Source organism: Eurosta solidaginis, chromosome 3 (genome assembly GCF_040869045.1).
Source record: "Eurosta solidaginis isolate ZX-2024a chromosome 3, ASM4086904v1, whole genome shotgun sequence".
In the NCBI taxonomy this organism is placed as follows: Eukaryota; Metazoa; Arthropoda; class Insecta; order Diptera; family Tephritidae; genus Eurosta; species Eurosta solidaginis.
This window is the reverse complement of record NC_090321.1, coordinates 253,511,902-253,800,259: the sequence shown is the minus strand read 5'-3', so window position 1 is coordinate 253,800,259 and position 288,358 is coordinate 253,511,902. Positions and strand designations below refer to the sequence as shown.

Below are 288,358 nucleotides of genomic sequence, written 5' to 3'. Positions count from 1 at the left end.
TTTTGGGCGTAGATCCAGTGAAAAAGAACCAAGAGATTACGCTGGTGTTTTATCGTCCCTGCGGATAATAAAAGAGCTTAAAACTAAAAAACATATTGCACATATAAATTCTCAGTCCAAAAATTGGGCAGAAATCAGATTGCTATTTATTTCAAATGCCATCAATGCTGACACCAGAACCCTTGTCTCTCACCGTTTGTTTTAAAAAATACTCAATGCCCAAATTCATAGAAGGGTATATACTTCACCCGTCTTGTTATATGGTGCAGACGCATGTACCATGAAAACATCAGACGAAGCGGTTATGGAAGTGTTCGAGAGAAAAGTTCTTCGAAAGTTTTATGGACCTCTACGCGTTGGCGATGGCGAGTACCGAAGAAGATTTAACGATGAGCTGTACGCGCCCTACGCAGACATCAACATAGTCCAGCGAATTAAAACAGCAGCGGCTACGCGAGCTAGGCCATGTTATGCGAATTAAAGATGACCATCCGGCCAAGAAAGTGTTTCTATCGGAACCCGCCTATGGAAGCAGAGGTAGAGGGCGGCCCCAACCCGCTGGAAGGACCGTATGGAAAACGATTTAAACTCCCTTGATGTGATCAATTGGCGCTGCTTGGCAGAGAGAAGAAGGGACTGGCGCGCTTTGTTGCACGGCCATAACCGTTTAAACGGTTAAGCGCCAATTAAGTAAGTAAGAGTATACTTCAGGGCTATGGGCAGTCCAATAAGATTAACTCAACGCTCGGTTCACCGCAGCTGTGTTACATGAATGTCAGGCCGTTTACCCTGGCTGCTCCGAAGAGACATCATTTGTACTCATGTATAGTATCTACTCTGTGATCCAGGATGACATGCGCCCAACTGGAAAGAAGTCAGGCAGCAGCACTTCCCAAAAGGGAACTATGCAAGGTTGTGCCTTTTCATATCAACAGGAATGATGTTAAAGTTAACTAAAATGAGCTTATCTCTGGAATAAAGAAAGAAGGACCCTATCGAATATTAATTTTAAATGCAGTGCACCTCTCATCAGTATTTTCCATGATCCGCCCCTGGCTAGTACAATAGTTAATAGTTAAAGACTTCAGTGGCAACAATAAAATAATATAATGAAATGCAAATAAATGACAAAAACACAAAAGGATTGAACAAATATGCTTCGACTTTGTACATTGAGTCAATTGAGCGTGTTGAACGATTGAACGAATGAAAGCTGACAATTGACAATGCGTCGAGTATTTAATTGAAAGGATGTGGCCGGCTGGTAAAAAGGAGTGGACACATTGAGCCTTGACACATTTATACAGTTGATTGTCGTTTAAATGAGGGCTGTTGGAGAAGGAGGGCAATCGTACCATATACTAACTTGGCATACAACAAATTGCTGGCAACGCTGTTGAGACGGCCTCAATCTGTTGAAAGCGTAGCAAAAGTTGTCGTTGAACATATTGCCATTGCGCTGGTTGAGTTGAAAATGGTGAAAAGGAATGGGTAGCTGAGGTTGATTGCTTTTGATGTGGCACGTACTAAATAAGTATGACCATTCCTTTCGATTATATGAAATTATTGTAAGAGGTTAATTGTTTATTTGTATTCGTTTGTAGTTCTTCTATTTATAATTTCAAATGAATAAAATGTCACGAGCTTGATGTGTGGCAAAAAAAAAAAAAAACAACACCAACAATTTAAAAGGAGGCAATGTTTGCACTGATATGAAATTTAAAGTTGGGCTTTATGAGGTTGGGTTTCTTTATATCCCTTGAGAATAGAGCTTTCCTATTAGCTGTATCTCTAACAGGCTTCAAAGTATCGAATAAAAGCCACTGCAAGGGAGCTTTCCTGATAATGGTTTGAATGTAAAGCTGTTGTATATACTACTTTGTCTTTCAATGCCACCATTGCTTTATCGAAGAAATTTTTTCATGTTGAGTTCTTTGAGGTGTCCCGAACTAAGGTAGACACTATTTGGTAGGAATGAGGGGCTTAGTCTAACTCTATGGGATCAAACTATGTATGTGGATTTCGATTACCAAAAATTGCCAACCCTTCTAATCCAGCCTGCTATGCAGACTGTGCTTATTACATGTGTTGCCGCCTTCCTGATACTAGACCACCCAGGCTGCAACGGTGACTGAGCCAGCCTTGACGGATAGGTGGTCGTACGACCAAAATGAATCACTCAGAATCTAACAATAATAATAAGTTGGAGGGAAGAAGGAGAATAGTATGTCAGGAAACATGAAAGCGCTACAACCGATAAGGTGAAATTGTACAGCGAAAGTCTTGAAAAGTTAATGAGTTCCGTGAAGTATCGGTAGGCGAGTCCGAAAAGATAGAATTAAGAAATGTTCATCGCTTGGAAACTGTGGTTCGGCCAACCGCTCGGAAGAAAGGCGATAGAAATAGGCCGAAGGTAGTTCGATGACAAGAGCTTTGTAGCGTGAATATCGATATACCAACAAGAGACTTCGCGGATGTGGAAATAGGTGATAAATAAGAGGACTTCGTCTTTCTCAGGAAAGCCAAATGTAAGAGCGTATGAATGACGTGGCGAAGTAGTCCTCTCCTGTGACTCTAATTGATTAAAACAATCTCTCTGGCCGCCGTAGTGTGGTGTTAACGTACTCCGCCTACCGCACCAAATTGAATTTCACGTCTATTATGATTTACTCCTACAGTCAAGCACTCCTCAGAGCTCCCCAAGGCAGGAGCATTACCTCAAAGCTTGCAAAAAATGGCATACCCTCGCTAAACGAGCTAGCCCCGAGAAGTGATGTAGCTTCGAGACACAGTAGTGTACAAGGGATCTGTGTGGCTAATGGGCTACCGAGGAAAGCCATTGAACAAGCCGAGGTAATTCAGTTAAGGCGCGGAGCTCCTTTTTTTTGCCACGAGCGAACAGTCCCTCATATCTCTATACTTACTTTGAAAGCCAATGTCAGATGGACTCTGGAACCCACTTATGAGGTATTTCGACAAACTTGGCCTCTAATTAATGAGAACTGAACTAGGTTCTTTATCAATCTCAATTGTATCTCTTTTGATCGGGATATTAACGGGATACTGTCCGTTGGGAGTACATGGTGAGAGTACGGGAATCCAAACAAATGATTTCTGTCGGAGATTTAGGGATGAGGAGGAGATAGAAAGGAATGGCTGAACAAGCACTTCATCGGGCTTTGTCCTATTCACAAGTCTCAGTTCGGAACTTCTTATTTTTTTTACTTTTTATGTTGCACAAATTAAATAACTGATCTCTTTTAATGCCACAAAAATTGAGGTTAAACTAATCAAAATAGTTGAACTGAAGAAGTCTACAAATTTAATATACAAAAGCGAGACAAATGAACGCGTGTAGATCGTTATGGGTCATTGTGGGCTTTCCAGTCGCCAAAGCGACGACGTCTCAAGCAACCCAAGCAAAGTGCAAGAAAATCGATCAACAAACGTGATCGCAAGTAAACGCTACTCATACCTACTCGTATAAGCTAGATCAAGATAGAGATCAATGCAATATTAGCGCAGATTTACAAATATTAAATTTTATTTACAAAAGCATTGAAAAAATATGTAAACAGAAAAAAATAACAACAATTTGTATGAGCAAGTAAAGCAAGCAAATAATTTTTTAGTACCGTAAAAACTGGGTGCGCTGACTTGTGCAGGCAAACAAATACGAACCACAAGCGAGATCAGCGCGCTGAAAAAAAAAGGAATTAGACTTTTATGCGCACCAGCAGCAGACTTACCAGCAAAATGCTAAGCGATTAAGCAGCTAGAGCAGGCAACGTAGCGGCAATCCATTTGAAATTTATTGGAGAGTAGCAAAATGCGAAAATTTAGTAGAAAATTTGCATTTGTGTATTTATTAGGCGATCTCAAAGAGAATGCAGCATGCACCATGCCACTTGGCATTCGCCACATGCCACATATCGCATAACGCATACCATTTGTTGCATGCATTGTGGAGAAAATTGATTTGTTCACCGGCACCATTGTCTTCACCCGAACGTCTGGCCTAGGTAATTCTAACTGTGGCACCGTATGGTCAGCTTAGGCCAATGGGCCATGGTTGTGTTACAGAGCGTTAGATGGAAATTAAGTAACATCTTAACGTTTGCTAACTATGTTGATTAAGTGTGATTATGCTGTTCGTCATAAACATTAACCCTCCATTGTACTGATGGGTCCCGCCAGACCTTTGTGAAATTTAAATCACAATTTCTATACCAGGAGATGAGTTTATATTTCAACGCTTTTTGATATCCTTGGTTATGTATCTATCTATATCTATAAATCTTATAAAATAAAGTCGCTAAATGCCATGTATGCACATAACTTCACACAGAATGCTCCAATTTTAAAACGGGTTTTTGCATTTGAAAGCTTAGCTACGTGAGACGGTACAGTTAATATAATTTAAAGGTATATATTATAGGGGCGTGGCAAATTGCCAGAATGTAGTAAAAAATCATAAAATATTTGTTTACATAGCTATAACTCATAAACGGAAGGATGAATTTTAAAAATTCTACCTTTCACTAAAACTTTGAAATATTTACTTTCGTTCTGCATCAAAAAAAAAACTTGATTCCTTTCTTATATCAGCCAAATTTTTTAAACAAAGGTAACATTTTTACCAAAAAATTCGTGTGTGTGATTGTTCGGTGTCAACTGTGCGCACTAATTGCTTTTGAGTGAGCCATTATGCGACACATACGTACATATGTACATAGCACTCGCTGCGTTATTTAACTTCGGGCGTAGGTTTATAGGCATGTATGTACATATGTATGTATATTCATATCACATCAGCTTGACATATGTATGTATGTACATACATATTAATGCAACATATATGGTTAAGAATGCATACATCTAAAAATATTAAACATTTCCTTAAAATTTTTCAAAACAGTTTTATTTTTTGGTATTTTTGCATGTATCACTATCACAACATATTATAGAAAAAGTCGCTTTTTCTGTCCCATGTCCTTTTGAATGCTTAAACCTTTAAAACTACGCAACGGATTTTCATGCGCTTTTTCTTAAATAGATAGAGTGATTGAAGTTTGTAGATTGTATAATAACATCCATTAAATAGTGGAGAAATACTGTTATTTTTGAAGTTTGTAATGTGATGTATATAGGGTATTCCATACCATATCGACCAATTTTTAACTCGACCCCTTTAGAATTGGCTGAAAGCTTTCTTCTTTTTCTAGCTTACGAAAGACGTTTTTCAGAAGTTTTTCAAATTTTTTCATCCAACTCAAAAAAAGTTATGAATTTTTAAAAAAACACCGTTTTTGTTTCCAAAATGCTATAACTTTTTCAAAAATGTACCGTTTGGGATCTTTTTTTTTTTAATTTATTTTTAAATGTACTTTTCGGAAAAAATTCAAAAAAAATGTTTAAAGTTTTTTTTTGTAATTTTTCAGTTTTTCGAGATTTTTCGAATTTCGCCTTTTTTTTCTCATAAAAAACTTCAATCAATTCTGCAATCATCCCCACTAATCCCGGAGTGGGCCGAGAATTTTTTTTTTATTTAATTGAAAAGAAAACTTTAAATTTTTTTTGTATTTTTTCCGAAAAGTGCATTTAAAAACATATTTAAAAAAAAAAATGATCCCAAACGGTCAATTTTTGAAAAAGTTATAGCATTTTGAAAAAAAGACCGTTTTCCAACTCAAAATAAGTTTTAAATATTTTGAAAAAACGGTGTTTTTTCCAAAATGCTATAACTTTTTCAAAAATTGACCGTTTGATCATTTTTTTTTTTTTTTAATATGTTTTTAAATGTACTTTTCGGAAAAAATACAAAAAAAATTTTAAAGTTTTTGTTTTTTTTCAATTAAATAAATAAAAGAAAAAATTCTCGGCCCACTCCGAGATTAGTGGGGATGATTGCAGAATTGATTGAAGTTTTTTATGAGAAAAAAAAGGGCCAAATTCAAAAAAAATTACAAAAAAAAACTTTAAACATTTTTTTGAATTTTTTCCTAAAAGTACATTTAAAAACAAATTAAAAAAAAAAACAAATCCCAAACGGTCAATTTTTGAAAAAGTTATAGCATTTTGAAAACAAAAACGGTGTTTTTTTTTTTAAATCCATAACTTTTTTTGAGTTGGATGAAAAAATTTGAAAAACTTCTGAAAAACGTCTTTCGTAAGCTAGAAAAATAAGAAAAACTTTCAGCCAATTCTGAAGGGGACGGGTTCAGAATTGGTCGAAATGGGATGGAATACCCCATATACATATATAAGAGAAATTGGTGTTAGTTCCACTATTTATAACTCAAGAACGGATGAACAGATTTGGCTGAATTTGGTGGAGGGTAGCTTAGAACCAGGAGACAGACATAGGATACTTTTTATCCCCTTCTGGATAGGGTCTTGAGATCAAAACGTGGACCTGGGTAATCGTGGGATATGTTTGTACAATGTGGGTATCAAATGGAAGCTGTTTATGAGTACTTTGATACGGGGTATTTTTCGTACCCGTGGGTGACTATGGTCTCGAGATATAGGCCAAAACGTGGATCAGGGTAACACTAGGATGTGTTTTTATATTATGGGTATCAAATTGAAGCTGTTGATGTGTGCTTTAGTACAGAGTAATTTATACCGATGTATTATTTATGACCCTTTTTTCGGGGAAGTAGACCAGAGAAGGGCTGGGAATGAGATTAGGACTAGGATTGGGACTGAGACTCGGAGTGGGACTGGAACTCGGAATGGGACTGGAACAAAATACATACCACCCTCTGGGACTGGCAATAAGAGATGAAAAAGAATGGGAAAAACTTGAGAGAAGAGAAAAGAGGGAAGGAGAAGGAGACTGAGAAAGAGATAGAGTGAGACGAAAATAGAGATAGATAAAGCGAAAAAGACGGAGGGAGGAGTGCATAAAATTATTAAGTAGAAGTGAAGAGGGGAGGGCAGAGTTAGAGGGAAAAAGCTTATTAAAATATATGGAGATAGACCAAATTTAGGGCAGAACAACGTCTGACGGGTCTGCTAGTTTTAACATACATTTTTCATGCATATATTTAAAAAAAATTATAAATTACTTATTTAATTGGCGATTAACCGTCTAAACGGTTATGGCCGTCCAACAATGGACGCCAGTCACTCCTTCGCTCCGCCATCTGGCGCAAATTGGTCACACCAACGGAGTTTAAATCGTTTTCCACCTGGTCCGTCCAACGGAGTGGGGGCCGCCCTCTACCTCTGATTCCATAGGCGGGTTCCGATAGAAACACTTTATTGCCCGGAGCATCATCTTTTATTCGCATAACATGGCCTAGCCAGCGCAGGCGCTGCGTTTTAATTCGCTGGACTATGTTGATGTCTGCGTATAGCTCGTACAGCACATCATTAAATCTTCTTCGGTACTCGCCATCGCCAACGCGTAGAGGTCCATAAATATTTCGAAGAACTTTTCTCTCGATTTCTATGAGAAAGCCATATTGAGTACTGATGGGTCTAGTCAGACCCTTACGTAGATAGTGTAGTCTATGTTTATAAAATTCATTTGTCGTTCGTTAGTCTCGCTTAAAATCGAGAACGGCTGGACAGACTTAGTTAATTTTGGTTTTGTATTATTTTTGGAAGTCCTAGTATAGTTGAAATGGCGAGAAAGTATGATAGATATATTAGGGATTAGCTGACCCGACAAACTTCGTACCGCCTCAGAATCAATATATATAAAAATGAATTGTTTGATCGATTTCAAATATTTTTTTTGTTCCGTTCTTTATGGTTTAAGGATAGGTTCGAAAAAAAAAAATTAGAAATGGGCGGTACCATACCTCCTATTTGGAAAAATTTAAACACGCCTTATCTCCGCGCTTATTTGCAACAGCTTTTCAATTTATGTATTTATAAAGCCGGAGTCATTAGTGCCGTATGTCGTATCGCTGTATCCGTATCCCTAACGTAATCAGCTGTTTATCGTTACGACGGTAAACCAAACCCCAATTGGTTGGCTACGATACGGTTACGACCTTAGCGGCACCAATAATCGATTGCATTGATTCTCCTAAGGTTGGTCGAATCAGCTGTTAAAAGGTTACCGATACGGTTACCGATAAAGCACCAATGTCTCCAGCTTAATATAGAAATGCCATACATTAGGGAATTAAGTTCGGGAGGAATAGGGGGAATTGGAGTGATAGTGGGAACGAGATAATAGTGGGAGTGAGAACACGAATGAGAATGAGAATGGGAGGGGGAGTGGTAGTGGGAGTGGAATGAGAGTGGGCGTGGGAGTAGGATCGGAAATGGTAATGGGAGGGGGTATGGGAGTGCGAGGGTGACTGGAGGGTGGAAATGGGAGTGGTATTAGGAACGCGAATGGGAGTGGGAGAAGGTGTGGGAGTGGGAACGGGAATGGTAATGGGAGTAGGGAGTGGGAGTGGAAGTAGCTGTAGGAGTGGGATTGGGGACGAGGATGGGAGTTGGAATGGTAGGGAAACAAATGGAATAAAGGATGGACGAAAATAAGATGACAATGAAATATCAAGTAGAAGGAAATTGTAAAGAGAATGAAGGGGGGATGTGAGGTTGAATGCAGGCAAACAAATTTTCCGGGAGGTATATACATATGTTTTAATTGTATAACAGCAAACTAATTTAAATTTTAATATTTTATTTGATTTAAAGAATACCTTATCTTATTACTTTAAACGAGCAATTCTTGTTTGTTTGTATAGCCGAACGATCTCGGGAACGGCTCAACCGATTTAAATGAAATTTGGTACAGAGATAACGTATCACCTTCTAAGACTTTCTACCTAGGTATTGCCACTCAAAATGTTTCACAAGGTTGGCACCTATTCGAAAGTTAAAAAAAATTGCATGAGATATGCCGACATGGGTATCAAACGAAAGGTATTTCACTCCGCATTACAATAGGGACATTTTTGAGTAGGGTTGCCATTTAGGGTTGCCACCTATTCGAAATTAAAAAAAAATTGAATGAGATATGCCGATATGGGTATCAAAAGAAAGGTATTTCACTCCGCATTACAATAGGGATATTTTTGAGTAGGGTTGCCATTTAGGCTTACCACCTATTCTAAATTAAAAAAACTTGCATGAGATATGCCGATATGGGTATCAAACGAAAGGTATTTCACTCCGCATTACAATAGGGACATTTTTGAGAAGGGTCCATTTAGGGTTGCCACCTATTCGAAATTAAAAAAAATTGCATGAGATATGCCGATATGGGTACCAAACGAAAGGTATTTCACTCCGCATTATAATAGGGACATTTTTGAGTAGGGTTGCCATTTAGGGTTGGGGTAGTTAGACGAAATAGTGCTCTACTTACTCATATTCTTTTAAAGCTGTAAAGGAGAACATTAAAGTTAAAAATCTTCGTAAAAAAATCTTACACATGATTCGATTTACTTTTCTTAATTTCACACACGCTAATAAAATTGAAATGCAATATCAAGGCACCGTGACAAATTCTAGCACAATATATTTAAATGCATATGTTTGGCAAATATGAAATGAATAATTGCAATTTCTCACAGATTACTATTAGAAAGCTATCTCACCATAGCAAAAAGATATCTCACCATGGTAATTTGCTACCGTTGAACACTAGAGGCATATGTTCAACGACATCTAACCATATAACTACTTACCAACAGATGGCGCTTAGGTAAGTAAGTTGACATTAAATTAAACTAACTGATAGTTGTTACAAGTTTTTGGAATGTAATAAAATTGTGAGACTTTCATAGTGTATAACTAAAAAAATATTTGAAATTAATAATTCGGCGCATGAAGATACTCGAGAAACGTTGCCAGCACAACGAAACGTTGCCGAGCAAAGCTCGGTCGCCCAGGTGCTTTGAGTTTTCAAGAAGTAAATAAAAAAATAAACCGCATTTCCCACAAAATTATGTTAAATTTCCTTTTGGGTTCAGTCAGACCCATTTCTACTCTATATTACAACACAGGTATCCGTCAAAATGAGGGTTAATATTGAGCAAGTAGGCAATTTTAATGCTGTGGACTTTTCGGGTCTCAACTAATTTAGATTCCATAATTCTAATATTTTCCTTACCAAAAAATAACTTAAGTTCACCCAGGCTTAAAATTAAACCAAAGCAGAGGAAATTTTACCAAAAACAAATAATTTTTGGGTTGTTTTAGACGAGCTTCATAGGTTTTTTTTATCGGTAACAACCGCTACCAACAAGTTATTGTATTATTATAGGCTTATTTTCGATAGAGAAATATTATCGCTCAGTTATCGGCTTGTTATCGCCACGTCATCATAAACTGATTGTAGGTTTGTTTTCGATGTATATTTGATTTTTCATCGATTTTATGTTGAAGTTTGGCCGGTATTTATCTTCATAACAAACCAATGAGTTGTCGTTAACAAATCACTAAGAGGCCTATATCAAATTGGAAAGAAGTCGATGTTTTCGAAAATAAAACTTGAAAACTTTTTCAAAATAGTAAGACTCAGGTAACAAATCCATAACTTTTTTTATAACATATTGATAACTTCCTGCTAACTGATCGATAATATTTCGTTAACATGTCGATAAATTTTTGATAATCAATTGATAGCTTTTTTTAAATAAATTTATCTGCTAACAAATCTATGACTTTTTGATAATAAATCAATAATTTTTTTGATCGAACAGATCGATAACTTTTTTATATTCAATCAGTAAATTTTCGTTTAGAAATCGATAATTTTTTCTTAACAAATCCATAATTTTCTGATAACTGATCGAAAAATTTTCGATAACATATGGATAACTTTAAAAAACAAGTCGATATATTTTTGGTAATAATATGTTACCTCTTTTAAAACAAATTTGTAGCACTCCGATAGCAAATCGATTACTTTTCGATAGCAAATCTGTAATTTTTTTGTGACATATCGATAGCTTTTCGGTAAATAATCTTTAACTTTTGGAAAATAAACCGATAACTCCTCGATAAAAAATCAATAGCTCATCATAGCAAATTTATAACACTTCGATAACAAGTCAATAGCACGTCTATAGCTTTATACACCTATAAAAACTTTTCCTTTCCTTTACTTTGCTTTCTTTCCTTTCCTTGCCTAAAAATCCGCTACCCTTCAAAAGATAACGCTGGATCACAAATTCAAATTTTTTTTCTACACCAGAGACGCCATTATGAGATTCCTATGTAAAATCACACCCTAATTTCGAAAATCAAGATTATTTTTAATTCTATGGTAACGTTTTTGAGATATTTGCGAATAAGGGTTTTTTCAAAAAAAAAAAAAAATTGGGTCCACTTATTCATAAATATCTCAAGAATGAATAGAGCAATTCCAAAATAGTTTAAAGCCTTTAAAAGGTAATAAAATTTGTTATAAACTGTGCATACAACACTTTTTGCTTAGCCCTGCAGATTCAAAGATAACGAACAATCATTACGGATTTTTCCCATTTTTTTTTGTAAAATTATAAAAAAAATTGTACTTTGCGAGGAATGATCTTGAAAACTTTTTATTTTTTTTTCAGATTTTTTTTTCTCTCTAAGCTCTGTTTTATTACAAAAAAAATAAGCTTTCATTCAACAAAATCGATGGATTAATACAAAAGTTATAAGCATTCAAGTAAATATATCCATTTAATACTTAAGTACCCTACTGGTACATATGTGTTAGTATTCGTATATCAGTTAGTTAGCGAATATTAACATATATGTACCAGTAGGGTACTTAAGTACTAAATGGAAATATTTACATGAATGCTTATAACTTTTGTATTAGTTTATCGATTTTGTTGAATGAAAGCTTATTTTTTTTCTAATGAAACAAAGTTTAGAGAGACAAAAAGAAATCTTCAAAAAAATAAAAAGTGTCGAGATTCTTCCTCGCAAATTACAAATTTTTTTATATTTTTACAAAAATATGGAAAAATTCCGTAATGATTGTTCGAGATCTTTGAATCTGCAAGGCCTAGCAAAAAGTGACAGTTTATAGAATATTTTATTACCTTTCAAAACCTTCAAATCGTTTTGGAATTGCTTATTTCGTTCTTGAGATATACATGATTAAGTGGACCGAATAGTTTTTTTTTTTTTTTTTTTTTTTTTTGTAAAAAACCGTTATTCGTAAATATCTCAAAAACGTTACCATAGAATTAAAAATAACCTTGATTTTCGAAATCTGGGGGTGATTTAAATAGGAATTTCATAATAACGTCTCTGGTGCATTTTGGCTGTAAACCAGTGTAATGTTCACCCAGCGTCTTCGCAGCTGACTCAACTCCTCTCTGTAAAAGAGCAGACTACATGTGGCCAGCGAAATCCTAAGCTCACTACATGCAGCCAAAGTAGGTTTAGGTCATAAAGCAGCACTGCTGTTGTTGTATTAACAGTGCTTCGCCCCATTCAATGGGCACAACCATTCAAAAATTGTCATCAAAGTCCTCTAACGGAGGTCCAAGGAAACTGGCTGTTTCAACAGGGGCGGACCTAGGGAGATAGGTGTTAGAGCAGTACTAATACTAACCAGCGCTGTCCGTTGCACAGACACATTTTATAAAGCCAATCTTTCACCCTTTTCGAGAGGTCCCAGCTCATGGCGATGCCCTTCTACCCAATGCGTTGTCTTATTAACCGTGTTACTTACATCAACAGTCGAGCATACCTGAAAGCAGAGATCTTACATCATCTCGTAAAAATAACTTATTCAGGTTTTGACAGGATCCATGGCACTTGCTGTGAAATATACCAACTGAAAAAGTACTCTCTTCATATTCTTATTTGTATTCCTAATCGCTTCAGCATTTCGATTTTTCCATTTAATATAGCTGTAATTTCATACAACAACTGAAAACAATTTTCCAATTTTCTATTTGCAAAGCGGACGTCCATATTCTTCTTTTTACCTTCCTCTTCACTTCCTTTTGTTCCAACTTTTTCTTCTTACGGTATATCTTAAAACAACTGTCATTTTAATAATATCTTACCACTCGTGTTGCTAACAAGTTTTACGGTAAATTTACCACTCACAACTCAACTCATGTTCATGCATTTATAGGCTGCGTTAAATGATGACAACCAGCCAAAATCATTACCTTGAGCGTGTAATTTGCAGTAAATTACAAAAGATCAACGTTAGAGGTCGCTGTTGATTTAAAGTAGTTATTGCGGAAGTACGCATGTGTAGTGAACATTTTGTGTAGCGCCGAACAGCACAGAACAAGTGTATTTTCTTCAGTAACATGGCGCACATAAACAAAGACTTGGAGAATAGAAGCAATTAACCAGATGACATTTGTCAAATATGTTAATACGAAAATAAAATTTTTAATGAGAAATTCTGAATAAAGAATTTTACAATTCCATGCTGAAGAAAATTTATGTAATTACTATTTCTATTACTTGTTGAATGGCTTGATGTGCTTCAGCTTAAGTTAGTGTGGTTTCTGATTGAAATTTTGTTTTACATAGGACGACGATGGGAATGAGAATGAAAATGAGATTGAGAGGGAGAGGAAGAAAGATAAGAAATATGAAAGATAAGAATCTGTCAGTATGAAAATATATTCCTTAAATCAAGTTAAGTAACCGATTCAAATGACCTCAAAATGATATGAAACAAGTAAAGGTGTCTAAGTTCGGGTGTAACCGAACATTATATACTCAGCGTGAGCATCAATTGCACATTTCATTTCATATAAATTACTTTTCTACATAACACGTGGCACCGCCCGTTTAAAAAAAATGTCTCCCCATTTCCTCTTACAATAAAACTTGATAAGTGAAATATCATCGATTCAAAACTATTTTTTGCTAAGTTATAGCTTATTATTCTAGTCTACGACTCTTTTAAACCTTCTAAACTTGTTTTATATCTAAGTTGCCGTGGTCTTTAATCGATCCCGTCCATTTTTACTATAAATATGTTCTACTATAAGGATAATATGTGTACCAAATTTTGTTACGATATGTAAATTTTTCTTCGAGTTATGGCTCCCGAAACATTGAAAATTGCTTAGACAAAAAAGGGGCGGTGCCACACCCATTTTTTCGAATTTAAGTGTTTTCCAATTTAATGTTATAATTCAATTAAAAAGTAAAATTCTATTGATACAAAGCTCTTTTTTGCAAAGATATAGCTTATTTTATTTGTCCACGACCCTTTTAAAAATCTTTTATATAAAAGTGGGCGTGGTCCTTAACCGATTTCGTTAATTTTTTCTCAAAGCATTCCTTAGAGTAAAGGCAACCTCTCTGTCGAATTTTGTTACGATAGGTTTAACAATTTATGATATTTGTTAAATTGATTTTATCACAAGTGGTCGGTGCCACACCCATTTTAAAATTTTTTTTCAAATTTTTATCAGTAGTCTCAATATCAGTCCACACGTCAAATTTCAACATTCTAGGTGTATTATTTACTAAATAATAAGGTTTTTTGTGTTTTCCAAAATGTTATATATATAAAAAGTGGGCGTGGTTATTGTAGGGATTTACTACACGTTGTTATGAAATACTTGTTATTGTTAAAACTTTAATTTTTCTTTAAAAATCGAGTTTCAAATTTTTATATTTCATGTTATATTTGATGTGAAAATTTTCATATTACTTTTACTTTTGAATTTATCATTAAACGAATATTTAATTAAAAATGTATCGTGAATATTGAACGAATAAATTTATTGAACAATACCAGATGAGTTGAATATCCATAATTACATATCCTGAATATCCAGATGAGTTGAATATCCATAATTACATATCCTGAATATCCAGATGAGTTGAATATCCATAATAACATATCCTGAATATCCATAATAACACACATCCATACAAGTTATCAGCCGATTTCGCTCATTTTCAATACCAATCTATTCGCGGTCCAGATAAGCACGTGTAAACACATTTGGTGAAGATATCTCAATATTTACTCAAGTTCTCGTGTTAACGGATTGACGGATGGACGGACGGACGGACATGGCTCAATCAAATTTTTTTTCGATAGTGATGATTTTGATATATGGAAGTCTATATCTATCTCGATTCCTTTATACCTGTACAACCAACCGTTATCCAATCAAAGTTAATATACTCTGTGTGCAAAGCACGCTGAGTATAGAAACGGATGAGCTTGTTACAAACGGCGCATCCCTCCGAAGCTAGTAGTAGACGTCGCAATCAGATTGGGTGTTATTAAAAGAAGGGGACAACTGTAAATGATCGACCAAGCTGTAAAGTATCGAAGATCATGTGCAGGTTTTACGACCTTAGACTAACAAAGTTACTCTTACAAAAATGAAACGACCACAGGCTCATGTTGGGTATTCTGATTACTCACTGCTCTCTGGCGGCACATGCTTTTAAATTAGGCTTCGTCCGTGATAGTATGTATACGTAGGATATAAGGTTTGCATGAAGAAACAATAGAGTGCGTTATATTCTCTGATCCTGCGCTATCCAGGCCAAAACTTCAGCTGACATAAGATATACTCTAGAAAGCTTCAAATATTTGTCAAGAGGACGGAGCTATTTCATAATATAATTATTGGTTTTTGATAGGGTTTTTCAGTTTGGTCCTCGAGCGAACTTCTGATGACACTATGGAATCACTAAGTTAACCTTACCTAACCTAACTCTCGACCCAGATATGTGACCCGGCCTATGAAAAGGTGGCTTATGACCCAAAAAAAAAAAAGAAAACTATAAGAAACTGAAGAAATGCATTGTTTATCTTTAACAGCTGTTTCTCGCAATTTCTTTTTTGAGTCATAAGCCACCTTTTCATAGGCCGGGTCACATATGGTTAGCGTTATAATCATACGTAGTGAGATAAAAAGTTAGCGTTATCACTAAAAAGAGAGGACTGTAGGCCACGTAGAATCGTATGCGCTTAAATTATATATGTGTTCAGTGGCAGAAGATATATGAACCAGCCATTCGGCTGAAAGTTTCGCACAGCAATTCAATTGACATTAGTTCTCTTTCAGATTTGAAATTAATGTCATTGATATTAATTCTCTTTTAAAAGCGAATTAACGTCAATTGAAATTAGTTCCATTGACCTTATTGGATTCAAGGAGTTGATAAGCGCAATACAAAACTTTATAGCTTCAAAGCTTCCGCAACTCAATTATCAACCTCACCTACGCGAGGGTAATCCTGTTACAAATATGAATGTATCATAGATATATTTAGCAGGTGAGACTCTGGCGACCCTAAATTCCTCATGTTACTAGGGGGTGGGGGCGGGATGGCCTAGAAGGTTTAATGTGGTCTTATTAATCGTTCCCGAGATGGTCGGTCCAGTACCTTGATGGTGCTTTGTTACCGGAACCTACCGGATCTGTATCCGTAAAAAGTACCATCAACATCGATAACACTCCCCAAAACCTTTGGGGGTGTCTTTGCCGTTAATACAACAACAACAACACTACACGTCATCAGTTTTGGTCTATAGTCTATATATATAAAAATCAAATTCTGTGTGTGTGTGTGTTCGCTATGGAAACATATTTCCCACACTTCAATCATCACCAAATTTTGGTTATAGGTCCCTTCGATCAAAGGGAAGGTTTTGGCTAAAAATAATTTCGATATATAAAAGGGGCGTGGCACCTCCCATACCAATGGAATCTTTGGTACTGCATAACTTTGAATTCAGTAAGGAGTTGTATGAGGTTAATCCCTAACACCAACAAGAACATATAAATAAAAAAAATAAATATAAAAATCAAATGGCTCTAGGTTCCTTCGATCAAGACGAAAGTTTTTCATATTTCAGAATTAAGAATTTTAAATTTAAATGTTTTTGTTTTTTGGCTATGCGAACGAACTATCTTAGCTCCCAAAAATGATCATGTTAACAAAATCAATGATCGCGTTCAAAACCAATTTCCTGTTGAAGTGACGAAATATAAATCGATCGACACAGTTATAGATGAAGATAAAATTGTGAATTATCCAAATGAATTTCTAAACTCCTTAGAACCAAAAGGAATGCCTGCGCATATATCAACTTTGAAAATGTAAGTATTAGTAGTATTTTAAGTAGTAAGAGTATTTTAAGAGGAAGTGGGCCATAGTTCTTTAGATGGACGCCATTTAGGGATATTGCCATAAAGGTGACCAGGGGTGACTCTAGAATTTATTTTGTACGATATGGGTATCAAATGAAAGGTATTAATGAGTATTTTAAAAGGGCGTGGGCCTAAGCTCTAAAGATGGACGCCTTTTCGAGATATCGCCATAAAGATGGACCAGGGGTGACTCTGGAATTTGTTTGTACTATGTGGGTATAAAATGAAAGGTGTTAATGAGTATTTTAAAAAGGCGTGGGCCTTAGTTCTATGGGTGGACGCCTTTTCGAGATATCGCCATAAGGGTGGACCAGGGGTGACTCTAAAATTTGTCGTACGATATGGGTATCAAATGAAAGGTGTTAATAAGTGTTTTAAAAGGGAGTGGGCCTTAGTTCTATGGGTGGACGCCTTTTCGGGATATCGCCATAAAGATGTACCAGGGGTGACTCTAAAATGCGTTTGTACGATATGGGTATCAAATGAAAGGTATTAATGAGTATTTTAAAAGGGCGTGGGCCTAAGTTCTATAGATGGACGCCTTTTCGAGATATCGCCATAAAGGTGGACCAGGGGTGACTCTAGAATGTGTTTGTACGATATGGGTAACAAATGAAAGGTGTTAATGAGTATTTTAATAGGGAGTGGGCCTTAGTTTTATAGGTGGATGCCTTTTCGAGATATCGCCATAAAGGTGGGCCAGGGGTAACTCTAGAATGTGTTTGTACGATATGGGTATCAAATTAAGGGTATTAATAAGGGTTTTAAAAGGGAGTGGCCCTTAGTTTTATATGTGAAGGCGTTTTCGAGATATCGACCAAAATGTGGACCAGGGTGATCCAGAACATCATCTGTCGGGTACCGCTAATTTATTTATATATGTAATACCACGACCAGTATTCCTTCCAAGATTCCAAGGGCTTTTGATTTCGCCCTGCAAAGCTTTTTCATTTTCTTCTACTTAATATGGTAGGTGTCACACCCATTTTACCAAGTTTTTTTCTAAAGTTATATTTTGCGTCAATAAACCAATGAAATTATAATTTTTCATCCCTTTTTTCGTATTTGGTATATAATTATGGCATTTTTTTCATTTTTCGTAATTTTCGATATCGAAAAAGTGGGCGTGGTCATAGTCGGATTTCGTCCATTTTTTAAACTAATACAAAGTGAGTTCAGATAAGTACGCAAACTGAGTTTAGTAAAGATATATCGATTTTTGCTCAAGTTATCGTGTTAACGGCCGAGTGGAAGGACAGACGGTCGACTGTGTATAAAAACTGGGCGTGGCTTCAAACGATTTCGCCCTTTTTCACAGAAAACGGTTATCGTCCTAGAATCTAAGCCTCTACCAAATTTCACAAGGATTGGTAAATTTTTGTTCGACTTATGGCATTAAAAGTATCCTAGACAAATTAAATGAAATTTTCTTTTATTTTTGTATTTTGTTGCACCATATCATTACTGGAGTTGAATGTTGACATAATTTACTTATATACTGTAAAGATATTAACTTTTCTTTTAAAATTTGAATTTAAAAAAAAAAAAATTAAAAAGTGGGCGTGGTCGTTCTCCGATTTTGCTAATTTTTTTAAGCAGACATATAGTAATAAGAGTAACGTTCCTGCCACATTTCATCATGATATCTTCAACGACTGCCAAATTACAGCTTGCAAAACTTCTAAATTGCCTTCTTTTAAAAGTGGGCGGTGCCACGCCCATTGTCCAAAATTTTACTAGTTTTCTATTCTGCGTCATAAGTTCAACTCACCTACCAAGCTTCATCGCTTAATTAAAAGTGGGCGTGGTTATAGCCGATATCGTTCATTTTAAATAACGATCTAAGATGAGTGCCCAGGAACCTACATACCAAATTTCATCAAGATACCTCAAAATTTACTCAAGTTATCGTGTTAACGGACGGACGGACCGACGGACGGACGGACATGGCTCAATCGAATTTTTTTTCGATACTGATGATTTTGATATATGGAAGTCTATATCTATCTCGATTCCTTTATACCTGTACAACCAACCGTTATCCAATCAAAGATAATATACTCTGTGAGCTCTGCTCAACTGGGTATAAAAATAATGCCACATTCATTCGATCTTGGGCGTTACAACGTACGCCGGGTAAAGCTAGTACAGTATAATTCCGAAAAACCATGATCACAATTTTATCCCATTCTATAAATAACAACTTTAAATCGACTCACAACTCTCTCAAAATATGGAATGATTATATTTAACTTACTTCCAATTACATTCTAAGTGATTTCGTCCAAAGTTGACAAGCTGCATGCGCCTATTTAACTAAAATCTTTTTTTGGTTCGTGCTTAATAAAAACCATAAAAACGAACTTAAATAGCTAAACTACAATCTTGTGGAAAAATAAATAAATTTATCACTGTTGGGCATCTCATTTTTAAGTGTCGCCATAAAATTTGGCGCTAACAAGCCAATTCAATTACCAAAAAAGTGCTACCAAACAAGATCTAGCAACAGTTTAAAGTAAAACAACAACTACATAGAAGGCACAGCATTGTTCAAAGAATGCCAATAATAAACCAACAAAAAAATACAACAGACAAAAACAAGCAAACAACGCAACTACAACAACCAATTATCCATTTTTGCCACAATAACGGTAGCAGCAAAAACATTGGCATTAACAAAATATTGCGCATACGTGCAGATAAACTAAAAGCCGAATTGAAAATCAAATCAAATATTTTCCATTTTTCACACCGAGTACTAAAGCAAAAAATATGCAACAATCTCCGTCCATACAATAAAAACAGACAAAATTTGGTGAAATTAACATTATATACTTAGTTGTGCATTTAGGTATAAATGCAATTTACAGTTGTTGTTATATTAGAAAAGGGACATTCAGTGCCTCCAAAAAAATAATTTAAGCACCGTTTGACTTTTCTCAGTGACTGCGTTTAACCTCATAAGGATTTTGTATTATTGCCGTATGCTGACGACCAGGTCCGGATTAACCCTCAACGGGGCCTAGACAACCATCAATTTGGGGGCCCTTTTTCACGTCTGTTCTCTTCTTTTTTCGTATTAAAAATACAAACTTATATCTTTCATACAAATTTTATTATCACAATATAATAATATCAATAAAATTACTATCTACATTTTAAAAATGTCGTTTTCTACATTTGTTTTCCACATCTTCATCAATTATATCATCAATATCGATTTTGTTCAATAAATCTGACTCAATGCAACCTAACATCTCGAGTCGCTCTTGTCGCGTTGTAGCTCTTTCATCAGCTTTGATTATCTTTAATTGCGAGTAGGATTGTTGGGCAGAACAATTTCTGAATATTAATGTTAAAAAAATCCGAAGAGCTATTTCTGTGTTCGGAAATACATCGGCTAATTGAGCTTCCATTAGAATCTTATGCAAATCACTATCAGTTTTATGTGCAGCAGTGTATCTGGAGTTCAAGTAACTTTGGAATTGTTTCATTTCAATGAAACGTCTACCAAATCTCTAGAATAATAACGAATTAAGTTATTTATAGCTTCGTGGAAGTCTCCATCACTTGGAGAAAAGTTGATGAGAAATGCAAATATCTCTAGAACTTCCATATACACTTTCGCACGTCGTTTGATTTCACTGTGAAGATTGTCGATGATTTCGAGGAAACCTTTTGTCCTAAAATCATCGCGAGGCGAAAATTCTTTTTCTGGACTTCTGGAGCATTTCCATCGTTAGGTTGTTTTTTTCTACGACGAGTACGTTTTACGATTTTTGTATAACCTAAACCAGGTAATAATTATTTTGTTTTTTATCTCGAAATCATTGAACTTTTCACGGAATGAAACTAAACTTTCTTCTAACGACCGAACAAAAAATATCAGGAAATCCCCAAATTTGTTACAATACACTCATTTATTTTTCATCCATCATTAATCATTCATTCATTCATCATTCAACTTGAAAGCGGTCAATTGAGTTTTATTTATTTGAGTAAAATTTATTTTCAGTTCTGATTATATTTTTCTTTCACTCTCTAGAATCTTACGTTTGTAAGAAAATTTTAGAAGTCTTTTTAATTTTTCGGGGGCCCCCTAAAATCACGGGCAGAGGAGGCCTACTTGTTAATCCGGCCCTGCTGATGACATTGATATCATCGGCCTGAGCACCCACGCCTTAGGTTCCTCTTACTCAAAACTGGAGAAGGAAGCGAAAAAGATGGCTTGATGAATCAGGACAAAGCAAATACTTCGTTTATTTGAAACCATCATTAACAGAAACAACAACATCAGTTTTGTAATCCAGCGAATAATCACTACTGCCAATAAATGTTACTTTGGATTAGGTAAGCAATTGAAAAGTAAATTCCCCAGAGGAAGAGGGCAGCGCCCCCACCGCTGGAAAGACCAGGAGGAAAACGTTTCGAATTCCCTTGGTGCTACCAATGGATGTCCGCAACCCTTTAAATGGCTAAGCGCCAAATAAGTAAGTAAGTATTCAACCATACTCTCGGTTGTATTTGAAGTGAATTATGCTATGCTTTTTTAAAACCGTGCATTGAGATCTAAATAAAATTTATTTTGAAATCTTTTGCATTTAATTAGCTCCTCTGGTGTCTCTTGAAGCTTGGTGCTAGAACGGACGGTTTCATTTTTCTTTATTCAAGAACAACTAGTAGATACACCAAGCTTTCGTACTTTTATAAATCCCAAAAAAATGCGGTTATTCTAAGAGGAATCTGGGATAAGTCACAAAGAACCATACGACAATACCTAGTTTAAATATCTTTATATGGGTTGAACTGAGCCCTTATGTTTGAGCATGACCTATGGAGAGACTAATTGGATCTGTTTATAACTGAGCGGCTATTGTCCTGTTTATACTATTATGGAAAGGTCTGTTCAGTATCTATTTGTCGTCAACGGCCTGCAACATAGCCGGTATCACTTTACCTGATTCCGGCGGCACGAAAGGCTCGACCGATTTGATGGATAAATCACGTTTAAAGTTTGTGTTAAATGTGCTCGCAGTACAAAACATACAGTACAGAACACCACAGTAGAATACAGCATAGTACTGTGGCAAATGTTGGCATCACTATGGTGGTAGTAAATAATCGCAACAACAAAACACAGCAAGCAGCGACACTTATGTACAAGGCAACGAAGAGACACGCACACATATAGTCACCAGCCGAAGTAGTTACTCACACATACACAGGCATATGGCTATAAGAAAAGCAAAACTACAAATATACAATTATATTAGGGTGGGTCGATTTGCATGGACGAAAGTTAACCGATATCGCGCATTCGATTTTTCGATAGTATTTGGGCTCAGGTAAAAAAGTTCCACTACGCATACCCACAAAAATAATATTTGAGCCTGCGAAATTAAATTTTTTTGACTTTTTTTCGACTTCGATTTTTAAGGTTTTTTTCATGACCTACTAAAAAAATTTTCATATGTATACCCTCCTTGTCCGACCCAAAAATGTTCGCTAAAAACGTTGGCGATAACAGTTTTTTGAAAAAAAAAATTACCATGAAAATTTTACAATCGAATGAAATTTTTTTAGTTGGTCACGAAAAAATTCTTAAAAATCAAAGTCAAAAAAAGTCAAAAAAATTAAATTTCGCTGGCTCGAAAATAATTTTTTGGGTATGCGTAGTAGCTTGGTAACCAAGCATGATATAGAAATGCGCGCAAAATGACTAGACCTTAGGAGAAATGGTTGAACGAGAAAACCGAGAGTGTAAAAGCAGTGCAAGCTGAGGAATCAGTAGTCAGTTTGATTTAAACACGCTTTGAGAAGTGAAGTATAATTTTGAAGTACTCCCAAAGTAATCTAAATAAAACCAGTTTGCAATACTGAATATTGTAGTTATTTATTCGACAGTTCAGCGATTCGAACATTAGCAGAAGGTGCATAATAACCAGGATTTCCCTAAATTCGCAAGAGTACAATACAGAACGCTACGTTACTATAAAGTGAACTAAAGTACATAACACAATAGTACAGTAAAGTACACTACTGTGCAGCACGGTCCAACCATGTGATCGGTACCCTCTCTTTTAGGTGTGTGGACAAAAAAATTTTCGGATCTAATTATTCGTCTGCAAGCAACATACAGTTGCCAGTACGAGAAACACTTCGTCCATATGGTCATAGGAAAACATAGGCCCTTGGAAAATTGATTTGAAAGTTAGGCGAATTCTCAAAGTCTAGGAAGCGTGGTAAACGTAGAAAATATTTAGCATTTTCTAGACTACCTTAAATACTCAGAGAACGCACCACTTACATAAGTAATCTCCTTTTGATCCGTTCCTTTGGATACTTCGATAGTCAAATAAAAAGTGTTAATACTTTAGTTTTGGCACGGAACTCCTCATTTATCTTATAAAGGTATTTTTTTAAATTCAATTTTATTTTACCAATTTTGGCGGCCACCGTGGTGTGATGGTAGCGTGCTCCGCCTACCACACCGTCTGCCCTGGGTTCGCACCCCGGGCAAAGCAACATCAAAATTTTAGAAATAAGGTTTTTCAATTAGAAGAAAATTTTTCTAAGCGGGGTCGCCCCTCGGCAGTGTTTGGCAAGCGCTCCGGGTGTATTTCTGCCATGAAAAGCTCTCAGTGAAAACTCATATGCCTTGCAGATGCCGTTCGGAGTCGGCATAAAACATGTTGGTCCCGTCCGGCCAATTTGTAGGGAAAATCAAGAGAAGCACGACGCAAATTGGAAGAGAAGCTCGGCCTTAGATTTCTTCGGAGAATATCGCGCCTTACATTTATTTTTTTTTTAATTTTACTTCAGTTTTGTTTTATTATTCCTATGAAATCGGTTGAATAAATTTAAGAGTGAGTAGTCCCAACTATACTAGCGATAATCAATTATAGCACATTGTAGACATAAGGAATCAATCGCGGCCCACTCTTTTTAGGAACCTAAATGATATGGACCATATGTTCCATTATCGTCGACCCATATCTCTTGGAATAAGTTGGCGACTTAATAATTGTTTACATAGATGTATCTAAAAATTGTACCAGACATTAGTCTTCACTCGTTCCCACATGGGTACAAAGGGGGTCCTATCGTTCCCGTTCGGGTATAAATGGGTACAATAAGTCTCTTCATAGGACATGCTCAAACAAAAGGGAACAATGCAATGCAATGCATACAATGAGATTAAAACTGGCATTAGTCGCATACACTTTTGCGACTCATCTTGGACTCATCCTAGACTAATCGCATTTTTTGCAGGGATAAAACAACAATCAGCTACGCACACATGCATATACCCAGCAGCTAAAAGCGCTGACGACATTGAACAAACATGTACGCAGCCATGAAGAGCGCTGACGACATAACTCACATATATACATAGTAAACAACAGCGAATATAAGATGCAGCAGATAAAAGAAGTAAATAAGCAACTAATCGAGAAGGCTGGCGGTCGAGCAAAGTGATAGTATAAAAGTGGCGAATTCCAAGTGATGGTCATTTAGTTTGATTTTAGCACGTTGTAAGTGAAGTGTGAAGAGAATTTTGCACACAGAACTTTTGAGAAATATTTATTAGACAGATCAATGATGCGAAAGACAGCCGAAGACATATATTTATTGAGAATTATTAAAACTCGCAACAATTTTAAAGTTGTAAATAAGAACAGGCGTTGCTGTCGAAGGTTGTGTAGAGCTTAACGCTTTGGAGATGTTCAGAGATCAGCTGACCGTTTATTATTAAGTGGAACTTAAAAATGTTTTACCACAGAAAGAGTTATTAGCTGAAAACAGTTTACAAGTGATCGTATCAATTTGATGATTTTTTTTATCGGTTCGTTTCTCTCATTTGTCAAATAGTTACACGGAAATACGGTACGGAAAAGTTACGTCAATTCACTGCCAACAATAATAGCACACAAAAATTCACACTTGACGATATTTCACGGTCTCTACTTTACTTCAAAAGAAGAAGTGGCTTCTGCGCCGTTTTTATAGTTATTATGCTGCTGAAAGTCTCCTCACTCGAAAGTCTCTTCACTCGAAAGTATCTATACCTCATATAGGTTGTTACTATATATTTTCTAGCACATGTGTATGTTTTTTTTATTGGACTGTGGGGGCAACGCACTGGCCCAATGAAAGCAGGCTGATCCTGTTCATGTTTCCATACCCCGCGCGACCACCGTTAGGTATAACGTCACAGGGTAAAGGTGGTTCAGTCGCCACTACTTTGGATGCGCATTTCTCTGCGCTCCCTTTCGGCATACATCAATCGCGTCTTAACTTGAGGGACATCTCACAGCGCACAGCAGTCTAACAATTTATTTGTCTGCACATTAGGGGAACTAAATTCCTTACGGAAGGTTTCTCTTCAAAAACTCTGGGTACCTACATTATTTTGTTGAGAAAACGAGGGTAATGAAATATTACGTGTTCTGCGTTTTTCAATTCCGTGGGACAGAGTGGACAGAAAGCATCCTCCTATATCCTACGCTGATTTAAATACTCTTTAAAACTGCCGTGTCCACTCAATATCTGCGTGAGATTGTAGTTTAGTTCGCCATGCCTCCGCTCATGCCAATCCTCTACATTACGAACTAACGCAAAAGTCTAGCGTCCTTTGCTTTATTCTTCCCACAGTTCTTGCCACCTTGCTATTGTTCGTGAGCTTGCGCTTTTCCCGACAACTTCAGATGGTCGTCCGATTCCATTGTCATACAGATCGGCCATTTCCCTTGACAGCAGATCTACTAAGATGTTCCAAGATAAAACAAGGATCGCGTCGTCGGACACAGTGCGATAAGCGCATGCTATTCGCATAGCAGTAATACGGTATGCTGCTAGTATAACTTGGCGGGACGGGACCTACTTGTTTAATGCCGACTCCGAATGGCATCTGCAAGGCAGATGAGTTTTCACTGAGAATCTTCCCATGGCAGGAATACACTCGGAGTGCTTTCCAAACACTGCCGAGGGGCGACCCCGCTTCGAAAAATTAAATACTTCTAATTGAACAAACTTGTTTCTAAAATTTTTATCTCGCTTTTCACGAGGCGTGAACCCAGGATATTCGCTGTGGTAAGCGGAGCACGACACCACGGCGGCCGCCATACTTGATATAATATTATCGAGCTGGTTACGTCTGCCGATGTTGGACGTTATTCGCGTTAGAGCTCTCCTAGCTCTAGAAACGTTCTCTCCCACCGCCCTGAAGTGCTCCTTTAAACCTAGTTTTGAGTCAATGTTTACTCCAAAATATTTCAAGAAAGGCTTTGACTTTATTTCATAATCTCCGATGGTTAAGACTAACTCCTCCACAGTCCGCTTTGAGGTCACCAAAACCACTTCTGTCTTATTGCTAGTCATCTCCATCCAAATTTTCGTCAGCCATATGTGTGTGTTTGTATGTGTGGGGTTTTCATCCCTCTTCAATTTCATTAAAAACTACCCTGCCTGAGATTGCCTGCATATGGATATATACATAGTACCTTCCATACTTCAGGGCAACACCCGGCTATGCTAAGTACAGACCACGTGTAAACAGTTTATACCTTTCATCAAAATATCTTAGTATATTTACGAGATACAAGTCGTCATGTATGGATTGAAGGAGATAAAAGTAGACGGATGAAGGATAGCTGGTCAAAGACAAGGACGAACAAAATAAGAACACAGGAACGAACGGCGTTGTAATCAATTTCTCTATTTTCCCACAAATGTAAATATGTCTGTAAATGTTATATGCTACAACTGGGTATAAAACCAGGAAAAGGTGAAAAGTTAAGGTAAGCAATGCGCATGCGCAGCAATCTCAGCTACCAAGCAACTGCAAAAACGATGTTTGTTGTACGGTAGCCAATCTTGTTGTTGTTATTATTATTGCAACATTGTTAACTTTGTAGAGGTGTTAAATATGCCACAACGTCGAACTCAGCCAAATTCACAAAATGATCGAGGATTTTATTGGCAAAACAAATCGAATGATTGTTGTTGTATTTGCATATATGTATGTATGTGTAGTTGGATATCATGCTCTTATTTTGTGTGCTCTTAAATTGTGTTGTTGGTTAGTTTTTCAACCAAGTGTTGACCATTGCCCAGTTGCAGCTGTCACCATTGATTACAGCCACCGATTGTTAGTGGGTTGGTTGTTTACACTTTACAGTGGCACAATTCAGTTTAATATTCATGCGTGCGGTTGCACATTTTCATGTCATGTTCGCATGTCAAGTTCACAGAAAATTTAATAAAGAATGAGAAAAGTCTGACGCAAGTTGAAAAACTATTTGCATACAGAAACCTCAAGAAAGAAACCTCGAAGCGGTGAGAGTCTTTTCCAAAAGAGATACGAAAAAAAAATTTTCCATCAAAAGTGAAAGTTGGATGAGGAGTAGGTGGAGTTGAAAATAGATTCTTATTTTGTTGTTATTGTAGAGTTGGACTAAAAATTAAAAGGAGTGCTAGGAGAAGGGCGGAATGGCGTTGCAATGGCAGCATAACCTAACGTGTTATAGTAGGCAAACCTAAGTTGTACCCCTATTTTTGACGCCAACGTTCTTAACATGGGACCAATGAACAACTCTGTACAAGTGAGACACTTTTGTTTTTAACACTTAATTCATCTGCGCCTACGTAACCGACAGCGGAGAAAGAGTATGAAGTTAAAGACGCATTTTAAAAGCGCCTAGAACAAGTCGTGCTTTGTGACTTTACCGCCAGGGTGGACAAAGAAGTTTGAAAGCACACGGAACGAAGTCGTACGACAAATTAAGTATTCATTTATTTAATTTTGAAATTAAAAAAAAAAAACGAAAAGTTCAGTAGCTGAATTTATTTGTTTAAGATATGTATATTTTTGAATCAATTTATTTATTTAACATTGGTCGAAGTTTCGATCTCTTTAAATGTAAGATATTAAAATCCAAATTATTGTTGTGAAAACTTAATTGTCAGCGTAATTTTTTTTTCCAATTTCCCTGTAAATTTATTAAAAGCAGTGATCGTAACTATTGCGACTTTTTATGGAAAAAGAAACTAACTTAATTTGATTTATTTCCATCAAAAATAAATTTTTATATACGACTTAAATAAATATTCAAAATTGAGTTACAGCTCGAGATTTATTTAGCTAAAATGTTAAATTTACAAGAGGTTAAAAATTGTATTTTTAGAAAAAAGGATAATTTTGTTTTAATTTTTCTGAAAAAAATTTTTATTTTTAATTTAAATGAAAAAAAGCCATATGACAAAATCGAATATTTATTTATTTCGAAAATTAAAAAAAAATTGAATGTTTATAATAATTTTTTTTTTGTCATTGAATATTTAATGAAATTTTCTCATACATATATGTACATTGTAAAAATTGCGATCACTTCAATTGTAAAATATTATGCACATAGCTATAATACAAAATAATTGTGAAAAATTAGTTGTAAGTGTAATTATTAAAACTTTTTTTTTTTCAATTTCAAATGTAATTGTTAAAAGCGGGGACCGTTACTATTCCAGCTTTTATGGAAAAAAAATATAAACTGGAAAATAAAATTTTTTTTACCTTTATATTAAGTTGCTTTTTTGTTTGTCCCCTCATTTCCATACGAATTTTTGACCCACGGAAAAGTCTTTTTCGGTAACTTCCCGTTGAGCTAGACACTTGATGCTTACAACATGGTTCACATCTGAGAGATATTACAATACAAGTGAAAAAATCCGCTAGGTGGGGCACGGATCAAGATATACAGAAAATTAATTTTAAAATGGAAATTTTCCGATCGACATTTAACTAACTTCTCGGTGACCCAGAGACTTGAAACTTAGCACATAGTTTGCGAGTCGAGGGCACTACAATTCGTTGAAAACAAGATGCTGCCTGGTGGTAGAAGAATCGATATAAACGAAAATCCCTAAAAAACGCAGGGAATCTTGCAATCGTTTTTTGAGTAACTTCCCGGTGAGCTGGAGATATGAAACTTGAGCCGTAAGTCAGAACCCGGTGACAATGCAATATTTTATCAAAAAAGTCCGCTAGGTGGCGTGCTAATTGAGATAACTACAAATCCCTGAAAACGAGTGGAATCTTGCGATCGATTTTTGAGTAACTTGCCGGTGAGCTATAAACTTGAAACTTGGGCCTTGGGTCAGAACCCGGTGACAATGCAATATTTTATTTAAAAAAAATCCGCTAGGTGGCGCATGGATCGAGATATTAGGAAAATTAATCTTAATTTGGGAATCTTTTAATCCATTTTTAACTAATTTCCCGGTTACCTAGAGACTTTTATCTTAGCACATAGTTCGAGACCCGGTGACAATATATTTTATAGAAAACAAAGGATCGAGATATTAGGAAAATTAATTTTAATTTGGGAATCTTTCAATCCATTTTTAATTAATTTCCCGGTTACCTAGAGACTTGTATCTTAGCACATAGTTCGAGACCCGGTGACAATATAATTTATAGAAAACAAAGTTCCGCTAGGTGGCATGCTAATTGAGATAACTACAAATCCTAGAAAAACGAGGGGAATTTTGGGATGGATTTTTGAGTAACTTGCCGGTGAGCTAGAGAATTGAAACTTAAACCATGTGTCAGAACACGGTGACAATACAACATTTGATCAAAATAACGCCGCTAGGTGGCGCATGGATCAAGATATTTGGAAAATTTATTTTAATTTTCGGAATCTTTCAATCCATTTTTAACTAACTTCCCGGTTACCTAGAGACTTGTAACTTAGCACATAGTTCGAGACCCGGTAACAATATAATTTATAGAAAACAAAGTTCCGCTAGGTGACGTGCTAACTGAGATAACTGCAAATCCCTGAAAAACGAAAGAAATCTGGCGATCGATTTTTGAGTAACTTTCCGGTGAGCTAGATACTTGAAACTTGGGCCGTGGGTCATAACCCGGTGACAATGCAACATTTGATCAAAAAAATCGAAAACAAAGTTCCGCTAGCTGGCGTGCTAATTGAGATAACTTTAAATCCTTGAAAAACGAGGGGAATCTTGCAATCGATTTTTGAGTAACTTCCCGGTGAACTGGAGATATGAAGCTTGAGCCGCAAGTCAGAACCCGGTGACAATGCAATATTTTATCAAAAAAATTCCGCTAGTTGGCGCATGGAAAATTAATTTTAATATGGAAATTTTTCCATCCATTTTTAACTAACTTCCCGGTTACCTAGAGACAATACATTTTACAGAAAACAAAATTCCGCTAGGTGGCGCGCTAAGTGAGATAACTACAAATCCTTGAAAAACGAGGGGAATTTTGCAATCGATTTTTGAGTAACTTCCCCGTGAGCTGGATATATGAAACTTGAGCCGTAAGTCAGAAACCGGTGACAATGCAATATTTTATCAAAAAAATTCCGCTAGGTGGCGCATGGATCGAGATATTAGGAAAATTAATTTTAATTTGGGAATCTTTCAATCCATTTTTAACTAACTTCCCGGTTACCTAGAGACTTGTAACTTAGCACATAGTTCGAGACCCGGTAACAATACAATTTATAGAAAACAAAGTTCCGCTTGGTGACGTGCTAACTGAGATAACTGCAAATCCCTGAAAATCGAAAGAAATCTGGCGATCGATTTTTGAGTAACTTTCCGGTGAGCTAGATACTTGAAACTTGGGCCGTGGGTCATAACCCGGTGACAATGCAACATTTGAACAAAAAAAATCGCTACGTGGCACGCGGATCGAGATAGTAAGAAAAGAAATTTTAATTTGGGAATTTTTCAATCCATTTTTAACTAACTTCCGGTTACCTAGAGACTTGAAACTTGGCACTTAGTTAGAGGCCTGGTGAAAATACAACTTATAGAAAACAAAGTTGCGATCGATTTTCGAGTAGCTTCCTGATGAGTTAGAGACATGAAACTTGGACCGTAAGTCAGAACCCGGTGACAATGCAATATTTTATCAAAAAAATTCCGCTAGATGGCACATGCATCAAGATATTGAGAAAACTAATTTTAAAATGGGAATTTTGCAATCGATTTTTAACTAACTTCCTGGATATCTAGAGACTTGAAACCTGAAATATAGTTTAAAACTCGGTGACAGTGCAATGTTTGGTCAAAAAATTTGAGCTACGTAACGCACAAGTCGAACTATCTAGAAGATTAGGCCATACCTTCATTGCTAGCCTCCTGAGTGTTGCAGGCGTTGTAGAATTCCACCTCGTCGAAGGCCAAATTCAATGCACGTCCTTGCATACTTTTAGGCGTACGCGAATTTCACCACGGTTCTTTTAGACTTTCAGGCGTATGCGAATTTCACCACGATTTTCAGCTGTGAAAATTATGTAGGACAAACGAGGTGGAATTCTCTTGTTATGATGCGAGGTGGAATTCTGTTATTTTAGCCAGTGTTGTCAGCGAAAATTCCACTAATTCTATTAAATCTTGCTATTTTGAACAAATAAATAAAGATAAGAATTTTCACTTAGGAATTACTTAAATTACTAATCAAAGTTGCAATTGCGTTTTTGTAGGCAGTACCAAAAAATTGAAAATAAAAAGATGATAAAAAAATTTTATGGACTACCTTTATATAAATGGACCAAAAAACAGAAGGCAATTTTTCCTTTAAGACAGAGATATTCTTGTAGAATTTTGACTAAAAAACTTTAACAATAGCTCATGTAAAAGAATTTTGGATTTAAAATTATAAAGGTAGAGTGCGTGTTTAAATATTAAATAATCAATTAGTTAATCCCAAGTACATGGTTTGCCTTAAATTGAAAGACTGCGCTCCAGCTTTATAGTTTTAAAGCCCAAGATTCTTTTACAATAGCTATTGTTAAAGTTTTTTAGTCAAAATTCAACAAGCCTATCTCTGTATTAAAGGAAAAATTGCCTTCTGTTTTTTGGTTCATTTATATAAAGGTAGCCCTTAAAATTTTCTTATCATCTTTTTATTTATTTTTTTAATTAAAAACGAAAATATTCGAAAATTTTAACTAAAATTCAAAGTTTATTTGTTTAGAAAGATAAAAAATTTTAATTTTTAAACTTGTGTTTTAAATAAAAAAGAACCTCAGATTTTTTAGTAAAAAAAAGGAATTGTAAATTTCAACTTTTATTTTTGACCAAATAATAAATTGAAAATTTTAGGTTTGTTTTTAAGCAAAAAAAATTTATATAAAACTATCTTGTTTTAAGAAAAAAAGGACGTGTGGCACTCGGGGACTGCCGCGGTAAAGCTATTGCATATTATCAACTTATGCAATTATAATATTTATGCAACATTTTGGTTTCTTTGATATTAATTCAAGTTTTGTCTTTGATATTAATTCAAGTTAACCTTTCTAAGCGTGGTGACCGATAAGAAAACAAATTTTTTACTTTTAATGAATAAATGAGAAGTTAATAATTAACTTTCAGTTTAACTTTAACTCTAACTTTATTTTTAACTTTAACTTTAACTTTCAATTTAACTTTAACATTCACTTTAACTTTAACTATAACTTTATTTTTAACTTTAACTTTAACTTTAACATTCACTTTAACTTTAACTTTAACATTCACTTTAACTTTAACTGTAACTTTAACTTTAACTTTAACCTTAACTTTAACTTTAACTTTAACTTTAACTTTAACTTTAACTTTAACTTTGACTTTAACTTTAACTTTATTTTTAACTTTAACTTTCGCTTTAACTTTAACATTCACTTTAACTTTAACCTTAACTTTAACTTTAACTTTAACTTTAACTTTAATTTTAACTTTATCTTTAACTTTAACTTTAACTTTAACTTTAACTTTAACTTTAACTTTTACTTTAACTTTTACTTTAATTTTAACTTTAACTTTAACTTTAGCTTTAATTTTAACTTTAACTTTAACTTCAACTTTAACTTTAACCTTAACTTTAACTTTAACTTTAACTTTGACTTTAACTTTAACCTTAACTTTAACTTTAACTTTCACTTTAACTTTAACTTTAACTTTATTTTTAACTTTAACTTTAACTTTAACTTTAACCTTAACTTTAACTTTGACTTTAACTTTAACTTTATTTTTAACTTTAACTTTCGCTTTAACTTTAACATTCACCTTAACTTTAACCTTAACTTTAACTTTAACTTCAACCTTAACTTTAACTTTAACGTTAACTTTAAATTTAACTTTAACTTTAACGTTAACTTTAACTTTAACTTTAACTTTAACCTTAACTTTAACTTTGACTTTAACTTTAACTTTAACTTTAACCTTAACTTTAACTTCAACTTTAATTTTAATTTTATTTTTAACTTTAACTATAACTTTAACTTTTGGTTTAACTTTAACATTCATTTTAACTTTAAATTCAACTTTAACTTTAGCTTTAACTTTAACCTTAACTTTAACTTTAACTTTAAATTTAACTTTAACTTTAACTTTAACTTTAACCTTAACTTTGACTTTAACTTTAACTTTATTTTTAACTTTAACTTTCGCTTTAACTTTAACATTCACTTTAACTTTAACCTTAACTTTAACTTTAACTTTAATTTTAACTTTAACTTTAACTTTTACTTTAACTTTTACTTTAATTTTATCTTTAACTTTAACTTTAACTTTAGTTTTAACTTTAACTTTAACTTTAACCTTAACTTTAACTTTGACTTTAACTTTAACCTTAACTTTAACTTTAACTTTAACTTTAACTTTCATTTTAACTTTAACTTTAACTTTATTTTTAACTTTAACTTTAACATTCACTTTAACTTTAACTTTAAGTTTAACTTAAAATTTAACTTTAACTTTAACCTTAACTTTAACTTTGACTTTAACTTTAACTTTATTTTTAACTTTAACTTTCGCTTTAACTTTAACATTCACTTTAACTTTAACCTTAACTTTAACTTTAACTTTGACTTTAACTTTAACTTTAACTTTAACCTTAACTTTAACTTTAACGGCCTTCAGAGCAGCTATAGGTAGTGCAGTAGGAGAGGTCGGTGAAGCACAACAGCTCTCCAAGCGGATGAAGTTGGAAGTACTTGGCATGGACTGTCTCACCACTGAAACAGAAATCCAAGACGCAATAAGGAGGGAGGTCGGAAAAGAAGAAATCACTAGACCTCTCCGTGTCTCTGTGTTCGCAGCAAACCAAAGAGAACAGAAAATGGCGGTCGTCGAAGTGGACGGGAATATTGGCAACGCCCTACTCAAAAAAGGTAAAATTCCCATCGGATGGATACAGTGCCGAATCAGACAGCGAGCAGAAGTACAACGCTGCTTTAGGTGTCTCGGCTACGGACACCGGAAGGCAGAATGCAAGGGTCCAGACAGGAGTAACGCCAGCTGGAAGTGTGGGCAAAGCGGCCACAAAGCTTCGGCATGTACCGCAGCTCCAAAATGTTACCTGTGTAATACACAGAAGCTCGATCATGTCCCTGGATCTGGAGCATGCAGCATTTTCAGAGCGGCACTCGCTGTTGCAAAGGCCAAAGTCTCAACCCAATAGTGATTAGTTTTATCCAAGGCAACCTAAACCGGAGCAGACTTGCTGATGAACTACTACAACAGTAGGTCTTAGATCATAAAGCTAACAGCGTTATCATCAGCGAACCCTACAGAGCCCGAAATGATTGGCATATAGACAACACCGGCACCGCCGCAATCTGGATGACAGATGCAAACGCCAATATTGTGAACCGTGTTGCCGGACAAGGCTACGTCTGCCTAACTACGAATAATACCACAGTAGTAAGCTGCTACTTGTTCCCGAATGATCCCATTCAAACGTTCAGGGACAAGCTTGAACTTATTGAAGACGACCTGAGGGACTTAACTAGTAACCTGGTTGTGGCGGGAGACTTTAACGCAAGAGCTGTCGAATGGGAAATGCCGCAGACTAACACCCGTGGAAGGTTAGTCCTTGAGATGGCAGCCAGGCTCGGTTTGAACGTGCTTAACACTGGTACGACCCCTACATACCGACGGCCAGGCTTTGGATACTCGATCCCTGATGTAACACTAGTGTCAGAAAGCCTGCTGCTGACCGCTGCTGGATGGAGAGCCATACAGGATCTGACTGGCAGCGATCACAACTACATCACTTTCCACCTAAACGATCCCGGTCAGAGGCAGATTCCGAACGGGCCACGCAGAACAAAAGCATGGGACGCATCCAAGGTCGACTCTGCCACGTTCTCCGCATCAGTACTGGGGGATGCCCGACGGATAATCAACAACTCCAGTTCGACGGAAGAGACGGTTGAAAAGACAATGAGCTGTCTTCGCCACGCTTGCAACCTCTCTATGCCACGGAGGGGAGTGTGGAGGGGTAAAAAGCAGGTATACTGGTGGAATAGCGAAATCGCGGAGCTGCGGAAAATATGCCACAGGATGCGAAGGCTAGCAACTCGCGCGCGCGGCAGGCCTGAGGCTCTAGAAAAGTCGGAAGCGTAGAAAGGAGCGAAGAAAGCTCTTAGTGCTGCCATTAAGCAAAGCAAGCTTAAGTGCTGTAAAGCGCTTTGCGAGGAAGTGGATCGAGACCCATGGGGGCAGGGATATAAGATAGTAATGAAGAAGTTCCGTCCGCCAAACCAGCTGATGGACGAGAACCAAATAAGGAACATTGTGGATGGCCTGTTTTCCACCCAACTCCCTAGGGAGGGCGGGTACGTTACCCATGAAGATCGCAACGTGGAACCATTCCAAGAAGAAGAGCTTAAAACTGCCGTGCGAACTATGAAGCCTAAGAAAGCATCTGGGCCCGACGGAATACCCGCGGAGGCAATTAGACTAGCTGCAAACGACTGCCCAGAACTTATGTTGCACATGTACAACAAATGTCTCGAAGAAAGAACTTTCCCCACCATATGGGAGACAGCACGACTGGTTCTCATTCCAAAAGGGAAAGGAGATCCCAACTCTCCATCATCCTACCGTCCCCTATGTATGTTGGACACAGCAGGGAAATTGATGGAGAGTCTCCTGAAGCAACGCCTCACCAGAGCGTTACAGGACGCCGGAGGACTGTCGCCCAGACAGCATAGTTTTCGGAGGGGGCACTGCGCAATCGATGCCATAGCAGAAGTTATAGACGCAGTCAAGAAAGCCGAGACAGCGTGCCACAGAGCAAGACCTATAGTGTTGCTGGCCACGCTGGACGTCAAAAACGCTTTTAACTCAGCTAGGTGGGAGGACATGCTTGAGGCACTAGAAAGCACTTTCAAAGTACCGCAATATTTATTAGAAATTTTAAGGGACTACCTAAGAGAGAGGTATCTAATATATGAAAGTACTCACGGTCAAAAAAAGGTAAAAATAACAGGTGGAGCAGCCCAGGGTTCGGTACTAGGTCCCGATCTCTGGAATATAACTTACGACAGTCTTCTTCGATTAGACATGCCAGAAAGCACCTTCCTCGTTGCCTTTGCAGACGACGTGGCAGCTGTGATAACAGCACCAAGCTGCGGACGCAATGAAATACCGGAAGAACCGAGTCGCCCTCACCTCGGTCCAACGCAGAGGGGCGCTGCGAATATCTTCGGCTTACCGCACGGTATCAGCTGAAGCTGTCCTGGTCGTTGCGGGAACCATACCGATATATCTTCTCGTTGAGGAAAGAAAAACAATATATGACAACGGATCGCAAGCAAGTAGAGCTGCTGTTGCCATGCAGGCGCGAGAAGAATCGATCCGACGTTGGCAAGACCAGTGGAGCAACAGCATCGTAGGAAAGTGGACTAGGGAACTAATCCCTGAACTTGATCCATGGTTGAAGCGACCGCACGGAGAGGTAGACTTTTACCTGACCCAGTTTCTAACGGGACATGGTTACTTCCGCAAATACCTACACAGAATGGGTAAGGTCGATAGCCCGAGCTGTCTGTACTGTGGGGAAATAGACGATGTACGCCACACCTTCTTCGGATGCAGGCACTTCTCCCATCAGCGAAGGAGGGTAGAAGAGGTACTTGGCGACCTATCCCCGGGCAGTGTCATTAATAACATGACCTGTCGAAGAGACAGATGGGATACGGTCAGCACATATGTGAGGCATATACTTACCAGTAAACGAGAAGACGGATGCCTAGCCTAGCGTGAGAGTAGCCATAGAGCTCATGTAGCGCGCACCCGTACCCGAAGTAATGCTAAACGCGGTCCCAGGTACGGGGATTTGCGCGGGCCGTGGGAGGTTAGGTTTTAGTGGGTAGGCCTTCATGGAAGAAGGGAGTCCTACACTCGGAGAGTCTCGCAGTGAGGCTTAAATATCCCGGTCAGTGCATAAAGCATTTCCTCCTTCCACGAAACACAAAAAAAAAAAAAAAAAAAAAAAAAAAAAAAAAACTTTAACTATAACTTTAACTTTCGGTTTAATTTTAACATTCATTTTAACTTTAACTTCAACTTCAACTTTAACTTTAGCTTTAACTTTAACCTTAACTTTAACTTTAACTTTCACTTTAACTTTAACTTTAGTTTTAACTTTAACTTTCGCTTTAACTTTAACATTCACTTTAACTTTAACTTTATGATACGGGGTGGGCGTGAGCTTAGCACCTGCTAACAAGCCAACCTAATATTAACGCACACAAGTCATTTTCTGTATAAAATGTCTCATGCACATACAACTTGTACGAGAGCAACTTAAATTGAATTTGCTGCGTGAAAACCTAACTCGATTTCCAATTTTTGTTCTGCGTGACATTTAGATTTGACGTTTGCACACATGCTTTACATTGTCGCAACGCATGCTTATTTGGGTTAGGGCAAAAAACGCCGGTTGTTTGCGTGCGCTAAAAAAACGCAGTGCGGTTTTATTAGGTTGGCTTGTAAGCGACCATATATGTATATGATAAGCGATAGCACAATGGCTACTTCGTGAAAATCAACGACAGCTCTGTTAGTTTGATTTCGATGGTCGTACGGTGAGAAATTGTCGCACGCATCAAGTTAAACTTTTTAAGCGTAGTGACCGATAAGAAAACAAATTTTTTACTTTTAATGAATAAATGAGAAGTAAATATTTAACTTTCACTTTAACTTTAACTCTAACTTTATTTTTAACTTTAACTTTAACTTTCAATTTAACTTTAACATTCACTTTAACTTTAACTATAACTTTATTTTTAACTTTAACTTTAACTTTAACATTCATTTTAACTTTAACTTTAACATTCACTTTAACTTTAACTTTAACTGTAACTTTAACTTTCAATTTAACTTTAATTTTAACTTTAACTTTAACCTTAACTTTAACTTTAACATTAACTTTGACTTTGACTTTAACTTTAACTTTAAATTTAACTTTAACTTTAACGTTAACTTTAGCTTTAACTTTAACCTTAACTTTAACTTTGACTTTGACTTTAACTTTAGCTTTAACCTTAACTTTAACTTCAACTTTAACTTTAACTTTAATTTTATTTTTAACTTTAACTTTAACTTTCGGTTTAACTTTAACATTCATTTTAACTTTAACTTTAACTTCAACTTCAACTTTAACTTTAACCTTAACTTTAACTTTAACTTTCACTTTAACTTTAACTTTAACTTTATTTTTAACTTTAACTTTCGCTTTAACTTTAACATTCACTTTAACTTTAACTTTATGATACGGGGTGGGCGTGAGCTTTAGCACCTGCTAACAAGCCAACCTAATATTAACGCACGCAAGTCATTTTCTGTCAAAAATGTCTCATGCACATACAACTTGTACGAGAGCAACTCAAATTGAATTTGCTGCGTGAAAACCTAACTCGATTTCCAATTTTTGTTCTGCGTGACATTTAGATTTGACGTTTGCACACATGCGTTACATTGTCGCAACGCATGCTTATTTGGGTTAGGGCAAAAAACGCCGGTTGTTTGCGTGCGCTAAAAAAACGCAGTGCGGTTTTATTAGGTTGGCTTGTAAGCGACCATATATGTATATGATAAGCGATAGCACAATGGCTACTTCGTGAAAATCAACGACAGCTCTTTTAGTTTGATTTCGATGTTCGTACGGTGAGGAATTGTCGCACGTGCGCTTAAAACAGAGTACCAAAGACTGCGTGTGACACAAATTCACCGTTCAAGCATTGAAATCGAACTAATTAAATAATTGATTTTGCTTTCGTGCTCGCTACGCGTTCGTGTTTACTAACACATTCTCAATTTGGTAACCGTATAAATGTAGTGGTGTCCACCGCTGTTTATGATAGAGATCCAATTTTATGTATTTGGCCTGTTTCTAACACCGAACCTTTATGAACCTCTTCGAACCTTTTCGAGCCTTTCGAACTTTTTTGACAAATATCCGTTACGGTTTTTTTTGATTTAGTCGCCAGGCCAGCGATAAAATATATGACATAGCCTAAAAATGTTTTAATAAGATGTAGACAGATGTAGAAGTTAACACTTTTAATTTACAAGAATTTAAAACCTTTGATTTTAGATAAAAATATGGGTTTTTCAGTAAAAATAACGTTAGCTTTTATTTTTGACCAGAAAAAAGAAACTTTTCAGTTACGTAAGAAGCCTATTACCAACAAAAATCTACAAAAATAAATTGACCGAAAAAATCATGAAACTTTCCTTAATTGACTGATGCTGATCGACTTCACCGGTGTTCGAAACGTGGTCATAGCCAGCACCAAGTTCAAGCCTAACAAGGAATGGTGTCTATCAGTCCACATGTCAAATTTCAGCATTCTAGGTGTATTATTAACTAAATAATCAAGTTTTTTGTTTTCCAAATTTTTATATATGTAAAAAGTGGGCGTGGTTATCATCTGATTTCAGTCATTTTGAGTAGCGATGGGAGATGAGTGCCAAGGGGCCCATATGTCAAATTTCAATAAGATATCTCAATATTTACTCAAGCTATCGTATGCACAGACAGACATACGGACGGATATGGCTAAATGAATTCATTTTTTCATCCTGAGCATTTGGATGGAAGTCTATATTTATCTTGATTCGTTTAAGCCATTACGATCAACCGTTATGTTACCAAAGTTAATATACTCTGTGTGTATACCACGCCGAGTATAAAAATATACATCAAACTTCATGGATATCCCCCGATCGAAATACATGTGCTGGAAGGTCGGTTCACCATTTTGCCGCAGCCAAAATAGAAAAAAGCGGTTAGGTAAGGTTGAACTAGCCTATCAATAAAGACCTAAATCGTCTGAATATGTCCATAGTCCATCCTCGCTTCTTGGCAAATACTATACGGTTTGTACGGCCTAGCTTAAGTGCTGCATCGAGATCTGGCAACTCTGCCACCCCCAGTAGCTTGAGCCTTGACCTTTGGAGCGCAGGATACGAACACAGAACGTGTTCAACCGTCTCTTCCTGCATCTGCTGTTACTTAAGCATCTGCATCTGCTGTTACTTAAAAGCATGTCATGGTAGAAGGCAGTGTCCTTGGGAGCCTTAAGTCTTCTCTCTTTAGAGATACAAGCAACTTCGTGAGTCTAACGTGGTAAGAATTTCACAGCCCCTCGCTTCTGCCCACGCCTTTCCTGCTTGATGGATCATATGCAACTCCTGTCTCCTTTTGATTTCGCACAAATGGATTGGGACGTTTACCGTCGTCGAGTTGTGCAGCCTCCTTTGCCAACTCATCGGCCTTTTTATTACTACTATGCCTTTATGGTTGTGAACCAAGTATAGATGTATGGTCCGGCCTGACCAAAGTCTCTTCAATGGTTATTTGCATTCCAGGACACTTCTTGATGAAGTATTGTGTAAGATTATTGCCTTAATCGCCGTCTGACTATCAGTTTACATATTGATGCGACTGCAGCTAAGGCATGCTTCCTCCAGAATTTCTCCGATTCTACAGACATATTTCTGGATCGTTACAGTAAACAGCAGACCCAACTCCTTCTGTTAATTTGAAACCATCATATATACGTGTAAAGTACATTCTGTCCTGCCCCTTGGCTCTACTGTGGCCCCAAGATCTCTCTCGACGTTCAGACAAAGAACCATGTAGTCAGTTCGACCTACATATATTTAAGGGCGCTATACTGCTATAGCCATGCGGCCTGCACCCAAGATCCCCCGAGGCCTTATTCCATCTGGACCCGGGTATTTGAACTTGGCAAAAGTTGTTAACGCCCATTCAATTTTAATATTTATCATCAATCCTGTTCGTGCTCCCCCGTATTTGGAGTGTAGACGTGTTTGCACACAACTCTTCCTCATCATCTCCTCATGGGAAGTGTGTGTTGAATGGCACCACAATGGACTCTTCAATACTTTTTGACCATTTCCCGTCGTCCTTTTTCGTCAGTTTGTGGAATGTATCTCCCATAATACGACTTCCCTCAGTCTTACTGTTTCTTGCTGGAGAATTCAATGTCCGCACAGAAGTTTTTCCTTGAAATCCTCTTCGACCTACTGACTTCACGTTTATAGATCCTCAACATATCTCAATATTCGTTCTAGCACTCCTCGCTTTCCGCAACATTTGCCAGCTTAAAAATCTTCTTTATCTGCCCTTTGAGAAGACTCAACTCCTTACTCCGCCATGGCGGCTTTGATATTCATATTTTTGTTTTCAATCTCGTATTAGTTATTTTGTTGTTGTTTCAGTACTGTTTTTTGTTAAGTACCTATGTTACCTTATAACTGCTATTTTTTAATACTGTTATATTTTATTTTTGTTGTGTTTACTTGTGGGTCTCGCTATTGTTGTTGCTTTTAATGTTATGTTAACACCTATCCTCATTGTTGTTATTATAAATAATTTCTTGTTTCTTGCTTTCCTTAATGTTGTTCTTTGTTTTGGTGATCTATTTTTTGTCGATATATTATTGTTATTTTTATACTCAGTTGAGCAGAGCTCACAGAGTATATTAACTTTGATTGGATAACGTTTGGTTGTACAGGTATAAAGAAATCGAGATAGATATAGACTTCCATATATCAAAATCATCAGTATCGAAAAAAAATTTGATTAAGCCATGTCCGTCCGTCCGTCTATCCGTCTGTCCGTTAACACGATAACTTGAGTAAATTTTGAGGTATCTTGATGAAATTTGGTATGTAGGTTCCTGGGCACTCATCTCAGATCTCTATTTAAAATGAACGATATCGGACAATAACCACGCCCACTTTTTCGATATCGAAAATTTCGAAAAATCGAAAAAGTGCGATAATTCATTACCAAATACGGATTAAGCGATGAAACTTGGTAGGTGAGTTGAACTTATGACGCAGAATAGAAAACTAGTAAAATTTTGGACAATGGGTGTGGCACCGCCTACTTTTAAAAGAAGGTAATTTAAAAGTTTTGCAAGCTGTAATTTGGCAGGCGTTGAAGATATCATAATGAAATTTGGCAGGAACGTTACTCTTATTACTGTATGCTTAATAAAAATTAGCAAAATCGGAGAACGACCACGCCCACTTTTTAAAAAAAAATTTGTTTTAATTCAAATTTTAAAAGAAAAGTTAATATCTTTACAGTATATAAGTAAATTATGTCAACATTCAACTCCAGTAATGATATGTTGCAACAAAATACAAAAATAAAAGAAAATTTCAAAATGGGCGTGGCTCCGCCCTTTTTCATTTAATTTGTCTAGGATACTTTTAATGCCATAAGTCGAACAAAAATTTACCAACCCTTGTGAAATTTGGTATAGGCTTAGATTCTAGGACGATAACTGTTTTCTGTGAAAAGGGGCGAATTCGGTTGAAGCCACGCCCAGTTTTTATACACAGTCGACCGTCTGTCCTTCCGCTTGGCCGTTAACACGATAACTTGAACAAAATTCGATATATCTTTACTAAACTCAGTTCACGTACTTATCTGAACTCACTTTGTATTGGCGTAAAAAATGGCCGAAATCCGACTATGACCACGGCCACTTTTTCGATATCGAAAATTACGAAAAATGAAAAAAATGCCATAATTATATACCAAATACGAAAAAAGTGATGAAACATGGTAATTGTATTGGTCTATTGACGCAAAATATAACTTTAGAAAAAAACTTGGTAAAATGGGTGTGACACCTACCATATTAAGTAGAAGAAAATGAAAAAGTTCTGCAGGGCGAAATCAAAAGCCCTTGGAATCTTGGAAGGAATACTGTTCGTGGTATTACATATATAAATAAATTAGCGGTACCCGACAGATGATGTTCTGGATCACCTTCACATATACTCCCTTTTAAAACCCTCATTAATACCTTTAATTTGATACCCATATCGTACAAACACATTCTAGAGTCAGCCCTGGTCCACGTTTATGGCTATATCTCGAAAAGGCATCCACCTATAGAACTAAGGTCCACGCCCTTTTAAAATACTCATTAACACATTTCATTTGATACCCATATCGTACAAACAAATTCTAGAGTCACCCCTGGTCCACCTTTATGGCGATATCTTAAAAAGGCGTCCACCTATAGAACTAAGGCCTACGCCCTTTTAAAATACTCATTAACACCTTTCATTTGATACCCATATCGTACAAACAAATTCTAGAGTCACTCCTGGTCCACCTTTATGGCGATATCTCGAAAAGGCATCGACCTATAGAACTAAGGCCCACTCCCTTTTAAAATACTCATTAACACCTTTCATTTGATGCCCATATCGTAAAAACAAATTCTAGAGCCACCCCTGGTCCACCTATATGGCGATATCTTGAAAAGGCGTCCACCTATAGAACTAAGGCCCACTCCCTTTTAAAATACTCATTAACACTTTTCATTGATACCCATATCGTACAAACAAATTCTAGAGTCACCCCTGGTCCACCTTTATGGCGATATCTCGAAAAGGCGTCCACCTATAGAACTAAGGCCCAAGCCCTTTTAAAATAGTCATTAAAACCTTTAATTTGATACCCATATTGTACAAACGCATTCTAGAGTCACCACTGGTCCACGTTTATGGCGATATCCCGAAAAGGCGTCCACCCATAGAACTAAGGCCCACTCCCTTTTAAAACACTTATTAACACCTTTCATTTGATACCCATATTCTACAAACGCATTCTAGAGTCAACCCTGGTCCACTTTTATAACGATATTCCGAAAAGGCGTCCACCTATAGAACTAAGGCCAACTCCCTTTTAAAAAAAACTCATTAACACCTTTCATTTGGTACCCATATAGTACGAACAAATTCTAGAGTCACCCCTGGTCCATCTTTATGGCGATATCTTGAAAAGGCGTCCATCTATGGAACTTAGGCCCACGCCCTTTTAAAATACTCATTAATACCTTTCATTTGATACCCATATCGTACAAAATAAATTCTAGAGTCACCCTGTCGATATCTCGAAAAGGCGTCCGTCCACCTATAGAACTTAGGCCCACTCCCTTTTAAAATTATCATTAACACATTTCATTTGATACCCATATCGAACAAACAAATTCTAGAGTCAGGCCTGGTCCACCTTTATGGCGATATCCCTAAATGGCGTCCATCTATAGAACTATGGCCCACTCCCTCTTAAAATACTCTTTAATACCTTCCATTTGATACACATGGCATACAAACACATTCCAGGGTTACCCTAGGTTCTTTTTACAACATGGTGATTTTCCCTTAGTTTGTCTCCACAGCTCTCAACTGAGTATGTAATGTTCGGTTACACCCGAACTTAGCCTACCTTACTTGTTCATTTTGCACTTTATTATTATAATTCTTGTTGTTGCTATCATCATTGTCGCCTCATTGTGTTGTTACTTCGTTAGTGTAACTTTGGTTTGAACATTTGTACCATGCAAACAACATTACCCCCACAGACCGAATCTATGCCTTCATTTACAGGAACTGCAACATTGGTTGCTCTCGCGAGCTTACAATCCTATGTATGTATATATGCATGTATAAATGTTTACTTACATAAATACCAGCAGGCATTATTAGAAAATTCCTACTTATTGCATGCCACACGCTGCACGTTGCACGTTGCTCACTGATCATATCGTCAATGATGGCTGTAGCATTATCCTTCGTTGCAAGCATTTTGGTGCTGCAATAATTTTTGTTATATTTTGGTGGTTAAAAATGAGGCGACAATTGCTACTTCATGATTTTGTTGCATTGCAGTTTGTAAGTGTCATGCGGGAGGTTCACAAATACACCCAATCAGAATGGAGAACTACTGGTTTAAAACTAAAAGCTCGTACTGGGATCAGACTAGGCCCAGAGATACTAGTCCTGATGCATTCACAAGGCAAATCTTTAAAGCACACCTTTCTGAGTTATCTCCTAGGGAGAATCGACGAATATGAGAACAGGGCAATGGACTTTCTATGGGCCAATAGGGTTGACTGCGAACTATCAAGGTCCTTATGCCCATGCTTGTATAAGAAAGGCACCAGCTTCCTTCTCAAACTGAACAAATCTGCGGTGAGGTTACTTACGGGTGTCATCACAGGTCATTGTGCTATCGCACCAATGCTTCGACGGTGGCGAATACCAACAAGCTCCCTCTGCAGAAGCTGTCAGGATGAGGAAGAAGAGGATTCGATCTACCACTTTCTCTGCCGATGTCCGGTGGGTAATACCCACGCACGCCCTCTCAACCCAACCAAAACTAACCTACAGTTGCCTTGACAAAGCCACCTAACAGCTTCAGAAGATAGGCCATCACGTTTGCCCATGGTTTCGATTCAGTAGAAAAATTACACCTACAGAAGAGTTCATTATATTGCTAAAGACGAAAGCCCGTCCTTTTCCTATCCAATCATACCCTTAGGCATCATTCAAACATCATGGGACCGAGAAGAGAAAGAAATACTGAGATGCTGTAAGGGACCGCATACGAATCTCACAATTTATTTTAGTTAGTGTTCTCGGTTATCCTCTCCTTTAGTGGGTCAAGGGACTTATATTAGATATAGACACTTTTACAACAGCTGCTACTGGACATTCCCCGTTTATTTTGGATATTGGCTCACCATTCTCATTGTTATTAACACACCTCACTCTTCATCAATCCACACATTATTTTGGACATCAGCTCAATGTTCAACAATCCTCCCGTTAGTTTGAACACCGGCTCATCAGTCACAGATTTGTTTCTATGGATAATTTTGCAAAAAATCGACAACTCGTCGTCTCACCAGCGGCCTTTACCAGTTCCGTCGTTCTACATCTACGGCTAACTTTCTTACCAATCCAATACTACCCGTATGACCATGCACAGCCGAATATCCACCAATCAATATGTAAGCCATCCACCATTAACCATCCATCAGTTCATCATTTAACAAGTATCCGAATGTGCACCTTACCTAACTCCACCACCAAACTGCTCACCGATCAACCGATAATTTTAGTTGTTTGTTCGAATTGCACTCCTTGAGTAATTAAGGTGTCTGTCTACCCATTAACTATTGCCACATTTCACAGCTTGATTTTCACATTAGCCATCCGTTCAACGTTGTTGTTGTGAGCACAAAAAACTACACGAATTCTCATATACACAGTACTTTGACGTATTATAATCCGTACGCTCCGGTGCTGTCACCATCTGGTACTAGCTCAACTGGTGCAGGAAAAAATTTATTTTTTTGCCTCCTCGAAACTTCGGGTCTGTAGCTATTAGTCGCCTCTTACGAAATGCATCCTTTATAAGGGGTAATATCTTAGTCGCTTAACCGCTAGTTTTAAAAGTTTTCTGATTCCACCATCAGATTTGACAAAGAACACCGATTAACCTTCCGCTCTGAAGGCATCCCCAGCCTTCAACAAAACCCGCCTTACAACTTGATTACTCTTCTTTATGGTTCCTTCTGCTGGGCTAGAGCGTTAATATCGGTAACTTTACTTTAGAAAAAAAAAACTATTCGAATAGTCGAATTTTTCACTAATCGAATGCAATCAACTAGTCGATTAGTGATAACCAATTATTTTACCTAAAAACTTTGGATAATCGATTATTAGAATAGTCAATTATAAAGAGATCTAATATAAACCCTTCGACAACCTTTTGAAGTATCTCTAACGATTTTGGCACCCCCTTGTAAAAAAAATACCAGTTGCTTGTTTATAAGTAAGTTAAATAGTTCAAAGCTAGTTCATTGATTGCCGGGTTGTATTCCAATTGCAAGGTATTTACCTCTATCTCATCGACACCCTCATGGGCAGCAGAAGCAGCAGTTGGGGGAGTATAGCTTTTTGGCTGCCACTTTGTATTTCATACTAATCCACTGCTTATTGTTATTGTTATAGTATTTGTTATGCTGGTTGTTGTTGGCCGAATTTTCCCCAACCGCCCGCCATTGTTTCTTTTCCTTCGAAATTTTCTTTTCCTCCTCAAATGTGTACTTTAGCTTTATTTTTATACAATTGATTAAAGATTTGTTTGGGTCATGCTCGGGTTGTCAAGCTAAACAAACAAAATTCGTATGAAAAATGTCATTTATTTATTTTAATTTGCACCAATGACAGCTCGCTTGATTCACTGTTGGTATATTTTTTAGTTGGCACTCGCGTGACAATTTCTTTGTTTTTCTACAAGTAACAGTTAGAAATTTGCAGTTTTACATTATTCGATTTTGCATATTTCTTTGGGGTTAAGGTATCAGAAAGAATTGAAATTGATGAAATTTCAATTTAGAAAGTTTGATCAATGGATCAGTTATCTCAGAGCTTTAAATGTGGATATTTAACAAACTTTCATAAACAAATAAAAAACAGGCGTGAGTAACCCCCCCCCCCTGCCCCAACGGTTGGGGGCTTAGAATATACATCTCGTAAAAGGCTACTAAAATACCAACTTGATTCAAGGGGTTGTGTAGCGCAACCCTCTCAAGGGGTTGCCAACGCAATATATAGCTTCTCCAACCCAATTGTCAACAGCCGAGGCCCTGGTGATTCCGAACTCCTTAAGGATCTAGGGGGTTGGAGGGGGTATGACCTGGAAGGTTTCATGTCGTCATACCAAATCGTTCCCGAAATGGTCGGGCTAGTACCTTTATGGTGCTTGTTATTGGAACGTACCGAATCTGCATCCGGCAAAGGACCAACAACATCGACAACACTCCCCAAGGCCTTCGGGGAGTATCCTTATCGCTACAACAACAACAACAACAACAGGCGTGTGTACTAAGCTGGGTTGATTTGCATGGACGAAAGTTAACCCATATCGCGCAATCGATTTTTCGATAGGTTTTGGGCTCAGGAAAAAAAGTTCCACTAAGCATACCCAAAAAAATTATTTCCGAGCTTGCAAAATTTTAGTTTTTTTACTTTTTTTCTTTGATTTTTTAGGTTTTTCATGGCCTACTTGAAAAAATTTTCATTTGATTTTAAAATTTTCATGTATACCCTGTCCGACTCAAAATTGTCCGCTAAAAACTTTGGCGATAACAGCTTTTTGAAAAAAAAAATATTTTTTGGGTTTTGAGGATGTTTTGGTGAAAAGATTTATTTTTCGCCATTTTTTTAAGGGTTTCTTCAGAAACGTGCAAAAGTGTTGCCGATGAAAATGAATTTGTCTCATCGTTCCTATCCCACTTAAAATTACCCGATAAAAACGTTGGCATTAACAGTTTTTAAAAAAAATTTTTTTTTGGTTTTTTGGACTTGTTTTGGTCGAAATCGATTTTTTCATTTTCAAGGCTCCAAATAATTTTTTATGTATATGTTTCCGTTAGACCCACCAATAAGTATAACAAAATGATCAGGGGACGAGCTAAGTTGGTTTAGGCATGTCCGTCTGTCTATCTGTCCGTCCGTCCATCCGTCTGTCCGTTTGTTTGAACGCAAACTAGTCCCTCAATTTTTGAGATATCTTGATGAAATTTGGTAAGCAGGCATATTTTGATGGGGGATTTGACATTTGCCGGAATCGACCGGATCGGACCACTATAGCATATACCTTCAGACAATCGATTATTCAATAAAAGGGTTTTCGCCATTTCTGCCTCATTTTAACAGCTAGCAACATCAAGTTTTACCACAAGCTTACGTATTGGGCATAGATGGTTTTCTGAAAAAAGCATAAAGATCAGACATATTTATAATAAAAATCGATTTCGAAAAAAATGATGAAAATCCTCTTACCTGAACAGTCGGATGTATGGGATTTTTATTATAAATATGTCCGATCTTGACGATTTTTTCAGACAACCATCTATTCCCAATACGTAAGCTTGTGGTAAAATTTGATGTAGCTAGCTGTTAAAATGAGGCAGAAATGGGGCAGAAATGGCGAAAACCCTCTTACTGAACAATCGATTGTATGGGAGGTATATGATATAGTGGTCCGATCCGGTCGATTCCGACAAATGTCAAATCTCCCACCAAAATATGTCTGCTTACCAAATTTCATCAAGATATCTCAAAAATTGAGGGACTAGTTTCCGTTAAAACAAACGGACAGACGGACGGACAGACGGACAAGGCTAAATTAACTTAGCTCGTCCCCTGATCATTTTGGTATACTTATTGGTGGGTCTAACGGAAACATACACATAAAAAATGATTTGGAGCCTTGAAAATGAAAAAATTGATTTCGACCAAAACCAAAAAAAAAATTTTTTTTTAAACTCTCAATGCCAACGTTTTTATCGCATAATTTTAAGTGGGATAGGAACTATGAGACAAATTCGTTTTCATCGGTAACACTTTTGCACGTTTCTGAAGAAACCCTAAAAAAAAATGGCGAAAAAATAAATTTTTTCACCAAAACACTCCTCCAAACCCAAAAAATATTTCTTTTTTCAAGAAACTGTTATTGCCAAAGTTTTTAGCGGACATTTTTGAGTCGGACAGGGTATACATGAAAATGTTAAAATCAAACGAAATTTTTTTAAGTAAGTCATGAGAAAAACCTTAAAAATCAAAAAAAAAAAGTCAAAAAACTCAAATTTTGCAGGCTCGGAATTTATTTTTTTGGGTATGCTTAGTGGAACTTTTTTTTCCTGAGCCCAAAACCTATCGAAAAATCGATGGCGCGATATAGGTTAATAAATCGACCCAGCTTAGTGTGTACCCAGTATTCGTGAGGTTCGATATGAAAACATAAAGGCCTACCTACATACGTCTAGACTATTGTTTTTAAAGCTTATTCAGGGGTTGAAGTTAAACCACACTAGATTTCAGAAACCAACAATTGCGGGCTTTTTGAAAATAGATTTGTCGGCTTCTTATCGGTAACAACATAAGTTATAATTTTATTATCGGCTTATAATCGATAGCGAATTATTATTGCTAGTTATCGATTGGTTATCAGCTTATTATCGCCAAGTCATCGGCCTCTTATTGATTTCTTAACGGCTAGTCAAAGGACGGTTTACAGATGTGTCATCAGTTTTATGTCGTTATGTAACAAATCGATAAATCGCCGATAGCAAATTGGCGACATTAAAAAATCTACAAATTTTTGATAAGAAATCGATTAATTTTTATAAACAAATCCATAACGCGCGGATAGCAAATTGGTAACGTTCCGGTAACTTTTTGATACAAAATCGATGACTTTTTTTTTATTACATATGAATTACTTTTTGATAAATTATCGATAGCAAATAGATACATTTTTGATAACTTTTCTAAAACAAACCGAAAACAGCAGTATAGCGCCATATATCTGTCAAACTGAATATATGGTACAGTGCCTGAGCTTCGAAAGCAATCTTTGGGCCACAATTGAGCCGGAGGGTTGGTGTCAGGGTGCAGAAATGGCAAAACATACTATACACGTGTATGCGAATGGTTGCAAATTAATGGAAGGGGTTGGGCCAGCTGTTTACTGTGTTGACCCAGAAATAAGTAGATCCTACAGGCTTCCAGATTACTGCAGCGTTTTTCAGGCGGAAATTATAGCAGTGAAGAAAGCAGCAGAAATTCTGGAGGAAGCGTGCTTAAGCTGCAGTAGCGTCAATATATGTATTTTGATATTCAGGCGGCGATTAAGGCAATAATCTCACACAGTACTTCATCAAGAAGTGTTCTATATTGCAAATAAGCATTGGAAAAACTTCGCTCAGACGGGATCATACATATGTTCTCGGTTTCCAGTCATAGAGGCCGAGAAGGTAACGAAAAGGCCGATGGGTTGGCAAAGGAGGATTCAACACTCGCTGAGTCGGCGATAGATGTTCTAATCCGTTTGGTAGAAATCAAAAGGAGACAGGAGTTGCATATGATCCATCAAGCAGGAAAGGCGTGGACAAAAAGCGCAGCCTGCAAAATTTATAAGATCATTAGCAAAGCCTACGATACTATACTCACAAAGTGGCTCATATCTCTGAAGAGAGAAGACCTAAGTCTCACGATGGGCATACTGACTGGACACTGCCTTCTGACATCACATGCTTATAACTTAGGACTCTTCAATGAAGCAGTAAGTGTGCGCTGCAAGAAGATAAAGTTGAGCACGTTCTGTGTTCAAGTCATGTGGTCGCCAGATCAAGGCTCCAGCTATTAGGTGCGGCAGAGTAGCCAGATCCAGAGGCAGCAATTAAGTTGGGCCCTAGTAAACTGCTAGTATTTGCCAAGAGGACGGAGTTATTCTATAATATATGTCCTGGCACCTGATTGGGGTTCCAACAAATTCTGGTAACACTATGGACGCATTCAATCTATGTGAGGTTTTATTGATCGGCCAGTTCTACCTAACCTACCTCGTCGATAACACACCTACAGCAAATATTTCTCTATCTCTCCTTTTCTTTCCTTACCTTGCCTTACCCTTTCTTTCCTTTCCTTTTCTTTCACACAGTATCGAAAGGTGCGTTTATGGTTTATGTTTACTTCCATGCTTAAAATATTGTGAAATGTACCAAATACCTTAGAAGAAATAGTACTAGGTTCTAGCATTCTGAGCTCCAATCATTTCCCGAACACATTTCTGTTAAAATTAAAACAAAAATTAGTTTTTTTTCATATTTAGCAAAGAAGTGTTTATTGAGTTTATTCGTTGACTTTATTTACATACACGAATTTCATAACTTTGCATGTCATTTTGAGTATTAAATTGGTTTAATCTTTTCTATATTTTTTTTCTTACTCTTCACTTATCTGTATAACTTATATTAATCGATTTTAAGCCAGCGAGTCTCTAGTATTTTATTGAATTTTTTATATTATTGCTAAATATAATTTTTTTTACATTTGTGTGAACAAATATAGCAACAAAATCGGAACTTGGCCAAAACTAAATATTTTACAGGTATTAAAATACTTAATGACAACTTTTTTCTTGTCCCTGCTTTTCTTATATTTCGAAACAATCTGTAAGGCATTGTATAAAAAAACTAAATTAACCAATGTTGTTTGAGAAATTTTTAAAAATCCTTAATACAATTTTAAAATCTGTTGCAAGCATTTGTTTTCAGAAACTTTTTGTAATTTTTGTTTTGTGTCCATGGTTCAACTATATGGTTGGCTCATCTCTACAGCAACGACATACCTTTGTTCAGATTGTCAAAATCTGTGTGTTGGTATTGGGCGAATGGAATGGATAGAAAACATTAAACTTTGCAATTCTTGTGTGTTGTGGGAAAATAATTCGCGAAATTAGATGTATTTACTAAAAAAATAATTTAAAGTGATGTGAAAATATTTTTAATAAACAATTTACCAGCACGGCAGTAAATAATTTTCAGTGTGTTTGTTACATTCTGAGTTTACCATCTCCTTTTGACAATCGCTATGCCAGTGAAATGCAAAAAATGAAATCACCTGATGACATGACCCAACCATTAATTAAGCCATATTTGTGTTCCAGTCAATTTCACTTTATTATGACATGAGTTTAAAGAAGTTTGTTTCAGATTTTCTTCCATTTCAAAAAATCCGCAAGAATAGCGCTCTTGGAAGAAAATCTAAAATACCATTCGGAAAAAATTGTCAAAAATCAATACCAATTAGGAGAGACTTATAACTTGCACTTTGAGAGCTTAAGATTTATAAAAGAAACAAAAATAAAAGAAAACTATAAATAAAAACTGCGAAATATTCATGCAGATATTTAAGCGCTTCTCCTAATTTTAAATTTTTTACAAAACATTTAGTTCGAATAGTTTCGGCTACATCAAAATTTTTGTAAAAAATTAACGACTATAGTAGAGCTGGCAAATATCCGTGTACCTGTGATTTTGTCACAGCTACTGAAAGATGACAGCAAGTCCCACTTTACACCATACACTTCTTAAATTCAAGTATGCCGCGTCATAAGGGAAGGGGTGAGATGAGAGGGGAAGAGTACAACAGCATCCGTACCGTCAAGTCGTTTCAATTTTTTATTGCTATCTCTTCCTCTCATTGCAGAATGAATTTAGGAATTGCGTGGTGTAAAACGGGACTAAATAACAGCGACTGCTTGGAAGACAGTGATTGAACTGTGACAGCATCTGTTTTCCGTTCCCAATCACGCTTATCAATATTATCAATCCCAGACTCAAAATTAACTGCAAATGAATAACACAAGAGGTCCCAGAAAATGATACAGAGGGGGCTAAGCAAAAACTCTTGCCAACAGTCGATTTCCACTGTTACATTAATGGCTACAAACCATAAAAGCCAAACTCACATTGCATAGATTTTTGGAAAACAGGTTATTGCGGTGACCTGGAAATTTTAGCGCTGGATGCAAGTAAATATGTTTTATTTCATTGATATTCGAAGAGAAAATGAGCTACCACAAATGTAGTGACATAACAGTTAAGATAATTTAAATATTTTAAACGCTCAAAAAACAAACGTTCTGCAAATGGCCAAATCTACTCATCATCGTCCATCATGCGTTGAACGCATTTATATGAAAAAGATGATTGTGACGCCGCCATCACGGATAAAAACCGCTATGACTGAAAGGTAGCCAGTCACAAATCACGTTGTTCCTCAAAAATCACGGGAACCGCAAATTGCTAAGAATTTTCACTGCTATCTACTGAGTTTATAAAGCAGGATTCGATCTTACCCAGACCACCCCAGTGAGTGAGTGGGCTTAGAATATACCCGCGGCAGGCATACCTGTCGTAAGAGGCGACTAAAATACCAAATTGATTCAAGGGGCTGTGTAGCGCAACCCTTTCGAGGGGCTGCTAGCGCAAAATATAGCTTATCCAACCCAATTGTCAACCTCACCTACCCGTGGCGAATCCTGTTACTTTCACAGCCGAGGCTCTGGCGACCCCAAGTTCCTCACTGATCTAGGGGGTGGAAGGGGGTTTGGCCTTGAAGGTTTCATGTGGTCATACTCAATCATTTCCGAGATGGTCTGGCTGGTGCATTAACTCTCCGATTAGCGGTGAATAAATTCAACAAATCTTAGCGTTGTCGTCTAGCCAGACGAAATTTTCCACTTTGAACTTTATACACAAATATTTGAATTTTTATTTAAATATTGAAGAAAACTCGTCGCACGCTGTGATAAGTTTGAGCTTTTATTCATAAATTGCATAATGCATTCGATCTATGAGGCTTTATAGGCTTAAAAATATGTTCATCTAGCCAGACGACAACGCTAAAAAGTGACATAATCAAATATGGTACAAAAAAAAGAAAAATCTACAAATATTTGATTTTTTACTAAAATTTTGAAGAAACTCGTCGCACACAGTGACTACCCAGAAATAAATTTGAATTTTTATTGATAAATTTTGGAATGAATACGAACTATGGGATCTTATAGGCTATGTTCGTCTCGCCAGACGACAACGCTAAAATGTGACATAGTCAACTTTGGTACAAAAAAAAAAAAAAACAGATAAGATAGAAAGAAAAAAATATCGATTTCGGAATTATTATAATGACCGCCTCTAAACTTAAAAAGTCACTAAAGCTTTTCATGATCTGGTGGGTAGCAGTAAAGTTATTCACGAAAATAAAGGCTTCTCGTCTCGTGCCAGACGCCACAATCTATCGGGGGGTTAATGGTGCTTGTTAACGGAACGTACCGCATCCGGCAAAGGACGATCAACATCGATAACACTCCACAAAACCTTCGGGGAGTGTCCTTATCGCTACAACAACAACAAAATCTTACCTAGACGTCCTTTCTTTTTTACTTACAATTGTGCTATTTACATATGAGACAGAAATTCGAAAAAAAAATTATTTTAAATTGGTAGTGATAGTTTCCTTACCAACTTAGGAAACTCTTTATTAAATTAATCATATATATTATTTCTAATTGCTATTTTTATGTAAGGGTCCCTTTTTCGCTCTTATTCTATAAATAAATCATTGGTTGTAAAGATCGTGATTAGGGCTATTAGCGAGCTTTGTGCAATTTTGGTCGTAGTGCTTTTGTTTAGCTATATTTTATTAAAATAATTTGGTAAAAATAAATGATTGTGAGCACACAAAGAAATCTATTTGTACTATGGCAATATTGTGAATATTTGCACTGCATTACCGGCAGTTGCTCCCATACGCCAGATGGCAGCGTAAGCTGTAAGTTTTTGCGCAAGATGCGCACGGGTGCGGCTCGTAAATATAAATAATAAATGCAAATAAACATGTTAAAATTTGTTAATAATTTTATGCTGCTATTGTTGTACACACAACTATACATCTATTAGCTTGCTGACGAGGATTATTTAAAGGTATTTCTATTATTTCATACACTTTTTGTTATTAATTTAATAGCTGCCTGTCTAAACTAATTTATTTTAAAGTATATAATTCTAAAATATACATTACAGTATTACTTATATGTACATAAATTGATGTACATATAATACATAGAAGTGGAAGAGGCATCAATATCATTATATAGAATTTGTTACAATTGCATGCAGGTAGAATTTTATACATCTATTACTTAATTTGGATACTATTTATATCGAGAGCTGAGTCAAATATCCTCCTATCCCATATGCCGTTTCGAAAACGTGCTTTTGCAGAACTTGTTTCTCAAGAACGCCTTTTCTCAAAAAATATTTCAAAAACGCAGCATAACAGAATTTGTTTCAAAAACGTTATACGTGAGAAAGGGCATTTAGGACAAAAATTCAGAATTCGGGCGTTCTTCAGCCGAACTCTGAGATAGGGTATTGTTGCAACAATGTATAAGGTTGTTTCTGAAAAATGTTCTGAGATCAACATTTTCGAACTGGGAGCCTAGATATAGTACATTTAACAGTCATAATATTGGTTGTTATTATATATATTTTTTATTCCAGTAATATTAGTAAATTATGCTTAAATCTTGAATATCACTTTATTGAATACTTTTTTAAATAAAATTTGAAATGAATTAAAAATAAGAGAGGAGAAAAGAAGCTTTCAAAGTGCACTGATGGATTGATGCGATAAAACGTCATGCCTTCAACGTGTGGATCGCTGATGATAAATTGTCATGGGGTTTGAAATAATCGGCCAGACAGTCTATGAACCGTATTTTTTTTTTCTAATATAGTCATTTTCTATATGTAAGAACATATATATGAAATAAATTGTAAAATATATGAGCACATCACAACAGCCTTGTATTCATGTATAATTTTAAGATTTGAGTTGTTTCCATGATTTCCAATATAAAATTTTATTAAAGCATACCAAATAAATAGGAGACTTTGTGAATTTCCTAATAAATAAAAATATGCTTGGTGCTATTTACCTCTGAGAAGATAAAGGCCGAGCTTTTTTTTCAAATTTGCGTCGTACTCCTTTTAATGTTTTATGCCGCATCCGAACGGCATCTTCAAGGCAGATCTATTTTCGCAGAGAAGCTTTTCATGGCAGAAATACACTCGGAGTGTTTGCCAAAACAATTTCGAGAGCGATCCCGAATATAAAAACTTTTTTCCTAATTGAAAATACGTGTTTCTAAATTTTTGAGGTAATTTTGCCCGTTTAGTTTCAAATTGTAACCAAGTTCTGTGCACTCATTTTCAGGCAGACCGGTTTAATCTATATTTGAATCCAAATTTGGTTTGGTCATATTTGTAGTACAAAACAGTTTTATATTTAGGATCAGGCTTTTAACCGTGTACAGAAAAACTGGATTTTTACCGATAGAGGGTATTGAATATAAGCCGACGATATATTTCTTGTGTGCAAAATAGTAGCAGCCAAGTAATTTTGACATTTTCTCTATCTCTCTGTTCTCCAAGAAGCGGCGCCACTTCACTGCAAGACACAAAAATCAGATTCAGCAATGCATTGGAAGACAATTTGTTAAAATTTACATTTCCAAAGGACTCAGTCCTAAAGCCGCGAGGCAGGGCAGTCGCATAGACAAGACAAGTAGGCCCAAAGCTGTAAGACAGATGGGCTCCAATAGCGAGGTAGCAACTACTTCGAAAGCTACGAGTCAGAGGGAAGTTGCAATTGAGGAAGTAGGAGATAAGCCAAACGGAGATAACGCTAAGACTCCGGCTTTCTCGGAGGCGCTAAAGGGAGTTAACGCTAAGACCCCGGCTTTCTCGGAGGTGCCAAAGGTAGATAACACTAAGACTCCTGCTTTTCCCGAGAAGATGAGTGATGTGGCAAAGCAGTCACTGACTGTGGCGCTGGTTGATCGTAGCAGTCCTTTCGGACAAATGACTACTGAAAGGCGGAGATCTGTGGAAAGGGAGCTGATTAGCTTAATGCTTAAGATGATGCGGGAACAACCAAGTAAGCCCCTTCCAACCTTTGATTCGGGGGGATGGTATAATGGTGTGAAGATGATAGCGTGCGACAACATCGCGAGCTTGCGGTGGATGGAGGAAGTGGTTCCAAACCTCCAAAGGCAAGGCACGAACGCGCGGTTTGAGGTGGTGGATAAAGCGCAAATCCCCACGGTACCCAAAGTTAAGGTATGGATACCATGCGTGATGAAGTCGGAGGATACACTGCGACTTCTGCAGAATCAGAATCCGCACATACCGACACAGGATTGGAAGGTACTTACTATATCTCGGCCTACCGAGGATGGTCAGTTCTACATCTTCCAAATAAATAAGCAGGCGGAGGATATTTTGTACACGCAGCTTGGTAAAATGTCCTTTGGCACTGGCAAAATTTACATGCGACTCAGGAAAATAAGTCCCGAGGATAAAAACCCTAACACGCTAGAGGCGGGCGAAGTCGAAAAGGACCTGAAAAGCCTAAGGGAAAAAAGACAGGTGGAGGTCACCGATGTCACCACGAACGTGCTATAAGAGGACCAACCGCTAAATGGTGCTGTGACTCGCACTGCACAACAGTCACGAGAGGCTGAAGGGGACTCGAATACTCTAAACCAAAAGGGCAAGGGGAGGAAGACGAAGGTGCTGGAGGGGGACAAACAGCCCAATGGTGCTGCGAGTCCTACAGATAAACCTCCAACACAGTAAAGTGGCGTCGAGCGAACTCCTCCTAACCCTTGAGGAGGGTTCGTTTGACGTGGCGCTGATCCAGGAGCCGTGGCTCTCATCGGGAGGAAAGGTTTCTGGACTTAGCGCGCGCGGGTTTGGCGTTTACTACGCGCAAACGGAAGGACGGATGCGAGCTGTAATAATGGTAAGGAAACAGCTGCATTCATATATGCTGCCTAATTACACCACTGAGGATCTCGTAACGATGGCCGTTGAGCAAAAGAATAAGCAGGCATTTATCCTGGCGTCCTGCTACATGGCCCATGCTGCGGAGGTCCCACCGATGGAGTGCAAAAGGCTAGTACAGGAGGAAGGGCGCAAAGGGCGGTTGGTCATAGGCGCAGATGCAAATGCGCACCACAATGCGTGGGGAAGAGCAGATACGAACGAGAGAGGCGAATCTCTGTTTTGTTACATCCTGCAAACCAATTTGCAGAGAGCCAACAGGGGAAATGTCCCTAAATACATTGGTCCAACATCCAGCAATGTTCTGGATATTACATTGAGCTCCGAGCGTGATATATCAAGGTATGATTGGATGGTTCTTGATAGACCATCCTTCTCCGACCATGCGTATATCAGTTTCAACATCCCCCTAAAGAGGGTAGAGAAGGGAGGAACCTTTAGAAACCCTAGGTCAACGAACTGGACTAAATTCCAGAAACATGTGGAAACAAAACTGGGACAACCCAAAGAGGTTGCTAATGTAGAGGAACTGGAGGGGTCGAATGAATTCCTAACAAGGACGCTTATGACTGCGTATAACAAAGCTTGCCCTCTAAGAAGATGCTGTGTGCTGAATGAGCTGAGTCTTCTAAGAAGACAGGTGAAAGAAATGTTTAAGCTCGCAAAGACCGCGGAAAGCGAAGCGTGTCGGGACGAGTACAGGGATCTACTGAAGATCTACAAGCGTGAAATTACCAGGGCGAAGATAAACTCATGGAAAAGTTTCTGTACGGACATAGAGTGCTCCAGCGAAACAGCACGGTTGAAAAAAGTCCTAGCAAAGGGAAACATAGTCCAGGGACTAATAAAGAAAGAGAACGGGGAATGGTCACGTAATAGTGAGGAATCCCTTGAGGTGCTTCTCGATACACATTTCCCATCGGGAGACGGTTTAGAGGAGCCAGCAGACATCACTCACACTTCGATCACGGAGCTAGTAGTGCCGGGCTTGGTGACCGATACCAAGATCGAGTGGGCAGTGAAAACGTTTTCTAAGTTTAAATCGCCGGGCCCAGATGGTATATTCCCGGCCATGCTACAAGTCTCAAGTAGGGCGGTCGTGGAATGGCTTAAAATAATATTCGATGGTTGCATACGACTGAATCATGTACCGCACTCTTGGAGAACAGCTCGTGTAGCTTTTCTACCAAAGGCGGGGAAGATCGGTCACGTGTATCCCAAAGACTATAGACCCATTAGCTTAACATCATTTCTGCTCAAAACCTTTGAGAGGCTGATAGATGTGTACATAAAGTCCAACGTGGATGAAAAGCTGCTCTCCACAACACAGCATGCGTACACCAAAGGCAAGTCAGTAGACACCGCATTGCATAGGGTGGTAACAAGCATAGAGAAATCCCTGGAATATAAGGAGTATGCTCTAGGAGTCTTCTTGGACATTGCCGGGGCTTTCAATAATGTTGCAAAATGAGCGATTATGGATGGTCTTAATTACATTAAAGTACATCCTGCCTTAATCAGATGGATCGGCTGCATGTTAAATTGCAGAAAGATTACATCACAATGGGGATTGTACGAGGCCACGAAATCAGTGGACAGGGGCACGCCGCAGGGAGGGGTGCTATCACCTCTGCTGTGGACGCTGGTCATCAACCAACTGCTCAGGCAATTCGATGAGGGACCCGTACAACTTACGGCTTACGCAGATGACGTTGCAATTGTCATAAGTGGAAAGTGCCTTCCAACGATTAGTTCTTTGATGGATCGGGCGCTTCGCGATATTCATACCTGGGCATCTAATGTCGGATTGAAAGTCAACGCGGAGAAGACGGATATGGTCTTATTTACAAAGAGGTACAAGGTCCCAAATTGGACCAGGCCTAAGTTAGGAGGGGTGACCTTACAGGAGAAACCTTGCACAAAATATTTAGGAATCATCCTAGACAGTAAGCTGTCATGGAAGCTCAACGTGGAGGAGAGGGCAAGAAGGCCTCAACGGCACTCTATGCATGTAAAAGAATGCTGGGGTGTACGTGGGGCCTATCGCCCTCTCTTTCTCATTGGGTTTTTACAGCGATTGTAAGCCCTATTCTATACTATGGAGTTCTTGTTTGGTGGAAAGCCACACAAAAAACAACATACCTCAAAAAATTAGAGGGGGTGTGCAGACTATCGATGCTTAGCATTACGGGAGCCCTGAAAACAACCCCGACGGCTGCACTGTATGCCATTTTGCACATCCCACCTGTAGACCTGGTAGCAAAGAACAAAGCGTTAACGACTGCAACCAGGCTCGGTGCTTCGGGGCAGCTTGAGCGCCGACCATATGGCCATAGTAGTATAGCGTCATCAATCACAAGACGAACAGACTACATGATTCCCTACCTGCGCTTCGAGGGAGATCTTAAGGCCATAATAGAGGTGGACGGTTTGCGCAAGGGTGCGCAAATGGCGGACGAGGCGATACATGTGTACACCGATGGTTCCAAAGTAGTGGAAGGAGTAGGGTCTGCGGTATACTACGCTGATCCGGAAATAAGCAGATCCTACAGGCTACCGGATTACTGTAGCGTTTTCCAAGCGGAAATATTAGCCGTAACCAAAGCAGTAGAAACCCTGGAAGAAAATAGCTTAAGCTGCAACCGTGTTAACTTTTATATTGACAGTCAAGCAGCAATTAAAGCAATAATCTCGCATAGCACAGCATCTAAATGCGTGTTACAGTGTAAACAGTCTCTGGAGAGAATAGGGACAGGGAGAAGCATACATCTATATTGGATCCCAGGGCATATGGGAATAGATGGGAATGAAAAAGCGGACGAACTAGCTAAAAAGGGCGCATCCCTTGAAGCTTGCTCCGTAGATGTCCCAATTAGATTGGGCGAGATTAAGCGAAGTCGAGAGGTGCACATGATCGACCAAGCGGGAAAGGCGTGGGTTCAAGCGCGGGGCTGTAAAGTGTCGAAGATTATGTGTAGGTCTTACAACCTTAGACTCCTATCATTAAAAAGAGAGGACTGTAGACTCATGACTGGACACTGCCCGCTGGCGTCACATACCTTTAAACTAGGCTTGGTCAGCGATAGCAGACGTAGGAAGTGCGGGTTGGAGGAGGAAACGATCGAGCACGTTCTGTGCTCGTGCCCTGCACTTGCCAGGCTAAGACTCCAGCTATTAGGAGTGATACAGCTGTCAGATCTAGAAGCAGCAAGTGGCTTAAGTCCTAGGAAGCTTCTAGTATTTGCCAAGAGGACGGAGTTATTTTATAACATAAGTCCTGGTTTTTGATAGGGTTTTTCAGTTTGGTCGTTAAAACAAACTTCTGGTAACACTACGGACTCAATCAGTCTATGTGAGGTCCTCATGGACCGGCCAGTTCAACCTACCTACCTACATATTCCAATTAAAAATGTTCTTAAGTTAAGGAGAATACACCAAACAAGAGAAAAGAAATGCATATGCTCAGATAGAATTGCAAATTCCATAAAAAAAACTGATAAATATAGTCATTGTTATTCCTGGTACTTAACCGCCTGTGTTCTTACAGGGTCATTACTCAACAATAAATGAGACGCACATACATTACTTGTTATGCTAAAAACACTTGCCGTCATCCAGTGAGTTTTTACAGCTCCGGCTCACGCTCAATTCTCACGGGAATGCTCTGATCATTGAGAGACTTGAGAAGCAGATATCGTGAAATTTTCGCACACGTGAAATGTGATAGGCAGATATCGCTGCTGTTTTTCATTTAACTCATACGTCGAAAGGCTAAGCAGCGACATCTATTTTTGAAAAAGTAGGTTTATTAAAGGCAGCGCTGCTAAACTAAAAAGAAGTAATTAACAAATTATCTGGCTCACAAATGGAACCAGACTTCTATCTGGATTTATCTGGCTCAAATCGTTGTTGTTGCATTTACATGCAAAATTATTTATCTGGCTCAGGATTTTTGCCACCGGATGATGGCAACTTACGAGGTATAACCGTTCTCTCTTCTGCTCGGCCATGATTTTGATTTTGCGTAATATATAAGGTATTTAAAAATAAATATCACAACAAAAGAAAATAAAAAAGAAGTAAAATATTAAAATTTGTTTCTGTTTGAAGAAAAATACAAATTTTTGTGTACAATCACAAAAACTTAACCAAATGTTAAGATTTTTTTTTTTTTTGAAATTTCAACCTCTATTTATTTGAATTTATTTATTTATTTATTTAATGCTCTATCTGGACATTGATCTAATAGAAAAACTAACTGTTATTTCCACACACACCTAAAAATTTTACATAGTTTTTATATACATTTATTGAGATTTTATTTATTTGTTATTTACATCTTACATAATTAAATATTATAATACCGTTTGTATACATATGTACATTGTTATTGTGTAGTTTTATTAATTTACTTATACTAAATAAGAAAACTGCATATTACATATTTTATTACCCGTATGAATTTTTTCGTAGCTGTTATTAGGAAGGTCTTGCAATAACATATATGATATTATATTTATCTTATTTTTATCAGAATTAATTTTTAGTATTTTTTGAACAATATTAAGTTAAATTAAATTTTTTGTCATAAAGTTAATTGATTAAAACTGGAATTAAAAACGTTTCACTGTTCTGAAGTTAACGCGAGAATCTTATATATTTTTTCTAATTGCTGTTTTTCTGTACAGGTCCCTTTTTCGCTCTTATTTGGAATCCAAATCTATAAATAAGGTTTGAGTTGTAAAGATAGGGATTCGTGCTATTAGCGAGCATTGGGCATTATTAGTCGTAGTGCTTTTGTTTAGCTATATTTTATTAAATAATTTGTTAAAAATTAACGATTGAGAGCACACAAAGAAATATTTTTGTACTATGGCACTATTGTGAATATTTGATTAGAACTAACACTGCATTACCGGCAGTTGCTAACATTCGCCAGATGGCAGCGCAAGCGCATGTAATGATTGATGCTGATTTCTGTTGATATTTGATATGGGACTTTTATATTTGTTGCCCAAGATGCGCACGCAAAAAAACAAAAAATACGGTCCCTACATTTGATCACATACATACACCCACCCATATTTACTTCGCTGTACTGAATTCGAATCTATGGTGCTTTTAGCTGAAGTTCCTTCAAAAACTCGCGTGAACTTAATTTGGTTAAGGGTCAGATTATGTATGACGCCGTAACACTTTGCGTCTCAGTAACTCACATTCACAGTCAACACTATATAATACCAAAAATTTCATAAAGGCATTCGGTTTATTGTCACTCACTGTCAATGAAGTGAATGAATGCTCTTCTATGATAGGAATTTTGGTTCGCACGAGAAAAAATTACTCGTTGCGTTATACATAATTTTCCCCTAAAATTATGAAACTACAAATAATTTTTTCAGAAAACCACAAAATGAAAACTTTTCTTATGGAATAGATCATAATATTTTTTTGCATTTGGCGCTTAGAGTGATATTCCCTTCACGATTCCATTACTGCCATTGTAAACTTTACCAAGTAGCGCAACTAACAGCTGATCGCTCAAAATTTGCACACACACACAAACATCACTAATGGCCATATTACGGAAATCTCAGGAAATTGAAGTTAAATTTTTAAACAGACATAAAATGTTATAATTTTGGAATATATAGCATCTAGGACACCTTACATGCAGTAATTGAAAGAAAATGTTTGCTTATACTTCAGTATTTAATTATTTTTTTTAAATATATCTTTAATATTGATGCAATGATTGACGTTATATTGATCCAATGCAACTCTCCTCTTCCTACTGTTCTTCATTCCACTCCATTCGATTGTCTCTTTCACTGAATTCGAGTGCCTTCCACTCTATTCGCAACATAACCTCAATTTAAGCTGCCAAACTATATAGTACACAATAACTATCATCCGGTGGCAAAATCCTCAGCCAGATAAATAATTTTGAATGTAAATGCAACAACAACGATTTGAACCAGATAAATCCAGATAGAAGTCTGGTTCAATTTGTGAGCCAGATAATTTGTTTATTTATTTCTTTTTAGTTTGGCAACGCTGCCTTTAATAAACCTACTTTTTCAAAAATAGATGTCGCTGCTTAGCCTTTAGCCGTATGAGTTAAATGAAAAACAGCGGCGACATCTGCCTAACACATTTCACGTGTGCGAAAATTTCACATCTGTTTCTCAAGTCTCTCAATGATCCAGATCATTCCCGCGAGAATTGAGCGTGATCCGGAGCTGTAAAACTCACTGAAAGACGGCAAATGATTACTGCGTTTAAATCAGCAGTGATGAACAACGCTGTTATCCCGATATCTATCTGAATCAATTTCGGATCGGTAGGGTGGTTCAATCCATTTGGTTTTTTGTAGCGAATCATTTTACCTTGGTAGTATGTACTTACAAACATTATCGACGTATCATATGAAAACTAGCGCCGAAATTTTAGTGTCTGACGTAGACTAGCAATTTCATTTTGAGGCTTATTCAAACTAAGTTTCATGTTTTTTTTTTTACAAGGCGTTCAATAAGAATATAAATGATTCTTATAATTAAAGAGAGATTTAAAATTTTCTGCAGATATTAATCATGTGAGTTAAAAGAAACGTACGTGCGTAACTAAAGCATTCCACAAACAGCGTTTTCAAATCTGGTTTGGATGTACTTGGACATTGATGAGGCAGAAGAGAATGACAAATACCACGCCCATTTTTTTTAAATTTGAAGTTTTTCCTATCTACTGTTATAAATCCATTTGGGAAATGAAATACCATTGTATAAAGCTCTTTTTGCAAATATATAGCTTATTTTATTCGTCCACGACCCTTTTAGAAATCTTGTATATAAAAGTGGGCGTGGTCATTAGCCGATTTCGTAAATTTTTCTTCAAAGCATTCCTTATAGTAAAGGCAACCTCTCTGCCAAATTTTGTTACGATAGATTTAACGATTTTTGATTTATGATTAATAGTATTTGTAAAATTGATTTTATCACAAGTGGGCGGTGCCACGCCCATTTAAATTTTTTTTTTTCAAAGTTTTATCAAAAGTCTTAATATCAGTCCACACGTCAAATTGCAACATTCCTAGGTGTATTATTTACTAAATAATCAGGCTTTTTGTGTTTTCCAAAATGTTATATATATAAAAAGTGGGCGTGGTTATCATCCGATTTCGCTCATTTTCAATACCAGTCTCTTCTGGGTCCAGATAAGCTCGTGTACAAAATTTGTTGAAGATATCTCAATATTTACTCAAGTGATCGTGTTAACGGACAGACGGACAGACGGACCGACATGGCTCAATCAAATTTTTTTTCAACCGTTCAACCGTTATCCAATCAAAGTTAATATACTCTGTGTGCAAAGTATAAAAAAATGTTAATTGTATTAAAACTACTAAGAAATTTCACCCCTATATGGTTGTCAATAGTGAGAAAATTAGTGTCGATTCTCATGAATTGGTATCGGCGTTGTCAAAGTCGATAACTTTTGACAGGTGTTGATGCTTTTTTGGTATCGGCTAAAACAGCATTGAAGTTGTGTTTACGTGACGTGACGCAAAATTTGACAACATAGTTTTTGGTGACGACAAACGCTACAATACGAAATTCGGCTATAAAAATTGGTAATATAAGCTTTATTTATTTTTATAAATACACGCTATTTATTTATTTTTAATTATATTTCAGAAAATGGTAAAAATAACCAACAACAACCAATTCACGGAGCTTGTTGCAGAATTGGAAAAGATTCCAACCCTTGCCAAGGGGTTTAACAGGACAATTCCAACAAATTTTAAATAAATTCTTTATATTTTACCCGGAATGGAGAATTGTGATCTAATGGAAATCAGCAATTATAGTACTAACTTCTTATCTGGCAAATTTAAAATATCATGCCTTTGAAGCATCTCTTTTCTTGGAGAAGTAACTCTCCTTGCACTAGTCATCACTCGAAGTATCACTGTCCGATACGAAAAATATTTTAAATCACAAGTTTTACAATAATTACCAAATAACCACTGAACAAATTGTAAATAAACAATTGTCAAAAGTATAGTGATCATAGTTTTTATACAAAATTGTCGATAACACATCAACGTCTATACATTGTTTTAGTAAATACGCATTCCGCATTGACGTGACGTAGATGTCGATGACGATAAGAAGTGATTGTTGACGTTGACAACCATAATAAATGTGATTTACTTGGCCCATTGTTGCATTGATTGAAAATCGACTAGCTGTTATTCAACTTAATCAACATCGACTAACTGCCATTATTCACTGCAATGGTTTTTTGTACAAATCTCTTCTCTAATTTTATATGGGAAATATATAGCATTTATGGCATGGTTTGAATAAATAAATTATAGGTTATTTTCATATTTTGTTTTGACCTATCTCAGAACTGTTATGGTAAACGCCTCAGCTAATGTCAAAATATACAACGCGTACTCAGTAGATCCATAATATATTATTATTTTTAAATAGTTTGACAGGCTTAACTTTATCGCTTGCGTGAAAATAGTTTTCGATACGTGATCGTATGTTACGATTCGGCCACTGAAATAGGGCATTATTTAATAATTTTCTTAGATAGAGCTTTTTCGAAACGCCAGCCATTATAAATTCATATTTCCTTATCATTTCAAAATAAGAAATATATAAGTATTTGATAATAAATCGAATTAATATGTATGTGGCCCTGGTGCCATGTTAGATATCAAACACTAGGAAGGGGGAGGCATTTTCTTAATTAACAACTAATGAACAAATGAACATTAATTTTAATTGGTATGAAATAAGGATGGCGATTATCTGGATTTTTTGAGTTCCGATTAAAAACCAATAACAAAATATTTCCTTAAAATATTTTTTTTATTTTTTTGTCCACCAGTGTAATGCTTGTTTTTTCTTAAAAGGGGGATATTTGTGGAACAAGTTATAAATTATTTATATAAATTGATATTAAATGCTATTTTCAATAATTTCGGGATTAAAGTTCAATAATCCCGGGACTAACAGATCGGGATCCCGCGATTGTCATCCCTCGTATGAACGATTATTATGGTCATTATAAACTTTACATTAAAGTAAAATCGGAGCATACTTTTTGGCGTTAAGTGAAAATTACATTACCCTGCGAGAAAAACATCACATACTATTTGATGGAGCTCTTGATGTAGAGACATATATCCATACATACGCACATTAAGCATTTAATAGTGCTAACAGTCTAGAAAAAGTTGCAATAATTTTCTGGAAACCATTCGCTGCTGGGTAACTCAAGTGAACACCTCAATTACTAGGGGGTCCTACAGGCAGAAGAGTCAGTATGATCCGGTAAGTTATGGTACTAGCCTAGGTACTAGCCTGCCCAATTCAGGAACGATTCGATATGACCACATTGCACCTTAAATGTCGTTCCACCCCGTCTATCTGTGTGAAACTTGGGATCGCCAGAGCCTCGACTGCTTAATATGTGTATGACGATTCAAATTTGTAAGAGGATTAGCCCCGCGTGGGTGAAATGAAAAATTGGGTTGCGCTACACAACCTCCTGACACACCTAACGCTCTTCTACTTTTTTTTGGTGACGACCAGGTTGTCTATTTCGATTCCGACAGTAATTGACTACACACGACGCTAGGCTGTGTTTCGGTGGCTCTACTGCCTTAGTCCATTTTTACTGAAAATTATGTAAAAATCAATGTCTTCTATTTCAGTTTCGATCGAATATGGAATCTATGCTATGCAGTTTTCGCCCTTGACATTTTTGTAGTGAGATGGTAGCGTTCTCGCCTACCACACCGAAAGATCCTCGAAAAGGTATGGTAACGAGTGCCCTCGATTAGTAGATATGGGTTTGTGAACAGAATCACCACAAAAAAGATCAAAAACCCCTATTCCAAGAAAATCCCATCTGAAATGCTTTATTCCAAACTTGTTTCATAAACGCCTCATCTCAGATCAAAACGAATGAATTTATGCTATTATAGGACATTTTTGAAACAATATGTCAGCCCGATTTACCGCATTTTTTTTTAATTTGAAGAAAAAGAGCGTTTTGGAAACGGGTGCTATCCCACACAGCATCAGACTCAGTCAGTTGAGGATTGTTACCGAGTTGCAGTATATATTACTTTTCTAGACTATATTATAAACGAAATGTCATCCAGCTTTCCTAACGCCTCCATGCAAAGAACTGGGCAATTGCAAAAGTTGCTGTCGCAAAACTTCAGCGATGAAGATATGGAGAATGTTTTACAAGGCGCAGAAGTATATAAAGAAGATCTTCTTTGCAGCAGATGCCTACAAACGAGCAACGGCGTTGCCAAATATTAGAACTCTTTGTCAATTGCTGTTTACGTTTCCAGTGACTACCAGCACTGCCGAGCGATCTTTCTCCACCTTACGCCGATTAAAGTCGTATCTTCGCAACAGGATGACAGGAGAGCGTTTGAATGGATTGGCTTTAATGCATATCAATGAAGATATTGCGGGAAGAATGGACCCTAATGAAGTGCTGGACAATTTCAGTAGGAAATATAAAAGAAAAATGTCTTTACTGTACACATATTTTTTTTATTATTTTGACACTTTTATAAGCCTTCCATATATGTATGTATATACTGGAACCTCTATAAATAAATTTGAAGTAGGTATGCTACTTCTAAATATTTATATAAGTTCTTGTTAATTTTTTTGCGGGTTCGTTCTGTGTGCACCTCCCAAAAAAAATCCTGGATCCGCCCCTGGGTGCGTATGTGCAATATATGAAGAATACAAAATCCACAACAAAATGTGGAATTGCTTTTTCTTCATGGCTCCTGAAAGAAGTAAAATTTCGAATATCAGCCTTCGGACACGTCTTTTGGTACCTCTCCCGACACGTGCTTTAACTGCCGACACCGGTTTTTAAGTAATAGTATTCTAGAGTATTTTTAAGTGCAAAATCCAATATAAAATTATGCCAATTTCACACAGAGGCTTAATGAAATAATTAGTCCAGTTTTCTACATTAAAGCCCTAATTGAACTCAACCTTCCATACAAAATACAAATTCTTAATTATCTCATTATTGCTTTATTGAATGCCTAATCGAGTGAAAAATCCAGTCGGTTTTGCTTGGTGCTTCGAATTTTATTGTCAATTGTCAATGTAACAAATGACAATCAAAAATAAATTATTTTCAATAATTTACGAAAAATAGAAAAACACGAAAAAATTTCAAAATTTTATTTTCGATGCATTTGCTGCAAAAGGTAATAAGCCTTTTTCGAAAATAGGCACATATTTGGTTAAGTGCAACATCTATGGGTAGTTGCGCATGCACTTTATTTTGATAGTATTTATAGTTAAGAAGGAAATGGCTGCTTCCCATTTTAACTTTTTTTTGTAAAAACGAAATATTTTTTTGGGGCAGCTGACAGATGTTCGCTTAATGAAGCAAAAGGCTCTGTATGAAAACGGAAACTTAATTATTGCATTAAATAGAATTATGATTCGATTAAGTTTCTGTATGAAAACGGTATTATAGTGAAAATGTATCGCATTTGTCACAGGGTTCAAAGAACTAATAGTATTCGTTTAGGTATGATAATTTGTTTCGAATTTTAAAACAAAATTTAAGGGGCGATTCGGGAAAAAAGTTTGTAAGTAACAGGTACCTTATTATGCGTACTAACCTGGGTCGATTTGTATGGACGAAAGTTAAATGATATCGCGCCATCGATTTTTCGATAGGATTAAAGCTCAGGAAAAAAGTTCCACTACGCATAACCAAAAAAATAATTTTCGACCCTGCGAAAAAAAATTACCAATGGGTAAATTTTTCGACCAAAACACTCCCCAAAACCCAAAAAATATTTTTTCTGTTGTAAAAACGTTGGCGATAACAGATTTTTGAAAAACAAAATATTTTTTTGGGTTTTGGGGAGTGTTTTGGTCGCAAAATTGACCCTTTCGCCATTTTTTTCCAGGTTTGAAAATTATTTTTTTGGGTATGCGTAGTGGAACTTTTTTTCCTGAGGCCAAATCCTGTCAAAAAATCTATGGCACGATATCGGTTAATAAATCGACCCAGTCTAATGTGTACCCATGATGAAATAAATATTCAGGTGTTCTCATTCCGTTCACGTTTTTCCTTATTTTGACAAGTCCGGCATGCATATTTAATAGGGTTGTCTATCATACATATGTAACTGACATTGACAAGATTTTAGTATGCGTTTATAAATATACAGACCAATTCTAAATATTCTCGCGGATTTTTTTATTCCCGCGGAAAAATTCCTCCAATTCTTTTCTCCTAGGGAGAAGAATAATTGGGGAATAGGAATTTCGAATTTTCGAAGTCAGCTGTTTTGTCAATTGAAATTTCGTTGCGCATTTCTTATTTTGTTTAAAAAATTGTAAGGTTTAATTATTGTTGCCAATTTGTTTGAAATTAAGAAATAAGGTATAAACAATGCACATTATTGCATTTCATGTGGTATTCACTGAAATGAGTAATGAATTGGTGCCACAGCAACATCAACAGAGCATAAGAAGAAGACCGCCGGGATAACACAAATCCGCTGGAGTTGCCTGCTTTCATTCAGCAAAGCAATTTTCTGGCGACCAAGTCGAGTTGAGTTCGCCTTTTGCCATATGCCAAAATCTATTTGAGCCTTCTTAAAAATCCTTGCGCAATTTCTGGATGGCTGCATCAGATATACCAAGAGCTCTTCTGTTGCTTATGATATACTTTTCTACTTAAAATAAAGACTATTGTGGTTGTTGTTGTTGTTGTATTAACAGTGAGAATATTGTGGTAGAATGTACATTCATATTTCAGCACAAATTTGTACAAATAAGTGTTCTTTCTTAAAAGAACCAATTTCCTTTAACTACTTTGATGCATTCCCTTTAATTTAACAAGTGAAAAAACTCCTATGAAATGGCAGAGAAATCTCCCTCTCCCTCACATTCATAATACCTACTTTTCTCCCATAACCGGTTTCCGCTTTTTCGAACATTGTTCAGAATAGGAGGAAAGGGAGAAGTGAAAAAACTCACAAGGAATTTTTATTTAGAATACGAGGAATGGGAGAAGGGAAAAAACTCGCACGGAATTTTTTAGAATTGGCCTGATAATAACTATATAAGCCGCTACTAGCACTTTTTAAACAAAAAGATTTACGTTGCTTTGTATTCGCCAAAAGAATATATAAACAAACTTATTTACTTAAGGATGTTTGTACGAAAAATTAAGCAATCGAAATTTCATACTTTTGTAATAAAAGTAAATGCCTTCAAATAGAGCTGCCCAGAAAGTGAGGTTATGTTGTTGACATCACCTTTATTATAGCATTAGCTGTGTTTTTTTTACATCTATATACGTTTACGCTTAAACTTCATATGGACTGCTAAGCGTTAGACTTTATCTACTCTTCTGAAATTGCTGCGCATAAAATTAGTACTCCTAAATTTCAATACGCATTATACTCAAATGTAACTGAAATATGTGTCTATGTTTCACCTCTATACTAATTCTATGTATGTCCACTACTCATCGCAACCGATTCAGTTATAGGTTATACGCAGACATACAACAGAGGTTTGTGTCTTCGCTTTTCGGTACAACATGTTCTGTAGCTAGTTGCCACTAGATGGGTCTCCTAAGCATTATCTAAGTGAGGATAAGCGTTTTTTACGTGCAAACGTAGACGTATATACGTGTAAAAAAACACGGCTATTATGATACGTACCCATGGATTGAGTGCTACCAACTGGCATAAAACTATGAGATTTGATCGTGATCTAGAGCTGGATGGCTCATTGCAACTCAACTTATATGGGCGGGTTATATATAGCATTTATATGTTACGGCGAGCACTGTGTATTGTGAATTTTATTTTTAACTTATGGTGGGGTCTTTATGTATTATGCATGACAGCAACATCGCCATAATTACGCAAGATGTTGCGTTTGCAAATATAAAGAAACTTCAGACTTAGCAACTGAAACTTATTTCACTTTGCCCATTCACATATAAAGTTTCGCTAAGCACTGTTATAAACATTCTCACTATACCACAAAAATACTTGCTAACATATTTCGTGTCCTATTCATTTCTTAATTTGCAGTTTTTAATTGTGAAACATGTAAGAAAAGTACCAACGAGTGAGAAAATTAATTTCACTTGCAAAGTCTGAAAGCACTCATAGCCAAAATGCATATCAAATTCTTCTTCTTATGCTTTGCTTGCAACAAAGTTGGAAGTTATCTACCTTTTCATATCAGATGGCGCAAGTGACACACGTTCTGCCATTCTCCATAAATTTACGTGCAATCTACTCATCATGCATATGATTGCGTTGAAAGTATTTATGTATATGAAAATTTGATTGTGGCGCGACCATTAAATGTTGCGGCTATTTAAAATGAAAAGACAAAAATATTTTGTTTTTGTATTTTTTACTTGATTTTTCCTCACTCGCATTGCATTATTTCAAATTATTCCTGAACTGAATTTCTTACTTAAATTTCATTATAATTTTCCAATTAGATATTTAAGTAACGCTATTTCATGCATTTATTTACGCTAATTCCTTAAAATAGACAACACGTTTTTCAGATGATTATTATTTTTTTTAATTTATTTAAGTTTTTTTATTTATTTTATTACTTATTTTAATATATCTATATTTTTTTAATATGTATTGTGTTCGCATTCTGCAGATGCCATTCAATGCATATTTATTTTTTTATTATTATAATTCTATACATATTTTGTTAATTAATTTAAAATGTATTTAATATAATATTTTTTAATTTGATTTGAGATATTTGTTCGTTTTTTAATAGCTGTATAAAAAAATAAATGTAATAATAGTAGTAGTAGGTTCTTCTTGTTTTATTGTAATAATTAATGCATTTATTTTTACAAGATAAACTATTTACTATATTTAGGGTTGATTATGCTGTTATTTAATTAGCTTATTTCGTACATAATTACAACATTTCAAACTAAGGCAAAGTAAAAGCTGAATAAAAATCAGCGAGCAACGAGCATGCGTAATTACTTGAATTCGAGTAAGATGTGGCTGGATTCTTTACCTTTGGGTTGTAGCACTGAACAAGATACTACTTGAATTCGATAGGAATGGAGTAAAAGTGGTGCCATACGATGAATTTTATATCAAAACCGATATGCATTGAACCCTACCCCCTCAGATAAAATTTTGCATACAGGTACCATTTACCTATACAAACACAACCGCATTTTTAGAAATTGCATTTTTGAAAAATTGTCGGCGTGGCAAGGTGTCAAGTTGTTAGAAATGCGCGAAAAATGACTGTAATAGGTACTTTTGAGCTGTGATAACTACGGAATGGCTCAACCGATTTCAAAGATCTTGGTACCATTGGAAACGTATTCAGATCAGCTTTCGAAAGCATACACTGTAAAAAAAATTTTAATACACTGAAAACAATTTTTTTTTCTAAAATAAAACTTTAAACTTGAAAAAAACTTCAAGGCGAAGCGTTTTAAAATAATATACATTTTTTTTAGAAAGGTCTATTCAATATATATAATATATACAAAAACTAAAATGGCGTTTTTTTTTTAATAAAATTTTTTAAGTAAATTCATCTCTCTATATTTTATCATAGTGCTTTTGAGCTGTGATAACTACAGAGTGGCTGAACCGATTTTAAAGATCTTGGTACCATGAGAAAGGTATTCAAATAGGCTTTCGAAAACGTATACTGTAAACCATTTTTTTTAAGTTTTTTAAAAACTTAACTTGGAAAAAATTACAAAGATCAACCATTTAAAAAAAAAATGCTTTTTGGTGTAATAAAAATTGTCTCAGTGTACGGTTTCGATAGCCGATTAGAATACTTTTCCAATGGTACCAAGATCTTGCAAATCGGTTGAGCCATTCCGCAGTTATAACAGCTCAAATTTACTATGATATCAATATATAAAGAGATGCATTTACTTAAAATTTAAAAAAAGGAAAGAAAACGCCATTTTAGTTTTTGGATATGCTATATATATTAAATAGACCTCTCTAATAAAAATATATTTTATTTTAAAACACTTGGCCTTTGATTTTTTCCAAGTTTAAAATTTTATTTTTGAAACAATTTTTCAGTGCAATAAAATTTTTTACAGTGTATATTTTCGAAAGCTCTGAAATCGGTTGAGCCATTCCGTAGTTATCACAGCTTCAAATTACCTATTATCGTCATTTTTACGTATTCTTCACAACTTTGACACCTTACCACGCCCACAATTTTTCAAAAATGGAATTTCTAAAAACGAGGTGGTGTTTGTAGAGGTAAAGTGTACCTCTATGCAAAATTTCATCAAAATCTGAGGAGGTCGGCTTCAAAATGTGCCTTTTTTATAGGTTTTGATATGAAATTCATCATATGCAGACGACTTAGTAATCACAATTTAGGGAAATTTTTCCTCAACTCTACGCGGGCAGCATGCGCGGGGGTAACAGGAGCAGGTCGAGTCCAACGAATGCGCCAAATGTTATCCTGTTTAACTGCCATTGGACCTCCACAAACCCCCAACAGTTGCAAGCTTAGCTATAAAACTTAGGGAGCCTAGCAGATGGAACGAAAACCTGTATGGCCACAGCTGTATCCTAAGAATGTTCCCCAACGTCGATGCAGCTACAGATTACCTATCACCCACATTGAACTTTGACAAGGATTTCAAGGCGAGGGGGCCCTCAAGAACGGTTTGGTCAGCCGACAAAGCTTACAAAGATGGTGTAACATCACTCTGGACTGAAGGGTGCAAAATGGTCTGTGGTATTAGTGTGGTGTTCTAACCGTCTTGCAAACTAATTTCCCTGTTAGAAAATCGTGTACGCGACGGTGCGATACGCATATGCTCGGATAGCTAAGCATTATATTCACCATATGCATTCTCTAAAGCCGCGTTACGAAAAGCAACAAAGCTTGCGCACATCACGCTCATTTGGGTACCTGGTCACAGCAACATTCCCGGCTATGAAAAAGCGCATGAACTGGCAAAGGCCGAAGCATCGTTGGACATCTCTGAGCAATCAACTTTAGCCACTTTAATCAATAAAGGGTGAAATTCTTTTAATCTCAGGAAAACCGCAGTTCGCAATTGGTACTCTATAGTTACCTGCCAAATTACCAACCAATCATGTTTAAATATAGAGTCAGAGATGACAGAGTCTCTACTAAATATTACTAGCAAGGAGATATTCAGGATCACATAAACCATTATAGGACGCTGGCCACTTGCGGATAAAATCGGAATCCCCTTTAACGACAGGTGCAGTAGCGCTAGTGTCGACGATTGTAAGGAGACAGTCACTTGCGAATGGCCAGCCCTGGCGAACACGAGGTTCAGAACTCTAGGCTGTCCATGAAGGACATCAGAAGGTTTATTAATCCAACCAAATGGTTTGAGTAAACACACAAGGTACATTATGCAATGGGTTCCAGAAGAATATACATCAAAAACCGTTGTGAAAGTTATCGTATGGCGGCAACAAAGAGTAAAACAAATAGGAGATTCAAGAGTTTTTGTACCAGAACCCCTTCAAGGGGCTGCTAGCGCAATTTATAAATTTTCCAACCCAATTTTCTACCTATCAGTGGCGAATAGTGTTTAGCGGACGAGTTTTTAGCAGCCCTAAACCGCTCACGAAAGAAGGGGGTTGGATGACCATAAAGGTGCAACGTGGTCATATCATACCATTCCCAAGATGGGCGGGCTAGTACATTAATGGTGCTATTTTGCAAAACGTACCCGATCAATACCCGGCAAACGATCATCAACATCGATACAACTCCCCAACTTTCCTTGGGAACTTTCCTTATCCGTACAAGAAGTAAAAAACTATTTTCTCCTTTTTATCTACTTGTCTTTAATCATGGAAGCTAATTAAAAAACTTAGTCAAGACTATTGGGTATTTATTTGTTCATTAACTTAGAATCAGCTAACTAAACCGCATTCATGTTCTATTTGTTAGACCTGATACAACTAAATTTTTGGTCTCAAAGGAAGGCGTCGGCAACTTTTTCGTTGGAAGTTTTTAGCATTCCAAGTAGTTTACCACAGTTCTGGTGTTATCATATACGTAATGTAGGGCATCCGACTGGGAATGTACGAATCCAACATCTGCCGACCCTTCATATATTTTCCTTAATTCCGTTAACAAATAACACAATATTAACATCCGTACGGTTTTACCCTGTCCTTCTCGTAAGTAGTTAATTTATATATGCACCAAATGCATTGTCTCGTCCATAGAACCCTATATTAGACATTTTGTAAGTAGCAGCCTTTTATAAACTGTCAAGGTAACTTTCCTCGCAATAACGGCGAAGTAAAGATATCACCCATAACTGAAAATACGTTCTGATGGTCGAAAAAGTGAAACATTTTGAGTTCCAAAACTTGAACGAAGAAGTTTCAGTTTTCAAACCTAGAGTAATTCTTCAGAAGCTTACACACCCAGGTTATAATCGAAAACTATCTTCTCAATAAAAACAGGAACTCCAACTCTACGCGAGACAAAGAGTGTTTAATTTCTTGAATATAATTTTGCCTTTCCTGGTGTCTGCAGCCGTTTTTTGTGGGTATTGGATTGCTTGGTCCTATCCAATAGACGCGACCCCTTAGAAATTGCCTTCAAATCCTCTAACGGAAGTCCAATGGAATAAACTTTTTCAGCAGCTTTGGACCTTAGGAATATTGGCGTTAGAGGCGTTCATTTCACATCATATGGTTAATCTCATGGTGGGGCACATTGCACGTAGGACCTAATACATGCATGTGAAGGGTCATTTTGTATAAGTGAAAGTGTAATATGTGTCCAGAACTAAGTTAAACCAGAGTTATGCATGACTCCCTGCGAAGTCTGCTTTGCTTCACTGCAAGAATAGAGTATTGGACATTGAGAACGGCGTACACCGAGCGCGACTCCTGAGAGGAGTTTAGCCACTGTGAAGGCCTCTTATTATTTTTTCTGGTGGGGTGACATATGGTCAACGCCCAAAAGGCCCATTGACGTTATGAGTCACTCCAGAATTGGCTTTATGACCACTTGAAATGGTCACAAGGTCAATTGTCTATATTACCTTTCCTAATTTTACTTAATGGCCACTTAGGAAATTTCCGTTTGATCTTATGATCATTTCAAGAGGGATCCAAGGGGTGGTGTAGCGCAATCTTTTCAAGGAGTTGCCAGTGGAATTTATAGTTTTTGTAAACCTGTTTCCTTAACAGGTGAGGCTCCGAGCACCCCAAAAAAGATTCAATACGGTAAGTTTAATCGTTCCCAAGATGTGTGGGATTGTACCTTAACGGAGCGTAAATGATCTATATCCCGCGATTATACTACCCAAAACTCTTGACGAGTGTCTTTATAGATACAACAAGCATAGCAATTTAAGATCAGCATAAAAAAAGACGTGCGTAGGATGGGTTAGACATTTAGTTGAATATGTTCTTATTTCCTAGCAATCCTCACCGCCTTAGCTTTTAGTACGATTTTGCACGGTGATGAAACCAGAATTACGGAAAGTGGCGCCGCAGGGGAAAATTTGGAAAAAAAAAACGTACGATTTTTCAGAGCAATATGTTACGCAATACAAAAGTTAAAACATAAGTTTGCCACATTATAAAGGTATCGAGTACAAATATGGGGTTTCCGTCTTAAAATGGTATCGTTTCGTACCGAAAAACGTGTACCGAGGCTGCCAGCACTTTGATAGAATAGTGGGTTTTCACTAGCTTATAAAGCTCCGTGGTTCTCTAGGGGTGGAAACAAACATATTTAGTGTATATTTTGAGAGTCCTGAGGATTATAAAATTCCAGTTTGTTTAAAAATTTGAAATTGATTTTACTTACCACTTAAAAATTACAAAGAATTGAAATTTGCAAACACGTTGACGACATTGCAATCAAGCTTCAAAAAAAGAGAGCAAAACTTGGGGGTATTCCAAAGGAAGGGAATGCATTGGCGCTTCTCAACTGGGATAAAAAGTGCAGGACTGCGTCAACCATTTCATTACAACTCCAAATGGGTCACTGCCATAGACCGCACAATGGATACCTCTGATAGAAATCAGGCCAAAACTCCAAACCATCTGAGCTTTGACTTAGTAAGGCGGTCGGGTGTAAACATCGGAACGATCTGGAGTGATTTAAGGTGACTCCGCAACGATTTCGTCTGTCGGAAAACCACTCCCGATTCATAGGACTGTCACTTTAGCTGCAGTACCAGAGATTGCGACAAGAGTAAAACTTCGAAAGCCATTAGGCTAACATCGGAAAACCGAGAAATCAAAGAATTTAAAATGTTGATGCGAGTGACAAAACTTTTTTAACTGCATTTCGAATCTTTTGGAACTTTTCGAAAAGTTATTAGCTGTTCGTATTGCAATTTCACCTTGTTAAGCTACACGAAAATTTTGAAAATATTTGAAAAACAGTCAAATTGAACACTTGTAATGAGAAAAATGAAATTAGCGCCTAAGAAATAAGATGTAAATTAACATTAAAAAAACTCAACTATTCAAGCAATCAATTATTCAAACGATAGACTAGCTCCAATTGCATTTAAAAAAAAGAAGCTAATTTTTATTTGTTTGTTGTTTTTTGCATTTCTTTTTTATCTCGATTTGTTGTCGTTTATTACCACTAATTTATTGTAATTATAATTATTTAGTACATAACTTTTAATATTAACATTAATATTAATTTGTTGTTTTTTTTTTTTTGTTTATAATTTATTTGTAATAATTAAGTTTAATTTATTCATTATCATTATTAACTATTTACAAAGTTTTCTTTTTAATTTCTAAATTTATTATTTTCATTTTAATTTTTATAAGTAATTTCTTATTATTTCTTCTTCTTGCTTTTTTATGTAAAATTTATGAGTGTATGCGTGTTTTTGTGGGAGTATATACTATACAAGTAGTATGTATGTATGTATGTAGTTTTGAGTTTTAGGAGTAGTCGGCACATAAAGTATAGTACATTAAGATGAAGATGAATACGAACGTTTTGCTGACGCCTCTATGCAATTGATTGAATGAGAGACAAAATTTGCATAGAAAAATTTTGGTGTAACTATTTTTGAACAGGCTGTAGAAGGAAAATCGACACTGATGATGGCACAATGCCGAAACCGGTTTGTCTCGAAACCAGATTCGACAAGGGATGACGGAAAATCGTTCCAATATACATCATGTCGAAATGCCAAATTTTTAGGGGTTTTTAGTTTGGAAAACAATAAATATTATTTGTCATAGATTGTGAAATTATTCCTTTCATTTCTCGAATTAGATTTTTAGACCAAAAAGAAATATAGTTTAATTACCAAATCAATATTTTTGTAAATCATTGCACAAATATTGATTGCTTACGAACCCGATTCCAACAGCAATTATATGAAATAACATCACTGCTTGTCTTATTTTCAAACTCATCTTATTTCGCAGCTCAAACTAATTTCGAAGATGAAACGGCTTTCAAAACAACGAACGAATTTTAAAGTTCGCGGTATTTGCAAGATCGCAACAATTGTGATTTTTAAATATAAGCAATCGAATACTCCAAATCGCACCGATTTTCACGTTCGCATAAATATCATGAAACAACCAATATCCAATTCGGAATAAATTTCAAAGATCGAATCAATTTCGCAGCTGAAATACGATTTCGAAAATCAAAGCAATTCGACATTCGAACTTTTTCAAAACAAAAATTCAAAAGTGCATTATTCAAAGCAATGAAAATAATTTTAGTAAACAATTTGAAAAAAACAAATAATTTATTTGAAATTAAAATTTTACTTTTTTAAAATATGCGAATAAGCGAGTGATCACAGCAAATTTGAATAATGTTAAATGTTACCAAACAACATTTCGAAAAACAACAAACTATATTTTGAAAACTAAAAGCGTTTTTTCGACTTTGCAAACACGATTTACTATATAAAAAACAAAGAACTGATCTCTGCTTCACGACGAATTTTTTCTCTGCTTCCTCTCAAGTTTCTTTTTTTATTTTATTCATAATGTAAGAATTTTTAGTAGCTGTATTTCGATTTACAAGCACAACAGTTTGTCAATTTATGAGTTCACAAAAACGGCAACTTTTAAATTTCAAAACTTTAGCCAGTTGCCCAATTTCTTTTGAAACTTCGTTAAATACATATGTAAATATGAATTAAAGTTACACAAAATGTTCACATTAAAAACATAAAAGTTAAGTAACTTAGCTATAAAATAACAAAACTAGATTTTAAAAAAAGTGAGTGCTTCGAAAATTTTCGATCTTTCCATTTTTTTAATTTTCAAAAACTTTTCGAATTTCAAATAATTTATTTTCGAAAATAGTTTTGCGAGCTTACAAAAATGAGTTAACAAACTTTTGAAATTAAAAAAAAAAGATTCATTCAAAATGAGTTACACCAACACGTGCATCCAGCAATAACGTATTTAAATGCATATCGGTTGCAAATATGAATTTTTTTTTTTTTAATATATTATGTGTTGATTTATTTATTATGCAATTATTTCCTTTGATTTTATTTAAAAAAGGGTAAAAAGACGATCTTGAAAATAAGATCTATTATACATATACTATTATACATAATAAGCGAATGTTTTTCAACTTTATTTAATGGTAGCAGTTCTTATTTATTTGGGCTGCCGCCTATTTGACGTGTCAGAATATTTATATACAGCTGTATGTACTAGCGATCTCTTCAACTCGTATGTCTTGAGGTTTACACATATGTATGTACATATGTAATTGTAACTTTTCGTTTTTTCTTCCCTTTCAAGACTTACAATTTTTTACGTAAAAAAAAATAACAAAAAATTTAATAACTAAAGCGTTAATTTTTTAGCTAACGCCTATTTATAAACGTATTATCTATATAACGAAATTGTTTTCTAAAAAACATAAATAAAAAGAGAAAAAGCAACTGAAATTGTTATTTTTTGATTGCTAATAATTTAAATGTTGCCTAATTTTTGTTTCGCGTGTAATTTACTTAGAGGACATGTTAATAAATTAAAAACAAAATTATTATTTTTGCATTTGGGAGAGCACAAAGAGAGTGGGTGTTGTTTGTGTTGTTTTTTTTTTTTTGTAATTTTCACTAATTCACTACACATTAAACAAGTTGAAGCAGAAACAAGATTTTGAAATGAATGAACAACGTTTTAACTTTTTTCAAACTAGAAACGAAAATCACAAACCATTACCGAGGGTTGCTATTTATATTTTGACCCTTGCCAACACTAATTGTTTTCCAGCGTCATCTGACGTTTTCCATTGAAATTTTGACGTTTTTAAGCATAACCTTCTTCAGAAAATTTTGACATTTGAGCACAACTTGTGTTAACTTAAAAATTGTATCTCAGCGAAAAAAATGGAATTAACTCGTGAAAATTTTCGTGCGATGATTTTTTACGACTTTCGACGTGGATTATCAAGATAGGAGTGTTTTGTACAACTTACTTCCACTTTTGGTGATGAAGCCCCATCCTTTGCCACTGTGAAACGCTGGTATAACGAATTCCATCGTTTGCCGCCGTTCGCTCAGGGACGAAAGTCGTAAAGGTCGTCCAAAATCAGTTATTGTGCAACAAAATATTGACGCTGTGCGCGAACTTATATTGCAAGATCGTCATACGACTTATCGTGAAATTGAGTCATCCCTGGGCATTAGTGTGACGAGCATCAATAAGATATTGCATGAATATTTAGCTGTGAAAAAAAATGTGTTCACGTTGCCACCCGCATAATTTGACAAAAGCTCAATCCTCAATCGGAGTGGAAAAAGTGCTACGAAAATTAGTTTGAACGCATGCAAAGGTGTATTGATTATCATGGAGAATACTTCGAAAAACAATAAAGCCATATTCGATAATAAATTACTGTCTTTTCATTACTAGGCTCAAAATTTCAAATTTAATTGATTAAAAACACGTCGTCATGCCAACTAAAATTAGAGTCTCGCTACTTTTTCTTTTGCATTTATTCGAGTTGAACGTAAAAATCGTATCCATGGCATGGCAAATTCCGCCTTTTTTTCATCTTTTACATAATTCAAAACAAAACTGAAAAAGAAAATCGTTATCTTTTCACAAACTCGCGCCAAAGCCCATTACTATGATTAAATAATTCCTCAAACTTCTACAATATCAGATGAATTAATTTAATTAAGAATATGAATTTATTGGCCCTATTACGGTTTACAACTCAACTTAGTTGGATTGTAATTAAAATACCAGGGACGGAAAATAATATTTTTTTTTTTCGGAGTCGTAAAAGTCTTGGTCAAAAAATTGTCTTAGGTGAAAATGTTTGAGTTCCCAGGTATCTCTATAGCAATATCATATCGAATCCTGCATCCTTTTTATTTTTCGAACTTTTTCCATAAAAGTCCACATATAAAAGTAAAATTTGTATTTTTATTTTTTGAGTCCGATAGAAATAGTTACACTAGGAGTTTTAAAAATAATATAAATAATAAAAGTTAAATCCGGACTTTTTTATTTTTTAAGGACAAAATAAAAGTCCGGATTTAGCTTTTATTTCTGGACTTTTATTTTTAAAAGTCCGCGTTTAACTAGTTCTATCGGACTCAAAAAATAAAAATCCGAAAATAATTTTTATCTTGATCCAAATATATTTAAAGTCCAAAATTAATAGTTTTGCAAGAAATTATATTATAAAAGGAATAACAGTTTCAGCTCCTGAAAACAACCCAACTCCTGTTTGGTATTACGAATTACAACATATTTCAGTTGAAGTTGAATTGATGTTGCCAGCCTAAAAAAGTGATGATTTGACAGATAAATGAACAACTGATCAATTTGTGGCGGAAATTTAACCATTTGAAAAAGTGATTTTTCTATTAATAGCAAAATGATGAGCTTCTAATGCAGTTATTTTACAGATTTGTAAGTAATTTTCGTTTAAGTAAGGAAATAGTTTGCTCCTTACTAAAGAAATGAAGGACCATTTCCGTAAACGCGTTCGAGAGACGGTTTTTGAAATTATGCGCCATACTTAAGATTCCTTGCTGACGGCAGCTATCAAAAACCCAGTGGAAAGTGTTGGGCTGGACAACATCTACAGTTATTAAAGTGGTTTTAGATATTATTGAGGAGCATATTTTTACGAAGTGGATTAAAACCAAACTGCAGAGGAGCAAAGTGTTTCAAAAATCGTAGTTTACTTTAAAACAGGGGCCGAATCGTTACATACGATCCGTGATCGAATGCTCCGAAATGGTGCATTGAATTAATGAAATATGTGAACCAGGAGCAACGCGTTCTCACTAAATCCATAATATGCTATTATTTTTTTAAATAATTGGATAACCTTATTTTTATCGCTTGTGTGAAAACTGTTTTCGATCCGTAATCGTATGTTACGATTCCATAGCAGGATTCCCAAGATCAGTGAGAAGTATCGATGGGACTCACGTTCGCATAATTTCACCTAATTTGGCTGCATTCGAACTGCGGCTTTACTCGCCCAACTGCGGGATTACGCCCTATAAGGTCAAACAGTTTTTCAACGTAATCCTTGTAACCTTGTTTTTTCTATAAATGTGTACAAAATTGCTGATTACAGGTAAATACAATATTTTTTTTTCGCATAAAATGGCCCCGAGTGGGTCCGAAATATGAGGCCCGATCCATAGTTTGTTTGCACAGCACACCCTTTGGCGGTGGCGGCCTTCGGCCACAAATTTTAAAAAATAACCCTGGGTGGGTCCTGCACCCTTCTGCCCTAGTGTGTGAGTGTCCAACAAATCTGGCAAAATACAACAACCACATGAAAATTTTAACCGATTTTTTGCTTATATCTTTTGACAGAAGTAAAATTTTTAATTTTCGCTTTCAGTTTCTAAAAACGGGGGTCGGAACGCGTCTTTTGATACCGGCTTTGATAAAAATTAGGTGGTGCACCGTCTTGAAAACGTTACCTTTTGTCCCAAACAACCGCAAAATTTTGTGAGACAAATGCAGTAATCAGAGAACTGATTTTGAGAACTACGCCAAAACAAGGTTGTAAACGGAAATGCCACAAAAAGTTGTTAAGACTAGGCAACTTTAACCGAGATTGTTTTTGACAAGTTGAGTTGTAATACCAAACTGCAAAATTTCAACTGAAATAGAGTTGAGTTGTAAACCGTAATAGGGACATTAAATAAGAAGCTTCAATCCAATGTGTATTTTGACATACAATAGCTTCAAATCTCTGTAAAACCTAAACCCAAAAGCATGCATCATTTATTCACATTAGAAGCAATCAGTGAAATATGGCGCTATGAATATTTCATGCTTTTAGTGAAGAGATAAGATTGTACGGATCGACTTTTGTAAATATCTTAATTTACAATTACTTAAAAAGCCTTGTAAAATTTTGGAATAAAACATGTATTGAAAAAGAATTAAGACCAAATATCACCCTCGATTCAAATATAGGTAGTAGACTGTCTAGGGCCCCTATACGAAATAAGAAAAATTGCAAAAGACCGCCCCTGCATCTGAAGATCTTTTTGAGATAATCTAGAAAGAATGTTAAATATGCTCTACAGTCGTTTGCTGAAATGGGATGCATACTTGTTTGGCAGACAGTACAATGACAACCGTGGTATTATTTAAAAAAGTGTTCAGTTCGGAAGCTAAACAGATTCAATGCGATTTGAAAATACGCTTATAAAAGAGCTTTTAAATTAATAAAAAATCAGTTACGTGTTCGTATAAACATGGCATATGTATTAGACTGGGTCGATTTATTAACCGATATCGCGCCATCAATTTTTCGATAGGATTTGGGCTCAGGAAAAAAAGTTCCACTGCGCATACCCAAAAAAATAATTTTCGAGCCTGCGGAATTTCATTTTTTTTACTTTTTTTCGACTTTGGATTTTGAAGGTTTTTTCCATGACCTACTAAAAAAATGTTCAGCTCATTTTGAGATAATCTAGAAAGAATGTTAAATATGCTCTACAGTCGTTTGCAAAATGGGATGCATACATACAAAAAAAAAAAATATTTTATTTTTGAATTGTTTTTGTTTTTATCGGCCTATTGATAAATCATTCAAGGTTCGAATCGAGCTCAAGGCCTTGAGCTCGATTCGAACCTTGAATATTTTATTTTTGTTTAAACTGTTATCGCCAACGTTTTTAGCGCACATTTTTGAGTCGGACAGGGTATACATGAAAATTTTAAAATCAAATAAAAATTTTTTTAGTAGGTCATGAAAAAAACTAAAGTCGAAAAAAAGTTAAAAAATGAAATTTCGCAGGCTCGAAAAAAAATTTTTTTGGGTATGCGTAGTGGAACTTTTTTTTCCTGAGCCCACATCCTATTGAAAAATCGATGGCGCGATATCGGTTAACTTTCGTCCATACAAATCGACTCGCCCTAATATGCATATATACGGCTTCAGAGTTCAAAAGTATATTAGAAGCAAATAGCTGTATTTGCAAATTAAAAATATTATAAAAAAATAAATTTCGATATTCTCTGACCATATGCTGCAAATTTAGGGGCGCTCTTTTGCAACTTTCATCTTTCGGTGCAGTCTAATGCGTAGTCAAAATAATTAAGGTTTTAAAGCTACAAGCGTATTTTTGATAAAATTGTATGTTAAATATTGTGTTGTAGCTGATTTTGAAAACTCAATTCAAAATATATGCATAGTTGTGTCTGCTTTTGCAAACTAAATATTTTCATACAATTTATCTTTACAATAACAGACGCGTTTTCCACGCCAACTGCATTTACGATAACATCCATAACATCTCTGACGCTGTCGTCAATTCATAAATATACTTTCAAAATAAGACAACACGCTTGTATTTTTAAATTTAAAAGAAAGTTCTGTTATACGCCCACCCCACTCAACGCACTCTCCCTCATCTCCAATGCATGCGGTGTTTCGTCTACATTTTCATTTCCGCTTGTTTATATAGCCCTCAGTTAGGATTTTGTTGTTTAGATGTTTTTTGTCCCTTTCATTGTTAGAGAATTCAACTCATGCTTTTTTCATTAATTATTTATACATATTTCTATTATTTCATTTCTGTTTGTTTTTTCTCCCAGTTACCTTTCTTATTTTTTTTTTTGTTTGTTTGTTATTGTATCATATATCAGCTCAACTCATTTTAAGTATATATGTATATGCACATATATATGGTAGATGCATATATATATACAAATAAATATATATATATATATTTGTATATATAAATCAATACATATATGAATAATCTACAAGTACATTATTAGGTATTAACAACATCTAGTAAAATTACAAGAGATTGGTAAGGTATAAGTTGTATTGTTGCTGTTGCAAATAAATACTTCTACTGCTACTGTGGCGGCTGATGGTGCTAAGACAAAATGCTAAAGCTTTTCCTGATATTGTGACGGCGTCGCCTATTTTTAGCGCTGTTGTCAATGAGCAGCCAATGCGAAAATTATGAAGAATTACTGACTCAGCCTGCAGTGTGCCCAACCATGTGCATTATATATGTCGGTCAGTCAGTATTCTATGCAATTATACACTTCCGTATATAACAACTTGGCAACTGCGCTCAAAACTCGATATGTCAACCAACTCGGAAGATGGTGGTGATGATGTGCGTGCATTCACCTGCCTACCAACGAATTCTAATTCTTCACACTAAACACACTTCAAAGCTTTCACTTGCAATGTAAAGCGTATTCCATGAACAAAAACAATATTGTTTTGCGGCAACAGCGCTTTTTCTACGGCCTGCCATTGCGCAATATCAACAACAGCTGCTGCCGCCGCTCGACCTGCGACAACGGCGACGGCTAAGATTATGGCCACAGCTACGCCCATACTTGCGGCTCGTTTATTCTCAATGTCATTATGATTTCTTATTGTTAGTTAGCTCCCCGCGTCTCACCTGTTGACTATTGCTGAGGCCAGTGTATTATTGTTCGCATTCGCCGATGTCGCTGACGCATGAGTTGAATTGTTAGCATTAGCACCGCCACCACCACTATTGCTATTATTGTTGCTGTTGGAGATACCGCTCAAGCCAATGCTGTTACTATTGCTATTGTTATTGCTCACACTCTCAATGCCTTTGAGGTCATTGAAGCTACTTGTAAGTGCACCGCATGTTGTTGTTGTAGTGGTTATACCATCTGCTACCGCAGCATTAGCATGTGTTGCGCTTATATTCACCAATGACTGTTGCTGCTGTTGTTGATGTGTCAACGATTGTGACGACGAACTCGTTGTTACTTGTGCCAAACTAACACTCACACCATTACCACCACCACCGCCCACATTATTATTACCACCGATACCACTGTTGCCACCAGCCGCTGCTACATGCAACTGCTGCACTGTGGTTCCGCTAGTATTGCCAACAGCAGAGCCTGTCGATATTGGCACCGTACGCATATTTGTAAAAATCGTTTGGTTATTACCAATACGCCCACGTAACAGCGCATGCGCCATGCCTCCGGGTCCAATTTGCATTTGCATTTGACCAGAGTTATTCTTCTGTAGTGGCTTAACATTCAACAGGCTTGTGTAGAGCACACGTTTATTATTTTGATGCTCACCGCCACCACCACCACTATTACCGCCGCCGCTGGTACTAACGCTGACTGTGGTATTACCGACATTAGTTGCTGCATTCCCATCCATATTTTGAGCGCCAATTATATTGAGTATACGTTCGCGTTTCAATTTTTGCTGTTGCAGTGCTGCATTCGCTGTGGCTTTATTTAACAGAACTGCCTGCTGTTGTGCTGACACCTGTTGCTGCTGCTGTTGGGAATGACTAACTGCTGTCGCTACCGTTTTCGCATCCACAACGATGCTGCCATGTTGTACGCTAACGGTGTTGCCACCAATCCCAGTACCACCTCCACCACTAGTGCTGCTCGCATTCGATGTCGAAACAAAATTCACTTTTAAATTAGGGTTTTGTAATTCTTTGTAGTGATGCAATTTGTGTGCTATACTGCTATTGTTGTTGACGTTGCTGTTACTGCTGTTGTTATTGTTGTTGCTATTTGACTGTTGCACTGCAACAGCATTCGCCAATTCGCTAGCTGTAGCTATAGTAAAATTGGTACCACCGCCCACATTGTTGCTAGTTAAATAAATTTTATTACCGCTGCCACCACCTTGTTGCGTCGCTGATGGTGTTGATGTTATAATTGCTGTGGTGGGTTGGAGACTGTAATTATGATTTGCAGCAATCGCTGCGGAATTGTGTTTCTGCTGTTGGGGATGTTGGTGGTGTTGCTGATGTTGTTGTTGCGCTACATTTAACTCGGATACGAGTAATGGATACGAAGACATTTTTATCACTTTGCCTCCTTGCATTTGCACCTTTTGTAATTGTTGACTCACTTGAGATGGCGTTCCAACCAATGTTGCTGTTACCCCACCACCAGCAATGGGGGTTGTTTGTCCTTCAATTGCAGTCATCCCACCATCATCGTCTTGCTGCTGCTGTTGTTGCTGCTGCAAAAGTTGTTGCTGCTGTTGTTGTTGCTGCAATTGCTGTAAATGCTTTGTGATTTGGATTTGATGTTGCTGCGCTGATTGGGTGATTATTTTTCGTTGTGAAAATTTGCGATTCAACAACAGTTTATTTATATCTGCAATATTTGAAGAAATTAAATAACAAATTAAAGAGGGATTAATAACTTGAGGAAATCACAGAATATACCAGTGGTGCATAACACACGCAGAGCTTCGAATACAAACGCAACTTTTTTTGTAGTAATGTGTTTACATAAAGTTTGACCATAAAATTCACGCATGAGATGTACTTATGAGCTAAAACTTATTGCCTGGTTGCTTTACTGAATATCTGTTGCTGCGATCGCACGACATATAGGTAACCGCTGAATAGTTTTCCGAAGCTCTACGACGCTCACGAGTGCACCACTGGAATATACCCAATATTATCGAATAAAAGGTTATGAAAAAATCAAGGTAACAGAGTTCATGTTTTTAATATTATCTATTCAAGCACTGTACATAAATCAGACGGGTATTGGACCAAACCATTTTTGGGAGATTTATCCATAAGCTAACAAGCATTTCGAAGTTTGACTTTCTTTTCTTATTTGAACTACATAAAAGGTATTACAAGAGGTCAAAAGGCTGACTTTCCGACATCAGAATGAAATTTACGAAAAGTGTTTTGTGTTTTTTTGGCCCCAACCTAAAAAAAAAACGATAAAAATCACTGCTACTAGTATGGGAAAGGGCTAGTCACTCCAAATTGTACAAAAAATGTAAATCAAAAATTTTAAATTTTCGGGACTTAATGATAACCCAAAACAGATGCCTAGTGAGATTATACATAAAAAAAAAGTCCCAAGCAAATAGCTATAATTTAATCGAGGAAGTACTACACAAATTATAAAAAAGTACAAGTCAACATTCACTCACCTGTCGCACCATCTGGTCCATTAAATTGCCGTTTTTGCCCAGGCCGACTGGCCCACACAATTTTATTGCCTTGGGAACCTGCTGCGGCTGCAGCTGCTGCCATCGCCGCCGCTGCATCAGCGCCACTCACCGTTGTTGCCACACCCGACGCAGCATTCACTGTGCCACCACTTATTTGTCGCCAAACAATTTGTTGTGTTGGTTGGTGTACAGATTGTTGTTGCTGATGCTGCTGTTGTTGTTGAGTTTGACGTGTTGTTGTAACAATAAGTGGCGTTGTGCCACTCGACACAGATGATGGCAAATGCTGTACCGTGCCGCCACTATTGTTGTTTGTCAAATGCTGCACGGTACCACCGCTTATATTATGCACAGCCACTTGATGTCCGCCCGATGTGCTAATAAGATTAACACCACCACCACCCGAACCTGTTGAGCTCATATTTGATGCGTTGACAGCATTACCATCAATTGTAAGAATATTTGATGTCGCCGCTGACGTCACAACGTGACCACCCGCCGCACTACCATCACCACTACTCGTGTTATCCAATTTTACATTAGATAGTGTGATAACAGACGCAGGCGCCGTGCTTGTCGCCGTATGGCTGTTAGGAACTTGCACTGCTGATTGTGCTGTGAGTGTTGGTGTAGCTTTTTGTATGTAAATTTTTTGTGTACCACCCATTAAGCTGCCATCCGCTGCAGTACTTGTAGTGTAAATGGTATGATTGCCCGACGCTGTGGCACCAATTGGTGTAAGTGTTGGATGGCGTAGCGGTGTTGTTGTTACAGTAGCGGTGCCGGTATTTCCTGGTGTGGCAGAGACATATTGTGTTATGACAGGACTGCCAGATAATAGATCACGTTGCATTTGTAGCAGTTGTTGGCGTTGTTGCTGTTGTTGTATTTGCTGTAATTGTTGCATTACATTCTGCAGACGTGGTTGGCGCAATTGCAGTATTTGTTGTTGTTGTTGTTGCTGCTGTTGTTGCACATGCGCTTGTTGCAATTGCTGTTGTTGTTGGTGCAATGCTGGCAAATTCGCCGAAGTCACCGTAATAATATCACCCACTGCCGCCACTTCCTGCAACTGCACTTGTGACTGATGCTGTTGTTGTTGCTGGTGCTGCGCTATTAATTGCTGTTGCACATGCAGCTGTGCTTGCGGCTGACGTTGATGAACAATACCAGATGTGGCCACAAGCTGCGGCTGAATGTTGTTCGCAATGAAATGTGGTATACCAACGACGGTATTCGCACTGCTATTACCAACATCCACAACACCACCACCAGCAGCACCACCAACAACGGTATTTTGTATTATTTGCGCGGGTATGTTTGCTATCGAAGGTGTTGCAGACGCAGTATGCTGTTGTACAGGCATTAAACCACCTGCTGCAAGCACAGCTGGTACTGCTATATCATCTGCAGGTTCTGTCTTTATAACTGTATCAGCTATTGTTTGATCACTCGCATCAACTGGCTCGGCTTTTGGTTGTACGTTTTGGAAAAATAAGTCATCCGGAAGGGCGCTACTTACATCTGTAGTTTTAAAAATTGTGCCACCGTACAGAGAACAGCCACTGCGCCACTTCCCGCCGGCGCTACCACAACGCCCTACTGCAACAGCACCAGCTTTGGTGCGTGAACCACGCCTGCCCTCTTTAACCTTCGTTTTATCACCAATGCAATCCAGTAATTCCGTCTCCACATCTACAGCCACCTCATCGACTTCTGCTTCGCCTTCTAATATGCCATTCCAAAAGTTTGTAGCTTGATTCAGCGTTTTTATATCATCGCACTCTTTTAATATATTAACAAGCATAGTTTCATCAGTCTCATCACCATCGCCTAACAAATTTATATCTGTCAACGAATCACCACTCAAATTGAAATCCATTGCCGAATTTGAATTGCCTACTCCATTCACTGTCTCTGGACTTTTGCTACTGCCACGAGTCACATCTGACGCATAAATAGACTGCAATAGTTGCATATCTGGCTGGAGTTCGGTATACTTGAAAGTGCTGCTTACAAAGAGCGCGTCATCGGAATGTGTATCCCACAGACTGCACAGCGTCTGCTCATTATTGACTTTTTTGCGGCGCATCGTCGATTGCTGCTCACTCTTAGCTCTGCTGTGAGACTGAGGTGGGTTTTTAGATGGCAAACATAACATTTCAACCGCTATTGGCGTATCTTGCGTCCACTCGACAAGCGGTTCTGTTGGAGATGTCAACTTGCAATCACTGCTATCCGACAATTCATCGGTTGGAGTTTTCGGTCGAAAATGCAACCAATCACGGCGTATCTCAGAAAGCAATTCATTGCAAACATCCAAACGCTGACTTGAGGTCGGCGAGAGGCTACTCATACAATCGTATTTGTCATCTGAATATTGTTGATTGTTGTCGGTTAAGATATTAATGCCGTTACTGTATGCGTCGTCTGCTTGCTCTCGCTTCAATTGCTTAGTTAGTTGCATGGACTGGCGATGCTGCTGACGTATTACATCGGGCATCTGATTCAGCGTCGTCGTCACTGCATCATCATCATCGCTATTTACGGGCTGGCGTAGATAATTTGCTGCATTGAATTTCGTTGCATTAGTCAACGTAGATTGCGTTAATATATCGTTGGCTGTCGGTTCTTTCTTCACATTGTGTCGTATAATGCTACTTAGTTGCGCCAAATTTACATTTTCTTCATCGTCTAGCACAGCCAAATCTGAAGTGGTGTTGGAGGATGCAAATTTCTTTATACTACTTAACGGTTCATTCGAATCATCAGCTGATGCACCACCACTTGTACAATCTATCAACTCTTGTTTAATAGCTTTCGTTAAGCAAGCTGTTGTTGTTGAAACTGATGACGACGCCGCTGCTAAGCTAGACGTCGCAGCTGTCATACCTAACAATACACCGACACCACCCTCCAACGATGTTGGTGCTTGTGTTGTTATTTCCGAGCTCATACCCTCGCTTTTTATCACATTTAATTTATCGCTAACGCCTACATTTTTGTTTATATTACTACTGCTATTGTTGTTGTTATTGTAGCTCGGCAAATTATTATTGGAACGATGAGTTGGCCATTGTGACTGTTGCTGCAGCTGCTGTTGCCGCACTAAATCGACTACAATTTCATTAGACACATCATCGCCATTTAATTTTTCGCGCTTTACTTTTTCACTCAGTAAGAAACTACTTATACTATTCATACTTTTCTCATCGATTAGCTTCGATAAACGATGCAGTAAGCCGCGTGGCAATTGCTCCTTTATCGGTAAATCAGCTATAGGTGGTTTTGCCGACACCACAACCTTTGCATCCCCCTTTGCAACATCAGCACTGTTGAAACGGCGTCGTTTATTATTGTCGCCAACAAGCGCTACATTGCTACCATTCACACTTTCAAGTGCCTTTTGCTGCTGTAATCGACGACGTCGCCTCTTTTGGTGTAAGCGCATACGTTGACGTTGGCGTTGACGCATCAACGTCAGTGATGAAATATAGTTAACATCGCGCGAGATATTCACATCTGTACCCCAAGTGCTCTCGCATTCATCCTCGTATTCATCGTCATCAAAGTCTGCTTCGACGCCATCATCGTCACTCACCTGAGTTACAGCAGTGTCATTTCTGCGTTGTGGCATATCCATTGGCACATCCAAGGGTTCAACTTTGATCGTCGTTGTAGTGGCGGGTATTTGTGATGTAGGTATTGCCGTGGCGGCGGCGTTGGACGGCAGCAGGTCGACAACCGTAGGTGGTGAGGCGGGTTTTACAGGCTCTTTTTTAATATTCAAATATTTTGACGTGGCCGAAGATTTGGTATCGCTTTCAAATATCGTATAGTCTAACTGTGACCAAAAATCATCCATATTTGTAGCGATACGATCCAATATGACTCGACCTCCACGTCCCATCCGTCGTCTCGCAAAGCCAATGCAACGTGGTCTGAAATCAAAAATATAAATTAAAATTTTTATTATTAATGCTATTTTAAAAGAGATATAGACAAATATAACAACCTCGGATGTCGAATGGATGTGAGCGTAAATCGATATTTCGGATCAGCAAAACCATAATCGTCCTTCGATTCCCACGGCCAATTGCCCTCATGAGCTAAAGGCTGTTAAAGAAAATAATGAGAGGAAAACAAATTAATAAAACTGTGTGAAGAGGTACGGTTCAAGCGTTGTAAAATGATACCAAATCAAAATAAAGCCCAAAAAATTGTAATAAATACATATGTACCCGTAGGACCAGATTTATGGTGGATAATTCCATCTTAAAGACAGATACTGCATTGTTATGTGGTTAATCTGATTTCATTATGCCACAGTTAATCCAGAAGCTCGTGAACTAATAGTCTTCAATGTAGGGGCGACGGGTCCCATCTTATAGTCTTCTGTGGTCTTATCTGCGCCTTGCCATTGTTGTTGTTGTAGCGATAAGGACACTCCCCGAAGGTTTTGTAACAATTCAGGAACATAACATCTAAACCCAGAGGAATTAAACAAGGTGTACCACAGGGTGGTGTGCTATCCCCACTTTATTTAACTTCTACTTATCGAAGCTATCTTCACTACCAGAAGGAGTCACTGTCGTTTCCTACGCCGATAACTGCACAATAATGGCCGCAGGTCCGTTTTGGAGGGCATGCAACGGCAATTGTTCCTAAAATCCAGATCCGTATTAAAATCTTCAAATCTCTTACCGGTAGCATTTGGAAAAAGCAAAAAGAAACGCTCATTACCACTTACAAAGCAATTGGCCGGTCGATTGCATGCTACGCGTCCCTGATTTGGTCGCCAAGCCTACAGGTTACTCACTGGAAGAAAATACTGGCCGTCCAAAATACTGCCGTCAGTACCGCTACGGGCTTGTCTTCTTATGTCCCCAGAACACAATCTACATAATGAGCCGAGAATACTCCCCATTAGGGAGAAAAATGAAATGCTAACCAAACAGTTTCTGTTGAATGCCCAGAAACCTGGGCATCCCAACAGACATCCGATTGAAGAGGCCTCACCTCCTAGGGGCTTAGGAGGCCATCTCCGTAAGCATTATAGGAAATACGGCACCTGAGAACACAGCCGTATGAAGCAAAAAAGGAGAAACAGGTCTTCAGTGATAACCACAAACAGGCGTAGGATCTCTATGTCAGGAATTGCCCGAACAATGCAGTTCTTAAAGAAAAATACCCAGAACTCCATAGGAAAACGCGCGTCACTCTAGCTCAACTTTGATCTGGCTACTATAAAAGGTTAAACTCTTACCTATACAGAATTAGCCCCGACATACAAAGCATATGTCCTGCTTGCAATGTGTCCCCACATGACACCAACCATCTCTTCAATTGTAATGTGGAACCAACGCCTCTAAGACCCCTCTATCGCCCACCCATGTTGAAACTGCCACCTGTTTCCTTGGACTCCCGTTAGAGGACATTGATGACAATTTGTGATCGGTCGCACCTATTGGATGGGGCGAAGCACTGCTACAACAACAACATCCTTTGCCGGATGCAATCTGGTACGTTCCGGTAACAAGCGCCATAAAGGCACCATCTCGGGAACGATTTAGTATTACCACATTAAACCTTCGCGGGGTCCCAAATCATTGGCTGCTTAAGAAACAGAATTCGCCACGGGTAGGTGAGGTTTACAACTGGGTTGGAGAAGTTATAAACTGCGCTGACAACCCCTTGATAGGGTTGCGCTACTCAACCCCTTGAATCGATTTGGTATTTTAGTCGCCTCTTATGACAGGCATACCTCCCGGGGGTATTTTCTAAGCCCCTTGCGCAAGAAAGCGCAAGGACCACTCACCACTAACGCCCTCTGGATTTTAGTGGTCTGCTGGTACTGGCGGTATCCGCCTATCTGTCTGCCCTGTAGGCGTGCTGCACATACATACATATACAGCTGCACACGCTGAGTCGACTAATAGCTTACATAGGTGCACAAAAGCCGCACTAAAGGAGGCTACTTGCAGTAACCTCGGCTATACCTTGTACGGTGAAGACGTTTGGGAGATGGACGGAAATGAAGACCATACTAATAGGTTGCTCTTATTTGAGCCGCAATACTCGTTGGTTGTTCTTATTTGAGTCACACTATTCGTACATTGCTCTTTTTTGAGTCACAGTAACATGTTTCGTTCTTTGATATAACACACATCTAAATAGTTAGTCCAGATAATTTTTATAAACGTAAGAAAATCTAAGCTAAGCATTAAGGCAATATATCACAAATAATGAGTACCTCTAATATGTAATAAGCATGCATTCTATTACTTAGATATACCGGCAACGCAATCAGCAATCGTTTCCCATTTAACAAATCAATTTCTTACATACACACATACAAAACATATGTAAAGGCATTACTATCATACACATTCAGCCAACTTCACTTTTCATATCTCTAATCACTAGCCAACGCGAAAGCTCACCCTATGATAATAGCTATGTTGCTTTCGCCTAAATGCAAACGGCGTCTCCTCGTCGCTCTCGGAGCCCAATTTGTGCGCATGATGACCACTACTGCCACCAACACCACAACTCCCACCTAAACCATTGCTACCATAATCATCCTCCTCCGTTTCGATATTGGATTCATTAGCAGCTGGCGATGAGCTCTGTCGATGTAATTGTAGCAGATGATGCGAACTTAATGCTGAACTACCTGCTACCGCACCTAACGCTGACGCTGATAAACCATTACCAGTGCCAATGCCTCCCAAATACTGTTGTTGTGTTTGCTGTTGTTGCGACAGATGTTGCTGTTGCTGATGCTGTTGCTTGTCACGCGGTATTTTATGTTTTCGCTTTTTATACTGTCGTTTCTCTTTGCGAATACCACCGCTACTTGCTCCAGCGCTAATTGCATCTGCGTTGAAATAAAAAAAATATATATATAAAAATTAAAATTAGTAAAACAATACTTGACAAATCTAATAAAAACAAGTAAAGGTGTGTAAGTTCGGGTGTAACCGAACATTATATACTCAGCGTCAGCTTCAATTGTACATTTCATTTCAGATAAATTACTTTTCTACATAACACGTGGCACCGCCCATTTAAAAAAAAAAATTCGCCCCATTTCCTCTTAAAATAAAACTTGCTAAGTGAAATATCATCGATTCAAAACTATTTTTTGCTAAGTTATAGGTTATTATTCTAGTGTACGACCCTTTTAAATTTGTTTTATATCTAAGTTGCCGTGGTCTTTAATCGATCCCGTCTATTTTTACTAGAAATATTTTCTGCTATAAGGAAAATATGTTCACCCAATTTTGTTACGATATGTAAATTTTTCTTCGAGTTATGGCTCCCGAAATATAGAAAATTGCTTAGACATAAAAGGGGCGGTGCCACGTCCATTTTTTTTTAAGTTTTTCCTATTTATTGTTATAAATCCACTTGGGAAATGAAATACCATTGATATAAAGCCCTTTTTTGCAAAGATATAGCTTATTTTATTCGTCCACGACCGTTTTCAATATAAAAGTGGGCGTGGTCCTTAATCGATTTCCTTAATTTTTCTCCAAAGCATTCCTTATAGTAAAGGCAACCTCTCTGCCGAATTTTGTTACGATAGACTTAATGGTTTTTGATTTATGATTAATATTTGCAAACTTGATTTTATCACAAGTGGGCGGTGCCACGCCCATTTAAAAAAAATGGTTGCAAATTTTTATCAAGTCTTAATATCAGTCCACGTGTCAAATTTCAACATTCTAGGTGTTTTATTTACTAAATTATCAGGTTTTTTGTTTTCCAAAATTATATATGTATATGTATATAAAAAGTGGGCGTGGTTATCATCCGATTTCGCTCATTTGCAATACCAATTTATTCTGGGTCCAGATAAGCTAGTGTACCAAATTTGGTGAAGATATCTCAATATTTACTCAAGTTATCGTGCTAACGGACGGACGGACGGACATGGCTCAATCAAATTTTTTTTCGATCCTGATGATTTTGATATATGCAAGTCTATATCTATCTCGATTCGTTTATACCTGTACAACCAACCGTTATCCAATCACAGTTAATATTTTCTGTGTGCAAAGCACGCTGAGTATAAAAAAAAATCATGTAACTCACCAGTCGTTAAAGTCGAAGGATTCAGGTACTGCGAAGCCGACGCATACAGATGGCCGCCACAACCGGGTGCTACATTATTGACACCTGCAGTTGCTCCGAGCAAACCGCCTGGCCCTAGTACACCACCAACACCGGTAGTATGCGTTGACGCACTTGCCGGCACAACACCAGTGGGTGTGGCCCCGGACGCAGATCCATGGTGTGAGTATTGATTCGTATACAAAGGGGCAAACGCTGGTCTTTAAGTTGAAAGAAAAAAAAATTTGTTAGAAATCGAATCTTAGCACAGCTGATGTGCTTTTGAAAGACATACCTGGAGTTCTTTAAAGAAGAACTCAATTCGGAGAATAGAGCACCACTGAAGTCGCGCAGTTGATATCGCTTCTCGAAGATTTCAATAGATAAATGCAATTGCTCACGTTTCGTCTTCTCGCGTCGCTTCACCATCTCCAACACGGTGGTGGCACGCTGCAGATCTCGTCTAATTTTATATACGTTGACGTATGATTAGTACGTTTTTTACAAAATATCTACTCTTACACAATATTACTATGCTTTGCTTTACTGGGACGGTATAAATCGAATTGTCTGGTGCATAAAATTGGAGTTGTTTTAAGTGTTTGACAGCTAAATAGGATAGTATGGTATACCGACGGCTCGAAGACGCCAGAGGGGATTGGATCAGGAGTCGTGGGACCCAGAGCCAAGATATCAATACCCCTTGGAGTATACCCGAGCATTTTTCAAGCGGAAATATTCGACATAAGCCGGTGCGCCGATCTGAACCTTCAGCGCAAATACTCCAATGAAACAATTGCCATACTCAGTGACAGTCAGGCCGCCCTCAAGGCAATCTCGGTGTTTGAAATAAAATCAGCACTGGTCCTTGAGTGCGTTGAAAAGCTAAATCAACTAGGAGCACACAACGAACTAATGCTGGCCTGGGTTCCTGGCCACAGGGGAGATGAGGGTAATGAGCAGACGTACAGTCTTGCCAGAGAGGCAGCAACGACACGACCTATTGGTCCCGAGCCGTTCCTGCCAGTAGGCCCGCAGGAAATTAGGGGGCATCTATTAGTAGAAGAAAGGGAAAAGAGGAAAGAACAGTGGCGCAATATGCCAGGCCTGAGACAATCTAAGTTACTATTAGGGGGTTACAGCACAACTCAAAATAGGGCATTAATAGGCCTCTCGAAAGATAACCTAAGAATCCTAACAGCTGTTCTTACAGGACATTGTAGGCTGAACAGTCACATGCAAAAGCTGGGTATAATATCGAACAACACATGCCGATTTTGTGATCGATCAGCGGAGACGGCGAACCATATCCTCCTGGAGTGTGACGCAATCTCAAGACGTAGGGCTAAGTTTATGGGCTCACCATGGCCAGAGCATTCTCACATCAAATCCATCAAGCCAGGTGAACTGCTAGGGTTCATCAGGGATGTCGGCTTGGATGAGATGCTGTGAAGCAGCTGAGGGCACAATAGACCAATGGTCGCAGTGTCATCGTCAATTAATTATCTATCTATCTATCTAAGTGTTTGTTCTCACTTATTTACTCCTTTGCCCATTACCAAGAGAGTTTTAATTTGTAGTTTCAATCACAAAAACAAAAACGCTCTGAAATGTTTACGACCTCTGGATTGGGATTGACTTATAGATCAATAAAAAACAAAACTTGTTCCCAATAGGTTTCGTTATTGTTTTTGTTTTAGTAAGTAAAGATTAGAATACTTTTCCGATTTGAACCTGGATCCTTTTGCGTAGCATTGGAAAACAACATACAACGAAAATATATGCGGCCAGAGGCCGTCAATTCAGCTTAGCTTCTTTACGCTGTACGTAACGGATGAGAACTAAAAGCATCCCCATCACTTTAAGTTTAATATTGGGAACTCCCCTAGGCTTAAAGCACTAGAGTTCTAAAAGGTTCTCGATTTTTCAAGCGATTTCGTTCTACGCCACCTTACCCCGGAAACGCGATGTCGATTGCCTGGGTTCACTGTATACGATTCATAACCAAGCTCGTTATTATCTGCCTGACTAGAGAAGATGGTTTTATACGTGAACCGCAACCACTTGCGTGCCTCCTGGTTAGCGAAAGTCTTGAAACGAAACATTGTCGCTGTTTCCATGGGTCGCATAGATACGAACATGGACAGGAGTGTTGCAAAGAATTAAGTAACAGTGTTAGTAAGTGTATGATGCTACGATATCAAACTGTAACGATATTGTAACGAATTTTGCGAAATCCTTGTTATTATATGTCTTCTACAAACGTTCGAATCGCTAATTGACGAATAAATAACTCCAATATTCAGTAATGCAAAATGGTCTTTATTAGACTACTTTGAGGTACTTCACAATGACACTTATACGTCACAACTAATTGCGTGTTTAAATCAAACTGATTCCTGATTACTCAGCTTGCGCTGTTTTTATACTCTCTGTTGCCTTGTCCGCATATTTCTCCAAAGGTCTAGATGTTTCACCTTCTAGAATCTCCTGCTTGGTTACCAGCTATATGCTTGTGTATGTGTGAGCACCAACTTCGGCTGATTAGTACATGTGTGTGCGTGAGTTATTCTTCATCGCCTTTTATATATGTGTGTAAATGGATTAAATTCATGTGTTCATGTACACAAGAGTGGCAGCTTGCTTTATTGTTGTTGTGCCTTTATTTACCAGCAGCTTAGTGATGCTAACATTACATACATTTTTTTAATAAGTCCATGGAACAACGTGCAACGGAACAATTCTCCTAGTCAAGTTCTAACGTACTTAATTACATCTGACATCTCAAAACCTCGGTGTGCGCGATCTGGTTATTATTTTATTTCGTTACGCCATGAAACTAGTGATTTTACGTCAGATACGTCAGACTTAACCTAACACAACTTTACTGGAATTAAATGTTCACGACATTCTTACTTCTTGCAAATGAATCAACTCCAATTTTATTTACTAACATCTTCACTACATCTTAGGCTGATTAGACGATTTAACCTGTGCAATAACCATCTCTAACTTTTCAAATTATGTAAAACACTTTACATAACCATTTAATATTATATTGTCCCATACAAAAAAATGTTTCGTACGCACCTCAACTTGAGCATCTTCTCGTAGGACGTTTCATCATTTTTGCGATTCTTTCGCGTTTGCATCTTTTCAGTGCGACGGCGAAATGCTAAGTACGGATTGTTCGAAGATGCGCCCGGACGATTCTCCGTTTTCACAGTCAGTATCAGCGGGTGTTGCTGTATTATTTCAAATTTTTATTTAGCAAATTTATTTATTTATTATTTTTAAATTTAATTTAAAGCAAAATAATATGCATAGAAATGTCTAAGGTAAAAAAGTTGCGTCATTTAATTTATGTAATTGACGCATTCTCTCTTTTTTGTTATAATTAACATTTTTTTTTGCTTTGGCACTTTTAAAGCAATATGTAATTATTACCATTTTTAAGCGTTTATTAAGCCAATAATCGTAAACGGCAATGCTGACTTCATCGTCCTGTTTAAGCAACGCTTTCGCCTCATTCAGCTTAACGACCATTTGACCTGAACTCTTCTCTAATCGATCCATCATCTGCTCGAACTTCAGTGGTGTCAGATCGAGACGCCGACTCTGTTGACTGATCCAAACCTCATCACCGCTATCCATATCGTAATCTGGCACATCCTGCTCGAGACCCAGCGCTGTAAAAGAGTACGTACGTATATACATTAGGGTGGGTCAATTTGTATGGACGAAAGTTAACCGATATCGCGCCATCGATCTTTCGATAGGATTTGGGCTCAGTAGAAAAAAGTTCCACTACGCATACTCAAAAAAATAATTTTCGAGCCTGCGAAATTTCATTTTTTTTTTAGACTTTTTTCGACTTTGATTTTAAAGGTTTTTTTCATGACCTACTAAAAAATTTTCATTTGATTGTAAAATTTTCATGTATACCCTGTCCGACCCAAAAATATTTTTTTTTTTTTTTTTCAAAAAACTGTTATCGAAAACGTTTTTAGCGGACATTTTTGGGTCGCGCTCCGAAGAGATTTTAAGCCGAGCTTCTATTCCAATTTGCGTCGTGCTTCTTTTTAATTTTTCCTACTTGTTTTATGCCGACTCCGAATAGGCAACATATTCGAATTTTACTTCCAGAACAAACCTACTTCATAAATATTTTAGTAATGTCAGAATACAAAAAAAAAAACTTTGAAAAACTTTGGTCAGATAGACCGTCAGCAGTGCTTAAAGATTTATAGTGTAAAATATTTCACTTACGTTGCATGTGTATTAATTGCCTCGGCATTTTGTAGTTCGGAGGATACATACGATCGTAGGCTTCCTGATCGGTGGTAAAAACCTCGGGTGTGGGTATTATGAGCCCAGTACATATTGCCCGCTGTAGATGATGTTCCTGGAAGAGAGAAAAAAAGTAAGTATATGTAAGTGATGATAAAATAGTATTTCATAAATTTTTCCATGTTTAAGTTAACTTGCATTATAAAGTAAACTTAATAACAATAGAACCAAAATATACGCTAATTTATTTACGGTTGCTGTTGTTAAACAGATGTCCAGGAAGCCGAACCCGGAAAAAAAATTTCTTTAGAGCTGGTGGAGCGAAGAACTTGAATGAATTACATGACGAAAACCATGCAGGACAATTTCCAGAAACTTCTTATTTGGGAAGTGTTAACAAGTCTTGTCAAAATTTTGAAACTTTTATATAAGTTTTCAGTAACTTTTTGAGAAAGACACCCATATTCTGACGCTCGGTGACTGACAGTTGTTATAGTTTTGTGTTCATTGAAACATTATGGCATATGATTGTTGGTCTTCCACATAAAATTATGCACACTTTGTATGGAAAAAAATCGATTCAAACAAAAAGAAATAAAATAATTCGAAAATTGTTTGCTAGTTAAACGGTTTTATTGAAAATAATACTTACATTAAGTAATAATAATACTAAAAGATAGAAAATAATTAGGTATGTCCTAGGTACTAGTCATCACACTCCTCATCAATCTTGGGCGTTGATTTCAATTTATTAATTTTTTAAGATACATTAGCGCATTAAGACTTATACTAGGTTCAAACACACACCAAATTGGCAATTTATACTATTTGGGCAATTTATTACGCAATTTGTCATATAATAAATTGTAATAATAAATTGCCAATTTAAAAAAAATTGCGTAATAAATTGTTTCAAACTGCAAATGCAACATTGTAAAGTGTGTTTATTGAGTATATTTAAACGTCAGCTACGCACGGCTGAACTATATGGTTGGCTCATCTCATCAGCTGATTTTATGTCTTTCATTTCACTGGAGTAGGGATTGTCAAAAGAAGATGGCAAACTCAAAATGAAACCAAAACATTGAACACATTTTCTTACAACACACAAAAATTTCAAAGTTTTATGTTTTCATTCCATTTCATTCGCCTAATACCAACACGCACATTTTGACAGTCTGAACAAAGGTATGTTCTTGCTGTAGAGATGAGCCAACCAGCTATCAAATTACTATTGTGTAAGCTAAATCGAGTTGTATGAACAGCACTCAATTCAAATCGAAATTTCCTCAATTTATTTTTCTGTTTGAACATAGTATTAGTCTTTTATTGCACAATACAAGCAGAAAACTTAATAAATCAGCTGTAGAACAAAAGTGGGTTGCTCTAAACCCAGATTGAAACTTACTCAGCAGATTGTGCTCCTCAACGAACGCAGTAATTTGTTGCGCCATAAGTGACTCAAGCACCTTCGACAGTCCGGTCAATGTGCTGATAGGTCTAAAGTCAGAAAGCTCGGAAGCACCAGGTTTTTTGACAAGAGGGTTAAAAATAACTACTTTCCATCGGAGGGGAAAGTGGATGTAGTGAAACAATGGTTTACAAGACGCGCAATTCAGCTTAAAGTATTGGGTAAGATTAAAAAATAAATAAATGTAAGGCGCGATAACCTCCGAAATTTGATTGGTACCTATCGCATTCGACTTAATGCTGTAAATACATTTCGCAACATCGGGTTCCCCAATAGAAATTTGACGCGAGCCCCGCTTTCTTCAGAAACCTAGAGATACACGAACGGCTGACATGTTGAAGACTTTAGACTGGTTAAGTGTGAAACAAAAGATTTTTTTCCACTCCATGAAATTCATATTTAATATCAAACATGGAAATGTACCTGAGTATTTAAATAAAAATATAGCAATAGTTGAGCAGACTCACAACATAAATACGAGGAGCAAACGTAATTTCAAATAGCCGTTTTTTAGAACTGAAACTGATCAACACAACATTTTCTACAAGGGTCTGAAAAGCTACAATGATCTGCCTATGGATATAAAAAGTTGCAACCAAATAACAGTATTTAAAACAAAATTATACGAATATTGTAAAACCTTAGCTGTAAGATAAAAAACTGTAATATTTTCAAATTTACGAATTAGGCTTCTGGCCGTTATAAATAAATAATCTAATCTAATCTAACGGGAGTCCTAGGAAACTTGCTGTTTGAGCAGGGGTGGACCATAATGTGAGGGGTGTTAGAGGCGTTGGTTCCACATTACAATTGAAGAGATGGTTGGTGTCATGTGGGGACACATTGCAAGCAGGGCATATATTTTGCACGTCGTGGTTGATTCTGGATAGGTAAGAGTTTAACCTGTAACAGTATCCAGATCGAAGTTGGGCTAGAGTGACTCGCGTTTCCCTAGGGAGTGTGCGTTCCTCTTCTGCAAGTTTAGGGTATTGTTCTTTGTGTACTGGATTCACCGAGCAATTCCTGGAGTTCACCAAGGACCTGTTTATGTTTTTTGGCTTCATTCAGGTGCCGTATTTCCTCATAGCGCTTACGGAGGTGACTCCTTACGCCCCTGGGCGGTGTTGGCTCATCAATCAGAAGTCTGTTGGGATGCCCAGGTTTCTGGGTATTCAACAGAAACTGTTTGGTTAGCATTTCATTTCTTTCCCTTATTGGGAGTATTCTCGCCTCATTATGTAGATGGTGTTCTGGGGACATAAGGAGACAACCCGTGGCGGTTCTGAGGGCAGTATTTTTGGCAGGCCTGTAGCTTCTTCCAGTGCGTAATCTTTAGGCTTGGCGACCATATCGGGGACGCGTAGCATGCAATCGGCTGGCCAATTGCTTTGTAAGTGGTAATGACCGTTTCTTTATCTTTTCCCCAAGTACTGCCAGCAAGAAATTAGAGGATTTTATTACGGCTCTGGATTTTCGGTACAATTGCGGCTGCATGCTTACCAAAATGTAGATCCTGATCGAACGTCATACCCAAGATTTTGGGGTGTAAGACAGTCGGTAGCGTAGTGCCATTGACGTGGAGATTCAAAATGGTCGACATTTGGGACGTCCATGTTGTAAATAAGGTCGCCGATGATTTAGTCGGTGATGTCAGGTTTCGCGAGGTGAAGAAACTGGAGAGATCAGGGAGGTAGCCGTTTTTTTGTTGCATAGCTCATCGATCTGTGGGCCTGGGCCTGTGGCCATTATTGTGCAGTCATCGGCTTAGGAAACTCCTTCTGGTGGCGAAGGTAGCTTTGATATGTAGAAGTTAAACAAAAGTGGGGATAGGACACCGCCCTTTGGCACGGCACCCTTTGTTTAACTCTCCTTAGTTTAGATGTTTCGTTTCTAAATTGCACCGATTCCTGCCGACCACCCAGATAATTTGCGGTCCACCATTTAAGACATGGGGGAAGGGTAGACCCTTCCAAGTCTTGCAGTAACCATGCCATGGTTGACCGTATCAAAAGCTGTTGATAGGTCTAGCGCAACGAGTACTGTTCTATGGTGTGGGTTTTGATTTAAACCGCAAATTATCTGGGTGCTAGTGGCATTTAGCGTGGTGGTAGTGCTGTGTAGATTTCTAAAACCATGCTGATGAGAGGCTAGTGGCAAATTTGCCTTGAAATGGGGCAGTAAAATGGCTTCAAGCGTCTTGGCTACTGGCCTTTAATCATTTTCTGTACTTTTCTTTCATTTCATTTATTTTCCTTTCCTCTCTTCTCCTTCCCACCACTTTGAATATCAGCAAAGAAAATTACACATTTACTCATATTTGCTGACTCTCGCGCTATACTTCCAACAAAACAGCTTCATTCATTTGTTCGCGAGATCAAATTTGTGTTCTTTTGCATGCGACCTGACCTGATGGTTTTCTCAACACAAAAACACCAACCACACGTAGAGCCCATAGTGTGAGTGTTAACATTCTCATAGTTTAAATATGTGTTGGACATTGGTAGTTGGACCATTACCTTTTTTGAAATTTTTTTTAATGGCCTGAACTTCTTGAGAAGACCTATCGATACATGTATAATTGTTTATACCTTAGAATTATATTTTGGTTTCTTTATATAAAGATCACCCAACACAGAGAAAAGCTTAAATATAATTTTAAAGATGATGTTGGAAAACAATTACACTGAAATTCGTCACTTTATATCTATTTTATCCAATATTATTATACTCTAATCAAATTTTCATGACACGTGTTTTCTATTTTATGAAAAAAAAAATGTCAACTTAACATATTGTTACGAATGTTAGCAACACTAAGGGGTACTGCCATCTCTATGCCGATGCTAAGCAGTGACGTGAATGCACATCAACAATTTAATCATTTTGTCTACACCTATGTACGTATACGCAGCGAAGAAGAGATGCACAAACACATGCAGATATCTTATCTGAAGGTATCCTAAAGGTATGCAATTATAATTGTGGAAGTGTCGCTCACACATACAAGCGCATGTGGTATGAGAGAAGCTATAAAAATTATACATCTGTAGTTGTAGCTGAGAAATTTATAACTAACTAGAAGTTCTGGAATTAGAAAAGCCTAGAAATGTGCAACGAGGAAATAAAAAATAAAAAAAAAGGCGACAACAGTAGAGGCGAGGATCAGTTTCATTTAAGCTATCAGTCAGTTTGGTTATTAAGCAAGCTAGTTGCAAAGTATACGTGTTATTGTGAATTACTTTAATAAAGGCCATTTTTCCATTATTCAATATTCGAGTTATTTATTCAACAGTTTAGCGATACGAACGTTAGCAGAAGATTGCAAATAAGGGGAATTGCAGTAAATTCGTTACAATATGAAAACAACGCATACATTTGTATGTATGAACATAAACCCGTTATACGAGCCAGTCAAAGGGCAATAAAATGAAAGTGATTCATTATTTAAACATCCGTATTAATGCGCATACGTACTCAGTACACAGTATGGAATAATCTACCTAAATATACACTCAGGCGAGCAAAATACTTTAAATGGCATGAAATAAATAAACAAAACCCATAATTCATCAACACTCATCGCATGTCGTCGACAATATGTATACACAAACGTACAAATACTATCAGAAAAATTTCCAAATGTGCAAAAACATTTTAAATGAGGTTTAGTACAAACACATTAGGGTGTTGAAAACCGGGATCCATGCCCTGAAACATCGGGATTATAGTTTCGGCATAGTAAGTGCTTGAGGCGTAGGATTTTTATTTTATCATTTTAAAGCTTTTTATATTTTGTTAATCTTTTTTTTTATTTAAATAATCACGTCCCTTCAATTATAAGTATAATTTTTATTTTAATACTAATTTTTATTTCATTGAAAATATTTTTATAAACGTGAGGTTAGCGAAACACCAATTACACTGGTTTACAGCAAAAATCCACCAGAGACGCCATTATGAAATTCCTATGTAAAATCAAGGTCCGAAAATCAAGGTTATTTTTAATTCTATGATAACGTTTTTGAGATATTTACGAATAACCGTACTTAAGTATTAAATGGATATATTTACTTGAATGCTTATAACTTTTGTATTAGTCCATCGATTTTGTTGAATGAAAGCTTATTTTTTTTGTAATAAAACAGAGCTTAGAGAGAAAAAAAAATCTGAAAAAAAATAAAAAGTTTTCAAGATCATTCCTCGCAAAGTACAATTTTTTTATATTTTTGCAAAAAAAAATTGAACAAATCCGTTATGATTGTTCGTTATCTTTGAATCTGCAGGGCCTAGCAAAAAGTGTTGTATGCACAGTTTATAGCATATTTTATTACCTTTTAAAAGCTTCAAACCGTTTTGGAATTGCTCAATACGTGCTTGAGATATATATGATTAAGTGGACCCAATTTTTTTTTTTTTTTTTTGAAAAAACGGTAATTCGTAAATATCTCGAAAACATTACCATAGAATTAAAAATAACCTTGATTTTCGGAATCAGGGGGTGATTATACATAGGAGTTCCATAATGGCGTCTATGGTGCAGAAAAAAAGTTGGAATTTGTGATCCAGTGTTATTCGCAAATTCGGTGCGAAGAGAAAAAAAGTTTTGCGCTTATCTAAGAGCTTTGTTGGGGTGCTTTCAGCTAAGTCGCATTTCAAATTGTGAATGGTTCACGTCTAACAAAAAGCACTAAAAAAAGAGTCAAAACATTTTTCTTTCCGCAACTTATTAGCGGCTAATACGCAGCAAAATACCAGCCAAGTCGCGTTTCACTCAGTGAAGGCTGTCAGCTTTTACGAGGGGAGAGGTGAACTTAACACGTTGGCTGCCACGTCGTGCGACACCCAGATGTTACCCTGAGGCCACGTCGCACATATTCGTGCGACACCTAAGTGTTACCCTGATGCCACGTCGCACATCTTCGTACATTTTAATATGGAATTTTACATGGAATTTGGATTCTCTGGCCTGTGGTGAACAGTTTGGCGTATTTCCCATGGCCGCTGTGTATTTTTAATGGTATTTTTTTGGGTAATAAAAAAGTTGGAAATAAAATTTTTTTTTTATAAAATGTTTTCCTTCTGTTATGGGTTCTGGAGACATGTAGTCCAACAAAGCATTTGAAATCTCCTGCCGAAACTTGGTTATTGAAATTTTTTTGTTTGTAGCCTTTTTATATATTATAAAGGCATTTACGACAGACATTCCAAGTAACAGTTCAAAAGCCCCTTTGCGGTACCACTTAACACCTCTTCTGAGAGTGGTGGCGTAGGAGGTAATTTGATCGGATATATCAACACCTAATTTGGCTTTATTGTAATTAATAACAGCACGGGGTTTTTCAATAGCTCGTTTCCTTCGCTTCCTGGTGGATGGTGGATTGTTGGTACTGGTGGATGCTTCGTTACTGTCTACATTTGGATGGCTCGGCGTGGCTACCGTTACAGGAGGGTGTTTTGTCGAAAGAATCCTAGCATCTCTGGTGTCCTTCCAATTTAACACAACCACTCCATTTTCCTCCTCAGGGGCTACCATCTCGCCTCTTTTCATATTAGCTTTCATAACTTCAGCCGGACAATTCTTTTTGTTGGCCCAAAAGGGTGTCTATTTTTATTTATTTTTATTATTTTTGTTCTTTTTTGTTTCTTAGTGCCTAAAAATAAGTTTTGACTACTCGCGACTTTATTTTGGTCCCTAATTTTGCAGTTATAACAGTTTTTTTGTGTCGCACATTTTCGTGCGACGTGGCCCCACAACATGTTTTATGTTCTCCCAGGCCATGTCGCACGAAAATGTGCAAAATTACATTTTGTTACTTATTTATGAAGATGAGTTGATTTTAAGGATCTTGAGAGGCAACAGTAAGTAATGCGAAAAATGTAGTGAAAAGGAGAAAATCAAATTAAGTGTAAATTAAATAAAACGACAACCTAACGTAGTTTGAGATGACAGTCTAATAGTTAAATTAAGAAGATTTACCCTATTAAATAAAATAAAAAATAGGTCGGTGTTGTGAATGCTCTGCTATTGGCTTATAAAAATACCGTATATTCGTATATAAGCAAGTGTGTTTGCCTTTGCTACCTCAGAACAGCACTAGCAACAATACTTACATGAAGTAATAATCATACTAAAAGCTAGAAAATAATTAGGTAGGTCCTAGGTGCTAGTCTTCACACTCCTCATCAATCTAGGGCGTTGATCAGACAACTAAATAAAAGCGTTGGACTTCATGTAAGTATTGATTTCTATAAACCGGTTAACTAAAAAATAATAATTTTTGTAATTATTTTATTTTCAAGTTTATTTAATTGCCTATTATTTCTCATTCTATTTAGTTCATTTAGTGACTCATTATTACAAGGACTCTTTGTTGACAATTTGTTACAATCTAAGTCCTCAATACATAATCCTTCCAAAGACTTTACTCGACTCTGCGCCACGTATGCTTGTCCCTCTTCCAACTCCAAATATTTTGATGTCACTTCTACCGGACTGTATGTAACATTTGTTCCAAATATGAGCCAAATCGAACATAATAGGTCGTTTTCTATTCATGTATGTATTATGTGTTCTAAATAGGGACCAAATCGTACCACAAATACGATTTTTTTGAATATCTCGATTCTTGGTCCACCTAGCGGCGATGTTTTTCATATGTCGCTTTCTATTATTGTATGTATTATGTGTTCCAAATATGAGCCAAAGCGGACCACAAATACGATATTTTTTAATATATCGATCCTTGCGCTACCTAGCGGCGATTTTTCATAGGTCGCTTTCTATTCTTGTATGAATTAAGTGTTCCAAACATGAGACAAATCGGACTACAAATACATTTTTTTTGAATATCGCGATCCTTCGCCACCTAGCGGCGATTTTTTGTTCCAAATATGAGCCAAATCGGACCACAAATACGATTTTTTTTTAAATATATCAATCCTTGCGCCACCTAGCGGGGATTTTTTCTTATTATTGCATTGTCATCGGGTTCTGAAGTATATTCCAAGTGTCAAGCTTGTAGCTTATCTTAAATTTCAATTACAAAATTTGTGCCATCCAGCCAACCAGCCAGCCTGTCAACCGTTTAAAAATATGCTCTGCTACTGCTCCGGCTCTGAACAAGAACAGATCATAGAGCAGAACCTTAGTAAACAAAGTGATAGCATTTCTTTTTTGCACTTTTACGAACTACTTCGCGTTTAAGAGCGGAAAAAAGCTGGAACGAAAAGCTATTTGTAGTGGAGCGATAGCAATCAAAATAAATTAATGCTATCTGTTGTTGCCCAACATTGCAAATTGCATTACATTTTTCTTTGCTCTTATAATAATAAAAAATAAATGTAAGGTGCGATAACCTCCGAAGAGATTTAAGGCCGAGCTTCTCTTCCAATTTGCGTCGTGCTCCTCTTTATTTTCCCTACAAATTTGCCGGACGGGACCTACATGTTTTATGCCGACTCAGAACGGCATCTGCAAGGCAGATGAGTTTTCACTGAGAGCTTTTCATGGCAGAAATACACCCGGAGCGCTTGCCAAACACTGCCGAGGGGCGACCCCGCTTAGACAAATTTTTCTTCTAATTTAAAAAGCTTATTTCTAAAATTTTGATGTTGCTTTGCCCGGGGTGCGAACCCAGGGCATACGGTGTGGTAGGCGGAGCACGCTACCATCACACCACGGTGGCCGCCACCTTGCTCTTGTTCCACTATAAATAGCATTTCCTTTGGAGTTTTTATTCTGCAATTTGCTCCGCTCTGAAACGCGACGGTATATGAAATGCTATCACTTTTTATACAATGGCTCTGATCTATGCTCTGTTCATGTTCAGAATCGTAGCAAAAGCTTAAAAAAACTTCGGAGTAATATATCATTTTCAGTCACTGATTAGCATTGCGTATCGGTATATTGGCTAATGGCGTTTTCTCATATATGTAATAGTCCTATATTGCTACAACAGACTAGGTAAACTCACAAACATCAGCGTGCCGATATATTGCTGTTTAAATGTTTTTGTTTTTGTATTCAATAATCGAATGTACCTACCTATATTTATTTTTTTTTTGTCTTGTCACACTTATGCTGCTACAATCACACACATTGTGTAGGCTGTCTTGTTTTGATTTCAAATTCAAATCTCATTTCGAGCATATTGTAACGAATTTGCTGCAAATCCTCTTATTTGCAATCCTCTGCTAAGTTCGAATCACTAAACTGTTGAATATATAACTCTAATATTGAATAATGGAAAAATGGCCTTTATTAAAGTACTTCACAATAACACTAGGGGGACTCATGTAACCGTATAAATGCCTTATAAAGTGTGTAAACGTAGAAATTTATCTAGTTTACGCACGAGCTGTCAAATTTTGTATGAAAAATCATTTACACAATTTGTATAAATTTACGCGCACATTTCATTGTGTAAACGCGGTAAACTCAAAGGAATGCAGCCTTGCAGACATTACAGACGGCATTTTCATCAAAAATCTCCAACATCAGCAAGTAAAGGCGTTTTAGTTTTGATTTTTCACTTAATCTTGGTATTTTTTAATTTGTATAACAATCAAAAAAATTTTTTTGGAAATAATACAGCTGAAAAACAATCAAGTTTATCAAGAGTATTACTAGGTGCGTTCATATAACCGCGTGTGTAAATGGATATAATTTTACACCTTATAAGTTTATATGTTATCATGAGTCCCCCTACTTATACTTTGCTACTCGCTGGCTTAATAACCAAACTGATTGGTAACTCAAATGAAACTCTACTATTAGCCGCCAGATCGCGTGCTTAATCAAACTGATTGATAGCTCAACTCAAACTGAATTTCAGCGCCTCTACATCTGTTGCCTTTTATACCCTTTGGTTCCTCGTTCGCATTTTTCCAGAATCGACTAGCATTGTCCATGAGCTCTCAAACTTCTCAGCTATAACTAAAATTGCACAATTTTATACATCTTTTAGGCGCTTCCAGAATCTACTAGTCCAGTAGCTCTCAAACTTCTCAGATATATGCATGTGTTAGTGCATTGACTCTCCGCTGCTCGTATTCGTACATGGTACATATGTGTAGACGCAATTATTTATTCGTTTATGTAGATACATAATGATTGAATTATTGATGTGAATGTTTGTAGTTTACAGTCTCTCGAGTACACATAGGCGTATAAGTAAATGCATCTGTGTGTGACATCTCTTTCGGCTGCCTTATATATGTGTATACATGATTTGATTATTGACGTAAATACTGCTTGGCATGGCCTTAGCATCGCCTTAGTGATGCTAATATCCGTGACACTGCCCTCCACCACTGCCCTCCACCTCTAAACGCTGCTAATCTCTCCAAATGAACCACTTTCATTTTGGTTCGTGGTTTGGTAGTGGTTTGTATGCGGTACACTACATCGTTGATCCGTTTTACAACTTTGTACGGGCCTTCCCAGTTACACTGCAATTTCGGGGACATACCTTTTTTTCGTTGTGGGTTGTATAGCAGCACCAAATCTCCTTCCTGAAACCCTTCCGAATTAATTGCTTTATCGTACCTCGCTTTCATCTTGTCACTCATAATCTTTGCTCGTTGTCTGATCAGATCGTATATCTCTCTCAGCTCTTCTTCTAAGAGATCAGTGGATTTCTTGACATTCCTCTCCGCATTGGCATATATCCCATACTTCAAATCAGCTGGCAGTCGAAGGTCATTGCCAAAAATTACCTTTGCGGGAGTTTGGCCCGTTGTGTCATGTACTGCCGATCGGTAGGCCATCAAGAATAATGATATGTGTGTATCCCAGTCCTTATTGTACTTGTCTACTACTTTCCTTAAATGCTCCTCCAATGTTCTATTCAAACGTTCCACCATACCATCGGACTGAGGATGCAATGCAGTTGTCCGTGTTTTTCGAATGCCCAACTTCTTGCACATTTCTTGGAACACAGCTGATTCAAAATTCCTGCCTTGGTCAGAATATAACCCCATTGGTACACCATACCTTGCAACCCATTCGTTTTTAACCACTTCTGCTACTGTTTCTGCTTCTTGGTTTGGGATTGGGTATACCTCTGGCCATTTACTGAAATAATCCATAACCACCAGTACGTATTTGTTTCCGCGGTTGCTAGTAGGAAATGGGCCTGCGACATCCATGGCGATCCTTTCAAATGGTGCACCTGAAATATACTGCTTCATCTGGCCATGACTTCGGGTTTTGGGCCCTTTCGCTCTGTTGCATACCTCGCAATTGGCAATCCACTCGGTGACCGACTGACGGCAACCAACCCAATAGAAACTCTGCTTAATTTTCTCGAGTTTCTTGGTGATTCCAAGATGACCTCCACTTACTTGGACCATTGTGCAGTTCGCTGAGCACGTCAGGAATCCTCTTTCTGGGAACAACTATCAGTTTCTTCTTGCATTGACGATCCTCACTCTCCCATACTCGATGCAAGCAACCGGATATCAATTCTAAACTGTTCCACTGTGCCCAATATGACTTCGCAATGGGACTCTCTGCTGACATCTCCTCTCTGCTTAGTCTTTCGTTTCGTTCGAGCCCTTGCATAACATGTGACAGATCTGCATCTTCTAGCTGACACTTTCTTAGTTGTTCCTTGTCCCATTCATCCGTACACGTTATAGTCATTAGCCGGACATCTATAATGTCTTCTTTAGCCTCGGCCTTTGAACAGTGCTTGCATTCCAAACTACATGGCCTTCGTGACATTGCATCGGCATTCCCATGGGTACTACATTTTCGATGCTCAATGGAAGTCATAGCTTTGAAGTCACTCGACCCACCGTGCCAATTGTCCTTCCGGATTACGGAACTGCAGAAGCCATTTCAATGCTGCGTGATCTGTCCTGACACGGAATCGCTGGCCGTAGAGGTATTTGTGAAAATGTTTAATGCACTCTACCAATGCCAACAGCTCTCTCCGCGTAACACAGTAGTTCCTCTCTGGTTTTCCAATCGAACGGCTGTAATATGCAACTACCTTCTCCTGTCCATCGACCAGTTGTGATAAAACGCCTCCTATAGCATATCCACTCGCATCTGTATCTAGAATAAATGTTGCTCCTGGAATCGGATGTGCTAACATTGGGGCAGTACACAAACGCTCCTTCAATGTTTGGAAAGCCACTTCTTGCTCCTTCTTCCATTCAAACGCTTTGTTTTTTCTTGTAAGCTCATGGAGGCTATGGGCTAAGCTGGAAAAATTTGGTACAAATCGGCGGCAATATCTGCACAGCCCAAGGAAACTTCTCAATTCATGTAGGTTCTGTGGTCTTGGCCAATGCTTTACAGCCTCTATTTTTTCGTTCGTGTCGTTACCTTGTGACCCAAATAATTGACTTCCTTTTTAAACAGCGCACACTTTTTGGGACTTAACTTCAGACCAGCGCCAGCTATTCTCTGGAAAACTTCCTCCAAGTTCTTAAGATGTTCATCAAAGTTCTTGCCCAATACGATGATGTCGTCCAGGTACACCAAGCATGTTTTCCAATGTAGTCCTTTCAATACCTGATCCATGAGTCTCTCGAAAGTAGCTGGTGCATTACATAGTCCAAAGGGCATTACTGTAAATTGCCAAAGACCATCTCCGACGCTGAAGGCTGTTTTCTCTTTGTCTTCCTCCTTCACTTCCACTTGCCAGTAGCCGCTTTTAAGTCCAGTGTGGAAAACCATTTCGTACCAGATAGCGAGTCCAGAGTATCGTCAATTCTTGGCAATGGGTAGCTATCCTTTTTCGTTACGTCATTCAACTTCCGGTAGTCCACGCAAAACCTCATTTTTCCATCCTTCTTATTTACAAGTACTACCGGTGAGCTCCATGGACTAGCTGATGGTTCGATGACGCCGCTATCGTTTATTTCTTGTATGATTTGACTCACAACTTCCCGCTTCGCCAGTGGAACACTACGTGGAGCTTGACGGATCGGCCTCGCATCTCCAGTGTCAATTTGATGTTTCACAACATTGGTGCGGCCTGGTTTCGAACCATCCTGGTCAAATATGTTCGCGTAGTTTAGGAGCAGTTGTTTTGCCTTACTCTGATATGCTTCCTCTAGCCACTGTGTCCATGCCGTGATGTCATTTGAAAGATCAGTATTTCTAGCTGAAACGTGTTCCTGGAGCTGTTCACAGTTAATAACTACTTCAGCCTCTTGGCATCTTCCCAAAATAGCTCCTTTAGTCAGTTTGAGTGGTGACTTCAACTCATTGAGTACTCTTACCGGAATACGTCCATCTTGTTTTGTCATAGCCAGGGTTTTTCCTACAAGTATGTTCAGTGCTGATTTGTTTGCTGCTTCGACAACCCACAATTTGTTTGTCCCACAATCTCCATCAACCTTTGCCCAGATGATTGCTTCGGATTTTGGTGGTATTCGCTGACTCTCTTCCACCAGCACTCGTTTACTGCTGTAGCCTCTCTCGTAGCCGAAATTAAGTGGTACATCCATGTTCTTATATCGCATCGTCTTGCTTTGCATGTCGATCTTGATGCCCTGGTCGATTAAGAAGTCCACTCCAATTATGATTTCATCAACAATCTCTGCCACTATAAAATTGTGTACTACCGTGACGTTCCCAATAGCGACTTCACATGATACTTCTCCTAGAACCGTGCTGTCTTCTCCAGTGGCTGTACGCAATCTTGCTCCATGCAATGGTCTTATCTTCTTGTTGACTAAATCCTCTCGAATGATGGAATGAGATGCACCAGTATCTACAGTCAGTAAACGTTCCTTTCCATCCACATGTCCTCCAACAGTAAGATTGCTCGATCTTCTTCCAATCTGCGAGATAGAGATTATGGGGCATTCAATTGAGGGAGCCAACTGTCGCCCCTTGCGGCTGACTCGCTTTAGTTTAACGATTGATTTGTCTTGGAGATTTGCTCATCTCCTGCTCTGCGTTTACGACCACACACATTGTTGGAACTATTGGAATCGCTACTGCAATGACGTGCAATGTGACCTGGGTTACCGCACTTGAAAAATTTCATAACTCCGGCATTTTTCTGTTGTGATCCCTTCAGAGCTTCCAAAATTGTATCTACCCACTCTGGCCTTTCTACTTCCACACGATGAGCTTTGTATGCTGGTTTACTCAATAATGACGCCGTTTCCTGAGTCAATGCATGGGATACCGTTTCAGAAAATGTTTGCTTTGGGTTCGCGTATGTGGCTCGCTTCGTTTCGACGTCCCGTATGCCATTTATAAAGCTCTGAATCTTCACTCTTTCCGTGTATTCCACGGGTGCATCCGCATTTGCAAGATGAGCCAATCTTTTAATGTCAGAAGCAAACTCCTGCAAAGTCTCGTTAGCTTTTTGGTAGCGGTTTTGCAATTCTATTTGAAATATCCGTTTCCTGTGTTCGCTTCCGTATCGCCGTTCTACAGCAGCCATCAATGCGTCATAACTGTTCCGTTCGTACTCTGGAATAGTCTGTAAGATTTCGGCAGCTGGTCCTTTCAATGCTACGAAGAGTGCGGCAACTTTATCTTCCACATTCCAGTTGTTCACTGCTGCGGTCTTCTCAAACTGTAGCTTAAAGACCTGGAAAGGAACAGAACCGTCAAAGGATGGTGTTTTTACCTTTGGATTACTCGCTGAAACTGCTGGACGATTTAATTGTAACTGCTCCATACGACCCTTCAAATCATCGACTTCTGCCTGAAATTGAGCGATTTTTGCATCCTGCGCTTCCAGCTTTGATTTTACCCTTGCTTCCTGTGCTTCTAACAGTGAAGACATTTGTGCCACCTGCAATGATAAGCGCTCCTCTTGTTCTTCCATCTTTGATGTTATGCGTGTCTCCTGCGATTCCAGTTGGGATGCCATATATGTCTTCTGTTCTTCCAATTGCGTTTCCATCTTGGATGTAATCTGTGTCGACATTTCTGACATTCGCGTTTCTTGTGCTTAAATCTTGGATGTTATCTGTGTCAACATTTCTGACATATGCGTTTCTTGTGCTTCAATTTTCGATGTTATTCGTGTCTCTTGGGATTACATCTGTGATGACATTGTCGATGTTTGAGCAGATATTGCAGCCAAAATCATGTTCATGTCTCTGCTCGTAACTGTCTGCGATGTTTCGTTTTTCTCTTCAATTTTTGTTACTTCCTCGCCATCAGGATGAAAGTCATACATACTCTTCCACATCAATTCCTTCCTCTTCCATTGCCTCTCGTAGCCGTGCCTGAAGTTCAAGTTTAACGCCGCTTGTATTCAATCCACGGCTCTCCAACTCCTTTAGTTGCTGGATCTTCAATTCACTGAACTTTGCCATGTCCAAGTTTATTCGAAGTCTTCGGAATTTATTCAACAATTCCTCTTCTGACACCAATTGTAACGAATTTGCTGCAAATCCTCTTATTTGCAAGCCTTGCTAAGTTCGAATCACTAAACTGTTGAATAAATAACTCCAATATTGAATAATGGAAAAATGGCCTTTATTAAAGTACTTCACAATAACACTTATACTTTGCTACTCGCTGGCTTAATAACCAAACTGATTGGTAACTCAAATGAAGCTCTACTATTAGCCGCCAGATCGCGTGCTTAATCAAACTGATTGATAGCTCAACTCAAACCGAATTTCAGCGCCTCTACATGTGTTGCCTTTTATACCCTTTGGTTCCTCGTTCGCATTTTTCCAGAATCTACTAGCACTTCTCAGCTATAACTAAAATTGCACAATTTTATACATCTTTTAGGCGCTTCCAGAATCTACTAGTCCAGTAGCTCTCAAACTTCTCAGATATATGCATGTGTTAGTGCATTGACTCTCCGCTGCTCGTATTCGTACATGGTACATATGTGTAGACGCAATCATTTATTCGTTTATGTAGATACATAATGATTGAATTATTGATGTGAATGTTTGTAGTTTACAGTCTCTCGAGTACACATAGGCGTATAAGTAAATGCATCTGTGTGTGACATCTCTTTCGGCTGCCTTATATATGTGTATACATGATTTGATTATTGACGTAAATACTGCTTGGCATGGCCTTAGCATCGCCTTAGTGATGGTATAGCTTAGTGATGCTAATATCCGTGACAATATTCTATTAGCAATGTAGGAAGATTACATATATATTCCGAAAATAATGTCATCCTGTAAGTTCTTCGCAGCCCTCCCATTGAACAAGAAAAGGACTTCCATTACCTACAAATCCAGCTCATTTGCGGAGCGCCAAGTTATCTTGTTCAAAAGTTAGAATCTAAAGGTCAGCATGAAGATAACATTTTTTCCCAGAAAAGAAAACGCCATAAGAAATATCATATTTTAAACAAAGCAAAAGGGAGGGAATTTGTGTTCTCTAAAAACAAATGAAAACAATTTTATTTTAATTTCACCACTTCACAGAAGAAGAATTCCCCCACTAAATGATAGATTGCAACTGATTTTCTGTTGGAATTAGTTGTTTTCAAGACAAATTTTGTTTTTGATTCCATTCTCATTTTTAACTGATTTGATCCGCTCCACCATGTATAGATCACAACAAATTTGAAAGCGTTAATCAATCAATGCCACTTAAAAAAACGAATATATACTAAAACCAGAAAAGGCCAGAAAAAACTAGAGGGAGGAACAAACAATAATCAAAATAATCAACAATCGTTCCATTTATAATAACAATAGAGATATACGGAGCTTGGTACGTTAAAATAAATATTCCCATAATGGCTTAAATGCTATAACTATACTAGGTCATTCAATCCCGATGCCTTTTGGCATTCCCGAGATTTCAGTATGTGCGACATTTTAAAGAAAAAGCAATTATGAATGATAAAGTTAAGTTTCACGTTAAAGAGAAATTTCTTTCGTTTCCGTTGAAACGCTTGAAAATTTAATGTTAAAACAGTTATCAAAATAGGTTTCATTTTGTTGTTTCGATTTTTTAACGAAGCGAATAGGCATCGTTTCGTTTTTGAATCCTTGGAAAAAGGAATACAAACGGAATGCACTTACTCACGGTATTTTTCGTAGAGTGAAATTTTGTAAAAGTATTTATTTAGTTCAAAATTCTTCATAAGAAATTATTTTCATAATATATGAAACACAGCCTATGTATGTATGTACGTTAGACTGGGTCGATTTATTAACCGATATCGCGGCATCGATTTTTCGATAGGATTTGGGCTCAGGAAAAGAAAAAAGTTCCACTACGCATACCCAAAAAAATAAATTTCAAGCCTGCGAAATTTAATTTTTTTGACTTCGTTTTTTAAGGTTTTTTTCATGACCTACTAAAAAAAATTTTTATTTGATTGTAAAATTTTCATATGAAAATTTTTTCTGGTAGGTCATGAAAAAAACCTTAAAAATCTAAGTCGAAAAAAGTCAAAAAAATTAAATATCGCAGGCTCGAAAATTATTATTTTTTTCGGTATGCGTAGTGGAACTTTTTCCTGAGCCCAAATCCTATCGAAAGATCGATGGCACGATATCAGTTAATTTTCGTCAATACAAATCGGCCCACCCTAATGTACGTAAATAAATTAACCAAAAAAGTCGAATTTTGGTACCGAGTGGAAACCATATTATGGTTTTAGAGGTTTGAAATCCTCCATAGAGAGATCTTAGCGACACCCCTTTAATCGTCTCTAATCGGAACCAATTTTATGTGTGATATTTTTGACCTAGGTACTAGTCTGCCCGTCTGAGAGGGTGAGACAGAAAAAATTTTTTATTTGATTTATAAAAACCACCCTAATGTAGACTCACTTATTCTTGGTTTTCACTAGGTCAATTTTGACCACAAATTTGTAGTTTGCCGACAATTTTAATTACAAAGTGACAAATGAAAACGGCTATTGATCAATGACAATGACAATGGAAATTTATTTACGTTTGCCAATTGGCGTCTCATCAGCAAATAATGTCACAGCGTTTGAAACAACGGGATATAGGGAAAGTTGTGAAACATAATTTTAGCGTAAATTTTGACCACGTACTGCTTTATCGATTTCAAGTCAGTAATGTGAGGTCAGCTTGAGGCAGTTTTTGATGCCAGTCAGATCAGTTTTGACCTAATAAAAACGGTCCAGCTGAGATTAAAAAAGTACTTAACTTTTGAGCACACAATTTTTTCATTTTGGGAAATAATTAGACGAACCTAGAAGGGGTCACAGGTTTTCGAAATTCAACCGATTTTTTTAGAAAACCAATTGACGTTTCATAGTACAATTCGCTATTTCAAAAATGGCGACCACTGTGGTGTGATGGTAGCTTGCTCCGCCTACCACACCGAATGCCCGGGGTGTGAACCCAGCAACATCAAATTTTAGAAATAAGGTTTTTCAATTAGAAGAAAATTTTTCTAAGCGGGGTCGCCCCTCGGCAGTTTTTGGCAAGCGCTCCGGGTGTATTTCTGCCATGAAAAGCTCTCAGAGAAAACAAATTTGCCTTGCAGATGCCGTTCGGAGTCGGCATAAAACATGTTGGTCCCGTCCGGCCAGCTTGTAGGGAAAATCAAGAGGAGCACGACGCAAATTGGAAGAGAAGCTCGGCCATAGATCTCTTGGGGTTATCGCGCCTTATATAAATTTTTTTTATTTATATTTCAAAAATACAACAGAATATTCCTTTTACTCTCCGGAAATAGTTTCGAAATAGTATCGCAATGATATCCTGAAGCTATGAGGTGTCATTTAAAAAAAAAATACTGAAGAGAAGAGGACCCCACGGATATTATCAAGTACTTTGGTGACAGTTGTCGAGCATGAGTGAGCTGCTCTAAAGCAGGACTGAAACAGACGAAGCAGGCTACATTTATCAATGAATGCCGTAATATGTTGCGCGACAAGTAACTCAAGTACCTTCGAAAACCCGGTCAATATGCTTATGGGTCTAAAATCTGAAGGTTCGGAGGCTCCAGACTTTTTACCTAGAGAGGTAATAATATCTACTTTCCAAGCGGCAGGGAAAGTGGAAGTAGTGAAGCAGTAGTTTATGAGATGTGTAAAAGTTCAACTTCCCGATTAAGCAGATGTACAAATACCACCAACTCGGTAGAAGATCAACCTAACTTGTCGTTTCGAAAATGTCCTATAATATTATTGAATAACGCCCTGTTTCAAAATTGGGTGCAGGTAGGGCTCTCCACAATAAATTTCCGCGCTGTTCCACTCAAACGTCGATATACATATAACTTCGCTACACCCAAACAATCTTATCGCCCATTATTTGATTTAAAATTTCCGTTTCATTGCCCTCAATTAAAACATGTACTTATACTTATATTCTTAAAATTAATTTTGATGTGATAAGTAGAAGTGTGTTATTGAAGGAAAAACATAAAATAAACCCTAACGAACCAAGCAAGCAATATGCTAATACAAAAAACAAAAACTTAATGACATCATGGCGATAATTATTAAGCCAATTTGTTCTTTTTATTAAGTCATTTTCATAGACACAACTTAATTTCACAATATTCGAATATAAAACGTTATGAGAAAAAATGGGGTCAAAATTAAAATTGTAAACAATACCAGTTCATGTTCAATTATTTTTAATAGCTATTAATTACTTCAAATATGATATAATTTACAATTGAGCTGCAAATAAAATGTTTTTCGGCTAGATTTATAATAAATAAATAATAACTTGATCCAATTAACCACCGAGGAGATTTAGACCGAGGCTCTCCTCCCCAAGTCGCGATGCGCTACTTAAATTAAATTTTTCTTATAAAATTGGTTGTCCGTCCCCTTTGTTCAAATGGTATCTTCATTAAAACAAATAACAATAAGCTGATATGTTTATTAGACTGGGTCGATTTATTAACCGATATCGCGCCATCGATTTTTCGATAGGATTTGGGCTCAGGAACAAAAGTTCGACTTTGATTTTTAAGGTTTTTTCATGACCTACTAAAAAATTTTCCTGTATACCCTGTCCGACCCAAAAATGTCCGCTAAAAACGTTGTCGATAAGTTTTTGAAAAAAAAAATATTTTTTCGCACAGGGTATACATATGCAAATTTTTTTAGGTCATGAAAAAAAAACTTAAAAATCAAAGTCGAAAAAAAGTCAAAAAATTTAAATTTCGCAGGCTCGAAAATTATTTTTTGGGATATACGTAGTGGAACTTTTCTTTTCCTGAGCCCAAATCCTATCGAAAAATCGATGCGCGATATCGGCTAACTTTCGTCCATACAAATCGACCCACCCTAATGGTTATATCTCTTTTATTCGACCTTGATGATTCTTTGCTCTAAGGAAAGCGAAATTCTTAATTTTACAAAATAAATGCTGGAAGATGTAAATTTTTCAAAACTTAGGTTCACATGGTATATCAACTAAACCCTTCAGCTCACGGAAAAATTAAAAACATAACGTATAGTTAAGTAGCAGTTGTAGGTACATATGTATCTATTTGAGTTTTTTTGGCTTGTCCAGAGTTTTTAACAATTCAGTTTACATAGAGCCAAAAAATATTCTCTTGAGTTAAAATTTATGAATATATTTGATATATATTGGAAACATTTTCCGTCATCCCTTGTCAAATTTGGTTTCGAGACAAACCGGTTTCGGCGCTGCGCTTAGTGTCGAAAAAAAATGAATATATTTCTTAGCTTGAGCCTAGAGACGATAGCGTTGGGTAGCTACATCTTAGCTGGTCAATAACCAGCAATGTGTTAATTTAAACACCGTGCGATAAACTTTCGTAAGAGATGGTCCATTAAGGTGTTGCACCCTAACTTATCTAGCCCATGGTTTTGAAAGTATATCAAGCAGTTAATTTTGTGTAACAACTTCTTGGGCACTTGTACTGTCAAAATACTTCTTCCAGATACTCAACTTAAAATTAAGCTTTGCCCTCAAGGTAGCTCTACAGGAGCAGCCCATAGCAATATTTGAACTGTGTTGCAAACAATAAAGCTACACAATATAAAGGCTATAGAAACAACTGAAGCTGCCAATGGAATGGTTATAAATTACGAAGAAAGAAACTCTAAAAACGGAAGAGAACAGAGTGTACAAAAAACTTCAATTTTACACCCACATACAATATTATTTTCAACACAAACGAGGTTTTGTGATACACAAAAATATCAACGGAGGAGAACACAAGAAACAGCACGAAGTGAACTTACTGGCAGCTATTATGAGCTCCAAGCAGTAAAAAACATAAACTAAAAAAATGTACATTTGTGCATACACTTGCGAGTAAGATAATAAGAGCAAAAGTTATCATTATTAATATATCCTTGTTTTTGATGTGTAAACATGTTGTTGTTATTGTTGTAGCAGTGCTTCGCCCCATCCAATAGGTACTACCAATCAAAAATTGTCATCAATGTCCTCTAACGGGAGTCCAAAGGAAACTTGCTGTATCAACAGGGGTAGACCATAATGTGAGGGGTGTTAGAGGCGTTTGTTCCACAATACAGTTGAAGAGATGGTTGATGCCATGTGGGGACACATTGCAAGCAGGACATACATTTTGTACGTTGAGGTTGATTCTGGATAGGTAAGAGCTTAACCTGTTACAATACCCAGATCGAAGTTGAGCTAGAGTGACGCGCGTTTCCCTAGGGAGAGTATGTTCCTCCTCTGCTAGTTTTGAGTATTGTTAAGTACTGGATTCGCCGGGCAATTCCCGGCATAGAGGTTCGACGCCTGTTTGTGGAGATCACTGAAAACCTGCTTGTGTTTTTTGGCTTCATACGGCTGTGTTCTCAGGTGCCGTATTTCCTCATAGCGCTTATGGGGATGACCCATTAAGCCCCTAGGCGGTGTAGCCGCATCAATCAGATGTCTGTTTGGATGCCCAGGTTTCTGGGATTCAACAGAAACTGACTGGTTATCATTTCATTTCTCTCCATAATGGGGAGTGTTCTCGCCTCATTATGTAGATGGTGTTCTGGGGACATAAGAAGACAGCCCGTAGCGGTTCTGAGGGCGGTATTTTGGCAGGCCTGTATTTTCGTCCAATGTGTAAACATCTTTGCTCATGGTATTTAAAAAAAAAAACAAGTGTATTAAATTTAGCCAACCCGTATTAAATAAGCAATAAATATTGTGCCATTTAGGAAGGTCTCGTTTTTTGATTGAGCTGGAATGGGTGGGCTAGCTTTAGAGACCTAAAGGTTTTTCTAATTGGGGCCGCCCCTCGGCAGTGATATGGCAAGCACTCCAAGTGTATTTCTGCCATGAAAAACTTCTCAGTGAAAATTCATCTGCCTTGAAATGATGTTCGGCATAGTCGGCATAAAACAGGTTGGTCCCGTCCCGCTAATTTGTAGGAAAAATTAAAAAGGAGCACGACGCAAATTTGAAGAGAAGCTCGGCCTAAAGATCTCTTCAAAGGTTATCGCTGATATTGTATTTATTTATTATACTGCATTTAATTTATTTAACTTATGTTATCAAAAAGTGGTCGATTAAAAATTTAGTGTTGTTAAGAATCAGAATTTACGAACCGTTTTAAGTATGCAGTTATGTATGTATGTAGTGCAATTCATTACATATTCGCATTGATATTTGACAATTTTTTTTCTGAAGTGTTTTAGATGTTCTCCCATATAAATGTGAAAAATTGTTATTTTAAATGAAAGAAAATTTGGAAAACATCTAAAGAAAAAAATTCTCAAAAATCAGTGCAAATTCTGAGAGACAAGCAACTTGCCCTTTGATAGACTAAAATGAGTTGGATTACAAAATTGCATACTCGAAACGTTTCTCAAAATTCTAAACACAAAGTTGAAAATCGGTTGAATATTTTTAAAGACTTCTCGAATTTTCCAAATATTTCGAAAACCATTTTTGAAATTCGTTCACACAGCTTTTATTATTCAAAGGTTTTTTAGCGAAAAAACAGGAGAAAACAACTAATACAATTTGCAAATAATTTTTGCTGCAATTTTTTTACTCGCAGGTGGAAACACTATTCAACTAATTATTTAGATATTACGAAATTTTATCAGATATAGTTCAGCTCCTTCCATGGGAGATGTGAGGTCTTCCCGTCCTTACTTGTTCCATTTACGCCCCGATTCTGAGCGTTACCGGAAAAATAGTACCCTGAACATTATGTAACCGAATATCGTTACCAGGGCTTTTATTCGCGATTCTGGCCAAAGTGGTAACGCTTTCATCACCGAAAAACTCACCAGTGTCTGTGGAGAAATTTGAAAGATAGTTTTCTTCGCTTTCATTGTTGCCACTTTGGTCCATTTGGACCAAAAATGGTCCCTTCCAACCTTATCTGGTCCGATGGTCCATTTTCTTCAATTTTGAGCCTTTTTAGGCAGTAGCCACGATTGATACTTTTCTTTCTTTTCACTAAGGTAAAAATTCACAATATTGCCCAAAAATTCGCCACACTTTCGTTAGCCCCCATATAATTTTGAATTTACTTCAATGGAACTCTCACCATAAAAAATTGCTCAGCCAATAAAATGTACCAGAACAATAACATTTCACCAAGGATATAATTTATGCCAGGCATTAAAAAGAAAAGTGTTGGCAAACATTGTCATTAATTGTTGATGAAATAGCCGACTAATCAAAGAAAACTCTTGTTTTATAATATTAATAATGGCTAGATATTTCGATTTTTCCACATACATAGTTCGGCAACACCAGAACGCAAATTTTGAACCGTTTCTTACTAAAATCTAACTGTACTATACATTTTATTTCATTGCAATCAACAACATAATTCTAGAACCAAGAGTTTTGTGACCAAAACTATATTCACAACGTTTGGTTGATGAAAGACATAGACTTATGCTATGTAAAAATATAGTACCATTTTTGGTTGCATGCACATATATTTGTTTGTTCAGCTTGAATTAAAGGAAAGTCTTCACTATGTTTAGTAAAATTTCATATGAAAACATCCTAAAATTTTGTATTTTATACTAATAAAATAAAACAAAAATTTTGTCCTTTTTTTCGATGAATCTTGGTCCCAAATGAAAACATGGTGTGGCAACCGTGTTCGCTCTACCGAAAATGTCTCACTTGTAGATACGAGGTTAACGAATAAACGGGACGATGTGTATATGCATATTATGCATGATAAGTTTCTACATAGGTATATTGTAATTTATTCTGTGAAAGTATATAATGTAAACAAATATGTATAGCAAGAGGCAACACTTTTACTATTATCTTTACTTATTTGCGCTTACAATTCTTTATTTTTCAGTTTTGCCTTTTTCTAAACAACAGCTGTTGTGTTGTTATTTCGATCTAACCACCTACTTTTGTGGGTAAAAAATTATGCGGCTACTTTCGAGGGTAGAATACCAAAAGGGTGTAAAAGTTGCCACATGATTTCGTTACCGTGGTGAAGAATATTGTTACCACACTAGAATCGGGGCGTTAATATAAAGTTTAAACAAGATTATTCTTTTCTACTATTTTCAAAATTTATTCCAGAAGGTAAAAGACGTACACATTATCCGCTGCGGTCTGTATAAACAGAATATCTATGTACATTAGGGTGGGTCGATTTGTATGGACGAAAGTTAACCGATATCGCGGCATCGATTTTTCGATAGGATATGGGCTCAGGAAAAAAAGTTCCACTACGCATACCCAAAAAAATAATTTTCGACCCTGCGAAATTTCATTTTTTTTACTTTTTTTCGACTTCGATTTTTAAGGTTTTTTTTTCATGACCTACTTCCCTGTCCGACCCAAAAATTTCCCCTAAAAACGTTGTCGATAACAGTTTTTTGAAAAAAAAAAATATTTTGGAAATTTTTTTAGTAGGTCATGAAAAACACCTTAAAAATCAAAGTCGAAAAAAAGTAAAAAAAAAAAAATTAATTTCGTAGACTCGAAAATTATTTTTTGGGTATGTGTAGAATTTTCTTTCCTGAGCCCAAATCCTATCGAAAAGTCGATGGTGCGATATCAGTTAATAAATCGACCCAGTCTAATATACATTATAATTACATAGTTGAACAAGCTAAACAACAAATTAAGTGAGCGTTCTGCGCCAAACAACAACGTTCGGAATGAAATGGAGTAGCTTGAAACGTATGACTAAGAAAAAATGCACAAAACAAATAAAAAATAATAATAATAAGAAGGAAGCAGCAAACCAGTCGTCACGTTGCCAAACAAAGAACGAACAGAAGAGAATATTGTAAAACAAAAAAATGTGACGAAAAAATGGCATAACTACTAAAGCAACAACAATCGAGCAGCAGGCAGCGCAACGAAATTCCCGTATTTAACATCAGTAGCACCCGGTCACGACTTGGGTTAAGTTGCTTTTGTTGGTCTACAGCGAGCAGCAAAAGAGCATCATCATTGGTCCCCGTTCAGCTACTCGCCATAAAAAAAGAATCATTAAAATTTAACATGAATTAAAATAGGTGATTATAACGAGAGAGATAAAAATTGCTTATAAGAACGTAAGAGATAAGCAGCAAACAAAACTAAATTACAAAAACGAAAAAAAAAACAAAAAAAACAGCTGATGATTGTAGAAGATGGATGAAATGAGCTCAATCGAGTTTTTTAGTTTAATTTGGAGTAGCAGGACAAATGACGTTATATATCACTATTAGGATTCAATGCACTCTGACCTTTATTTGGATCTATTCTACTTGACCTTTCAGCCTATAACTGTATGTGGAGGCTTTTATTGTATTGTAATGAAATTTGGGAAATTCCGCTTATGTGAAACCTTCTGCTAACGTTCGAATCGCTAACTGTTGAATAAATCACTCAAATATTCTGTATTGCAAAATGGTTTTTATTAGACTACTTTGGGAGTAGTATAATTATACTTCACTTTGCAACTGATAATGTGTTTAAATCAAACTGATTACTTATTATTCAGCTTGCGCTGCTTTTATACTCTCTGGTGTCTCGGCCGCGTATTTCTCCAAAGGTCTAGACGTTTCACCTTCCAGAACTCTTGTAGCTCATGCCTGGTTACCAGCTTACGTGTATATTTGTAGTTTATAGCCAAATGCGTGTGTATGTGTGAGAACTACTTCGGCTGATGACTACATGTGTGTGTGTGAGAGATATCTCTTCGTGGCTTTCTACATAAGTGTTGCTAGCTTTAATGTGGACATGTACATATATAAGAGTGGCTGCTTCTTGTTTTTGTTGTTGCGTGATTATTTACTAACAGCCTAGTGATGTAAACATTCGCCACAGTATTTAAGTATCTCTTCAGTCTTTTTACACCATATCATAAAGGGATTAAGAGTCACGCCACGTAGATAAGAGTGTCTCTGCTTTACCAGACCGAAGCATTCACAGGGAATGTTAACCGGCGCCTCCAAAGCGATAGATTTGTATATGAGCTAGATATCGTAGAAGTTCGTAGGTCATATATGCCAAGATGCATGAATTTAGCTGATACTCTAGTTGCTGGGGTATAAACAATTTGGTCTGTCTTTGCCCCGTGCATTTAATCCAGTGTTTTCTGCACTGCTTTATTTCCCAGTGACTTATGTTATCCCTAGTATGAGCCTTTGTGAATCCACAGAATGGCTTTGGACCATAGAATTCTGGTATAGCACCCTGATTGGCTAGGTAGTCTACTTGTTCATTACCTTCATGTCCCCGATGTCAAAGCCTAGGTTTTGGTGCCCAGATCGTATAGGGCTCCAATGCATTCATCCGCAAGCTTAGAAGTAAGTAGAAGTGTAGGACTGAAAGGAACGCAAGGCTGCCTGGCTGTCTGACATAATGGGAATACCCTTCGTAGACATTTACTACCACAAAACTTCTATAGCATGGATTTCTGTCTAAAAAATGGTGGGGTAGCATCCCATTGGTATTAATTTCTTGAATTTCGGCCCATATATACCACCTCTCGTTTTTCCGTCATCAAACTTCGGTCCATCCATAAACCAAGGGAGCACCTCAAAGTTACGTGGGATTCTGAGCGTAGAGGACATTGTATCACATAGTTGTAATATGAAAAACTTGAAACCGTTCTTAAATCGACGTTTATACTACTTTGAATATAAAATAGTATGGAAAAGAAGATTAAATTTGGTTTAATTTTCCCTTTATTATTTTTATTTTATACTCGGCGTGCTTTGCGCACAGAGTATATTAACGTTGATTGGATAACGGTTGGTTGTACAGGTATAAAGGAATCGAGATAGATATAGACTTCCATATATCAAAATCATCAGTATCGAAAAAAAATTTTATTAAGCCATGTCCGTCCGTCCGTCTGTTTGTCCGCTAACACGATAATATGAGTAAATATTGAGATATCTTCACCAAATTTGGTACACGTGCTTATCTGCACCCAGAATAGATTGGTATTGAAAATGAGCGAAATCGGATGATAACAACGCCCAATTTTTATATATATAACATTTTGGAAAACACAAAAAGCCTGATTATTTAGTAAATAATACACCTCGAATGTTGTATCTTGACATGTGGACTGATATTGAATCTTGACACAAATTTGAAAAAAAAAATGTTTTTAATGAGCGTGGCACCGCCCACTTGTGATAAAATCAATTTTACAAATATTATTAATCATAAATCAAAAATCGTTAAACCTCTCGTAACAAAAATCGGCTTTGAAGAAAAATTTACGAAATCGGTTAGGGACCACGCCCACTTTTATATAAAAGATTTTTAAAAGGGTCGTGGACGAATAAAATAAGCTATATCTTTGCAAAAAGAGCTTTATATCAATGGTATTTCATTTCCCAAGTGGATTTATAACAATAAATAGGAAAAATTTAAATTTTTAAAAAATGGGCGTGGCATCGCCCCTTTTATGACTAAGCAATTTTCTATGTTTCGGGAACCATAACTCGAAGAAAAATTAACGTATCGTAATAAAATTGGGTACACAATTTTCCCTATAGCAAGAACTATTTCTAGAAAAAATGGACGAGATCTGTTAAAGACCACGGCAACTTAGATATAAAACAAGTTTAAAAGAGACGTAGACTAGAATAATAAGCTATAACTTAAAAAAGATAGTTTTGAATCAATATTTCACTTATCAAGTTTTACTGTAAGAGGAAATGGGGACACATTTTTTTTTAAATGGGCGGTGCCACGTGTTATGTAGAAAAGTAATTTATCTGAAATGAAATGTACAATTGAAGCTCACGCTGAGTATATAATGTTCGGTTACACCCGAGCTTAGACACCTTTACTTGTTTATTTACATTTTTGTTTTGTTTGTACATTTAATTTTGAATTTCATTTTTTTCCTATTTTATTGATTTTTATTCACAAAAACGAAAATTAAACTAAAGTTTTTATATTTTTTTTATATAGTTTTTTTTTTTTTTTCAATTAAACATTTTTTAATGTAAATAATTGTGCATAATTTACACCACACCACCTAATTTACATACCTCCTAATTTAATGTGTCTTTTCAATTTAATTCAAAATTTTGTTTTTCAGATCGTTTTCTTTTTTTACCTTTTACTTTTTTTAATTTTTACAACTGTGTTTGATCTTTTCTCCTATATTATTTTTTATTTTCTTTTTTATTTTGAAAATTGAATGTCACCTATAAATATTTTTTAATTTTTCGCTCCCGTTTTTTTTTTTTTTTTGATTTCTTCAAAAACATCAATTAAGTATTTTCAGTTAAGTATTTTTTTTTTTTATTTTTATTTTTTTAACTTTTTTTTAATTACTCTTATTTATTTATTCTCGTTCTTTTTTATTTATCTTTTATTAAATAGGGGTATATGATATGTATATGCCTTGCGACTTTTTTAATTAAATAATTTTTTTCAAATCATAAATAATTTTTTTTAGTTCAACTTATTTTCTATCATATCTCATATCTTTCATAATTAATTATATTTTTTTTTCTCTAAAAAAACAAAATTATTATTTTATTTTTTTTTACATGTTTGTTATTAATTCACTTTTTGTATTCTTATTAATTTGAATCTAAACCTCGACAAATTTTAATATTTTGTTTGACGGGTTTGACATTATCTTCGCTTTTTTGTATTTCATCTCTAATTTCTTCATTAAACTCCCTGTTTACTATTCGGAGTCAGAGCAAGAAGGATCCCTAGACGACTTAGACTTAGGTATATCATTGCAAAGCGTGCTTTGCGCAATTTATGAATCTTGAGGCACTCGAGCGCAAACATCTAAGGTGGTGAAAGATTAACGAGCACCCTCTGGTCGCAGTGGGAATATAACGCTCGCATGGCTGGTCTAAGAAAATATTGAATAGTAACAGTTATCATTTGTCCCTGAACAACCCGGATTCATAATCGGAAAATATTTGATAAGGTTTTAGCGGACGGTGATGCTGTCCGTTGACATGGGCTGAACTAAAGTTTTGTGCGAATTCTAGTGCCCAGATCTATGACATAAAGCTTTTATTAATATTGTATTTTGCTCGACAACAGTGAATATATTTAGGAAACAAAAAGAATTCACGATGCCTAAGTTTTGCCTATGTTTTATTCGAAAACAAAAACCTCTTTGTTCATAAGCAAATACAACTATGTCAATATTTGCTCACCACACATACCTATTTTAGACTAAACACTGTAAATATTTGCATACTAAGTATGTATAGACATGCCTAAAAGCGCGATATTTTTTCGGGAATATTTAGGCCGAGTAGGCCAATTTGCGTCGTGTTTCCTTTTCGTTATAAAATTGAAGTCTTTTTTAAAAGAGCGAAATTGAAAAAAAAAAACGAGCAAAATAAGTAATATAATTTGCATATAATTTTTGTTGCTTTTATTTTACTCGCAGTTGCTTATTCACCAATTTATAGATCGCCCTACTACTCGACCATGCGTCGCACATTACTCACAATATACAAATACGTGCAATTAGTTAACTAATCGTAGAGAAGTATAAATAAATAAAATTTGTTTGTCAAAAATCAAATTTGTTTTTAATCTAATCAATCGAAAATGCACCGATAAAAAAATAAAAATGTTTAGGCATACATATATACGTTTATGTCAAATATACATATATGTACATATACAGATGTACTAATAAGTACTACTTATTTATCAGTTCAAGTTTAAAATTTTTTTTAATTTTCCATTTTTTTTTTCAAATTTTTGTTTACTTTTAATTGTTATTAACAATTGTTTTTGTTTTTATCATTAGAAAAAAATTATTGTTCTGGCCTTGAGCTCGATTCGAACCTTGAATGGTTTAATTGTTATTTTAAAAAACTTTGGTAAACCTGAACTACACATTTTTCAGTTTCAGTTCAGAAGAGTACAATTAAAGTTCAGAAAAGTACAATTGAAGTTCAGAAAATATTAATTAAAGTTCAGAAAATATTAATTAAAGTTCAGAAAATTACAATTGAAGTTCAGAATTTTCAATTGACATTCAATTATAACTATCTGAACTTCAATGGTGATTTTCTGAACTTCAGTTGTAATTTTCTGAACTTGAATTATAATTTTCTGAACTTCAATTGTAACTTTCTGAACTCCAGATAAAGTTTTCCGAACTTCAGTTGTAATTTTCTGAACTTCAATTGCAACTTTCTGAACTTCAGTTTAAGTTTTCTGAACTTCAGTTGTAATTTTCAGAACTTCAATTGTAACTTTCTGAACTTAAACTGAAAAAGGTGTAGTTTTTGTTGTTTTTGATATTTTCTTCGTTTTATTCCAACTGATTTTTTCTTATTCAGTTTTTTTCTTGTGTTTCTTCTTTGATTTCTCCATTTATTTCCCTGCTTCCGTATCGGAATTCACATTCGAAGTAAAAAAGAAAAAAAAAATTCCAAACAGAAAATAACTAACAAATACAAAATTCACCACAAAGTAAAGCCGACTATGACCCTGAAATAATTGGGCAATTCACAAGAGTGTCGTATTCATGGAAAATATGGAGATTTGAGTTGTTTACATAATTTCCAATATAAAATTAGATTAAGTCATACCAATCCTACGAGTATATGATTGATGATTACACACTTAACCAAGTCATTAGCTTTGTAGACCTTGGCGTTACGATGGACCCTAAACTTGACTTTAAATTGCACATAGAAGGTTGCGTGAACAGAGCCAAAGAGACTTCGGCGTTCGTCAAACGATGGTCTAAAGAATTCGATGATGTATGTATATATTACTAAAACTCTCTTTATATCTTTGGTGCGGCCAATATTAGAATACGCTTCGATAATCTGGAACCCTCGTTACGAGACGCAATGCGACAAATTAGAGTCGGTTCAAAAGCAATTCCTGATTTTTATGCTAAGGGACTTACGGTGGGACCCCTCAAGGATTCTTCCTCCCTACTCCTGCCATTCAAAACGTATTCAGCTCCTTGCGTTACGGAGTCGTATAGAGATGGCAGGTGTGTTATTTGTAGTAAAACTTATTAGAGGGATGGTAAATAGCCCTTTTCTGCTTGGTGAAATTTTATTTAATATTCCCTTTAGACCATCTAGACATTTTCAACCGCTTCATATAAGCACATGCCGATCGAATTTTGAAATGCACGAACCTCTTCGGTGTCTGTGAACTGACTTCAATAAGGACTGCAAAAACATTGATACGTGTGACTCACTCCACGTAATAAAAAATATCTGCTGACTACCCTAAATACGCAATGATTTGGGTGGGTGGCTTGGAATCACGTTCTTTCCAGCCTCTCACTCTTATCACCAGCTCCAGTAACTTTGGGCGGGTGGCTTGGAATCACGTCCTTTCCAACCTCTCACACATCACAGCCCTACTTGTTGTATGTTAAATATACATCAGCTGCTCGAAATCACGTCTTATCACCAGCTCCAGTAACCTTGGGCGGGTGGCTTGGAATCACGTCCTTTCCAACCCCCACACATCGCAGCCCTACTTGATGTGTGTCAAACATACATCAGCTGCTCGAAATCACTTCCACCATATTATGGTAAACAAAAATGGAAAAAGCAAAATAAGCATTATTTATTGATAGCTGTATTTCGTTGCTAACTAGTACAATTAAAACACTAGCTAGCTTACCGAATTGCATGGAAAGCAACAATAAAAAGTAATCGAGTTGAGTTGGCTAAACGGTTTCAGTTGAATAACACGAATGCTATTCAAAGTGTGAATTTGTATCTGTGCTTATTTTTCAGAGCAAAACAAAAACAAAAGTGTCAAGTGTATAGGGGTTGAGCAGCTCTGTATTTTTATTTATAGTTTGTTTGATTTTATTTGTATTTCTTTTTTTTTTTTGGTAATTATTTTTTGTGAGATAATGGGTTTGAATTCGAGCTTATTCTTAATTTAAAAAAAAATATATGCATATACAGTCAGTGTCAAAAGAAAATGTATAAGAAGTTTTTCCGATATCGTACATATACTTGTATGGTGTAAGGGATTTGTTTTTGCTTTTCAAAAAATATAAGGCCGAACGAAAATGATAGATAATACCATTGCTTGACGAAATCGTTTGGAGGCGAATAGGTCGTTTGTGCTATCGTTCGCAATACAGAATGAAGACCTAAACTATGGTATCAGCCAATATGATAAATTATCATATCACTCAACCACCATTGGGCTCAAAAATAATTTTTTTATACTCAGTTGAGCAGAGCTCACAGAGTATATTAAGTTTGATTGGATAACGGTTGGTTGTACATATATAAAGGAATCGAGATAGATATAGACTTCCATATATCAAAATAATCAGGATCGAAAAAAAATTTGATTGAGCCATGTCCGTCCGTCCTTCCGTCCATCCGTCCGTCCGTTAACACGATAACTTGAGTAAGTTTTGAGGTATCTTGATGAAATTTGGTGTGTAGGTTCCTGAGCACTCATCTCAGATCGCTATTTAAAATGAACGATATCGGACTATAACCACGCCCACTTTTTCGATATCGAAAATTTCGAAAAACCGGAAAAGTGCGATAATGCATTACAAAAGTCAGATAAAGCGACGAAACTTGGTAGATGAGTTGATCTTATGACGCAGAATAGAAAATTAGTAAAATTTTGGACAATGGGCATAGATTTTATGACGTTAACTGTTTTCTGTGAAAATGGGCGAAATCGGTTGATGCCACGCCCAGTTTTTATACACAGTCGTCCGTCTGTCCTTCCGCATGGCCGTTAACACGATAACTTGAGCAAAAATCGACATATCTTTAATGAACTTAGTTCACGTGCTTACTTGAACTCACTTTATCTTGGTATGAAAAATGAACGAAATCCGACTATGACCATGCCCACTTTTTCGATATCGAAAAATGAAAAAAATGCCATAATTCTATACCAAATACGAAAAAAGGGATGAAACATGGTAAGGTAATTGGATTGTTTTATTGACGCGAAATATAACTTTAGAAAAAACTTTATAAAATGGTTGTGACACCTACCATATTAAGTAGAAGAAAATGAAAAAGTTCTGCAGAGCGAAATAAAAAACCCTTAAAATCTTGGCAGGTATTACATATATAAATAAATTAGCGGTATCCAACAGATGATGTTCTGGGTCACCCTGGTCCACATTTTGGTCGATATCTGGAAAACGCCTTCACATATACAACTACCACCACTCCCTTTTAAAACTCTCATTAATACCTTTAATTTGATACCCATATCCTACAAACGCATTCTAGAGTCAACCCTGATCCACCTTTATGGCTATATCCCTAAATGGCGTCCACCTATAGAACTATGGCCCACTCCCTCATAAAATACTCTTTAGTGCCTTTCATTTGATACACATGTCATACAAACACATTCCAGGGTTTCCCCCGGTTCATTTTCCTACATGGTTATTTTCCCTTATGTTGTCACCATAGCTCTCAACTGAGTATGTAATGTTCGGTTACACCCGAAATTAACCTTCCTTACTTGTTTCTATTCAAATTTGTAATTAATGCTATTTAGGTAATAAAGTTGCGTAAAGTATGTATATTAGACTGGGTCGATTTATTAACTGATATCGCGCCATCGAATTTTCGATAGGATTTGGGCCCACGAAAAAAAGTTCCACTACGCATACAAAAAAAAAAATTTTCGAGACTGCGAAATTTCATTTTTTTTCGACTTTGATTTTTAAGGTTCTTTTCATGAAATACTAAAAAATTTTTAATTTGATTGTAAAATTTTCATGTATACCCTGTCCGACCCAAAAATGTCCGCTAAAAACGTTGGCGATAACAGTTTTTTGAAAAAAATAAATAAATATTTACATATGAAATTTTTTTTAGTAGGTCATGAAGAAAACCTTAAAAATCAAAGTCGGAAAAACTAAAAAAAAATTAAATTTCGCAGGGTATGCGTAGTGGAACTTTTTTTTCCTGAGGCCAAATCCTATCGAAAAATCAATGGCGCGATATCGGTTAATAAATCGACTCAGTCTGTATATGTATATTTTTTGTTGTTGTTTGTACGTGGGAATGCATTCAGGTTATTTACTTCCATCTAAAAATCAAGTTCAGCAATTCCATTAAAGATTTTTGCAGAATCACTATAGGAAACCCTAAAAAACAGTGGAAGACAAGACATACAAGCATACTCGAATGAAAATGTAGCGCACAAAAAAGCAATCCATTCCGTTTCAATGGAAATGAGGAACGAAATAATACTGAAAGGTTGCTATAAGCAAAAACAAAACACTTAGTACATACATATACACAACAATAACAATGCACAATTGCTACAATAATTGAAAAGCAATACGAAATCCTATAGCTGCAAACACAATCAACAAATATTCCCACAACTTTGATGTTAATTTTGAAAAGATATTTGTTTTGCAGTGTTTCTAATGCTACGACGCTGGCAAGTGTGAGTCAGAAAATGTTTCAATTTATTATTTCCAGCTATTTAGATACGGTTCAATGCATCTGCTTCTTATTTAATGGACAGTCAGCGAGTTTTGGGCTGGTACGTAATGCTTTTGTCATAGTGCCTTATAAGTAGGTTTAACCGTTTATAAATAAATAAATGTAAGGCGCGATAACCTCCGAAGAGATCTAAGGCCGAGCTTCTCTTCCAATTTGCGTCGTGCTCCTCTTGATTTTCCCTACAAATTGGCCGGACGGGACCTACATGTTTCATGCCGACTCCGAACGGCATCTGCAAGGCAGATGAGTTTTCACTGAGAGCTTTTCATGGCAGAAATACACCCGGAGCGCTTGTCAAACACTGCCCGGATTACAAATCCGAAGAAAAAAATTAACTCTTTTTCACCCGTGGAAAATTTATCAGTGGCAACACCTTTCATCGAAGGGCTGCACACGAAGCGGGTTTTGGTAGCAACTTTCGATGGTGAAAGTCAGCTTCTTAGTTGTTGTTGTTGTTGTTGTTGTAGCAATGCTCGCCCCACCTAATAGCCGCGACCGATCACAAATTGTCATCAATATCCTCTAACGGGAGTCCAAGGAAACTTGCCGTTTCAACAGGGGTGGACCATAAGGAAAGGGGTGTTAGAGGCTTTGGTTCCACATTACAATTAAAGAGATGGTTGGTGTCATGTGGGGACACATTGCAAGCAGGGCATACATTTTGTATGTCGGGGTTGATTCTGGATAGGTAAGAGTTTAACCTGTTACAGTATCCAGAACGAAGTTGAGCAAGAGTGACACGCGTTTCCCTGGGGAGTATGCGTTCCTCTTCTGCGAGTTCTGGATATTTTTCTTCAAGTACTGGATTCACCGGGCAATTCCCGACATAAAGGTCCGACGGCATCTCATTTCTCTCCCTGATGGGGAGTATTCTCGCCTCATTATGCAGATGGTGTTCTGGGGACATAAGACAGCCCGTGGCGATTCTGAGAGCAGTATTTTGGCAGGCCTGTAGTTTCTTCCAGTGGGTGGTTTTTAGGCTTGGCGACCATATGGGTGACGCGTAGCACGTAATCGGCTGGCTAATTGCTTTGTATGTGGTCAAGAGCGTTTCTTTATCTTTTCCCCAGGTACTGCCAGCAAGGGATTTGAGGATTTTATTACGGCTCTGAATGCTTGGAACAATTGCGGTTGCGTGCGCACCAAAATGTAGATCCTGATCAAACGTCACACCCAAGATTTTGGGGTGTAGGACAGTCGGTAGCGTAGTGCCATCGACGTGGATGTTCAATATGGTCGACATTTGGGGCGTCCATGTTGTAAATAAGGTCGCGGAAGATTTAGTCGGTGACAATGCCAGGTTTCGCGAGGCGAAACAACTGGAGAGATCAGGGAGATATCCGTTTATTTTATTGCATAGCTCATCGATCTTTGGGCCTGGGCCTGTGGCCATTATTGTGCAGTCATCGGCGTAGGAAACGATTGTGACTCCTTCCGGTGGTGAAGGTAGCTTAGATATGTAGAAATTAAACAAAAGCGGAGATAGGACACCACCCTGTGGCACCCCTTGTTTAGTTCTCCTTTGTTTTGATGTTTCGTTTCTGAATTGCACCGATGCCTGCCGACCACCCAGATAATTTGCGGTCCACCTTTTAAGACATGGGGGAAGGGTGGACCCTTCCAGGTCTTGCAGTAACGAGCCATGGTTGACCGTATCAAAAGCTTTTGATAGGTCTAACGCTACGAGTACTGTTCTATAGTGGGGATATTGATTCAAACCGCAATTTATCTGGGTGCTAATGACATTTAGCGCGGAGGTAGTGCTATGGAGTTTTCTGAAGCCATGCTGATGAGGGGCTAGCTGCAAATGTGCTTGGAAATAAGGGAGCAAAATGGCTTCAAGCGTCTTTGCCACTGGCGATAGGAGAGATATCGGACGATATGACTCACCTACGTTAGCTGGTTTCCCAGGCTTTAGTAGCGGGACCACCTTGGCCATTTTCCATTTCTCGGGTATGACAAAGGTGGAAAGAGACAGGTTGAAGACATGCGCTAAATATTTGAAACCCTCTTTCCCTAGGTGTTTAAGCATCGGCATGGCTATGCCGTCTGGGCCCACTGCTTTGGATGGTTTAGTCTTCGCATTGATGTAAATGCATGCAAAAAGGCCATGTTTTTGTGGAGCATTGCGACATTCCATTTTTGGCAGCTGAGATAAATTGTACGTATAGGTTTTAATTAACAGCCTTTGCGGACGACAACGCAGATACTTTGCCAAGTGATGTAATTTCGTAATTTCTTATACATTCTTTGCGGTTTTTATTGTATGTGGAAATACATATGAATGTACATAAACGTTTTGGTCGCATCAAAGTGAAAAAGGGGCTAGCCGTTCATTGTTATCTTATGGCGGTGCCAGAGCAACAAAGCAAAGCAACGCAATCGAAATATATTATTTCATATTTTTTTACTTCTCAACAACACTGATAACCTGATACGAAACATTCATTCTCTCTAAATTCGTTTCCAGGAATGGGTCTTGAAGTTCATGCGATTGTAAACAATAGTTCATTCGATTGTAAACAAAGCCCAAATTTGATTTTGAGCATGATGGCATCTACGGTCAATGTTATAAAAAATGCACATTTTCACGCGCTCTCAGAGAGCGAGAAGTTTCATATCAGGTCATCAGTGCTCAACAAGCAGAGTAGCAACATCGATTGTTGGTGTCGCTTGTTTGCGTACTACTATGCTATTTATGCGCGAAGTTTCGTAATCTTCCGCATAAATAAACAAAATTCTTGCATACGATGTTTCCTCGTTGCTTGCTTATAGGCGAATGCAATGATGACATGATATGAAACTTCTCGCTCTCTGAGAGCGCGTGAAAATGTGCATTTTTTATAACATTGACCATAGATGCCATCATCCTCAAAATCAAATTTGGGCATTTCGGAATAACTTTGGGGTATTTTACATGGTAAAGGTTTAATTAATGATTTTCACCGAAAACTTACTCAAGATTGTCAAATGGGATATCAAAAAACTCGAATTTTTTCAGGATCACAAATACAAAAAAAAAGCTTATTTTACCCGTTAAAAATTTTTCCGTGACAACACGTGAAATTTAATTTTTTGATAGCTAAGATAAAATGTACTTATCTCTTTTCGTGCGTTAATATAACAGCTCATTTAATTTTGTTATTTCTTGTACCTTTTTTACAAATTTTTGATCCGCTTATGTAGTTGAATACACTTGAAATGAAAAATAATGAAAACGCACCGATTTTCTTGGAATTTTTTTTGCGCGGTTTACGCAACTCTGATCTTCAAGACCCATTATTGGAAACGAATTAAGTTTGTTTACAATCGAATGAACCAATGTTTACAATTGAATGAACTTTAAGACCCATTCCTGGAAACGAATTGAGAATGAATGTTTCGTAACATGTCATCATTGGGCGAATGCATAGATCAGATTGATACGAATCTTTTGTTTATGCTCTCATATTTTCGCTCTCACGAGGGATTTATCTTCTAGTTGTTGCTGGCAACAATCACAGATAAATACCTCGCGCCAGCTGAAGCGGGTGCCAGAACAAAAAATGTGCCAGCCAAAACGAAAAACGTGCCAAAAATTTTGGTAAACTTTAGTTTGACCTATAACTGTAGAATAGCGTTCAAAAATTATGGGAAAAAGGATAAAAATACTTGTTTTAGTGTAAGTATTATTAGTTCGAAGGCGGAGGGTAAATATTATTTACCATTCAAAAGTTATCACTAAAAACAGGTTTTGTAAATATGAACTCCCGATGCAACCAGTCCATTTTGATCACAGAACCTGGAACGCCAGACATGTAGGATAAGCCCTATCCATTAAATAATGTTAATTATTATATCATAGGTCCGATTTACTGAAATTTCAAAAGGATATATGGTTTTCACTGCGAGTTAAATGCAGTTACAATATTTGACTAATTAATTTAATCGAAATGTTAGTTTTACTTAGATTTGTTTATATTTAACTCTAACTAGTCGTATTATTGTAAAATAAGTTCAAAGAAATTAATATTTGACGACTATCATTTTATTAAATGATTGAAACTATAATCGCCGAAATGTATGTCAAAAATCCCCATTTTCAGATCTATTAATTTTTGTTTGGAGTGGCATCATTGATAAATGTTATAAAAAATGTGCATTTTGACAGCGCTCTCTCGAAACAAAGAGTTGCAAATCCATTCATCTATGGGCGAATGAATCGTGCATCAAGTGATTCGTACGATTCGTTGCTCCCCGAAGGCTTTGGGGAGTGTTATCGATGTGATGGTCCTTTGCCGGATACAGATCCGGTACGCTCCGGTAACACAGCACCATTAAGGTGCTAGCCCTACCATTTCGGGAACGATTTATATGGCCACATTAAACCTTCAGGCCATCCCTCCCCACCCACCCCAAGTTCCATGAGGAGCTTGGGGTCGCCAGAGCCTTGTCTGTTAGTGAAACAGGATTCGCCGCGGATAGGTGAGGTTGACAATTGGGTTTGGAGAAGCTGTATACTGCACTGGCAACCTGAAGGGTTGTGCTACACAGCCCCTTGAAACTGGTATTTTAGTCGCCTCTTACAACAAGAATACCTACCGCGGGTATATTCTGACCACCTAACCCGCTGCGGGGGGTGAAGCAGCCACTCTTATGTACATGTACACATTAAAGCTAGCAACACTTATGTACAAGGCAACGAAGAGATATCTCACACACACAGATGTAGTCATCAGCCAGCCGAGGTAGTAACTCACACACGCATATGGCTATAAGAAAGGCAAACTACAAATATACTCAAATTGTATATTGCTGGTAACCAAGCATGAGATACAACTGTTCTCGAAACAACTAGATCTTAGGAGAAGTATGCGGACGAGGCAACAGAGAGTATAAAAGCAGCGCAAGCTGAGGAATGACTAATCAGTTTTGATTTAAACACGCTATTGGTTGTGAAGTATAATTGTGAATTACTGCTGCCAAAAATCAATTATGCAAAATCCAAAGACTATACAATGTATAAATGTGATCTCATAGATTTAATCTACATAAGTCCAAAGACTGTAATAAATAAATAAATAAATAAAAATAAAATATGTATTTAATTAGCGAGCTTTGCTCATATTGCTTTATATAATGGTTTTTGTAATTGATATTAGAGAAAAATTGTAAGTTTACAAACGGCGATGGTTACTAGGACATGTTTCTGAATTTCACTTCTTCATCAGCTAGCTTTTCGGGAGCTGAGCGTTGAACTCGAATCTCCAACATTCATATCAGTGCAAGCCTTTAGCTGCTAAGCCATAAGAATGTCCCGTTGTTCGCTGTACAATTTGTTCTAAGAGTTGCCTTTTTGTTTATATTCCTTTTGATCACCATGTAGGCACATACACTCTGTATGTAGTTTATTCCTAATGGTGTGGATATGATTTTTAGGCGCGCTTTTGAAAGCTTAGTAACATTTGTTCGGATTTTTACAGTATTTGTTTTTCATACTTCCGCTGTTACTATTATATCAATATGATCATATGTATTTAATTAGCGAGCTTTGCTCATATTGCTTTATACAATGGTTTTTGTAATTGATATTAGAGAAAAATTGTAAGTTTACAAACGGCGATGGTTACTAGGACATGTTTCTGGATTACACTTCTTCATCAGCTAGCTTTTCGGGAGCTGAGCGTTGAACTCGAATCTCCAACATTCATATCAGTGCAAGCCTTTAGCTGCTAAGCCATAAGAATGTCCCGTTGTTCGCTGTACAATTTGTTCTAAGAGTTGCCTTTTTGTTTATATTCCTTTTGATCACCATGTAGGCACATACACTCTGTATGTAGTTTATTCCTAATGGTGTGGATATAATTTTTAGGCGCGCTTTTGAAAGCTTAGTAACATTTGTTCGGATTTTTACAGTATTTGTTTTTCATACTTCCGCTGTTACTATATATCAATATGATCATATGTATTTAATTAGCGACCTTGTCCTAGTAACCATCGCCGTTTGTAAACTTACAATTTTTCTCTAATATCAATTATAAAAATAAAATAAATAAAATAATCTAAATTAATACCAGTTTGCAAAACTGAATATTGGAGTGATTTATTCAACAGTTTAGAGATTCGAACGTTGGCAGAAGGTGCATAAATATCAGGAATCCCCAGAAGTCGTTAAAGTACGAACATCACAATTCGCACATATGTGTCATAATCTATACTTGTACGTATGTACTTAGGAGTTGCTATAAAATTTGTGTATGTAAATACACTACCTGCATACATATATGCAAATGTACATATAGTCGCGTATTTTTGCTGATTTTTATATGCTGAACAAGGGGTTAATGAACTACACAAAAATGTATGCAAAATGAGAGGTACAACAACAGAAAGGTTAAGATGATCGCATTTTCGAATATCAAAACCGTTTTCAATGCAAATTTTACTAAAGTTTAGGAAATTTAGCATATCATCCCTTTTTTTTGGGCCCTTAGTAAAGCTAAAACGATTAAGAACCAAATTTGTGTAAGGTGCACAACACCATCAAAGCAAGCTGCCACATATACATGTAAGCCGCTAAGCTAACAGCAAAGAGAATATTTCACATACATATGTATATGTATGTATGTATTCGGCAGCTAAGAGCCCAACAAACACTGAAAATAAAATCTCTAATTTTTGAGAAAAACATTGATTCTGAGTTTGATATTCAACATTATTTATCATTTGAAACAAAATATTTTCTCGACTTTTTCTAAAACGTCGATCTTCAACTTGAGAATAATTTGGGAACATTATTAATCATTTGAAGCTAAATATTCTGTCAACTTTTTCTCAAACGTTGTTCTTCAACTTGAGAATGGTTTGAGATATACTTGCATTTCGTTCCATTCTGGTTGAAAACCATAGATATCATGGAATATTTTCCTTAATAATAATGTGAATACTTTTTGCGCCAATGTGTTTAAATTTTAAAGTACATAATAAGTGTTCATGAAACCCAAAAATAAAATAAAACATAGTACAACATTCTTATTTTACATCAATGCTATCGATAGTGTCATCGATAGTGCCGTTGATAATTTGTCGATCTCTACTTTGCATACTTTAGCTGGAAATGTAAACAAGCGATTTTATTGAGTGAAGTTGGACATAAAGTGAAAAAATAAGGAAATATTTATAAATTTTAATAATATTAAGTGATATTGTACTACATTATGCATAAATCTAAACGAGTTAAAAGTGAAGTGAGGCAAATAATAAATTTGCTTACTGAAAGTGGCACAACAGTGGATTCCATTTCGTTCCGCTTTATTCTCGTTTGAGAACAAGTTAGTTAGAGTTATTTTATTTATTACAGTCTTTAGACTTAGATTAAATCTATGAGATCACATGTATACATTATACAGTCTTTGGATTTTGCATAATTAATTTTGAGTTATAAAATGTGTTTCTTTTTTACCTTATAGGTACTCCTTTACAATATTCGTATAATAGCCTCTTGAACTCTTTCATATTTTTACAATCTTTTAAGTCCCTAGGAAGTTCATTGTATTCTCTTAATCCCTCAAAATATATACTCTTTTTATCAAATTCGGATTTTACAATTGGCAAATGGACATTATTTTTGTTTCTTGTGTTATTGTTATGGACATCGTTGTTGTATTTTACACGATCATTTACATAATTTGGTAGGTTTCCTAATTTCATGGTGTGTATGAATTTCAAAGTATAATATAACACAAGCTGTTTTACACTAAGCCAGTTCAAGCTGTTTAGTAGCTCTTGTATGGGAGTATCAAAACGCTTCTTTAAAATAAATCGCATCACCGTATTTTGTTTTTTCTGCAACGTATTTATCCTTGAATCAGCTATTGTAAATAGAATCGTTGGGCAATATATAAAATGAGGTTCAACGATATACTTATAAACAATTATTTTACAGTATCGGCTTACGTGCTTGCACGTCCGTATCATAAAACCTATCTTCTTTGAAACTTTCCCCTCTACATATTTAAGATGCTCATCAAACTTTAATCTTTCGTCTATTATAACTCCCAAGTATTTTATTCGGTTTATTATTTCTAATGGGATATTTTCTATTTTTAGGGTTACATTGTCAACTCCTGAGTGTATTTTACTCATAACCATCCATTTTGTTTTCTCAATATTAATTTTGAGCTTGTTTTGACATACCATTTATATACAGAGTCTATATCCGCTTGTATTTTTGATATGGCCTCAGTTATAGATGGACAGCTTATCGTCAACAATGCATCATCTCCAAATAGTCTTATTTTACAGTGACTCAAACAAGTTTTAATATCATTTATGTATATTATGAACAGAATCGAGGCTAGTACTGATTCCTGTGGTAAACCTATTTCAACTTCTATTTCAGGAGATGTCACGTTCCTAATTAAAGTATTTCGGACGCCGATGTTATATAATTTCCTGAACGTCATATCTCTATCAATAGTTTCAAAAGCTCTTTTAAGGTCAAGAAAAACTGAGGCTGTTACTAGTTTGCAAGACATTCCTTCTTTCCACTCTGCTATCGCCATGTTCAGTGCGGTTTCACAGGAGTGTTTTGATCTAAACCCTGATTGCTCGCTAATAATAATTTCATATTTATTTACACATTCTAGCAGCTGTTCTTTTACAATTTTCTCTTTTTATTTTTTTCATCGCTAGGTAACGTATTTATTGGCCGTATTTCTTCTGGTTTTACTGTTCCTTTAACCTTTTCAACTGGTATAATTGTCTACGTTTTCCAGCATGCTGGAAAAACACCACTATTAAAGCTTTCATTAACTATGCTAGTATAATAGTATCCTAACCCAGCAAACACAGTTTCAAACGTTAGAGAAATATTGTAATTTTACATTAGAATTCTAATGTAGTTCTCTAATGCAATTCCAATCAAAAACTAAGTTAAAATTCGACTGTGAAACGATTCGAATAACACTAGAAATGCGATGTTATGATTATTGTCACAGTTATCGATTATTTGCGTGACATGATCACTCATTCTTAGTGTCATACAAACAAAATAAAAATAGTGGAAATATTAAAAGTTGCGAAATAAGTTTTTTTATTTATAATAATAAATACTAGTAAGTGAAAATGAATCAAAAAAGGTTAAAAAAGGAAAGCGAGCAGATTAAGGGCTACTTGAATGGCATGAAGAAAACGCTTCCTCATCCGTACCTCAAACCAACGCTGAGCTCAATCTTTATGTACGTTTTTAATTTATTATAATAGAAAAAGCCTTTGAAATATGTTCATTCTTAATACATAAGATTATAACCAAATAAACGTATCTGATATAATAAAACAATGAAAATTTCGCTGATTTTAAATAATTGAATTTAATTGCGCATCACTTGAAAATTCTCATTAGAAACTCATTAGAATTTGACGTTAGAATTCGATTAGAATTCTAACCCTTTTCTCGATATCGAGAACGAAGTCCCCTTTTTGTCGAGAATGCTATAATTCGCGACAGTTTCGCAAATCGTCCTCTAACCTTCTACCTTAGAGAAATACATTAGAATTCGATTCGTCTTCTAATCGTTTTCTAACCTAAATGTTTGTTGGGGTATACCATACTATCTTTGACGGCACCTTCTGTTAATAATTTTCTTCCACAATATTTATTTTGTAATGTTGCCGCTGTACGCAAGAACTGATCCACACTTACATTTTTAAGTTCAAATAAATTTCTATTTATGTCTACCTCAGCTTCAACTGGCATAATGGTTTCAATACTACTACGTATTATTCTTATACTAGGTTCAAACACACACCAAATTGGCAATTTATACTATTTGGGCAATTTATCATATAATAAATTGTAATAATAAATTGCCAATTTAAAAAAAATTGCGTAATAAATTGTTTCAAACTGCAAATACAACCTTGTAAAGTGTGTTTATTGAGTAGATTTCAACGTCAGTTGCGCATGGCTGAACTATATGGTTGGCTCATCTCATCAGCTGATTTTATGTCTTTCATTTCACTGGAGTAGGGATTGTCAAAAGAAGATGGCAAACTCAAAATGAAACCAAAACATTGAACACATTTTCTTACAACACACAAAAATTTCAAAGTTTTATGTTTTCATTCCATTTCATTCGCCTAATACCAACACGCACATTTTGACAGTCTGAACAAAGGTATGTTCTTGCTGTAGAGATGAGCCAACCAGCTATCAAATTACTATTGTGTAAGCTAAATCGAGTTGTATGAACAGCACTCAATTCAAATCGAAATTTCTTCAATTTATTTTTCTGTTTGAACATAGTATTACACTTTCAACAAAAAACTGATTTAATTATCTTGCAATTTCATAATCTTCCTCAACATGTGTTGTTTATAAAAACTCGTTTTATTTGAGAATTATCGTTGTTCATATTTACAGCATCTTTTAGACATTTCCACATCAGCCTTTGGTTGTTACTGTTGATTGTGATTTTATTATCCATGTATTTCTTCTTTTTAAGCTTGATTACTCTTTTGTAGTGCCGTTTGATATCATTGTAATTCTCCCATGAGTTTGATATCTTTGCCAACTTGTAAAGTTCATATTTTTGCTTGTTCAGTTCTGTAAGTTCACGATCGAACCACTTATTCATTAGTTTGATTTGAACACCTCTCTGAAGTTGGCAAGACAACTTTTACGTGGAAAAAAATTACCTATTGGGAAAATTGCCGTGAATTTGCCGTAATTTAGCCGTGAAACAAAAAAATTTGCCGTGGCCATATTTTAGAAAATACAGGGTGGCACGCTAACTTCACGTGAAGTTAGCGTGCCACCCTCAGAAAACCACCTTAGAGGCCAGCTAGGAAGATAATTCTTGCACACGAATTTGCCGTAAATTTGCCGTAGATAAGTGGCATATTATATAATTTCGAAAAAAAAAAATTTAACTTTTTTTATGGTGCACCGCCAACTTCACGTGAAGTTAGCGTGCCACTTTTCGAAAACCACCTTAGACACCAGTTAGGAAAATAATTCTTGCACGTGAATTTGCCGTGAATTATCCGTTAAACAAAAAAATTTGCCGCGGCCATGTTTTAGAAAATACAGGGTGGCACGCCAACTTCACGTGAAGTTGGCGTGCCACCCTCAGAAAACCACCTTAGAGGCCAGCTAGGAAAATAATTCTTGCACACGAATTTGCCGTAAATTTGCCGTAGATAAGTGGCATATTTTATAAATTCGAAAAAAGAAATTTCAAATTTTTTTTATAGTGCACCGCCAACTTCACGTGAAGTTAGCGTGCCACCCTCAAAAAACCATCTTAGTGGCCAGCTAGGAAAATAATTCTTGCACACAAATTTGCCGTAAATTTGCCGTAGATAAATGGCATATTTCATAAATTCGAAAAAAAAAATTTCAAATTTTTTTTATGGTGCACCGCCATGTATTTTCTAAAACATGGCCGCGGCAAATTTTTTTGTTTCACGGATAATTCACAGCAATTTTCCCAATAGGTAATTTTTTTCCACGTAAAAGTTGTCTTGCCAACTTCAGAGAGGTGATTTGAACTTGCTTTTCAAATATTATCGTATCCGTTTACGTCTTCCAAAATGTTATTTATGACTATGACTTTCTCATCGATGTCACAGTTTGTAAGTTCGGCCAGATTATAATTCCTAAGATGATTTAATAAATTTTCCCCGGTATAGTTGTCCCAGCATAAGCGGTTATCATACACTCTCATTTTGTAGTTTTTTTGTACAGGCAGTTTGATACAAATTGTCTCCTGATCTGATATTCTCTGATTCTCTAAGTTTTGTATTTTGATATCACAGCTATCGCTATAGAGAAGGTCTATTTTGGTTTGTGATGATTCGGTTATTCTTGTATTAAAATTGATTAACTGTCTCATTGAGGTTTGAGTAAGTTGATCTTACATTCATGTTTATATTGAAATCACCAATAATGACATTGTTTCCATTTTCATTAAAATATTCGTCCAGCACTTCACCCATGTATCTAATGAACTCAGCATCGCTTGTATTCGGTGAATGGTATGCACTAATTTTCCACTTAATTGTGCTTCTCGTTGTTTTCAGCACAACACACAACATATTATTGTTTATATTACTGTTGTAAATTACTTTGAAGCTAATCAATTTATTAATATATAAGTTAGCACCAACTAAGTCAACCTTCGAGCTGACGCTAATGTAAAGAGCTTAGTCAGCAATACGCAAGTTGATGGCTCAAAATACTTAATAATAATTTTGAAGCAAACAGGAAAAGGCCCAGACGCCTGATCAGCAAAAACACAAATATTGTGAACGACATCCGGAATTGAATTGGGAACAACATCCGCCATGCGCCGAACGAAATAATGCTGGCACAGGTAGAATAAAGTTATATTTAGAACTAATTTACCATTTTTAAGTCAGTCAGTTGTAAGCAGTTAGTTGTAAACGTTTAGTTTTAATTAAAAAAAAAAAAATAAAAAAAAAATTAGTTTTAATTAGTGAATAAATAATAATAAAGGTCTTGAGACCCAAAAAAATTATTTTTTTAGTAACCTTAACAAAGGATACAATAATTTATATCAATACACCACCTGTGTGTCGGCTGTGTGAATCACACCTTGCATGGTTATAACCAACAATATTAAGCTCTGAATCACTGATATTCTCTGTGGTATGAGTCTCTGTACAAAAAACAAAATTTGGAGCTTCGTCTTCTATCATTCTTTCAACTTCGTCCTTATTGGCTGTGACACTGTTTATATTAAGGTATATGCACTTTATTTTATTTTTCAACTTTCGCTGCTTAATGTTATCTTTTAGATTGATGGCCTCATAATTTTTTAATTTCTAATAATAATACTTTTTCTTTTTTGCAATTTGTTCACATAGCAAGGACATTTTTGTCAAATGTATCATGATTTATATCTAATGGCAGGTTTAACTTTTCCTTTGCTTTAATACAATTTAAACATTTATTTATGGGATTTTCATTACACGTTTTTGAATTATGGCTGGCATGGCATTTGTGACAGGCTTCCTCATTTTTGCATTCCACAGATTTGTGGTTAAAGCCTTTACATTTATAACGCCTAAGCACACTGATTGCATCGTACACTTTACATCTTTCCCAACCGATATTTATTCGTTCTGCAGCAAGTATCTTTGAAAAGTCCTCTTTTTCAGCTTGTATTATAACGTTAAAAACTATTGTATTGCCTCGTTTTCTTTCTATTTTCTTCACAACTTTTAATGCACTTTCGATTATGTGAGCGTTTTGTTTTTTTATTCTCTCAATCAACTCAGCATTATCAACTTGAATATTTACATCTTTCACAATTAAGCTTGGGCGAATCATGTTTGGCACCTTAATTTCGTAATCTTTTCCAATACTATTTTCAATCGCTGTTTTTATTCTTTCACGTTCATCATTATTTTCACTGTGAATTACTATTACACCGTTGCTTTTTGATGCGATATTCGAAATTTTTAATTTTTAGTTGAGAATCCAAAAATTCTCCATTTGAAAATAAAGAAAAATTCCATATTAAAAATGTGCCTTTTAGCTTGAGAATGCTATCAACGGTTATGTGAAATGCATTTGAAAACTAACGTTTGAAATGTGAGAAAAGGACAGATTCTCAAACTGAGAATTGACAAAAATGCTTATTGGGAGCAGAAGTTGTTATTCACACATACACACGCATATAACTAGAAGAGAAACATAAATATCAGATACATAAAGGAAACATAAATAAGCAGCTGTTCACGAAAAGTCTAGACCTTACGTAAAATGGGTGAACGAGGTATCCGAGAGTATAAAAGCAGCACAAGCTGAGAAACAATGAGTTAGTTTGATTTAAACACGCTATTTGTGAAGTACGCGATAATTGTAATTGTGAAGTACTACTGCCACAGTAAAGTTGTAAATAAAGACCATTTTGCCATACTGGAGTTATTTAGTTATTCGATAGTTCAGCGATCCGAACGTTAACGGAAGGTGCGTAATAATCAGAATTTTCAAAAATTCATTACAATAATAAGTCTGTTAATATGCTTAAACCTAAGTCTAAAATTTCTGCAAAACAAATGAAATATACAAATTAATATACAATCATTTAGCAGAACATTTAATCGTGTGGAAGAAACATCACGCCGTTTTCGCCTTTCGCTGACTAATGCTATAATGACTAAAAAATGCAATATAATATACTACACTGATGCTAAGTAAAACAGCAGTCTAAGGCACGTTTGTTGTTAAAATAAAGAGTCCTATAATAAGTTCTTAATCTATATATTTGGGATTGTACGATAATAGTCGATTTCAAAAATGCTGTAGCTAATTAACACATTGAGAGTATTCGTATTGTTAATTAATAAGTAAATACATGCACAATAACAACACACTTCTAGAGGTTTATGAGTGTAATTTAAAGCTTACGCAACCCAATAGTCAACCTCCCTACGAGAGGGGAATCATGCTGCAAATATGAATGTGTCGTACACATATTTAACAGGTGAGGCTCTGCCGACCCTAAATTTTTCATGGCAGTAAGGATTGGGGGCGGGATGGCCTAGAAGGTTTAATGTGGTCATATTTAATCGTTCTCGAGATGGTCGAGATAGTACCTTAATGATGCTTGTTACCTGAGCGTACCTCATCTATATTCGGCAAAGGACCATCAACGTCGATAACAATCCAAAAATCTACTTAAACTTCGATCTATATGACCAATATATCAACCATTTAAAACTTGAATTTCCGAGCGAGCAAAGGGAGGTACATTGAAGTAATTTTAAACACAAATTAGACACTGCCTGTCTAATTTAAGGAAAGGAGGGTTGTTGTAGGAGCTAAAATGCGTCATATATATAGATCAGTCAAGTGTTATGTTGTTTTTATTGGCTTAGGTAGTCTGACTGATATGGGCATTTCCTTGCTTGGTTTACTGCGGTACGCTACGTTTCTAGGACTTTATTGTAGAGGGCTTGTGTGTTCTTTTAACCAAGCAGAAATCCAAATTCTGTGATGAGTTCAAAAATAGGATTTGTATTTGTATTATACGCAATGCCACCTTTTAGCTGTGCTAACTGGCAATAATTGGTAACACCAAAAGAAACCTCCCAGTTGAAAATATTGGCCGCATACCTTTTAATTTAATTGTGGCAATACAAGTCTAAAATTACAGAAGATATTAATGAAACCAAGGGAGTTTAAATCGTGCTCCACTTGGTCCTTCCCTCAGAATGGAGACCACCATCTTCCTCTGATCCCCTAAGCGGGTTCCATTATAAATAATCAGCCACTAGCATCATCTTTCATTCGCATAGTTACCCAGCCAGCGTAGCCGGTTTTTTAGTTGGCCGGACTATGTTGATGTCTGCGAAAAGCTCGTACAGCTCATGATTAAATCTTCTGGTGTACTCGCCTTCGCTAATGAGTTCCCTCAAATACTGAAAGACCCGCCTCATGTTGTTGTAGCAGTGCTTCGCCCCACCTAATAGCTGCGACCGATCACAAATTGTCATCAATATCCTCTAACGGGAGTCCAAGGAAACTTGCAGTCTCAACAGGGGTGGACCATAATGAGAGGGGTGTTAGAGGCGTTGGTTCCACATTACAATTGAAGAGATGGTTGGTGTCATGTGGGGATACATTACAAGCGGGCACACATTTTGTATGTCGGGGTTGATTCTGGATAGGTAAGAGTTTAACCTGTTACAGTATCCAGAACGAAGTTGAGCTAGAGTGACTCCCGTTTCCCAGAGGAGTGTGCGTTCCTCTCCCGCCTCATCTGATGCTGTCATGGTCCATTATATTTATAACACATTAACTTATGGGCAAGGTTTTGTTGTAACTGCAAAAACACCCCGATGCTTTATACTTTTGATAACAGCACGACTGTCGCGGGAATGCTTTGTTGACGTTCAATTTTAATCGCCTCTTATGACCGACATGCCCTACCGCGGGAATAATATTAACAGCCGAATTCAGATTCGAGAAAATGCCTGGAAAAAGGTTTTCAGTTATTCTTATTTTTTAAATGTTCTTGTTATAGCAGGTCTACGCCCCATCCAATAAGTGCGACCGATCACAATTTGTTATCAATATCTCAGGGGAGTCCAATGAAACCTTGCAGTTTCAACAGGGGTGGATTGGGAGTGATGTTGGAGGCGTTGGATCCTCATTGCAAGTAACGAGATGGTTGGTGTCATGTGGGGACACATCGCAAGAAGGACATACATTGTGTATGTCGGGGTTGGTTGTGGATAGGTAAGAGTTTAACCTGTAACAGTACCCAGACCGAAATGGAGCTAGAGTAACGCGCGTCTCCCTAGGGAGAGTACGTTCCTATTCTGCGAGTTCTTGGTATTTTGTAGGTGGTGTTCTGGGGACATAAGGAGTTAGCCGGTAGCGGTTCTGAGAGCGGTATTTTGGCAGTCCGATATTTTGTTATTGTGAGCTTGGCGATCATATCGGGGACACTTAGCATGCCATCGGCCCGACCGCTTCCCAAGGCAGCCGGTTCTATGTACAGGAGGGGCTCGGCATTTTTCCCGACCAAGACTGCCATTTCAGTGTAACTCCATTTAATTTGTTGTGTCCCTTCCACAAATTATCATCCTACCAGCAGATCCTTGCAGCGGGAATGCGCCATATTTTCCTGTTCAGGTCCAGAGAAAAAGTTTTGCTGCGTTTGCCGGGAAATAATCTTTTTAGAATGGTCACATTGTGTCTTTTGTGGCTCCATGCTGTTCACGTCCAAGGGCATCCCGTAGTCGTTAAGTGCTCCTCCCATTACGCCCGCTTGTGTTCATCCACTCGCAATCTGATGCGTTGGTTTATATCCGCCGGTTTATATCGCCGGGGTCGTGCTGCCTTATAAGGTCACGTTCTCTCGCTAGAGTTGCGGCCAGATTTGAAGATTTTATTACGGATCTGGATTTTAGGAACATTTGTGGTTGCATGCACAAAGCGTACGGTGGAATTCAAAAAAGATTGGAAATTGTGAACCGACCCGACTTCATATTTTGCAAAGAAGTATTTTTTTCAATTCCTAAACACCAACTGTAGGGAAACGGATATTGTAAAACAATTAGCCATAACATTTCAAATTTTCCGCACTCTACTGTATCTACCATTACGGGACTGGCTTACTTTTCAAGCCGTTTCATTTTGTGGTAGAATTCTTTGAAATTTAACGCAATCACTTTGTTTCTTTCTTCCCCTCACCCGTAGAAATATACTTAATTACATATTGATATAAACTTACATTTATATGTATGTATATACATTGGTGTTATTTATAGAAACTATATAGGTAATCATTAATTATCTCCCCTTATTCATACAAATATATATACATATGTGTATGAACATCATTCACACATTTTACTGTAGCTTAAACTTACCGATTCCTCTTCCTTTTCCATGCCGCTGGGCATTTGTGGCACAGCTCGATTTATAGCCGAATACTCAGGCAAATCTGGCAGCTCTTCAGCCAAATAAATGGGCATCTGCTTGGAAGGATCAAGCGCACGCGCTCGAAATGATAATTTTGACATGATGATGATGATTATAATAAAGATGTATATATGTGGATTTGTGTATGTGATTGTTGTTTTATGAATGCAACGGTGGTTATTCTTAATTACTTTCACACTCTCGACTGCAATGGTTGATTGTTGCTGTCAATTAGTGTTGTCAAAAAAAAGCTGATCAATACAAACACACGTGGTATGTACGTTTGCAATTTGTACAAATCTGGTTTTTCCTTACACTGCTTGCGATGTGTTGTTGTGAACTTGAATGCCCTGTTAATGCTATTTGTTGTTAGGTATTTAGAGCTCTACGCTGCTTATTACTTGCTCTTCCTTTGTTTTGAAAATAGTATAATTAATTTAAGCGTAAATTTCACAGCCCACCAACAAATATTCCGTTGACCTTCGCGCTTGCGACGTAGACTTTCGTTGTTCTTGCACACAAAACAATAACGCCGTCGAGACGTTCCGCCAAAATTCGCTCCGCAAAAACGTCCTTAAACTGCTGTTTGATGAAAGCCTCTGCTGTGCTGCTATAGAGGTGATTGACAGGTTTTTCTTTAGTAAGTGCTGATGGGAAGAGAATGAGGAGGTAATTAAGCTGTTGGTGCAGTTGTTGTGTGTAATTAAAATATGTTGCAGGGATGATTGCTTGAGATCCAAAGAGGACTTTGGTACTTCAAACGTCACTGATATTTTTTCGTGTTTAGCTGTTTTCTTGCTGGTGTGTTGGATATTAGAAGTACTTGTTATATTGTACAAGTTGTTACGCGCTTTGTGGCAGTCGCTTTTAATATTCTTATAAATAAAGTCACAGTTACTATAACTGCTGCTGTGGATACTACTACTTCTGTGGTGCTTATTGTTTTTATTCTCTTTGTACCAACAATAATCACTTATTTTTTTAAGCTGTTGTTGGTCAGTTTGTTTTGAACGTTGCTGTAAACGCCACTCAGCACAAGTTTGTTTTATTGTGCTATACTCCTCAATGCTTTCCTTGCAGCTAATGTTGCCGCTGATGCTATTGTTGCTACTACTACTACAATTTTCCCTGCAAGCGCTGTGCTGGAGAGTAGTTTTGATGGGCGTGAGAATGTAAGTATAGTTTGTATTTTGGTCGTACCCAATTCCTTTTGCTGCCGCTTTTGTTGAGACAGCTGAGCTAGTTGCTATGCGTTTAAAGAATTTGGCGTAGCTGGCTGTGTATGTATTAGGGATTGAGGATTTGTTGTTGTGTTGTTTTAATGCGCAATTATTACAATTTCTGAAGCAAGAATCTATATTGCAATTTTCTTGCTTTTGTTGTTGTGTGCGTTGATTTTGTAGAACGCAAGTTTTGTTGTTGTTGCTCTTATTGTTTTTGTTGTTGTTACCGCAAAGCGTGTACAACAACGATGTTATCAATAACAAAATGTAAGCGTAATATTTATTGCAATTATAGCACTGCAGTGTTAGCAACGACAACGACGAGCGGTACAGCAAACGAATCGACGACATTTTTCAAGTTGAAATCGAAGAAATCAAATGAATTGGCATAATTACGACGATAAACTTTGCACATTTCATTGCAACATTTTATTTATTTATCTTATTCTATTTTTTTTTTTTTTTTAATTTAATTAACAACACAATAGCGCTTTTTGCTGTTTATATGGACAACGCTTACACTTTTTTGTTGCTTCATTTGCTATTGTGGTCACTTTTTGTTGTTGTGTATTTCACTACTTTACATTTTTGTTTTGCTTGCTTTGTACGAGCGCTTTTCATTTAATATTTACTCCATTTTGGTTGTTTTTTTTCGTAATCCTTTCAACTATTCATATTTTGTATGTTGCTCTCATCACAATTTTAAAGCTTTCTTAAAAAAATAAAAATATGATTTCGTTCCCTTTTTATGCATTATCACATATGAACATATATACAGTGGAGTCTGGGTATAGTGAACCTCCGGTATAATGAACACCTAAAAATTTACATTGAGTACTCTAAATAGTGAACTATCGAAAACTCGAAATAGTGAACAAAGTTTTAAACGCAACGGCAAGCATAAACTGTAAAAAAACTTAAAGAGAAATTTTTTTTTGATTGATTGATTGATATTTATTATTAATATGTTTACATATTTTTTGATTTCACAATAAATTTTAAATATCACAAATTCATTTTCAATTCACAGACGTGTATGATATATATATATATTAAGTAATAAAAAGTAAAAAGTAATAAAAAATATTTTAGCCTCGAATAAGATCTATACATAGCCGTTTAAAATTCATAATATTATTCTCTCGTTTGATATAATCAGGTAACGAGTTAAATATGTTAAGGCCCTTATATAATAATGTGTTTTGGGCTGCAGTAGTCCGCTGTAATCCTAGTCGAAAGTCATTCGCATTCCGCACAGCATATTGGTGTGTATCTCTAACATACTGAATGCAACTTGTTAAATACATCGGCGCCCTGTTCTGTTTAATTTTAAAAATCATTATTAGTGTATTGAGCATCAGTTTTTGCTCAATATTTAGCCATTTCAATGTTTCAAGCATGTGACTTATTGGGGTGTATTTGTGGCATTTTATTATTGATCTCATACATTTGTTTTGTAATTTCTGTATCCTTCCTATTTGTGATTGGTTACAAGATGTGTACAGAATTGTGGAACAGTATTCAAAATGTGGCTTTATGATTGTATTGTATATTTTTATTGCTGTTAAAGTGTCTAATTTATTTCGTATTCTTCTAAAGAAGTAAATCTTTTTTGCAGCTTTTTTACACAAATAGTCCACGTGATTGTTAAATTTGAGCTCATTGTCTATTATCACAATAAAGTCAAGTATTCCCCGAAATTGCTCATTTTATGTTTTTTACTGGAAAAGCTGCTGCTATGTATTTGGTGTCAGTCTTTATTTGTCTCTTGTCGGCTTCTGACTGAATGTGTACTGTTTTATGTGCTCTTAAAAGTCTTTATGTGCTAATAAATTAACTGTTATCATGCCTGTGAGGAAATTCCGTCCATTAAAGCAAAACCTTGAAATAGCTCAAAAACACGAGAAAGGTGCTAGTGTTTCATCCTTAGCAAAGATTTATGGTGTGGCCAAATCAACAGTTTCGGAAATAAAAAAATGAGCTCGTAGTATTAAATCCCACCAGGCAGTCGGAGCATCTAAGCGAAAGACTCTTACAACAGGCTAGTGTCCCCGCATGGAGATGTTATACAAGTGGTTTATAGCTCAACGACACGAAATTGTCCAGTTACTGAGAAATGCTTAAGAAAAAAACAATGAAGCTGCACGCCGAATTTATGGAAAAAGAAGGTAGCTTTCATGTCAGCCCCGGTTGGTTATCTGAATTTAAAACTCGCTTTGGAATGCGAATTGTAAAAGTGTGTGGCGAGAAACTTTCATAGGATATCCAGGCATCTGATTTTTTTAACCATAAACTCAGAAACATTATTTACGAATTTAAGTTTTGCGAGGACCAAGTATATAGCGCGGACGAGACCGGCTTGTTTTGGAAAATGCTTCCTGAAAGAACGTAGGTCAGTCAAACGGAAAAATCAGCCCCGGGGAGAAAAGCAGAAAAGGCCAGAATTACTTTTCGTGCGTTCATAAACGCAACTAGCCAGCATAAAGTAAAATCGTTAATAATTGGGCATGCTAAGAAGCCGCGCTCTTTTAAGGCTTATTACATCCCGGTAGACTCTTGGAACTCTAAGAATGCATGGATGACTACCAACATTTTCAGAGAATGGTTTCACCATTGCTTCGTCCCTCAGGTACATTTATAATGCAACACCTGACATTTTTGCAGAGTATTTATTCGTTTTTAATTGATATCAGGTTCAAAAGCATTTACTACAGAAAGGATTACCAGCCAAAGCTATCCTTTTGTTTGATAACGCCCCTTGCCATCCACCAGAAGATGCAACTTAAAACTGCTGATGGGTCCATATTCCTGATTTATATTCCTCCAAATGTATCGCCTTTAATTCAGCCTATGGATCAAAATGTGATTCGCCTAACTAAGCTGTATTACAAAAAGCGTCGCCTGCATTCAGCTGTATGAAAGGATGACATCACAACAATTTCTAAAACATTTAACTTTAAAGGATGCTGTATCATTTTTAATGCTGACTTGGAATCAGCTGAAGGCAAATGTAATAGTAAAATGTTGGGAGCCTTTATTAGAATGCTTAAATACTACAGAAGAAAATTAAAGCAAGAATGAAGACGATGATATTCCTTTGAGCTTATTTCGTCAAAAAATATTGCAGGAAATGTGTAAAGAAGTTCATGATATACAGGGTCTGCTGCAAATTGTATTACCGGAGGTAATTTTATTCACGCTCTTGACAAGCACCTGTTAATTAAGTTTGTATGTGACCATTATTTGTTTTAGGAAACACTGAACAAGATATTGAGAAAGGGAATTCAATCCAAGTTGACGAAGAAATTGATTTAGATAATTATGCCATGGATACTGAAGAATCTAGTGATATCAGCCAAGGCGAAGGACAGATCGGACATTCAATAAAAGCTACTGAAGCCATTAAAAGCTTCGATATAGCTATCGCATGGGCTGAAGCTAATACCACTGACTATGCTGGCATATTAGTACTGAAAAGTATAGGCGAAAAAGCGGTCCAAAAGTAAATTTCCGAGCACAAAAAGGAAACATCTATTCGTCAGTTCTTTCAATATGTATTTTTCAAAACATAATTTTATACAAATAATCTGTTTGGTTACATAAACAAACATGAATTTAAAGCTAATAAACTAAGTTAAAAAAAAAATGTCAATCTTAATATAGTGAACAACCTGGATACTGTGAACAGGCCTTGCAGAAATTAGTTCAGTATATCCAGACTACACTGTCATTTATTTGAAATTTTTATTAATTGCATTTGTTGTAGCATGCACATTTCTTCATTTGCTTTGCATGTGTTTTCTGGGCGAATTGACAAAGTGACAGCTATCAAGCAACAACACATGTATTTCAACAGCGCGCGCCTATCACTTACTATCAATTATTTCCAAAAATTGTTTGCTGGCTTTTGGCTGATTGTTGTTATCGCGCATAAAATGTACACGGCTGTAGTAATTAGAAAAAAACAAAACATACATAGTCACTACAACAAAGCGCCCTGCCAACCGCCCACCAATAACCATTTTTTTCCCTTTCAGGCGCACAAAAACAATTCATACAAGGCACAAAAAAAACACGATGACGCGACGACGCCACGCAATATACCACGGCGAATTCATCAAAACAAAACTATCCGGCGAATTCACAAATATTCGCTTCAAGCAAGCGTAGCTCTGAAAAAACACGTAAATTACAGAAAAACGAACGCCTTGACGAAAATACGAAAAACATGCATGTCATGAATTAAGCACAAAAACGTTCTTCCATTCTCTCCAAAATGCAATTAAACAAATTTGTACACTGTGTAATCCACTTTTATTTATTCTTTTAACTTTGAATACAGCAATTTTTAGCACAAATTGAAAATAAAATTTACAAATTCCATGGAATAGCGTGGTTTTGGCATGTAAGCCACAATGGCGGAAGACAAAGTCGTCGTCGGCGTGCTCGTCAGCGTTCGCGCGTTCCAACGACATAAAACAAATATGTACAAATGCAAAAGTGAAAAGGATGTAAACTATATACGGTGTAACTATTTGTCCCACTTGCACACACGCGCTGGTATATTAAATAAAAATTGATAAAATCGAACAGAGCCAAAGAAGAAAACAAAAAACGTGCTAAAAAAAACGTCGAGCACGTTGTTCACGCATATAATTCCGAATTTCTGCTATGTGTGTGGATACATGCACTCTTTTCAACTCTTTCTCGCACACGCGCACTAAGCCATCCAGCATTTTACCGAAATTATAATATTCCGCAAATATATTCAGCGTTGCTGCTCACACAATGAGTCCGAAATTTCGAAACTAAATCTTTACACCGCGCAAACCCTTCAGACAAACCAATACACATACTAACACACCCTTTTGCAAACACAAAATACCTACAGCACGTTGCAGCTACCTAACATATCAAATATGTTTGTCCAAAAACAAAATCGCGCGCTGTGTACAAGTTTGAAATAAAGATAATGCCAAGCAAAACCCACATACAATCCGATACATACATATATATGCGCCGAAAACTCGCAGCGTTTATATGAATCAGCTATAGCTATACCAATTTAGCTGGGCTAAGCACCGTTTCGCGTGTGCACAAAGCATACACACACAGCCGTACACCGAACACACAGCTCGTACTATCAACACGAAATGCCATATGCGCCCAGAATTGTATACACATTTGAGCTCTCTTTCACACTCGCGCCAAATGGTTCGCGTGCGAGCGAGAAAAAAGGAGCATGACCATCATTTTTCAGGTCGGGTAAATGGCGAATACCATGAAAAAATTTTTCACCTAAATCGATCAAATTCGATAAATTTATACTTTTTTCACAAGATATTTTCTGCGCTTAAACTCTGCAATTTTCACATATTTTATATGTGAAGCACTTTGCGCAGTAGTTAATTGCAATTTGATGATAAATTTGTGAAATAATTTCCACTTTTTTCGCTAAAATCCGTTGGCAATTGTGCAACGACACGAGTTTTTCACAGGGGGCACGTTCTTCACTGAACGTAATGGCGGCTCTAGCAAAATGTTTCCGAATGCTTTCGGAGTTGCAGTACTATTTGCGAAACGGTCAAAATTAAAACACTTCATTAAGGTGTATTAAATATGTTAAAATGGGCATGTCAAGTTGCAGAAAATGGAGAAAATTAATAAGAAATTATAAAAATTAATTTTCTTTAGGTGTCAGTAAAGATTAGGCTTGAATTTCTTAAAAATTTATGCTTGCTAGTTGTACTGAATGTTCGAAAAGTTTATTCAGCGCCAAAGAGTGTAGTTGAACACACCACCACAGGGTGGTACACTTTTTAACGAAATTTTTTAATAGCCGTGTTTTTTTTACACGTAAACGTCTATACGCTTAAATTTTATATGGACTGCTAAGCTTCAAACTTTAAATACACCTCTGAAATTGCTGCGCATAAAATGTGTACTACTAAATTTCAATACGCATTATACTCAGATGTAACTGAAATGTGTTTTTGTTTCACCCTCTATACTAATTCTATGTATTCTATGTGTGTGCACAATTCATCGCAACTGATTTAGCTATATGTTATACCCTATAGCCATCAGAGGGTTGTGTCTCCCGTTTTCGGTACACCCTGTGGCTGTAGCTAGTTATTTAACCACTGCTGCTAGATGGGTCTCCTAAGCATTATCTAAGCGAGGATAGGCGTTTTTTTTCACGCGCAAACGTAAACGTATACGTATAAAAAAACACGGCTAATATTGCATATTTTACATTGATTTACAAATTTTTAATTGCAAGAGAAATCGCATCTAGAATTGCACTTTTAAATGAATTATTGTTTAAAACGTGATGCAAGTGTACAATTACACTAAAAGCACAGTCACTTCAGTTTATGGGATATTTTTTCGATATTGTGAATACTTGAAATCCTGACCAGACTGCCACCTACATGCGTTTGGTCTAAAACTGGTACTTTTTTGGTCTATTCCATTCGCTCTCTCCTTTCTTTGGTTAGGTCCTAATATCAATTAAAATCTGTTAACTGGGTCAACATCCGAATACACCTAGACGACTCTGAGCCCAGATTACGTATTCCGTGAACTGAGATCGTACTACGTTTTACGATCAGTTACTGAAAAGCATTTTCACCCATTCACGACAAAGCCTAAATCCTTTAACCTGTGTTCAGCTATCTCTAACCCCTCTTGCACTACAGAATTCTGCAATTAAGTTTAACAGGTTAACCGAAAGGATCGCAGATTTAAAAGGCTAATTCAATTTCCTTAACCCTAACGCCATAGTCGTAACCATACCCATATCCATAACCATCTCCAATGTGATCGATTAATGGTGCCTTATCCTAAAAATCGTGAAAATTTCATAAAAATGAAGAAAACGCAAAAAATTACAAAACATATTCCACAAAAAAGTAAGTCTCTTAGTCATAACGTATACAAAACAAAGAATAAAATCTACAAACAGTTATTAAATTCACCAACTCAAATATTTTTAGGTTATGGATATGACGAGAAACCAAAAACCAATTGGTTGGCTTTGGTACGGTTATGGCGTTAGCGTAATGGATGGTATGGCACCATTAATCGATTACATTGATTTCCATAAGGTAGGTTCGATCAGCTGTTTTATCTGTTTATGGCTTTATGGTTATAAGTCACCATTAATACGCCCTTAATTGATCAATGGTGCCATACCATAACGCCCTAGCTCCGACCATACCATAGCCAACCAAACATTTATTAACTTTTTGTATATTTTATTTATTGTTTCGGATACGGTTTGACTAAGAGACTTATTGTTTGTGGAATATGTTTGTAATTTTTTGCGTTCTCTTCATTTTTATGAAAATTTTACGATTTTTAGGATAAGACACCAATAACTGATGCCAATTGATATGGATAAGTAAAAATTTGGTTATGACTATGTCAGCTTTTGCAATTGATTACATGAATTAGAATAATATCCACAGACGCAATTCAAGAAACAAAGCTAACTGCCATATCAGAGCTCCGAAGATCGCACAAGGGGTAATGGTGGAGGCCTTGTCATTATCAACCAACACACGTGAAATTTAGTCTATTTCAACCAACATCAGCCGCAGGGACGAAACCTTAGAAAGTCAAGGCATAACCATACGGTCAGGTGATGTTGATCTAGAAATAATTAACATCTATATTCCTCCTGGCACCTGGTATCCAAGTGGCTACCGTCTTATTCTCGGTGATTTCAACGCACACCACGACCTATGGCTTTCCAGCTTGTCAGTCGACAGCAGAGGTATGCAGCTAGCACAGCATATAAAGAGTACGACTTTCTGCACGATGAATGGCGATGCCCGCAACCGAATCGCTGGTAACTAAGAAAGCTCGCCAAACATTTACATACATTGTCAGCGCAGGGCTCATAAACTGCGTCGAATAGCACTCGATACTTACTTTAGCATCTGACCACTTGCCCATACTACTTTCAATACAGCGACCAGCTAATTTTATGCCAGGGATGCACCTTAACGTTAAGCTAATCGTTTATCAAAAAATTTCCACCGTTTCCGTTGAAACACTTCGAAATATTATCGATAAAGAAATTATCAAGATAAATTGTATCTCGTTTTTAACCGAAACGAAAAGCTTTCGTTAACGTTAAAAACGTTAACGAAAACGTGATACTTTATGTTTGAATTATGCTGGCAATGCTATAGCCATGGTGAAGCCGTAAGGTGGCAACAACGAGCGCACATACACACACAAACTCTATGTAATTTGTTTGTTTAATTCGTTGGTGGTAATGTCAAAAATACTCTGAGAAATGTTCGTACTGTCAAAATTCATGAGAAAAGTTGCAATCGGCTTGGATAATGCTTTCACCTTTAATGACTCCGCCATCAATCAGCTTTGCCAGCATAGTTTGAAATTAATAATCAACATAAACGATTTGATTTCGTTTTGATATGGCAGAAAACGAAACGAAATCATTTCGTTAATTGACGATCTTAACGTTAATAAACGAAACGAAATGACTTCGTTTCGTTTATTAACGTTGATTATCGTAACGAAATGATATCGTTTCGTTGGTTAAGCATGCCTGTTTTATGCCCTCTGAAAAGCGGATTTTTATTTATTTTAAAAAAGCTAATCAAAATTTTGCTGCTCTCCCTATTCCAACTGATGTACGGTAATGCGAGCGTGCGCTCCGTAACGTATTCGATTCAGTTTCGACACGCTTAATCTCGTCCGGTTGAAAACCTGAAATCATACCCAATTTTCCGGACGAAGCTGCAAACCTGCAAAGAGAACGTGACAACTTGACCCTAGATATGCTCACGTAAGGAATCTCAACTTGGGTATTATGTGGCTGATAAATGAACTAAAACATGCCAAATAGGAAGGGCATTTAAAAAACTGCAACCCCTCTGCCAGTGTTCGTAAATTGTGGTCAACCGTCAAATCATTGTCTCCCCCGACAAAACACAATAATAAAATATCCATCGCCTTTGACGAAAAAACTTTGTAGGACTCAAAAAAATGCGTGGACGCTTTTTGCCGCCAATTTGTAATGCATCCTTGAGTAGACAACGCCAGACATCGTTCAAACAGACGGGCACATAAACACAAACTCGATGTGTCACCCATTACCATCACCCCCACAGAGGTTGAACAAGCCATTAAAAACACCAAGCTCTCTTAATCAATAGGCTCAGACGGAATATCCATGCCAATGCTAAAAAACCAGGGCGCTGAGGATAGTTCACCTACTAAAGCCTTGGAAACCTGCTATTGGCGGCGAGTCTTATCGACCGATATCACGCCTTTCGACAGTAGCAAGGGCATTGGAAACCGTCCTGATCCCTGTTGTTGTTGTTGTTGTTCTAGCGATAAGGTTGCTCCCCGAAGGCTTTGGGGAGTGTTATCGATGTGATGGTCCTTTGCCGGATACAGATCCGGTACGCTCCGGTACCACAGCACCATTAAGGTGCTGGCCCGACCATCTCGGGAACGATTTATGTGGCCACATTAAACCTTCAGGCCATCCCCTCCCTCCCCAACCCCAAGTTCCATAAGGAGCTTAGGGTCGCCAGAGCCTCGTCTGTTAGTGAAACAGGATTCGCCGCGGATAGGTGAGGTTGACAATTGGGTTTGGAGAAGCTATATGTTGCGCTGGCAACCTGCAGGGTTGCGCTACACAGCCCCTTGAATCTGGTATTTTAGTCGCCTCTTACGACAGGCATACCTACCGCGGGTATATTCTGACCCCACCCTGCGCGGCCTGGTATTATCACCGGCCAAATCCACGGCCACTCTGTTTACTACGTGGAAGGAACAGATGACGCAAATATTTCACGTTCACGTCTATGTTGTTACGCTACCGACCATCAGTCCCCAAAGATCTGAAGGATAACGTTCGATAATACTCTCACCATCAAGGTGTATAACATCGAAATTTTATCTTAAGTACAAAGCCGCCACAAAATCACCAACACGCTTGCCGGCAGCACTTGAGGAAAAGATAAAGAAACGTTGCAAATGGCCGGCTGCTCATGTGCTACCCGCCAACAGTTTGGTCGCCTGGTCTTAAAAACACACACTCGAAAGGGCTGCAGACCTGTCAAAATGCTGCACTCAGAACTGCCACGCGATGTCCTCTTATGACCCCTGAACATCACCTACGTAGCGAAGCCAAAAAGCTCAATATTGAAGAGCATAACGAAATGCAGACAGTATTTGCTTATTTGTCACAAACTTGGACACCCTGACAAACAACTGTTTGATCCAGCTACGCCCCCAAAAGGGTTAAGGGACCATCTCCATAAACAATATGATGAAATCCTGTATGTTCTAACACGGCCGTTTGATCCAGACAAATACAAAGAGGCCTTGGACCAAGGCCCAACTTCTTTCTGGATACTGTAAACGGATCAACGTCGACATACGTAATCGTTGTCCTGCGTGCGCTGTGTCCCCACATGACACCGACCATCTTCTCAATTGTTATGTGGAAGCTACGCCTTTAACAACAACTTCCCTATGGTCTACCCATGTTGAAAGTGCTAGTTCCCTTGGAATCCCGTTAGAGGACTTTGATAACAATTTATGGTTGGTCGCACGCATTGCATGGGGCGAAGCACTGCTAACACAACAACAGAACTATTGTGATTTAAAAAAAAATGAGTTTCGATCTCGGATCATAAAACTTAATACGGTCCCAGAATTCGCGATTGCGAGACTTTTCTACCGTATTGCATTATTAAACTGACTATAATTTCCAATAATAATCGGGCGGCAATTATCAATCGTTAAAAAGTTGGAGCATATTACTAGAGATAGACGTCTATTTAAAACAACCATGCTTCTTAAGAAAGCTAATTGATAAAAATTAAAAATGCAATAGGTACCATCCCACGATCTCTCATTTCTATTCCAAACTACTTTAGTTACTTCCAGGATCAAGCGCAGCCATTATGATTGCCATGGGGTATACATATGATCACAGATATGTACATTAACTTGGGTCAATTTGTATGGACGAAAGTTAACCGATATCGCGCCATCAATTTTTCGATAGGATTTGGGCTCAGGAAAAAAAATTCCACTGCGAAAAAAATGGCGAAAGGGTAAATTTTTCGACCAAAACACTCCCTAAAACCCAACAAATTTTTTTTTTTTTTTTTCAAAAAACTTTTAAATAATTAATATAGAGCGGTAAACGACTCACACAATATAGAATTAAAATTAAAACACCTTATAGTCGTTTATATATAGTCGTATATAAAACGACTATAAGGTGTTTTAATTTTAATTCTTTATTACAAGAAACTGTTGTAAAAACTTTGGCGATAAAAGTTTTTGAACAAAAAAAAAATATATATTTTCAGGGTTTTGGGGAGTGTTTTGGTCGAAAAATTTACCCATTCGCCATTTTTTTTTTCGCAGCCTCGAAAATAATTTTTTTGGGTATGCGTAGTGGAACTTTTTTTCCTGAGCCCAAATCCTATTGAAAAATCGATGGCGCGATATCGGTTAATAAATCGACCCAGTCTAACGTACATTCAATGCAGCTTTATTGCACATAAATTTGAAATTTGTTCAGGGTATAGAAAACGTTCGATCAATGAACCTGTTGATATATTTTACCGAACATATAGCAACTTCCTGAAGTGTTGTATTTGCAAAGTCAGCTGTGGCTTGAAGCGACCTCCTGCAGCTGCTGACGGCCTTATATGAAGTAATGAGTGCACTGAGCGTTCCAAGCCCTACGGCAGGAGTATAACAGGCCCTCTCAATACGCAAAGATTCCGCTTGGAAGATACTAGGCGAGTTGGGAAGACAAACTGACAGCGACACCTCAATTTGGTCAAAGAAAACACCAGCTCCCGCGTCGCTGTATATTGGTACATAAATAACAAAGCATTTTTTACTAACCTCAAATTTCCTAGAGAAGACATTAGCTCCCTCGCCGCAAACCAATAACATACATTTTATTATTATTTGAAAAAAATATTAGCACGACCCTACATATCTCAACTTCAGTTTTTCTTATCGAACTGTGTTTGTCTTAAACGCAAACAACTGAAATGTGCTAGTTTTCCACGCGAACAACGAACTTTGATAGTTTTCCACGTCAACACGAATCGTCCTACTCTTCCGTGAGAATTTGAAACGTGCTAGTCTTCCATGGGACCGACGATATTAAGTTTAAAAAATCTAGTATAAAAGGGTTAGAGTCCCCAAATTTATTAGAAAAGTGTTGTTAAAATACAGGACACAAATGAGTATACTTCGGAACGTTATTATCGAGTGCTAATAGTTTATTGGGCCGTAGTCATAGTCTAAATCAAGTGTGTTCATAGGAATTTATATTAAAAGGTTTTAACTTTAAGTTGCTAGCTAACCTAATTGGCAATTCTTTGCTCAGCTAAATTATAGTACATCATATTTTTGACTGTGAGTCTACCCTTATTTGAATAAGTTCTAAAATGTCGGGAATATTGATGAAAAAATGGACACGATCAACAAATATCTTTCATAAGGTATGTAGATCTCAAAAAATTTTGAAGTTAAGGACCGATTAGAGAGAGGTTAGAAACCTAGCCAAAAATTATGTAATGGGATTATACTGTGCATCGAATCGATAACAATCCTACTGATCCGATTAGGCAACCAAAATATCTGTAATTTTAGAGACTGTGATTGATGGGTATGGCATATTGAATTGATTTACGATATGATAATCAAATTGGTTTCAGAGAGAGCGATTGAAAACCCGGACCATACAAATAATATCAACCATATGAATATGGCGGCCACCGTGGTGTGATGGTAGTGTGCTCCGCCTACCACACCTTATGCCCTGGGTTCACACCCCGGGCAAAGCAACATCAAAATTTTAGAAATAATGTTTTTCAATGAGAAGACAATTTTTCTACGCGGGGTCGCCCCTCGGCAGTATTTGGTAAGCGCTCCGGGTGTATTTCTGCCACGAAAAGCTCTCAGTGAAAACTTATCTGCCTTGCAGATGCCGATCGGAGCCGGCATAAAACATGTAGGTCCCGTCCGGCCAATTTGTAGGGAAAATCAAAGGAGCACGACGCAAATTGGAAGAGAAGCTCGGCCTTAGATCTCTTCGGAGGTTATCGCGCCTTACATTTATTTTTATTTTATATGAATATTAATGTTCATAACATGGTTAAACATGGACCACATCTGAAAAAATTTGCAGATATCGATCAAAGTGTTGGCTTATGTATAGCTACACTCAAATATTCGTAATGGGTATCGAATAAAAGGCAATTGAATGAAGTAATGGTAATCTTTGGAGGTAGTCATATCTGCACAATAGCTGCTTGCATATTGTGACGAATATTATTATCACTAAGCGATACTACCATCACTAAGCCGATACTAAGCAGCCGCTCACAGCAGTCGTACATTCACGTAAACAAATCAATTACCATGTACACACATACATACAAGGCAGCAGAGAGATACTCACAAACGCATGTCATCATCAGCCGAAGTAGTACAAACTACAAATATACATGTATATAGCTGGTAAACAAGCAAGTAGTTCACGAAATTACTAGACCTCAAGAGAAATGGGTGAACGAGGAAACCGAGAGGTTAAAAGCAGCACAAGCTGAGGCATAACTAAGCCGTTTGATTTAAAGACGCAATTAGTTGTAAAGTATAAGTGTTATTGTGAAGTACTCCCAAAGTAGTCTAATAAAGACCATTTTGCATTATTGAATATTGGAGTTATTTATTCAACAATTTAGCGATTCGAACGTTAGCAGAAGGTTTGGAGTAAGTGGAATTTCCCTAAATTCGTTACAATATGTATATTTCTAGAGCTATATTTTTACTATTGGTGAGCTTTGGGTGTGAGTCGTACACCAGCTATGCCAGCGTTGATAAGCAATTTCACCTATGTAAAAAATATGCATATAAAAAAAATAACAATAACAGAGAGAAGTAGATAAAATTCATACGAGTCAATAAATAGAAGTAGGTACACAACTCTCACAAAGTTAAAAGGCACAATAGCGAATACTATGTGAATAAACTGATAACTTAAGATATGTATATGAAATATCGAAGGAACTGATAATTCTTATTGTGAAATAGAAGTCAGTCGAATTTTTAAACTCAGGACGTGTGCACATAAAGTAATTTAAGCATTCTTTCTTAAATTAAACAAAATTTGGGGTGTACAGTTAAAAACAGCATATATAAGGTATACGATAAGTAATTTGGTTTATTACCTGGTTATAGCCGATGATTCATAGAACAATATTATAATTTTTCAATATTTGCAGTGGATGCAAATATAAATATGTACTACCGTGAGGTCAAATGAAATTTAGACTTGCTATATATAAGTTGCGTTTAGAACACAAATACTGCAGAATTTTCAAATCCCAAGGTCATTTTAAGGAACTAGTCGTAACAAAAAAGTTATTAAGCAAAGTGAATCACCGTTTAACTAACCATTCATGGTATATTTATTTTGCCCAATCTGTAGGCCCTATTTATGTAGAATTCTTATCGATGGTCTTAAGATGATTAATCAATTAAGGTTTCGTCTGTATTGGTTGCACACTGATGTTGATAAATATTAGCGTGATTGACTCTGGTTTCGTGTATATTTTAGGAATGAATTTTTTCAAATTAAAATCGAATACCGCATAACAGGTTTTTTCTTCTATTAACTGGGTTTTAGACTTTGTTAATTAAAACGTCACAGAAAATTACATACGAGCATGGCAGTAATTTTTTTTAAATTTTAAATAAATAAGTAAGTACTAGGGCTGTGAACTGCATCCGGATTTTTCGACTATCCGGATAAACCGGATATTCGAATAACCGGATAGCTAAGCAAAAAATCCGCTGTTCGAATGTTAAATGGAAAATCCGGATATCCGTATGTCCGGATTCTGGAATATAAAAGTTGAATATCTGCATATGAGAATTGAACGAAGCAAACATTGAAAAATTATTCACAAAATATGTTTGTAGATTATTAAATTAACGTCCAAAATTAAAAAGCTACAATTCTACAAACATAAACAATTTCACAAAGCGTCAATTTAAACGAATAGTGAGTGCTAAAATGGTCAGCAAGATTTGGGATCTTTCCAAAAAAGTGAAAGTAAGAACAGTGCCATTTGTTTATATTGTGAAAAAATGCTAAGGATCGACATCAAGTCTATGGAACCACTATCGGTTTTTCCATCTTCAAGGGAACGGTATGGACGCAGCTTTTCTCCCTGAATCTGCGCCAGAATATAAGCCAAGTAGCCCCCAATGAAGAAAGTTGGAACATCACGCGTAGCTCAAACTGTTCGCAATAAGTATATGTACAAAGAACGTCAAGAGATAATAACACAAGCCTTGGCTAATATGATTGCTGTTGACTTATTTCATTGGTGAAATGTGATGGATTCAAGAAGTTTGTTAATGTCCTCGAACCAGAGTATGTAATTCCTTGTCGCAAAACAATTTCCGTTAGAATTCAAGCCATGCATAAGCGTGAAATAGAGAAAGTTAAGAATGTTCAGCATCTGATATAAACTCATTGCTGGACATCAAGAGCCACTCAATCCTATATGCGACTTACAGCGCATTATTTAAACTCTAATTGGACTCCTCGCTCTTTTAATTTGCTCACCGAAGAAATGACTGAAAGCCACACAGCTGAGAATTTAGAAGACCCGCTTCGAGATGGCATGGAAGAATGGGATATCAAGAAAAAGTCACAACTATTGTACACGACAACGCGAAAAATATAACAAATGCTGTTCCTGACATAACCAGTCATCCATGCAGTGCACATACACTTCAATTGAGTGCTAATTTAGGAATGAAACTACCGGAATGTTGGGAGTCATCCAAAAGGTTTGGAAAATGGTGATGAGTTTCAATCATTCGAGTAAACGTACATATGTTCCCGAGAAATATTTAATACAAACTGAAAAGACAATTAAGAAACTAATCCAAAGTTGTCCAACTAGATGGAATTCAGTTATTTATACTCAGTTGAGCAGATCTCACAGAGTATATTAACTTTGATTGGATAACGGTTGGTTGTACAGGTATAAAGGAATCGAGATAGATATAGACTTCCATATATCAAAATCATCAGTATCGAAAAAAAATTCGATTGAGGCATGTCCGTCCGTCCGTCCGTTAACACGATAACTTGAGTAAATTTTGAGGTATCTTGATGAAATTTGGTATGTAGGTTCCTGGGCACTCATCTCAGATTTAAAATGAACGATATCGGACTATAACCACGCCCACTTTTTCGATATCGAAAATTTCGAAAAACCGAACAAGTGCGATAATTCATTACCAAAGACGGATAAAGCGATGAAACTTGGTAGGTGAGTTGAACTTATGACGCAGAATAGAAAACTAGTAAAGGTTTGGACAATGGGCGTGGCACCGCCCACTTTAAAAGAAGGTAATTTAGAAGTTTTGCAAGCTGTAATTTGGCATTGGTTGAAGATATCATGATGAAATTTGTCAAAAACGTTACTCTTATTACTATATGTATGCTTATTAAAAATTAGCAAAATCGGAGAACGACCACGCCCACTTTTTGAAAAAAAATTTTTTTAAGTCAAATTTAAAAAGAAAAGTTAATATCATTACAGTATATAAGTAAATTATGTCAACATTCAACTCCAGTAATGATATGGTGCAACAAAATACAAAAATAAAAGAAATTTTCAAAATGGGCGTGGCTCCGCCCTTTTTCATTTACTTTGTCTAGGATACTTTTAATGCCATATGTCGACAAAACATTACCACTGCTTGTGAAATTTGGTAGAGGCTTAGATTCTAGGACGATAACTGTTTTCTGTGAAAAAGGGCGAAATCGGTTGAAGCCACGCTCAGATTTTATACACAGTCGTCCGTCTGTCCTTCCGCATGGCCGTTAACACGATAACTTGAGCACAAATCGGCATATCTGATGAACTTAGTTCACGTGTTTTCTTGAACTCACTTTATCTTGGTATGAAAAATGAACGAAATCCGACTATGACCACGCCCACTTTTTCGATATCGAAAATTACTAAAAATGAAAAAAATGCCATAATTCTATACCAAATACGAAAAAAGGGATGACACATGGTAATTGGATTGGTCTATTGACGCAAAATATAACTTTAGAAAAAAACTTTGTAAAATGGGTGTTACACCTACCATATTAAGTAGGAGAAAATGAAAAAGTTTTGCAGGGTGAATTCAAAAGCCCTTGGAATCTTGGAAGGATAACTGTTCGTGGTATTACATATATAAATAAATTAGCGGTCACCCTCATTAATACCTTTAATTTGATACCCATATCGTACAAAAAAATTCTAGAGTCACTCCTGATCCACCTTTATGGCGATATCTCGAAAAGGCGTCCACCCATAGAACTAAGGCCCACTCCCTTTTAAAATACTTATTAACACCTTTCGTTTGATACCCATATTGTACAAAAGCATTCTAGAGTCACCCCTGGTCCACCTTTATGGCGATATCTCGAAAAGGCGTCCACCTATAGAACTAAGGCCCACTCCCTTTTAAAATACTCATTATCACCTTTTGTTTGATACCCATATCGTACAAACAAATTCTAGAGTCACCCCTGGTCCACCTTTATGGCGATATCTCGAAAAGGCGTTCACCTATAGAACTAAGGCCCACTCCCCTTTAAAATACTCATTAACACCTTTCATTTGATACTCATATCGTACAAAAAAATTCTAGAGTCACTCCTGATCCACCTTTATGGCTATATCTCGAAAAGGCGTCCACCCATAGAACTAAGGCCCACTCCCTTTTAAAATACTTATTAACACCTTTCGTTTGATACCCATATTGTACAAAAGCATTCTAGAGTCACCCCTGGTCCACGTTTATGTTGATATTTCGAAAAGGCGTCCACCCATAGAACTAAGGCCCATTCCCTTTTAAAATACTTATTAACACCTTTAGTTTGATACCCATATTGTACAAAAGCATTCTGGAGTCACCCCTGGTCCACCTTTATGGCAATGTCTCGAAAAGGCGTCCACCCATAGAATTAAGGCTTACTCCCTTTTAAAATACTCAATAGCACTTTTCATTTGATACCCATATTGTACAAACGCATCCTAGAGTCACCCCTGGTCCACGTTTATGGCGATATCCAGAAAAGGCGTCCACCCATAGAACTAAGGCCCATTCCCTTTTAAAAAACTTATTAACACCTTTCGTTTGATACCCATATTGTACAAAAGCATTCTAGAGTCAACCCTGGCCCACCTTTATAACGATATTCCGAAAAGGCATCCATCCATAGAAGTAAGGCCCACTCCCTTTTAAAATACTCATTAACACCTTTCATTTGATACCCATATCGTACAAACAAATTCTAGAGTCACCCCTGGTCCACCTTTATGGCGATATCTCGAAAAGGCGTCCACCTATAGATCTTAGACCCACTCCCTTTTAAAATACTCATTAACACCTTTCATTTGATACCCATACCGTACGAACAAATTCTAGAGTCAGCCCTGGTCCACCGTTATGGCGATATCCCTAAATGGCGTCCATCTATAGAACTATGGCCCACTCCCTCTTAAAATACTCTTTAATACCTTCCATTTGATACACATGTCATACTTTCCAGGTTTACCCTATGTTCATTTTACTACGAGGTGATTTTCCCTTATATTGTCTCCATAGCTCTTAACTGAGTATGTAATGTTCGGTTACAACCGAACTTAGCCTTCCTTACATGTTTCATGTTGGAAAGAGAGAAGATCGTTCAATTTTCAACAAGGCCACTCAAAATATCGCAATTTCGGACAGTGACTGGGATGCAGTTGATGTTCTAATAGATTTACTCACCCCTTTCGAAATTGCGACAAATGTGTTTAGCAGTGACAGCGAGATTACAATTTCTAAAGTAAAACCCATCATTCATAAAATTAGTAATAAGCATCTGCAATTCAAAAACACTGATACGAGGATAGCAAAAATATTCAAAGAAAAAGTAGCTGCTGACTTGAGAAGACGTTTTTCTTTTGAAAACATTGAAGATCCGTCTCTGGAATATATCAGTATTGCACATATGGCGAGTTGTCTTGATCTGAGTTTCAAACAGTTGAAGCACGTTGAGACCGATGCTTTTCGTAACACAATAAAAAATGATATGGAAAAAATGTGCAATAAAATGGGTACTGCTGATATGAATGCCCAAGAAGAAGCTCCGGAAAACAGCCATCTCACGGCCATGGATATACTCCTAAATGATAATGTCCGTGACACAAGGGAGGAAGACGAGTTTCAGCGCTACTTATTCGAAGAACAGATAAACCACAGTCTCAGTGCCGGCAATTGGTTGCAAGACCATGAAAGAATATATTAAATGTGCGAAAATCGCCAAAAGCTATCTTGCGGTACCTGCTTCCGAAAGGGTATTTTCAATTGCTGGAAAACGTAGTTCGTCCCACACGAAATTGTTTGAGTCGAGAAATGATATCGGCACTTGGTTTCTTACACCAGAACAAGAAGAAAATAGTTTAACATCATATTACGTATTTCTCAATACGAGCCTTTTTTGTATTCACTGTTTATTGATTTAAACGCCCCACGAATTTATTATTATTAATGTTAAATAAACATATATGGTACATCATTTTATTGCTTTCACTGGATATCCAAAAATACGGTTATTAACCGGATCTTCATAAATCCGGATATCCGGATAGTTTCACAAACGAATATTAACCGGATATCCATGCCGTCCGGATTTTATCCGTGTCAACGGATATCCGTATGGATATCCGGATATTCGAATATGCGGATAGTTCCAGCCCTAGTAAATACCTAGCCCACTTGCAGAACGGCAAGTTAACTTAACGAATTTTTAAAAACTAAATTATATTTAATGTGTTCAGGCTTTCTCAAGATTAAAAAATGTTTATCCGTCTGTCGATTATTAAACCTTAAACCGGATTCGGAAAAAAGTTGATTAATCGAACACGCTAATTACCAGGTATGATCATTAGGGTGGTTTTAAAAAACACGTATTTCATAAGTCTATGGAAACATTATTCCATAAATTGTCTCGATACTACACATATTTGAGAAAGTTTTTCTGAACGACTATAAAAATGTCACAAAATACATTTCTTGTACTCGTCTTTCGTCATTCCGAAAGAGAAAATTCAAGCCCACATAAAAGAGCATCGATATGAGTAATACGTTTTACTTCTTAACATATTTATCTGGTTTTATTTATAAATAGGTGTCTAATTGTATGGCGTAATCAAAAATGAATAGAAAAGTTATAAGTTCTCCGAACGATTTTCAACACATAGACGGTGCCGAAGCGATGGAATTCAAACATAACTTTGAGCTCGATGGCACCGGAAATGATGAAACTCTGCGTTTGTACCTGCGCAAAGCTGGTTTATCGGATGAAATCGATTGTTTGACAGCCGATCAGCGGCGTGCCTTTATTTACGACATTATAAAGAGTAACAAGATGGCCGGATATTGGATGGTAATTAGGAATATGTTTATAATACATTTTTTTTGGTTTCGCCAATTTTTATACATCTTGGGAAAAAGGTAAAAACAGCAAGACATCGATAACTTTTTCTTAAACATTAACCATGGCTAAATTATGTGGTTGGCTCATCTCATCGGCTGATTTTATTGTTTATCATTGCATGATCGATGGGATTGTCAAAAGGGGATGGCACACTCAAAATGAAACCAACAGATTGACAACATTTTCTTACCACACACAAAAACTGCTTGTTTGATGTTTTCATTTCATTCCATTCGCCTAATACCAATTCACAGATTTTGACAATTTGAACAGACATAATTTGTTGCTGTACAGATGAGCCAACCATATAGTTGAACCATGACATTAACGGTGGAATATTCTCACGGCTAGCATAGACCAATGTAACAAAATAAAAATAAAATACATGACGAAACGGAATGAAAACGAAAGCATTGCGAAAAAGCAATAAGGATTAAATAAAATCGCAACACAAACTACTTAGGTCCGGTTTTTCAGTGCGAGTTTAAACTACGGTTAAAGTTGACCAGAGTTTAACCTGCGACTTTGGCCGCTTAAGCTGAGATGAGCAGCAAAACTTTATGAACAAAGGGCAAGGCTTAAACTTGCACTGATGAAATAAAAGTTCAATGAAAACAAAATGAAAGTTCATACCAAACGGCGCGAATGGCAAGGAACGCATAAAAATCATTGCGAAAACGAAACGTATATGAAATGGAAACGTTAGTGAAACCAAATGGAAATGAAACAAAAACTTTACCACAAAGTACGAAAAAAATCGAAAACGAGGTAAAAACATAATAGAAACGAAATGACAGCAGAAACAAAATAACACAGAGACGGGAACAAGATAAATACGAAAACATAAACAAAAACTAGGAAAACGAAACGGAAGGTAACGTGTCAAGCACCTTACCGAACCTAAACGAAACGAAAAAATAATTAAACCAAAGTTAAAACTACACAAAGATCAAAGTAATGACACAAAATATGATGAGAACTAAGGGATATCGAAATTTATACACCCTACTCCTAGGCCAACGGTTAGAATAATGTTGTTACATTAGGTTGAAAGGGCATGCATGGGGCCTTGCCACACTTACGGGTGGGGCGCATTCGTCCAACCAGATACAATGTAATTAGATTAAATAAACCAAACGTTTTTCCATATGATCTAAAAATCCACCTTCCTAAAAATGTAAGTGTTCCTGCTTACAGTCCTGGGGTTCAATAGAGAAAGTGATGAATCAACTCCTCATTCTCACAGCTTCTACAGAGAGGGCTTGTTGATGTATGCCACCCAAGTATCCGTGCAATAGCACATTGACCTGTGATGATGGCTGTAAAAATTGTCATTTCAGATTTGTTTAGTTTGAAGAGGTAGCTTGTTACTTCATTATCTAGCCATAAAGGACATTGAGACTGAGACCACACAATCATCGTGATTGATCCATAGCCGGTTCGTAGGCCTGATAGTTATTCCTCGATTTTCCTCAGGAGGTAGCCGAGGGCTGGTCGTATGAAACCGTCTGCCTCGTTATCCACCTCAGAGCCTTGTCTGGCTATCTAATGAACAAACTCGTTGTCTTCAATATTTATATATGCCATTATTGCTCTGGGATCCAGCAAAACGAGACATCGATCCCATTGGATTGTTATCTCTTTAAGGTAGACTAGCTGCCAACAAAGATGGTTACATTGATCCCTGAAGCTGTACTGTCCCGAGGTATCCTAGCTGGCCTCTCTATGGGAAATATCCAGATGTCGACGAAACTTATCAGCTAATATCAATTAAACAAACTCTTCGAACATAAACGTGATTGCAGTGCAACTCTGTTGAAACTGCAAGATTTCTACATCTTTTGCTAGAAGACATTGATGATAATTGAAATAAATAAAATAAATACCTGTTGCAATTTTCGTGCGAGAAGATTAAGGCCGAGATTTTTCTTCCAATTTGCGTTGTGCTCGTTTTTAATTTTTCCTACTGCACTGGATTTAAGTATTTCACCTGCACTTTCAATGCAGATAACTTTTCCCTGAGCAGCTTTTCAAGGCAAAAATACACTCGGAGTGTTTTCCAAGCCTTTTTCTAAAAACTTTTATATAACTGAAAAATCTTTCTTTGATTCTTGATTTTGCTTTACCCAGGACTCGAACCCAGGACCTTAGGTGGGGTAGGCGACCACGCTATCACCACAACCCCACCTAGGCGAAGAAAATCCTGTTAGAAATGTGAATGAATCATATACATATTTAGCAGTCTAGCTCTGGCGACGTTGATATCATTTAATTGATCTTAAAGGAAAAGTGTGATCTACGGCTATAAATAGCTTTTGATATTATCTCAGCAACACCTTTTCTTTTTCAGCCATCCACCATGATAACATCAACATCTGACAATTTCACACTACCAAACCCAACGCCACCAAATACCACCTTACATATACGTTCCGTACCCGTTACACCTGTAATGAGACGACAAACCGATTTCTCCGCTCCTATAACTCTCAAATATGCCACAATAAGCTCGTATTCCTCCAATCATAGTCTTCATAGTTTGGGTAAAAGCAGTCCATTTGTGCCACGACGGTCTGAGCCGGCACCACCCACACCTCCCTCACCATCAACGTTTGTAACGAACGTGAAAGGTTCTAAATACGAAATCAGCGGACCAATGAATTTTCAACACATGGCTGGCGATATGACAAGGGATCGAACGCGCAACGCATTTGATTTAAGCCTGACCACTAATGATAATGTTCTGAGAAAGTATATGATAGAACACGGTATCAAGGAGGAGGATTTAAAAGGCATGCGTAAGGAAGATGTTATTAAAAATATTGTTCAATCAAAATTTACATGGATGCCGTTGAAGCGTAATGATAATGTTATGGAGCGCCGTCAGTCTTCATCGAATATTATAAAAACCAGCTCTTCCACACATAATGGACGTATTGCGACGAGCACTGCAAGAGTTTCACGTTCAAGAAAAACGATGAATGCACCTCCACCACCGCCGCCGACTATCGTCCCTGAGCCAGAATTTACGCTAGGTGGGTCTACGATATCAGCGTCGACTCCCCCATCGCCACCTACTAGTTCGGAAGCAAAAGCTTTAGAGGCTTCACAGTCAAGTTTGCATTTTTTATCTGAACGATTTGCCGATCCTTCAGAGTTTCCATCCATCGAAGATATTTATGGCAAAAATATGGTGGTAGAAGCAGATTCAGCACAATTTTCAGTGCAATCAAGGCTAACCTGTAGAAAACCATCACCAACTCCACCAATTAAGTCGTATACAATAGTTGATACCACACTTCCACCACCATCCCTTGTTAGGGCTATCAATAATTTAAGTGCCTCCAACCAAAGTCTAGAAAGCCTCGATGACAAAAGTGATTGTGATAGAGTTACTAATGAAAGTTTGTATGGAAAAACGATCATTGTGCGATCTGAACTGCTATCAGAGCCAGAGATAACTATTTGCCCTAAAGAAAATATTTATTCCACAATAAAACCGATTAATTCAATTGGTCGTAGGGTGGAGCCAGCTGCTGGAAATGGTTTATACGCAAAACTTGCTGAAGGAAAAAAATCTGTCCGGCCAACTCCGCCCCCAATCCCACCAAAGCCAGCTTTGAAATTGCCGTACATTGTAAATGCGCCACCAATACCGCCACCTCTTTTCCCTCCGCTTCCACATGTTCCTCTTTCAGCTATGGGATCTGCGTCTAAAATTGAAAGCGGTCGGATGCCTTCACCACCACCATCAGGTTTTACTGGCATTCCACAGCCGCCACCACAGCCACAACCACCAAACATTCAAAATAGAACAGATCATAGCCGCTGTGAAACTGCTGTACCACCACAATCACCACCCCCACCGTACACGCTGAATGGAAGCGCCGATACCCCTGTAGCTCAGGCTTCAGCTAAAAACAGCGACGATAAACGCGGTGCCTTGCTAGATAGCATAAGGAAAGGTGTCGTTTTAAAGGTAATTTCAAATTTTACAAATCAAGAAATAACTCAAAATTTATACATATATGCATAAATTGTTTTGCATTTTCAGAAAGTTGACAAGCAAGTTATCGAACCACGCGACGAACACAAGCCGAAGACTAACGACTTTCTTTCCGAATTGAAAATGGGGATCACATTACGTCGCGTTAAGAATACTAAAGACATTCCCTATGCTGGCGAAAATCCCGATGAATCACAGGCTTAAAAATAATGAATGCGTACTTGACTGGGTCCGTTTCCATACGAAATAAAATACATACCTTAATTATGGAGCTTGTGTATGAAAAAGTCATTATTTTGGTCTCGTTAGTTAATTTCTTCTAATGTCCTTTTGAGCTCTATCCTCGTTTCCATTAAGTCGAATTTTTTATAATTTTGAACCGAGAAGTATGCTATACAGTTTTATTGTTCGGATAGCAGACAAAATTATGTTAAAAGGACTTCAGGCGGTTTTACACAAATGCTTTGTTTATTTCAAAGCGTCAAAGCGAAGAAACTCGACCAAAGCGTTTATGTAAATTCGCCTTTTACAGCTCAAAAAATATAAAAAGGGACGAGAGCTGGTTTGAGAAGCATAAAGGATTGTTTGTTCCGGGACCTTGTGAATGTAAATTTTAAACTCATGCCCGGTTTTTTCAGTGCGAGCTTAAACCGCAGTTAAAGCTGACTAGAATTGAACTTCGACACCTTGGCCGATTAAGCTAAGTTGAGCAGCAAAATTTTATGTTTTAGGTTAAACTCAAGTCAACATTGACTAGAGTTTAAACTTACAATGAACAAGTAAGGAAGGCTAAGTTCGGGTGTAACCGAACATTACATACTCAGCTGAGAGCTTAGTTGTGTTGGTTTCGTAGGGTTTCGTAGATGGTTTATACGTGGTTTTTAATTCCATATCACATATGTTTGGGAAATATCGACCAAATTGTAGACCAAGGGTGACGTTTTTTGGAACGATTTTCCTTCATCCTTTGTCAAATAAGGGAAAATCACCATGTAGGAAAATGGAATGTGTTTGTATGACATGGGTATCGAATGAAAGGCGTTAATGAGTATTTCAAAAGGGAGTGGGCCTTAGTTCTATAGGTGGACACCTTTTCGAGATATCGCCATAAGGTGGACCAGGGGTGACTCTGTAATGTCTTTGTACGATATGGGTATCAAATTAAAGGTATTAATGAGGGTTTTAAAAGGGAGTGGCACTTAGTTGTATATGTAATGGCGTTTTCGAGATATCGACCAAAATGTGGACCATGGTGACCCAGAACATCATCTGTCGGGTACCGATAATTTATTTATATATGTAATACCACGATACTGTTCCTGCCAAGATTTCAAGGGTTTTTTATTTCGCTCTGCAGAACTCTTTCATTTTCTTCTATTTAATATGGTAGATGTCACACCCATTTTACAAAGTTTTTTTTGTTATATTCTTTTGTTATATTTTGCGTCAAAAACCAATCCGATCACCATGTTTCATCCCTTTTTCATATTTGGTATAGAATTGTGTCATTTTTTTCATTTTGCGAAATTTCCGATATCGAAAAAGTGGGCGTGGTCATAGTAGGATTTCGCCCATTTTTAATACCAAAATAAAGTGAGTTCAGATAATCACGTGAACTAAGTTTAGTAAAGATATATCGGTTTTTGCTCAAGTTATCGTGTTAACGGCCGAGCGGAAGGACAGACGGTCCACTGTGTATAAAAACTGGGCGTGGCTTCAACCGATTAAAAAATTTTTATCCGTCTGTCGATTATTAAACCTTAAACCGGATTCGGAAAAAAGTTGATTAATCGAACACGCTAATACCAGGTATGATCATTAGGGTGGTTTTAAAAAACACGTATTTCATAAGTCTATGGAAACATTATTCCATAAATTGTCTCGATACTACACATATTTGAGAAAGTTTTTCTGAACGACTATAAAAATGTCACAAAATACATTTCTTGTACTCGTCTTTCGTCATTCCGAAAGAGAAAATTCAAGCCCACATAAAAGAACATCGATATGAGTAATACGTTTTACTTCTTAACATATTTATCTGGTTTTATTTATAAATAGGTGTCTAATTTTATGGCGTAATCAAAAATGAATAGAAAAGTTATAAGTTCTCCGCACCATTTTCAACACATAGACGGTGCCGAAGCGATGGAATTCAAACATAACTTTGAGCTCGATGGCACCAGAAATGATGAAACTCTGCGTTTGTACCTGCGCAAAGCTGGTTTATCGGATGAAATCGATTGCTTGACAGCCGATCAACGGCGTGCCTTTATTTACGACATTATAAAGAGTAACAAGATGGCCGGATATTGGATGGTAATTAGGAATATGTTTATAATACATTTTTTTTGGTTTCGCCAATTTTTATATATCTTGGGAAAAAGGTAAAAACAGCAAGACATCGATAACTTTTTCTTAAACATTAACCATGGCTAAATTATGTGGTTGGGTCATCTCATCGGCTGATTTTATTGTTTATCATTGCATGATCGATGGGATTGTCAAAAGGTGATGGCAAACTCAAAATGAAACCAACAGATTGACAACATTTTCTTACCACACACAAAAACTGTTTGTTTGATGTTTTCATTTCATTCCATTCGCCTAATACCAATACACAGATTTTGACAATTTGAACAGACATAATTTGTTGCTGTACAGATGAGCCAACCATATAGTTGAACCATGACATTAACGGTGGAATATTCTCACGGCTAGCATAGACCAGTGTAACAAAATAAAAATAAAATACATGACGAAACGGAATGAAAACGAAAGCAATGCGAAAAAGCAATAAGGACTAAATAAAATCGCAACACAAACTACTTAGGTCCGGTTTTTTAGTGCGAGTTTAAACTACGGTTAAAGTTGACCAGAGTTTAACCTGCGATTTTGGCCGCTTAAGCTGAGATGAGCAGCAAAACTTTATGAACAAAGTGGCAAGGTTTAAACTTGTACTGATGAAATAAAAGTTCAATGAAAACAAAATGAAAGTTCATACCAAACGGCGCGAATGGCAAGGAACGCATAAAAATCATTGCGAAAACGAAACGTATATGAAATGGAAACGTTAGTGAAACCAAATGGAAATGAAACAAAAACTTTACCACAAAGTACGAAAAAAATCGAAAACGAAGTAAAAGCATAATAGAAACGAAATGACAGCACAACAGAAACAAAATAACACAGAAACGGGAACAAGATAAATACGAAAACATAAACAAAAACTAGGAAAACGAAACGGAAGGTAAAGTGTCAAGCACCTTACCGAACCTAAACGAAACGAAAAAATAATTAAACCAAAGTTAAAACTACACAAAGATCAAATTAATGACACAAAATATGATGAGAACTAAGGGATATCGAAATTTATACACCCTACTCCTAGGGCAACGCTTAGAATAATGTTGTTACATTAGGTTGAAAGGGCATGCATGGGGCCTTGCCACACTTACGGGTGGGGCGCATTCGTCCAACCAGATACAGTGTAATTAGATTAAATAAACCAAACGTTTTTCCATATGATCTAAAAATCCACCTTCCTAAAAATTTAAGTGTTCCTGCTTACAGTCCTGGGATTCAATAGAGAAAGTGATGAATCAACTCCTCATCCTCACAGCTTCTAAAGAGAGGGCTTGTTGATGTATGCCACCCAAGTATCCGTGCAATAGCACATTGACCTGTGATGATGGCTGTACACGCTGAATGGAAGCGCCGATACCCCTGTAGCTCAGGCTTCAGCTAAAAACAGCGACGATAAACGCGGTGCCTTGCTAGATAGCATAAGGAAAGGTGTCGTTTTAAAGGTAATTTCAAATTTTACAAATCAAGAAATAACTCAAAATTTATACATATATGCATAAATTGTTTTGCATTTTCAGAAAGTTGACAAGCAAGTTATCGAACCACGCGACGAACACAAGCCGAAGACTAACGACTTTCTTTCCGAATTGAAAATGGGGATCACATTACGTCGCGTTAAGAATACTAAAGACATTCCCTATGCTGGCGAAGATCCCGATGAATCACAGGCTTAAAAATAATGAATGCGTACTTGACTGGGTCCGTTTCCATACGAAATAAAATACATACCTTAATTATGGAGCTTGTGTATGAAAAAGTCATTATTTTGGTCTCGTTAGTTAATTCCTTCTAATGTCCTTTTGAGCTCTATCCTCGTTTCCATTAAGTCGTTTTTTTATAATTTTGAACCGAGAAGTATGCTATACAGTTTTATTGTTCGGATAGCAGACAAAATTATGTTAAAAGGACTTCAGGCGGTTTTACACAAACGCTTTGTTTATTTCAAAGCGTCAAAGCGAACAAACTCGACCAAAGCGTTTATGTAAATTCGCCTTTTACAGCTCAAAATATATAAAAAGGGACGAGAGCTGGTTTTAGAAGCATAAAGGATTGTTTGTTCCGGGACCTTGTGAATGTAAATTTTAAACTCATGCCCGGTTTTTTCAGTGCGAGCTTAAACCGAAGTTAAAGCTGACTAGAATTGAACCTCGACACCTTGGCCGATTAAGCTAAGTTGAGCAGCAAAATTTTATGTTTTAGGTTAAACTCAAGTCAACATTGACTAGAGTTTAAACTTACAATGAACAAGTAAGGAAGGCTAAGTTCGGGTGTAACCGAACATTACATACTCAGCTGAGAGCTTAGTTGTGTTGGTTTCGTAGGGTTTCGTAGATGGTTTATAAGTGGTTTTTAATTCCATATCACATATGTTTGGGAAATATCGACCAAATTGTAGACCAAGGGTGACATTTTTTGGAACGATTTTCCTTCATCCTTTATCAAATAAGGGAAAATCACCATGTAGGAAAATGAACCTAGGGTAACCCTGGAATGTGTTTGTATGACATGGGTATCGAATGAAAGGTATTAATGAGGGCTTTAAAAGGGAGTGGCACTTAGTTGTATATGTAATGGCGTTTTCGAGATATCGACCAAAATGTGGACCATGGTGACCCAGAACATCATCTGTCGGGTACCGCTAATTTATTTATATATGTAATACCACCATACTGTTCCTGCCAAGATTTCAAGGGTTTTTTATTTCGCTCTGCAGAACTCTTTCATTTTCTTCTATTTAATATGGTAGATGTCACACCCATTTTACAAAGTTTTTTTTTGTTATATTTTTTTGTTATATTTTGCGTCAAAAACCAATCCAATCACCATGTTTCATCCCTTTTTTCATATTTGGTATAGAATTGTGTAATTTTTTTTCATTTTGCGAAATTTCCGATATCGATAAAGTGGGCGTGGTCATAGTCGGATTTCGCCCATTTTTAATACCAAAATAAAGTGAGTTCAGATAATCACGTGAACTAAGTTTAGTAAAGATATATCGGTTTTTGCTCAAGTTATTGTGTTAACGGCCGAGCGGAAGGGCAGACGGTCCACTGTGTATAAAAACTGGGCGTGGCTTCAACCGATTTCGCCCGTTTTCACAGAATACAGTTATCATCATAGAAGCTATGCCCTTACCAAATTTCACAAGGATGGGTAAATATTTGTTCGACTTATGGCATTAAATGTATTCTACACAAATTAAAAAAAGGGCGGAGCCACGCCCATTTATTTTTGTATTTTGTTGCACTGGAGTTGAATGTTGACATAATTTACTTATATACTGTAGATAAATACATATATTAAATTTTTTGTTATACTCAGTTGAGCAGAGCTCACAGAGTATATTAAATTTGATTGGATAACGGTTGGTTATACAGGTATAAAGGAATCGAGATAGATATAGACTTCCATATATCAAAATCATCAGTATCGAAAAAAAATTCGATTGAGCCATGTCCGTCCGTCCGTCTGTCCGTTAACACGATAACTTGAGTAAATTTTGAGGTATCTTGATGAAATTTGGTATATAGGTTCCTGGGCACTCATCTCAGATCGCTATTTAAAATGAACGATATTGGCCTATAACCACGCCCACTTTTTCGATATCGAAAATTTCGAAAAATCGAAAAAGTGCGATAATTAATTACTAAATACGGATAAAGCGATGAAACTTGGTAGGTGGGTTGAACTTATGACGCAAAATGGAAAACTTGTAAAATTTTGGACAACTGGCGTGGCACCGCCCACTTTTAAAAGAAGGTAATTTAGAAGTTTTGCAAGCTGTAATTTGGCAGTCGTTGAAGATATCATGAGGAAATTTGGCAGGAACGTTACTCTTATTACTATATGTGTGCTTAATAAAAATTAGCAAAATCTGAGAACGACCACGCCCACTTTTTAAAAAAAAATTTTTTTTAAGTCAAATTTTAAAAGAAAAGTTAATATCTTTACAGTATATAGGTAAATTATGTCAACATTCAACTCCAGTAATGATGTGGTGCAGCAAAATACAAAAATACAAGAAATTTTCAAAATGGGCGTGGCTCCGCCCTTTTTCATTTAATTTGTCTAGGATACTTTTAATGCCATATGTCGAACAAAACATCACCAATCCTTGTGAAATTTGGTAGAGGCTTAGATTCTAGGACGATAACTGTTCTCTGCGAAAAAGGGCAAAATCGGTTGAAGCCACGCCCAGTTTTTATACACAGTCGGCCGTCTGTCCTTCCGCTCGGCCGTTAACCCGATAACTTGAGCAAAAATTGATATATCTTTACTAAACTCAGTTCACGTACTTATCTGAACTCACTTTATATTGGTGTAAAAAGTGGACGAAATCCGCCTATGACCACGCCCACTTTTTCGATATCGAAAATTACTAAAAATGAAAAAAATGCCATAATAATATACCAAATACGAAAAAAGGGATGAAACATGGTAATTGGATTGGTCTATTGACGCAAAATATAACTTTAGAAAAAAAATTTGTAAAATGGGTGTGACACCTACCATATTAAGTAGAAGAAAATGAAAAAGGTTTGCAGGGCGAAATCAAAAGCCCTTGGAATCTTGGAAGGATAAATTTTCGTGGTATTACATATATAAATAAATTAGCGGTACCCGACAGATGATGTTCTGGGTCACCCTGGTTCACATTTTGGTCGATATCTGGAAAACGCCTTCACATATACAACTACCACCGCTCCCGTTTAAAACTCTAATTAATACCTTTAATTTGATACCAATATCGTACAAACACATTCTAGAGTCACCCCTGGTCCACCTTTATGGCGATATCTCGAAAAGGCGTCCACCTATAGAACTAAGCCCCACGCCCTTTAAAAATACTCATTCACACCTTTAATTTGAAACCCATATCGTACAAACAAAGTCTAGAGTCACCCTGGTCCACCTTTATTACGATACCTCGAAAAGGCGTCCACCTATAAAACTAAGGCCCACTCCTTTTTAAAATACTCATGAACACCTTTCGTTTGATACCCATATTGTACAAACGCATACTAGAGTCACCCCTGGTCCACCTTTATGGCAATATCTCGAAAAGGCGACCACCTATGGAACTAAGGATTAAAAAAAAAAAAAATAAATGTAAGGCGCGATAACCTCCGAAGAGATCTAAGGCCGAGCTTCTCTTCCAATTTGCGTCGTGCTCCTCTTGATTTTTCCCTACAAATTGGCCGGACGGGACCTACATGTTTTATGCCGACTCCGAAAGGCATCTGCAAGGCAGATGAGTTTTCACTGAGAGCTTTTCATGGCAGAAATACAATCGGAGCGCTTGCCAGACATTGCCGAGGGGCGACCCCGCTTAGAAAAATTTTCTTCTAATTGAAAAATCTTATTTCTAAAATTTTGATGTTGCTTGGAACTAAGGATTACTCCCTTTTAAAATACTCATTAGCACCTTTCATTTGATACCCATATTGTACAAACGTATTCTAGAGTCACCCCTGGTCCACCTATATGGCGATATTTCGAAACGGCGTCCACCTATATGACTAAGGCTCACTCCCTTTTAAAATACTCATTAACACCTTTCGTTTGATACCCATATTGTACAAACGCATACTAGAGTCACCCCTGGTCCACCTATATGGCGATATTTCGAAACGGCGTCCACCTATATGACTAAGGCTCACTCCCTTTTAAAATACTCATTAACACCTTTCGTTTGATACCCATATTGTACAAACGCATACTAGAGTCACCCCTGGTCCACCTATATGGCGATATTTCGAAACGGCGTCCACCTATATGACTAAGGCCCACTCCTTTTTAAAATACTCATTAACACCTTTCGTTTGATACCCATATTGTACAAACGTATTCTAGAGTCACCCCTGGTCCACCTATATGGCGATATTTCGAAACGGCGTCCACCTATATGACTAAGGCTCACTCCCTTTTAAAATACTCATTAACACCTTTCGTTTGATACCCATATTGTACAAACGCATACTAGAGTCACCCCTGGTCCACCTTTATGGCAATGTCTCGAAAAGGCGACCACCTATACAACTACCACCACTCCCTTTTAAAACCCTCATTAATACCTTTAATTTGATACCCATATCGTACAAACATATTCTAGGGTCACCCCTGGTCCACCTTTATGGAGATATCTCGAAACGACGTCCACCTATGGAACTAAGGATTACTCCCTTTTAAAATACTCATTAGCACCTTTCATTTGATACCCATATCGTACAAAAAAATTCTAGAGTCAACCCTGATCCACCGTTATGGCGATATCCCTAAATGGCGTCCACCTATAGAACTATGGCCCACTCCCTCATAAAATACTCTTTAGTGCCTTTCATTTGATACACATGTCATACAAACACATTCCAGGGTTTCCCTCGGTTCATTTTCCTACATGGTTATTTTCCTTTATGTTGTCACCATAGCTCTCAACTGAGTATGTAATGTTCGGTTACACCCGAACTTAACCTTCCTTACTTGTTAAAATTTTACTTTTAAAATTGTTTTTTTGTTTTTTTAAAGTGGGCGTGTGTTCGTCATCTGATTTTGCTAATTTTTATTTAGAACACATATAGACTGCCAAATTACAGCTTGCAATACTTTTAAATTACCTTCTTTTAAAAGTGGGCGGTGCCACGCCCACAGTCTAAAATTTTACTAATTTTATATTCTGCGTCATAAGGTCAACCCACCTACCAAGTTTTATCGCTTTAATCGTCTTAGTAATGAATTATCGTACTTTCGATATCGAAAAAGTGGGCGTGGTTATAGTCCGATTTCGTTTATTTTATACAGCGATCTGAGATGAGTGCCCAGGAATTTGCATACCAAATATCATTAAGATACCTCAAAATTTACCCAAGTTATCGTATTTAATATTTTTTCTATAGAATTTCGTACTTGGGCTCAAAATCTACAGATTTGTGCTATCCAGCGACCCTTAGGAAATTATTTTTTGGAAAATATTTTTGTAGAAGTATTATTTATTATCTACATTTTTAGAAAGTCGCAATTTAACAACAAATGACTTATTTTGTTTTGTTGATTTTCCGAGAGGGTGGATAAATGATGTATACTGGAACGATTTTCCGTCATCCTTTGTCAAATTTGGTTTCGAGACAAACCGGTTTCGGCGTTGTGCCATCATCTCTGAGAAAGAAAATCGACACAGATGAGGGCACAACGCCGAACCGGTATGTCTCGAAACCAAATTTGACAAGGGATGACGGAAAATCGTTCCAATATACGTCATTTAACAACAAATGCTCGTGCCTTTTATAGACAATCCACATGCGACTTGTCAATCATCATATTTTCTACCACTTGCCTCCGTCCGTTTCGGCTTGCCTTAAACTTTTTCCTCATTTTCTCTGCTGCCAAATATGGGTGCAGATAGGAATGCCGAAGCGTCTGCATCCATTAGCACAACATGGGCTTTTGTTCGATAAAATATGCTCATATATCCGTAAACCTCATACATTTCGTCATTTAACCTCCTTCGATACAACTTTTCTCTCAGATACTCCGAAGACCTTGTATTCTTTTCTCGACACCGTCCAAGAATTCGAACTATACACAAGGGAAGGTATGAGAGACTTGTACAGCGTGAATTTTGTTCGTCGAGAGAAGATTTTAGTTTTCCATTACGTACTTAGTCCACGATCTGGTCTTATTCACTAGGAGGTATAAGACTCCGATGCGGACTATGCCCAAGCTAGGAGAAATATCTGTAGGCGAATTTTCGGAGATTAAGTTAACGTGGAAGCTAAATGTGAAGGAGTGTGCAAAAACATTCATGGAACTGTATGCATGTAAAAAAATGGTAGGAGTGTAAGTGGATCGTATGGATTTCCTTCTCTCAATAGGTCTTTACGGCGATTTTAAAGAATATGCTGTAGTAAGGAGTCTTTGAACGTATACTAAGAAACTAGAGTGAACATGTACATTATCAGTGAGCCGTACCATCCTACCAGCAGCACTGTATGCTATTTTGCACATTCCACTTGTGTACGTAGTGCCCAAGAACAGAGTGGTAACAACACTATGCCTCGGGGCAGCTAGAGTACAGGCCGCACGGTCATAGTAGTATAGCGCTGTTTAATATTGGGGAGTCGATTACCAGATCACCTTGATTAGCTTCAATGTGAACTTAGAGCTATAATAGAGACCGAAGGTTATCGCACGATACGATCCACGTAAACATAGATTGCTCCAAACTGAGAAGGAAGAACATACGGCGCGTTTGTTAAGCCCAAAGATATTGTAACGAATACTGGCATCACTAAGTGATACTCACATCACTAAAGTTATTAAATAAAGGCACAACAACAATAAAGCAAGCTGACACTCTTGTGTACATCAAATCCATCATCATTTACCCACATACATACAAGGCAACGAAGAGATAACTCACACACAGATGTAGTCATCAGCCGAAGTGTTACTCACCCAAACACACGCATATGGAGAAACATTATAAACTACAAATAGGTATATATATATGTAGCACAATTACCAAGCAGGAGATACAGCAGTTCTTGAAAGCGAAACGTCTAGACTTTAATAGAAATATGCAAATGAAGCAATGGAGAGTATAAAAGCAGCGCAAGCTGAGTAGTCAGTAATCAATTTAATTTCAATGATTTAAGCACGCTATTGGTTGTGAAGTATAATTGTTATTGTGAGTACTTTCAAAGTAGTCTAATAAAGACCATTTTGCATTATTGAATATTGGAGTTATTTATTCAACAGTTTAGCGATTCGAACGTTAGCAGAAGGTTTGGAATAAGCGGAATTTCCCTAAATTCGTTACAATATCAATATCATCAGCAGTGAATCCTCATAGACATAGGTTTAGCTCGCACAGATCAGATTAAAGGTACACAATCTTAAGTTTCACTTACAATTTTTATTGTTCCGACTTCTAGTTACATATTTTTTTTATCAAAAATTTACCATTTTACCATTTTTTTATTCTTAACTTGCAAAATTTTGGAAAATGTTGATTATTTGTAATATGGAGGGTATAAAATTTATAATTTTTAAAGTCTCTTAATATTTATGGTCGGCTACAAACAAACTTTGGTCAGTTTTGTAAGTTGGTATAGATCCCGCAACGTACTTTCCAAGCCTAGCCAGACTATTTGCCTGAAAAAAGAGTTATAATATAAGGCAACAATTGGATATAAATTAAATGGGCCAGATGCATACTTTAGCACGTTTTTGTAGTTCAGACTGCGCTTGCGTCTTGTTCTCTTTTTTACCAGCCCAAGCTTCCATCACTGAGGCTTGCAACGCTCGTCCATATGAAAACGATAGCTGCCATGGACGTTTCATTTCTATTGCGTTCATTGCATTTAAATGCACCGACGCCTCTTCCTCCGATTGACCGCCAGATAGGAATACGATACCTTGAAAAAATTGTACATGTAATGTTGACTATATATTTCAATACAAGTTGAGGCTTTATCAATGGCGCCCTCCGGGCTTTAAACAGAAACTGGGTTATTTTTTATACATATTTGCACTTACTTAGAGCTCGTAGGATGTCTTTCAAATGAAACATAAAGCTTTAACTCATTGTTCTCGGGAAGATCTCTGATACTGAGCTTTAGTGTATTATTAGTATATATGCGTACTCATGATCTCTTGGCAGAACCAGTTAAAGAACTTAAGCTAAAATACATATGTGCCACTAAGCGGCTACTCTAGTTAGGTCACGTAATACGAAGCAACGAAGAAACGCTAGCTTACAAATTATGCATACCCATATCCTTGATAGCGCAAAAGTGAGGCCTTCGTTCTCTTGGAATTAGTAGGTGAAGAGGACTTGGGTCCCCTTGAAGTGTCATATTGGAATCATTGGAAAACGAGATCAAGACACCGTTGCCATGCTCGTTGAAAGCGGGAATATCCCAAGATTTTGGAAGTTGTTTTACAGCTCTGCGGACGTCTGTTGAAGTGGCACCTCTGCGAGCGCATAGGCGAGGCGAATGCGAAAAATAACCCTTCCACCAAGCAAGCTTTGAATGGACTCCCCAGCGAAAGGATTAAACTGACGTTTGATCAGGATCTACATTTTGGTGAGCATGCAGCCGCAATTGTACCGAAAATCCAGAGCCGTAATAAAATCCTCAAATCTCTGCTGACAGTACTTGGGAAAAAGATAAAGAAACGCCCATTACTACTTACAAAGAAATTGGCCAGCCGATTGCATGCTCCGCGTCCCCTATATGGTCGCCAAGCCTAAAAACTACTCACTGGAAGAAGTCCTGCCAAAATATTGCTCTCAGAACCGCCACGGGCTGTCTTCTTATGTCCCCAGAACACCATCTACATAATGAGGCGAGAATACTCCCCATCAGGGAGAGAAATGAGATGCTAGTACCCAGAACTGCTTAATACCCAGATATTTGGGCATCCCAACAGGCATCTGATTGATGAGCCAACACCGCCCAGGGTCTTAAGGAGTCATCTCTGTAAGCGTTATCAGGAAATACGGCACATGAGAACTCAGCCGCATGAAGCCAAAAAACCCAAGCAGGTCCTCAGTGAACTCCACAAACAGGCATTGGACCTTTATGCCGGGAATTGCCCGGTGAATCCAGTACTCAAAGAACAGTACACAAAACTTGCGGAAGAGGAACACACACACACAACAGTCAACCCCGACATACAAAATTAATGCCCTGCTTGCAATGTTTCCCCACATGACACCAACCATCTCTTTAATTGTAATGTGGAACCAACACCCCTGTTGAATCAGCAAGTTTCCTTGAACTTAGAGGACATTGATGACAATTTGTGATCGGTCGCACCTATTTGGATGGGGCGAAGCACTGCTACAACAACAACAACAAAGGATTAAACTTGCCTTAACCAAATACTTCCCATGGACGAGTGGAAGAGTGACTGGAGTTGTCCAGTAAAACACATACCGCACTTGAGGAACTCATATCGAGACATTATATAAGCTCCAACTCTATCTAGAACCCTGCTGGAAATATTTTCATCAGCATCAGCTTAAGTATATCATACCATAAGAAGTCATTTCTTGAAGCCCGCTCGGATGTATCATTATCTGAAACAAACTACTTCAACAATTCTTACCCGGTACAGCCGCTGGAACTGTTCGTAGGAAACCTTGTACAGTTATAAAGGCTACTTCTTCGGGTGAATTTCTTCGCGGACACTTTTGTCCGGGTGTTATCATATTTGGTTTCAATAGAGTACCCTCCAAATATACGTGATGATCATTCAGTGCCTTATACTGAGCAGCCAGTACAGTTTCCGTCACCTGTTATAAAAAAAGTAGTAAGCAGGTTAAACGATTTATTTCGCAAGTCCTTTTCCACCTTTTGTGCTCTAATAATATCGTGATCGCCATCCACAAGTACTTCGGGTTCTACAATTGGTACAAGACCCTGTGATTGACAAATGGAGGCATAACGTGCAAGCACGTTCGCATTCTCTAAAATAGCCTGATAGGAAGGTGTATGTTTTCCAATTTTCAGCACACAACGCCATTTCGCAAAGTCACAACCGTCACGTTTGTATTGACCACAACGGCAGTAGAGATCATCAAGTCCTTCGGTGGTGCCTTCATCCATTGAACCAGGTAACGCAACAATACCTTTATCAACTTTTATACCAACAAGTATGCCACGATGTCTTAACAAATCTCCGAATGTGATTCCATCATCGGTTTTCTGATAGAGAGTTTCACTATGTAATATGACACCAGATATATAGTCCTGAATATTTTCGGTTGTAAATAAAAGTTGACGATATTGACGTCGATTTTCTTCGTTATTCTCTAAATTATACGGTTTAAATTTTTTATCCATTGATCCAGGGGACTCATCGGCCGCGAGTATACCTTTCCCTGGTGCAACAATTGCATTGGCAATGCGTCGGAGCTCGTCCTGCAAAGCACATGGTAAATAGTGAAAGTTAGTACCCATTGTATGAAAGCGACGAATTTTGAAAAGTTTTTGGCCAAAGATTTTTAGGACAAAGTTAAGAAACTTTATTACAAGAAAATTTTGATGCTTTTGACAAAAAAAAAAAACAAAACGAGGGGTTTTGAATTATTTTTTGGAGTTTCATTATTTGAATAAAAACAAGCCAGAAGGTGATTTGCATTCAAAAAGCCAATGGCACGTATTCATAGTCAAAAGAAGTAGGGAAGGCGAAGTTCGGATGTAACCGAACATTATATACTCAGCTGCCAAATTACAGCTTGCAAAACATTTAAATTACCTTCTTTTAAAAGTAGGCGGTGCCACGCCTATTGTCCAAATTTTACTAATTTTTTATTCTGCATCATAAGGTCAACCCACCTATCAAGTTTCATGTCTTTATCCGACTTTCGGCCTGTTTTTCGGAATTTTCGATATCGAAAAAGTGGGCGTGGTTATAGTCCGATTTCGTTCATTTAAGTAGCGATCTGAGATGAGTACCCAGGAAGCTACATACCAAATTTCATTAAGATATCTCAAAATTTACTCAAGTTATCGTGTTTACGGACTGACGGACGGATATGACTAAATGAATTTCTTTTTTCGCCCAGATCATTTTGATATGTAGAAGTCTAAATGTATCTCGATTACTTTATCCCGTTACACTCAGAGAAAAACGCCGTTCTAAAATCCAGTACCACCGTACTCAATTCAAGCTTTTCATGTTCAAGCACAAGCTATCAAGCAGTTGTAGTGGCGCAGCGGCTATGATGTTGCGATTGCGATCGTGTGGCGCGAGTTCGATCAGCGTCAAACTCTAAAATTTTTTAAAACAATTTTTTTATGTTCTATTTTTATAACTCTCATTTTTCGTTGAGTTCCATTCACATATGCACAGGTAATTCTCAATCTTGTTATGCAATGTTTTAAATATATATTCAGATAGCATCATCAAATAATAAGGATTTCTCAATAAGAGAAATACATGAAAAAATGCACATTATGCGGTTTTTCAAACCTTTTAGAATTTTGATAATAATTTTTTTTGTTATTAATATTTTTTATTAATGACAAAAAAATTATTTATTAATAACAAAAATAAATAAATGGTACCTTCCCACTCCCACCAATGATCAAGCACAAACCGTTCTTTAATTGAGACCAAAAAATGTTAAATCGACCACAAATCGTTCTCGAAGCGTGAGAACGAAAAATATTAAATCAAGTCCAAGAAGTGCTTGAAATGAGCACAGAAGGTTCACACATCAATACCAAAGTGGTCATAAAATACGAACGGTGTGCTTGGAAAAACTGTTTAAGAACAAGCCCATCGGTCACGAGTTAAGAAAAAACGTACTTAACAGACTTTTGTCAACGAATGTTTGAACTTGTTTCGTTCGTTTTAGAACGATTTTTTCTCTGAGTGTACGGGGTACCATTATGCGAACAAAATTAATATACTCTATGAGCTCTGCTCAGCTGAGTATAATAAAATAGGGGTAATAATTTACAACATTGCTAATATGCGACCAAAAATATCAGGAGAGTTGTAAAAAGACGCATCCTGACCTCAGCATCAATAAACCGAAGGCTGAAAAAAATGTTGAGTCCTTTAAAAGATTTTAACGAAAACCCGAAATATGAACACGGGTTCCTTCCAAAATCGGTGGTGGGATCCATAGTATATTTGTGCAGAACACTTTTCTGCATTGGCGGCCTTCTGCTGCGCTTATAAATAATTACCCTGGCCGATCCACCAATGGGGTGGGATCAAAATTAAAACCGTGCAAAATCCCTTTGTACACACAATTTTTTCCTGTGTACAACAACATTACAACAATCACATGAAATTTGCCAACTTCAACTGCAAATATCTTTGGGTTGTTGTTGTCGCGGTCAAGACGCCTCTGTTGACACCACTCCCGATATTTTTGGACCGACCGTATTAGCTCAGAGAGCGGCCGCAGTCGCTTATACGTGTAAACCATTCCGGGTATTTCCTAGACGCGAGTTTACAACAGAAGTCGATTGCTAAGACACGTCCAAAAATATCGGGGAAGACGCGTCTTCACTTCGGTAAACCGAAGGCGAAAAAGAAAATTGTTGCAAGGAAACATTTGAAGTGGTTGTTGTAATTTTGATTCTGTACACCGAAAATAATTATGTTGACAGGTGATTTTCGCCTAGGGTAATTTTTTATAAGACGAAGGCCTCCATGCAGGAAGGAATTTTCCGGTCGGCCCTCGGATTATTTATACAGAGGTCAAGACGCGTATTTTGACACCTCTCCAAAAATGTTTGCACGTGTATTAAGTCGATCTCTGTACTGTATATTACTACCTCAGTTCTCAACAAAAATCGGAAATAGTAAGTCCGCATATATTGCGGAAGCTTTTCATGAAGGGTAGTTTCTTTCTACCTAATGCTCTTTCGATGTTCTCTCAATGCCAACTTACATTTCAACAAGTGCTGACCGATGACTTAATAACAACAGGTTTCGAATATAGCTTTTTTCAAAAATGTTACTCTACATTTATGGTTATTTTTTAGAACGAAAAAAGAAGAAAAATTTAACCCCCGGTTGCCAAAAGGAAGTAAAATAGACGCTCTACTTCACACCTGGATGGCTGCTGAAACGTGGTTTCGTATAAGACAATTACCTATAATGTGAATTCTTAAACATAACGATGAATGTGTTGATATCACAGTCTTTAACAGTGGGACGATACGCAATCTTTTACCGACGTAAGTATTCTGGGCACTAATAGAGAAAGTCCTTACAAGTTTCAAATAATGACGCGTTAACAGTGATTTTGCCACCAAGGCTGAAATGTGTCGATTAATCCCCTGATGATGGGAAGTATTGCCACTTGTCGGAAGAGCAATGTACAGCGTCATAATCTCCCGACGTATGTATATCGATGGTATGCCTTTCATAAGAGGCGATTAAAATACCCAAATTATTCAAGGGGTTGTGTAGTGCAGCCGTTTTAAGGGGTTGTCAGAGCAACTTATACTCCCTCCAACCCAGATATAAACATCACTGACACGTGACGGATGCTGTTTCTTTAGCAATAGAGGATCTGGCGACTCCAAGTTCCTCATGGAACTAGGGATTGGGGGTGGGATGGTCTCTTGTTGAAATCGTTTCCGATATGATCGACCTTGGTTGGTTGGTTGATTGGTGTGCTGCCCGGCTATGGAGCCGGGCCCAAGTAGCGCTCTAGGCGCCATTTCGATGTACTTTCTCCTGGAACCAATTATATTTTTCGGCTGATGTACCCTGAATATTGTTGTACTCAAACCACTTGGTTAAAACCAATATATCTACAGATGCCCTTGATGCGGCAGTTTGACACCGGCCTTAAGTCCGGCAACACATATTTGCCTAGAGTTCGGGACCGAAAATTCACGAGGGCTCGCAGAGGAAGTGGGTAACCGTTTCCTCAGCACCCTCCTGTCTACAGCTCCTACACCTCTCATTGTAGGGGATACCCATTCTACCCGCGTGTGGGCCAAACGGTGGCCATAATTCTGAATATTTCCTTCCTAGACCTTTTTATTAGATCATCGGTTCTTTTTTGGTTGTACTCTGGCCAGATTAGTTTGGTGATACAGGTGTCCGTAGAGTACCAATCACGGATTGTTATTTTGCTAAGATAGGTGAGAATGTCTCTTTTAATTGATGTGACTGCTTCCGTGATGCCTAATGATGCTCCTGGCATTGCTATTTCATCCGCTTTTCCTCAATGTTCCTGTGGCCGGGTACCCAGCTGAGTGTGATAGCTGCCTTGTTAGCTGCTTAACGTAGCACCCTCTTACAGTTCTCAACGGCTTTAGATGATGTGTATAGTGGTTCTAGGAAACTTGCTGTTTCAACAGGGGTGGACCATAATGAGAGGGGTGTTGGAGATGGTTGGTGTCATGTGGGGACATATTGCAAACTGGGCATACATTTTGTATGTCGGGGTTGATTCTGGATAGGTAAGAGTTTAACCTGTTACAGTATCCAGAACGAAGTTGAGATAGAGTGACTCGCGTTTCCCTGGAGAGTATGCGTTCCTCTTCCGCAAGTTTTGGGTACTGTCCTTTGAGTACTGGATTCACCGGGCAATTCCCGGCATAAAGGTCCGACGCCTATTTGTGTAGTTCACTGAGGACCTGGGTATTCAACAGGAACTGTTTGGTAAGTATCTCATGTATCTCCCTGATATGGAGTATTCTCGCCTCATCATGTAGATGGTGTTCTGGGGACATAAGAAGACAGCCCGTGGCGATTCTGAGAGTAGTATTTTTTGTAGGCCTGTAGCTTTTTCCAGTAAGTGGTTTTTCGGCTTGGCGACCATATAGGGGACACGTAGCACGCAATCGGCTGGCCAATTGCTTTGTATGTGGTAATGAGCGTTTCTTTGTCTTTTCCCCAAGTACTGCCAGCAAGGGATTTGAGGATTTTATTACGGCTCTGGATTTTCGGCTGCATGCTCACCAAAATGTAGATCCTGATCAAATGTCACACCCAAGATTTTGGAGTGTAGGACAGTCGGTTGCATAGTACCAACGACGTGGATGTTCAAAATGGTCGACATTTGGGACGTCCATGTTGTAAATAAGGTCGCGGAGGATTTAGTCGGTGATAATGCCAGGTTTCGCGAGGCGAAAAAACCGGAGATATCAGGAAGGTAGCCATTTATTATTTTGCAAAGCTCATCGATATGTGGGACTGTGCCGTCATCGGCGTAGGAAACGATAGTAACTCCTTCTGGTGGCGAAGGTAGCTTTGATATTAGAAATTAAACAAAAGTGGGGATAGGACACAACCCTGTGGCATCCCTTGTTTCATTCTTCTTGGTTTTTATGTTGTTTTATGTCCACCTTTTAAGACATGGAGGAAGGGTAGAGCCTTCCAGGTCTTGCAGTAACGTGCCATGGTTGACCATATTAAATGCTTTTGATAGGTCAAGCGCAACGAGTACTGTTCTTTGGTGGGAGTTTTGATTGAAACCGTAATTTATCTGGGTGATAATGGCATTTAGCGCGGTGGTGGTGCTATGGAGTTTTCTAAAGCCATGCTGATGACAGGCTAGCTGCATATTTGCTTTGAAGTAGAGGAGAAATGGCTTCAAGCGTCTTTGCTACTGGCGATAGGAGAGATATCGGGCGATATGACTCTCCTATGTTAGCTGGCTTCCCAAACTTTAGTAGCGGGACCACCTTGGCCATTTTCCATTTTTCGGGAATGACAAAGGTGGAAAGAGACAGGTTGAAGACATGTGCTAAATATTTGAAACCCTCTTTCCCTAGGCTTTTAAGCATCGGCGCGGCTATGCCGTCTGGGCCCACTGCTTTGGATGGTTTAGCATGACCGATGGCGTCCTCAACCTCTTTGGCGGTGATGGTAATTGGAGATGCGCTGAATTTATGTTTATGTGCGTGTCTGTTGGCCCTCCGTCTATCTTTGTCGATCGTAGAATGCATTATATATTGTCGGCAGAAAGCGCTCGCGCATTTTTTCGCATCCGACAGCACTTTATCGCCAAAGGCGATGGAAATTTTGTCATTGTGCTTAGATGGATTCGATAGGAACTTTACGGTGGACCAAAGTTTACCTACACCGGCAGAAAGGTTACAACCACTTTGGTGCTCCACGCATTTCGCCCGCTTTTGTTCATCCACAATGGGGATTGCGACTTTTAGTTGGTTGGAGAAGACACCTGCGCCGACGACGCAGTCCATTTCGGATCCGTCAGTGTAGAGTGAGGTGACCCCCTCCCTGCCAACTCTGTCGGACGACCAATCCGTTCTAGAGTGTATCTGCACCTTGTCATTCCTGTCGAAGATTAGTGTTTTTGGGAGGTAATCTCGTGTCAAATCCACATCGGCGATCCTTTTTAGGATGTCACTGTGGCCCTCAATGGTGTTTGTTATATGAACGTACCGGGTCTATATCCGGCAAACGACCATCAACATCTATACCACTTTCCGAACCCTTATGGGGTGTCATTATCGCTACAACAACAACATCGGATGAGTAGAATACCACCTTACGCCCTATTTCAGTATTTGTTTGAAAAAGCGCCTTATCGTAGTAGATATAACTTCAATACATTTTGAAGTTATATAGATCGTTTTTGGAAAATATTCGAGTTATGAAATTTTCGAACTGATAGCCGAAACAGGGTGATATTCTACTCAGCCTTCAATATACTAATAATTGGGTTGGGGAAGCTGTGCATTGCGTTGCAGATTCCCGACAAAACCTTTTACTTCCAGTCATCAGACGATTAATCGTCTCTTGAGCCTTAGTGACCAAATCACCAACAGATAATGAAATAACGCATGTTGGATTTTTTGCTGGCACAATAAACGCCAAAGAAAAATTCAAACTCTAATTTTTTGTATTCAAAACATAAAAATAAATTTTTTTTATTAAAAAAGATGATATTCTTTGTAAATTGAATACAATCTGTTGAAAATAGATTCAATTAAACCAAAATTGAAAATATGCGAAGAAATCATTTGACAAACAGCAAAACCCCCCCGCGGATTAGAATATACGCGTGGTAGGTATACCTGTCGTAAGGGGGACAAAAATACCAAATAGATTCAAGGGGTTGTGTTGTGCAACCTTTTCAAGGGGTTGCCAGCGCAATTTATAGCTTCTCCAACCCAATTGTTAAGCTCACCTATCCGTGGCGAATCCTGTTTAAATAAAAGCCAAGGCTCTGGCGACCCCGAACTCCTCATGGATCTATGGGGTGGGAGGGCGCCATGGCCTAGAAGGTCGCATGTGGTCATACCAAATCGCTCCCGCGATGGTTGGGCTTGGTACCAGAACGTACCGGTTCTGCATCCGGCAAAGGACCATCAAAATCGATAGTATTCCCTAAAGGGCTCATTAAACTTCCTTAACCCTAACGTCATAGTCGTAAAAATACCCATATCCATAGCCATATCCAATGTGATCGATTAAAGCTAAGGCCACACTGAGCTGCACTACACTGCGCTGCAAAATATTCTTCGCATGTATTCTTATGGAACAATTCACACCTAGCGGCAGCAGCACTGCGCGACGCGGCCATGAGCGGCAATGTTGATCAAATAGGCAAAAAAGTGAAGCGCCGCTGCCGCTACATGTCGCGCCGCTAAGTGTGCACGCACCTTAATGGTGCCTTAACCTAAAAATCATGAAAATTTCACAAAAATAAAGAAAACACAAAAAATTACTAACATATTCCACAAAAAATAAGTTTCTTAGTCATAACGTATCCAAAACAATGAATAAAATCTACAAAAAGTTGTGAAATTCACCAACTCAAATATTTTTAGGTTATGGTTATGGCGAGAAACCAAAACCCAATTGGTTGGCTATGGTATGGTTATGGCGTTAGCGTTATGGTATGGCACTATTAATCGATTACATTGATTTCCATAAGGTAGGTTCGATCAGCTGTTTTATCTGGTTATGGTTTTATGGTTATAAGTAACCATTAATCGGCCCATACGGAAATTAGGATTATCATCTGTCAAACATTTATATTCCGTAGTCCTGTATTACATTGTGAATGAAATTATGTGTGATATCTTCTGCATAGACGTCAAAATTCCAAAGTGATTGGATCACCTGATTTGTAATTGACTATCACTGTCTCATTCTGCCGTGAAGATAGCCGGCTCTATGCGCCGCCATATTGAACACCCTGTGAAATCGCTAAAGAGTAGCCGTATTGAACATGCTGTAATGCGGCAGTTACTCACGAACGTACGTACCAAAACCGTGTCAGCTGACACGACCTATCTTATGAGTGTGCAATGTAAACGAAAACTCACCGACGTGCAATGCCCGTACGTACGTAGCCCGGAACGTAGAAATCAAAACAATTTTGATTTTTTCCGTAAGAACGTGTCAGCTGATCGCTCTCTCACTAGACAGAGTTGCCTAGTAAACTTTTGTGCGCTAATTTTTGACCGTTTGCAATTTTATGCAAAAACGCCTAATTAAAGTTTGAATAATTGTGAAAATAATTCGAAATAATTATGTAAAATAATAATTATAAATATTTAATATATTTATACTTACTTAATATGTATTCCGGCCTTTTACAATATCAAAAATTAAATTGGAAAAAGTTGATTTTCCATAAGCATACATGCAAAATGGTCAATGGCAACAGTGCTTATCTGTAAACAATACACACACAAATATGTTATGTACATGTACACAGACGCACACATTGATTCCTACGGGCTTGAGAGTTCGGTGAAACGTGCTTCGTACGACAAACGTCCTTACGTGCGGCACACGTCGGTGGGTAACTGCCGCATTAGTCAGTTGACAGATAAGATATCACACTTCGTTTCATTCACAATGCTGTATTACGGTTTCTTTAGAATTTTGATCTCTCTGTAGTTTGGTGCACTATTGTGAAACAAATTTTCGAACGGAAGAGGAAGCAACATAAATAACTTTTTATTAGTTTTTGCCGTTGGACGAAATGTTTGCTTTGAGCTCCCAGAAACGGTTCTGGACTTTTACAAGCGAACAGCAACTAAATGAATTGCGTCTACAGCGTAATACAAATTACATCAATATCCATGTCGGCGAGATGGATGTAAGTATACAAATTCAATGCCAAACAGGAAAAGCCTTCATAAACCAGCTCACTTTTTATTGCAGGAAGAAAAACGTGACGCACACTTCCTGCTGCCGTCAGAAGAACGTATTTTATTGAAACAATACGAACTCTATTTAAATGACTTTTGTCGACGTTTTGAGCCACCAATGCCAAAATGTGTTGTTGGAACTGCATTTCACTATTTCAAACGTTTTTATCTGAACAATACACCAATGGATTTCCACCCAAAGGAGATACTGTGTGTAGAGCACATTGAGCAGTATAAAAATTGACATTTAAATTGTTTTTGTTATTGTATGTTTACAGCGCCACGTGTGTTTATTTGGCTTGCAAAGTGGAAGAGTTTAATGTTTCCATTGGCCAATTTGTAGGTAATATAAAGGGTGATCGTAACAAGGCAATGGATATAATTCTCTCAAATGAATTGCTTATGATGCAACACCTTAACTATTATTTAACAGTACATAATCCTTATAGACCAGTAGAAGGATTTCTCATCGATATTAAGGTAAGCGTGAGTGGTATTTATAAGTAGTTGAGGAATTATAATTTTCTATTGTATTCTATTGCAGACCCGCAGTAATATGCCGAATCCTGAACGATTACGACCACATATCGAAGAATTTATAGAAAAGACCTTTTTCACTGATGCCTGCCTGCTGTATGCTCCCTCTCAGGTATTTAATTACCTACAAAGCATTTAAATCAAGTAGAGCAATAATTAAATTATAACTATGTTTTCTAATGGCAGATTGCTTTGGCGGCTGTATTGCATGCGGCTAGCAAAGAACAAGAAAATTTGGATAGCTATGTAACAGAGAATTTATTTGTAGCAGCACGTGATAAATTGCCTCTTTTAATTGAAGCTGTGCGTAGTAAGTGTAACACGTGTTAGCTTACCATTCTCGCTAAAGAATTTTAATGAACATATTTGCTCAATATAGAAATACGCTACATGGTGAAGACATACGAATTGCCTGCTAAGGACAAAGTCAAATTGATAGAAAAAAAATTGGAAAAATGTCGTAATCAGGAAAATAATCCCGATAGTCAAGTGTAAGTATAGTGTGATAGAACATAAATTACGTAAAGAAGTTAGCTTAGGTCGGAACTACTTTAAATTGCTGATATATCGATTGTTTTAGCCTTGTGGCTATTACCACTATCTCCGGTTTAGTAGCTCTGCGCTTTAATTGACAGAAATTGTTCGTTAATTAGACAAACAAAGTGGCAGACGAAATAAGTAGCTTCATAGCTACACATCTAATTTAAAAACAATGATTTTCAAACTCACTGCATGAGAGACATTGGTTCGTTAAGCGCGGAGTATGTATGAAAAGGCTGGTTTTATGTTGTGCTATCGATAATGATTGTCTTTAAGGCAGCGCAGTCTTGCCTTCCATACCTATTTCATGCATCAAAAAGAGTTTTTGATTGAATACCCAGAAACCTGGGCATCCCAACAGACATCTGATTGATGAGCCATCACTGCCCAGGCACTTAAGGAGCCATCTCCGTAAGCATTATGACGGCACCTGAGAACTCAGCCGTATGAAGCAAAAAAAAACACAAGCAGGTCCTCAGTGAACTTCCCAAACAGGCGTCGGACCTTTATGCCAGGAATTGTCCGGTGAATCCAGTACTCAAAGAACAGTACCCAAAACTTGCGGAAGAGGAACGTACACTCTCCAGGGAAACGAGAGTCACTCTAGCTCAACTTCGATCTGGATACTGTAACAGGTTAAACTCTTACCTATCCAGAATCAATCCCGACCTACAAAATGTATGCCCACATGACACCAACCATCTCTTTAATTGTAATGTGGAACCAACGCCTCTAACACCCCTCTCATTGTGGTCCACCCCTGTTGAAACAGCAAGTTTCATTGGACTCTCGTTAGAGGATATTGATGACAATTTGTGATCGGTCGCACCTATTGGATGGAGCGAAGCACTGCTACAACAACAACAACAAGATGCTATTACCATAATATCAAAATTTAGCTTAGTGTAGATCCTATCAAAAGTAGCGCAGAGATTATTGCTCAGTCGCGTCCAGAAAACTCTCCAAACGCCATGGTAGTACTAGATTTCTGAAAGATGTCTCTGGATCGCAATGAGATTACTTAATGTCAGTGAAATACCACAATTAATTATCACCTTTCAATTCGTTTTTTCTTTTCATTTATTTTTCCAGCTACAAAGAGCGCATGCGCAAAATGCTCTGTGATGATGACATAGATTTGCCGCTTGACTCCTCTTATCATATCGCAGATTCCAGTGCGGATATGTCTATGTTAAATATGAGCTAGTAATTTATATAAAGTATTTACATTTAATTAAGTTGAAGTGAGTGTGTTAAATATATTGTTAAAGCAGCAGAAATAAAAAAAGCAAATACAAATGTAAATTTCATATAAATAGAGCAATTATTTATTCAATAAAAGGCGCACATTCTATATATGTAGTTGTCAAAAGGTAAAACCAAAATCAAAAATTAAAGTGATAATTCAGGTAGGTCGAAATACTTACTTTTGTTATTCATTTATTATGACCTTAACATCATTCTAGGTACCAGAGTTGTCAATAAAACAAGCTCGCTTCCATAATTCATTACAATTTTTCTCTTTTTATTACAATTGTTGCTACAAACATTGTCTTTGGTTTTGGACATATAACAGCTATAGAATAAGTATTTAACCATCTATAGAACTAACATATGTATATGTGTTTTATGTGAGGCTATTTATAGTTTTTTTCAAATTTTCAAGTGCTGTTACATATTCCTATGTTTTCATTTTAGTATTGTAATTTTATTTCCATGTTCTTTTAAGTTAGTTATTAATATAGTTTTCTTTGATTTCTTTTACTTAGTGATGTGTTTAAGAAATATATTATTTATTCATTATTATGTTGCAATAAGGCTTAGTATTTAAGGTATGTATGTATTATTTATTTTCATGGTACTTTGTTGAATGTCCTTTAACAATGTGCAGTTAATAATTTTAGTTTTTTTTTTATTAAAATCGTTAAGAATTAGTTTTTATAAAATGTTTCATTTATCTTTGTTATGTATTAAAACTTGTTTGTCTTATACGTCGCAAATGTACTTCAGCTTATGTTATTTTAATTGCTTTTTTTTACTTACTTGGCTAAATATAAATCAACCATTTTTTCAAATAAATTTTCTTTGTTAGAACCTTCCTAAGCTCTTTAAATTAATATTAAAAAAATATGTTAAGCTTTCGATTCGTGCAAACGATGGGAAGCCTAGCTTCAAAAAGCAAGAAAGGGTCAAAACATAAAACTGATTGCCCGCCACTGCTTGGTTAGGGCTTTATAAATAAAATAATCTCTGAGCTTATAGAAATTTGGGGACTTAACTAAGGTCATAGCGAGTTTTTGGTACGGATACTTAAAATGCAAGAAAAAACGAAAGAGACACATTTAAAAACACTTCTAAAATAGCTGCGACCTTTCAAAGAGACTAGCACTTTATAATATGTTGCAAATTCAATTTAACATAATAATTTTACTTACAAAGGTTTCAATTTTTATCACGAAGTTAAAATTTTAATATAAAATATGGAAAAAGTTCAAAAGCTTAAAATCATAAATGTACACATTTTTAAGCTTAAAAGTGCGATAAACGTTGGGTTTGCCAACAATTTAATGGTAAATAAAAAAGCTCCACGCGTATGCGAACTTAAAGCTCGTTAAAAACCTACACTTTTACGAAGAAGCTAGTGGCATGTTTCGGATAAGAATAAATATGTTATTAGCAAAATTAGGGAGACACTGAAAATGTTTCGAAATTCCAAGCTTATTTATTTATTTATTTATGGAACTATGAGCTTTCAGAATTCTCATATTTTGAAGTTGTTTTGGTGCCAACGTATGAACCGAGCTTTAAAACTGAACTTAATATGAAAAGCTCTTCCGCTAAAAGTACGGGAGAACTATTAAAGTGCAGAAGGACATTTGAGAAGTAAAAATAAAAGAAGCTTTCCTTAACAAAATTACGGAGAATCCGAAAAGTTTCAATAAAGCTCTATAATAATTGTACATGTACAAACTTTGCAAAGCTTTGATATGCTTTAAAATAAAATTAACATTATTTTTAACATGTTCCAATGCCATAATCAAAATATTTATTAAATGAGAAAATATCAACTTAACAAAACAAAGAAAATATACTTCTTAAATTTAAATTATAACCTCAAAACTGAATTTTGTGTTTGAATTTCAGTATTTTTTTTAATTAAAAATTAAGAAATTAAAAAATAATAATTGTATAGCTGTATCTTTTATTTCGTGAGCATAAACAATATTAACAAATAAAAAATTAGTTTTTAAAAATATACATATTCTACAAAAAACGGAATTTTTAATTACAAAAAAAAAGTGAAACTTAAAATATAATATAAATATATAAATATTTTTTGTACAATTTTATTTTTTTTAAAATAGCAAATTAGAAAATAATAAAACTAAAACATTTTCAACCAGTTAAAATTAATTTTTTTATATTTAATTATATTCACATTTAATGTACAAAAGCATATATCTAGCTTCACTTTTAATTTAAAAATATTTTATCTATTAATTTTTTTTTTTGAAAGTTTCAAAGAAATTTTATAAAAATTCTAATTTCAAATACATATGTATATGCATATTAACAAATTGCTAAACCAATTTCTTTCTCTACACATTTATTTTAACAATTATGAAATTTGAAAATTAAAAAACTTATATTTTTTATACATTTAAACATTATTATATTTTATTTTTGGTTTATTAATACATTAAAGATATTGAAAAGCGTAACTTTTTTGTTTGTACAAATTTTAAATTAAGCAGGTACCGAAACATTTTTTAAAATTTAAATTCAAAAGTTGTATGGTAAAAATCTTTGATTAAAAACTAAGAAAATATTAAAAAAATTGCTTTTGTTTACATATATATTTTTTTAGAATTTTGTTGTTGATTTGTAAAATCATTGGTTCTAATCGACTTCAAGGCCATAACAATAATTTTTTTAATCACTTTTTCTAGCTGGCTTGAGGTCTGAATTGAAATAAAAACACAAGGGTTTTTTTTTTTTTTTTTATATTACCAATATATTTCAATTACACACGGTAATCGTCTTCAGGGTGAACACTACAAAACATAAAAACAACAAAATAAATAACAAATTTTCTAACATACAAATTTCAAAAAAAAATTTTATAACATACATTTTTTACACGTGTGTATCACTTGACGTGGAGTATATCACTGATCATTTGTTTGTCAACAAATATCTATAGAAGCTAGCAGAGTTATCTACGTCCGTTTTGTAGTTCATTCGTTTACTGGTTGGTGTGTTAATAATGTGAAGCATTTCCAGAGTAAATCGTTTTCTGTAATGTTGTTCTTGTTGAAGAATAGTAGCTTTGTCAAAGTTTGGTGAGTGGGAGTTTTCAGTACAGTGGGTCATAAGTGCAGTTTTTTGGTTTGCAGTATGTTGGCAATATTTGTAATCCGATTTGTGTTGCGCTAGTCTAGTTTTAAGTTTGCCTTTTGTTGTTCCAACATATACGCTGTGGCATGGTTGGTTGTTTTTTCCATTGCAAGGAATTTCGTAAACTATATTGCTTTTTTCTGTATGTGGAATTTTTGGTTTTGTTTGATTATATATGTTTTTTAATGTATTTATCGGCTTATGGGCTATTTTTACTTCATCTTTGTTGTAGCAGTCTGATTTGGCCAATCGTTCCGACAATTTTGGCACATAAGCTACTGACTTAAATATTTTCTGCGGTTTTTCTTTTTCTTGATTCTTTTCTTCTTGATATTTATTTAAAAGTGTTTTAATTATGTTTTCAGGAAAATCATTTCTACTTAACAATAGTTTTATTTCATTTTTAATTTCCTCGTGGTAAGTGTCGTCCGTAATTTCTAATATTCTTCTTATACAGCCCATTGCTGTATTCATTATCATCGTCTTTGGATGCTTTGAGTAAAAGTTGATGATTCGTCCTGTTGATGTTGATTTCTTATACCACTTTAACTTCAATTCGTTTTTGCTTCTAATAACAACTGAGTCAAGATTGAAGTTAAAGTGGTATAAGAAATCAACATCAACAGGACGAATCATCAACTTTTACTCAAAGCATCCAAAGACGATGATAATGAATACAGCAATGGGCTGTATAAGAAGAATATTAGAAATTACGGACGACACTTACCACGAGGAAATTAAAAATGAAATAAAACTATTGTTAAGAAGAAATGATTTTCCTGAAAACATAATTAAAACACTTTTAAATAAATATCAAGAAGAAAAGAATCAAGAAAAAGAAAAAGAAAAACCGCAGAAAATATTTAAGTCAGTAGCTTATGTGCCAAAATTGTCGGAACGATTGGCCAAATCAGACTGCTACAACAAAGATGAAGTAAAAATAGCCCATAAGCCGATAAATACATTAAAAAACATATATAATCAAAAAAAATCAAAAATTCCACATACAGAAAAAAGCAATATAGTTTACGAAATTCCTTGCAATGGAAAAAACAACCAACCATGCCACAGCGTATATGTTGGAACAACAAAAGTAAAACTTAAAACTAGACTAGCGCAACACAAATCGGATTACAAATATTGCCAACATACTGCAAACCAAAAAACTGCACTTATGACCCACTGTACTGAAAACTCCCACTCACCAAACTTTGACAAAGCTACTATTCTTCAACAAGAACAACATTACAGAAAACGATTTACTCTGAAAATGCTTCACATTATTAACACACCAACCAGTAAACGAATGAACTACAAAACGGACGTAGATAACTCTGCTAGCTTCTATAGATATTTGTTGACAAACAAATGATCAGTGATAAACTCCACGTCAAGTGATACACACGTGTAAAAAATGTATGTTATAAAATTTTTATTAAATTTGTATGTTAGAAAATTTGTTATTTATTTATTTATTTTGTTGTTTTTATATTTTGTAGTGTTCACCCTGAACACGATTACCGCGTGTAATCGAAATATATTGGTAGTATATAAAAAAACAAAAAAAAACCCCTTGTATTTTTATTTCAATTCAGACCTCAAGCCAGCTAGAAAAAAAGTGATTAGTTAACAAAAAGGTCGCCAAAATCAAAAAATAATATTTTTTTTAAATTAGGACATAGTATTTCTTAATTGAAACAATTTTTAAATTAGAATAGAAAAACAAATTTTTTTCTTTCTTCTATTCTAATTAAAAAAAAAATTCAGCTAAGCAAAAACTTTATCATAACAATAATAATAATACAAAAAAATTATTGTTAAGGCCTTGAGCCCGATTCGAGCTCATGATCTCATATATTTTTAACTGAAAATTTTCTTTTTTCTGGTCAAAAATAAAAGCTAACATTATTTTTACTGAAAAAACCATCTTTTTTTATCTAAACCAAAACTTCTTGTGAATTAAAAATGATAACTTCTACATCTGCCTACAAAAATAAATTTCGAAATCTTATTAAAACTTTTACTTGAAACAAGATAGTCTTATATAATTTTTTTTGTTTAAAAACAAACTTAAAATTTTCAATTTATTATTTGGTCAAAAATAAAAGTTAAAATTTACAATTTTTTTTTTACTTAAAATATCTCAGTTTTTTTTATTTAAAATACAAATTTAAAATTAAAATTTTGTATCTTTCTAAACAAATAAATTTTGAATTCTTGTTAAAATTTTTACTGAAAATATACATTTTTGATTAAAAAATATAAAAACAAAAATCAAGCTTTCCAGTTTTTATTTTTTTTCCCCATAAAAGCTGGAATAGTAACAATTACATGTGGAATTGAAAAAAAAAATTATATTATATAACACTTACAATTAATTTTTCACAACAACTATTTTGGATTATAGCTATGTGCATAATATTTTACAATTGAAGTAATCAAAATTTTTACAATGTACATATATGAGAAAATTTCATTAAAATTCAATGCCAAAAAAAATTATTTTAAACATTCAAATTTTTTAAATTTATGAAATAAAAAAAATTACCGAGATTTTCATACGGCTTTGTTTCGTTTAAATTAAAATTAAAAAAATTTTTTTTTTCTTAAATCTGAATTTGTTTTATTGACCTTGAGCCGGCAAAAAGGAAATTGTAAATTTTTTTTCACTGAAATATGAAACAAATTTATCTTTTTTTCTAAAAATACAATTTTTAACTTCTTGTAAATTTAACATTTTAGCTGAAATATATGACTAAAGAAATAGTTCTCGAGTTGTATTTCAATTCTGAGTACTTAAGTCGAATATAAAATTTTCGTTTGTAAAAAAAATCAAATTAAGTTATTATCCTTTTCCATAAAAAGTAGCAATAGTTACGGTCACCGGTTGCGCAGCTATGGCAGGTTGTCTGAAAAATTTTCTACTTACTTTTCCAAAAACAAAACAAAAATTTTCAATTATAGAAAAATTAAAAAAACAATAATCCTTACAAAAAATTATTGTTCTGGCCTTGAGCTCGTTTCGAACCTTGGATACTTTATCAATAGACCGATAAAACAAAAACAATGGTCACCGCTTTTAACAAATTTACAGGGAAATTGGAAATGAAATTACACTGACAATTAAGTTTCCACAACAAATATTTGGATTTTAATATTTTACATTTAAAGTAATCGAAAATTCGACCAATGTTAAATAAATAAATTTATTCAAAAATATACATATTTTAAACAAATAAATTCAGCTACTGAACTTTTCGTTTTATTTTTTTTTTTTTTTTCGAAATCAAATAAATGAATATTTTAATTTGTCATACGACTTCGCTTCGTGTGCTTTAAAATTAAAGTGAAAGCTGCGCTGCTTGAAGCTTTCGTATGTTGTGTTTTGTCGAAAGTTTAAATAATGTTTTATCTTGTTGTTATTGCTGTTGTTCTTGCTGTTGTGTGTACCTTTATTGTTGTACTGCCATGCTAGGTGTATTTTGTATTTCAACTGGTACTTTTTAATGGTTTTTTGCTGTTGTTGCTGCTGATCATTAACCCTTACGAGCTTTTATAGAAGTTCACACAAAAAATTTTTTTATTGTCGATACTAAATTTTTTGCCAAAAATATTTAAAATGTGTACATAATTCTTTGTATGTGTTATCTAGTATTGGTATAAATGTGTATGTGTGTAGGCATGTATTTGTTGTTTGTATTTGTGATGAATGTAAGCGTGTTGGTTATTTAACAAATATATTAGTGCTGCAGGTATATTGTTTATATTGTATGTCTGTTTTTGTATATGTGTGAAATTGTTTGTATAGCCTTGGCTTAGAAGCTTTCAACTGTTTTAGAGCTTTTTTAAGCTTTTAAGCGCATTTGAAGCTTTTTCCTCTTTGTGGCATACGTAAAATATTTTTGGCTAGTTTTTTTTTTAATTTTTATTAATTACATTTATATTATATGTACATACATATATAATATATAGCAAAGTATATTCATAATTATACATACATATATAATACATAACAAATACGCTGTTGCTGTTTATATTGTTGTTGGCTTGTTTTTTTGTTTTTGCACACATGGTTGCGATGGTGGTACATGATGAAAAAATTTAAGTCGGACCATTGGCATCGTATGTGAAAAAGCACTTTTCTTCTTTTTCTTCGCTTTCAGTGATTTTTGCGTGTTGACTTAATTGGTATATAAAACAATTAGTTTGTTTCTCTCAAAAGCTCAAAATTGAATTTTTTTCAATTGCGTTTTAACCAATATTAGAGTTCGAATTGAAAACAAATGTGAGCGAAAGTATTTTTTCTCTCGCTCGCAAGCGTCGTTTGGTGGTCGCGGGTGTTTTTTTAGGGGCAAGGGAGAGAAGAAACACTTCCAACACATTTTTTTTTTCTTTTTCGTAAAATTGGTTTTTGTTTTTTTTTTTAATTTTTGTTTTTATAGTAAAGCAATATTAAGCCAAAATTTTTTAGGGCCAATAAAAATCAAGATTTCATTGAGTTATAATGAGCTATTTTGTCATGTAACCTTTAAAATTTATCTGCTCGATGAACCCATTTTTTTTTGTGAACAAAATTTCTGTGTTATCAAGCGGCTAAATTTTTGAGCTTACACCAGAAAATGGCCCTGATTGTGAATAAAATATTTTTTTTTTCGTTCTCTTTTGCTGCTCTAGATGAATTTGGTTAGAAATTTTGAATACACGTTTTTTTGTTAATATAAAAATATTTACAGAATATCTGCATGAGTGAGAGAAACGAAGCGTTAATAGAGAGAGAAAGACATAAATGATTGAAGTGAAAGCGATAGCTAGCGAAGATTAGCATTAGCATTGCGAAGAGAGAGTGAGAGAAAATATGATGATAAAGATGTGATATTTGATTAAATTTAAAAGTTAAAAAATTCTTGTCTTAACCGAAAAGCTAACTTTGCAATCAGTTTTTAATTGAGTCATACAGTTTTCAACAAAAATAGAAGCAGGTTTTATGTATATATTTAATTTTTTTAAATCCATCTCTTAGCCTCAATCGGTGTAACTTTAGCTGTGGATAACCAATAAACAGTCCCCGACTATGAATATCTTGAGACGATGGCATAGGGCAAAACGGCTGTGTACAATCCATGAATATTGATGGAAGGTGTGGGGAATGCCGACCTAAAACTTTAATAAGCATCGTAAGCACTAAGTTCAGTGAGATGATACCTGGTCATCCACCAAGATATTATTGCTATGGGCTGAAGTTGATGGTATTCTGCCATCTAGTGGGTGATGCCATCCACTTACTTACTTACTTACTTATTTAATTGGCGCTTAACCGTCTAAACGGTTATGGTCGTCCAACAAGGCGCGCCAGTCGCTCCTTCGCTCCGCCAACCGGTGCCAATTGGTCACACCAAGGGAGTTTAAATCGTTTTCCACCTGGTCCTTCCGACGGAGTGGGGGCCGCCCTCTACCTCTGCTTCCATAGGCGGGTTCCGATAGAAACACCTTCTTGGCCGGAGCATCATCTTTCATTCGCATAAATGGCCTAGCCAGCGCAGCCGCTGCGTTTTAATTCGCTGGACCATGTTGATGTCTGCGTATAGCTCGTACAGCTCATCATTAAATTTTCTTCGGTACTCGCCATCGCCAACGCGTAGAGGTCCATAAATCTTTCGAAGAACTTTTCTCTCGAACACTCCCAAAACCGCTTCATCTGCTGTTGTCATGGTCCATGCTTCTGCCCCATATAGCAGGACGGGTACGATAAATGACTTGTAGGGTATGATTTTCGTTCGCCGAGAGAGAACTTTACTTTTCAATTGCCTACCTAGTCCAAAGTAGCATTTATTGGCAAGATTGATTCTTCGCTGGATTTCAGTGCTGATGTTGTTGCTAGTGTTGATGCTGGTTCCCAAATAAACGAAGTCTTTTACTATTTCGAAATTATGGCTGCCAACAGTAGCGTGGTTGCCAAGGCGCGTATGCGCTGACTATTTGCTGGATGACAGCAGGTACTTCGTTTTGTCCTCATTCACCATCAAACCCATCTTTACCGCTTCTTTTTCCAGTTTGGAGTAAGCAGAACTAACAGCGCGGGTGTTTAGGCCGATGATATCAATGTCATCAGCATATGCCAGTAATTTTACGCTTTTATAGAATATTGTTCCAGTGCGGTTAAGTTCTGCAGCTAGTATAATTTTCTCCAACATCAAATTAAAGAAATCGCACGATAGGGGGTCACCCTGTCTGAAACCTCGTTTAGTTTCGAACGGCTCGGAGAAGTCCTTCCCAATTCTGACTGAGCTGATATTGTTGCTCAATGTCATTTTGAACATCCGTATAAGTTTTGCGGGGAAACCAAATTCAGACATAGCGGCATATAGGGGCTCCTTTTCGTGCTGTCGAAGGCGGCTTTAAAGTCGACGAAGAGGTGATGTGTGTCGATTCTCTTTGAACGGATTTTTTCCAAGATTTGGCGCATTGTGAAAATCTGGTCGATGGTAGATTTACCAGGTCTGAAGCCGCACTGATAAGGTCCAATCAGCCGGTTCACGGTGGGCTTCAATCTTTCGCACAATACACTTGAAAGGACCTTATATGCGATATTAAGAAGGCTGATTCCACGATAGTTATTACATTTTGCAGTATCCCCTTCTTGTGGACTGGGCAAAGAACACTTACATTCCAACCGTCGGGCATGCACTCGTCCGCCCATATTTTGCTAAGAAGCTGCTGCATGCGCCTTACCAACTCCTCGCCATCCACACCTTGTCAAAATGGCTGGTGGATTAATATCGCAATTGCCTTCATAACGGTAAAATCTTGGCAGTTCCCCAAGTAAGTTCGTAGCTACCATTAGGTTGGCGTTGAATCTCAGTTTTGGTAACACTTGCGACAGACCTGATTTTGGATCTGTACACGGCCTGTTATAAGGTGTTGTGAACTTAAAGGTTCAAAGTAGTATTAGTAAATCGTTGCCGAGATGGCCGGGTACCTTAAAGGTGGTTGTTACCAGAATGTACCGAATCTATATCCGGCAAAAAATTATGAACACCGATAACACTCCCCAACACCTTCGGGGAGTGTCTATACCGTTAGTACAAAAGTCTTATTCCAGGCAAGCAAACCCTTTGCGGTTGTACCACGCACAACAAAAACAAAGTTGTGGTTGGCGTGTGTACTTATAGAATGGCACGGCGATTAATTGATCTTCATAGAAAGCAATAGGAAGCGCCGCAATAGGAGCCGAAATTATGGACAGGAATGTTGGGGATGAACCGCCAAAGAATCTTAGAAGGCTGCCCAGAAAGTGATTGGCGAGTAAATTTGTTCTGTACAGGAAGTTGTGGGTTTCCACTTATAAGCGAAGGATAAGATCCGCATCGTTTAGCTACCATGTAGGTTCAAACAGTGACAGTATGGCCAGACATAAAAGGTTGATCATCTTCCCTGATCTGAGGCATGCAGCACTTTCAGAGGACCACTTACTGCTGCAAAAGACAAATTTATGTCTTAATGATCTGCTATATTCAACTCAACCTAAGTCGAAGCAGGTGAGCTGGTGATTCCCTTGACCAACTATGAGATTGTCAGCTTTTTAAGACCAGACGAGACAAGCGCTGCAGCGATCTGGGTCGTAGGCATTCGTACCTACGGAGGAAGCCAAACGGCGGAAATGGATAAGAGTAACTATGGCGCACACCACAATGGTTAGCTGCAACTTTTCTTCTTATAAACCTATTCAAGGGTACAATGATAAGTTAGAGTAGGGTTTGAAGACGTAAGGCGGGACCAAGCCGATATTCAGTAAACGCTGGCAATTTTACTGCCAGACTGAAGTTGTCGACCCCGACATGTCGACGACTAGGCTTTGGATACGCTATCCCTATTGTTTCATTGGTATCGGAAAATCTGCAGCCAAAAGTCTTTGAATGAAGAGTCAATGTGGATGTTTCGGACTGTGACCACAGCTACATCAAATTCCACATCAAAAGATGCGGGCAACGGCAAACCAGATAGTACCCATCGCAGCGCCTAATGGAAAGAGAAGAATAATGAGCACGTTGAAAATGTGTATGTGTGTGGTGATCACATGATGATGGATCATGACCTCAAATGTTGCTCATACGATATATCAAATAATTTTTTTTTATTAAAATGAAATATGTGAAATTTTTATAGAATTATTAGGAAGTATTTTTTAATAGTTTTCGAAGTGAAACGTTAACAAAGGAATTATTAAGAAATGTAAGAACGAAAACGGTAATTTATGTAATCAGCGATACCAGAAAAGTAGAAATGTTTTAGAAATAGCGTAAAATATTTATAATTAAAAAAAAAATGTATTAACAAAATTATAAAATAAATAAAAAGAAAATAAATAAAAAGAGAGTTTTACAAATATTATCATTGTAAAAATAAAAACCACATCTTCTCACATTGTTTGGTGATTTGATTTACTAATGCTAGGCCAATTATATTATATATACATATATTATTTTGAGGAATTAAAATATAAAAAATGTAAAATAAATTATATATATATAAATTGTTTTTTTTTTTTGTTTGGAATTTATTTTAATGTAAATACTTGATTATAAACAACAACACCAAAAAGTGTTCATTTGTTGTTTTGGAAAAAAATTAGAAGTCAAATATTCAGTGCTTTTTGCATTGTGAGGAATCTATGGTTCTTTCATATATCACTAAAAATTTAAGTTAACGCATTTACGAGTTTTTTTTGTATAAAAAGCCGATTTACCGGTTCTTAAGCAAATTGTGATATGTTTTTTGTTTTTGCACATCCTCAGCTAATTTTCGTTTTTTAGCTTGTTTATTTTCTATGCAACTCAAGCAGCAAAATATTATAATAAGTACTTTTAAATTTAATTTGAAAAATTAGCAAAAATATTGCGCGCACGCGTATTTCCCAGGCCTATAGTAAAAATTTACTCTTTTTCTTGGCTGGTGAGGAGAGGAGCGAAGTGGGAATTGGATGAACATATTGCTACGTTACTACAATGAAATGCGATTTGTTGTATATATCTATTTTTTGTATTCTAAAACGTGTGGAGTGTTTTTAGGCATTTCAGTATGTCTGTTACTCTAAGTTACATATACAAATAGAGAGCGTAAAATATGCTTGGGAATTCAATTGTATGACCATGACTGGTTAGGCGCGGAGTAACTGTTGATTGATTGTAACTGTAACTGATATTTATTTATTTGGATATTAGTTTGAAGGGGAATAGAAAGAGTTAAGTCTTATATTAATATTTACATTTAAATATTTTGTAACTATACATGCGTTTTTTAATTAGCATTCACATTTCCTGCCAATCATCGTTTGCTTTGTTGGTAACTAGTTAAAGGGATATGTTCTGGGATTAAGCGGGTTTTTTTAACTTAAAAATAAGCTCTGTGCAAAGAAGTGTTGAGAAAGTGCATAAAAGCAGGTGCTAATTCAAAGCAAAGCATGCAAACAAAAGTTATAGAAAATTCTTTTAGAAAAGGACTTATATGTTTGAATATTAAAAAAAAGTTTTAAATAAACAATGATACAACAAGATAAATAAATTTTGTATACATAGCTTAAAACAGCTTGCAATAATTTTAATGCAATAAGTATATAGAAATAATATTTCTACAGTATTAGAGATATATATTAGGGTGGGTCGATTTGTATGGACGAAAGTTAACCGATATCGCGCCATCGATTTTTCGATAGGATTTGGGCTCCCGAAAAAAGTTCCACTACGCATACCCAAAAAAATAATTTTCGAGCCTGTGCAATTTAATTTTTTTTTACTTTTTTCGACTTTGATTTTTAAGGTTTTTTTCATGACCTACATTTTCATATGTGTACCCTGTCCGACCCAAAAATGTCCACTAAAAACGTTGGCGATAACAGTTTTGACAAAAAAAAAATATTTAAAAATTTATATAATATAAAATTTTACAATCAAATGAAAATTTTTTTAGTAGGTCATGAAAAAACCCTTAAAAATCAAAGTCAAAAAAATTAAATTTCACAGGCTCGAAAATTATTATTTTTTGGGTATGCGTAGTGGAACTTTTTTTCCCTGAGCCCAAATCCCATCGAAAAATCGATGGCGCGATATCGGTTAATAAATCGACCAAGTCTAATATATGTATATACATAGTTCTCAAATTGTTGTCCAACATCATTCTCTTATTATTCTCCAACCTTGAAGTTCTCAAATTAATATTCGTCCCTAGTCGTTCCCTAGTCATTATCCAACTTTACAATATTTTTTTGGAAATTTATAATTCTTGTGTTGGCCTTGAACATGATTCTCAAATTATTAATTCTCCAACCTTAGATAAATTCTGAGAAATGTATAGTTCTCAAATATATATCCAGCTTATTTCTCCATTGATATACCAAATTGTATATCGAGTTGAGGTGAAGTTGAAAATGAACATGTTCTCCAAGGGGGCCCTTTTAGTTAAGAACGCAATGATTCCCACGCTGAGCCACTGTTGAGAAACAACGCTTGAGTTTTGAAAATTATGCTAGTTATCAACTTGTGCTCTAATGTGACTCAAGTCCAAATCTTTATTGGGGTATAATACTTTAAGATAAATAACATTGGTGCATCTTCCACCAATATCGCTCGTATTGCAGATATTTTTCCGTATCTGGATCTGTATTCATGCGAGAAAAATGTACGATCCACGCATTGCACATTCTTTAAAACATTTCTTGCGTGCTATTGAAGGCTATGTCAAAAACAGTTAGAGCGGGTTATTTAAGTAAAATGCTTTAATTAAAATACACATCACTTAATATGTTCTTGAAAGAGGTAAAACGGGCCCGGACCCGTGCGCATCACAGCTTGCGCTGCCATCTGACGTATAGTAGCGCCTGCCGGTAATGCAGTGGGAATATTCACAATAGTGTCATAGTACAAATAGATTTCTTTGTGTGCTCACAATCGTTTATTTTTAACAAATTATTTTAATAAAATATAGCTAAACAAAAGCACTACGACCAAAATTGCCCAAAGCTCGCTAATAGCCCGAATCTCCATTACAACCAAAACTTCATTTATAGATTTGGATTCCAAATAAGAGCGAAAAATGGACCCGTACATAAAAACAGCAATTAGAAATAATATATGTGATTTTCCATATCTACATAAAATGTTTTTCTTGTACTCAACTATAAGCTTAATCGGACAATAAAACGACAGAGATGTTTGCAGTCTTTCGACCCACAAATATCCTAAATGTATTACCCAAAAATAGTCGCAAGTACAACTGTTGGGAATAGCTAAATTTCAGCATCATCTGATGTTTTTTTATTTTTTTTTTAATATACTTTTTTCGATGTAGATTTTAATAAAATCAATATTTTAATTTACATAGCTAATATTTTAATGACCATAGATCGCAAATAGCAGTTTCCACTACCGATATTTTCAATTAAAAAACGGCACTGCTGATTTCGGTTTCTCACAAAGAAGGTGCGTTTTGATCGTTTTGTTATCGAAAAAATATCGATTTGCTAACGAAAAAATTTCGATTCGTTGTTGAAAAGTTTTCCGTGTTCGATATTTTAAAAATATAGTTAGAAGAATAAAAACTGAATATTCGAAATCATAAAAAACGGACAACGAAGTCTTTATATTTAATACGAAAAAACAGCGCATCCACAAAAATGATATTTAATATCCATCAAATAAAGTAAAGAAAAACATAATTATCAATGTTTGTATAAAAATTGTGTTGAAATTATATTTTTTAAATTTGTTTATATGTATTTCTTAACATACATGGTCTACAAATTAAGTAATAAAAGTATTTATAATTATTGCATATAAAATATAAGCTTAAATTGTTGTTGTGTTTATTTTCGAATGTGTTTTTGTTGTGCCAAAGAAAAAATTATATTTTTATTGCTTTTTTGCAGCTTTTCGGCCGGTTGTTTTAATTAAAACCATGGACCCTGATGAAGCCGCAAACATGTTCCGAAACAAATTCGTGGTTTTAAGTAAAATAACTAGACGAAAAGCTCCAAAAAACAAAGAAAATTATTTACGAATACTTAATCATAAACTAAAAATGTCAAATATACTGTACTGAAACCAATTGAAAAAACTATGTTCGTCTAATTTTTAGCAGATTTTCATATAGCTGTGTCTTTTTAATATTATGTACTCATAAGGCAGTTGTAAAAAGCGAATTTAAAGCTATAAATCTCTACTTTTGATATTGTAAAGCAAGCTAAGATTTGAAAGTGAATTGCTTTGAGAAATTCTAATGAATATTGAGAAAATTTGTCTAGAAATTTGGTTTCTATATTATCGTGGTATATACTTGAGAAATCTAAGCCATTACACTCAGAGAAAAATGGCGTTCTAAAATCCAGCACCAGCGGACTCAATTCTAGCTTTTCATGTTCTTTTTTTTTGTTCTTGCAACGAGCGACCTGTTCTCAAAACAACAACTTTGTTATTGAACTGACAACAATTTTCTTGAAAAGAGAACGGCTGGCCTTAAAATATGAACAAATGTTTTATTAATGAGAACAATGTTCTTAAATTAAGTTCAAGAAAAAAGAAACGGCATAATTCGTGTGTACGACAATGTAAAATACAACATTTCGCACAAGCTATAAAGCAGTTGTAGTGGTTGCGACCGTATGGCGCGAGTTCGATCACAAACTCTGAAGTTTTTTTAAACAATTTTTTTATCTTATATTTTTTTAACTCTTTTTTTTTCGTTCAGTTCCATTCGCATATGTAAAGGTAATTCTCAAACTTGTTATGAAATGTTTTAAATATATATTCAGATTGCATCATCAAATAAGAAGAATTTCTCAATATATACAAAATATATACAAAAAGGCATATTATGAGTTTTTTTTCTAATATTTTGGAATTTTAGTAATAGTTTTTTATTAATGACAAAAAAATTATTTATTAACAAAAAGAATAAATAAATGGTACTTTCCCACTCCCATCAATGATCAAGAACAAACCGTTCTTGAATTGAGACCGAAAAGTGTTAAATCCACCACAAATCGTTCTCGAATCGTGAGAACAAAAATTCTAAATCAAGCCCATGTAATGCTTGAAATGAGCACAGAGGGTTCACACATCAATACCAAAGTGGTCATAAAATATGAACGGTGTGCTTGGACAAAATGTTCTTAAAACAAGCCCATCGGTCACGAGAAAATGTACTTAACAGACTTTTGTCCACGAAAGTTCTTAATTTTGAAGTTGTTTCGTTCGTTTTAGAACGATTTTTTCTCTGAGTGTATGTGGACTAGGCATATGTCATATTGCGATTTATACAAGAGAACAAATTGAGATGCTTTTTCATTGAGCCCACTTCCTTAAGGATGTAATTTGAATACAGGGTGCTGTTCATGAAAGCTAAGGTTGGCAACATACATAAGTTTAAAGTATCAATAAACGTAATGTGCTCTTGGAAAATCTGAAGCCTGAATCGAAATTGTTTTTTAAGTTTCATGTTTTTGAAGGGTTTCATACGAAGACGTTTGTAAGTAGTAAATTTAAAAAAATTACTTTAGTTTCCTAATTACTAAAACTTCTTTCTTACATCAAGCTCTAGTCCAACTAAAAGCAAAATTTTTATTTACGTGCAATAGACGCTTAGCAATTTTTAAAGTGTAATTTAAAGCAACACTTCTAACATGACACCCTATAGTTTACACAGAGCAACAACATTTTTATAGAGAAGCTATGGTAGTTTTTTATAAAAAATACTTCGTTTAGATAATTTTTTGCTGATTATAATTATTGTCAAGCATGACTGGGTACTGTGGTTTTTGCAGTTGAGTTCGGACAAGGGTTAAATTTTTTGTATCCAACGAGATATTGCTTACAATGGATTACCTATCTTTATTTCTTCTTGAAAAAAAAATACAAAAACAGTAGCAGCATAACAAAGTGTTTGTAGGCTAGGTTGAGTGGCAGCAAGGTAGAAAAAGTTCACTTGTGCATCAAAGAGATCCGTTTTGGTACGAAGTAAGAGTGAGTTTGGCTTATTCCTGTAATGGACCTATATATATATTAGGGCGGGTCAAATTGTAGGGGGAAAAAAACTTCAGGTGCACATCCAGTTTCTGAATCTATTGGTCATACTGAATAATATTGTCCATGGGACCATAGGTCTGATATGAATTTCGAAAGTCCCCAATTTTGTTAGAACATTTTATATCCCAATCCGAATCCGAATATGACATTTATTTTCATGTATCTTATTTGTGAGAACCGCTATTCGGATTGGGATATACAATTTTCTAACAAAATTAGGCAGGTTCGAAATTCATATACTCAGTATTACCCATAGATTCAGAAACTGGATGTGCCTTTTCAACAATAAATTTTACCAACCCTAATATATATATATACTATAATCTCAATTTTGCATAAGTGGAAGCCTAACTCGATTGTGGCCACTAGGCGAATGTGGACCATAGTCATAGATGACCTCTTTCAGTTACTGAAATCATAGAGATGCATGAGGAAACCATATCCAATCGCACGCAAAAAGCCCTGAGCATCATAGAAAGGTGGTGTGATACCAAAGGGTTGTCTGTCAATCCTAATAAAACTGTACTAGTGACTTTTACTCGAAGTATAAAACTATCCATGCCATAACCATTCTTGGGTGGCATCAAAATGTGATTTTCAATGGAAGCAGTACCTAGGTGTTCGTTGAACAAAACCCACATGAGGGCTATCTCCCGAAATGGCATAGTGGATATTAACGCTATTGTGAAGCCAGTAGTCACGTATGCTTCCTTAGTTTGGTTCCGAAAATCACGTAAAGAACTGCAATAACAAAATTAAGCAAACTGCATCGACTAGTATGTATTGGCATAACGGGTGCGATGAGAATGTCCACTGCTGATGTCCAGAGCTCTTCTGTGAACTCACAAAGACGCACACTAGGGAAGACATCAGTAACTGGGAAACAAAGCAGTTCTGACAACAGTGTATTTAGCCCATTTAGGGCCCATTATTCATACTTAACATAGACTTGACTTGACTTGAGAACTGTCACTAACAGTTCTGTTAAATGAATATTGCATGTTACTGACTATTCAAAACTTGACAACACTTAACTTGACTTATAAGTCTGTTGAATTTTTATTTTCTATGTAAGTTCTAAGTGACGTTTACATTTTGAGATGCCATTTGTTTGTTTCCATTTCATTTTGACATTTTGTCATACAAATTGACATTTATTTAAAAATAAATTTCAAGGCTGGTTATGATGCCAGAATGTATGCGCTAAGTGGAGTATAATCGTGGCTAAGTTGCCAAGTCAAGGCAAGTCTATGGTAAGTATCAGTAATGGGCCCTTAAGCAGCCACTCGTATGTACGTAAAAAAATTAATCATCATTTACACACATGCATACAAGGTAGCGCAGAGATACTCACAAACGCATGTCATCATCAGTCGACGTAGTACTCACATATACACACGCACACATGTAGCTACAAACTACAAATATACATGTATATGGTTGGTAACCAAGCATGAAGTTCACGAAATTACTAGACCTTAGGAGAAATGGGTGAACGAGGAAACCGAGAGTATAAAAGCAGCACAAGCTGAGGAATCAGTAAGCAGTTTCGATTTAGGCACGCTATTGGTTGTGAAGTATAAGTGTTATTGTGAAATACTTTCAAAGTAGTCTAATAAAGACCATTTTGCATTATTGAATATTGGAGTTATTTATTCAACAGGTTAGCGATTCGAACAATGGTTTGGAATAAGCGGAATTTCACTAAATTCGTTAAAATATTATGGGATGCCGTTGTAGAACCGCTTGCCGTAGAAGTGAACGCGGCTTTTTTTATGAAGAACTCCGGGACTATGCTGCTATATATTAGATCGGCCTTGGATAAGTGTTAGCCTTGTTCTTACCTTAGTCGTGTCCTAGCAAGATTACAATATTGAAATATGAAGTGATTTGACTTAACTTTAAGTGCTAATGAAAAAGAACTCAGACTTGATAAACTATTAGTTTGTTCAGCAAAGAGTTATCTGCACAGCGCCCCCTATCACAATAATACCATGGTTACACTATTGCCTAGTCGTCGTTGTACAGTGTTATTAATAAAACTACATGACGCGAAAAGTTTGTTCACTCACAAAGCACAGTGTGACACTGCTTTAACTTTTTCTACTTCTTCTTTTGTGTTCTTATCTTATTTGTGTAAATGTAAGCATGCAATTCTTAGAATTTTCGTTAATGATAATATTTAATATTCAATTTTATTTTTAATTTGCATATTATTTTAAGTTTAAGTGCTTCCACTAAACACTTAAGCCTTTCTTATAAGTTGGATAGTGTTTTGTTGTTATTATTTTAAATTTTATGTACTTAAATTTTAAATACTACGACTACAAAATTATTAACAATTAATAGCTACGTCTTTTTTCTTTTCACTTTACAAAATAGATAACAATTTTACAAAAAAATTATAAACATAAAACTCAAAGTAACAACAAATTTGAGGAAAACAAACAATAAATATTTTTCAATTAACACCAAATAAAAATAAATAACAACAATTACAAATAAATGAGGAACAAAATTTCATTTTTCCTTAAATACTCATTTTAAATATTAAATGAATTAAAAAAAAAATTATTTAAAGATAATTTAAATATAAATCAACAACTAACTAACTATGTAGAGTATGAAGGGGACTTAATAAGTAAGGATTTTTTAAAGAGAATAAGTAATAAAAGTTGAATAGTATAATGAGTATAAATTACTCGTAGTGTTTATGTCTGTGTGTAGATGATTGATAAGGGAGCCAAGGGATACTTAACTAGTTAGACAGACGGCAACACTAATTACCACTAACCAAGTAGTTAAGTTAATCTGAATGCGAATCTGTCAAAAACCAGTATGGAGAATCGGTGCTCAAGAAAGTAGGCTAACGGAGCCACACGACAACAATGTTTATAAAAAATATAATTATTACGTTCTCGAAATGACAATAAAATTTTATTCGATATGAATTTATGTGTTTGAAAATCGCCTCTTATAAACTTTCAACTGATGGAACGAAATAGCAAAAATGATACAACAACACAGTTAAGTCAAACCATAAGTACGCTACGAGTGTCCCCCAAATTGCTTGTTGTATCGTTTGCTTTGAAAGCCCCGACATATAAGCAGTTTTGTTTTTCATATAGATGAGTTTAACACAAGCTTACATGCCAACCTAATAAAACCGCACTGCGTTTTGTTAGCGCACGCAAACAACCGGCGTTTTTTGCCCGAACCGAAATAAGTATGCGTTGCGATAATGTAAAACATGTATGCAAACCTCAAATCTATATGTCACGCAGAATAAAAATTGGAAATCGAGTTTGGTTTTCACGCAGCAAATTCAATTTCGGTTGCTCTCATACAAGTTGTATGTGCATGAGACATTTTTAACAGAAAATTACTTGCGTGCGTTTATATTAGGTTGGCATGTTATGCATTATGAGTAGATTGCACGTATTTTTATGGAAAACGGTAGAATGAGCGACACTGGCGCCATCTGATATTGAAAAGTAGCCAACTCCCAAATTTTGTTGCAAGCAAATCATAAGAAGAAGAATTTGACATTTGCTTTGGCTAAGGGTGTTGGCACACTTTGCAAGTGAATTGTTTTTTCCACTGATTGGTAAATTTTCTAAAATTTTTTGCAATTAAAAACTGTAATATAACAATCGAATACGACACAAAATTTTTTAGCAAGTATTTTTGTTGTATAGGGAGAATGTTTATAACACTGCTTAGCGATATTTTGTATGTGAATGGGCAAGGCGTAATAAACTTCAATTGCCAAGTCTGAAGTTCCTTCATATTTACAAACGCAACATCTTGGTCGATTGTGGCGATGTTATTGGAATGCATAAGCTTACACAGTACGAGATGATCTATAAACGTAAAACGTATGGATCTTATAGCTCCGACACATAAGCACTTTTTCATATAGATGAGTTTAAAACAGTGCTTCGCGAAATTTTGTATGTGAATGGACAAGGTGTAAGAAACTTCAATTGCCAAGTCTCAAGTTCCTTAATATTTAGTTGGTTGATTGTGGCGAAGTTATTGGAATGCATAAGCTTGTGTTAAACGCATCTATAAAAATGTCATTGTACCGCGGCCTTTACTAGAGAAACATTAAGATGGCTCAGAGTGTATGGGTTAGAAAAGTAGTTTAATTCCTCTACATGGAGCTTGACATAGCGTACGATTTCGGAATACTGTAGTTAGTGTGCCTTAATGAAACTTAAGCGCAGACCATACGACCATAGTAGTATAGCGTCATCAAATACTGTTCGAACAGACTACCTAAGTGCGTACCTGTGATGGGACTCTTAGAGCCGCATTTGAGGTGGCTGGATGTCAAATAGCAGATGAAGCGATGCACGTGTACACCGATGGTTTCAAAGTAATGGAAGGAGTAGGGTCTGCGCTATACTGTGCTGATTCGGAAGTAAACAGATATTACAAGTTGCCAAATCACAAATCGCAGCGACAGTATCGCTGTGACCAACTGACTATGAGAGTATGCCGTTCGCTCGCAATCAAGCTTATAAATAATCGCAAAATTTTCGGCAACTCCCTTCTTAATTTCAAGATCTTGCATTTAATTAAAAAAGTATAGAAATTGAATTAAGCTTTCTTCAGACTATGACACGTCCTCTAGAACGAGAGCACATCACCACATAGGTTGCGGCCGACTTTACATAATTCTGATTAATGTGCCGTCTGTCTACATTATTCGATTATTTATGTATTAATATAATAACAGTAATTATTAAATATATTTTTTGTATGGATGTATGTCTACATAGGTTTATGTCTTTCTTGCACATGCCTTCCATGTGTAGACGGGTCTAAAGATGAGTGGGTCCATGTATGTGCTATATTTTGTGGCACGTTTTCCTTAACGCGTATGCCGCATTTACAACGCATGATGGTATTTTATATTGTTTTAAAGTTCTTTCTTGTTTTTAAGTTATATAAGTTGTAGAATGTACTTATTTATTTATGTATGTTATGAAAAAGAGATAAGGGGGCTAACAGCAAGCACTCTATCTAAGGACAAATGATGAAGTATACAAATAATTTGTTGTAATTTCTTTAATTGGGCATGCAACATGTGTAGGTTGCATTGATAATATTCGGTTTTGTGTAGTGATATTTTTCGATACTTTGTGATTTAATTTAAAATTATTTTGTTGTTCGTATAAATGTTGTTTTACTTTTTGATGATTTAATTGATTTAGTTTTTCTTGTTGTGGTTTGTGTTGTTGTTGTTGTTGAGTAGGTACTAATTGTAACGACAAATGTTTGTCAGTTGTAGTATAATATGTTTGTTGTTGTGTTAGCTGTTGTATTTTGCGTTTCAATTGTTTTGTTTGTATGATGGATTTTGATTGAACAAAAAATTGCATTTGTTCATAAATATGTAAACGATTAAGTATAAAGATAATGAATGAGAGCGCTGAGATCATGATGTAATGGCATGATGAACCATTTTTTAATAAATTTTTACTAGAATTGCACATATCTTCCTCACAAAAGCACATATGTCCATTGCCTGAACTTTCCATCATGCACACATGATCGACCATAAATAAATTTATTTGCAATTGTGACGTACACATACGTCGCACAACTTCGTAGGCTGGAAAGAAAAGAAATTTTGAGAAATGAAAAAAAAAAAAAATGTATTAGTTTTTTGTTTACATTGAGTAGAAGAATATCTACATATTTACAACATAATCTATTATCATGATTCAATTACTAGAGGTTTGTTCTCCAATAATGACAGAGCTTCGACACTCCCAAATTGAATAATCTGGAGGGTTTGCTTTTACGAAATAAGGAAAACTGGGAATAATTCAATCCCCTCCAGCGAAAATTGTAGTAGAAAAGTATCTTTCGTAGTGATAATAAATTTGTAAATGCCAACATGTTTTGGGGGAAATAATTCATTTTCTACTAAATATTTCGCGAATTTATGAAGAGTTATGTTGGTTTGGTCATTCTTACAGAAATTGTTTGAAGAATGCCGTACTTTAGAATTTTATTCAAAAATACACGTCTGTCCTGATATTTTGTACTTTCTTTCATATGTATGGTTGAATTCAATCATTTTTAATTGTAACATTAATTTTATGTATTATATATCTTAGTAGTCGACCGCATTGTGGCTGTGGCGACTTTAATCCAAATAAATTAAAAATTAAAAATTAAATTAAATCTGTTTCAAAAACTCCCTGTATGAGCATAAGTTCAATGCATTTTGACATACGAGGGAGTTGATGAAAAGCATTCTGAGATAAGGCGTTCTTCAATCAAATTCTAATATAGGGTTTTCTTGTGACAAGTCATGAATTTTTGAAAATTATTTTGAGATAGTACGATTTTGAACAGGCAGCCGACATGGGGTGATGCGCTACTCAGCAGCCGCAATGAACTGAAAAATAAAATAAAGGAAAATTGCTTATTATCTTAGAACTTTATATTCCGGTCTTGACTTTGACAGAAGAGTTAAGCTTTTGTGCGGTCCTACTACACAGGGAGTATTCACCTTTTTATTCTCAAATTTCGGAAAGCTCTTTTCCATTTACGTATTCATGGAAGTGTTCCGGATAAACCGTTAATTTAGAATATTCTGGACACGGTCTTTTAATACTACCTTACGAGGTTCGAAAATATCAAATAAGTATATACATAATATTCCAAATATAAACCGATTTCCCAAATTCTTAAATGGGGAGAAATGTTCCGAACATACTCATTCCGTAAGTTTACATGCTCAATGAGTACCTTTCGTTATGGCATCTCCATTATTTACTGATGACATTTTTACATGACTCGATTTACTACTCGAGTTTTTCACGTTGAACGATGAATTTTGAATTGGTTTAGGTTTCGTATGTTCATAGGCTTACGAAAGTGCACGAATCCTTGGTGTCCGTACTTTTCATAAAACCTTTGTTCAGCCGCACTAATAGATCGTAGCATAGTTCACTAATTCATCATAAAATTTAAAAAAAATGTTCTAAGGAATTATGCAGTTCAGTACTTATCGGGTATTTATAAACTGATTGCGTTCTATGTCTACTACTAATATTTTTTGAAAAACGGCAAAGAAACAACACAGTTAATGGATGTCAGTTCGATTTGTCAGTCGAGCAAATCTCTTGTGATTGAATCAGGATTTATTATAATATTGGAATATTTTAAGTTTTGAAACTTGATTTCAATTTTTTATTTAGGCTATATTTATTATTATTGGTCTAGAAAAGTCAGTACAAAAATTTTCCAAATAGTTTTTTCTGCTCTGTTTTTTTTTTTTTTTCATTGGGACAAAGAAAAAACTTTTGCTGGACGAATAACCACTTCCTTATTTTAAATTAAAATATATTTTTATTTTTGATTTTTTTGCTATTGCTAAATAGAGCTGCAAAACTATCGATAGTGGCGCATTCGATATGTTTGATAGTTTGATACGATACTATCGAAAACTATAGTGTTGTAAATTCAAACGAAATATGTTTAATATATATGGTGATTCTTATAAATCAAGTAAACGAATCTCTCTGATCTCGCAACTTGATACTGGTAATACCAGGGTCAAAAAAGTGACTTATATATTTTGTTTCCGGTTGGAGGCGGTTTAAGGATATCGCACAGGGGTAGGTTGAACTGGCCGGTCCATGAGGACCTCACATAGACTGAATGAGTCCGTAGTATTAATTATTTTTTTCATACTAAAACCCAAAAATGATAATTCTATAGTAGAAGATTTCATACATAAAACAAAGTGAGGCGACTCAAAAGTTCAGGCGGTCAAATAAAAGCCGGGCTCACAACTAATTCATATCCAAATCCATCGGGCAGTGTTTTTGCTATCGTAAGTGCCATCGATAGTTTTGCAGCTCTATATTGATGTTCTTTGGGTTTTTTTTTTCGCAATTTTCACTTACGTGATTTCGAATGCCGCACCATTTTCACACAACAGCCATTACAAGTCATTAGCGGTGGTTGATCTCGTGGCAATGCCGTATAGTTGAAAGGATCCTTACAGCGTGCATCCGTCCATGAATCACATTCATAGCAATAGATTGATCGTGCTGTGATTGTATTTTTTATTGAACATGATTACGAGCATATTTAGGCGAATAAAAGATCAATTAGTATATATCTAAATAAATGTATCAAATGAAATTTTATACTTTTTAATTTCTATTACTTAATTTTAATTATTAGTATTTTTTTTATTAAACTCAGTGCAAAACATTTACATATGTACATATCGATAGGTCATGCAAAATTTACTACAAAATTATAATATTTTTAACATGCATATCTAAAAAGCAAACAAAATCTAGTAAAATAATATGAAAGTTTGACGCGAAAAATATACTCCATAACTTAAAAAGAACTTCAAGTAGACTAATTACAGGAAGAAGTAAGTCAAAACTACTTCAATACTTCAAAAGGCAATAATGACCGCCATAGTTCTCTTTGAATCTCGTTTTTAGAGCTAAGATATATTAAAAATAATATTTTGTTACGTTGAATTCAGTTGAATTTCTGAGAACTATTATTAACGCTATATGTGTGCACCTCATAATCTTGACTTTAAGAATCTCAATAATCTTCAGAAATCCTGAGAAGACATACTGCCGACCTGAAATAAACCCCGACAAAACACGATCAAGACACATTTTGTATAATAGCATGACGCACTAAACCAGACAGGTGAAGTCAGCAGTACAACAACAAAAATTTGACAGCCTTCATAATTCGGCCATGAATTTTGAAGTAGTAGGGAGGAAAATCGTTGATATTACTTTGCTACTTTTTTACTACCTTTGTAATGCAATCAGCGGAAAAAGGCCAAACTATATATATCCTCACATTGGCAGCGGGAACAGGAAAGAAAAGAGAAAAGAAAAGAAAGTAAATGGGAAGAAAAAGTATGGGAAGTTTAAGGGCAGTCGGAAAATGGAAAAAGAGAACAAGATGAAGGTAGACAATGACAGTAAAAGTAAGAATAAGGGTAATGTTTTTTGAAAAAGGATTAAAAAGAAACCTCTATGACTCGAAAATAAATTATTATTTAAAGGCTTGGTAAAAAATTTACTAACTAAGCCCTTCCTCAAAGGAATTCTAAGTCTTCACAGCTATTTTTCCAGGCATTCCATAAATATTTCAAATAAAAGTACAAAGTTCAATAATTCAAAACTACAACAAAAATTTGACTTTTTCTTGCAATACAATAACTTTTGTATTTTTAACTAAAAATATGGACTTTGTGTGGATCATATTCGCTGAACGTGCTGTAAGTCCAGCACAACTGAGAAATTTGTGATTGGCACTTAAAAATGGAAAGGTCACAAGAGACCTTTGGTCAAGTTGCGACAAACCTAGAAGAGTTACAACTTTGGTGTCCTAGCTTATTTCATACTCACATTTCAACTCGCCACCATTAGTACTTGCATAGTTTTTTTTTTTACTACAGACGTTAAAATGACAAGTAAAAATTTGACAACATGTTGAATCACCATGTACTTAGCTTATTTCTGATGCCTTGGGGAAAATTTTGAAATATTGGTGGTCGAAGAAACGGTGGAGTCTCCAAGTGTTAGAACAAAATGTTACTTATTTAATAAGGGCCAATATCTCCTAGGACATCAAAGCCTAGACTCTTCATAATACTGGGCACATGGTTGAAGGATACCTTGCCATCAGTTTAATCTTAAAATGCAAATTTAAGATAATGGAATATAAATTTGTTCAGAAAATGTTATCTGTGTGATTCCACCTTTCAGAAAAATACCATGGTTACTTTGTTGCAAAATTGTTGTTGTACAGTGTTCTTAAAGCAATCATAACAATTTATAATAAATTCGTAATATAAAAAGCGAAATGCAAATTATAAAAAAACTGCATAGCCCTGATACATAGATATATCTATTTGAAGAACGTCATAAGTCATAACGTTAAGGATTACAAATCTTATTTTCTTGAATTATGGCGTTCCTTTAATTATTTTACGATATGTGTGTTTGGTAACATGCTACTGAGCATACAGTGCGTTAATTATATTTTCGTGAAGCAAATATAGGTAAATAAGAAGGATGGGTAAGCGTGGCTCTTAGTGCCAATTATGGCAGTTTGCGTAGTAAATTTTGGAATATTGTTTTCATACATATTAAGTTCTTTATTTAACACAACAAATTTATAGTAAACTTATAGAAAGTACAATGTATTGATTAAAAGGTACTGGGCTGCTGTGACGTCAGATTGTGGGAAATTGTCCTTTTATAAAAAAGGGGAAAATGGGAATTTTTTTGACTTCCATAAAAAAAGGGTTCTTTCTTTTAGCAAAACTATTTATTTAAGAAAAGCTTCTCATAAACTAACTACAAATAATCAGCACTCTTAACAATACTGACTGTTAAAATGATTCCTTGTTTTTATTCGTACTGTACCCTGGCACAATTTCACTAGGCAATATGTTTGTATTTCAGGCATCTCAAGAAACAATTGTCAATTTTTATTTTGCTTGACCTTTCATTCATATTTTGCACAATGCACAACAGCATGCATTTATTTAGTATCCTTTCTTCAGAAGACACAATTTGAAATATTTCACCATATTTTTATGTCATTTGCAAAGAAAAAGCTTTTCCAAAGAAGTAGTTAAGAGGAGAAAGAGTACAGGAGCTGGTTGGAATCTGTGCCGGGCGATTCATTCAAAGCCTTTTGTAAGGCGTGCAATGCGTCGTTTCAACTCTGACTCAAACACATTTGATAGCTCGGACTAGCTTTTTATACTCAGTTGAGCAAAGCTCACAGAGTATATTAAGTTTGATTGGATAACGGTTGGTTGTACAGGTATAAAGGAATCGAGATAGATATAGACTTCCATATATCAAAATCATTAGGATCGAAAAAAAATTTTATTGAGATGAGTTGAGCTTATGACGCAGAATAGAAAATTAGTAAAATTTTGGACAATGGGCGTGGCACCGCCCACTTTTAAAAGAAGGTAATTTAAAATTTTGTAAGCTGTAATTTGGCAGTCGTTGAAGATATCATGATGAAATTTGGCAGGAACGTTACTCCTATTACTATGTGTACGCTTTATAAAAATTTGCAAAATCGGAGAAGCACCACGCCCACTTTAAAAAAAAAAATTTTAAATAAAATTTTAACAAAAAATTTAATATCTTTACAGTATATAAGTAAATTATGTCAACATTCAACTCCAGTAATGATATGGTGCAACAAAACACAAAAATAAAAGAAAATTTCAAAATGGGCGTGGGTCCGCCCTTTTTCATTTAATTTGTCTAGGATACTTTTAACGCCATAAGTCGAACAAAAATTAACCAATCCTTTTGAAATTTGGTAGGGGCATAGATTTTGTAACGTTAACTGTTCTGTGAAAATGGGCGAAATCGGTTGATGCCACGCCAGTTTTTATACACAGTCGTCCGTCTGTCCTTCCGCATGGCCGTTAACACGATAACTTGAGCAAAAATCGACATATCTTTACTGAACTTAGTTCACGTACTTATCTGAACTCACTTTATCTTGGTATAAAAAATTAACGAAATCCGACTATGACACGCCCACTTTTTCGATATCGAAAATTACGAAAAATGAAAAATATGCCATAATACTATACCAAATACGAAAAAAGGGATGAAACATGGTAAGGTAATTGGATTGGTTTATTGACGCGAAATATAACTTTAGAAAAAACTTTGTAAAATGGTTGTGACACCTACCATATTAAGTAGAAGAAAATGAAAAAGTTCTGCAGGCCGAAATAAAAAACCCTTGAAATCTTGGCAGATATTACATATATAAATAAATTAGCGGTATCCAACAGATGATGTTCTGGGTCACCCTGGTCCATATTTTGGTCGATATCTGGAAAACGCCTTCATATATACAATTACCACCACTCCCTTTTAAAACTCTCATTAATACCTTTAATTTGATACCCATATCGTACAAACAAAGTCTAGAGTCACCCCTGGTCCACCTTTATGGCGATATCTCGAAAAGGCGTCCACCTATAGAACTAAGCCCGAGTCCTTTTAAAATACTCATTAACACCTTTCATTTGATACCCATATCGTACAAACATATTCTAGAGTCATCCCTGGTCCACCTTTATGGCGATATCTCGAAAAGGCGAACACCTATAGAACGAAGGCCAACTCCCTTTTAAAAATACTCATTAACACCTTTCATTTGATACCCGTATCGTACAAACAAAGTCTAGAGTCACCCCTGGTCCACCTTTATTGCGATACCCCGAAAAGGCGTCCACCTATAGAACTAAGGCCCACTCCCTTTTAAAATACTCATTAACACCTTTCGTTTGATACCCATATTGCACAAAACGCATTCTAGAGTTACCCCTGGTCCACCTTTATGCCGATACGCCAAAAAGGCGACCACCTATACAACAACCACCACTCCCTTTTAAAACCCTCATTAATACCTTTAATTTGATACCCATATCGTACACACAAATTCTAGAGTCAACCCTGATCCACCTTTATGCTATATCCCTAAATGGCGTCCACCTATATAACTATGGCCCACTCCCTCATAAAATACTCTTTAATGCCTTTCATTTGATACTCATGTCATACAAACACATTCCAGAGTTTCCCTCGGTTCATTTTCCTACATAGTTATTTTCCCTTATGTTGTCACCATAGCTCTCAACTGAGTATGTAATGTTCGGTTACACCCGAACTTAACCTTCCTTACTTGTTTTTATATAAAAAAGGCTGTTCTCACCTATATTAATAATTAATATAGTATATGTATACATCTATTTTATTAAGTTAAGTATTACACTTAGCTGATGAAATCGCTGCCCATTAACAACTCGAGGGCACGTTCCAGAAAAGGAAAAACTTTGAACCCTGTGGGAATTTCATGGCATTTTTTGTTTAGGATGTGGGAAGTTAGTTATACGATATTTTAATTTTTGTGGGTATTTTTATAGTTTATCTGGCATCACTGCTGAGTTGTCCTAACTTTTCAAATTAAGTTTCTATTTTTTCCTTAAAACCTTTATATGGCTTCCATCAGCCCTCCGCTTGCCCATCTGTTATATGCATACATATATGCTTACACATTAGGGCGGGTCGATTTGTGGGGAGGCAAAAAAATCGCCCATTGCTCTGTGAAAATCATATTCTAGGGATCTATCTAGGGGGTGTGCCACTGGCATCGGTGGGTCGGGCCTCCAAAGTTAGTGGGGGTCCGTCATACGTTTGGACTCGATTGGAGCACTCTAAATGGGTCAAAGTGGGATTTTTCAAAATTTACCCCTACCTGGGGGGGGGGGGGGCATCAGAATTCGTTTTAGAGGTATGGTTCCTTCGGCAAAGTTTCTTATTTTTATCCCTAGAATACGATTTTCACAGAGCAATGAGCGATTTTTAAATCGACCCGCCCTATTACACATACATATTTAGAAGTAAACATTTACATGGAAAGTGTTTGTAAAGAAATAATGTCATAAAATATTCATGTAGTATAGCAAAATTTACTTTAAAAAATATAAAGTGTTAAAAAGATAATACAAAGTTGTTGTAATGGGAACAGTCAGGCCCACTTGCAGAACGAAAAGTTCAGAGTTTACCTGACATGACAAATTTTAAAATTACTTCTCAGCTAAAAAAAATACTTGCCGTCTGCAAATGCACCTTAGAGATTAACGGTACATATGTATATATTCAAAGTTTGAACAAAAAAATGGAGTAATTGAAATTTGTATTTTATCCCAATCATACTCCACCTTGCTTTATTTATGTTATTTTTTATCAGGTGTTACCCTGTTTTGAATATGTAAAAATTTAAATTGATCACATGAAATGTTTAATAAAGACGCCTTAATCAGTATTCGAAAAAAAATTTATTTTCACTTTGAGACACTTTTGATACGTGTTTAGTTGCTGGTTAAAATGTAACCCAATTAATTAAGCATAAACTAGAAGCACAGGCACATACATAGCTTCTCATACGTGGCACCCTGTAGTTTCAAATATAAAGTTTATTTTGATATATAGGTGATCCCTGCTCACCGTAGGTGCTATGCTTTAATCAAATTTTATATTGGAAATAATGGAAACAAATAAAATCTTGAAATCTTTCATGAATACGTCACTCTTGAGAATTTTCCAAAAACTTTTTTAATTCACAATATTCAAAAACGTTTGGAAAATATATTTTTCCCTTTTTTACTTGTATTTACTAATATCGTTTGATCCCTAGTTGAGCGCCACTGAAAGTGAGAATGTGTACTAGATTTAACACAATAGAAGGTATGGGTACCATTGGCTTTAGGGATTTAGCGTATGAAATCTAGCGTCACTACCCACCAATATTGCGCATTACATTTAAGAGTAAACACACCCCCAAATTAATGAAAAAATTAATAATAATTTGTAAAGCTCTAAAAAATGTTGTTTCCAAACAAAAAACTATAAAAGCTTTAAAAATTAATTTTATTAAAATTATTTGGGGGGAATTGCATGTTGCGGATCCCCAAAATATATGCATATATCAAAAACAAAAAATTTAAAAAAATAATGGCATACAAGCAGGATAATCGAATATCTGTGTACGCATAAATGTGGTGTGGGTTTCCTTTTTTATTTTATATTAAGCTTAAAGCACCCGATGACAAACAAAATAAACAAATTTTTATTATATAATTAAACACTTAAAGCTTTAAACATTTAAATTTGCAAAACTTTTTTATGATAAATATATTTTAAATATAATACTTTTTCTTTATTTTAATTTTGAAATTCTCCTAATTTTTTAATTGACAAAAAAAAAACAGCAAAAGACAATTACTAAATTTAGTAGGCTTTTTAATTTTTTGTTTAAAGAAAAAGAGCGTTAATTTTTAAAAAAGACAAAATATACATTATTTTGCTTGGCATGTGGAAAGGAAAAATTGTGAAATTTGTTTTAGGCATGAATTCATACTTTGACATTCAGCTGACACTTGTGGAATCCAAATGAAAATGAGAACTCCAAATGCCGCTGTAAAAAGAGCAAAAAGAAAAATAGAGACAAATATTGTTGTTTGTGTTTTTTTTTCGTTGAGTGGATAGAAAGGAAAATTAAGTTATTTCGTTAGATCTTTTAATTAAATTTTACATTAGTTATATATATTATATAATTATTTAAAGATTTTTGCGAGTTATTTTTATAATGTTTCCGGAGCTATCAAATTTTGAACTCATTTCAATTATCTTTGTGCTTAGAGCTAAGTGTCTACAAAAACTTTTTTTATTAATAACGCCTTGCTGAAATTAGTTCCTTAATAAATAATAATTTTTAATAACATATCGTTAGCTTAATGTGAAAATGTGCTAAGTCAATTTTTTTGAAAAATTCTATTTTAATGCAGTTTTAACACTGAATTCAAAATACATCGATCACAAACAAAAAAATGTTTTTATTTTTAATTTTTACGTGCTGTGGGCAATGATGTGTAAATGTGCTAAGTCGTCAGCTGTTAAAAAGAATGTGCTAAGTCAACCTATCAATAATATCAATCTGAATTACTAGTCATTTCTTTGTGCGCGCATGCTTTGTTGTTGTATTAATGATAAATACACTACCCGAAGGCTTTGGGGAGTGTACCGACGTTGATGGTCCTTTGCCGGGTATACATAGATCCGGTATGTCCAGGTAAATAAATAAATGTAAGGCGCTATAACCTCCGAAGAGATCTAAGGCCGCTTCTCTTCCAATTTGCGTCGTGCTCCTCTTGATTTTCCCTACAAGTTGGCCGGACGGGACCAACATATTTTATGCCGACTCCGAACGGCATCTGCAATGCAGATGAGTTTTCACTGAGAGCTTTTCATGGCAGAAATACACCCGGAGCGCTTGCCAAACACTGCCGAGGGGCGACCCCGCTTAGAAAAATTTTCTTCTAATTGAAAAACCTTATTTCTAAAATTTTGATGTTGCTTTGCCCGGGGTGTGAACCCAGGGCATACGGTAGGCGGAGCACGCTACCATCACACCATGGTAGCCGCCAATTTCCGGTAGCAAATCACTATTAACGTACTAGCCCGACCATCTCGGGAACGATTCATATGACCACATTAAACCCTCTAGGCCATCCCGCCCTCCCCACCCCCTAGTTCCATGAGAAACTTGAGGTCGCCTGAGTCTCGACTGTCAATGAAACAGGATTCGCCACGAGTAGGTGAGGTTGACAATTGGGTTGGAGAAGCTACATATATGTTGCGCTGACAACCCCTTGAGAAGGTTGCGCAACACAACCCCTTGAAATTGGATTCACCTCCATTGAGATATGTCTTTGGTGAATGCTTTGCGCTGATCAATCCTTACATGTCGATAACTACATGCTTTCTTACAGACTAGTTAAAAATAGAAAACAATTCAAGCTTAAACTTATATAAGCTGTTATTAAGATTAATAACACTACTGAATCGATTTGCTAGACGTATAGTCCTAGTTATAGGTTCATTCATAGCATAATTCGTTTTATGAGTTATTTCGATAAATAATCTATTATGCCGAAGATCACGCAGTGGAATATATCGAATGAACAAATTAGATAAATCAGAGTAATTCGTGCTAAAGTTTATTACATTATAGGCAAGCATGAGTGAGATAAAAGTTCTTCTGTCATGCAAAGCCTGAAGACCAAGCAATTTTTGCCTGCTGGTATATGATGGGAGGCCGTCTGGCCAGTGAAGCATGCGTAAAGCAATTTTTGTAAACAATTTTTGAACTTCCTCAATTTTATAGGAGTTAGATTCATAGAAAGGATTCCATATTATTGAGCAATATTCAAGACCACTTCTGACCAAGGATATATAAAATGCCTTCAACGTCATAGGGTCCTTAAAGTCACTGGTGTTACGTCTACTGAACCAAACCATTGCAACAAATTTTGAAACAATGAACTCAATGAAAATAGAAAAAGAGAGTTTGGAGTCAAAAATTACACCCAAGTCTTTACTCTCTTACGATTAAGAGATTTAGCATTTAGTTTGTAGATAAAGTATGTGGCAGTTGTCTTTATGGAATAAGACACGACACAACATTTGTTTGAATTTAAAAATGTATTATTGTCTGCGCACCATCCGGCAAAAGAGTCCAGATCAGAACCATTAGAAATATTTTGACAAATAAATAAGTATTTTTTGTGAAATATATAGTTTTAGTGTTATATTTCAATCATTAAAGCTGAAGAATGATGGGGAAACATATTGAGTAAAAAGTGTTAAGTCAGGAGAAAAAATTTGTTTTGAGTGTGGAAATTGTACTAAGTCATAAAATAGCTGCTGAGTTAGCACACATGATTTTTATTTATCTTCTTCAAAGCTTCTACAATCAAAAGTATTGCACCTAAGGTATCCTCATTCACAGTTTTGAAAAAAAAGGTTATTTCAAAAATTATTCATTTTTTTTCATCTCCTGTAAAATTCGTAAAAGTTCACTTGGCACATTTTCACATTAAGCTAACGATATTTACTTTCTGTGTAGAACTTGCTTAAATTAGTTGAATTGGACGAGAATATATCAGATATCGATATAAATGATATATTAATCTTCACTGGAGTAAGTAAAGAGAATTTTATTGAAGAACGCTATACCTAAGTCGGAAATTTTTACTTAAGCTTAAAATTTTGTAAGCATTGTGGATAAGGCAAGTGTGAAATCTTCAGCATAGACGTCAAAATAACATGATTCTTAAAAGTTAGCTGACATAGTGTGTTTTCGAAATGGCAGCAGAGATAGTGCGATATACAACTAAGCCCATTTTCACTATCTATAGATAATTTAGAATTTAACTGTAGGATAGCAATCCTTCAGGTAGCTTCATTTGATACCTTCGTTTTCCCAATACAGGGTGACATCGATTGTAAATACACGAAAGTTAAACAAACAGCTAATCGTTTACATTTTTGGCTTGCCTTTAGCAGACAGTCGATACTTCAGTTAGCATGACGAAAACGAATATGTCGATAACTAATAGATAAGTTACTAACTGAAGGTAGTGAAAACACCCTTAAGAAGTCGATATGTAAACGACGAAATAAACAAAATTGCCCGTGGTTTAGAAAAAGTTTATTAAGGCCCCATTACTGATACTTAGCATAGACTTGACTTGACTTGGCGTAAACTTGGCAACTTAGCGTTGATTATACTCCACTTAGCGCATACAATCTGGCATCATAATCAATAAATGTCAATTTGTATGACAAAATGTCAAAATGAAATGGAAACAAACAAATGGCTTCTCAAAATGTAAACGTCACTTAGAACTTACATAGAAGATCAAAATTCAACAGACTTCTGAGTCAAGTTAAGTGTTGCTAAGTTTTGAGTAATCAGTAACATGCAATGTTCTTTTAACATAACTGTAAGCTGTAAGTGACAGTTCTCAAGCCAAGTCAAGTCTATGCTAAGTATCAGTAATGGGGCCTTTAGTATGCGAGAGCAAAGGGGATAAATATAATAAGAGACGTCAGTCGTTACTTGTAGCCATTTGCTAAATCTTTTCTTCGAGGTAGTCGCTGGTTTTTTTTTTTTTTGGCGAGATGTGCATAAAATGTCTTCTATACATTTTCGTGGGGTATTTTTGTTTATTTTTCCGACTGTATTAAATTAATTGATGAATTCGCTTTCCAAAAATCATAGTTGCACCAAATGCCTACACGGCATGGATAAATGCGAGACAATTAAAAATGTCCATCTTAAAAAACATTAGGCATCAATTTTTTTAATTTCCAGCGAGTTACTCGCCACTTATAGTAGACTGGTGGCTCTTATTATATTTATCCTGTTTGGCGAGAGTACAAGGTGAAAATAGACGAGTTAGAGAGTAACGAGTAAATTAGTAAAAATTAAATAACATAGGTACTACTTTTTGAACACAGAACATGAGATGGACGGTGGATGTAGTGGACGAATACATATAAATATTTGTGTTTAATGAGTAATGTATGTCTATGAGTACTAGCGAGTACATCGTTAACGAGTACTGTGTTGTAGGGATAATATACGTTTGCGGAATTTTCACTAACATACAAGTAGTTAAATATTTACAGTTATCAGTGATTTAAAAATGTGAGAAACAATGTGTCCCGCTCGAAGTTCGAGACGCAACATTACTAACGAATCAATAATAACGAGTCAACGTTTAAACGAGCGAACAAGTTAACGATTCAAGTCAAAATTTTTTTAATATAAATGGTTAGCTTACTTAATAGGCAATTTTTGTGAAATACTTTTTATAAATTATAAAGTAAATACAAAAGAAGCAGCATGGGTAGAGCTGTTAGTTTTAATGTTTGGAGTGAGCTTGTTGAGTAAAAATAATGGTTGATCAGAAACAAGACAAAAAAATTAAATTTATTTAAAAAAAAAAAAAAATGTATTCATATTTAAAAAAAATAAAAAAAAACACATAAGCGGAGTTCACATAACAACAAAAATATGATTTGAGAGTCCGGAGAGAAATGTGCACTTCACATGTTTAACACGATAAAAAAGTTTAGGTTAGTTATCAGTTATTCAGCTGAGATGGGTTGGGGCAGAACCCCGACCACATTCACGGTCTCTTATTAAAAGAGCTGCTGAAGAGTCGAGTGCTGCACCACAAGATCAGGTAAGATATCTATTTCTTTATGTCTCAACTATATTCTATATCGAAGATTATTGTTATAAGCTTAATTTTTTCCTAATGCTATTATTTATTATTTGTCAGCGTCCATACTCCTTCACCATATACAAGGAACTACCAAAAAAAGTTAGCACTTCCTAATTCTGCTGCTTTGGTTAAATATATCCGCGGTAGGTATGCCTGTCGTAAAGGCAACTAAAATTTAAATCCCGTTCCTAGGCTTGGGACCTGTCAATAAAAAACGTTTTCCAATGAAAAATTTCAACAGGCTTCGGATGAAAACTCTTTTTCCTGATAACGACCAAGGCAAATGTTTAACGAACTATGATTTTAAAGACAGTGATTTGAGGGCATATACCTGGGTTGTTCCCGAAATTCGGGAATACCACGCCCTAGCAGTATTCGCTTCATTTAATTTTTTAATGGCATCCAAAAAGCAATTTTAATAGGAATTGTAAATGTATAATAGCTGAGTTCCAATAAACACTGATCTAGATCCCGATAAAAACCCCACGACATCCCCGTGTGTTAAATATTAATATTCTGTTTTTTTAAATGCAGAAATCCACGTAATTGTATATGGAAAATATATCCTATTTGTGGCATTTGTTTTAAATTTTAAATTAAAATTTTATGGGCGAATCGGGAAAAAATATTTGTAAATAAGAGGCACTTAATTATGTGTACACCTGATTTGAGTGCTACCAACTCCCATAAAACTGACCCGGATCGTTCCAGTGAGATTTGAACGTGAATCACAGCTGGATAGCTCATTGGAACGCCCTTATTGTCATCAAATTAGGACGAAGTTTAGAAAACTTCAGTACACTGTTTATCTTTTCATTTCATTTTTTATTTAAGTGTTTCTTTATTTTTTGGTAAGTGTTTATGAGCATTTCTCTTCAGTTACTAAAACGAAAAATTTAGCGTTGTAAGCTTTTTTTTTAATTAAAACTAAACTCAAAACTTATTACTTGTGTTAAAGTACTTTAGTTACAGTTTGCTGGCGGGTTAGTTACAAAATTTTGAATTTTACCAAAAATCAAATATTTTCAAATCATTTCACTAATTAGTTCACTTACATGGAAAACAATTGTCCGCCATTGCATTTTTAGCACAAAATAACATAACTGTTTTGGAAATCATATTTGGTTTTTATTTTTTTGAAATATTTTCAATGTTGGATAATGATATAAATGGTTGTTGATCGATGGTGGGTTTGGTAATGAATATGTGGTTGGCCGTAAGAAAGAAAATTTAAATTAAAAAATAAATTAAAAATGTGGTTAAATAAATTGATTATCCTTAAAATTAGCTAAAAAAATTCTAAAAATTACTTGTTTTTCGAAAATCGTTGTTCGAACGAATTTTGAACATTAGAGACGAAACCGACATCTCCATATATAATAGCCGTGTTTTTTTTACATGTATATACATCTGCATTTGCGGGAAAAAAAACGCTTATCATCACTTAGGTAATGTTTAGGAGACCCATCTAGGGGCAATTATTGATGACTCGTGGCAGTGGTTAAATAACTCGCTACAAAACGGGTTGTGCTTAATAGCGGAGAAACGCATCTCAGTTGGTCATAGTGTATAACCAATAGCTGAATCGGTTCCGTTGAAACGTGGACACACACTTTTGTCATAGAAATGGAGAATAGTGTGGAGATAAAATGGAGAGACATATTTCAGTTGCAACTGAGTATAATGCATACATACATTTAGCACTATTAATTTTCTGCCTATCAGTTACATAATAGTAGATTAAGTTAAGCACTTGGCAGTCTATACAAAGTTTAAGTGTATATACATGTAAAAAAAACACGGCTAATGTGCCCCAAATAAGTACTGTACTGGACTTTGGACAATGGATGCCACGTTAGAGCCCACCATTGTAAGCAATGCTTAGGTTTTTAGCAATACGTTATTTATGTTTTGGAACAACGAGCTTGAAGGGGTAGAACATATTTTTCGAGGTAGAACATCTAAAGATGAAAACAAATATTTAGTATCAAGATTTCAGAGTGGGAAGAGAAATGTTTTATGAAAAGCAAAACGTTGATAGAACCTCGAAATTCTAGTATAAATGGTACTGAAAAATGTAAAATAAACATTTATACAAAAATATGTTGACTTCATTTAGTGAAGGGATCATTTAATTTAGATCAACTCAAGGCCACTTTACGAAAACTCCAGTAAAACTGTTAAGCAAAACTATCACGCTCAGGGATACATAGTTTGTAATGGGTTTGGTGGTTAACCAAATATTAAAAATATTTTATTTTTTTTTTTTAATATTTTTTCATTTATTTGATGCTTAAAATATTATTAATCAAAAATTTTCATTTGGTATCACCAAAATTTTCATTTACAAAAACTAATTCGATAATAAAATATTTAAAATTTAAAGTATAAAATACAAAGTTAATAATTTAATAACAAATAATAAACACTGTTTTCTTTTTAACTTGAAAATTTTGAATAACTTCAAAATGAAAATTTTTGATTTTTAATTTATGATAACTTCAAATCAATAAAAATAATATTTTTTTAAATTTTAAAAGATAAATATTTTATTATTTAGTTTAATACCTAATATAATGGACTATAATGGGTTCTGTTTTTGAGCCCTTTCAGTTTAAAAATGGTCATGCCGCCTATTAAGTCGCTGTTTACACACAAACACTTTTGTAGCTGGAGCTCGCTGCTTGAAGAAGAGGGGGTGGCGAGGAAACCGGACGGGCACAGAGTTGAATGATTATTATTTGATTTGTATTTTAAATAATGATGATTCGGTGCTTAATATTTTGAATGAATAAAAAACTGTTTAGAAAAAATTGTTCAGAAATGTCAAAAACGTGGATGAAGGGAGTTGCCGTATGTAAATGAAATGCGCAGCACCAAAAGAGAAATTGCCGATGATTAGCAACAAAAGTTGTCGTTTGTTAACACGGTCTTATTTTTTAAATTTCAACACCTAAGTCGCAGTTTACACACAAATATTTTTGTTGCTGGAACTCCTTACTTGAAAAAGCGTGGGTGACGGAGAAAGCGGTCGGGCAAGAAAGAATTGAAATATATGTAATGACAAACTGTGGATTGTAAAGTCGCCGTGTGTAAATATGATGCGCAACTCCAAAAAAGAAGTTGCCGATAATCCGCAAGAAAACTTTTTGTGTGCAAACCGCGACTAATGGATCATAGTACAATAATATACCTAAGACCTCAGTTCCGCTGGTGATTCGCTAGCTAAAAAGTTAAGATGGGTAATATTTACACATACGCATATGAAAATACATATACATATGTGTGTGTAAGTATGTGTGGTAAATGATGCTAAATTAAGAAAAACTTAAAATTGTCCCCATATTCACACTCCGCCTGACAATTTGCAAGTGAAATAACAGCAGCAAAACTGATTTGCAAATTGTTTGAGCTACTTTCTTCTTTTTTTATCTTTTATTAAAAAACTTAACAAATTATATAATGAAAACTATGTAAATAAATTTCGAAAACATTATCGAAAAATTTGGAAAATTTGAAAAGTTTTTAAAAATCTCGAAACTTTTATTTAGAACTTTTGTAAGCAAGAAAGTCTAAAACACCCATTTAGAAATAAATTACAAAAAACCAATCCGAATTTTGAGAGATTTTCAAATTGCCTTTTGTCAAATTAAAATAAATTGGTCTAAATAACTGCATACTCACAACATATCACAAAACTCCTGTAATGTACCTTAACTTTGGTACAATTTACTTTTGTTAAAATAATATAGAACGATTGAGAAGGCACGTGTTTTATTATAGTTCGTGTCTAGAACAATCTTCAATAATGTGTATATCCAAAGTGTGTACAATAAAACTGGTTGTGTAGTAATATGTATATATAGGAATGTGTATTGTGAATCGATTGTATGTGTGTTCCTGAACCGATGATAGGTTTGTTCCTGACAACTCCAAATCAAAATTTGGATGTTTTCATGAAGTTGAAAAATCTTCGAATTTTTCGAAAACGTTTTCGAAATGGATCTAATAGTTTTCGTTAGGTTATAATTAATTTTTTTTTTTTCAATATAGCGCAAATAAGAAAGAAGAAAATAACTGATACAATTTGCAAATCATTGTTGCTGCTATTATTTTACTCGCCAGTGTATATATATATAAATTTATATCAAACATATTTTTTTAAAATAAATATTCATAAGAAGAACACTCACCTGTTAACGTCAGCATCCATTTGTTGTGTATAATGGTTGGGGTCGTTGTAGTTTTCAGTCGCCAGCGACCCATTCTACACAATTTTAGTCGCTCTAATAACGAACTTGTAGGTGCGTTTTTTTGATGAGTTCTTTGAACTAGAAATTAAAAGAGAAGCATTCAAAGTATTAAAAATATATAAGAGTGGTAAATACATAGTAAAAAAATTTGAATTCAATTAACACTAAAATTACCAATTTATTTAATTAGTTGAGATTGCTTTACAGTAAATGAAAAACAATAACAAATTAGCAATTTGAGTTTTATGTTCATAGTTAACATAAAAATTGTTGTGGCCTCCAAACCATGACCATTACTTATGATTTGTTGTTTTTTCCTATTTCTAGAAAACAATAACACTGTGCTACACACAGAAATTTTTAATATATTCAGGCAAACACACTTTTTGCTTCAATTTTTAGGTCTTGCCCGATTCGGCGAGAAGATTTCAGAGTAAAACATGGAATTCATGTTTCCTAAGAGTATAAGGACGCCACAAACCTGCACTCAGCTTCGCAACTTTTCACTCTCACCTGATTTGTAAGAGCAATAATCACCTAAATGGAACATCACTGCTGAATACATAAAGGGCTTTTGCGATCGCTAATAAATTAGTACAGATCAGGGTATGGCGGAACCAGGAACAGGTGACTGACGGAAATCAGCTGGTTTGTACTTTTTATACTCAGTTGAGCAGAGCTCACAGAGTATATTAAGTTTGATTGGATAACTGTTGGTTGTACAGGTATAAAGGAATCGAGATAGATATAGACTTCCATATATCAAAATCATCAGGATCGAAAAAAAATTTGATTGAGACATGTCCGTCCGTCCGTCCGTTAACACGATAACTTGAGTAAATTTCTGAGGTATCTTGATGAAATTTGGTACGTAGGTTCCTGAGCACTCATCTCAGATCGCTATTTAAAATGAACGATATCGGACTATAACCACTCCTACTTTTTCGATATCGAAAATTTCGAAAAACCGAAAAAGTGCAATAATTCATTACCAAAGACAGATAAAGCGATGAAACTTGGTAGGTGAAATGAACTTATGACGAAGAATAGAAAATTAGTAAAATTTTGGACAATGGGCGTGGCACCGCCCACTTTTAAAAGAAGGTAATTTAAAAATTTTGCAAGCTGTAATTTGGCAGTCGTTGAAGATATCATGATGAAATTTGGCAGGAACGTTACTCCTATTACTATATGTACGCTTAATAAAAATTAGCAAAATCGGAGAAGGACCACGCCCACTTTAAAAAAAATTTTTTTTTTTTAAGTAAAATTAAAAAAAAAAAATTAATATCTTTACAGTATATAAGTAAATTATGTCAACATCAAAAGCGAGAAATACAAAAAATAAAGAAAATTTCAAAATGGGCGTGGCTCCGCCCTTTTTAATTTAGTTTGTCTAGGATACTTTTAATGCCATAAGTCGAACAACAATTTCCCAATCCTTTTGAAATTTGTTAGGGGAATAGATTTTATGACGCTAACTGTTTTCTGTGAAAATTGGAGAAATCGGTTGAAGCCACGCCCAGTTTTTATACACAGTCGTCCGTCTGTCCTTCCCCATGGCCGTTAACACGATAACTTGAGCAAAAATCGACATATCTTTACTGAACTTAGTTCACGTACTTACCTGAACTCACTTTATCTTGGTATTAAAAATAGGCGAAATCCGACTTTGACCACGCCCACTTTTTCGATATCGAAAATTACGAAAAATGAAAAAATACCATAATTCTATACCAAATACGAAAAAAGGGATGAAACATGGTAATTGGATTGGTTTATTGACGCGAAATATAACTTTAGAAAAAACTTTGTAAAATGGTTGTGACCCCTACCATATTAAGTAGAAGAAAATGAAAAAGTTCTGCAGGGCGAAATAAAACACCCTTGAAATCTTGGCAGGTATTACATATATAAATAAATAAGCGGTATCCAAAAGATGATGTTCTGGGTCACCCTGGTCCACATTTTGGTCGATATCTGGAAAACGACTTCACATATACAACTACCACCACTCCCTTTTAAAACTCTCATTAATACCTTTAATTTGGTTCCAATATCGTACAAACACATTCTAGAGTCACCCCTGGTCCACCTTTATGGCGATATCTTGAAAAGGCGTCCACCTATAGAAATAAGCCCCACGCCCTTTTAAAATACTCATTAACACTTTTCATTTGATACCCATATCGTACAAACATATTCTAGAGTCACCCCTGGTCCACCTTTATGGCGATATCGCGAAAAGGCGACCACCTATAGAACGAAGGCCCACCCCCTTTTAAAAATACTTATTAACACCTTTCATTTGATACCCATATCGTACAAACAAAGTCTAGAGTCACCCCTGGTCCACCTTTATGGCGATATCTCGAAAAGGCGACCACCTATACAACTACCACCACTCCCTTTTAAAACCCTCATTAATACCTTTAATTTGATACCCATATCGTACAAACACATTCTAGAGTCACCCCTGGTCCACATTTATGGCGATATTTCGAAACGGCGTCCACCATTAGAACTAAGGCCCACTCCCTTTTAAAATACTCATTAACACCTTTCATTTGATACCCATATTGTACAAAAGCATTCTAGAGTCACCCCTGGTCCACGTTTATGTTGATATCCCTAAAAGGCGTCCACCCATAGAACTAAGGCTCATTCCCTTTTAAAATACTCATTAACACCTTTCATTTGATATCCATATTGTACAAACGCATTCTGGAGTCAACCCTGGTCCACCTTTATGGCGATATCTCGAAAAGGCGTCCACCTATAGAACTACCACCACTCCCTTTTAAAACCCTCATTAATACCTTTAATTTGATACCCATATCGTACAAACAAATTCTAGGGTCACCCCTGGTCCACCTTTATGGCGATATCTCGAAACGGCGTCCACCTATGGAACTAAGGATCACTCCCTTTTAAAATACTTATTAACACCTTTCTTTTGATACCCATATTGTACAAACAAATTCTAGGGTCACCCCTGATCCACCTTTATGGAGATATCTTGAAACGGCGTCCACCTATGGAACTAAGGATTACTCTCTTTTAAAATACTCATTAACACCTTTCATTTGATACCCATATCGTACAAACAAATTCTAGAATCAGCCCTGATCCACCTTTATGACGATATCTCGAAAAGGCGTCCTCCTATAGAACTATGGCCCACTCCCTCATAAAATACTATTTAATGCCTTTCATTTGATACACATGTCATACAAACACATTCCAGAGTTTCCCGCGGTTCATTTTCCTACTTGGTTATTTTCCCTTATGTTGTCACCATAGCTCTCAACTGAGTATGTAATGTTCGGTTACACCCAAACTTAACCTTCCTTACTTGGTTAATATGATTTTACACTTCAAGTTCCGGCGCAGTACAGTTTTGACATTAGTCCATCGATTTACAAAAACTGTGCTGCCACCTTGTATAGTTCCGTCATGGATCAGGGTAAACTACTTTAAAGCAGTGGTCACCAAAATTAAAACTGTGGCTGTATTAGTAAGAGAAATTCATAAAAGTGGTAGTGTTTTAGTCGTTGACTAACGAGAAACGAGTAAAATGTATGCACGCATGGTTATTGACAGCCAATATAAATTCTTTAATATGCTATAAAAATATTATTTTATTGCTTTTGTGCTCGAGCATTTGTTTGCAAAATAAGTTTTTTAAATGCGCTAATAAGCAATAGCCTCTTTCAAAGTTGCTACTCTGCTTGCTCAACGACTACTAAACGAAAGAGAAGAAGAATAAAGAAAGAAGAATAATACGTGTAAAGTGAGCGCGAATAACTAGCAGATGATCTCTGTTCTAGAGCAACAGAAAGACGCTATATATAATACAGTATTACACTTTTCGGAGTGATATCAAAACTGGTTTTGGAGTCTACGCCGTTGCTCGTTCTAAAGATGTGGTGGTATCGTGGTCCGCTTTCACACGGAACATCCTGGTTCAAGGCCCAACCGAAGTAACATCAACATTTTTCTTTATTGTTATTATAATTCAAAGTCGATTTTTATTTTTTTTCCAAAATTTTTTGGTCCAAAATTTTCTCCATACCCTTTAGGAGAAACGAGCTAAGGCTAATTGGTCGATACGAAAAGGGCAGCTTCTGGGGTTTTCCGGTCTTTGGTATGACCTCTTTCCATCCGTTTGAAATGTGGCCGAGCAGTAGAGCTATCTTATACAGGTTGAGTAAGGCTGGGGCTATATGGTTTATTCCCTGCTGTAACAGACAGAGCTAGACGCCATCCGGCCCCCGTGACTTGAATGAGCTGAAAGTAGACAAAACCGTCAAGCCTCCCAACAAATTAAATGGGGTTGTGTTATATGTAAGTGTTGATAGCCTGCTATAACTATAGTCCGGAAAGTGAGTTTTAATTAAGAGCTAATGTGTCTCTTCCGGCTGATTAGTGTAGCCCCCATCTGTATTTTTCAGAGTGCTAATAACATTTCTCTCGCTTTTTGAAGTCGTACCGTTGTCGAAAGATCATTAATCCCCTCAAAATATTCTCTACAGGTAGCCCTATTAGATCTCCTTAGTTCTTTGTTATATGCTTTTGCTATATTAAATTGCTTTCTAGCTTGGCATCGCTGCTGTGCTGGCCTTTGTTCCATCAAGGAGCATCACATGAGGAGTTCCTGTATTTGTACTAAAATCTTATATTTTTTGATGAAATTTTCTCGATTTGCCCGAAACGGTTCTACTGTTATTATTGCGTTTTGATTTGAAGCTGTCCACATTGTATACGTATCTTTCCTTGGGATAACTTTCACTGAAAGCAGTTGTATTATTTAATGGATCTGTTTAGCTTCCTTCTCAAGCTGTCGTTGTAGCAATAAAGCGATCCCCGAAGGTTGTCACAGTTTTATCGAATCTGGTGGTCCATTGCCGGATATAGATCCGGTACGTTCCGGTAACAAGCACTATGATGGTACAAGCTCGACCATCTCGGGAACGACTTTATATGAACACATTGATCCGTCTCGGCCATCCAACCCACCCTCTAGTTCCATGAGGAGCATGGATCGCCAGAGTCTTGGCTGCTAAAGAAACAGGATTCGCCACGGGTAGGCGAGGTTGACAATTGGGTTGAAGAAACTATAAATTTGCTGTTGCACCTCCTTGGAAGGATTGCAAGGATTGCGCTACACAACCCCTTGAATCATTTGGGTATTTTAGGTGCTTCTTACGACAGCCATACCTGCCGCGTGTATATTCTAAGCCCAATAAACCTTCGAGGTCACTGTACGCTTTTTCCTTCTTAAAAATAAAGAAATGTAAGACGCAATAACCTCCGCACAGATTTTAGGCCGAGCTTCTATTCCAATTTGCGTGGTGCTCCTTTTAGTTTTTCTTATAAATTTGCGGGACGGGACCTACTTATTTAATGTCGACTCCGAACGGAATCTGTAAGTCAGATATGTTTTCGCTGAGAAACTTTTCATGGCAAAAATACATTCGGAGCGCTTGCCCAATCACTGCCGAGGGGCGACCCCGCCTAGGAAAACTTTCTTCTTATTGAAAAAACTTGTTTCTAAAATTTTGATGTTGCTTTGCTCGGGTCGTGAACCCAGGATCTTCGGTGTGGTAGGCTTCTTAATCACTGATAAAGTGAAAGAGTTTCCAATTTCTTTTCTAAGATTTCTAAAAGCTAGCCTGTGCGCATACCCTCAAACATACCAATTAGTGATAGTGGAGGCCATATTATGTCTGCACAGAGTAAGATCTAGAGCTACCCCTCCAACAGCATTTACAAAAAAGAGGTTCATTGCTCCAGTTTATCATGCTTTTCAACACCGAAATTTGTTGTCAGTCCTAAAGCCATCGAAAACAACAATCTTGCCAACACTTTTCAAGTATTTTCGCATCATTTGCTTTGGTAGCACTGTGTAAATGTATTTTATGCTCTTAAAAATAAAAAAAAAAGTTTCCTTTAATATTTTTTTTACCTTACAATTGCTTAGTCAGTTCTTAATTGAAATTAAAAAAATAGTAAAATTATATTTACCTTTCATCAGCTCTATAATATTACTTTTTATTATGCTCTCAGCCAAACTTGGCAGCACAACATGACTCTTTGTTGTTTTGCAATCAATACCATGCAGCAAAGATGAAACAAACCGCTCCGGAACTTGTTGATGGGAAGCACATTTTAACTCTTTCACCACGTTCTTTGAACGCAATTGAAAGCTCCTACGAAATACCACTCTGATGACGATTAATTAGCATTAAATTAAATTTTCTAATTAATCACTTAAGAATATTTCAAAGAAAATAATTTAGACGCGTGATTTAGTAATTTTTGTATTTTTTTTTTTTTTTTTTGTATAGAAAATTATTAATTTAATATTTAAAAGAATTCAATGATGCTTTTGTTTTTTTAAGTAATATTTATTTATATATAAAAGTAAATACGTATATAATATGTACGCGGTGTAGTGAATATTATTTGCCTGATTTAACATTCTTCACTACTGCAAAATCTAAAATGAAAAAAATAAATATTTTAAATCAAAACAATATCATAAGCAAAAAGTGCATGCTTGGAAATAACCAAAAATTAATATAATACTGTGACGAATATTACCATCTCAACAAAAACATTAAAGCAAGCTACATAAACACATTAATCATCATTTACCAAATACATACAAGGTAACGAAGAGATAATTCATACACAGCCGAAGTAGTACTCACATATACAAACGCATATGGCTATGAGAGAGACTATAAACTACAAACATACACCTACGGCTGGTAGCCAAACATGAATTTCGAGAAGTTACTAGACGTTAGGAGAAATGGGTGGACGAGACAACAGAGAGTATAAAAGCAGCGAAAGCTGAGTAGTCAGTAATCAGTTTGATTTAAGCATGCCATTGGTTGTGAAGTTAAATGTTATTGTGAAGTACTTTCAAAGCACTATAATAAAGACCATTTTTGGATTATTGAATATTGGAGTTATTTATTCAACATTTTAGCGATTCGAACGTTAGCAGAAGATTTGGAATAAGCGGAATTTCACTAAATTCGTTACAATACTAAATTTTGTAAGCGCGATAAGTGTCAGCTGACATTTTTCTTATTACTTGAGCAAACAGCAGGCACGATCTTCGACAATCGAGTCTTTGTTTCTCACGCAAAGAAGGCGTAGAGATTAGTTTACATATCTCTAACGTTCCACAATATACATGATAAGACGACCGTGAATGAAGCCTTTCAAACTGCTAGTAGACTTCAAGTCGCCTAGGCCAGACGGCGTGCCAAACAAAGAACTTAAGTTGACTTTTAGTCATGAGACGCGAACTTTTGTGAACTTGTTTAATGTATGCCTAACTGAAGGGACATTTCTCAGAATCTGTAGCTCTAGTCCTTGATACTACTACCAAAAACCTGCTAAAAATCCAACAGTTATAGGCCATATACCTATGTAATATTCTCGAGAGAATTATTTATAATCGCCTAGAAAGGGAAATCGAAAAGGCGAGGAGCATATACAGAAACCAGTTTAGGCTTAGGTAAAGAAGATCCACCATTGACGCAGTTAACATGTAAATAGAAAATTTGCTCAAGAGGCCATGAGTGGCAGCCGAAGGCTTAAAGGCTCGAAAGAGTACTGCCTTGTCGTTACTTCAGGATGTGTTCAACACCGCTAATTTAGCAAAAATTTTAGATGCACTAAATTGCATAGGCATATCCTTTTATCTCAGCAGGATAATATGCAGCTACTTAGAAGATGGACTGCTAGAATATGACGTATCAGCAGGTACGAAAACGCTCCTCGTCATAGGCTGCGTTCCCCAATGGTCTTTGCTCGAACCACTTCTGTGGAAAATTATATATGATGGAGTATTGCGGCAAAAAGCGCCCAATGGTGCTAAAATGAATGTATTCGCGTATGCCATAGCTTTGTTTGTAACTGTCAAGCATTTAAGCGCTATATGCGAAAAATCCAACACTAGCATAGACAGCGTTCTATACTTAGTCGGGAAGCATAAATAACAGCTCGCTGAACAAAAAACGTAGGCAGTGCTCATATCAAGTGGGAAGAGAGTAAAGCATGTCGTCAAAAAAATCTGGAGTCAGGACAGCGATACGCGACCAACAGTAAAGTATCTGGGGATTATGATTAATAGGAGGCTATCATTCAAAACTCACCTACTTAGTGTATACTAATGAAAAGGCATCAAAAACTATAAGATCATAATCAAGAATAGTTTGAAATACATAAGGACCAAAGCAAAGATGGCGTCAATTAATGGCAGCGGCTGTAAAGAGCCTAATACTTTACGGTGGTCCTGTTTGTTACCAGGCCATCGTCGTAGTTCCGCGCAGTAAAATCAACATACCGCCGTAGCGCTATTAATAGCAGGAGTGTATCCAATCGATATATTGGCAAATGAAGCAACGATAATTTCTAAGAAATGAAATACAGGCTTCGGAGCACGAGAAATGAGCGCACAAAACAACCAGCTAAGATGAAACAACTCGACAAAAAGGCGCTGGATACATCGGTACATCGCAGTCTTAAAACGCTGGCTGACACAAACGCACGGGGAAGCAGATTTCTAATTCTGTACGGATGTTTTAAGAAGTACGTTCACTGGTTCAAGGACACGGTTTGGAGACAAGGCCTCTCCAGCTCTCCAAATAACAACACGGGAGTCATGGGCTACAACTTACAAACATGGATTGATATTACGGAGGCACGGATTGCAGATTAGGCATCCACAACCGTCCAAATAACAACATTGGAGTGAACGATTATTATCTACAGAGATAGTCCATGCTAGTGGACGCTCCTGCTGTTATAGGCCTTCTAAAGAATACCGAAAACAAATTTTTTAACTAAAAAATAATAATCCCAGCAAAAATCATGTGACCGAAAATGACGGCCATCAACAAGAAAATCCCGCCTTGTTCCCCAAAAAAGTTGCAGGAACAGTACAGCTCTATAGCTTATTTACTAATGGCCTGTATGTGTGAGCAGTAAGGGGGTTTACGTGTTGCATGGTAACAGTTAGGGCCATTTTATTAGTAAATTTGCGAGTATGCTTTTTGTTTTTGCTGGGATAATAATAATATTAATAACTGAAAAAAAACGCAAATCATTAAAAAGAATTTAAGGTAGTTTGTCTTGATAAGCGCTACCAACAAGGGCTAAACCATGGATTGAAGCCTTGTTCTCTCCGACCATGCAAAAAGAACACGAAGCGATTCACATTTCGTCTATGGTGCGATAAAACGGGGTCGATTTATTAACCGATATCACGCCATCGATTTTTCGATAGGATTTGGGCTCAGGAAAAAAAGTTCCACTGCACATACCCAAAAAAATTGTTTTCGAGCCTGCGACTTTTTTCGACTTTGATTTTTAAGGTTTTTTTCATGACATACTAAAAAATTTTCATTTGATTGTAAAATTTTCTTGTATACTAATATTTTTTTTTTCAAAAAACTGTTATCGCTAACGTTTTTAGCGGACATTTTTGGGTCGGACAGGCTATACATATGAAAATTTTTTTAGTAGGTCGTGAAAAAAACCTTATAAATCAAAGTTGAAAAAAAGTAAAAAAATGAACTTTCGCAGGCTCGAAAATTATTTTTTTGGGTATGCGTAGTAGAACTTTTTATTGCTGAGCCCAAATCCTATCGAAAAATCGATGGCGCGTTATCGGTTAACTTTCGTCCATACAAATCGACCGACCCTAATATACATATGTATTGAGCGAGGGTGGGAACAAATCGGCATTTGCATGCCGAGCGACTACACGGTAGTACCTGGGGGAATGGTACATAGACGGTAGGAGGATTAGTGTGGTTATAGTCCCACACTTACTTTAAGACTTTCGATGCTTCCTTCTCTGAAAGAAATAAAATAAAAAAACAACTACATACTAATTTGTAATAAATCAAAAACCTTAATAAATGTGACATCACACAATTTCGCTGAACTAAAAATAAAATATAGCAACAAAAACAAAAAATGCCACTTCTAATAACTGAAAATCTAAATATCATGCAATAAATTTTCGTTGACAGTTAAAAACCACCTGTTTGTATGTAAAAACGTATTTTCAATATTTTGATTACGTATACGCAACGTATCACCGACTGCGCCTCTAAAATATACTCATAATGCATATTTGTATTGGCAAACTCATCGATATTTACGCCGCTAAAAAAGCGTTGACAAATTTGTTTCTTTGCTATGGTACACTTTTATTCTTTTCTGTTTTTTTTCTATTGTAGTAGCTACAAGTATTTTTGTTGTTGTAGTCATTTGACTAGACTAATGTGAAGTGAATCGAAATAGTATGAATATAAATTATATGCAAACTTAGAGACAAATCAGTGATATATATGTGCATGTATATTTAGAAATATAGTGAGAATATCGTGCTCAAGGTGCTTGGCTGTTCCGACGTCAGTGTACATATTATTTACTTTCTATGTTGTGATTTTTTATACCTTTCATGAAAATGAGATGGTAAATTAAGTTTCTCACGAATCTCAAAAATGTAAGTTCTTAAAGGAAAATAGATAGACCCACCAATAAGTATACCGAAATGATCAGAATAAAGAGCTGAGTTGATTTAGCCATGTCCGTCTGTCCGTCTGTCTATTTGTATGCACACTAGTCCCTAAATTTTTGAGATATCTTGATAAAATTTGGTGAGCGGCTATACTTAGATGTCCGATTAGACATTTTTCGGAACCAGACGGATCGGACCACTATAGCATATATCCACCACAACCGATTGTTCAGATAAGAAGCTTTTCGTAATAACTGCCCATTTTAACAGCTAGAGGCTTAAAATTTCACCGAATGCTTACATATAGAGCATTTATAGTTGTCTGAAAGAAATGTATAGATCGGTGGCATATATACTATATATCCCATTCTTATCTAAACAAGAAACTTTTCGTAATTTTTTCCACATCTTAACAGCTAGAAGCTTCAAATTTCACCATATTCTTTCGTTTCACAAATTTCTGCCCAATTTTAACAGCTAGAACCTTCAAATTTCATCAAATGCTTACGTATATAGCATTCATTATGGCAAATATTGTATAGATCGGTGGTATATATATTATATACCCTTTATAAACAGTAATTTGTGCCCCCATTTTAATGGCTAGCAGCTTCAAAATTCATCAAATACTTACGTTTACGTCATATACGGTTGACACGGGTGATTCAACGTGAAACGTGAAACTTTCATTCAAAGTACCTACCTATATTTATACCCAGCTGTACTTGTACACAGGGTATTATAACTTTGATTGGATAACGGTTGGTTGTACAGGTATAAAGGAATCGAGATAGATATAGAATTCCATATATAAAAATCATCAGTATCGAAAACAAATTTTATTGAGCCATGTCCGTCCGTCCGTCCGTCTGCCCGTTAACACGATAACTTCAGTAAATATTGATATATCTTCACCAAATTTGGTACACGAGCTTATCTGGACCCAGAATAGATTGGTATTGAAAATGAGTGAAATCGGATGATAACCACGCCCACTTTTTATATATATAACATTTTGGAAAACACAAAAAAACTGATTATTTAGTAAATAATACACATAGAATGTTGAAATTTGACGTGTGGACTGATATTGAGACTCTTGATAAAAATAAAAAATAAAAAATTTTAAATGGGCGTGGCACCGCCCACTTGCGATGAAATCAATTTTACAAATATTATTAATCATAAATCAAGAATCATTAAATCTATCATAACAAAATTCGGCAGAGAGGTAGCCTTTACTATAAGGAATGCTTTGAAAAAAAATTTACGAAATCGGTTAAGGACCACGCCCACTTTTATATAAAATATTTTGAAAAGGGTCGTGGAGGAATAAAATATGCTATATATTTGCAAAAAAGAGCTTTATATCAAAGGTATTTCATTTCCCAAGTGGATTTACAACAATAAATAGGAAAACTTTCAAATATAAAAAGATGGGCGTGGCACCGCCCCTTTTATGATTAAGCGATTTTCTATGTTTCTGGAGCCATAACTCGAAGAGAAATTAGTTCAGAACAGAACCATATGTATATGTATTATTGCACAGCCTTGTAACACTATTAAGCACACAAAACAAACAACAACAGCATTTCAAGTGTACAGCTGGGTATGTAATGTTCGGTTTCACCCGAACTTAGGCTTCCTTACTTGTTTATTTTATATTTACATATCTTAAAAATTGCTTATATACCCGATTGTTTGGATATTACGAATGGGATAAGATTATTGTTCAGACCCATTCATGAAAGGTATGCCGTCTTCGGCACGTCCGAAGACAGTCCCGTCCTTACTTGTTTTAAATTATTTGAAAACAATTTTTTTTAATTTTCTTTCATTGTCATGGTTTTATTTTCATTATTTGATTTCCTGCCAAAGCTCACGACGTGTATATGACAAGAGTGCACATACATTCATACAAGCTCAAATATCCTTGTAAGAAACTCTTGGATGATGTCATAAAAACGGATGGACTTAGCTTACATAGGTACTCTACAATGTCCAGGTCTACCTTCACATTACCTTCATGTCCCTCATCTCCGGTAACGCATGCTAACCAATCTTTGTTTTCGATCACTGAGGACCCCAAAGCAGGCCTTGGCAAGCTAGAAATGGATAGGCACGACTGCAAGGTACTCAAGGCTAACTAGCTGTCTATCTCTGCCGCAAACATTTTTTTCATATATTTGTTTTGGATAATAGCGGAAATTAAAAGGGCCATTTCAATACTGGCAGTCGAATGGACTTTAAAATTTATTAGCTGATTGTTGAGTGACCGAACTTTAGCGGCAGAGTCGGGATATCGAAGGCTTATAGAGAGGTGAAAAGGGTACTCCATAGAGGGATATTCTTACTCCACTTCTTTGAGTCGTGATAATGAACAGCTTGCTGCAGGACCTGACGTGTAGGTGCTGCTAAATATTGGCTTATGCCGATTTCCTTGCAATTCTTGCCAGGCAGAAACTTCTGTGTGCACTGCGGCACGTTTTACAGGGTTGGCTGGGTATTGTGAACTGGTAGTCTGAATCATGCGAATTAGCTGTCAACGCTAGCAAAACTGCGCTCGTTTACGGAGGTACAAGACTCTAGAATTTAAATTACGTTCTACTGGGCGAGTACCGCTGGTGCTGTCTGACAAGGTTAAGTACTTTGGGATTATTCTTTAGAGCAAGGTGTCATGGAAGCTTTATTTAGATAAGAGGGCTAGGAAGACCTCGGTTGCTTTGTAATGCTGCCGAGTGGCGATTAGCAAACGCGAGAGGTTCTCTACAACGGGCACTCCAGCATTCTTCCCGACATCGACCTCATCCCTGGCATGGCAGACTACTGTGCCCCGGCTTGCGTGTCTGTTTCCACATTCACCAGTCATATTTTCTCAGAAGAGGAATATAGTGGGGAATTAAAATGAACCTGTTCAAAGAGGGCAGTTCCTCGGATATCCCCGTATTTGGTATGAATACGACCTTAACCTCTGCCCTAACGTTAGGATTGTACCCAAGGATAGAACCATTAGGTCCTGGATATTTAAATGGATTGAAACTTGACAAGGGCTCTTTGTTTTCGCTTTGTTGCTGGCTCGGATCCCATTCCTGGGGCAAAAAAAGCTTTGAAGAGATTTATAAGGTATAATCGAAACAACTGTCACCTTGTCCGCCTTACGTTGTGTTGTTTCAGTTTTTCCGAAAATATTTAATAAACTATAAGATATATTGCATTTCCTAATGGGATTTTACAAGCGAGTATTTATTAAACACTAGGGTGGGTCGATTTGTATGGACGAAAGATAACAGATATCGCGCCATCGATTTTTCGATAGGATTTGGGTTCAGGAACAAAAGTTCCACTACGCATACCCAAAAAAATAATTTTCGAGCCTGCGAAATTTATTTTTTTTGACTTTTTTCGATTTTGATTTTTAAGTTTTTTTTCATGACCTACTAAAAAAATTTTCATATGCATACTGTCTGACCCAAAAATGTCCGCTAAATATATTTTTTTTTTTTTCAAAAACTGTTATCGCCAACGTTTTTAGCGGACATTTTTGGGTCGGACAGGGTATACATGAAAATTCTACAATCAAATGAAAATTTTTTCGGTAGGTCATAAAAAAAAACCTTAAAAATCAAAGTCGAAAAAAAGTCAAAAAAATGAAATTTCGCAGGCTCGAAAATTATTTGTTTGGGTATGCGTAGTGGAACTTTTGTTCCTGAACCCAAATCCTATCGAAAAATCGATGGCGCGATATCGGTTAATAAATCGATCCAGTCTATTAAACACTCCTCATTTGTCATTTACACTTAAGCTGTAACAAAAAAATGTATTTTATTTTAAACTACTAAAATTTAGTCCTTCTGTACTACGTAAATTGTGCCCATGCTCATATTTTGTTTTTATTTATTTTGAGATTAAAATGCGCGCCCACTTTTATGAAAATAATTTTTCTACTCAATTAATATTAGCTTAGAAATTTAGACGGAATTAGGTGGGTGTGTGACAAATACAACGAATATGGGTTTATTTCGGATTCATCAAATTAATTTTGACTTGTTCAAGTGTTTATTTCTATTTTTAATTTCTTATTTGCGTATTTATATTTTTAAAAACACAGCTGGACATATTACAGACCAAAAATATAATTTTTCTAGTTTCCTACTGAGAATCAATTTGATAAAGTGTTGCTCCAGCTGAGTGGCATTACTATGGTATTTATATGGGAAAAATATTTCTTATATAAAAATATTTCAAGTACATATAGCTGTTGAATATTTGGCGTAATACTACGTTTATATAAATATGTATATATTTTTCAATTATTTCTCTAATTTATTCTTTAGCTAAGTATTGTGGCGAATTGTATCAAATATCGAACATCACTATGTAATTGATTCCAGCTCCCACCACTGATATATAAAAGCTACGTCACGTAAGATTTTTGATGCAGCATCGTGCGCTATCAGATGAGTAGATTGCATGTTTTTGCATGGGGAACGGCAAAGAGCGCGTCACAAGCGCCATCTCATATGCAAAAGTAGCCGACTTTTAACTTTTGTTAAAGAAAAGCATAAGAAGAAGAACTTGACATTTGTTTTGGTTATGTGTGCTTTCAGACTTTGCAAGTGAAATTATTTTTCCCACTCGTTAGTAACTGCATTTGATTGGGAGGCAAAATATTGTTACGAATGTTGGCGGCACTAAGGGGTACTGCCATCTCTAGGCCGATGCTAAACAGTGACGTGAATTCACATCAATAATTCAATCACTATGTCTACACATACGCATGCACGCGGCGGAGAAGCAACGCACAAGCACATGCAGATATCTTATCTGGAATGCTCCTAAAGGTATGCAATTGTGATTGGGGAAGTGTGGCTCACACATACAAGCGCATGGAGTATGAGAGAAGCTATACAAATTATACATCTGTAAATATATAACTAACTAGTAAGTTCTGGAATTAGAAAAGCCTAGAAATATGCAACGAGGATGGCGGACAGTATAAAAGAGCGACAACAGTGGAGGCGAGTAATCAGTTTCATTTGAGCTATCAATCAGTTTGGTTTAATTAAGCAAGCTATTCGATGCAAAGTATAAGTGTTATTGTGAAGTACTTTAATAAAGGTAATTTTTCCATTATTCAATATTGGAGTTATTTATTCAACAGTTTAGCGATACGAACGTTAGCAGAAGATTGCAAATAAGGGGAATTGCAGTAAATTCGTTACAATATGTTAGCAATTATTTTTCTTGTATAGAGGAAATTTTTATAACAGTGCTTCGAAAACTTGTTTGATCGGAATGGGCAATCCAAAATAAGTTTCACTGCTATGTCTGAAGTTCCTTTTATTAACAATTGCAAAATCTTGCGCGATTGTGACTATGTTCGCTTTTGCATCAAAACTAAGAGCATAAACAATGTCATTGTGACACGGCCATAAACTCTGCTACCACAACAGCAACACCTCAAAGCACACGAGGGAAGCAGATATAGCACAGTTATATCAAAACAACGACCAACTCAAAAATTGGCCATATTCAGGATAGGCAAAAAACTGACTGACTGACTTCCGGATATGCGCCAATGCAATTTACCAAGTATCTGTGAAATGACCCACAGAAATTCGAAAAAAAATCCTAATTCCCCCCATCTTCAATAAAATAATCCCACAAAAATCGCAACGATATCAAATGGTTCATTTCAGTAATATACAAATTCTATATATAAGCCCCATAGAGTTGGGCACAAATTGTGATTTAATTTGACAGTTCTCTCGCCAGCTTAATATTTGTATGATACATTCATATTTGTAACAGGATTCCCTCCGGGTAGGTAAGGTTGACAATTGGGGCTAGAGGTTTGCACCGATCACTTTATCGGCGGCAGCGGCGTGAAAGGCGCGCCGGTGTACGCCGGTGTTCTTTCTTTAAAAAGCCTGATTTTTTTATTTAAAAAAATAATATTTAGAAAAGGTTTTGTTTTTATGTATTTAAGGAAATCAACGTTTGGCCATTTCGGAAAAATCCGGGGTTTTTGCCTCAAAATCTCGCAGATCGTTCAAAAATTTTCAGGAGTAGCTCCTTGCGGAGAGATTGTCCCTCGTTCACTTACTTCAGAGAGGCTTCGAACCTAACCCCGGTTTTTGGAATTGGTACTGCTGCGTCTGCTGAAAAGAAATAGAGATACATGAAATGGTCACACTTGTGTCTGTATATCTCGTGCAAAGCGTAGTTTCACCTGGGGTTAACTCCTAATAATGGTCGCGAACACAATTTCTTTATATCAATTGTGGCTCCTTGGCGGTCACGCACAAAGGCGACTTACGGTTGCTATTAATAGTCTATTAATACTCATGACTATCGTGGCACACACCTCCTGACCCTCACACCATATGCCAGCACAGAAGCTATAGGACTGCGACTTCGAACTCATACCTTCGTCGACGTCACTTTCCTAGAAGCTCTAGGTGTAGCTCCGAAGACTTTGTAACGGATGTTTTTGTCACTCTATGCTGCCTAGCTACACCAGAGAAACACCTTGAAAAGTTAGGGAGTGACTATTCGGCCAATGATGCCGCCCTCGAAATCATAAGCAGTCTAAGTTGATGTCTTTGCGTGACTCATGGGTGAAAATCATATAATCCTCGGCGCATCTACATAACTATAATTTTACAAGGACTCTGGATAAAATTTTTTAAATGTAAACCAAAGTTTGCAAACGTTTGTGTTCACAACATTGATTTCAATAGTCTTCGTTAAATCAAAACGATATTTTAGAATGAAAGTCGAACGATTTTAAGTTGAAAGACGTTAACTGCTGTTATCAGGCCTTATGATATAAGAGCTCATTATGCATGACCGCGTAGCTTCTGTTTTCAGACTGTCCACTACGTTAGGATAGTAGCACACACGGTCATTAGGTCGACTGCCTTGGGAAAGCTTTTGCTTCACCAATTTGAGTGTTATTGCGAAAGACAAATCCTCACCTGGTAAATATATGTGCCTGCGTATTCACATTTGTAAAAGGAGCCGTAACGTGTAGGCGATATTTAAACTTGGTTGATAAGCTATAATCAATGTGATTCACTCCAAGGAACTAGTTTTGGATAGGGCCGCCAACTTTAGGAAATGTCAAACCGGGATATTTGGGTATTGAGGGATGAAGTGTGAAAATCAAAAATTTACATTTCAGACGATATTGTATAGTTTCGCAAATAAACAACAGATGTTTGAATGTAAGCCCAAGTGATTTTTCAAACCCTTCTCATACGTACATATATCCTCAACTTAGGTATGAGGTAAGAAACATTTCAAAGGAGTGTTTATGCCCCTAGAACCTACTAAAGGATTTTGCATCACTGATTTCGCTTATTCATTCAGCCAATCGCATTATAAAATTCTTTAAAAAATCGGCACCTTTTTTGTGAATTCATTGTTCATTATTAATTTTTTGAAAAAAATATGCAAAGTGAGCATATAAATTTATTATATAACTTCTCTTTTAGTGCTTTGTTTTAATAACTTGGTGAATTGGGTGATGCAAAGACCGTGTTAAGCTGATATCGAAAGCGCCTGTTTTTTATACTCAGTTGGGCAGAGCTCACAGAGTATATTAACTTTGATTGCATAACGGTTGGTTGTACAGGTATAAAGGAATCGAGATAGATATAGACTTCCATATATCAAAATCATCAGTATCGAAAAAAAATTCGATTGAGCCATGTCCGCCCGTCCGTCCGTCCGTTAACACGATAACTTGAGTAAATCTTGAGGTATCTTGATGAAATTTGGTATGTAGGTTCCTGAGCACTCATCTCAGATCGCTATTTAAAATGAACGATATCGGGCTATAACCACGCCCACTTTTTCGATATCGAAAATTTCGAAAAATTGAAAAAGTGCGATAATTCATTACAAAAGACAGATAAAGCGACGAAACTTGGTAGATGAGTTGAACTTATGACGCAGAATAGAAAATTAGTAAAATTTTGGACAATGGGCGTGGCACCGCCCACTTTTAAAAGAAGGTAATTTAAAATTTTGCAAGCTGTAATTTGGCAGTCGTTGAAGTTATCATGATGAAATTTGGCAGGAACGTTACTCCTATTACTATATGTACGCTTAATAAAAATTAGCAAAATCGGAGAAGGACCACGCCCACTTTAAAAAAAAATTTTTTTAAAGTAAAATTTTAACAAAAAATTTAATATCTTTACAGTATATAGGTAAATTATGTCAACATTCAACTCCAGTAATGATATTGTGCAACAAAATACAAAAATAAAAGAAAATTTCAAAATGGACGTGGCTCCGCCCTTTTTCATTTAATTTGTCTAGGATACTTTTAACGCCATAAGTCGAACAAAAATAACCAATCCTTTTGAAATTTGGTAGGGGCATAGATTTTATGACGTTAACGGTTTTCTGTGAAAATGGGCGGAATCGGTTGATGCCACGCCCAGTTTTTATACACAGTCGACCGTCTGTCCTTCCGCTCGGCCGTTAACACGATAACTTGAGCAAAAATCGATATATCTTTACTAAACTCAGTTCACGTACTTATTCGAACTCACTTTGTATTGGTGTAAAAAATGGCCGAAATCCGACTATGACCACGCCCACTTTTTCGATATCGTAAATTACGAAAAATGAAAAAAATGCCATAATTATATACCAAATACGAAAAAAGGGATGAAACATGGTAATTGGATTGGTCTATTGACGCAAAATATAACTTTAGAAAAAAACTTTGTAAAATGGGTGTGACACTTACCATATTAAGTAGAAGAAAATGAAAAAAGTTTTGCAGGGCGAAATCAAAAGCCCTTGGAATCTTGGAAGGAATACTGTACGTGGTATTACATATATAAATAAATTAGCGGTACCCGACAGATGCTGTTCTGGATCACCCTGGCCCACATTTTGGTAGATATCTTGAAAACGCCTTCACATATACAACTGCCACCACTCCCTTTTAAAACCCTCATTAATACCTTTAGTTTGATACCCATATCGTAAAAACACATTCTAGAGTCACCCCTGGTCGACGTTTATGGCGATATCTCGAAAAGGCGTCCACATATATAACTAAGGCCCACTCCTTTTTAAAATACTCATTAACACCTTTCATTTGATACCCATATCGTAGAAACAAATTCTAGAGTCACCCCTGGTCCACCTTCATGTCGATATCTCGAAAAGGCGTCTACCTATAGAACTAAGGCCCACGCCTATTTAAAATACTTATTAACACCTTTCATTTGATACCCATATCGTACAAAAAAATTCTAGAGTCACCCCTGGCTCACCTTTATGGCGATATCTCGAAAAGGCATTCACCTATAGTACTAAGGCCCACTCCCTTTTAAAATACTCATTAACACCTTTCATTTGATACCCATATCGTACAAACAAATTCTAGAGTCACCCCTCGTCCACCTTTATGGCGATATCTCGAATAGGCGTCCACCTATAGAACTAAGGCACACACCCTTTTAAAATACTCATTAACACATTTCATTTGATACCCATATCGTACACAAAAATTCTAGAGTCACCCCTGGCCCACCTTTATGGCGATATCTCGAAAGGGCATCCACCTATAGAACTAAGGCCCACTCCCTTTTAAAATACTCATTAACACCTTTCATTTGATACCCATATCGTACCACCTTTATGGCGATATCTCGAATAGGCGTCCACCTATAGAACTAAGGCACACACCCTTTTAAAATACTCATTAACACATTTCATTTGATACCCATATCGTACACAAAAATTCTAGAGTCCCCCTGGTCCACCTTTATGGCGATATCTCGAAAAGACGTCCACCTATAGAACTTAGGCCCACTCCCTTTTAAAATTATCATTAACACATTTCATTTGATACCCATATCGTACAAACAAATTCTCGAGTCAGGCCTGGTCCACCTTTATGGCGATATCCCTAAATGGCGTCCATATATAGATCTATGGCCCACTTCCTCTTAAAATACTCTTTATTACCTTCCATTTGATACATATGTATGTCATACAAACACATTCCAGGGTTACCCTAGGTTCCTTTTACAACATGGTGATTTCCCTTAATTTGTCTCCAGAGCTCTCAACTGAGTATGTAATGTTCGGTTACACCCGAACTTAGCCTTCCTTACTTGTTTTAAATAACTTTTGAACAGTTAGAAAGAGTTAAATTTCGCAATTAGTTTCTTATAACTGCCAGTAATGCCCATCCGTTGATACAACTTCCGACCATATCCGACCAATTTTCGACAGTCTTAAACGAGTACAAAATATAGTAACGCACCGGACGTCATCGCCGCCGCCGCCGCGCCGATATTTTTGACATTCGGCGGCAGCGTGCGAAAAACGACAAAAATCGTCGGCGGTGGCGGCGTTTATCGGCGGCGTATATCTCTAATTGGAGCTGATCCACACTTCGAATCCTCTTACAAGTACATTTATACCATAGAAAGTCGATGTATGAAAAGGGTAGAACGTATGAATATTGCGGTAGGTGTAACAATAGTGATGTTAGCAAAATAGTGCGTTTTCTTTAAACATCAGCTTGCGAACTAAGACGGAAGCGATGGGAAGAAAGCTATGGGGTTTTATTAAGAATTTCATCTCGCTTTTGCGGAAATAATTTTAAGGAAACCGACTTAATCAATTGTTTGTCAGATCTGAGTCTTTTCAAACGTGCCAATGTGCTCGCTTGTGTCCAGGAGCTGTTCCCATGTCAATTAAACCGTGTCCTTCAAGTGTGACCACAATTAAAAAAAATAAACAATATATGGCGGCCACCATGGAGTGATGGTAGCGTGCTCCGCCTACCACACCGTATGCCCTGGGTTCACACCCCGGGCAAAGCAACATCAAAATTTTAGAAATAAGGTTTTTCAATTAGAACAAAATGTTTCTAAGTGGGGTTGCCCCTCGGCAGTGTTTGGCAAGCGCTCCGGGTGTATTTCTGCGATGAAAAGCTCTCAGTGAAAACTCAACTGCCTTGCAGATGCCGTTCGGAGTCGGCATAAAACATGTAGGTCCCGTTCGGCCAATTTGTAGGGAAAATCAAGAGGAGCACGACGCAAATTGGAAGAGAAGCTCGGCCTTAGATCTCTTCGGAGGTTATCGCGCCTTACATTTATTTTTTTAAACAATATATGTTTCCGATTTGTAAACTGAAAATAGAAACCCTTTTCGAAACCAGTTTTCGAAAAGAGAAAACAGAAAAAAATAGAAGCTCGGCTTAACGAGATTAAGTGCAAAAACCTAAAAATCGCAATAGTTCATTACAAGAGAATAATATTCAACTGTCTGTCACACTTTGTAAAATTCACTTTAGTTGGGCATAGTGTACTAAATTTTTAGTGCTTCAAGCATTAAACTACCACTAAATTTTTTAGTGAAATATGTTTTCGAATATTTGATGAGAAATTTAAAAAGGAAATTTTGTAAAATCTTCGAGACTATTTTGTACTCTTAAAAGATATAAGGCCACGATTGCAATCTTCGTTTTGAATTATAACACACAAAATTGTCAATTTAGTTTTTAGCCTTTCGCGCCCACTGGTACACTATGTCCCACCTTCTTACACATTTTTAAAGGGTTTTATTTAGCTTGACTTGACAGACTGGCTGACTGGCTGGCTGGCACGAATTTTGTTATTGAAATTTAAATAACTTCCCGATAAGCTACAAGCCTGAAACTTGGAATATAGTTGAGAACCCGATGACAATGCAATAATAAGAAAAAAACTCCGATAGGTGACGCATGGATCGAAATATTCAAAAAATTGTATTTGGGGTCCCATTTTGTTAACATTTGGAACACATAAAACATACATGAATAGAAAGCGACCTATGAAAAAAATCGTCGCTAGGTGGCACAAGGATTGAGATATTCAAAAAATCGTATTTGTGGTCCAATTTGGCTCATATTTGGAACACATAATACATACAAGAATAGAAAGAGACCTATGAAAACATCGCCGCTAGGTGGCGCAAGGATCGAGATATTCAAAAAATCTTATCTTTGGTCCGATTTGGTTCACATTTGGAACACATAATACATACATGAATAGAAAACGACCTATGAAAAAAATCGCCTCTAGGTGGCGCAAGGATCGAGATACTCCAAAAAATCGTATTTTTGGTCCGATTTGGCTCATATTTGGAACACATAATACATACAAGAATAGAAAACGACCTATGAAAAAAAATCGCCTCTAGGTGGCGCAAGGATCGAGATACTCCAAAAAATCGTATTTGTGGTCCGATTTGGCTCATATTTGGAACACATAATACATACAAGAATAGAAAAGGATCTATGAAAAAAATAGCCGCTAGGTGGCGCAAGGATCGAGATATTAAAAAAATCGTATTTTGGAGTTCGAGGAGGTACAAGCATACGTGGCGCAGAGTCGAGTAAAGTCTTTGGAAGGATTATGTATTGAGGACTTAGATTGTAACAAATTGTCGGACGTGTAATAATGAGTCACTAAATGAACTAAATAGAATGAGAAGTAATAGGCAATTAAATAAAGACTAAAAACTTGAAAATAAAATAATTAACAAAAAAGTTTTAAGTTAAACGGTTTTATTGAAAACAATACTTACATGAAGTAATAAGATCTAATACTAAAAGCTAGAAACTAATTAGGTAGGTCCTAGGTACTAGTCATCACACTCTTCATCAATCTAGGGCGTTAAACAAAAAATTAAATAAAAGCGTTGGACTCTTCAAATTTCTATTGATAGTCATATATAAGACCAACTGAAACTTAATAAGGTTATGCTACGCCTGAAATTTTTAGAAATTTCACGCGTCCAACGCTTTTATTTAATTGTCTGATCAACGCCCTAGATTGATGAGAAGTGTTGATCATAGACTTAATAAACTAAACTAAACTAAACGACACTTATCTCATACATAATAAAAAAGTTAAATAGTCATACATTTAGTTGTTATTGTTAAACATGTAATTGGGAAAATATGTCCCAAGTTTTCCAACTATTATTCTCATATTTTAAAAATAAAAGTCAAACAACTAACAGGATAGTGGGGATAAAACTCCGACGCGAGAAGGTTAAAGTTGACTATGTATTTTACTCCACTCTACATCTAGGGAAATTTTTTTTTAAATACTCATCAAATACTATTTCCGCTATAAAAGGCTGCCACGTTTTTATGTCAGTAAAAACCGTCCCTCACTACCTACATTATTTCGTGAAAAATACCTCAAAAAGTGTTATTTCCCACAGTCTGGCATCACTGACACGGTATATGCGTGTAGTATTTGTTTGGCTAATCACAAATTGAAACGAATGGGCAAGTATTTAAAATTTTTGAAATACGTTGGGCTGCTGTAGCGAAATCTTTGTTAAAAACGTTAAAATACCACAAAACAAACCAAAAAATTGCCAAGGCCTTAAAAATTAAAAAAAGTGTATTCTAGAGTGGTTCTCAAATACAAACACTTATTGCCGGCACTATGTCTCGTGTGGTTGCCCACAATCTTTTTTGAGAAGTTTTATTTAGTATATCCATAAAATTGTTTTTATTACAACTTTGCACAATTATCCACAAACATAACGTAAACAAGCATACAAATCTGTTTATAATATTAGGGACGTTGCGAATTTCAGATTCATGGGGATACACATGCAGATGGCTAGCTCTAGCTCGAGTAAGAAGATATCAATTATGATTAATAAGTAATTAAATACTTTTGTCTTTTTTCGGCTATATAAGGTTCGAGTTTATTCTTTTGATTTATCATTATTAAAAATCCATAATTTTTCAAAAGTAATTTATCTAGCGAATCGCACTAGTCCCGAACTAGTTCAGCAATATCGAATTAAGAAACGATACTAGTTCTAATTCTGTCCCATCGCATTGCTTTCAACTAACCCTTTTAACAAATTGTGATGTCCTGCGAAATTGCTAATGTCCCCCTTTGTAGATCTTTCGAACGCGTTCTTAACTGGTTCAATTGCAGGTGGTTCTGAAATACTTGCTTCCTTTGACTAGTCTATTTAAATTCATATAACCAGAGTTAAGTGTTGGCTAGCAACTGTCCCGCTCTGCATCCGATACACACCAGTTCGGAGGTAGCCATTAAACCTGTAGTGCAAAACTGTTGCTTTGCGTCACTGCCCCCAGTTTTCGCTGCAGGGCATATACATTAGGGTGGGTCGATTTATTAAACGATATCGCGCCATCAATTTTTCGATAGGATTTGGGCTCAAGGAAAAAAGTTCCACTACGCATATCCAAAAAAATAATTTTCGAGCCTGCGAAATTAAATTTTTTTTACTTTTTTCGACTTTGATTTTTAAGGTTTTTTTCATGGCTTACTAAAAAAATTTTCATTTAATTGTAAAATGTTCATGTATACCCCGTCCGACCCAAAAATGTCCGCTAAAACCGTTGGCGATAACAGTATTTAAAAAAAATATTTTTTGGGTTTTGGGAAGTGTTTTGGTCGAAAAATTGACCCTTTCGCCCTTTTTAAGGGGTTTAGCGGTCATTTTTGGGTCGGACATGTATACCCAATCAATTGAAAAGTTTTTTAGTAGGTCATGAAAAAAACCTTAAAAATCAAAGTCGAAAAAAATAAAAAAAATTAAATTTCGCAGGCTCGAAAATTATTTTTTTGGGTATGCGTAGTGGAACTTTTTTTCCTGAGTCCAAATCCTATCGAAAAATCTATGGCGCGATATCGGTTAACTTTCGTCCATACAAATCGACCCACCCTAATATACATACTTACTTATGCAGTTACGATAAATAACCAAACTAAACGCCTCACCTAAAAAATCACCACGGTTAAAAAACCACAAGCGCATGCCTCCAGATTGGAATTTAAGTGTGATCTGCCCAATCCACAATAAAGGCGATAGCGCAAATCGCAGCGGAATCAGCCCGCTTAATATCGCGTATAAGGTTATATCTAGCATACTGTGCGAAAGACTTGAAGCCCATAGTCAACAAACTGGTTGGACGTTATGAGTGCGGCTTTAGACCTGGTAAACCTACTCTCGACCAGATCTTCACGATACTCCAGATTTTGATGAAGACTCACGATAAGAGAATCGAGAATCACCATCTTTTTGTCGAATTCAAAGCAGCCTTTGACAGCGCGAAAAGATGGTGATTTTTTGCCGCTATGTCTTAATTTAATTTCTCTGTAAAGCTTATAAGGCCCTGAAAATGACATTGAGCAACAACACCAGCTCCGTAAGGATTAGGAAGGACCACTCCAAGCCATTCGAAACCGAACGAGGCTTCAGACAATGCGACTCCCATTCGAGACTCCCAGATGAGCTGGCTCTTGGAGTGTTCGAGAGAAAAGTTTTCGGGAAGATTTATAGTCGTGCATGTGATGCCAACGGCGAGTATCAAAGGGGTTATCATAATGAGCTGTATGAGTTTTTCGCAGATATGACGATAGTGCGGCGAATAAAATCCCAAAGGCTTCGATAGCTAGGTCATGTTATGCGAATGGACGAAGACGCTTCGGCCAAAAAAGTATTTTAGTCGACACCGCAGTTTAAAAGCAGAGGAAGAGGGAAATCTTCACTGAGTTGGGAGAGGCAGGTGGAGGAAGACTTGGCCTATCTTGGTGCTCCCGTTTGTTACGAAACGGCCGCTCAGCGCCAATTAAAAACGATTATGAAACGCCTCAGCATATCTATACAAACATCAAAACGAACCTAAAAATGTATCGGAAATTCGTTTCATGCAGACGCAAGTTCGAATATTCGCGACATCCCTACAATGCATTGGTCTGTATTAATACATGCCATACATACAAGCGGAACAAAATTTCAAATTTTAATAACTCATTCATTGACGTCAAGACAATTACGTTTTTAATTTTCAATTGCTCCAAATATTTGATAACGGAACCTTTTTAATTGCATTTTATTTGCACACAATTTGCTGTAAGCACTTTTATGATTAAATTTAAAATAGAAAAATATAAATTTTATATACTGGATTACGTACAATCTTTCAGTTCTCTATGATAAAAAGTATGCCTTTGTGTATCATTAAAACTAAACAGAACTTTTTTCCAAAAAATTATTTCGAAAACTTAACAAAACAGTATTGAATACGGAGAATATCTCTTAATAAACTTCTGGTTGTTGTTGTTGTTGTTGTTGTAGCGATAAGGTTTCTCCCCGAAGGCTTTGGGGAGTGTTATCGATGTGATGGTCCTTTGCCGGATACAGATCCTGTACGCTCCGGTACCACAGCACCATTAAGGAGCTAGCCCAACCATTTCGGGAACGATTTATATGGCCACAATAAACCTTCAGGCCATCCCTCCCTCCCCATCCCCAAGTTCCATGAGGAGCTTGGGGTCGCAAGAGCCTCGTCTGTTAGTGAAACAGGATTCGCCGCGGATAGGTGAGGCTAACAATTTGGTTTGGAGAAGCTATATATTGCGCTGGCAACCTGAAAGGGTTGCGCTACACAGCCCCTGCGGGGTATATTTTGACCCCCTAACCCGCTGGGGGATAAACTTCCGGTCCTCTTAACTCCTTCAAAAACATTCCGTCGGTCTAACTCTTGAAAATATTCAATTGTAACCTCCCTGAGAGATCGATTCCAGCGATTGTTTTAAAACGAAATACCACATGCGCTCAGGTGATCTAGGACTCAGATAACATGTACTTTGGGAACGGAATATCAACGGACGTTCATATTATAAATTTTATCTATGAACAGGCCTGTAATGGTGTAGCCATATAGGCATCCATGTAAATGTAAAGGCTATTACCTTAAAAACGACAACATCAAGTCTTATCTGAGGCAGAGTCGCATGTCTTGATTTCGCATTTTATTTTATCAAAGTCATCATGCTACTCGCATTCGGATCATATGATAGAATATGTCATCATCATACCATCATTTTGGGATCTGTTCTAGGCCCAACGCTATGGAATATGATGTATGACGGTGTGCTAAAAATCGACTTTCCCGGTGGCACGGAAATTGTCGGCTATGCAGATGATATTGTCGTAGTAGCAATGGCCCAAAAACTTGATGTGCTCCAAGCATTGTGTAATAACGCATGGCAAGAATAAAGGAATGTCGTACGAACCTGGGACTGGAGATGGCTAGCAATGAAACAGAAATGGTTTTGGTGAACTCAAAGCGGACTGTGGATAAGTTAGTCCTAACCTTAGGAGATTATCAAATATATTCAAAGCCTTTCCTGAAATATCTAGGAGTAAACAATGACTCAAAACTAACTTATAAGGAGTACTTCAGGGCGGTTGGGGAGAAATTTTCTAGAGTTAGTGGAGCCCTAACGAGTATAATGCCCAATATCGGCTGCCCAGGCGAAGCCACCTGTCGCTATTATCCAACGTAACCAGCTCGATTATATTATTATATGCAGCACCAGTATGGTACGGAACTAAAATATACAGCCTACAGTATTACTGCTATACGAATAGCATGTGCTTATCGGACGGTGCCCGACGACGCTATCCATGTTTTATCCAGAAATTGGAATCAGACGACCATCTGTCGTTGCTAAGAAAAACGCAAGGTCACGAACAATAGTTAGGTGGCAAGAACGGTGCGAAGAATCGAGAAAACGGCGCTGGACCTTCATGCTAGTTCGGAATATAGCGAAATGGTACGCAGATATGGAGCGGGTACGGCGACTTCAAGGAATATCGACATGAGCGTGGGATAGAGGAGGATCCTTTCTGTCCACACTGTCCCTCTGAATTGGATATCGCAGAATATGTAATGTTTCACTGCCCTCGTTTTCACGGCGAAAGACTCTCTGTTACAGAGTTTTTGGAGAGGAACCTTCTCTTAGAAAGAATGTGCGGACAAATAGATTGTTGGACTGCTGTGAGCAAGATGGCCTTAATCGTTATGACACCATTGATGCATGCCGAAAGGGAGCGCAGAGAAATGCGCATACGAAGTAATGGCGACTAAATCGCCTTCCCCCCCCCCCCCCCCCCCGTGACGTTATGCCTAACGGGGTGCGGACACATGAACAGGATTAGCATGATTTCATTGGGCCCCTTGAGGGTAGTGCGCTACCCCAACGTCCAACATGAAAAAAAACAATACCATCATTACATCATATCGCAAGAAATCACATCATCTAAGCTCAGATAACATACGATTTTATCATCACAATAATAATAAATGTACACGAACATAAACATCATTGTCGTGCGATTTGTGATTTCTTAGGCTTGGTTTGTTGTTGTTGTATTAGCATTACTTTGCCTCATTCAATAGGTGCGATCACATACATACATACGGCAGGTATGCCTGTCGTAAAAGACGAAAAAAATACCCGAATGATTCAAGAAATTGTGTAGCGCAAGCATTGCGAGGGGTGGCCAGCGCAATTGATAGCTTCTCCAACCCAATTGTCAGCCTCAGCTACCGCTCGCGAGTCCTGTCTCTTTAGCAGGCGAGGATCTGGCGATCCCAAGTTCCTCATGGAACTAGGGGTGGCCTGACCCAGAAGGTTCAACGTGGTCATATTAAAACGTTTCCCGAGATGGTCGGGCTTATCCCTTAATGGTACTTCTTATCGGTCTATATCCGGAAAATGACACGAATACGATTCCCAAAGCCTTCGGGGAGTGTCTTTATCTCAACAACATTAACTACTTTCAAGTTTTATACCGCATTTCGCTTTGCATTGTAAGTATTGTGACGAATATTGGCAACACTAAGGGATACTATAATCTCTAAGCCAATACTAAGCAGTGACTTGTATGCACATCAACAAATCAATCATTATGTCTATACATATGTCCATACAAGCAGCGGAGAGATGCACAAACACATGCATATATCTGAGATACTCCCAAAAGTAGGCAAACATCTGTGGAAGTATCACTCACACATACACGCGCATATGGCTATGCGAGAAGCTATAATAATCGTGCATCTGTAGTTATAGCTGAGAAATGTATAGCTGGTAAACGAGTAGTAAATTCTAGAAATAGAAACGCCTAGAAGTATGCTAACGAGACGTCACAGAGTATAAAAGGTGTTAAAGCTGAGTAAGCAGTAATCAGTTTGATTTAAGCACGCTATCTGTCGAGAAGTAGAAGTGTTATTGTGAAAGTAGTCTAATAAAGACCATTTTGCATAATTGAATATTGGAGTTATTTATTCAACAACTTAGCGATACGAACGTTAGTAGAAGGTGTGAAATAAGCGGAGTTTCACTAAATTCGTTACAGTATTATCACGGTCAGTTGGGCGAGGCTTTCATGTACTAAAAATGTAATGAATTAAAGATAATAAATAATTGACAACCGGAAAAAGAAGAAAATAATGAGTAGTTGCAGAAATCAAAGTAACAATCACAAGAAAATTAAAGAACTATAAACAAAATTGGCATTCACAACGTAAGCATATCGAGTATGTATGTATACATGGAGAGTAGGGTGATTCAAAAACAATAACAAAATTTGTCTCGCAGCAGGCTTTGAAGCTTTGGTTTTTTGTTGTGCCCTTAATATTACAACTAGGGGTGGGAGTATTGGAATAAAAATTATTCGAATAATAAACTCATTTATTCGCCAGGTATTCGTAATTCGAATATTTATTCGAATTTTTTATTCGTTTACTCGCTTCCATTTATTCGAATTAAATTCCCTTATTATTCGAATAGTGTGCACTATTCGAATAGTACTATATATAGTGCTTATTATTCGAATAGTACTATTCGAATAATAAGGAAATAAATTCGAATAAATGAAAGCGAATAAACGAATAAAAAATTCGAATAAATATTATTCGAATTATTTGAAACGAATAAATTTATTCGTTTATTCGAATGACATTTATTCGAACATAATTCGAAAATAATCCCACCACTAATTAAAACCTTTAAAGGATGTGCTTCATGTATAAGTCCTTTGTTGTGGAGACGTGGTGACGTTGGATTGGACATTTCCGAGTCATTCGAACCCAAACGAGGCTTCGGACAAGGTGACTTCATTTTATACGATTTCTTTAACCTAATACTGGAGAAGATAATTGACAAACGCGCCGTAAGCTCTGCATTCTACGGATAAGATAAAAAGGGCAAGAAAGTGAGTCTTGCAGCAAATGAAGACAAGCCGAAGGAAGTATTTGCTGTCATCCAAGAAAGAATCGGCGCATCGCCATTATCGCTGCCACGTCACTATTGATGGATATAAATACGATACTGTGAAGCAATTTATTTATCTGCTATCGACAGCCAATAATTTTTGCTAACAAGTGCTATTTTGGACTCAGTAGGCAATTCAAAAGAAAGTCCTTTCTCCACGAAAAAAAAGTCACTCTCTAAAAGTCACTCACCATGCATGTCCTGACCGACGTTGTCGGAAAAATTCTCCGGAAGATTTAGGTTCCTGTCTGTGATGCCGACGGCTAGTACCAGAGGAGGCATAATGAAAAGCTGTATGAGCTTAACGCAGATATGAAGATATCTCGCTGGCTAGGTCATGTTGTGCGAATGGACGAAGACGCTCCAGCCATGAAATTATTTAAATTTCCACCCGCGGTTTGGAAGCAGAGGAAGAAGGGGACCTCCACTGAGTGGATAGAGGAAGGTGGAGTAAGAATTTAAATTCTTTGATGCTCCCAATTGGTTTCAGTTATCACAGGCATAGCTGGCGTAACTTCTTACAAAACGAGCGAAATCGATCCCTAATATATATTTTACTCGCTACAAATATTCCGTGACAACAATTTATATCATGATATCAGATTTTAGTTGCACAAAGAAGGAAAAAGAATGGGCCCATCAGTAATAGCAAAATTTAGTGTTTCGGAATTTTTTTTACTATTAAAACTTGTTGCCACGGCCACCGTGGTGTGATGGTAGCGTGCTCCGCCTATCACACCGTATGCCCTGGGTTCGCACCCCGGGCAAAGAAACAGCAAAATTTTAGAAATAAAGTTGTTCAATTAGAAGAAAATTTTTCTAAGCGAGGTCGCCCCTCGGAAGTGTTTGGCAAGCGCTCCGGGTGTATTTCTGCCATGAAGAGATCTCAGTGAAAACTCATCTGCCTTGCAGATGCCGTTCGGAGTTGGCATAAAACATGTAGGTCCCGTCCGGCCAATTTGTAGGGAAAATCAAGAGGAGCACGACGCAAATTGGAAGAGAATCTCGGCCATAGATCTCTTCGGAGGTTATCGCGCCTTACATTTATTTTTTATTTATTAAAACTTTAGCATTTGGTTAAACTGGCCTCACATTTGTGTCCGTAGTTTGTTATTGATATTGTGACGAATATTCACATCACTAAATAAATGCACAACAACAAAAACCTTAAAGCAATCTACATAAACACATTAATCATCATGTACACACATACATACAAGCAGCAGAGAGATACTCAAAAACGCATGTCATCACCAGACGAAGTAGTACTCACATATACAAACGCATAGGGTTGCACATTGAAAATACACGCGCGTATGGCTTGTGACCAGGTAGAGGATTCTAGAAGGGGAAACGTCTAGATATTTGGGCAGAGAGTAGAAAAGCAGCACAAGCTGAGCAATCAGTAATCAGTTTGATTTAAACACGCAATTAGTTGTGAAGTAAGAGTTATTGTAGTCTAATAAAAAACCATTTTGCATTATTGAATATTGGAGTTATTTATTCAACAGTTTAGCGATTCCAACGTTTGCAGAAGGTTTGGAATAAGCAGAATTCCCCCAAATTCGATACAATACAGTTCGGCAAACAAAAACCGCTACCGCTGGTGTTACTATCAAAATCGACCGTTGCAGCAGAGGAAATGATAAACTTGACCCAATAAGCACGACTCTGTAGGCCAGAAGAGGCTTATCCGGATCAAGTAAATAAGTTATATGATGTCAGATCTCCAGGAAGTGCCCATTCTTTGATTTTACTATCACTCGCATTATTAGCTATCTCCTTCTGTAGAATGGAGGAGGACACGATTCGTCTATGTCTTAAAGTAGCTTTGTCTATGTTAAAAGCTTTTGGCAGGTTGAGCACCAGGAGCATTTGTGAGCTTGGAGTTTTTCTTGATTTAGCACGCAATTTATGTGGGCCTTTACGCGCCAAACTGTTGAATGGGTAAGCGTAGAACAGTTTCAAGTGACTTCCTCACTGACTAAATGATGGATATCAGTTGATTTGGCCCTCTTTGGTTGGCGGTTATCCCAGGTTTTAGTAGCGGTACTAATCTTTCGATTTTTCACTACTCAGTAATGACAAAGAAATACAGCGATAGAATGAAAACCTGAGCTAGAATGTAGAATGTGTCACCCTCCCTCAGGAATGACAAAGGAGGCCAGTGACGGGTTGAAGACATGTGCTAGATATCCCACTCCTTCATCGCAAAGGTGTTTTAACTTCTAACATTGATATGTCATTGGGACGCACTTTTTGGGAGGCTTTGGACATTGTTAGTTTTCGAAGCCTTTGCAGTTGCGCTTGCAATAGGCGCTGCCCTGTTTTTACGTCGGTGCGCTTCATCCTTGTCTACCAAAAAGGCCGCGCATTTCTATCGTATCCGACAAACCCTTGTTGCCTTAATCGATTACTATTTTGACATTATGGTTTACGGTATGGTATGAAGCGAGTCGAAGCCGAAACAATAATTTTTGAGAAGTTTCTTTGTACCTCGTCCGATTGGGGAGAGCATTGACGAAACAAGCCTTCAAGAGAGGGTACTAGTAACAGCTCTGTAGCGATCTCTTATCCGAACTGCTCTCATCGGTAACACTTCCAACTGCACTCACCATCATAACAACAAAAACAGCAAAAATAACTGGCCGCTAGAAATTAGCACCGTCCCGTATGCCACAAGAATATTTATATTAGTTTCTACCGAGAGAGTAAGGAATGAAATGTTTTTTGAACCACCCTAATATGTATGTGTGTGTGTAGGATGTTAGTGCTCTTGCAATACGGAAGCTGTGCTGTGAGACAGTCAAGTGCTTAGTAATTTCGAGTGAGCTTTCATATACATATGTACGTAGGTATGTTTATTCTATGTTAACGTTGTTGTTGCTGCTGCGGTTTTCTGTTCGTAGCTTTATGTAATATCCTGATTTATCGATTTCCTCAACAGACAAAATAAATAGAAAACGAAATGCATTTGCTTGTAATGCTCTGCTTAAATCCTTGTTATCGTTTTTATTATTGACACTTGCTCCTGTGCCGAGATGAAAACATATGTACATACATATGTAGGTATGTAATTTGTCATGTTTGTATGTATCTTTACCATGACACTGTTTCAGAAGAAATCAATAGTGCAAAAATTACCCACAACAACAACAATAACTTCAACACACACTTACGATTACGTGTTAAAGTGTCAATAGCAAACGCCATAGCAACAACAACAACAACAACAACAACTGCTACTACCAAAGCAAAATCTACTGTTATACGCCTTGAAATAGGCAATACTTATTAAAACATGTCAAAAATGTATGCCAAACTGGCGGCGGCGTTGAACTGCGTGAAAATTCTTGCAACACAAATTTTCACTTTCCTTTTTTTCTGCTTTTTCTATCGACGTTGGAAAATTCACTTCACTTTGCTTTTGTATAACAATTGTATTCAAAACTTTTTCGTTTAAATATTTAATGCACTTTTTCAGCTCTGACTTATAGATTTTTCGCCTTCTGTGTTAAACATTTTTGCAGCTAGCTGCCTCTGTCCCTGCCACTGCCTCACTCTGCCACCACAGCGGCAAGTAAATCAATTCATCGATTCTTTTACACTTTGCACGCACTTTTATAGGCTTCACCTTAATTTTTTCACACGTTTACACACACACGTGCATTTATTGCATTGCATTTGCCTGAAAATTACTTATTTGATAAAATTTTTTTCGCACTTCGTAATCATTTTTAAAATCTTCTGCTTCTTTTGATTTCTTGTTCACAAATTTGCACCCAAAAATATTTGCCACATTTCTCTATTTAATTAAATGTTTTCTCTATTTAATAAATTTTTTTTTATTGTTGTTATTACTCTTATGCACATTTTTTTATATGTATATGGGTTATGTGTGTGTGTGTATGTATTATTGGCAACTCATTCGATTTGCCCACTTGCGCTGTGTCTTTTTATTTGTTGCGCGCTGGCCACCGTTCTGAGAGCAACTGATGTGGCCGGAAGCACTTGGCTGACGGTTTTAGCCGAATTCTTTAACCGCTGCACTATGGCTTAAATGGTCATGTACTGCGGCCAAAAATCAACCAAGGCAGATAAAAGCTTGAAAATTTGAACACACAAATCTGGCACCCCACTAAAACTCTGACAAAAAAAAATGGGCGGGATTTGATCACTGCCGCGCCTTTTTTTAAATCATACTTACGAGTAGGTATATTATTTAAGAACTTTTTTGACCTACATATTTCTTCTTAAAATCTTAACATGAATCTGTTATTTTTCCAGATATCGCTAATTAACTTGTATGTAAAATAAAATGAAACACTTGAGGCTATTCAAAAACAATTTATTCAAAGATATTGATATTATATTTAAAAGTATTAGGCCCGGTTTTTCAGCACAAGCTCAACTCAGTTTGTCAGTTAAACTACGCTTAAACTTATTCTGCAGTTTTTCAGGCTACTTTAACTGAAGTTTAAGGTGAGCTTAAGCGGCCGATCTTCCAGGTTTAAACTCTAGTTAACTTATCAGTTATTTACGTTGGTACGAAATGGCGTCGAATATACCCAACAAGCATTTGGACTTGAGTACCATTAGAGCTCATGTTGATAACTAGGCATACTTCTAAAATCTCAAGAGCTTTTTCGAAACAGTGGCTCAACTCGAGAATCATAGCGTACTCAGCAAAAGAGGGAACTTTTTATAAAGCAAAATATGCTATTACTTAAGTTGAAAAAAATGTAATTAACAACATGTGGTTCTCCAACTGAACTCAAATGTAAGATTCAATGATGTTGATGTAGGATCTTCGGCGTGATAGGCGAAGCACGGTACCATCATGGGTTCAATATTCATTTGAGAACTGTACATATCTCAAAATCTCTCGAAATTAGGATAATAATTGGAAAATACTAGTGACGATGGAGATCAACTGGAAAACTTTTAATTTTCCAAAATTTCTCAAAGGTTGGATAGTGACTGAAGAATGAAGTTGGATATCAACTCGAAAACTATCTGGTTTAAGAATAATTAAATTATGATGTTGGATATCACTTCCGGAACTAGATATACATATATTTCGTCGGAGAATTTTTGTCCATGTTTGTTGGGTAAACAAAATCCAGCTGTTTCCGTATCTACAAATTATCTAGATAATAAAAAACCAATGTTGCCGCACAAATAGCATACCCCAAAGGCGGCCTTAAACTGTGACTGAAACACTGCTCAGTAGTTTAACTGGAGTTTAAATTTTACTAGAGTTTAAGCAAGCTTAGTTTAAGCTTAGCTTGACCAACCACTGATAAATCAGGCCTTAGTCGAGTTTAGTTTTGTTGCTCCATTTTAGAGTGAGTACTAATAGCATAGCAAATTGTTGTTTTTTGTGTGTCAGGTAGAGTCCCACCATGATCTAATCCCACGATTCTTCTTCTTCCTCTAGTTCAATCAAGAAGCAAGTATTGTCGTTCATATCTTCATTATCGTCGGAACATATTTCATCTAATTCTTCTTCTAATGCCTGACGTAGCGTTGCCAAATGTCCTGTATTGGCCGGGACATCCCGTATTTTTCACAAATTTTAAAGTGTTCCGCCGGGAAATTCTATGCCACGGCATTTTCGCAATATCAAAATTAATAAATTATAATCTGCTACGAAACGTGGCCATATTTGCGGTTTCGATCGTATTCCTCATTAGCATATTGCATGCAACTCTGTAACGAATAAAAATTCATTCCTACTGTGGTTTTGAATATTGTCAATGTTTGACATTTCGCACACCTAAATATTCATATTGCAACACAAGTGTTGTTTTTTAAAATAACGTTTGGAAAATGATTCCAATGAGAATATTGAATTTGCCCTAAACACAGCATACGTATTGTAACGTAACGAATTTAGGGAATTTCCGCTTGTTCCAAACCTTCTGCTAACGTTCGAATCGCTAAACTGTTGAATAAATCACTCCAATATTCAGTATTGCCATATGGTCTTTATTAGACTGCTTTGGGCGTAGTACAATTATACTTCAATATAACGTACTTCACAACAGCGTGTTTAAATCAAAACTGATTCTGACTACTCAACTTGCGCTGCTTTTATACTCTCCGTTGTTTCATGCGCATATTTCTACTAAAGTCTATACGTTTCGCCTCCTAGAATTGCTGTATCTCCTGCTTGGTAATTTAGCTACATATATGCGTGTGTATGTGTGAGTAACAACTTCGGCTGATGACTACATCTCTGTATGAGTTATCTCTTCGTTGCCTTTTATATATGTATGCGTGTAAATGATGATTTATGTGTTCATGTATATACTTCATGTTTATTTGGTATCAGCTTAGTGATGCTAATATTCGTCACAGTATTAATTGTTAGCATGTTTCATAAAAATATTTGCTATAAAAAAATGAGTTTAAAAAGTTTTATTCTATCTAAAAATTATTTCGCCGAATGAGCAACAAATATACAGGTGTTTCTTATTTTTCAAATGTCCCGGGAAATTTTTAAACATCCCGGAAATTTGGCTCAAATTTGAGGTTTGTCCCGGGAACCCGAAATAAAAATCTGGCAACCCTAGCCTGATGTGATGTTGTAGGCTTATCATCGCCAAACTCATTAGGAGGAGATTTCAAAGGTGCAACTACTTCAGATGGAAATTTTTTTTTTTTTTTGTTGAATAAATCCTCTTTGACAAGTGCATACTAGATAAAAGGGGATCAGTTGAATCCATAGCTCAATCAAAGAATCTTTTATAGATATTATTCTCCCTGCTATTTGTTGTGCCATGCGATCTCTTTTATAGCATTTGTTACGGCTTTCTGAAGCATTTTCTCCTAGACAGCCTAGTGGTACATTAGATAATTGCATAATTTCAGCGGAGTGGACCAAAATTTTGTGTAACGTGGCTGACATAGGATAACAGGCGTATTTTCCATATAAATTTCGAATGTTCTCTTACAAAAGTAAAAAAAAAATCGTTAAGTCGACTATTGAATTTTTGCATAATCCAAACGAAAACAACTTTTATTTTCCACCCACACAATTAACATACCTCCGTTTTTATACTCAGCGTGCTTTGCTCACAGAGTATATTAACTCTGATTGGATAACGGTTGGTTGTACAGGTATAAAGGAATCGAGATAGGTATAGACTTCCATATATCAAAATTATCAGTATCGAAAAAAAAGAGATTGGTATTGAAAATGAGCGAAATCGGATAATAACCACGCCCACTTTTTATATATATAAAATTTTGGAAAACACAAAAAACCTGATAATTTAGTAAATAATAAAATGATAAAAATTTGTAACCATTTTTTTTAAATGGGCGTGGCAACGCCCGATTGTGATAAAACCAATTTTACAAATATTATTAACCATAAATCAAAAATCGTTAAACCTATCGTAACAAAATTCGGCAGGGAGGTTGCCTTTACTATAAGGAATGCTTTGAAGAAAAATTAACGAAATCGGTTAAGGACCACGCCCACTTTTATATGAAAGATTTTTAAAAGGGTCGTGGAAGAATAAAATAAGATATATCTTTGTAAAAAACAGCTTTATATCAATGGTATTTCATTTCCCAAGTGGATTTATAACAATAAATAGTGCCACGCCCATTTTATGACTAAGCAATTTTCTATGTTTCGGGAGCCATAACTCGATGAAAAATTAACGGATCGTAATAAAATTGGGTACACAAATATTCCCTATAGCAGGAAATATTTCTAGTAAAATTGAACGGGATCTGTTAAAGACCACGGCAACTTAGATATAAAATAACTTTAAAAGGGTCGTAGACTAGAATAATAAGCTTTAACTTAGCAAAAAATAGTTTTGAATCAATGATATTTCACTTATCAAGTTTTATTGTAAGAGGAAATGGGGAGGCATTTTTTTTAAATGGGCGCTGCCACGTGTTATATAGAAAAGTAATTTATCTGAAATTAAATGTACAATTGAAGCTCACGCTGAGTATATAATGTTCGGTTACACCCGAACTTAGACACCTTTACTTGTTGATCTTGATATGCTCTGAAAATGTTTGTTAAGTCAGCGATTGGCAAACTCTTGCAAAAGATATATACACCAAATTAGAGGAAAAACAACACGCATTTGTCTCAAATGATTTTCATATAGGAACCAGTCGGACCCCAATACTTTTATATTACGAAACCTGAGCAACATTTTTAAACCCACATAATTTTAACTAGCACATAACTACTGCGAAGTTTTAAATATACATATGTTGCTTGTATTGTTTTTGCACTTATACACATTGTTATACACACCTTCATGATTATTTTCCATTTTAAAAAAAAATTTATCTGTAAAACTTTTCCTTTCGCACAATGTTAAGCTTAAATAATTTTCGCACAATAAAAATCGCAAAATTGTCGTTGAAATAACGGTTAACTTCAGCTGGTTACCTCTTGTACTAGAGTTGCCAGAGAGCAAAAAACGTATGTATTCGAAATATAAGGTTTATTCCCTATTCAGAGAAAATATAATTTGCCAAAAATTCGAAATTAAAAAATTTACTTTTGGCCGCAGAACATGACCATTTAAGCCACAGTGCGCTGTTGCGTTGTTTTTGTACTTGGTAAGTGAGAGTACGTGCGGTATTTCCCATTTCTAATTCGAAATTCGAAAATGTATGTACATCAGGGTGTGCTGGAAAATTTTTACATTTTAGTTTTCCAGTATTTTCATTATTTCTGTTCAAATTTATTGTTATTGGTATTTGAGAAAAATTGCAGAGCTCGTTAATGATTTTGAGGAACTGCGTCTGAATCATTCATATGGCAACTTTTTCTTTTAAGCACTTCTTATTTTCCAATGAGAACGGATTGTGCGCTGTCCTTGGGACCCGCCACGTTGCTGTTGTTGTTGTTGTAGCGATAAGGTTACTCCCCGAAGGCTTTGAGGAGTGTTATCGGTGTGATGGTCCTATGCCGGATACACATCCGGCACGCTCCGGTAACACAGCACCATTAAGGTGCTAACCTGACCATCTCGGGAACGATTTATATGACCATATTAAACCTTCGGACCATCCCTCCCTCCCCACCCCCAAGTTCATGGGGAGCTTGGGGTCGCCAGAGCCTCGTCTGTTAGTGAAACAGGATTCGCCACGATAGGTGAGGTTGACAATTGGGTTTGGAGAAGCTATATATTGCGCTGCAAACTGAAAGGGTTGCGCGACACAGCCCCTTGACAGGCATACTACCGCAGGTATATTCTGACCCCCTAACCGCCACGTAAAATCACACTCCAATTAAGATTCTAAGAAAGCTTCGTATAAAGTGAGTGGCGATGCCCGGTTGGTTGATATCCTTGTGAAAGCAAAAGCAACCATCACCGTCATCCAAAAAACTGCGTTGAACGAAGCAAGAAAAAAAGACAATTAAAAATTGGAGTGGCCATGCAAATAAGTGTGGTTTCGATGGTTGGATTGTATTGGGTGATATCCTTCTTCGCAAGTACTGTGGTACACGCATTCGTGTTATCCGCATAAAACAAATTGTTTAACATCTTATCCATCTGCGTTCATGTAACGATAAAGAAGAGGATGATGTGAAGGGCGCGCACTTACAACGCAAACGCGAGCGCTGCAGCCGCCATAATATAAAAGTCGTGCTTGACGACTTAAATGCCTGTGTGGGAAAAGTAGGTGTTTTTTGCCCCCCCCCCCCCCCCCCCCCCCCCCCCACCCCCCCCACCATCGCCAGGTTAAACCTCCACAATAAAACCTCCCTAATGGAAGAGGCTGATTGACTTCGCCGGTGGTCGAAACATGGTCATAGCCAGCACCTGGTTTAGTTCCCCCCCACCCACCCCTACTACTACTTTGGGAGTAGTAGTACAATTACACTTCGATATCACGTACTTCACAAAAGCTTGTTTAAATCAAACTGATTAGTCATTCCTCAGTTGCGCTGCTTTTATACTCTCCGCTGCCTCGTTCGCATATTTCTACTAATGTCTAGACGTTTCGCCTTCTAGAACAGTTGTATCTCCTGCTTGGTCATTGAGCTATATACGTTTGTATGTGTTAGTAACAACTTCGGCTGATGACTACATGTTTGTGTGAGATATCTCTTCACATCGAGCTGTTGGTTATGTGTGTGCATGTACAAAAGTTTTGTTGCTTACTGTATTTGTTGTTGTGA

The 288,358-nt window shown here is 36.5% G+C and overlaps 5 protein-coding genes and 1 pseudogene across 34 annotated transcripts; 3 read left to right on the top strand and 3 right to left on the bottom strand.

Moving 5' to 3' along the window:
* Positions 1-79,175: 79,175 nt before the first annotated feature.
* E(Pc) (Enhancer of Polycomb) lies at positions 79,176-162,103 on the bottom strand. 17 transcript variants are annotated; one of them, XM_067775965.1, is made up of 12 exons: positions 161,674-162,103; positions 160,250-160,320; positions 155,101-157,083; positions 102,427-102,562; positions 101,605-101,846; positions 101,248-101,402; positions 98,453-98,620; positions 98,140-98,378; positions 96,483-96,919; positions 94,055-94,155; positions 90,019-93,980; positions 79,176-89,216 (listed from the first exon to the last, which is right to left on the bottom strand). In XM_067775965.1, the coding sequence occupies exons 3-12, from the start codon at positions 155,251-155,253 to the stop codon at positions 87,493-87,495; spliced, it is 7,317 nt and encodes a 2,438-aa protein (XP_067632066.1). In that variant the 5' UTR covers positions 155,254-157,083; positions 160,250-160,320; positions 161,674-162,103; the 3' UTR covers positions 79,176-87,492. The 17 variants fall into 17 exon arrangements, with proteins under 17 accessions (XP_067632066.1, XP_067632068.1, XP_067632073.1 ...); XM_067775967.1 differs by having other exon boundaries at positions 155,101-157,087; positions 161,704-162,103; XM_067775972.1 differs by having other exon boundaries at positions 161,704-162,103.
* Positions 158,747-175,777, top strand: LOC137246128 (uncharacterized; annotated as a pseudogene).
* Whamy (WHAMM and JMY related) lies at positions 170,506-183,133 on the top strand. Of its 4 annotated transcripts, none has more exons than XR_010951313.1 (5): positions 170,506-170,605; positions 176,660-176,917; positions 179,319-180,947; positions 181,023-181,251; positions 183,036-183,133. XR_010951313.1 is itself a non-coding variant. In XM_067775959.1 (5 exons), exons 2-4 carry the CDS (start codon positions 176,687-176,689, stop codon positions 181,176-181,178), a joined length of 2,016 nt encoding a protein of 671 aa, XP_067632060.1. In that variant the 5' UTR covers positions 170,506-170,605; positions 176,660-176,686; the 3' UTR covers positions 181,179-181,203; positions 183,036-183,130. The 4 variants fall into 4 exon arrangements, 3 of the variants coding, with proteins under 3 accessions (XP_067632060.1, XP_067632059.1, XP_067632061.1); XM_067775959.1 differs by having other exon boundaries at positions 181,023-181,203; positions 183,036-183,130; XM_067775958.1 differs by lacking the exon at positions 183,036-183,133 and having other exon boundaries at positions 181,023-181,722.
* Positions 183,134-192,309: 9,176 nt separating this feature from the next.
* LOC137247086 (fructose-bisphosphate aldolase-like) lies at positions 192,310-195,433 on the bottom strand. Its single transcript, XM_067778152.1, has 4 exons — positions 194,699-195,433; positions 194,454-194,640; positions 192,555-192,754; positions 192,310-192,491 (listed from the first exon to the last, which is right to left on the bottom strand). Exons 1-4 carry the CDS (start codon positions 195,305-195,307, stop codon positions 192,396-192,398), a joined length of 1,092 nt encoding a protein of 363 aa, XP_067634253.1. The 5' UTR covers positions 195,308-195,433; the 3' UTR covers positions 192,310-192,395.
* An 8,298-nt stretch (positions 195,434-203,731) lies between these two features.
* CycH (cyclin H) lies at positions 203,732-207,467 on the top strand. 2 transcript variants are annotated; one of them, XR_010951312.1, is made up of 8 exons: positions 203,732-203,913; positions 203,979-204,175; positions 204,244-204,445; positions 204,510-204,614; positions 204,689-204,812; positions 204,882-204,993; positions 206,135-206,451; positions 206,509-207,467. XR_010951312.1 is itself a non-coding variant. In XM_067775946.1 (7 exons), the coding sequence occupies exons 1-7, from the start codon at positions 203,797-203,799 to the stop codon at positions 206,247-206,249; spliced, it is 972 nt and encodes a 323-aa protein (XP_067632047.1). In that variant the 5' UTR covers positions 203,732-203,796; the 3' UTR covers positions 206,250-207,467. The 2 variants fall into 2 exon arrangements, 1 of the variants encoding a protein (XP_067632047.1); XM_067775946.1 differs by having other exon boundaries at positions 206,135-207,467.
* Positions 206,180-282,156, bottom strand: qvr (protein quiver). 10 transcript variants are annotated; one of them, XM_067775957.1, is made up of 8 exons: positions 281,434-282,156; positions 257,546-257,784; positions 253,501-253,975; positions 247,414-247,551; positions 244,276-244,323; positions 238,504-238,560; positions 231,447-231,593; positions 206,180-229,135 (listed from the first exon to the last, which is right to left on the bottom strand). In XM_067775957.1, the coding sequence occupies exons 3-8, from the start codon at positions 253,505-253,507 to the stop codon at positions 228,540-228,542; spliced, it is 993 nt and encodes a 330-aa protein (XP_067632058.1). In that variant the 5' UTR covers positions 253,508-253,975; positions 257,546-257,784; positions 281,434-282,156; the 3' UTR covers positions 206,180-228,539. The 10 variants fall into 10 exon arrangements, with proteins under 10 accessions (XP_067632058.1, XP_067632049.1, XP_067632055.1 ...); XM_067775948.1 differs by lacking the exons at positions 244,276-244,323; positions 257,546-257,784 and adding an exon at positions 273,895-274,094; XM_067775954.1 differs by lacking the exon at positions 238,504-238,560.
* Positions 282,157-288,358: the final 6,202 nt, after the last annotated feature.

Excerpts from the sequence above, each read along its gene's own strand:
- Whamy (XM_067775959.1), top strand. The coding sequence starts at position 176,687 with ATGAATAGAAAAGTTATAAGTTCTCCGAACGATTTTCAACACATAGAC. Across the intron at positions 176,918-179,318 it reads AGATGGCCGGATATTGGATG|CCATCCACCATGATAACATC; the intron begins GTAATTAGGAAT and ends TTTCTTTTTCAG. Across the intron at positions 180,948-181,022 it reads GGAAAGGTGTCGTTTTAAAG|AAAGTTGACAAGCAAGTTAT; the intron begins GTAATTTCAAAT and ends TTGCATTTTCAG.
- LOC137247086 (XM_067778152.1), bottom strand. The coding sequence starts at position 195,307 with ATGGGTACTAACTTTCACTATTTACCATGTGCTTTGCAGGACGAGCTC. Across the intron at positions 194,641-194,698 it reads ATATTATTAGAGCACAAAAG|GTGACGGAAACTGTACTGGC; the intron begins GTGGAAAAGGAC and ends TTTTTATAACAG. Across the intron at positions 192,755-194,453 it reads AGTTCCAGCGGCTGTACCGG|GTATCGTATTCCTATCTGGC; the intron begins GTAAGAATTGTT and ends AATTTTTTCAAG.
- CycH (XM_067775946.1), top strand. The coding sequence starts at position 203,797 with ATGTTTGCTTTGAGCTCCCAGAAACGGTTCTGGACTTTTACAAGCGAA. Across the intron at positions 203,914-203,978 it reads TCCATGTCGGCGAGATGGAT|GAAGAAAAACGTGACGCACA; the intron begins GTAAGTATACAA and ends TTTTTATTGCAG. Across the intron at positions 204,446-204,509 it reads GATTTCTCATCGATATTAAG|ACCCGCAGTAATATGCCGAA; the intron begins GTAAGCGTGAGT and ends ATTCTATTGCAG.
- qvr (XM_067775957.1), bottom strand. Across the intron at positions 238,561-244,275 it reads GGCGGACAATTGTTTTCCAT|CGGCATTTGGAGTTCTCATT; the intron begins GTAAGTGAACTA and ends CTCTTTTTACAG. Across the intron at positions 231,594-238,503 it reads AGTGTCAGCTGAATGTCAAA|CACGATCAATCTATTGCTAT; the intron begins GTATGAATTCAT and ends ATACAATCACAG.